Source organism: Bacillus rossius, chromosome 5 (assembly GCF_032445375.1).
Source record: "Bacillus rossius redtenbacheri isolate Brsri chromosome 5, Brsri_v3, whole genome shotgun sequence".
NCBI lineage: Eukaryota > Metazoa > Arthropoda > Insecta > Phasmatodea > Bacillidae > Bacillus > Bacillus rossius.
In genome coordinates this window covers 62,791,817-63,041,401 of record NC_086333.1, presented here as the reverse complement: position 1 = coordinate 63,041,401, position 249,585 = coordinate 62,791,817, and the positions used below count along the sequence as shown (strand labels likewise).

Here is a 249,585-nt window from a genome sequence, read left to right as displayed (position 1 = left end):
ACCGGCATTATAAAATGACTATAACAACAGCAAACACTTAACAAACGGTATGGCACCTGTTAATGTAAAAAATAACTCACTCCTGAAAACTGTATATATATTCTGATGCAAATAAACTAGATGTAAAAACCATAAAACTAAAGTTGGGGAATTAGGACATATTAAAAATTGTCAAATAAATTTCAAGAAGTGTATACGCCTAAATGGTCAACTGAAATATTTCGTATTACAAAAATATGTAATTATCGCCTAAGATATTATTTGGAAGATTTACGAAGTTCGGTGACATGTAGCGGATTCTATGAGGAAGAAATTCAGTCTCCCAAGTACCCGAACGATTATTTAATAGAAAAAATGATAAGATTACAGATGGCTAGCTGCGAGGCCAGGATGCTCGTCAAAGGTATTAAAAATGCTATTAGGAGGCTGGGAGCATTTAGAGACAGGACTATATCACACAGCTATATGGGCTGGGAAGGGTGTGGGTGATAGTGAGGGGGCGGTATGCTGACGTCAAAGGACGTGCGTCAGAGGTGCGTGCGCTGGGGGCGCATGGAGTGGATTGGACTGTAATGGGTGGAGGGTTGGGGATGGGTGAACCATTGCACCCTTAGGAAAATGATTAGATCTATGAGGAAGGGGGGTTGATGCTGACGTAGAACGTATCGTTTTTATTAATCAACAGCGGTAGTAAGATGTGTCGTGCCGACTATGGGGAGATTGTCGAGAGGGAGTCCTATGCGAGCTGGCAGGAGGGTAATGATGACGAAGAAGCTCTTGCGATGGACGAAGACGAAGAGTCCAGGGAAGACGTCGTGGATGTGCCTCCACTCTGATTCAAATAAACAGCAGGTTCCGTCCGGTATTAACAACAGGTTTAACTTTGGTAGTAAAGGTCGTACATTTTTAATTTTTTTCGGTTTTGCAGCAGACAGATGACGATTTATCACTTTTCTCAGCGCTCATCAAACATATTGGAACCTAATCGCAATAGCAGGTTTCCGGTATTCACATTTTATACTAGCTTGTAATGCCAAGAGTGACCGTTAAAAGGGAAAAAAAAAATAGTAGCTTTGATGTTCCATTGACGATTCTCAATGATCCTGAAGCGGAACAATATCAGCACCCACTCGCTGTAAGAATGATTTTCGAGCGAGCCGGATGATTTAATAGGAGCAGGCTATTAGAAGTAAAAATAACGTGTGCATACTTAACAATGATAATGAACCCCAATGCTCCCACCTCTCATATTATCATATCCTTACATCAAACTGAAGTAAAACTGCAATGGATCAAGTAATTTATAGCATTTTTACACATATTGTTTTTGTATTAACAGAATATTAAAAAATAAGTAGGAATCAAACAAATTGAACTTTTATCAGACAAATTAAACTATAAGTGTCTAAAACAAATACCACCATTCCTTAGCTATCTGTTTGTTTGACTATTTCTTTATCGCGCGAAAACTGAATGAAATGAAATAAAATTAAATGAAATTTTTGCCTGCAAGATTTTTGGTTAATCTAAACTCATGTATGTATAATTACTAAATTATACTCTTAACTTAGTAAAAATGTATATAAATATGGTTTCATGACAAAAATCATTATAAGTAAAGTTAACTAAGTAGAAGTAAAGATATGGATTATTGAGAGTAAACAAACATTTCCTGTTCCCTGTTACCATTTTACGAAATTCCACCCCAAAGAGGGATAAAAGAGGAAATTTCCGTTTTATTAAAAATATTTAATTTCATAAAGTATAGCAGAAAGGAATAAAGGAAAATGAGAAAAAATAATGAACGTAAAAAAAGTCGTGTGTTTCCCAATTTTTTAGAAATTTTATCGCTATGTGGTGGAAATGGCGTAAATCTAATTTATTAATTCAATTTCTGAAGCAAATAAATTTGTATGTAATAACCTATAAAATAAAACAAGTTGCATTAAGTTAGAAGTAGTGATTTATTTTCATTTATCATAATTGTGTCGCTAAGGGGTGAAAAAGGGGCAGAGGTTTATTCATTAATAACAAATTCAAATGTAAGAAAATAAAGAAGTTGATGTTAATGTGTTTGGTTTAAATAATAAATTTATAAAAACTGTAAACTTACACATGCATATTCTAAAATGCACCTCTAAAGGATTGAAAAAAGTGAATTTTTTTTCATACCAAAAAAAAATACTTCTCAAAGTTATCAAGCAATACTCAACAATCTACAGAAAAAAACATACCTGAATAGTAAAGTAATGTAATTTTGTCAAATTTACAAAATTAAATAGCTAAGGGATGAAAAGGGGGTAAGTTTTGTTTTAGAAATAAAATAATTCATACCTCTTAAGCTAACAACGTGGAAGCTAAAATATTACTTACAAATAACAAGTATTAAAAAAATTTGACCTCTTTTTACCATTTATCGAAATTATATTACTAATAAAGGTAAACATTAAGAATGACTAACAAATATAAAATACCTCTGGCTTTGGTATTCGTCATTGAAGGGTTGGATTTATGTTTACTCACGAAATGTTCTGAAGCAATCACTTATATATATAACTATGAAAATAAAATAATAATATCCGCAGAATAATCACCACATGTTGGCATGAGAAAATACATCACCTATATTATAAAATTTTAATTTAATTATTATGCAAAATGAAATAATTATTGGAACTTTAAACATAGCCAGTAGCATAATCCACATTGCTTTTGCCATGTCGGCCCATGTCGTCAAGCATTACCATTTTAAATTGTTTTTAATAACTATTTCATACGGAACTAATAGTTTTAATGGGCGGAAAAATGTACCACGTGTTTTTACCCAAAATGTACCAAAATTAATAAACATATAATAATAATAAGTAATTGTTTAACAAACATCCAGTATGGCTGCACGAACAATGCAACAACTGGGCATCAAACTGTGGCCCGCGGAGAATTCCAGGCCGTGCATTACTCACTGCCTCTATTCATGAAAGTGGAAAGTGGATTATGTGAATGAAGGATAATAAGCGACATTTAAGTGTGTTTCAGTTGGATAATTAGGCGGTTTTGCGGTCGGGGTTCAAATACTTGCTGTGTTTGAGGCAAGAAAAAAACATGAATCTAGTCTTTCAGTACTTGCCTGCGATGTGTAAACATCGAACATTGGTAACGAGCCAACTCGTGTGTTCTCACGTTGTTTATGCTGCAAATATATTTATAATATGAAACTCCTAACGAAATTTAAAAAAAATCGTTAAAATATGCCGAGCGTGATAAACACAATGAACAAATAAAATACTAGTTTTTCTAGTACGCAAAAAAATTTCTAGACGCAAATCACATACTTAATTTCTGAGCCCGCTGCTAGGATTCGCTGTCTGAATCGTAAACGTTGATTACCACCATCACCCGCAGATAGCAGCATGAAACAAACAGAAATTTTAACCTATTTGAAACGGCTCCAATAAAAGCGATAAAGACTTAAAAAATTTTAAACCTCGGATTTGGACCTAATTTTTGACAAGGATTATTAATAAAATACTGTCCATCTTGTTAAAATTTATTTAACAATTAAACTATAAATTTTCCGCTCACGTTAGAAGTTATAATTCCAAGAGCATTAATTAAATATTATACTGAAACACATTAAAACACATATTATAAAACTATGTTTATGTTTGTATGTTTGTTTTTGCACAATTATGAACTCCGTCTGTAAATAATCACTACAAACAATAGCCTTGTTGAGCTGATTAAACATTATAATTATATAAAATTATGAAAAAGTAAAAACAATTATAGTGTCAACATTTCAACCAAATCCCTTAAGATTGAAAATCTCGTGCTCTACCGCTGCGCTAATGAGCCCGTTGATATATTGTGAGGATAATATGTATTATAATCATTGTAATGCCAGTATTCTTCGGTATTTCAAAACTTGAGATTACTTTTTACTATCACTTTTAGTTTACCAAATATATTCCAGGGTAGTTTAACTATCATAAAATTTCATTTGGTCCACCAATACGTTTGGCATGTACCCCAATGTTTACTAAAATTAACTATATACGTGTTAATGATGCTACATTTGGGTCCATTATCTTTGCGTCATATTTTCATTCCATTTTCACGAAATTACTCCTACCAAATCCTGAATACCAAGAGCTACACTTAAAAAGAAATATTGTGAGAGAAAATAAATGATCCAATGTTACTTATGAGTGTCTGTACCTGCTCATCGCTTTTTCTGCACTTCACTCGCCTGCGGAGTATATGGTTAGGCTACCCGCCGTGCGAGTTTACGTTGCTGGTTGCAGCTTTTCCCCGGCGAACCGTGTCCGAACTCGCCTGAAGTACATATATACTGATTCGTATACATATACTTGTCCCCGGCAGTGACATCACAAGGGCTGTCCAAGCTGGCATTGAAGTGTGCAGTGAAAGAATATGTGCTTATCGCTTATATTGAGTTAAATATGCATCGCCATTTTGAAAAAAAAATCGTAGGTTATATTTGATACTTCATTTAATAATTATAAGACTTAAATATTTTTTATAAACTGGTATGTTATACATTAAATAAAACAATAAATATTTAAAAATGTTTATAAGGTAGTGTAAAAAAATTATTGCACGTACATAAATATCGTAACTTCGAAATTTAAGTAAACGTATTATTGTTGCTATCTTCAAATAATAACTTTAACTTTTAAAAATGGAGGTCATAAAAAAGTATTTCGTTGTTCGTAAACCCAGTTGTATTAGCGTTGAAAGGATTCCCTGTTATTTTATCACTGAATGGAGCCTCAAAACTAAAGGATCCTTTGTTTGAATTAGCATCGGTAAAGGACACATCCTTATTATTTATAAACAGTCATAATATATATAAATTGAAAGTTTTCGGATTGAAATAAAGAAGTCTTTGACAAGTAATATTTTTTGAAATTCGCGTTTTGAAAGCTACAAATTTCAGTTAAACATGGTTTGTTGAAACGTTGTAATTCAAAGCCCTTGAGAGCTTTCAAGAATCTGTACCGGTCGTTCCACGCCTGAAAATTACTTTGAAAAACCGCGATTTAGACATATAAGTTTAAAACGAAATCCGGAAACAGAATTATTAATCCGCCATCAGCTTATTCTTTAACGTTTTTAGTAAGCAGACACCACTCGGATATTTCGAGCATTTTTCGAATCGCGTGGTGTTTTCTGAAACTCTGCACAGCATATGTATGTACAGGTAAGCGGAGCCGTTGAGTGTGTTTTATGATGTACATGTTGCTGGCAATATAACAGAAAAAAACGTACAAAACTTCGTCTTGGCCTGGGAAGAATCCCTTGCGAAAGTTACCGTTTGTTTTCTATAAGCGTAACACAATTCAGTGCTTGGAAGATCCAAAACGTTAGTTTTATATAGGAAACTATGATATTATTTTTGAGATTTTAATTTTTGTAAAAGGTACTCTTCGCTAAATTCAAATCATGAGTAATACAAGGTGAGGAAAAATGGGAAACTCTGATGTCACGTAAAGTAATACTGATGTAAACAATCTTGGTTGCGCAATTTAAGGAAAAGGTCTGAACTCGGCCGTCAAAGTCCTAACGAATCAATAACGGTGATATCCGAACTTATTGGAAGCCTGAAAAAACTATGATTCGCTGAATACACGCCATATATATATATATGAACATTTTAAACAGTAGAAGGTCTGGTTATACGTCTTCTATAAATGAAATTCACGCGATTTTTTTTAAAGCGGGAAGTTTATTGCACGTCAAAATGATCATAACTGGAATGAATAAGTGGTTGGTTTATGTCAGTGACGCTTAAAATTAGTATAAAACGTATTAATTCTTGCACAATTTTTTTTTTAAAATCCGGTTTCGAAGTTGCACGAGCGAGCGGCGAACTTGGGTTACATTCGGGACTGAACCGGGTCTTGTGAATCTGAATGGCAACTCAAGCGGACTTGCCACTTCGTTCGAAGCGTTGCGCCACCGACCGCCGGCATAAAGCATCACCCGTCTTGCCCAACCGGGCCGACACGTGCGCCAGATGGCGGCTGCGAGATAAGCAGGTCGCTTTGCATCGCATCGGGAGCAACTTCAGCGCATGCGCGGTTGGTAAAACTTTCCACCGCGCATAAAACAATGAGTCACCGCGCTCCGAGAGCGATATCTATCCGCTGTCTCCCGGGTTCGTCTGTCGCGGGACAGAGGCGCAGCACGAACTTTTGGATTCGCGATAAATTTACAGAATGAGTCTGAATTCTACCTTCGTTCATCAAGGAAAATAAGTTGAAAACATCTAGACGAAGTGCTTCCAAAGGCTGGTATACATTTTTGAAGTTGAAGCTGAAAAACAGTTTTATGAAAATACTAATTAAAGCCCGGCATGCGTTGTAATGCCTCTTTATTATTTTTTTTGTAATTTGTTTAAATTAGGTACATATACACAACGAATCTATCTATCTCTCTCTGCATCTCTCTACCTCTATATATGTCTCTACAACACTTTATATATAATCATATTTCTCTATCCCTCTATTACTTATTCTCTCTATCTATCTCTCTATACCCTTCAAAATAAATTATCTCTACTTCTCTCTATATCTATAAGGATCTCTGTGGACACAATTCACAAGACATTGCAGGAGATTGAATGCCGCCTGGACATCAATAGAGATAAAAGTGTCGATATGTTTTGAGCTGATTCTAAAAATTTGAACTATTCTGAAAATTTAAAGATGCCACACGTGGATATCAGTAAAATACTTCTTTTAACAATCACAGTTTATAATGCCAACAATCATTCTCGATGAGGATTTATTATTTTCAAATATTTTCTAATGCACCAGCAATGAATGACCTTTATAGGCCCAATGCGATCAAAATGCCCCTGCTAGTGATAATGGATACATGTTTACATGTCACCCGATGATGAGTTTTATTATGCTTAAATAATCGAAAGTCCTTTTAGTCCATGCACACGCAATAAATAAAAGGAATATAGTGCTTCATATTATGTGTCCCTATTGTCAGATAAATTTATTCAATTCACATAACTAATAAGATATTAAAAGTAAATTTATCTATGTGATAAGAGAATAGAAAAGGTTTTTTTGTTAAGGAATAAGAAAAATTGCATTTTATAAAAGGAAATCAATTAGTTACAGTGATAGTATCATGAAAAAATAGACAGAGAATTTAAACCAACTATCATATAGTAATCAATGCTTATTTTAAATCACTTTCTTTAATAAGGTTTGAACATATTATTCATATTAAAATTTAAATTTACTGTGGATCTAAATTTAGATCAGAGGCTTTTGTGGCTAGATTTATTCAACATATCTAGACTTCTGTATTCAGACCAGATCCCTTGGAAAATACTACACATATATAATGAATAAGGCCTCAACCAACACTGATTCCTAATACAAGTTAAATATTGCTTCACGATTAAAGATTTTCAGCCTAACATTTAAAGGAGAATTGCCTTGCGTCAGTATACGTGTGTATGCATGTGAACATTTGATATTCATAGTCTTACATAAGGAAAAAAAATATTGAATTTGTCTGACGGTTGGTGTTGGTTTGAAGCTCCGTCACTATCGACAAAGTCCCAACCTTTGACGGAGGCCTCTTTTTAAGGTAAAAAATTTTAAAAAAAGTTTGTTGAGGGAAAGAGGAGCATGTTAGAATAGTCAGACAGATCGTCTAACATGCCGGAGAAACCTCACCAAACGAGAAATGCAAACAAAACCAAACTTAAAAAAAATCGGTAGCAAACTACTTTTTCCCGTATAAAAATTTACAAGGCAAATTATTTTATAAATGTTATAATAAAATATATTTAAATTTTAGCAGTTTTAGATTGGAGGAGGTGGTGTTATCTTTTAGGGAAGCCATGTCCAAGCTACTGCTACTAACAAGGTTAAATAACCGGACTTTTTCATATTTTACTGAAAAGGAAGGAGTCAGAGAGGTTTACCATTTTAAAATATTTAACAAATTCTTATTTATATAAATATTACTCACCTCAGTTTTGAACTTATCATAATATTTATACACTAGCTTATAGCCTATGGCTTCCCTCTTGCAATATTAAAATATTTATGATTTTATATCATTGTACAAATGTGTGCATATTTCTCAAATTTTAAATAAAGAAATAGACTAAATAAAATTTTTGGTTTACTAAAGATTTATTTTATAATACAAAAACTTTTATGGTTGGAATTTAAAAGTAAGTAATTCGTGAGCCATTAAAATTTATATGAAAACAAAGTGTGCTGATTTATAAGCAATCGTTTTAGGCTTGGATATATTTACCTTGTTGAAATAAAACGCTTCTTCTCTTTATTTTAAGAGGAACCCTTTTTTTAATTTTTGAAACATGACATTTCTTGTTTATTAATATTATGAGATAATTAAATTCTTCACTTTTTTAGAGATTTCAATTTAATTGTAAGATTTTTAGAACAAAATCTTTATTTGAAATGCCTGATACTTGTATCAACATTCTTAACCAATATTTTAGTAGATTAGAAGATGTGCTTTATATTAATGAAAAAAAAAAGCAAAATTATCAACCCTCTCCTTTTCTCCCCTACAAGGATGCCTGTGTGAAAATTCAGAACTACATATTAAGTAAATAGGGCAAAAGCCTTTGAGCATTACAACAAAATACATCTTATATTTATTACTTCAAATGTCATATCCAAAATATTTTTAATAAGATATATTTTTAAATTTTTTTATTTCTTTTTGTCAAATGAGGATTCCCTAATGTTTCTCTTTCTTAAACAATATTCGCCCCTGTTTCAACTTTAGCAATGAAATTTCAGAAAACGATCATTTAATTTTTTCAATCAGAAAAATAGAATTTTTCAAATTGTGAAACCATTTTCACATACTTTATAGCCCATTAAAATTAAAATTCGGAATGTACTAAAATATAAAAGATGGAATTTTTATGTTTATAAATTAAATTTAATATTTTACCTTCACTTGTTTAGATTCGGTGTTTATAACAAAACAGGACATATTAATATTTGAACCCTTTAACGGAAACTTAAAGAAATACAATAAGTTATTTTATATTCGTGTTATTCTTTATTAGTTTCTTACTTATAATTTTTATATTTACGAAAGTAAGAATTTTTCGTTTTAGAAAACAAACCTAACCCCCTTCACACTTCATAGAGGTTAAACCTGGGAACATTGTAAATATTTATTTTATTATTATTATTTCGGTTTTACATAATTTATTTTAGTTCTAATTGCTTAACCAGTTTATTACATTCAGAGAAACGATTTAAAAAAACTCAAATTACTCTATTATCAACTCTTAACCAACGAATTTATAAAAAAGGAAAATATATAATTAGTAACTCTGAAAGTTTTAATTCTTAATTTATTATTACTGTAGCTTTAGAAAAATCGTAAGCCTAAATTTTCTTACTAAAATCCAAAGTACTACTTTTAAAGGCATTAGGGACAGAATCTTGCAGAATAAAAAATCTTGGCAGTTTTGGTGTGTTAGAATTGTTATAAAATATCTTTTCTTTGGCTTGATTAGCTTCGGAGATACGATTAATAGCTTAAAAACTATATGTAATCCTTGTTCACCCCCTAAGAGGTAGAATTCTATGATTAATAGTAACCTAGTGCTTAAGTTAGCTTTTCGACTACTATTAAAAGTTTAAACGAATCCCCGCTAATAATTTTTAATTGATACCGTAAAAAAGAAAAATTAATATATAAGAGAAAAAAGACAAAATTAAAAAAAAAAACATAATTTTTGTGTTCTAAATAATGTTAAAAGACTTCCGATATATTTTCAAAAAAAATATATCCAATGTTCAGAATTTTTACCTCAAACATGTTAATTATTGGTACAAACTTATTAACGTTAAACTCGTATAACGAAATAAAAAATTGGGTGAAAGTTATTGAAACACTTCTATTTATTTTTAATAAGTATAGTCTTCAGTATATATCCTCCTGATGCGATTCCTAATTATATTAATGACCACGTTTGAAAATGCAGCTTCCTGACACAGGCTTGGTTACACTACGTAAGCATCACGCCTGCCTTCTAGGCCCGCGCACTTAGAGCTGACAGTCTCCTGTGTCTGGGACAGGCATGCCAACTGCACAGAAGTGCTCTATCCTCACAGAGGCTTAGTAATACTGTCACAGTTTAGCCTGCCGTCCCCGACTGTGCACTGGCCACTGAAGGCTTTACAGGCGTGCCAATAGGACATTACTTCTCCTTCCTCAAAGAGGCTTGGTAACATTGTCCCAGCATCAAGCCTGCCTTCTAGGCCCGCGCACTTAGAGATGACAGTCTCCTGTGTCAGGGACAGGCATGCCAACTGCACAGAAGTGCTCTATCCTCACAGAGGCTTAGTAATACTGTCACAGTTTAGCCTGCCGTCCCCGACTGTGCACTGGCCACTGAAGGCTTTACAGGCGTGCCAACAGGACATTACTTCTCCTTCCTCATAGAGGCTTGGTAACATTGTCCCAGCATCAAGCCTGCCTTCTAGGCCCGCGCACTTAGAGATGACAGTCTCCTGTGTCAGGGACAGGCATGCTAACTGCACAGAAGTGCTCTATCCTCACAGAGGCTTAGTAATACTGTCACAGTTTAGCCTGCCGTCCCAGACTGTGTACCGGCACTGAGGGCTTTACAGGCGTGCCAACAGGACATTATTTCTCCTTCCTCAAAGAGGCTTGGTAACACTGTCCCAGCATCAAGCCTGCCTTCTAGGCCCGCGCACTTAGAGCTGACAGTCTCCTGTGTCAGGGACAGGCATGCCAACTGCACAGAAGTGCTCTATCCTCACAGAGGCTTAGTAATACTGTCACAGTTTAGCCTGCCGTCCCCGACTGTGTACTGGCCACTGAAGGCTTTACAGGCGTGCCAACAGGACATTACTTCTCCTTCCTCATAGAGGCTTGGTAACACTGTCCCAGCATCAAGCCTGCCTTCTAGACCCGCGCACTTAGAGCTGACAGTCTCCTGTGTCTGGGTCAGACTTTCTTAATGCTTACTCGCCAAACCTTGTCTTTGGCCCTGTACTTCCCGCAAGCTATCCACTGCACCCTGATAATTATGTGGCTGTTTGGCGCGCTTGCTAGCTGTTGTAAGCTGGTGCGAAGATAAATTGGGACTGAACTGAATTTATATTTTTGAATACATTTTGTACTAAACAGCTCTCCCACATTATTGAACTTGGTGGCTGTGATTCATTTTTCAATTTAGTTAGATTTACTTTTACCTAAATGACTTTTAAAACGCCCAGATTTTTATGACCTACAAAGAGAAGTTTCTTAAATAATATTAAAATATCTTTTTTACGATCCTTAAAAATATCAACGCAATGTGAGCGCTTAATACGGCAATTAAACAATATTATCGTAATTTAAGTATAAGTAGAAAAAAGAAATATGAAATGTCTTCATTTTAAATAACATAAACCAATAGAACATGTAAGACATATATACAATATATGTATATATTTGTACCTCCGGGAAAAATGACACTATGTCCATTTTTAGTACATTTGAGATTATTTAACATTTTTATATACACCATATTATTTAAAATTTAAGCATTACTACTTCTAACCAACTAATATGTAAGTTAAGAAATATGATTTATATTTAAAATAAAGTTGAGATTGTTTCAAAAATCGTTAAAAAATAATAATTTTGTGTAAAGTATGTGTAATAATGTAAAATTATTTACATGATTATTCTAAGCAAAGCTATAACCAAAATAAAATATAATGTAAGTGTAAACGATGTAGAATCTTAATAAATTGGAATTTGGTACATGTTTGTACAAATTTTTAATTTGGTTACTTCGTGAAATGAAAATGAGTTAAATGCGATTCCATCAAGTAAAAATTATGTCCTTGAATACACTTAAACAGGGGGCGTATAATAGACGTACTAAATTTATACTAAAAATTAAACTGGCCTATAACTTAACATTTTAAAAATTTAATCATAACTGATTTTTTATTAATTCAATTGTTTTACATCTGAAGCAAAAGTTGGTCTTTAACATTAGCAAAAATGTTTGGAATTAAAGCATAATTTTCTTTTAATTTTAAAATACCAGCAATTTATTGAAATTCCGCTAGACCCTCTATAAAACATGATACATTTTAAAGAGTATTAAGAAGGAATCAATTTTATTTAACATTTTGAATTAAAATTTCCCTAACGTCCTTAAAGTGGAGATTTTTTTAAAATTTGATCGTAATATTACCTTATATTTTACTTTTCTAAAGGCTTTCACTCACACGCCAAGTTAATAATATATTTCGTTTACTTTTAATTTCTAATAATCAAGGGATTTTCCTGTAATTTTTTTAAGTTTTCTCTATTGCATCTATTGTTTGGGAACAAATTTCCTCACGAGATTTTTGTTAAATGTTATTTTCGAGCTTTAAATTTCACGCAAATAATCATTACGAAGAAACATTACGTCATATTTTACCACTTTTACATAATTTAAGTGAAAATATTTTGAGAAAATTTTATCCGAAAAACAAACGCCAAAGAGCTAGCGTGATAAATTGACAAGATAAGCACTGAAATAATATAAATAAAGATAAAATTAAATAGCCAACGTGGCACACGAAGTCTGGGCTTAAAAAGTTAAAACATATAAAGAAACAGTGGGTTGCAAACAAATAAAAATATGTCATAAATAAATGAAAAATTTCTACCTGTAGACTTGTTTCCTTTGATTACCTGAATGTTGGTTTAAAAGATGGCTGGTCAGCAATAAAATGTTTGCAGTCCAATCTCGGAAAATTTTTCCCGATTCCTGGGTGAAATGAACTCGTAGTAAACAACATTCATTTGTTTATGTTTTGTTAGACCCCAGCACCAAAGAGATTTTTGTTTTGATACTATCTACAAAACGATTCCTACCAGAGAGAATCTAGCAGAACAATGTATCTATATTCATATTAGGTGTACAGAGAGAGAGAGAGAGAGAGAGAGAGAGAGAGAGAGAGAGAGAGAGAGTGTGTGTGTGTGTGTTTGTTTGAAAGAAGTAAACTCGAACAATATTAACAATATTTTAAAACTTATTCCACTTTAATATAGCTACATTATTCCAGATGGACCAAGACTTCGTTATATATAAGATTTAAATAAGTATAACATGGGACGACCCGTCTACTCGCAACCACCTCCTTTTTGGTGGCTTCCACAACACAAATCTGTAATTCCATGCGCAAATCTGGAAGATTCGCATTGGAAAAAAGGGAGCGGGTACATGATGCCCTCGGCCCTATGGCGAACTTCTATGAAGAGAGGTTGAAGAAACTGGTGCAGCGTTATGAAAAGTGTTAGGAACTGAATGGCGATTATGTGAAAACATGAAGTAGTCATGTAGTAAACTAAAATTGTCATAAATTTTTTTTTCAGAATATCAATGTTTTTTTTAAATGACTAAACGAAGCTTATCTGACGAATTACTCTCATACTTATTGTAAATAAAATTATATTAATTAACTGCGAGCTGGCACATCGGCCCTCACTCCAGAAGGGAAAGAGATGTAGGTCGCCTGTTGCCAGTAAAAGGTTGTCGGCAGATACCGAAATGATCAAATCAGCTTCGAGACAGTTTCAACAACAGTTATTGCCGGTAGACAACAATAGCTGGAGAACGCAAAATTTTTTAAAAACACAACGATGAAGATGAACAGATATTATGGCCAACACAACGAAAACACCAACGAACACAGTAGGTTTCGTATGACAAAACAGTGGCGACGTTTCGGGAACTGGCATCTGTTCCCGTCATTAGGAACAAACAGACTGATGAGTCTGACGTTTTGAAAACGTTGTTAGCTTACTTTGTTCGTCTGTGCTGTTATTATTTTTTTATGACTAAATTCCTGCCATAATTATTCTTGTGCTGTCTGATTTTTAAAGTTTGAATGTGTTCGTATGTACTGTCATCGCTGTGTTGTCCATATTACCTGTTTAGGTTCATAATTGGGTTTATCTGTTTGACAAAAGCTTATTTATGCTTGTTATTTGTGGGTTTAAGTGTTCATTTACAATTTTTAATTTCTGTTCTTAAATTTTTCAAAGGGCAGACAGTGTAAAACTGCATAGGGGCAGGAAATTTTCGCGAAAAAATCTGAACGCCTACTAGACTGCAACACCAGCGGCTTCTTCCTTGTGATTGGCGGCCGTCTGCGAGAGAAGTCGTTGCCTTGTTTGCACGAGCCACTAAGGACGAGTTTGCTTCCACACTGAATTAGTGTGATTGGTTGTAGTAACAATCGACATGCACCTCAAAGTAACTCACCCAATCATGAAACACAGACGATGCTACAGTGTTTTAACTTCCAGCTAGTTTCGGGATCTTTTCGCGAAATTTTCATTGCCCTAGCAATGGCATATGTTCAAAAATTTGTCTTAAATCAAAATTCCCCATTGCATTTATAATTAAAAGAACGGTGTGAAAGAATTCACATCAAAGAAAAACTGATGTAATACTACCCCGCAAAATGTTACCACTGAGCCAACTAAAAACCAAGAAAATTTTCATGTTGTATCGGTGTTTTCTGAGACTTTGTCCATCCGAGGTTGCTGCGTTTGATTTTATCAAGACCACGTAATAAGGGGTGCAATATTAAGGAATTAAGGGGGCCGATGGCAGCAGGATCTGTCGTCCAAGGGTCTTGCGCGTTTGAGTAACAAGTAATTTCTCTAGCTGGTCTAAACCTATGTGCATGCAATAAGGGGAGAACTTTATAAAATTTAAAAAGTTTTCCTTAAAACATATAGCTTTGGCCTTTTTTTATTGTTATATTTATCACTAGCGCTCCTAGTATTGAGTACTGAAAAAAAAAAAGACGGCAGCATCGCCCTCAAGCAGATATTGAAAATAAATACAGTGGCTCGGTCTCCAAAAGATGATGCTATTATTCCTTGTAATAATATGTATATACTTGTTATTTTTATATACCTTATTTAATTCTCGGTTTCTTAAATGTCAAGATGGCTGTGCGGTCAAAGTTATATGTTTTACAACTCAGGGGTCCGAGCCGTCATGGTTCGAATCACCTCGCTTCCAATGGATTTTGTATAAAATATTAAATTTAATACGTAGATAAGGGTCATAAAAGCACCGGTAGTTGATGGAACATCGACCTTACGTGCATGAGACAGGGATGTTGGCGCACTCTAGGAACAAACAGCAGAACCAAAGTTGGCGGACATTACGTTAATTTAGATGGCTGCCTTCAGCAAACGAAAACAACATGGTGGCTTTGACGTCATTCAAGACGGTGAACTCCAGTAGACGAAAACCAAATGGCGACCACCAGCAGACGAAAATAAGATGGCAGTATTGACATAATACAAATAATACAAAATGCAAACTTGTACCTTGGCAAAGGTCTAAGATTAAGTTCAAGGTCAAAGGTCAAGGTCAAATATCAAAGGTAAACGTCTAAGGTCAAAATAATGGTCAGAAGTTAAGGTCAAGGTCATTCAAGATGTGGGCCGTGACGTCACAATTCAAGATGGTGTCGACAGTCATCATCAATCCGCATCAAGTACCCAGCCGCCGGAGGAACCCCAAAACTACAATATGCTCAATCGTTTGACTGCTTGAGGATAGATTAGCAAAAGTACATATTCTTGAAGGAAATTTAATGCTCAACAACTTTATTTCTTGCGGGTTTCCTGTAAAATGGCAGGCAAAAGATATGGAAGGGGAAGTTTGACCAAGAACGTGAGGTGCTAAAAATGTTTCAGCAAATTTTATATTTTCACCGTCTCATTTCTCATTTCTCATTTCTCGGAGACGGTAATACGTAAAGATGAAAGTAAATAACAAAATTTAGTAGGGAATTTAATAATCTTAAATTTTTGAATGCATAACAATTTCTGTGCGACGCACCGTTTTCGAGATATGCGCCAAAAACGAAACAAAAAAGGACCTTTGAACTCCTCCGTTCCCAGCACGGCAATGATATCAATGGGACTTTATTAGACTCTGTTCTCAAAACGTCTCCCTACACATTCCTGAAACTTTAGGAACTACATGATTGAATGCATCAACACCAATGTTTTTTGGTCTAATTTTCCTGGGCTATTAAAAGGGGATACCGAGCTAGAAGTAACAGCGAGCTTTGCACTATCATCCCACCTTACACAGAAACACCTCTGAATAGACATGATACTTAAGTATATATTTTCCAAAAAATAAAATAAATAATAATACTGTACGCTTCACTAACCATTAAACATAACTTGCTGAAATTACAGAATATTTAGTATAAATATTCGTGTTTTGGGTTGAACTACTGTTGCTTTCACTGTCCAAATATTGTTGGCTATTATAAGAGTTTTCGTAACTTTCTGTAATGGAAATAGAAACGGCTCGTGCTTGCTATCTGGTCTACATCAAAATTTGACACAACGAAAGATGATGCAATGCTAATGGAGCATTGAATAAACGAACGAATAAACTTATTTTAAGATACCAAAATACAAACTAAATATATCATATTCCAGCAGTATAATGTGAGAATACAGTTATATTCCATAGTACGATCTAAAATCTCTAGTAGAGACCAACGCAGTAATTTTGAAGATACTTATTTCTCTTACTATGAATAAAAAACGCTATTTTCACTATTCAATTGAATTTTTTGCTTGATTTGTTTTTCTACTGACAGTTACAGTTATTGAGTTCATGCTTTTAGATTAAATGTTTATTTATTTTTTACACCAAGTATCGGTTATTTTTTTTTACAGCTGTTAGCATTTTTCCAAAAAAACGCCCCAAGTGGCTGAGTGCACGAGAAGGCTATAAAACATAAAGGCCATATAATCTATCACAGTTATGACAGTTGTTATAGTACATATATAAAATTTATAAAACAGTAAAATAACCCAATATATATTTTTTAACAAGAGAGCATATCAATTTTTAACGGTAATTTGTTTATGTGAGTTATTATTTGTTGACGATTTATTGCTAGTGCAGTATGAATCAAACTGTATTTTTGATATGTAAACATCTTAGCTCTCGGTATACGGCATTTGGTAGGAGTAATTTCGTTAAGGAAACGGAAGACAATGAGCGGAAATGTGACACGAAAATAGCGGACCCACGTGTAGCGACGTAAAAACGTAAATTGTAACTTTCGTAAACATTAGGATACATACTAAACGTAATGGTGTGCCAAATGAAACTTCATGCTAGTGAAACTACCCAGGAATATATTTGGTAAACTAAATTAGTCATAGTAAAAAGTAATCAAATGTTTAAAAATACCTAAGAAAACTGGCAGTACAGTGATTATAATACAAATTATCCTTTGAGATTCCTGATTGACTTAATATCACCGCGGTAGAGCGCTCGCTACTTAACATCAAGGGCCATGGTTCCAATTAAGTCAATCGATTTTTTTAGCTTTTATTAATAAAATATTATATAATAATTTCGAATCAGCTTAATAAGTTTAAAATTTGTTTGTAGGATGTATTTACAGACTCATTTCTGTCTTTCAAGGAAAAAAAAAAAAACAATTATATAGGCGAACTTAGTGTTATAATATGTGATTTAAAATGTTTCAGGTTAATATTTTAGTAATGCCATAGAAGTACCTATAACTTCTAACGTGTGCGGAAACTTTATAATATTTAGTCTTTGGTGAATTTTAACAAGATGGGTAGTATTTTAATTATTGGCTTTAGTGTCTGCACGTCAAAATTAGAAGGAATATGAGCTTCAAATCAAATAAAATGTGTCATTTTCGTCGTAATTATGTTAATATATATGGTGATTAGATCAAATTATATACTTATATTGACATCTGCTACCACGACAAATTTTTTTCTTTTTAATGAAAAAAGAAAGAAAAGAAAATTACAATGCCAGTGTTACAATTACGCCATAATTTAGATGGGTGTAACATTTTTTAGGCGCTCTTTGTAATTGGAAAAGTGAATGCATTTGAAAAAAAAAGACTTTCATGCCCAATAACGTTTACCATCTAAATAACCAGTTATTCAGTTGGAACCATAACTTCCATAACTGGTATTGGATAATTACCATTTCGCACATTCCTAGTTTTGCTATCTGCGTTTAATGGTGGCAAGTAAAGTTAACTATTCAGGCAGCGAATTTTAGCGGCGGGCGCAGAAAGTATGTGTATGTTTCGCATACATAAATTTTGTTGTTTGAAAAGCGACTACTTTATTTTACAGTTAATTTATCATGCTCAGCTTTGTTTCAAAGAATTATACGTTAAATTTCGTGTCGGAGATTCGTATTATAAGTTTATTTGCAACATGAACAACATTAGATCACATGAATTTGCTCGTTACCGAGTTTTGATGTTTACAGATCATTGGCGAGTACTGAAGAACTCACCATTTTTTTTACTGTTTTTAAAATTCTCTTTTTTACCGTTTAGAATATCATTAAAAAGCACTTAGGCACTTTATTGATATAAATGGATTCAATGTTGCGTTTTAAAAGGACACGTAGAGGGATTATTAGTGAATAATTAATAGAAAAGAAAAAATCAGAAAATTTATTTGCACAATTTCTTATAATTAAACCATATCAAAACACAACAAAAGTACTTTGTCTTTAACAGATGAGATGATATATTTTATTTATAAGAACGTATAATAAAATGACTAGAAATTATATGAAGAGCGCAATCACATATACACAGTACATTTAATATCTCTCTTCATGACTAGATAAAGTTAACATTTTATCGCACTGAAAATTCCTTTACAGCAAATATACATTTCATCAAATGTGTCTAAACAGTAATTATCAGAAACAACACGTGTACACAATCAGGAAAATTGGTAAAAATGTTTTTTGTATAATACATCCTCGTTTAACTATACATAGAACAATAAATATATAATGAGAAATATAGCAATGTCAAAATATATTGTTACACATATACAATGCAAATATGTCAATGTGATCATGTTTTCAAATATTCAAGCAGAAACACGATTAAAATACTTAAATAATCTGAGGGAAGTCATTCGAGTATAGTGTTTGATAAAGTATACTGAAAGTCAAAGTTCTGGCTAACGTGTGAGACGTAGGTCTATTAGGATTCTGAATCTAATTGTTTTTAAAGAACTGAATAATGATATAATAAAATACAAAGAAATTATTTAAAGATTTGGTTCCGAATTAGCAGTTACAAAACTTCCAAACACTTTCTTTGTTTGACACATATTCTTACCGGAATAATATACAATAATCTTAAAATAAGCATAAAACCAAACCGTATATACTTATGAAAAGACAAATAGATATATTGAGTACCCAGAATTTATGTACAGCATCAGGCAATTTTAAATCATATAATATAGTGCTTGTAAGTATCATAAAAAAAATTTCGCGTTCAAAATGATGTTTTGTATTTGCATACAAATGTTTTTGCTTGTGAAAACTAATTTATCAAACTGTTCCAAATATATGATAACATTATTAACAATCATTATAAAGGAAACAATTGAACATAACATTGTAAAAATACATATAAAGTTATATTAATGAGATAAAAATTAATTCAACTGTTTACACTATTATATGATAAACTTTCAACAACTTAACACTTTTTGGTTAAAAGTAGTACGAACTTAGAACTTAACTCTGGTAAATATCACATAATTCTTGCTGGTCGTTACACTTGACTAAGTGTTTCAACACCACTGACTTAAAGTGGCTTCATAATATTTACTTAACTTATGATAAAGATAATATCTGTTCTTTGCAAACACACGAACTATATGAACATCTTTAAGAATAAGTATAATGTGAAGTTTTGTCATTATAACTTTGGTAAACTTTTATGGTAACCATTATTGAGAAAATAATTTGACTTAGAATATGAATACCTTTTCCCACACAGCATAACATATTACAGTAAACTAACAACTTTGGAATCTTAACAAGCCACACGTCTTAACAAGCGTATACATGATATTAACTTACACATATCTATGTTTATTTCAAACATTGTAGAGTTTTTTGAACTAGGTACATTTCGTCCTTTATTGGCCGTTTTAATACTTGAATTTCCAATAATTTTTTTTGTCAGCATAAAGGGCAATATCGCATGTTCTGCGAATACATCATATACAGACTTCTGCTTGCAGTGCATATAAGTTTATTAAGTACATTTATGAGTGTATAAATTAATCATAAAAGGACAAACATATATTTTTAACATTTTATACTATCGGCGTATAAAAGTAAATACATTAGTACATATGTACAAATATTTTCAAACTATAGTTATCATATAAATTTTCAAATTTTAGTTAGCAATGCTTCATCTTCTTCAGCAAATCTACATATTTACAAACTCGCGGTTGGTTTATCGCTTAGTGTCTGGAATCATTTCCGAAACCGAAACAATCGCCAAGAAAATAAAATATTTATTACTTGTAATGACTTGCACAGAGCAAATAATGATTGTAAGTGGATCTCAGAAATACAAATTTTATAGTTTTTTATTGCGCCTAATAACCGATTGCCACAAATTTTCTACCGCGCTGTTCACAGTCTATGGTCCAGAACATCAATTTAATGATTTTATGTCAGAGCTGGCCGGGTGGACAAGTGATTGTCTGGATGTCACGTGACTGACGGAAAGAGGTGACTGACGATCATTATTCATATTCCCCGTGACGTCAGGGACATTAGCTTCGTTTCTCTCACCAAAATAAAATAAGCACGGTTGAAGAAAGTAAACTCTGCAAGCAGAAGCTGGTGTCTACCTGCTGGCATCATTGGTCCACGATGTGTATGGGTTGCTGCTGAGGTAGTGTCCTTTCTACGTGGTTACGTAGGCGTACCACGCACCTGGAAGCGTAAAGTTCAACTCGTGTTACCGCACGCAAAATGTGCAGCTTGTACGAGTGTGTTGCACAGAATCGCAACGGCGCTGATGAACTACCAGTTATAATGTGTACGTGGATACTAGTCGCCATTGTTGTAGTTTTGATATGTGAAATTTACAGCGGCAAATAAGTTTCTCATGACAATCATTGTAACGTTATTGTATTTTTTATTTGTATAATGTGATTTCTCCTTTTAGAATGCAACACACAATTAACTAATTTTGGTTGCAATTTATGTTAATTCAGCGACGTAGTCTAATTTTAGTTTTTACGTTAACGTGGCAGAAATAATTACGATCGAAGGAGTTAAAATTTATAGAAATCACAACTTATTTATGAAATTTACTAACAAAGAATGCCCTTAAAATAAACAAAGAGTTCTTTGTAAATTTCAGATGGTTGGAGATTCATTGCAGCTACGTCGTAGTACGACTTACGAGTAATATTTTTCTTTAATAACAGTGCACATATGCAAGTAGAAGTGAGAAATAGTGTTATGGCTGTGGATTTTACTAGCTTATGAAGATTTTGTGGATTTTTTGTGGATTCAATCTAAAACAAGTGAACTCTGAACCCAAAAAGTTACGAAGAAAACCGCAGACTTACGAAGAATTAATAATACCCAGCATTCTCCGTAAATTTAATTTGAAAACCTTTAACAGTCATATAACTGATAACAGGACATCATCTGGTGTGTACCGTATTTATGAATATAGTTGGTGGGCTTTTTGGCAAGGGGGAGTGAATCCGTTGGTACTAACCGTACCTCGAAGAATGACACTCAAAATAAATCCATGCAACGCAGAAGTAACGAAGTACGTGGTGTCGTGGGGGAAACTGAAAGTCAAAGGCCGGCAACGTCCACTGAAACTTCATTCAGTTCTGAAATCAGGATTTAAACCCATCCGGGAAACAAACCCTGACTGAATTGGGGGCAGGTGGTTGCTCTGACCACAACACAGCCACGGCTCCGGTATCACGCTGTGGAGTCATTGATTGGTCTGCCTTGTCGTTGTTCGTGGTGTCTTCTCCTCGTACTGAGGAGCAAATAAACGCAGTCTTATCACACAGGCCCTAGGCTACAGAACGTGCTACCCGTAAACTGTACAAATCGCGAGCTTCGAAAAAATAACAGGGAAGCAAAAGATTTTGCAGTGTCATTAGCCATGGACATAAACTTACAAGACTGCAGCGGTGTCCTTCATAGCTTATATTAGACAACCGGATTCACTCACATGTATAAGGGTTAGGAGTCGAAGAAAAAACTTACACATCCATGTATGTGTCCGCTTAAGTTGCACGGCATATGCCAATGACAATATTTCGTGTTGTGTCCGTGTTGCACATGTGTGTCTGTGTCATTAAGCTGAGTGTAAAAAATTCCGCGCCGCACTCTGACATCGGGGCCACTATAAAGAGGATTATCATAAATACGCCGAAGGACGAAAAAACGTCACCATTTCACTGCTTTCGTGTTACAAATGAGGGTCAAATAATTTTTTTTGCCTAGCCAGGGAAGAATTATCCATCTATACAGTGGGAGGAAGATTACTTGATAAAACTGTGACGAACAAATTTGATAGAGGAAATATGTCTGCTAACCAGGGAATAATCAATCATCTATACACACGGGTAGACAAACACTTAAGACTACACAGGAATAAAATAGGAAGTTGTGTCTCGAAGACTGGGAAGAAAATGTCTATAAGCCCAAATGACGAGGAATACGGTGGGTAAAGTAATTAGTTGAAAGGAGCATTGGGCACATACTTTCTGGACATAAACAAAAGTGGCCAATAATCTGCGAAACAAGTATAAGTAAATCTAACATGTGAGAGGAGTACAACAAAAAGACGGGTATTATAGTCGGTGTCAAGTAACATACATCCAATTCAGGGTTGCTGAGTTAAATGAGGAGGAATAGAGTAATTTGATTTAAGGGGGACGATATAAAGCACCTTGCTCGGGGGAAGAATTAAACGTACACCCGGTAGACATTAACTAGTGATGGAAAAATAGAATAATGAATTGGAAGAAGAATCTAATGTACACCCAGGATACGAGGGTGAAAGTGGTGAAGTAATACGACAAATTGTGAAGGAGGAACCATTCAATCTTAATTTGAATTAGTTGAAAATACTACAAATATTTGAAAATGACTGATAACTTGTTGGAACTGCAACACTTGAATGAGTTGATTTATACAATTGGTATCTTTAAGTGAATGTCTCAGTTTTACCTATGGATTTCATTAATTACAGTGGGTTCCAACTCAAGTTCATTGTGAAGTATTCTGATTTACCAAACTAGTAAGAAGTAACAGTAAACCTACGGACTTTTTCAACAAATAATTCACCTTAAATTAACTAAGCGTTCTTAGTAGATAACTAGATATTGACATAGAATAGATAACAAACTACCTCGGATACAAACTTTCAGTTTCAGACAGCCCAGCTAACCAGGAAAGAGGCCACTGATTGGCCGGCAGTCCGAACAAATCACAGAGGTCCAGCTTCGATTCGCTAAACCCACCAACCAACCAGAAGAAAAGAAGCTACAGTTGCATCCAATAAGGAAACACTCCTCTCTCAGACGAAAGTATTTAAAGGCAGGGACAATTTCCAAGAACCTCAGTTGGCAATTGCTGCCCTGAATATGGCGACTGCAATATGGACCAGAACGGCAGTGAACTCTCAGCCTTCGACGCGGCTATAACCCACAAGCCAAGCAACGTTAGTTTCTACGTTCCATTGGAAATAGGGTTATCTGTTTCGTAAAAGGAAGAAAATAATCTTTTTTGTAGATTATTGTAAGGTAAGAGGGGCAAATAAGGCCCACTTACAAAATAATTGCTTGTAATTATTTTAATATTGGATATATAAAAAAATATTTTTTATAAAAAACGTTTGCAGATTATATTGCTACATGAGGGTTGTACAAAATTGACTATAACATAGATAATGGAAATTATGTAAAAAGAAATGTAGATAAGTGTAACTGGGCCAAATTACCTGTAACAGCATATAATAAGGCCTGCATGTATAACATCAAAATGAAAACTTATAAAGTGCAGAAATATTTGTAAATAGTTATATTGGTTTGACAAACAAAATGTTAACACGAGGATAAAAATAATAAATCTGGAATACTCAAATAAAACTCATAGCAGACAAAATGTGTATATATGTGCGCATTATTGAATTTAATCTGATCTTAACATCTAACTTGGGAGTAAAGGATACTGAACTTAAGAAAAAACCTTAAAAAATTAACCATCGACACCATAAGCTTAAACCATAATACAAACTGAGAAATAAAGACAACATGTAACACAGTTATGGTAAGTTAACAACACAAGCTAACATCAATAAATTCCATAAGTTACTCATTACAATCAAAACAAATAAAATCATCATCATCAATTGTGAGCCCAACACAGTCCTCGTGGACCCAAGTATTGCAGGAACGGCATGCTCGCATGTCTGCAATAAAATCTTCTTGGCAGACACCACACAGCCATTGCTCTTGGGCAGCCCCTTCATCAGCATCAGCATTTGAAGTGGACGGTTGAGCCATGGTTGTAGAATCATTTTGCTGCAACGATTGGGTGGAATGTTTTTCAAAAAGGTTTCTTTTCAATGTTAGAACTTTATAGTTGACAGCCTTTTTTCGTGAGACTTTGCTACGATTAGGTTTTATGTTAGGTGTACCCACAAGTTCTTGAAATGGTGACTTGCTAAGCTTTTCCAATCTTTGAGAAAGAGGCATGTCATCGTCTGATGCATCTTGGTGTGATACAAGACTGGGCGCAAAATCTTCATCAGGTATCGCAGCACTGTTAAATGGCCAAATGCCTGTTGCTTTAAAACCACTGGCAATGTTTGTTAGTGTCATACATTTACTCCAAACAGGAGTGAATACATGAGAAAAAGTCTCCTTAGTAAGCTTCCTATTTGGCTCCTCGGGATCTTCTTCCCAAAACAAAAGGAGCTGCTGGTCCCAGTAGTGTTCAAAAGACCGGAACACTGCCTTATCCAAAGGCTGAAGCTCGTGAGTCGTGTTGGACGGCAAGCAAAACAGAGTAATATCATGTTCTTCAGCTTTATCGACAATTGAAATGTCAAGGTGAAATTTTGCTCCATCAAGAATGAGCAGTGTAGGGCCGGGAGGTTTGAATTTACTAAAATGTTCTAACCATTTAACAAACACTTGGGTTGTCATAGTGCCTTTTCCTGTCATTTCCACAGCTGAGCCAGGCGACAATCCATACCTAAAACTTTGTTTGTACCTTACACCCTTCAACAAAATCATTGGCGGTATCACTTGGCCTAAAGCACTCACACATGCTACAACAGTAACGTTTTCCGCATGTTCTTGAGCTACAAGATGCACTCGCTTTGCTCCTTTTTGTGCCAATACTGACTGTTGATGATGTAACGTAAGTCTAACCCCTTTCTTGTCCATGTTAAAAATGTTTTGCGGCTGACTTTTTAAATCCAGAGTATCAATAGTGTCGGCAAGCTGAGTGAAATAATCGCCAACAATCACACGATTCAGTTTCTGTGCTCTAGCTGGATTTAATGATTGTGCTTTTCTGTTAGCAAGACGTGGATGACGGCGCATGAATGAACGGTACCATTCCCTACCTGCTAGCTGCTCCTCTTTGTTGAATGGGTGTGGAATACCGTGCTTTTCAACAAATTTGTAAACACACCTGCGTAGAATTACCGGTGTGAGTGGGAATCCAATTTCACAGAAGCGTATTATTCTTTTCTCTAGGTCACATTCTTGATCAATTGTTAGAATGCATCGTTTCCCCAGCTTATGCTCAGATGACCCTCATTTTATGTGATTCCTCAGGGTTCTGCGTGGTATACCCAACTTATTTTCCACATACCTTTGCGATTTCCCCTGTGATAGTAACCTCAGAGCTTCTTGCATCGTAGATTGGTCCCACTTTGCTCTCAGTCCTATGCATTTCTTGCCCATTGTTCAATAATCTGGAACAACAATTTTATTTTTGATACATCAAACAATAAGTGTTGGTTATAAGTTATTTTCTATGCATGTTGTAGATAGAAAAATGTGTGGCCACTAACAAGAAACGAATTTACTTGCGGATAGTGATTAAGTATTTATTTGAAATTCATGTTTAAAATAAAAATCGAAGCATGGCAGCAGTAACTGTCATATTTTCTTTAAATTCTAGATTTTTAAATATTAAAATTAATATATCTGGACAGAGATTAACATGTTTTGTTGAAATTATATTTTATTAAAAAGATTTCTTTAAAATTTACACTAATCACATTCATTAAAACTTTACTTAACAATAGTCAAAAGTTATTTTAGAATTGAAATTCATGTACGTGAAGTGTAACATTTTTTTAAAACCAATGGCAGGTAATAAGGCCCACCTCGAATAACACTGGGCTTTATTTCCTGTTAGCACGCCATTTTTGTTTTATTCAACACAAAAAAGAGGAATAGTCTTAACCTAAATTTCAATGCATGATTGCATTGTTAATAAAGTACACTAATACACTCTATCTTACCTTAACTTATTATTAATATATTGATTAAAATGTAGAGCTTCTTTTCTGTAGAAATTTTATAAAATAAAGCAAACACTCACCTCCCGTTTCTTTGACGTGATGTATACTGAACACAACGAAGACTACGAAGTTGATGAGTTTGTCGTTAGATAGCACTACTAGTAGCTTCATGACGGCACTCTCAGCGTGCAAGATTTTTGGCGGGATATATTTTAAAAAACAACTGGGCCTTATTTCCTGGTGGGCCTTATAACCGCAACCTACCTTATATATTTTTTAATGAATTGGTTTATTCTCCAAGAGGATTATTGTAAGTTCTTGTTCAATTTAAATTTACGAATATCTCTGGATATTTTGTAAGTAGCGTTCTTCAGGAGCGTAGGTACACAAAAAGTCCTTTCGGATGGAAGAGGGATATAACCTCTTAGCCTGCACTTTTCTTTCAAGTAGTTTCCTTTTTTTTTGGTTGAAATATTACTTTATTTCAGGAATTCTTAAATTAAATAAGTGTGAGGGGGAATATAGACCCTCTCCTAATACTCTGGTGTTTTTCGTAAATTAAAGGTGAATACTGCAGCAACATTTTTGGTTGGTCACGTGTCACCGATATGGACCCAGAGTGAGCTCTTCGAAGACGGCGGGAGTGTCATCGCCCCAAAAAAGTGGAAACTGGTGCGACGAGAGGCAACACAAAGAGCGGGACACCAGGGGGAGGGGGAGGCGGGGCGTTGCTCGCGGGGGAGCCCCCCATTTAGCCGGGGGAGGAGTCGTCGGCGTCGTCGCCGTCGTGGGGCGCCATGTCGACGAGGCGGAAGGTCTCGAGGAACTCGTTCAGGTCCACCATGCCGTCCTTGTTGATGTCCATGCTGCGGCAGATGTCCAGCTGCTGCTCCTTGGAGAAGGGGTTCTGCAGGTGCTGCTCCAGCAGGGCGCACGCGTCCGCGAACTCCTCCTTCGAGATGTAGCCTGCGGGGGATTGTGGATCACGTGATAGAAGTGAGACCTCTCTGGAGATTCCAACCTCAACTCGTTAGTATGCAGTAAGGGGTAAAACGGCAGAGAGAGAAAGACAATGTTATAACTAAACATGAACTAACAAAGTTATTTCTAACTTAAAACTACACCCTGTTGTGTTGCCCTCTGCCCAAATAGGTACTCCCTTACTAGATGTCTTTTCTTTTGTCGTGTTTTTGTCTCGTTTCAACTGTTGTGCTGAATTATTTTGGGTTCAATATTTTTGTATTGTCATCATTTGTGGGTTTTTTTTCGTTCTCTTAGTACATTTTTCTTTGTTTTTTTTTTGTTGTTTGTTGACCATATTACTGTTTCGGAATACTTTGTGGTGTTCATATCCTTGTTGAAAACATCAATTGTTTGCTTAATTTTGTGTGTTTTTGTCTTTTTTGCGTATTTTTATTTATTTATTTTATTTATTAGTTTTTCTTCAACAGAAAAAGTTCTTAGCAATGGCGTATGTCCAAAAACTTATATCAAGTCAGAAATAGTGTATACTCACCCGAGTTGTCTTTGTCGATTATTCTGAAGATGGCTTCCAAACTAGACTTGTTTCTGTACAGAGTCTCAACCACCGTCGCTTCCGACTGTAATAAAACAAGAGTGATCAAACATTAGCTTCATTTACGTGTCATCACACGACAGAACAGGAATCTTCCTTACGTTTATTTCATTTTAAAGGATACTGCTTATTAATAACTTGTATTACTGTGACAAAATCCACAGCATATTCGGCGCTGAAGTATCTTTAACCATATTTATCGCAAAAAGTTTTGAAATTATTATTCCGAGTGAGACATGAATGTCCAACGTTATTCTAAAAATTATAAAAAAAACATTACATTTTCTCCTATCCACTTATAAATGGCCACGTCAGCGTAACTCAAAGAAGTTGGTATCAAACACCACTATCAATCTACTCTTTTCCCGAATAGAAAGAATGTGTCATTTACAAATGTAACCCTAACAAAAGGCTAATTTAATATCAAGGCACCATTCAGTGAGAAAATACCCGTTAAAGGATATACGAATTCTTTCGATAATTATACAACTGGCGTGTCAAAAAAAAAAACTTTTTTTCAGCTATTTGTATTTTTCGACAAATTTGTAGCAGTATATATTAAAGGAGTTTTTAACTTTTACAAGTTTAAGTGAATAATTTGATCGTAATAACTAAACATAATAGAATGAAGAATGCAGTAAGTTGGCTAAACGACAGACTTTCGTTTCATTTTTACTAAAAGATGGCACTACAAACTCCTTCAAAGCAACAGCAGCAACGACACGAGCGACTTGTTCTTTCGCGCAAGACTATCCTGTAAGGATACTTGCTACTATTCGAATGGTCAACAAAAACTGCTGAAATCCTTTAAGGGTATATGTTCTGTTTCAGGTCATTATCTTATATTTACGTTCTACACGGTTAGACTTTCCATTTTGAGTGGCTGAATTTTCACAAAATGAAAACACATGCACGTCGAATGGTTTTTTTTTATTACAATAAGCTGCATTTTTCACGTTTACGTGTAGTATGGATAAGGAGAATGAAATTGAATATAAAACTGGAACTTTTTAGGCTTAAAGTAAATTTTACTGGCTGCTATGTGATATAGTTCCATTTATTTCAGAAAAACAAAAATTTACATGGCCTTTTAAAATAAAAAAAATTCATATGATATTATAACGGATGGATAAAATTTTATATATATTTTTTTCCTGAAAGCATTTAAAACCATAACACGCAGTATTCACAGCATTGCCTTTTAACCCAATTTTTTTTAATTTTTTTTTTTAATTTCATTCTGTTCTCCTTATTCATACCGAACAGAAATGTTAAAAAAATTAACTTTGCCAGCTTATTGAGTAAAAAAGTATGCACTTAATATCTTTTTCATTTTTGTTGACGTTAGGCCACTCAAAATTAAACCGTGTGAAACGTGTGGCATGGCTCCGCCACTCTCATTAATTAATTAATTATTGTACGTATTTTTTGTTATTACAGCAACAATATTTTTATTTACCTATGTTTAGTTTTTAATTGGTTTATATTTATTTTTATAGACAAGATAAAAATAGTTCAGAATGTTCAATGTTGGCAAATTATTTTTGAAAATACGCTTGGAATGGACTAGAAGCTCTGAGGTGAACGACGCCGACGGTTTATTTAAGCTTAGACATTAGTTAAATGGTTGTGTTTTTTTTTTATTTTTATTGTTAGTGTGAGCGGAGACACTTTAAAGTATTTATGTTTTCACGTGCGCGAGCATTAACTCGTGGAATGATGCGAGTTGGTGCGACTAGCGTGCGCCGGCGAAGGGCCGCGAGGGTTGGCAGGTCTGACGTCAACCAGTCTGCCCGAAACAGTGCGTCGAGATGCCCCCCGTGAGTGGACGTGGTGAGTTTCACGTCTGAATGAGACACACTCGCAACAACGCCTACTGATCTTGGGCCTCCGGGATAGTGGAACTACTGCTATGCTTTTGTGGCCGTGAGAAAGTATATCAGCAGGGGGCTACGGGAATGGTTATGAGCGTGCCTAACGTTCTTTTATTTTAAATCGTAAAAACGGTTGACACCAATATTAAGTCTCTAGGTAACATCAGGGTCTCTAGTGATGACGACGCGTCAGGAAAAAAAATATATCGTTCGCGTGAATGAGAGAAAGTGTGATATGTGAATGTGAGAATGTATGAATATGAAAATGCGTGAGTGTGAAAACGAGTGAATGTGCAGCAGTGAGAAAGTGTGAATGTGAGAATGTGTAAATGTGTGAGTTATGAATATGACAATGTGTAAATGTGTGAATTTATAATGAGTGAATGTGTGAACAGTAGAGACCGGAAAATTTCGCGGATTCAATTACCTCTAGGATAGCCTCCATTATCCTATGCATTTCTCAAGTAAACACGCGTGTTCATTGGGTACTAAATTGTGAGGCGTCTTCACTGGGTAGCTTGTGATTCGACGCTTCTTTGATCGATAATCTCTCATTGACCCAGAGAGCTCCAGTTAAACTGCGAGCCAATAGCGCAGAACCAGCAGAATTGTACACATGTTTGAATTTCAGCCTATCACGAAATGAATACGCGAATTTTTCCGGTCTCTAGTGAACAGGTACTCACGGCCTTCTTGCCCGGCAGGTGCTCCTGGAAGGTGGTCATGTACTCCACGTTCTTGGAGACGGGATCCTGGCTCACCAGCTTCTCTCGCAGCATCCTCCACGGGATGGTCAGCCCTGTGCGAGACTCCATGGCGCTGCACCACTCCGTCACCGTGATGAAGCCTGGTCCGAACAAAGTCATGAGCAACGACTACCTACGAGGGTAGTACACTGCAGAGTGTTTTAAAATAAATCATACGATTTCACACAGGGGCCAAGCCAGGGGGGGGGGGGGGTGTTTAAGGGTTCTAACCCCCCACCCCCTTAGCCACCATTTTTTTTTCTTATCTGAAAGCAGGTTAGCTAAAAGCCTGGGTGTCTTACTGCTATCACCGGCCACTGCACTGGAGGGGAAGAGTAAGCGAGCCCTACCGATTCTCCTTCCCTTCCCCTACCCCTGTCACGAGCAGAAGCTATAAGGTTGTGACGCCGTGACGGGTCCCAAGTTTTCAAATATCGTACACCTATTGTATTTAACCAGCGCGGTAATTATAAGCAGGTGGTGACTGGGTAATTCTTCAAGCTAAAGCTAATTGTTTTCAGGAATAGGCCAGTTCTGCCGAAACCCAACCATTTTTATTCCTTTTTTTTGTATTGTCGAGCTTCAAGCATGATTTATGATTTTGAGTGGATGTGGACAAGGCACTTGGATTGATTAAAATATCTTTAATTAATTTCTTACTTCTTCACTGACACAATTTTTTTTATTAAAAAATTAAAATTTTTTGTACCATTACAATATTTAAAGTTAAGTACCGAAAACTGCTCAAATATTTCCGGGGGAGGACCCCCTCCCATACACAAATCCTGGCTACGCTACTGATTTCACAAGTATACAATATTCACGCGAATAAATATTTAAGCTTCGGGAACATTAGAATATACACATAACAATATGCCGATGGTAATCATGTTGAACATTTTGTATCACACTAACACTTTTGTCGAAACGGAGAACGCATTGATCTGTCTTTGTTGCGGCTACAGGCTTGTGAACTCGGATGAATCTTTCGAAATCAACCTGTACTGTATTTTTTCATGGCCAAAAACCTTCGCAACACGTTAACCTCAAAAACTTTTTTTAACCTGTCATTTTTAATTTATTTTTTTCAAATTATACATCACAGGAGGTTGTAATTAAACTGGTTGGAAATCATCTGCGTCGAATAATATCACCCATTTATCTGCGGAGGGAGGACTTCAGTGATAATCAAATTCTCGTCCTTTCTCTCTTTCACCCTTACGGTTATACGTCTGCCAACCGCCCGCTGGTAAATGAAATTTACTGGTACTTCAACCGGCTTCCCAAAAAAAAAAAAAAAAACGCCGTTCCTTGCTACCTCCCTTCCCTCCTCCTTTTTCACTTCCTTCTCAATCCGAAAATTTCGTTCCAAGAATTTTCATCCATCGTGGCGAAAGAACAAGAGACGCGCAAAGATACGGAGGGGCGAAAAGGCAATTTTTCCCCTTCGGATAGAAAACCTTTTTCCCCCCTCCACCCGACCAGGGCGGCGCCAGGGCGGCGGCAGACGACGGAGTAGAAGGATGAACTGTCTTCTGGTCCTCTGGCGCGTCCGCCGCAAGACACGCCGGAAGATATTACGTAGTTTTGTCTCTCCGCTCCGGCGTCCGTGACTGGACCACGCCGTTCCGCTTCGCGGGCGGTGCTGTGACGCGAGTCCGCCATCTTTGAATTTCTGCTCCAATCCTCTGTCGAGTCTGGCTCTTGGGCGTAGCCAGGATTCGCAAGAGGGTTCAAAGTTGGGGGAGAAATGAAGCTTTAACAAGAACACATATTTTTATAGGCTTGCTTTGTGGCTTCTTGGGGGAATGGTATGACACGCTCTCCTCTCCCAATATTGGTTCTCAGAAAAGTAGGTGGTCTGGTGTTCCTACCAGAACAGTTTTCAAAAGATGATGCTTTAATACACATCTTTGGCTATCTGGGACTTTCAAAGTACTTTTTTCCCTTTAAAAACGTGAAATTTTTAAATAAAACGTGACTCTTACGCACGGTAGATCCTTACACGATGTACTTCTGCTTGTGATTGTGTCCTAATACGTGTTCAAAGAGAAGGCTACTTACTCCACAATTTTTCTTATTCAGGGGTCATAAACTGAGCCATTTATTCGTTATTTCAAACTGATGAACGAGCTTCTTTAGAGTGGGCTACAGACCCTACCTGACTACGCCCTTGGCTGGCTCCTAGATCCCTCTCAAATCACGTGACATTGTACTACACGATGCTGTTCGAGAGCATTTAGCATACGATGTCTCTTTTCATGTACCTAAATTTAGCCTCGAGTTCAACATTTGTGGTATTGTGTACCATAATTATCGTGCGCACAATAGTAAGGACGTGATGTAACATACTTATGGTATGTCATACCATACTTATGGTATTTAGTACCGTACATATAGTATTTCGTGCCAAACCAGTGGTATGTATTACCATACTTATGGTATATCGTATCATACTTATGGTATGCCGTACCAATCTTATGGTATGTTGTACCATACTTATGGTATGTCGTACCATAATTAACGCGCGAACATGGGAAAAAAGACGGCGTCGCTCACCCGTGCCGTCTGGGTCGGCCTTGCGGAACTCGTCGAGCAGGGATTCGCGCGCGGCCAGCACCTTGCCGCTGAGCTCGCGCAGGGCGGAGCTCTCCACCAGCCCCACGCGCTGCCGGAAGGTGAGCTTCTTGGTGCGCGCCGCGGCCGTCGTGAACTGCACGAAGTGCGGGTCGAGCTGCGGGCCCACCAGCTTCACGTAGGCGCCCTTGTTCGAGCCCAGCTCGTAGTAGTTGGACGCCGAGAAGATGGTGATCAGCTGCGCCCGGAAACCGACGGAAAACACGTTGTTCTGTCCTGAAAGTCTGCTCGTGGACTTGACGTGCCGGACGTGACGGCAGACACTCCAGTCCAGAACCTCCCTGGAGCCAACAGGGAGATAGATACGCCATCTCAGTTTTGGGAGGAGCTACAACGAGAGGTTGAGGTAACCCGTCCCAGCATCGTTGCCACCCTCCGCCCCTTGACACATTCAGCTAACCTGTGGCTGGCTCATAGTGATTCCCATTCTGAGAGCATCACAAGGTGCTTATCCAAGTTCATGGAAAACAACACAAAGGTGCGTGGTCAGCACGCTCGTTAAAATTGAAACTTACACGTAAACGAATATGTAAAAAAAAAATATTTTTGAACATACGTCATTGTATACACTGTATGTCATAATAAATCTTAATACCGGACAATTATGTAACCATGCCGATAACAAGCCGAAATCAGGCCATGTCAAAAAATATAAAGAAAGACACAGATACCACAGAAAATTCCGTGAAAGGAATGAGTCAAAAAACATTTTACAGCACAGACGGACACTATGAGATGACAACAAGACAGTCGCAAAGATAACAGTAAATATAGACGAAAACACAGCGAGAAACATAATAGCACTAAACAGATAATGTGGACGACACAAATACGCACTGGTGAACCCAACGATGAAATTTAACAGATATTCTGGACACTACAACGACGACGGCACAAATTAACACAGTGGGCTTAATAAGATGAAACAGTTGTGACGTTGCGGGAACTGAGATCTGTTCATATCCTCAGGCACAAACAGACTGATCAGTCTGTTCCCTAAAACTTTGTACACTTTACCTTGCCCTGTTAGCATTTGTTTAAGCTCCGATGACTACATCACCATTGCTCACCCCGCCGTCTTTGAAGCAGTTTCACTTCAACAACCCAGACTTCGAGGGGTAGTAACGAACTGTATTTTTTTTAAAGTGAAACTTCTTTACAACCGCTATGGGGCAAGTCGAGGCAATGACGTGTTCAGAATGTCAAAAAAAGAAGAGTGTTATGGAAAGTGTAACGATCAGGAATAGAGTAGTGTAACGGCATTGCTATTTGGCATCATGTTTGTTCCACGTGATCTTAAATTGTGACACTAACCATTGTGGCTGGTTTACATCAATTGCGCACTACACACATGATCTCTTAACATCTTAACACTACTTAAAACTGAATTTTTAGGTTTATTCTTATTTTGAAACACATTAATTACTAAGAAACTTTAATAAACAGTCTTCAATACATAGTTTTTAAAGAAAAAATTTAAACCTTTAAGCGCGTGAACACCACACGCATTAAATGTAAAACTTCACGGATAAGGGGATAGGAATGTTTAAGAATGCGCACAAGAAGTTGAGTGAGAAAGTGCACGAGTGTGGTGTGATTTAAAACATGACGTCGAGCACACCAAAATCCTGATACCTCCCCCCCCCCTTTTCCACCATCGAACTCACCACTCGAGATAATTGTTGCTCTTTTCAGTGTCCTCTGAGCGTTTCAACGTGGTTTAATTAGCGAACATTCGTGTCTCCGAGTTTTATAGAGCGGGAGGTAAGAATCTTATAATAAATAACGTACATACAGAGCTACCTACTGTGTCACTTCTCCATTGTTTTTCTAAAATTCGACCGTTAAGGGGGTGAAAAAGGAATAAGATTATTTTAAGACTCGAGGATATAAAATATTAAGTATAAACTCACGAAGTAATTTATAAACAGACAATACTTACTTCAAGTGTTTATGTTGAGTGAGTTTTGCACTCGTATTACAGACAAGAGAACTGATAAAGCACGTGTGACGCGTTCACGGCAAATCTGAGTGAATTCCTGGTAACGGGTCACCCACCGATTATAACCGGTTCACGTGTTGCCGATCCAGAAAATAATCAGTGGTTTGCAAAGCCCGTTTCCTCTCTCTTTCGGCGTGCGCGAAAATTGGTACGCGTGTTAGAGGAGAGGAAGCCTATTGAAAGGGAGGCTGGATAAAATAAAATATTAGTTGAGGTTACAAATCTGGTTGACATCGGCGTCATTAAGTGACGGACGTAGAGTGAAACGATAGGCGACGGAATGGTCTCATGCTGGGAACAGAGATAAACTAAGGAAACCAACCGGTTTACTGCAAAGTCCGCCAAGTTTCGCACTCGAGAAAAATGCAAGGTTTTATTATTTTTACCGCCGGGAGTCAAACCAGGGACCCCCTTGGTGGGAGGCTAGTGATCTGAACACACTGTCATAACTGAAACAGTTTATGTCAATATACACAATAAGTTTTTTTTGCACTAAATCTAATTAAATTTACATTGGCTGCTCAAATTTTTTAATCAAAGTGTACATTTTTGTATCAACTGTAAATTAGGAATTATTTTTTATTCACTGACAAAACATTTAAAGCAGGCCTTTATCAATAAAATAGCCAGAAGCACTAAATTATTGAAACGTGCATTTAATTTTTGTATTCCAGCTAGCTTTCCTTGTAATTATGCGATACAAATAAAAAAACATTGGTAGCCAATTATGCAAAAAAATAAGCAAGGGTCGTATTCCCTTAACTTCCTGAAAAGCGACAAGTTGGACAGAGCTCCATGTGATTGGTTGGATACACTAGGTAAGTATATATATATCTGTACTTCGAAGACATAAGACACTATGTCACAAATACGATGATAATTCTATGAGAGAAGTTTAATCATTTATATACTCAACTATTTAATACCAAAAATATGTTAGTTTTTGAGATAACCCAGATCTTAGTGTAGTTTTACAATATAAATCACGTCAAACGGTGGTCAAGTTTATGGTTAAAACTATACATAGTGCCTTATGATCCCGAGGTACAGATTTATAAACTATCAGCTACTGTCTATCAGTTGATTCTAAACCCGAAGATGCCTGCTGCAATGCAGACCGAAACGTCGGTCCATACTATCACTGCGATGTTGCCACAACCTAAGGGCTAAGGTGTTTCAACCTGTCGCATACTAGGAATATGAATAAAGGTAAATACAGAATGTCCATAAAGGAATGTCCCAATTTTAACGGTATGTTATAACAGTTAAACTCTGGCAAATCATTAGGTAGCAGCGGAACGTAGACACGATCTTTTACTAAGCCCTACGGGGGAAAAAAAAATTGCATGGCGTTTTCGTCAAGTGGAAAGAGCGTTGTCGTCTCGACCATTACAACCAATCCAACGGTCAGTGACTTAAGACAATCAAACTGCAAACGAAACGCACGTCGAACTGAAATTAGCAAATCGCAGAACACAAAAAGCTTTACGTTCAGGAGTCGCCATTTTGCGTGGGTGGCGCTGCAAGCGATAAAACAACAAAGCATTACCCGCGCATGCGCTTATATAATAATGGAATAATTTTATCAAATTAGTGTATTGTCATCGGTCCTCGATAAATTTACAATGTTTGAATGAAATCTGGCCGTTTAAAGTGGGTCAAAATCGCACCCAAAGGAGTCGGTTACAAACATACAAACACACAAACAAACAAACATACATACAGGTGAAGTTAATATAAAGCGCGAAAAAGAAAACTGTTTGAGTATACTCTTTAATTGTGACCTCGAACGAAAACTCTGACACGCTTACAGTTGTTGATACTATTGAAATTTATAACTGGGGCATTCATTTGTGGAGATTCTGTAGAATAAGATGAATATAGATGTGTAGCCTAGAGCAGTGGCGTAGCCAGGATTTGTGTATGGGGGGGTGTTAAGAAGCATGACCCCCCCCCCCGTATTAAAGCGGGTGGTCCGGGGGTCCTCCCCCGGGAAAATTTGGTTTTTAAGGTGTAAAATAGAGCTATTTTAGCAGTTTTCGGTACTTAAATTTAAATATTGTAATGGTAACAACTTTATTAATTTTAATATGAAATTTGTTTGAGTGATGAATAAGAAATTAATTAAAGATTTGGTGCTAGGGGGGGGGGGGGTTGAACCCATTAAACCCCCCCCCCCCTGGCTACGCCCCTGGCCTAGAGAGATGGACGGAGCGAAGGAGAAGGAGAACGAACGAGCACCTTGCCGCCGTGGGCGATCTCGTAGCCGCCCGTCTTGCACTCGTGCGAGCGCACCACGAACATCAGCTTGTGCTTCTCCAGGAAGCGGTCGGTGACGTCTGGCCCGAAGTAGGTCCCGGCGCCGCGCAGCGTGTTCGGCACGCAGCCCTCCAGGTTCTGCGGGTCGCTCCACAGCACGTCGAACACCTGCGGTTCGACACACGGCCCTCCCTCTCCGACTCGCACGACGTCGTTCACCCCGACTCACACGTTCGTGAATCTTCCGAATTTTTTTGAATTTATATTTTGAAGTTATACTTCTAATGCGACTTCCAACAAGGTTGCGTTAAACGTTTAAGGCTCCTGGGGAGGGGGAATAGAAAGAAAGAGAGAGAGAGAGAGAGCGTGAGTGAATCCTATTGTAAGGAACTAAGTAGAGAGTAAGAAAAAAATAAAGATCCTGACAGTTTGTAGTGTCGCCATATTTGTTTCAATTTTCAATACCCTGTTTGTATATTACAATTTAAATTGCAGAAAAAAAATCGTTTCATAGACACATAAATAGTGAGTGTGAGTCATTTCTCTATGTCCACGAGGTCTCGCCGCGTCAATTTTCTCCTTGGGGCGAACCCGTCCGCTTGATTAAATAAACAGCTTTTATCGTTGAATGATTTCATGATTTATTTCATGAAAATCTGCTCTCATAAAAAAGTTAGTTTTATAGACATTCAATAGGTCTCTCTCTCTTTCTCTCTCTGAAAATCAATCTATGAGTCGTTACAAATTTATTTCCTTAATTTTTTTAGTTTGATTTGATACAATATGATTTCACTAAAAATCAATTTCTACCGCTTCCGATTTTCATTTACACATTATGAAGATTCACTTCTTCCGCGCGGAGGGACTCCACGCACTATTTTTGCATGCAATTAAAAACTATTTTTTGATGATGCCAAAGAAGCATAACTTCTCACGCGCGTACCTAAGTACACACACCCATTTTTTTTACGGTGCGCGCGCACCCATGCAACGAAATCTTCACAGGATGAGAAAAAAAGGGCTACATACAAAAAAAATGGCTACACTCAAATAATTTTTTTTTAAAGATTACACTTTAGGGATTGTTATTGAATATTAGTCCATATAATTCAAAACATTTATTTATTGTGAATATCAGTGATATAATTTTCATGTGAGGTTATGTTCTCGTATGCATATGATGTTGCTTGTAAGCTTCCATTGTTTCTGGAAGGTAGTGTCTGTGGAGGGTTTAGTAGTCATTTGTCCGTTTTCATGGGAGTGTTAGTGAGGTTATGTCCCCTGTGTATAATTTATCTGCACCATAATTTACTAAATTATTATTTAATAAATTATTAAATTAGTTATAATAAACATTTACCATATTTATTTATTTTGATAGTTAATTAAAATTAATCCCGATTATGTTATTACATTAAATTATTAATTTTATAAACGTGCTAATATTAATATTTAATGCTGAGTTTTTTTCTTTTTAAATTTTAATATGATTGAATTTATACTCTACCGTACTAATAATATTACTCCAGTAATTTTGTTATTTTTTTGTTTATTATTTGCATGAAAAATTAAAGTTAATTTTTTTTTTATCACGCCGCAAATGCCATTTAATGAACAAGGAGCCATTACCCCAGTGTTTGTGATTTACCTATTAGACCCTAGGAGAAATATTAGAAATAGCGCCTTAGCAAAAACACCCACCGAGAATTTGGTTTTATGCTGGGGATGCGTAAGGAACAGATATGGCTCTAACTACGCACTCCCATTTAGAAACGTCCCTGCTCCCTTTCACCACGATACAGCACCAGGGGGGGAGGGGCACTTGCCACAGGTCGTATACGCGCTCAGATCGACCCACCTTAAGCCCTCCGGGGCGCTAATATAAAGTTATGGGACGATGTCTAGCAGGTTTACTGCTGCGACAGGACTTTAATGGCAAGGAGTGGTGAAAGTCGGAAGGAAATAAACATCTTTTACAGTTCGCCTTCTGTTCGGCAAGAACTCAACACGCCCAACTCTTAGCTAAGATATGGTTCACATGTCTTGTTATAACAAATAAAAATAAAAATATTTGTCAAATGTTATACCTGCGTTTCACGTCATTAGCCAATTATTTAATATTTTATGCTTAAATATTCAAAAGTTTAAGAAATCACATGACTTAAAAATTAATATATATGTAAATTTGGTGTATATGTTTGCACAGTTAAAAACGTCTTGCGTTAGTGGTTAAATTAGTACTAGCTTTATAATAAAATCCTTAATAATATATCTTAAATAAATAGGCGTAAAATTCATTAGACCAAGATTATATTTTTTCCAAAATGAAAACATGTTATAGCCTAAGAATATTTTTTCACCAGCTACACAGTATCCATTTAATACACAGAAAACATTTTTCTCTACGTTACGAAAGATTTATTTGGAAACCAGGTACAAATAAATATTTTTTGTAATACCACAACAAAAATATTGTGAATTTGTACAAATATTGCTATAGTTATTTTTGCATATACGAATTATGTTTATTCGAGATGATATTGAATATTTATTACGAAAATTGGTGCATAATTTTATATTTCAATTGAAGATTCATTCAAGCAAAATAATTCTAAACCATGGACAAGATATTCGAATATTAAATAATTGGAAATTATTTTGTTTTATAATACTTATTAATGTGCGCAGTTAATACCGGAAAGCTATTCAGGGAACGGTTTTAAAATAACTTTAACTATTGAAGGTACTGATACAAAACAAAGCATAAATTCCCGTGTAAGATCGAACTCAATATTTCTGCGAACACTATTTCGCATTGACACAGTTGTTTTCCTGTAAATGCACAAGTTTATATACACCTGAAATATTTCACGTGAATATTTCTGTTCCATTAAAAAAAAAGTGTTTATCTTGTGTATTGAATTGAATATTATGGTCAGTATTACATGGCTGAGTCATTCTAGAATACATGTGGGGAAAGAAAAACTAGAAAATATCGAACATTTTTTTATTTAAGCCAAATAATATTTTCACCTGTGTATACGGTTTAAGTTGTAAACTGGCTGATTGCAGGATTTTGTTCCTGTCTGAAAAAAGGGTAAATCAGTAAATTAATAAATCGTACACGGACAAAAAAATCATTTAAAGTTTTTAGTTCGCTTATGAAAATAAGATAACTGTTTCATTAAAATCAAGCTTCTACAATAAATGGTACAAGGGCTAGAAACTATAATTTAAAGTTTTTAATTTGCGTATGAAATTTTTTGAATTAAAACTGTATTTCAGTTCTAAAAATTAGCTGTTGAGCCTTTTATACTAATTGGTTTTATTTGTTGTTATTAATGTAAAACTATGTTTCAGTTATAAATATTAGCTGTTGAGCTTTTCATATTAATTTGTTTTATTTGTTGTTATAAATGTTAAAACTATGTTTCGGTTATAAATATTAGCTGTTGAGCTTTTCATATTAATTTGTTTTATTTGCTGTTGTTATAAATTATAAAACCATGTTTTAGTTCTAAATTTTAGCTGTTGAGGTTTTTATACTAATTTGTTTTATTTGTTGTTATAAATGTCAAAACCATGTTTCAGTTCTAAATATTAGCTGTTGAGCTTTTCATACTAATTGGTGTTATTTGTTGTTATAAATGTTGAAACTATGTTTCAGTTCTAAATATTAGCTGTTGAGCTTTTCATACTAATTTGTTTTATTTGTTGTTTTAATAATGTTAAAACTACGTTTCAGTTCTAATTATAAGTAGAGTCCCGGAAATTTCGCGGATTCCTCTGGCCTCAGGGTAGAATTCAATGTTATAGGTGTGCTCGACTCATGTTTACTTTACCATTGGTTGATTTCATAGCGAGAACATTTTTATCCTTGTTATTTGTGACTACCTGATTCGCTTACTTCTCCCCTAGCTGGACATCGTTGGCTCACGGTCGTAGAGGGGCGTGTCCAGATAACTGCGGTCCAATCATGAACGCAGTGCGACAGTGTGGAGGTTTGCATTCTAGCTTGCGACTAAATGAAAACGCGAAAATTCCGTGGCTCTAATTATAAGCTGTTGAGCTTTTCATACTAATTGGTGTTATTTGTTGTTGTTATAAATGTTGAAACTATGTTTCAGTTCTAAATGTTAGCGACAACCACCCGCCCGCATCCATCCAGCGAATATCGCGGTACGCGCGCGTCTCTAATTACGAATTATAACCCGCCGCTAATCGATGCGCACCGCTGGGCCGGCGAGGGCCATCGGGACCAATTAGTTTTCCGACCCCCACGTCATCTCTGGAGCCGTGCGCCGGCCTCAGATTACCCGCCCTTTACCCCCCTGCGCGGCGGAGTCACGCCACGTTTCAACTCACAACAATCACACTTCAATTAAGATAGTTTAAATCATAGTAATGATTACACACTTTCCAGTAGAGAGAATAAGTACCTACATAAAAACTGGCATTGCCACAGCCTTATAAATAGAGACCTTCAAAAATTCGCGGATTCATTCGGTGATAGGCTAGAATTCAAACACGTATATACCTCTTAGATAATATTTCTATCGGCTTACTGTTCATCTGGACGAATCTCAACCAGTTATAAACCCTTAACCAAAGAAGGATCGAATCACAGACAAACCAGCTGAGACGACTTACAAGTCGGCAGCCAATGAACTTGCGTTATTTTCCCGAGTGTACAGGGGTATGTGCAGTCTATCCTGAAGGCCATCGAAACCGCGAATTTTGCAGGTCTCTACTTATAAATACACTGTTAGAAATTTCATTGTACTTTTACGAAATTATTACGATTCCTTTGGAAACCAGTTTCCAAGAAACACGTCTGCAATGCCACAAGAAATAATTATTGTGAATTCGTAAGACAAATCGCTGTGGTTATTTCTACGCGCATATATATTAAGTTTTTTTTGAAACAACACTGAATATTTCTTGTCGCACTTACGGAAATTGGCGCATAATATTTATTTATTTATTTCGACTTCAGTTTGGCGCAGTTAGAGCGTGTACGCATTCTCTTACGCAGAACAATGTATAATTTCGATACGTTAAAAAAAATTTTAAAGGTACAACATCCAAGTTAGTTGTGGTAGAAGTTAAAGAGAAATATTTGTCTATAAGTGTGAAGGCGTTCATTCTGGTACCAGAAACTAACTCGAATTTGGCAGGTTTCCACTCATTCCTACTACACAAAAGTAGAGCCATGCATTTATCGCAAAAATATTTCCGTACCAGCTGTGTGTTAAAACGTTGTATATTTTCCTGTGTTTCATGGTGGTCTGGTTTTATTTCAGGTGCTTGTCTACTGCCAGCACACCAATCTTAGCCAACCAGCGTGGATGGAAACTCTTCCTGAATGGCCCGGCCAATCAGGGCAAAGGCTTATCTTGCAAAAGGCTGCCAATCACAAGGGAACAATTGCTAGCACGGGCATACATTGTTACATAATAAGGGTATAATAAGGGAACAAATTTATTTAAAAAAAAAAAAAAACATTTTTCTACTAGAGACCCTTACTGATTCATTTATTCGCAAGTTAGAATCCAAACCTTCACAATCGCGCACTGTGTTCATGATTGTACCACAATTACCGTATTTGGACACGCCCCTCTACGACCGTGAGTCAACGACACCCAGCTATGATAGAAGGAAACGAATCAGGAAGTGCCAATTAACAAGGATGAAATGTTCCCGCTAAGAAATCAACCAATGTGAATTAAAACATGTTTTTAGCTCACCCATGTATTCTATCCTGAGAGCTAAATAATTTCATAAAATTTCCGGGTCTCTAACCCCCTACCCATTAGATAAATGTCCATGTGTTAAAGGTCCATAAATTTGGTTCAGACAACCTTTTGTATACGTGAACGACTTTTGTGTAAAACAAAAACACTAAGCGAGGATTTAAATGTGTTAAACGTAGAGACCTGTAAAATTCGCGGATTCATTTCGCGATAGGATAGAGTCCAAAAATAGTTTTGACATTATTTTGCTTCAGTGATTGGGCCACGCTTTATCTGAAGGACTCTGGGCCAATGAAATAATCTTTAACAGAAGAATTAGCGAATCACGACGATTCCAGTCAACAGGTGTTACGAGTTTGTAACCAATCAGCAGATGTAATTTGCACGAGTGCGTAGAGGATCATGGAGTCAGTCCATCCTTTAGGGATTTGAAATCGCGAAATTTACAGGTCTCTAGTTATACGTCACATTTGCATTCTGGATGGTCTCACCTGTTTCCACTCCATCTTGTCCACGACCTCAGCTCCGGATGCTGTGCTATCAGACACGGGTGGCCTCAGCAGGGACACGTACTGTGCACACATCACATGCAAGTTGGTACAACTTCAAGTCACTGTACTTACACCTACTGTGCACACATCACATGCAAGTTGGTACAACTTCAAGTCACTGTACTTACACCTACTGTGCACACATCACATGCAAGTTGGTACAACTTCAAGTCACTGTACTTACACCTACTGTGCACACATCACATGCAAGTTGGTACAACTTCAAGTCACTGTACTTACACGTACTGTGCACACATCACATGCAAGTTGGTACAACTTCAAGTCACTGCACTTACACGTACTGTGCACACATCAGATGCAAGTTGGTACAACTTCAAGTCACTGCACTTACACGTACTGTGCACACAACAGATGCAAGTCAGTAAAACTTCAAGTCACTTTACTTGTTACGTTCATTAAATGACTCATCCAATGGGGAAATTCCATTTAATACAATTTCTTGGACAAACAGCATTGCATTTTTGCACTGTTTTTTTTTCATGGAAAAAATTCATAAAAATAAAATAAGAAATAAAAATAAAAACACGAACCCACAGAGAAGAAGCCTAAATCAGCTGATGTCAAATAGATGAACCTAAACAGGTATTATGGACAATACGACACCACAGACAAACACATTCAAACTTAAATATCAGACACAGAATCCTTGTGCTGTAGTGCAGTCTTAATATAGCTTTAATTTAAATAATTTTATAAACATTAATTTTATAACAGTATATGCTAATCTGCGTTCTCACTGTGCTTAACAAAGGAAATCTTCAAGTATCAAAAATTGTTAGGTTAAAATCATTCCTGGGAATTTATAAATTGAAACTGTAAACTCCATTTCCCCTTTTACATACTTGTACTGCCAATTAACTTTTTTCCGTAAATTCATTTCTGTGGATTTAATAGAAATGAATTATACTTGTAACCAGAAATGTAAATAACATAAGAGTTTAGATGCTTATGGAGACAATTATCCCCTGCCAGGGGTTCATGTATTCGGAAAGTGATCATCCAAATTATTGGCAGGCTTTTGATTTGTGGCTGTGGTAATTCCCAGACGTAACTACAAACAGAAGAATTTGAGAAAAAAAGTGTACGAGGGAAAGATAATAATGAACCCCCTGTAAACCCACTGAAAACATCGCGTCCAGTTCTGCCAGGATTCGAACCCGTATCAACCATGATTTGTGAAAACGGGACCTCTTGGCGACTCGAACGTCTACATTGTTAGCAACTGTCAGAAACTTGTTGAAGTACACGCGCTTCGCTACGGCAGTATATAGGCAGAACACCCTCACACCGCTCATTATACATGCCCCACCTAATGTGTACGCCACTACCACGCTTCGAATGTAATATATATACATATATATGTACTATATATAGTATATATATACTATATATATAACGATTCTATGCCCGTCGCAATGGAGACGCAGAATCCATCAACCATGCAATAGCGTTGCCATGAATACAAGAAAGCATCAACACTGCAAACTCGACACACACACACAATCTCTCTCTCAAGACTTGATATACTTTGGCGAGGCATTAAAACACTTAACTAACATAGTAACAAAAAAAGTCAGAATTGAGTATAAAAATGAACTAATCGACAAATCCAACCAGAAGTGCAATCAACCGATCAAATGGTCGTTTCCGTGGAGACGCAGAAGTTATAAACAATGCGCAAAAACCTGTTACCATGGATACAACGCTCCAGATGTATCCCACAGGAACCGTGCATTTTTTCCGAAATAAAAAATAGCCATTGTCATTCTCCTGCCCATAAACTATCTCAATGCAAAAAAAAATCATGTCGATCTGTTGCTCCGTTTCTGCGCGCAAGAAGGACAAATATTTTTTTTAAAAATTGATTATAATATTATTATTAGTTTGGATTACTAGCCACGTTGAAAGTTTATACAAAGAAAAATATTGATACTGAGATAGTGCCCTTATTCACCTTTGTTTATTTTATTAATAAATGTAGATAAATATATATATTTATTTATTTGTATAAAATTACCCCTTTAGAAATTTTCGCCATGTGCGCATGTTAGTTTAATGTGCTTGGCTACAGAAGACTCACAAAATAAGTACTAACAGACAAACCGCAATACATAATGTAAAAAACTTTGTAAAATTAACACATGAAACATAAATTTGCCAACAAACAATCCCACATTTACAAAATCTATCGGTTGAAACAATTATTGACCCCTTGGAGTAGGTTTGTAAAATGTTGTAATCCGGAAATATATATATATATATTTTGCTATTTCCAGCTGGCGAATCAAAAAGTGGAAACGCGTTACCCCTACGATTGTGGACAGGCAACCAACTTCTCTTGCTTGAGTTGCGGGTCGCTCGTCTTCAAGGCGTTCAAGTCTGACGGACGCTCGGGTTGGTATAAGAGGTTCTTTGAAGAGTTTCGAGATATCTGGCTGACGAATGTATAATATAAATACCCCGGTCACCAAGAGAACAGGAGAAAGGTAAAGATGTACTCAAAGACAGAGAGAGAGAGAGAGAGAGCGAGAGAGATAAATAAATAAAGAGAGAAATAGGATCAAGATACACAGGATATTGCAGTGCCTGTCGTACTTGGAGTCTCCTTGAAGTAGCGCGGCAGGACTACACCTCAGGGGCCAACATCTGCCCTGGATTCCTTTCCTCGTGAATTCAATCATGTAAAAAACATCCCCTTACCCGACATGATACCTGGGGACTCAGCTGCGAGTTGCAAGTACAGTAGCTTGTACTGAGCTGTGCAAAACTTGAAAAACACATCGAACAGTTACCGTGCTACACTTAATTTATTTATTTTTTGCTTCGTAAGTTAACTTTCGTCGTACTAGATATTATAATTTGTGTAATATAAATGTGCTATTCGTCACTTTATTCAAGGGAAAACTTTATAAAATTTAGATAAGTAATAATTGTTTTAAAAAAATTTCGGTTGCTTTTCAAATCCTGTGTACATTTTTTAATTAATAAAGTTAATTAAAAGAAGAAATTTATAGCTTTGTTTTTAAGCGTTACAGTGTATATTTTCACGAAATGTTCGTTTGCATGTTTAGTGTCGCTGGTTTTAACCTGAATTAGATTGGGTTAAAAGTATAAGTATGTTTTACCAATGGTTAAAAGTATAAAACTTGCCTGTAAAAAATAAGAAACCCTCGTGTAATACTTTTTTTTTTAAATGTTTATAAAGATCGAATGATTTGGGATTTTTTGGCTGAAGTACATGTTAAGAAGTATCGTTTATGAGTCAACCAAATTTTAAGTAATCATTACGAATATAACTGAGGATTTTAAATATTTTGATTAATTTTTGACATAATTATATAAATATTTACTGGGAAGTTAAAGTAAGTATCTTGAAACCAAAAATAAAAATGTAATTATTTGAAGAATTACTGTAATAGCTGTTAGTCAGTTTAAAGGTATCAAGTATTCGTTTGAAAAACATATTTAACCTAATCAAATTTTAGTGGCATTTATTGAACTACATTACAAAACTATTTTTTTTTAATGTTTTGATCTTCATTTCCATGGTTACTGTTAATAAGCTACTTTTTTTTAGAACCTTTCTGATAATTTGAAAATATAAATCAGAAAATATTTAACGGGTTCAATAATTATTTCGTAAAAATCAAAACGATGTATCGCTCTTCAAAACAGAGACGTCAGGTGGCTGTTTATCTGCGAGGACACCGGAAATCAACAACGCAAACTTTCGTTCTCACTAGAGACCGGAAAAATTCGCGGGTTCAATGACCTCCAGGATAGACTCCAATATCCTCTACACACTCTGGCAAATGCCAACTGTTCATTTGTTGTTGACTTGTGAGTCGTCTCGACTGAGTGACCTGTGATTCGACACTTCTACGAGTGAGGGTCTCTAATTGGCCCTCAGTCCTCCAGATTAACAGTGGACCAATGGCAGAAGCAGCACTAAGGTATAATTATTTGAATTTCAGCATAACACGAAATGAACCCACGAATTTTTCAGGTCTCTAGTTCTCACACACTTGACTTGCAATCATTCGGACGGCACTTGCGACGTCGAACCCCGGCGACAGGCACGTTCTTCGGTCGGGAGGAGAAATTTGGGAGAGAGAGGAGAGAGGGAGGGAGCGGCGACAGAACCCACAAAGCCCTTCCAGCGAAGCTGGGACCGAGTTGCGCGCAGGTTTTAACTAGTTTGGACTCTGCCCTGGCTCCGCTCTGTCTCTGTCGCCTGACGCCCCGTCCTTGTTTGTTCGACTCGTTGAAGAGAGTTCCTTCTCTGTGACCCCCCTTCCCCCCCCTTTAACACACAGCCATGGCGGCGGGCAGGCAGCAGAAAAGCCCCACGCGACTAGAACAGAAGGGCAGAACAATGTCCTCTCCTTGCGCGGGACATGAATAATGTCCCCACCACTCCTCACGACACCCGTGTACAGTTCGTTCACAAAACCATGGACCCAGTTATACATTTTAACGGTATAAACTGTAAGCTTTGTAGAGTTTTTTGGTTCAAAGGTCACAATATAAGAGTAACCCAAGGCACATGCGCGAGAACTGCTTTGTTGTTTTCTCGCTTTGCAGCGCCACCTGCACAAAATGGCGACCCATGAGCGTAAAGAGTTTTGTGTTCCGCTGTTTTATTTAGAGTGAATATGTAATATCAGTTTAAAGTTTAAAGTTCAATCGTGATCCCCCGTGTGAAAAAAATATCCGTCGATGATCGGGATGAATAAAGCACTTTTTTCGCTGACCAGACATAACCCCATGCGAATTTTTCCTTTGGGGCTCTATAAAATACCGTGTCTATGTTCAGCCGCTACCTAATGATTTGCCAGAGTTGAGACACAGAACTGAAGAGGCTATTGTTTCCATTACTCCGGATTTGTTAAGCAAAGTGTGGGAAGAATTGGACTTAAGGTTTGGATGTATGCCGTATAACTAAAGGTGCACATATTGAACATTTGTAAGAAAAACTAGTTTAGTTTACCTGAAAATAGATGTATTATATGTTGTAAACAATCTAAATTAAACTGTTTTAATATACCATTGTAACTGGGACATTCGTTAATGGACGTCCTGTATGTACGAGGTACGTTCCATAAGTAAAGAGCGTGATTTTTTAAAAGCTCTTATTTATTGAAAAACAATCACATTAGAATATTATCTCTTTTAAAATGACCTTTCAGAAGGTATACAGCGATCAACGATTTTTTCACTCTTCATCGCAATGGGCAAAGTCATTATCTGTACTTTGCGGAGAGCGCTGGTCACAACTTGTTGAATGTTTTCGATTGTTGAACGTGGGGCCTTGAGGTACTGGCTCTTTGTGAACCACTCTTTTCGCATCTAAAAACTAACAAAACATCGTTTTCACGTGTGATCTGCTCTGGCGCGCTTCATCACGACAATGCACTATGCCACACTGCCCTGTCCACACGCTCAGAAACACGTACCAACACTTCCCCAGCCACCCTACGATTCCTCGGATTTTTTATTCCTTTTTTCCCAAACTGAAATTGCATTTCAAGGGGACTTATTTCGGGACAATCGAAAACATTCAACAAGCTGTAACGAGCGCTCTCCGCGTAACTCTGGCCATTGATATGAAGAGCGGAAAAATCACTGGAACAGCTGTATAGCTTCTCAAGGACCAAACTTTGAAGGAGATAACATTGAATTGTAATTTTTTCTCCCCAATGAATATGCATTTTTGAATATCGCTCCCTTATAAGTACGTACTTATTAAATCTATGTGACGCCCTATTAGTAGATAGCATCCGTGCGAAGCGGCGGCTGGTTAGAAGTATTATATATATAGCCATAAATTGCAGTAAACATGTTGTATTGCACTTAGAGGCTAAACCCGGTCACGGGTATTTTATTTTAACCCACGCATTTAATAAACAGGTCATTTAGTGAATATTAAAAATTGTTTGAGAAATATTTAAACTAAATGTAAATTATGTGATTTAATACAGCATCGTTAATAGTTTATCTGACCGGAAAATATAAGAAAAGAAGTAGACAAAAACCTCGCGAAGAAACAAAAAAGGGAAAAAAATAAAACCTTTAAATTTAATTAATATTTATATTAGTCAATTAGTTCAACTCGAAGAGACCCTGGGAAGACAGCAAGAAAACCGGTTGTAGGGGTTAAAGGAGGCTATTAAAACTAATGAAGGAAAATTAGTAGATAGCTCCGTGACGATAATCAGTTTGAAAGCAAGATGGTCTGTCGGGGATTTTCAAAGGAACAGATTTAATCCGCTTAAGAGTTGCCCCCGCCTACAAAAGACGAGCAATTAACGATCCCATAAAGCAATAACTTCCTTACTGTGTGACACACTCAAAACAGGTTCAAGTAAAAACTTAACTTCAGCTAAAATAAATTAGTATTTCTGATACATGTATGAGAATTAATGAATAAGAACTTTACTTCTAGTCTCTATTGGGATCATTGGAGCCTAGGAGCCCTAATGAGATGAATGAATGGGCTCACTTCAAGTGAATATATACAAGCGGACTTTACTTCCAATGAAAGTGATGTATAACAATAATTAAGATCAAGTGCTATCCCTCATTGCTTATTTACGTAGGTAAACTGCATGTGTAAATCTTATCAGCATGTGTAGATCTTTGTAATGTAATAATCACTTGAATGTTTTAGGTGTAACTAGAATGGGAGAACAAATTTACAGCTACTTGTATAACTGGAAAATATTTATAACATTTATTTGCCTGGTATTTATTTTATTTTAATGTGACAAAGTGGAACTTTCCAATTTCACAAGATTATTGAAAACAAAAAAAAAGTAGTCTCTGAAGGCAAATTCACTAGTTGCCTAGTAGTACCACTACTAGTGAATAAGGAAATAAGGACGCCACTTCAGAATTGGTGCCATGATAAACTCTAATCTAATTCTACTGATAATCAAATCAAGTTGAGAGCTAGCTTGTGATCAAAGGACTTCAAACTAAACGCTAATTCAATGCAGAAACACTCTTGATAGAAACACTCTTTTCAATACGCGTTCAGAAAATTAAATAAACATGATAATTGGAAAATCGTAGTGGGCTGTAGGAATATACACGCAGAGAAAGCAGTGGAAAGGTATGTGTTTGTGACCATGAGAATTCCAGCCAGGGGTGTAGATCTACCGCCAGGAGAAGGGGAATACCAACATTCATTATGCTTATTTCAGCCACTCTAACATCCTCTTCTCAAAAAAAGTAATATACCTATGTATAAACTAAATGACAAAATACAGGAAAATATATCTGACATAAAACTGAAAGTTAATGAATGTTACCAATAACTCTTACTTGTAGCACTTACTAAAGTAAATTGTATCTTACATTTGGACCGGGAGGCACCACTTATTAATATATGTGATTTTAAATAAGGTGGTGATGACAATGACTCTCTCTCTCTCTCTCTTTTAGTGCACTGTCTCTCTCATGCAAGTCCTTCCGCCATACAACTGTGAACTTAGAAATTTAAAGCATTTAAAATTTCACTTTTTGTTTCACCTTTTTGGGACAATATCAAAACTTTAACGACTTTTTTATTCTTGGCGAAATGAAAATTTTATTATCCGAGGCGGTGTTGCGATATTCAGTCAGAAAGTGGAGAAAAAAGTATTTTCAGAATTTTGATTAAATTCTCTTTGTAGTCCAATAAGAATAACAAAAGGGGAAAATATTCCGTTCAAATTAAAATTACCATTGTAATAAATGTTATAACGATCATAACTCCACTTATTTAAGTATAAATATGTATCTGTAACCACCCGCAAGGAATTATCTAAAATACCTTCAAGTTTTTAGAAGATTAATTAATGTATTCGGACCTGCGGAAATTACCACACTCTGGGAGCGCGGTGGCACTAAGGGTGACATTGGCTCACGGATCACACGCCTGATCGCCTCTACGTGCCAGGCACAGATCTGGCGTGCAGTTCTGCGTCGGTAACGCATCTCTGTGGGACTTAAAGCTATGAGCCAACTATTATTTGGCGTTGCATTAAATATAAAGGCTCTCTGCTCGTTTTATCCTTCTAAAAATACTTGCATGACAAAACTTTTAATTCTTAAAAACGTGAAAAAAAAAAAAACCTCGAATAACTTTACTCACTGTCAAAAAAAAGTGTTTAAAGATAATCAACGAAACAAAATCATCATAGAACAGTCTTAAGGCTCAGGTGTCTGAGGTGCCAACCGCCATTATGGATTGTAACGTCACGGCGGCCATCTTGGATGACCTCAACCTTTGAACTGACATTTACTCGGCGGCTATATTTGAGTCCGCCATTTTGAATTCTAGAACATTCCGCATCTTAGATTCTATAAAGGTTGCAATTTTAGTTACGACCGATATATTAGATTTGAGAACATTGCACTTTTCGTTACGTCCGCCATATTGAAAATCCGTAATACTTAAAACCAGAAAATTTGAATAAAATTCAAAATTTATAAAAAATTTAAATATTAAAATTTAAATAAAAAATGCTTTTACATCATAGAGTACTCGGTTCAAACCCGGTGAGGTCATTCGATTAAAAATGGCGACAGATCCTACTTCCACGGAAGCCACCATCATCAAATATTGTCAAAAAATATTACTTGGTTCGGAGACGCTTGACCTATGGGCATGACATTGTACGTGACCAGTTCAAAATGTTCGTCGAGTATCATCGAAAACTATTTCTTTGTTCCAATTCGCTTGGCCTGTATAAAGATTTTTTCTTGTTTTTTATTATTCGTGGCGATGTCTTTTTTTTGTGGCAATTGGTCTGGGTTCTTCTGTGGCATATGCACTACAAACGTTTTCGGGGGAGAAAATGTTACTTTGGTGAGCTAACAAGTACTTTTCATGTACTGGGTTACGATTTCGAAAAACGTTTTTACTGTTGGATGGCCGGAAAGCAGTGCGTCGTGTGCCTAGAGCGAGCAGCTATACTGCCACCCGACACTTCTGCTAACTTTCAACTATTTCGCGTTGGGTCAACGTTTACTTCTTGCAGGTGTCGGTAGAAGTGCTCCATCCGCGCCTGCCTCTTGCCTTGAGAATTTTTCAAAAACTTTGTTGGTTAACATGCTTGAATGTAGGTACTTTGATTAGTCGTACGTGAATATATTTATCTTCACCTTGTATTGGAATGTTATTTTCTACCCAAGGCAAAAAAAAAAAAAAAAAAAAAACAAAGTTTGCGGGTGGGTATCAATTACAGGGTCCTTACCACATAAGTGACTGGCACTTGATGTGTGCTAACTCTTCTGTTTCATGTGATATTGACGTTTTTCAATTACTGTATTCCGGACTTAAGACTGTTTTAATGTATAATTTATAAATTTAATTAAGTCTGTACTGCCTGGTATCAAACCGTATCAAACCGTTAATTAATTGCTGATTTTTTTATGAATTTTGGAATTTTTCCCGAATTTCTAACTAAAAAAATACATTTGTTCAAGATATGGCGGATATCGTTTCACTTGACTGTCTGTTAATAAATAATACTGCACTCTAGCGAGTGAAATTTAAACTAACATCGTGGCAGCGTCCTCTAGCAGACGAAAATAAGATGACAGATCCAAGATGGCTGCCATGATGTCATACTGGCTGATGCAACACATTCCTTAGCATTTGTGGTGGAAGGTCAGTCTGCCAGTGGCTTCCGTGGAGGAAGGATCTGTCAACTGTTTCAATCGAATGATCTCGTTGGGTTTGAACTGAGTACTTTAAGATATAACTTTTTATTAAAATTTTATTATTTGTATTTTTTATAAATTTAAAAAATTTCCTGATAAAATAGCTTAAAAATTACGGATTTTCAAGATGGCAGCCGTAACGAAAAGGGCAAAAATTTAAAATCCAAGATGATGACCGTAACAAAAATTTCAAAATTTTAAGAATGAATACAATATGGCGACCGTAACGAAAATTGCAACATTTTTAGAATCCCAGATGGCGTAATGTTCTAGAATTCAAAACTGTATAATCCAAGATGGCCACCGATGTAAATGTCAAAGGTCAAGTTCAAAAGATGTTGTTCATCCAAGATGGCCGCCGTGACGTCACAATCCATGATGGCGGTCGGCTCCTCAGAAACCTGAGCCTTAAGCCTGTGCTCGGACATACTATTTTATACTACTCATTATAAGATAGGTATATATTAATTTCGAACGGTTTTTTAAAAAGGACGTTAACTCCAAAAACTATACATTTTTCTCGCGACCCAGCCAGGCGGCTATTTGCAATGCGGTGTGTGCGAGGTTTGTTACGGACGAGAAGCTTTTAATTCACTAATCCCCGATTAGTCCCCGTAATCTCACGCTCACTCGCGCAACTCCATTTTTAGAATTTAAATAAAAAAAAACACAAATTTGGCGTGTACTTATAAATTTTCACGATTCGAGAGTATTTTAAAAGTCGCTGACCTAAGCCACTCAACGCTTCAAATTTAGTTACGATCATCTATCCTACCGAAAAAAAAAAGAACGAGTTTTTGAGAGATTTTTTTTTCTTTCGTAACACACTCAACCTAACCCACCTTCCATTATTAATATAGCAAAACAAAAAGAAACTATGAGAATTAATAATTAACACTTTCAAAAATCCACACGAACGATAATAATAAATGATAAAGTACAATATGTTCACATTTAGGATCAAAATTTTTACAAACATGGTGACTAAAAATCTTTAGACTCCTGTATTTGACTCTCTACTTTATTCGTTACTAGCTGATGCATCGAGTCGTCGCTACAGCAGTCTGCAGGCAAAACACTCTCGCATTGCTCATTACTAGAAACTTGCAAAATTCGCGGATTCAATGACCTCCAGGATAGACTATACTACACTCTACACACTCGGGCAAATGCCACCTGTTCATTGGCTGCTGAATTGTGAGTCGTCTCGACTGAGTGTCTGTGATTTGACTCTTCTTTGAGCGAGGGTCTATAATTGGCCCTCATTACTCCAGATTAACAGTGAACCAATTGCAGAAGCAACGCTAAGATATAATTATTTGAATTGTAGAATATCACGAAATGAATCTGCGAATTTTGCAGGTCTCTACTCATTACACATGCCCCTCCTCGTGGGTACGCCACTGTCGCGCCTCGGATGAAAAAAAAAGCTGAATCTAATTTCGAAAATTATCTCATGAAACAGGGAAAAAAATTAGAATAAAGAAATCAGGCAAGAAAAATAAACTAAGAATTATCAGTTCGCAAGGACCTTAAAATTCTATTTACGTAACCAAAAATAGTGTGCCGGGATGATGGTAAAGATGATGACAGACCGACTGTATTGAGATACGAAAAAAAAAGAAGAATAAAAAGTCAAAATTGTTATAGCCATAGCCAGGAAACGAAGAAAGCAATAACGATGCAATAGCCGTTTCCATGATGATTATCGGGGAAATTTGTTATAAAGTTGCTAAATACATAAAAATCAAACCAAAAATCTTAGACACTTTTTTTTTTGAAAATCTCTTAGAGGTGCAAAAAGAAAATCAACTTTCCCCCCTCCTTGGAGCATCTGTGCCACATTTTATGGCTCTGGGACTCACAATATCCGCTCTACGCTATTATAGATTAACAATATCTCTATTTTATTAATATAGGTGGATATAAGATAAGATACGACCGCTTCCTGTCCACTCCTGAGTGTTGTACTTCACGTTACGCTCTCATGAGTAGAGACCCGGAAAATTCGCGGGTTCAATGACCTCCAGGATAGACTCCAATATCCTCTACACACTCGGGCAAATGCCAACTGTTCATTGGCTGCTGACTTGTGAGTCGTCTCGACTGGGTGGCCTGTGATTCGACACTTCTATGAATGAGGGTCTCTAATTGGCCCTCAGTCCTCCAGATTAACAGAGAACCAATGGCAGAATCAGCACTAAATTATAATTATTTGAATTGTAGCATAACACGAAATGAACCCGCGAATTTTCCGGGTCTCTACTCATGAGTCATCGGCTGTGAAGAATTTTCACTTGAAAAAAAAAGAAGGAAAATGCATGAATTAGTCGAGAAAGATGAGTGTTATGAAAGGCGGGGAGGGGGGTTGTATGACTCGGGTTCAATGAATCTTAGGCCCGGTTTATAAGTTGCGCAAGAAACGCAGCAAAGTAGCAAGAACGAAACACGCAATTAACGCAAGAAAATCACGGTCGTTTATAAAGAACGCAAGTCACAAGACGTTCCTAACTCTCAACTAAAAATAGTAAAACGCAGTGGCAAACAAATTTAAACACAAGGATTCTTTTGGTTTTTAGTATTTATCATGAAAACAAAATATATTGTCAATACTTTTATTTACCTTTTATTTAATTTAACTGCGTAAAAGTTTAACAAGTTAAAACGCCGTGTGCATAGTAAACAGAACACGAAACACTTCTCTTTGTATCATGTGCCGGCGGAAACGCGAGCCAAAAAAACTCAAGGAAGCTAGAAGTTGGAGCAACACTTGCGTTGCGCCCTTACGCTGTTGCGAAGCTTATGAACCACGCCTCATGCTCGTTCTTTCAATAACACGAGAACGGAGACGGAGGAGATCTCACGGAACAAAACAAGAGTTCCCGCAACAGCGCGCAGATGGAGACGGACCCATTAAACGGATTAGCTAAGCGATGCTGAGCATTTGGCTGCGGTTTGAAAAACGTTAAAAAATTGGTTCTGGTGATCATTTACTACTTACGTGAATTCTGCCCGAATCTCGAAGAATTATTATATTATTATTATTTTTGACGTGACAACGTCTAATAAATCGATGAACGCCGGCTGCACGCACGAAAAAGTGCCCCGTTACGCGCATTGTCCCGTTATTCTGTGTCCCGTTACGCTCATTGTACGCTTGCGCCGCATCTATCTCTCTTCCACTCGATTGGAACAACCATCGATTTGACTTTTTCGAGGCACATTAAACTTGGAACACTCCCATTCGTTTCCTACTTTTCCTATCATTGTCCTATCCTTAACAGAATAAAACAGATGGGAAGAAGTTAAATAGCAGACATGTATAAAAGTTATAGTTAAAATAATCTGTTCGTTAAAGTCATAAACATATATTTTTTGAATTAATGAGTGCAAATAAAAGTAAATTTATCAACTAAATTGTATATTTCATTTCACTCCTTCTTTGTATCCATACAAAATAACGATAATTCAATAAAAAATTGATTCATTTTTATTCATAAAAGTATGCAATCATTTCATCAATGTTTTGTTATGACGTTGTCACGTTATACTTCGTCCGTAAACCGACTATACAGACAACCAATTTTTTTTATAATTAAAATCAAATTAACACTTGGTGGCCTTGGGATGTGACATCTGCGGCACTCGTGGAAGCTGCAGACGCGACAATGGAAGTCGAAGGGCGGACGGGCGGACGGGCGGACGGACGGACGGACGGTCGGGCGGGCGGGCGAGCGGACGGACGGTCGGGCGGACGGGTGGACGGGCGGACGGACGGACGGACGGACGGTCGGGCGGGCGGGCGGGCGGACAGACGGTCGGGCGGACGGACGGTCGGGCGGGCGGGCGGGCGGACGGTCGGGCGGGCGGGCGAGCGGACGGACGGTCGGGCGGACGGGTGGACGGGCGGACGGACGGACGGACGGTCGGGCGGGCGGGCGGGCGGACAGACGGTCGGGCGGACGGACGGACGGTCGGGCGGGCGGGCGGGCGGACGGACGGTCGGGCGGACGGACGGACGGTCGGGCGGGCGGACGGTCGGGCGGGCGGGCGGGCGGGCGGGCGGACGGATGGACGGACGGGCGGACGGACGGACGCCGAGACTGACCTTGTACCTGTCGAGCGAGCGCACCCAGTCCAGGTCCGTGGCGTCGGACACCCCTCCGTGCACCACCAGCACCTTGTTGTTGACGACGGCGCCGAGTGGCAGCCAGCGGTACACGCCCTCGATCAGCTTCAGCAGCCGGTCCGAGTTTTGCTGCGGCACGAGGCACACACCGCTATCACCGGCCGGCACCCCTGCACGCTACGTCATCACTAGAGACATGCAAAATTCGCGGATTCATTTCGCGATAGGCTAGCATCAAAATAACTATACCTTCGTACCGCTTCTGCGATTGGCCCACATTTTATCCGGTAACTGTGAGCCAATGGGAAACACTAAACCAAGAAAGTGCCGAATTACGGACAACCTAGTTGAGACGTCTCACGCGTCAGTAGCCAATGAACAGGTGTTCATTTCCGCGAATATTTAAAGGACTGTGGAGTCTATCCTAGAGGTCAATGAATCCGTGAATTATGCAGGTCTCTAGTCATCACAGGCTCCACAGATGTGATCGCGACGGAAGCAAACGAACCTGAACCAAAGTTCATAAATAAGAGACCTGTAAAATTCGCGATTTCAAATTCATAAAGGATAGACTCCCATGATCCTCTACGCACTCGTGCAAATTACATCTGCTCATTGGTTACCGACTCGTAACACCTGTTGACTGGAATTATCGTGATTCGCTAATTCTTCTGTTAACCCTTTAAGTCTATTCGTCCACTAAAGTGGACAATTTATGTCTCAGTGATACATGGAGTTATTGAAACCTTGAATATATGTGTTAAGGTGTTCCTACAATCTAGTAGACAACATATTTATGGCTATGAAGTAAATACTTTTTTAACATTTATTAATTATAATTAAATAATTTTATATTAATATTAAAATTATAGCGTGAGATTATTACAAACAAAAAAATCCAAAAAATTAATTTAGTTACGATAAAAATTTTAATTAGGTATATCTTAGGAATTGACAAAGTGTGACTGAAATGGTTAAAAAAGATTTTTCATTGGCCCACAGTCCTTCAGATAAACTGTGGCCCAATCGCTGAAGCAAAATAATGTCAAAAGAATTTGGATTCTATTCTATCACGAAATGAATCCGCGAATTTTTACAGGTCTCTATTCATAAAGAGAAACTTTGTAGTATAAACCGTTTAGTGATCGAAAATCAGGTCTTTCTCACTTCCATAGGGCCCGTTTCGTTACAAACGTAGTTTAAAATTTTCGTTCTGTAGATCGAATGATTCAGTATTCGACGTAGCTGCTCCAGCAGCGAATTCTATTAGCGGGTTCGGAAACTACGTGTGGTTGGCCTCCAGAAAAGGTGGTGGGAACAATTGTTTTTGCATATATTTGTTACGTTATTTTAAATATTGATACGTTCAATTTTGTATCAGAGTTTTTTTTATAATAAGTTTATATGCAACATGAGAACTCATGAATTATCTCATACCGAGGTTAGATGTTATACATCTCTGGCGAGTACTAAAAGGCTGGCTCACTTTTTTTTAAAGTTATAAATATGTATGCGCGTTATGAAAAATGATGAAAGTGAATTTTTACGATGCACGTGCACCATGAAAGGAAGGTTTCACAAGATGAAAAATGGCTGCATAACAATGAAAATTTTATATGTGCTTATACTTTACAAACAGTATTATATCACTCAAGTCCTTTAATAAATTTATTTCTACTAATAACTTGCATGCAAAATTCAATTTAGTTTTAATTGCGCCAAATAAGTGAAACTTCTCACGCGTGTACATAAGTAATACACGCACCCATTTTTTCTTCAAAATCTCAAGCAGTATTCAGTGTGTTTCTCCTAATATTATGGTCCAAGGTAAATTGTGCAAAGTCCTACCACGCTCGAATAACACCTTAGATTTTATTTAAATAGAGGACAATGAATCAAAGAAGTATTCTTTTATTTTACATTTGTAGAACTATTTTTTCCAGTGTTTTGAGGTGACACAATGTTTATTAATTTTTTTATCCACCTGGAGCGACCGAAGATGTAGCTAAACAGTATGTTTGTTTTAACACCGTGTGTGGAAACTTTTAATCACGACGTTTCAAAATTATGCTTTTAAGAGGTGAGAAAGTGGGATATGTTTTTTAAATTAAAAAAAAAAAATACAGGTGTAATTTTTGTTGGTCAAGTAAGCACGATTTCATAAAGCTCTAAATAAAAAATAAAATTTTTTAAAAAGACAAAACAACAGAGTACCTGAAGGTTGGTTAAGAATTTCCTGAGAAAAAATTTAATTGGTGATATTAAATGCTAAAACAAGCCATTTTTGTGGAGAACATATGTCCAAGAAAGAAAAAAATTAAATTTGGCGCGCATCTAGGCACAACTCCAATGGCTGAGTGTTCACGCAAAAGTTTCAAATTAAAATGGAATTTAAGGTTTTCAATCCTTTGAATGTACAAATTTGAAGTCTTATAACCAGCTTTAAACATTCGAATGTAGATAAACACAAATTATAGGCAAAATAAGAAATAATAGAAGTAAAATAAATAAGAAAAATACCTCCATAAACGTGTAAGAGTGTAAAGATGCATATTAGATGCATATTCTAGGGTTTTTTGGACGAATGTTTTCCAGATGCGTAAGGTTTTGACTTTCCTTCTCCGAATGTATACTGATGATTCTAAATTTTTTCCTTGCAAGAAAAGTATGAGGATTTCTGTTAGGTTTTTAAAATTTAGTTATCATCATATCTTTGCTAAGTAATTATACCCCATATACAGAGGACTATATAAAAACCACATAAAATAAATATAAAACACAGATAAAAAAACTTTTATTTTAATACTGGAATTTGATTTTACAAAATAAATGACGCTAATTATGTATACTTAACCTCAAGAGAAGCAGTACACCATATTTTAAACGCACAAATGATTCATTTACAAGCTAATGGCTTAATATTGTTTCTGAGTTACAGAATCGTTTGAACTAACTGAAATATTTTATCGCAAATTTTAAGCCAATGTGTAATGGCTGTAAGAGAGTAAGCCCACATAGGATTAAGCATCAACAACGTTTTAGGAATATTTAACAACGAGCCATTATTTATTACGAGCTTACGTGTTGCGACCTTAACAACATGTTACCGTGGAGCGGCAGAACTAGGCTCTAACATGGAAGGGGAAATGACTTACAAAAATAGTTAATCATAGCCTGCAATTAACGTTGAAGTACACGCTACAATAAAAAAAACCACACTAAGTCCTACGTAGCTCAGGTTTGCGTAAATGTCACCCTCATCCAAAAAAAAAAAAAAAAATCTTAATGCCAAATGATGTTTGGATGTATCAGGAGCTTACCTTGTACTTTGTTTTCATCTCTCTCACGAAGCCATACCTGAAATAAGAAAAAAATAACGTTCAATAAATGGAGCTAATTATTGTTTTATCGTTACTATCCTAAATTAATGAGTCAGTAATTTCGTGTTTATAGTAATGAAATAATATGAATTCATAATACAAAAATTATCGATATGAAAAAAATTATATTATTTAAGTAGGTGTTTTTAAATAGTTTTAAGAAACTTAGGGATAATTTATATTTCAACTTTAGTGTGAAATAAAAGCTTATATTCACGTAATATGGTCTGGAAGTAAAAGATTATATGCAGCCTTTCATCGCAAAACTCTTTATTTTAAGATATCAATCAAATATTTAAAAAAATTCTATCCTTAAAAGTTAATAAGAATAAATTAAAATTATTAAGCAAACATAAGTTTTATTATTATATGGAATATCCTAAAAATTAAAGAGTTTTCGACAAATGCTGCATAAAAGAAAATCTATAATGTATAACAAATTAATTCTTGCTATTAATTTATGCTTCAAATTAAAATTAATTTTTAAGGTTCTCATAAACTATAAAATAAAACCTATTGAAGTAATAAAAATCATATTCTATCAACAATAATAATTGTAATATTCATGCGAAGTATGTATATCACCGACAAAAATACAAAATCATAGAAACCAAATAATTTAGAAAAAAAAAGGTTAAACCATTTTCAGTCAACCTGCTTTTATGCATCCACCCTCATTAAATAAGCAAAATACCTAGTAGTTGGTTTTATTTTCACGGTTCACTCCTACTCATAGACGAGATATTTCAAAACGTGCCCATAGATAAATAATATATGGTTAAGACAACCAGCTCTTTAATTGCATAGAATACAGATTAAAAGTTTAAACTTCTGAGTGTTGTCCGATTATGTTCATCGCTGAAGAAAACCTTTTTATCTTCATTTACTTGTAAAATTACTATCTCAATTATAAACTGTGCAAACTACTGTGTAAACTGATGAAATTTTTCTGACATAATAAATCTGTTAAAATGGTACATTATAGATTAGTATTGTATTTTTTTTTTCAAGTAAAATTTAACTTCATGTTTTTGTGTAAGTTGGGGTGGGGGGGGGGGGAATAGAGAAATTGACGTCTCGCAAAACATAGGGATACCTAGAGACGGTGATAAAAAACAACACTAAGGAGGGATAACTGGAAGGAAAACGCCATGCTAAGGCCCAGATTAGGAAGTCTCTGAGTTATTTCAGAAAAAAAAAAACGTCAAAACCGAAATAACGATGGGCGCAGCTGAATTCGAACCCTGGTCCTCTGCAATACGAGTCCAGCAACAAGCCAACGATCCCCCCTTTTATGGCTTTTTCTTACTGACATACAGTATCATTTCCTATTAACCGTCAGCATTTCGATAGTAGAAATATCTTAATACATATGCACAGTAAAGTAATTTTGCTGAGTGCTTTGTTTATTTTATTAATTTAATTTATCGTATTTATTGGCAGCAAAATTAAGGCGATACGCCTATTCTATCGAACACTTAAACACATTAAACAGTGCACATTAAAAAATAAAATAATAAAGCATAGCATAAAATACTTGATAAAATTACAATAGAAAACTAACTTGAATGTCAGATAAATTTACATAGTTAAACAGAAAATAAAAATAATATTCCTTTAAAAGTAAATAATACAAACATACACGTCCAGCTTTATACAGTAGGTTGTAAAAGTAATCCTTGAACAACTTTAAAGATGTATATTTATTTGTTGATACTCACTTTTTAAGTAGATAAAATAACAAAAACTGACGTTCAAACGAGTGGTGCTTAGTCAAAGTATTACTGTGCGTTTCTTTATTAGGAGAGGGAAGGTTGTATCGTGCATGAATTACAGTATAATTAACAATAAAAGAATCCGAACAACTTGACAGGATTAAATGGAGTTTGTTTTGTCGGCTAAATATGTTAGTTAAGGTAATTTAAATGTACAGAAATAGTCAATACAAAGTACATTTTATATAAAAAAAGACAAATAATTTTTCATTAAATAAGGGAAAATCTGAAAATTATTAAAATCACACAAGAAAAACCTTAATAGTAACCAAATATTATAACGGAAAACATATTACAATTTTAAGATGTTCTAAAATTATTTAAACATTATATGATGCAGTTGTAAAATAAAATCATTGAAAAGATTTAGTTTTAAGATTTGGTTGTATAGGTTTTTCTTAAGATTTTAATAATTTTTCGGTAATTTTTCATATTTGTTTCATTTTTGCTTTCAAGACATTATTTTAGGGGAAAAAAAGTTTACATTCATTTAAAAACTATAATCTTTATTGACTTTTTCAGTACGTTCAGGTTTCCGTAAAGAACATATTGTTACGAGTATACTACTGGGTTCGTAAGGGATAGCCCAATTAATTAGTGCAGTTTTATTTATTACTAATGTCTACACTATAAATCTATGTCCACAACAATTATCCTAACACTAATCATTGCAACATTAAATATTTCCACTGGAGCTTCGCTCGACAGTGGTTCGCTCTTCTGTGCGCCTCTATCCGCTTCCTTCGCACACTCACCCACACCGCGCCGCAGCACAGTCCTCAACTATCGCTCGCCAGGCCTTCTCGCAGGTATCGCCTCCCAATAGGTCCAGTTTTCTCACCAAAGGCCACTTGCCCTCTTCACCTCTCGCTGGTCGTATGGGTATTGCCAGTATCACTTCCCCCCACACCCTGGGGGAGGGGGAGGGAGACCCTCTTCCCTACTCACAAAACTCTCCGATCCCTTGGAACACCCGTGGAGGCCGGCGTCGTCGCTTATATACCCGTGGCGTCCTTCTCGAAGGGACGAGAGAGGCTGTGACGTTCCGCCTCATCCCGGGCCAAGCCAACGCCCGAAACACCCAGAACAGCGACGCTTATTCACGCCACTCCTCGCGGCGGCCTCTGTAAGCCCGGAATCCCCACACCACTAAAGATGACAATAGCCTGATTTTGGACTGTGCGTGGGGAGCGGAGGGTTAGTGAGGATCATTGTAATGCGGCCAGGAACGCGTGGCATGCCTTACGTCAATGGACGGCACGTGACGTCAGTGGCTGTCCACCAGCTGCTCCAAACATGGCGCGCATCGCGGCCTTGTCTCTCGCGTTCGCAACAATATCTAGCAGACAAAACAAACCCCATCGAATTCTATCAGGTCGTTCCGATCATGTTATTATTTGACATTCTCGTCATTCATGCACGGTGCAACCTTTCCTATCCTCATACCCTGAAGTATGAAAACTGACTTTGACACACGTTAGACTATACAAATTCACACGAATGCCTTACTCGGGACTCAGGAATCGAATATAATTCAGGAGAGTACGACATTTTCATGATAGAGAAAATCGGATTACTTCCAAAGTTCTTTGATTTCCCCCGAAATCCAGCGTTTTGAAATTCCTACTGGATTATGGAATACCTAATATTGGGGACGGAAATAAAGTCCAGGGAAATTTTGGCGTAATAATATTTAAAAAAAACTAAAAAAAATATATGGCAAAATAAAATAATTATTGAAATTGTTGTAACGTTATACTAGGAAATAACACTTTCAGACTGAACTCTATTTTCCAATGAAAATTCCTAAATTACCACTTCTCGGCCGTGATGCAAGTTTCAACGGGTACCATTTTCGCGATTTGCTTATCGTACTGTATACTTGTAGAATGTAAGAAAATTAAAATGTGCAAACCTTGGAAAATTATTTGCTACACTTGTTTCGTCTGTTCGGACGCGCCACTGTCTTGCTCCTCACGTAGTGGTGGGTTCTAACGGTCCCATGTTTCGCTGCGAACATGTTCGGCAATGTTCCACAGAAGAAAAGGACAGATTATTCCGACCTTACGGCCGGCATTCTCACGTTCCCCTCCCACATACGCGTCCTAATGGGGTGGGTTGGGAATAACATTCCAGTTCGCTTTTTTACAAACATTCCAGAGATTTTAAGGAAAAATTACAGAACTGTAAAGGATCACTCCCTGTTGTTGATCGGGAAGTTATTAGAGCTTCGGCAATGACCAGCTCCTGGGGCCACCCATCCCAGCATGGTCACCGCCCCAGCCCCTCTTTCCGCACTCAGCTGACCAGACAGTCGGCTGTGTCCTGAGAAGAGAAGGGCAGCAGCACTTCTCGTCTCCAGACGCCGCATGCAGGGGGCTCGGGTTAGGAGTGTTTGACAAACGACCCCCCTCCCAGCCAAACCCGCGCACGTGTTTGAACTTCCCGCGCGGATTTCTGTGCAGCGCAAACAAAACCAAGAGCCTCCCCGATTCCACCGGAGAGACAGTCGCAGGAAGGCACAGGGGGTGTGGACGAGGAAGGATCGTGTGAGCGAGGGAGGGAGTAAAAAAAAGAAGGTAGTGATGGAGGGGAAGTTCGGTGTTTCGCACGAAGCGCCTCGCCGTGGACAAAGAGAAAACTAATTACGTGCCCCCGCAACCACCGGACCGACGCGCCCCTACTAAACTCCCTCCCACCCTCCCACCCCCTCCTCAGACAACCACGAATATTGGATCATGTACGGGCCGAGTCATCACACGGGCGACTCAATTACGAAGCAATATCTGCTAAACTGGCAACACCGCCTCACCACCGCCTCCTGCAGAGATTACGTCGCTGTAGTTTCTGGTTCGCGGATGACCCTAAGGTCGTTAACATCATGTTTGGAGCCGCGCTTGATAGATAATATGACGCATTTCGGGGCTACACCAACCTCGTGTCTGAAATATAGTTATCTGATTTATTTTTTGTTGGGGGGGATTAGTGTCTGAGCAGAGTAATGATGGGATTCAAGAGACATCGACACAGGGATATTGCTATGGCGTGACTAGGGACACTATATGAAACTAAAGTAATATATATATTTTTTGTAAATGGAACAGAAATATACACGTAAAATTACACATATATGCACATCTATACGTTTAGATGAAAAAAAAAACTGTATCACTACAAAATAGTGTTCGCAGTCATACCTGTACTTGGTTCAGATTCTCACCCGGGAATTTATGCATTATGTTGTCCCAGTACTTCCAATAGTTAAAATAGTTTGTAAACTGTCCCCCTAATTGCTTTACAGTATTAAGTGCGCACATAATAAACACGGTAAAACAAAATAAATTGCAGTTTGGAATATTCGATTGTCTTTTCAAATGTGTGAAAAAAATTATGCTTCAATAAAACATCAATTAAAATATAAAATTATGCACCAATTTTCGTAGGAAAATTTAGTATTATATTTCGAAAAACGTATTTCATACATACAAAAATAACTGTAGCCATGTGTTGTAAAAAGTTACAATAGATTTCTTAGTGTAAAGAACTATTTCTTGGCAACTGCTTCACAAAGGAATATTTTGTAAAAGTACAGAAAAACTTTTTTTTTCTCTGAAGGAACGCACACAATGTTTTTATCTTCAAGCCAATTCTCTTCAAACCGGCCTTGAATCGAATCCGTGACTTTTTTTTTGTTTTTAATATTTCTTACGTTGATTATTTTCATTAGCATAGAACAATAATTCTGTCTTTATGACTGTTTGTTTAGATTAATTTATTTAATTTTAAAGTTTTATTGATTTTGAAATTTTTGGTAATGAATTTGAAAGATGAAACTCTACACTCATGTTATGACCGGGACTCCAAGCCAGAACCCCTCGCAACAAGAACAGGTGTATATCAGACTGCTCTACTGAGCTAACATCTCCGGCACTAGGATAAAAAAAAAATCAGTATTTTCTGTCATTATTTCATAATATTATAAATGTTCTGATCACAGAAAAACATTTTTTGCACTTCTACAAAAAATTTCTTTGGAAACAAGATGCCAAGAAATAGTTTGAAATATTACAAAATAAACATTGTAAATTTGATGAAAAACACTGCCATGGTTATTTTTACATATATTAAATAAGTTTTTCGATAAAACGCTGAGCAATTCTTACGCAATTGGCGCATATTTAAATATTTCAATTGATGTTTCATTCAAGCATAATTTGATTTTAATTTTGGCAATGATAATGAATATTCATAAATTTTACTGTATTTTGTTTTACGGTTCTCATTAATTTGGGAATTTAATACAGGAAAAATAATGAGGGAACAGTTTATAAATAACTTTAACTATTGAAGGTACTGAGAAAACACAAATTACGTATAACTGCCCTGGTAAAATCCGTACCCAGTATTACTGCGAATACTATTTTGTTTTCGTGTAAATGTTCAATTTAATAATATCTGTAAGTAATTTCTTTTCCATTAAAAAAAACCGTGATCATTTTTCTCTTCCCAATTGGCTGAAGATTGAAACCTTGAAGTGGGAGAGGGGCGGACACCCAAAGTTAAAAACCAGAAAATTGTTACTTAATTTGGGAGCATAATTTTTTTAACTGACATTGCGAGCGTTTAACGTGATTTCTGCATGTAGGAATATAAGTCCTCTAACTATTACCGGCGATGAAATCCTTTTACAATGTTGTTGAAGACATGCTTACAAAATAGTAATAGCTAAATAGAACCAACTTTGCTGGAGCTTTTAAAATTCATTCAGTCTTCCACTTCGAATGATGTTCAGAAAGATTGATGATATTTAGCAAGAATCAAATAGCACGCCAAAAATTCTGGCACATGTGCAGGAATTGTAGAGGAGGCGGACACATCGATGAACATTTGTCCAGTAACACTTCTGTTTATCGCGTGTGCCGTTACCGCGCACAGTTAGATAAAATGGATCCCGTTATAGATGGAACGGTATCGGAGAACGTATGCGTGGAATATCACACAACATGTGAAATCATCGGTCACCAGAGAGAACCAACTGGTTATGTGAGCCCGAGAAAGCAGATGAACGTGATACCCATACTGCATTTAGAGAAATTTACTTTTGAAAAAAAAAGTAACGGGCGTTTCTGCGAGTAGACTGAACGTCAGAAATATTTAAAAAATTATATTCACGCTGTGTTTTTTTAAAATAAAGATTAGAAAAATAATCAAGAATATAAAGCACCAATTTAAGTGATGCGTTTCGCAATGTGTTTTTACTTTCCTCGAGAATCATTTCTTATGTACCTATCCCAAAATCCTTGTATCACTAGCACTACAGGTTCATTTGAAAATTAAAATTACTGAAACCTCAAAATTACAATTGTTTCAATGTTTTCTCGTGTCATGTACACGTTACAGGGAACCAAACAACAGAATGACAGCTTAAACTGTGATGGATTGTATTTGAGCAGTCAAGCTTAAATTGGAGAGGAAATTGTGTTGTCACTTGTGCCTTGCGTCAACATTAATTTTGATAAGTGGCGGAAATAAGGGCTCTTAAGCGTAGCTTTTATAGATTGAAACGTGAGAATATTTTGTCTTTGAGCTCGCGAACCTTCCGGAAAGGGGAAAAAATTATATTATTTTTCGGGCGAAGAAAACCATTTTACATATATTATGTTTTAGTTTAAAATTTCAACGTCAACAAAGAAAGACCAAAATCGTAGCATTTCGTGACCAGAATTACTAACTATATCTTGGCTTGTGGGTTTAGGCCACGTCTGGGTGATTATGGTGTGTTGCGACGTTTCGGCATGCCCTGGTGCTGCCATCTTCAAGGGTGATTAGCAACTGAAGACCTGACATCACCAGTCAAAATACTTAGTGTAGGTGAGACCAGAAATGAAAGTTCCTTTCAACTTACTCTGTGCACTGTATTTCAAGATACACCACACTTTTTTTTTTCTGTAAAATCACCTGATTCATCGAGCAGGGCATGTGTCTCGTTGGATAAATGTGTGTACGCTGGTTGTGGCGTAATGCTTAGTGAATGTACGTGTACATGAGAGGCGGAGGGAGGAAAAGATATGGCCAACTACCGTGATATAGGCCGGTATTGCAAGACACAAAATAAAAGGGTTTAGATGTTGAATATGCAACACTTGAACCCTAACCGTATTACTTGTGCAAAAAAAAAACGCTCCCAAACATTATATAGGACACAGCCAAGCCCTTATTTTTAGGGAACAAATGTTGGTGTCTTATCCGTGACCTATCTGTTGACCGAACTACCGCACATGCGCAGAGCTCACTTTTTTGTTGATTTCGTCCAGATGGCGGACTCGCGTCTGGCGCCATTAACTCGTATATAGTCACTTCCTTGATCATCGACGGACGTTTAGCGTATTGTTGTGATTAATGAAACTTTATGATGGAAAAACTATCCTGGAAGACATTTTGTACACTTTAAAGGGTCATAACTAGAGATGGTGATTTATAGCATTTAAAATAATAACATTTAGCATTTTGAATTTGAAATTTAGCATTTTGTAGCATTTTTAAAAACAAGATTTAGCCAATTCTCTCATTTTACATTACTGAAGAAAAGTATATTTTTAAAAAGCATTAAATAATACACATATTAATTTATTAAAAACCACAGAAATACAGATTTAGCACTTATGACGGCAATAATTTGAATACTTAAAATTACAATAAATTTTTTTTAGCAGTGTTCATGGCCATAGTTGATGTAGAGTGCACAAATAATGTTATTGAAACTCGTTTTTTCCCCCAATTTGTTTTTCGTTTTTTCAATTTTCGCCTTCTTTTGGTTTTTGATCATGCAAGAAACAGTTGCTTCTGTTTTACCGACTTTCTCTTCATCCGATTTCATGGTGAATCTTTTATTTTTTGCAGCCTGATGTCCCTCAGATTTAATGTTCTTTTCAAGTACATCTTTTTTTTCCACTCCAGACAGCGATTACATAAATTGCACATTAAAATATTCGTATCACTTTCGTAGAACTGTTCACTTTTGTATTCATTTATGCGATCGCGAATGGAAATTACGTTTCGTCCCATTTTTACCACGAGAAATAACAGTATACAACACATTCACGAGTATGCACATATTTGTAAACACACCACCTTCCACAGACTACACAATAACGCGGCTTTCACGTGAAACACAGCCAGAAAATGGAACTTAGCGCGGCAAAGCAGAGATCTCGCAATATGGTGGCCTAAAAACTAGTACTCTGCAAGATGACGGACAATCTTCCAGCTAGTTGTTCTTTGCTTTGTTTACAATCGCGAGGCACGGATGGCCATTCTTCATTCAATATTTACGAACAATAGTAGTGAATGACGTGACAATAAGTTACTTGTGCTGAATACGCCATAAAATGGTTTCTTTTGATACTGAACTGAAACAAAATACAATCAGTAAATAAATTGTGTAGAGTGAAGACGAATCTACGTTTTTTACCTTGATTTTGCATTTATCTCGGAATAGTCTAGATTTCGCATTTTATAGCGGAAAAAGTATAATTTAGCATATTTTCGCATCTATTTCGCGAAAACGAAAAATCACCATCCCTAGTCATAACAAAATATAATCTTAATTTAAAAAGTTCTTGAGAAAATTAGAAAGGCGGTTCCATTATTTGGGTGCGATGGTGCTGCTGTCGCAAGTAATTTTGCCTAAACAATTGTATTTATGGTTGAGAAACGTCCGCTCAAAAGCAATTGAACCAGTTTCTAGCATTTGTTAAAAACCAGTTTCTAGCGTTTTTTTTAAAAAAAAGGTTGACAATATGATTTCTTACTGGAATTCGGTTTGGGCACGTTCTGGAATACGCCCGCGAGTTTAGTGACGAGTGCATCCCAACGAGGCAGTGCTAATTGGCTACCTTACCCGAAAGTCTTGGAATAACGCCCATAGTGTCGCATTATCTGAGCAATCAGAGGCTTGTAATTTTGTGCTGAAAGGCGTGTCCTAACGAAACTCGGACGCAAAGCTGTGCCAGCCGCTTCAACGAAAAACACGAGACACAAAAATGGGTAAGAAACCCATACGTGCAAGTTCATGTGAATCAGGCCGACACCCTGGTGTTTTGGCACAGTATCTATACAGAGCCATACTGTGATTGGTCATGTGCGTAGCCGTGATAGGAGGATTTTTGGCTGATCAGGATGAGTATGCTATTAAAGTGCTGCAGCATGGACTGTGGATAATTCTGATACGGTGGCCAATCAAGATTATGGTGATACGTTATGATATATATCAAATTATATAAACACTAACTTAAGTTATATTTATATTGTAATATTTATTATATTTATATCATAAATTATAATATAAAACTATAAAAAAATATTTGTTATACTTATTCCAACTAAAAAAAAATAACAATTTTCTCTTCAATGGTTGAGTTTGAAGTTTGGTTACCACTTCCTGAAAAACTACAAATTTTGACAGACAAACATTAAACTGGTTTGAAACATTATTTTGGACATACTCCGTTGGTAGTTTACACGGCATACCATATAGAAGAACTAACGATCGGACAAAGAGAGATGAATACACAAACACACACACGAAAAAAAGCATAACTCAGCCGATGTCAAATTTTAAATGTACAGACAGTTCATATAAATACATAGAATGAACTAGTAAGAACAATAAGCGCCAACGAATACAGTGGGCAGAAATCGGAGAGACAGTAATTATAGTTGAACAACAACCTTGGATAACGCAGCGATAAACAGAGGACCACAAACAACGATAATATCACGAACTCATGAGAACCCAGCGAATTAATTAATCAGATATTCTGGCAACACAAAGGCGACAGACAATCGAGCAAAGTAGGTTTTCTAGGACGAAACAGTTGCGACGTTTAGAAAACTTCAATAAACGAAACTAACTATCTATAACTGTCTGAGTTTGAATTTGGATAGAAAAAAATCGAAGGTAGTGGAATCGGTAGCTAACCTGTAGCACGTTTTATTCCTTTCGCAACAGGGAACTTTATCTTCAAAGTCGTCTAAATATGAAACTTTTATTACGTGCAATAAAAATCGACAAACTCGCTTGAGTGTTCCTTGCTCCTGCAAAAAAGCTCGCTCAACCAACCGATAAATATTTCAACATTCAAACTCCTTGCACTGAAGTTGGATGTTCGATTTCCGATTTCCGTTACACATCACCGCAAACGCTAGCGATGGCTCTAAGCCACTTCTGCGGGTCGAACTTATAATTTATTCGACACAGTTTTTAACTATGCATGCAGCGAAGGTGGAATTCTTTCACGAGTTCGTACTTTTTAGCAGTTGGAAAGGGCGTAAGTATTTAGGTTGATGTGGGTGGCCGTAAGGAAGGCCATAAAACATAGTTTTGACCTTTACGTTTATCAACCCCGTTTCACAGTCACGATTTTGCAAGCGCAAGCAGGGCCCTTAGTGAGGGACTTCTTAATTCCATGGGGGAGGGGCCAATGGCGCCCCCCCCCCTGAGATCTAGGAATTTAGTTATTATGTAAGGCACACGAAAGTTTATAACCAAGCAACTAAGGTACCGTGGAAAAAAAATTATTTATAAACAATTAAATTAACCGGTAATTAATGATTGAATGTTAGACGTAACCACTTAGGTTCAATTACAAGCCACATCACTACGATGCCGAAGTTAAAATAAATAAAATTGGTTGGCTGTAAAGTCGGTTTACGGACGATAGTTTAACGTGAAGTCATAAAAAAACATTGATAAAATGATTGCATACTTTTATGAATAAAATTGAATCATTTTTATTGAACTATCACTATTTTGTATGGATACAGAGAAGGAGTGAAATGAAATATATAATTTTATTGATAAATTTACTTTTATTTGCACTCATTAATTCAAATATGTTTATTACTTTAACAAACATTAATTTAATTATAACTTTTATACATATTTGCTATTTAACTCCTTCCAATCTGTGTTATTCTGTTAAGGATAGGACGATGATAGGAAAAGTCGGAAACGAATGGGAGTGTTTCAAGTATAATGTGCCTCGAAAAAGTCAAATCGAGGGTTGTTCCATTCGAGTGGAATAGAGATAGATGCGGCGCAATCGTACAATGAGCGTAACGGGACACAGCGTAACGAGACCAAGTGCGTAACGGGACCAAGTGCGTAACGGGATACTTTTTCGTGCGTGCAGCCGTCGTTCATCGATTTTTTAGACGTTGTCATGTCAAAATTTTTTTTTAAATTGTAGCATAGTCTGGCGCTGGCTTCTAGGCTGAGGAGCAAGGAGCGGGTCAGTGACCGACCGCCGTCTTAGATTGTGACGTCACGGCGGCCATCTTGGATCACTTTAACCTTAAAATGTAACTGATATATTATAATTTCTGTCTAGTTTTGCCCCCTAGTTTTATACCTAAATCTAAAATTTAATATTTATATAAATTCTTAACAATTTATAAGAAAAAAATAAAAAAATGTATTTCGTACGTCATGGACTTTGAAAGTACTGGGTTCGATCCTGACGAGGCCAGACAACTGACCCTCGCGCACTTTGACCGAGAAATATATTATACCAACCAAAATGGTATCATGACGGCCAATTGGGATCCGCCATCTTATCTTTTTTTCCGTCTGCTAGAGAGTGCAACTGCCATTTTGTTATATGTTTTTTACCTACTAGATTACAATACTATCAATAACCAGACAGTCAATTGTCGTAGCACCCTCCATCTTGTTGGCCATCTTCGCCTCAATCTTGTATATTCGTAATTTTTAAACGAGAAATTAGAAAAAAAATTCTAAATAACCACCGAAACCATAAAAAAAAAGTTTATGCTATGGTTTTGGGAAAATAACTAATTTTCATTGATTTATAATGATGTGCTGAAAAATATTTATCTGTAGACGAAATCTAAAAATAAACTGAAAATTCGAAACTTTTTATCACACGATTCCATGCTTTCAAAACATGTTAGAACTGACAAAAAAAAATTTCCATTTAGGTAACTAGCAATTAGAACACTTTTTTTTATATAGAACACATGTATTTATTTATTTTAGAATTAACAATGTTTCCAAACTTCTACATTTACTTGAAAAAAACCTGTATTACTACGAAATAGTGTTCGCCGTAATACTGGGCTCGGACTCTTACCGGAGCATTTATTCCTTGAGTTGTCCCAGTACCTCCAATAGTTAAAGTTATTTGTAACCCGTTCCCTGAATAGCTTTCCAGTATTAACTACGCACATAATAAGCACGGTAAAAAAAAAATTGAAAATTTGTTGAATATTCGATTATATTTTTAATGGTTTAAAAACAAAAGTTATGTTTGAATGAAACATCAATTAAAATATAAGATTATACAACAATTTTAAGTAAGACATATTCAGTGTTATATAGAAAAAATAAGGTATTTCATACATGCAAAAAAAACCATAACTATGTGTTGTAAAAAAGTAAAAATATCTTTCTTGTAAGTTGGAAACATTTTTTTTGGCAACTGGTTTCCGAAGGCATTTTGACGTGACAACGTCTAATAAATCGATGAACACCGGCTGCACGCACGAAAAAGTGTCCCCTTACGCACATTGTCCCGTTACGCTGTGTCCCGTTACACTCTTTGAACGCTTGCGCCGCATCTATCTCTCTTCCACTCGATTGGAACAACCATCGATTTAACTTTTTCGAGGCACATTAAACTTGAAACACTCCTATTCGTTTCCTACTTTTCCTATCATCGTCCTATCCTTAACAGAATAACACCGATGGGAATAAGATAAATAGCAAACATGTATAAAAGTTATAGTTAAAATAATCTCTTCGTTAAAGTAATAAACATATTTGAATTTATGAGTGCAAATAAAAGTACAATTTATCAATTAAATTGTATATTTCATTTCACTCCTTCTTTGTATCCATACGAATTAGTGATAATTCAATAAAAATGATTCAATTTTATTCATAAAAGTATGCAATCATTTAATCAATGTTTTGTTATGACGTTGTCACGTAAAATTATCGTCCGTAAACCGAATTTACAGACAGCCAATTTTTTCTTAAGATACAGACAATTTTTTTTTCTGTATGGTAGTTAAAACTAAAATGGATTTAAACCGTGTGCGAAACCACGAAACCACGAAACATCAGAAGCAAAATATTTGATGCTGCTGGCCCCCACTCCCCATCAAAAGCCGCTCACCTGGCGTTCATGATGAGGTCCTCGTGGTTGCCTCGGTTCAGGTAGACGCCGTCGGGAAAAACCAGCAGGCACGCTAGCAGCAGCAAGAGCACCTCCAGCCCCTTCTTGCCGCGGTCCACGAAGTCACCGTTGAACACGTACGGGTTCTCCGCGGACGGCAGCCCGTTCTGCAACCACCAGCGGATGAAATTAATATTATTCACCTCTCCCCAACCCCCGCGGGGCAAGAACTCACCTTGACACTTCCCTTGAGAAAAAAAAAATAACGCAACCAAAACTGTCATGTCCGCCATCTTGACCTCAGCCAATGCTTTCACACACTAGGGAAGAACCTACGAACTAAAGTGCGCTCTACTGTAGTATCGCAACCTCTATGGACAAGTTACTGCCTACAGCCGCCCATAGATGGCAGAAACGAACATTGATAAATAACATAATACACTGATACGTTATATAATCAAGGATTCACGTAGGATGAAGAAACTGTATTAACCACTGAGCGTGCGTTGCGTAACATGTATCATGTACGATGAGATTCACTGCCTGAATTGTGTTTGTAGACGTGTAATGTAAGGACAGGTCGGGCGCTAAAATATGACCTAGTTGTACATGCAGCCCGGGCAAACTTGTCATGGCGGAGATCCTTATTCTGGAGCAATCTGGGGGATTAAAACTACACCAGTATTCTGAGAATAATTGTTTCTCTTTCCTCTCTCTCTCTCTCTGTCTTCCTTCTTTCCCTCCCGAGCTAGCGTCTCTTTGGAGACCACGGAAAACCCTCCCCTCCCTCACAACTGACCCTGCCTACAGGAAAAATGTGGCCAGGTCGTCGGCGCACATGAGGAGCTTCCCAGCCAGAGGAGAAGCCATCAGCACCACAGTCCCTGGACGACACCTGGGACACGTCAGAACCTTTCCCCGACAACACACCACACTGCCATCACAGATTAATCCCACATTTTCCACGTACTTTATCTAAACATACAGATGGTTTATAAAATATATTTATTTGCAGTTATTTTTCATTTTCAATACATTGCAAGTTGAATAGTTAAACTTCTGACGATACAAATAATTCAGTTCATCTGGCTGCCAACGTATTTTTTTTTTTTTTTTTTTTGTGTTCTCACGCTGCGATATTCAAGTAAATGTGTTAAGTAAAAAATACGCTACCAGATTAGCAAACCCCCCTCCCCCCCCCCTCACTTCGGCACATACCCCGTCTGACCCCTTGTAGTTACGTCCCTGGCAACGACAGCCCGCTGTCCAGCCACGACGACGTAGCAACACAATTTTGATTTAAGTGGTGGAAAAATCATATCAGCTGGCTTTTCTTAATCTCATGTAAAAAGTAACCGAAATTAAACATCAAAAAATGGATTGTAAGACTGTTCAGATCGTTGAAGCTACAAAACTTAATCAGGTATTACCAAAATTGTGATTCAAGAGCTGAAAAGGGGTACCTATTAGCGTTTTTTGTTTCGTTATCAGATAAGAAAGAACTTTTTTTTTTTATGTAAAACGCGCAATTGTCATCAAATAGTGCAAGTATTTTACCTGAATGGGTTTTTTTTTTCGAACTCAGATGTAGACAGTAATTTTGCACTTATTTTAAATGTCAATTGTGTACATCTTCGTCAAGTATTACCAAACTTCTGCTGATAAGAATTGCGAAAGGGCAATGGGGTGTTTTTTCCAAATTCATGTGGACAGAGCGATGCACGTAGTTTTTCTCATAATCAGATTTATACAGGAATTTTTCTTTTATTTTAAAAGTCAAGTTTGGAAAATTTTATTACGTAGAACCAAAGTACTGACTTAAAGGTTTTACAAAGAAGAAATGGGAAGTTTTATCGAAATCAGATGCAGATAGTTATTTCACTTTAATTTTTGATGTCAAATGTAGGAAATTTGGCAGAGTAGTACCAAAATTCTACTTGGAGTTGGGGAAGGTGGTAGAGGTGTTTATTTTTTATAATTTAATGTAGTAGATTTTTCAAATCCAACCAATAAAATTAATGTTCTTCTTCGTTTGTACATTAAGTGTATGGATTGAAGGTTTTTTTTTAGTTAGATGCAAAAGGTAAATTTCTTCCTATTTTGAACGCCCAGTGTGCCAATTTTCATCAAGATGTATCATAATTCTACTTGAAGGGGCGAGAAAGGGTGTTGAGGTTGTTTTTCGAAATATTGTGTAGACAGGAGTTTGAGGTAGTTTTTTTTAATCACATGTAGGAAGTTATTTTCCTCTTAATGTCAGGTGTGCAAAACTTCATCAAGATTTAGCAAAAACTAATTTAAGTGTTAAGAAAGGGTATGGAGGTTGTATGAAATTTTATTAAGAGACGAACGTATAGATTTTTTGTGAATCAGGTGTTCATTGTATTTTCCGCTTAATTTTAACGTCAAATGTGCAAATTTATATAACGAAATGCCAATATTCTTTTTTAAGGGATGGTAAAGGTTATGTGGTGGTGGTTGAAACCTTATGTGGAAAGGGAGATGGAGGAGGCTATTTTGAAATCAGATGAAACAGTAAATATCCTCTTGTTCTTAAACAAACATTAGGTGTCCGGTACCTCCTGATAATCCCTTAATATCTTTAATATAATTACTATCTTAAAATTTTTGTTAAGTGTTAAAAAAGAACCAAAGTTATTCCTTAATGGGTGGAAGGGGGTGGGTTAGGTTTTTCGTAATTTGATATTAGACAGTAACATTCCCCTTTTACTACATTAGTTCAAGACAGTAATATTCCTCATAGTTTAGACGAAAAATGTGCAAACTTTTATCAAACAATACAAAACTTCCAGAACGTCTGCTTTATGGCGTGGGTGAGAGGAGTGGGGATATATTTTTATTTCCATGAAAAATTCACAGCCTCTTTTTTTTTTTTATAGAAATAAATTATAGACAGTAAATTTTTCCTTACTTTGAAGGCAAAGCGAACAAAATTTCAACAATAAGTGTCAAAATTCTGTTTTAAGGGGTGTAAAGTAATGTTGTGGTGGTTTTACGAAATTTCATGTAGACAATGACCATCCTCTTGTTTTGAAGGCCTCGTGTGCAAAATTTCATCAGTATATATATATATGTATATATATATATATATATATATATATATATATATATATATAGTAATCAAATCAATAGTAAGGTTATTTATGATTACACAACATAGATTTTTAGTCAGAGTATCTAATGATTTGGTGCAGATTGAGGATGTAAAAACCTTTGAAAAATTGTCTTTAACTATAAAACTATGACACGTTTTGAATTTTTTATATTTATAACCGTGATTAATTCGTCGATCAACTGTTCTGTACTTGATGTTAAGTTATAGAACATTCTGCGTACTGATTCTTTCCACATTAACGCTGTAAGGTTTAAGTTGCATAGAATATCATAATGACCTATGATTTAATTACGTCTCCATTGTATAAAAGTTAGCTCTTTTATTTTTATTAATTTAGGTTAGTATTCATGATTTTTAAAATAAATTAATAACTACGAGTTCTTGGCGACCCTCATATGCTTATATTAAACTTATAATTTTTTATTATTTATGCTTGTAAACGCTTCTTGATTTTCTTTTTGCTGGCAGCGAGTGGTTTGAGGTTGGAGCTTAGAAAAGATTCTCTCTTATAAAGAAACACGCTTTCTTGCCTCGCTCTGCGTTCGAATTCAGAGCGTCTAGCGCTGACGTTGCCCTACACTTCAACACACTTTTGAGCTCCGTGGAGTTTCAGCTCTCTCTTCTTATTTCTTTATTTGTTTATTTGGCGAAGAAGCCGAAATGGTGGCGAAATGGGCCACTGAACCGGCAAGACTGTGATTTAGTTATAAGTGGGTTTTGAGCCTTGCGGAATAGCGCGACTTCTGCAAACAAAACACGCAGTCTGTGCGAACGACGCATTGACGGACGTTTTAAATAAATTAATGGCGCAGTACCTTACCACAGCATTCTGGAAATAAACCTTTAATACACTGATCCCTGCTAAGACACCCGAGTAATCCGCTTTTAGGTAATATTATTTTTGTAGTGTTTTGTTCTAAAGTACAAGTTTGGTAAAGTTAGGTCTGTTACTTAAATATTAGCCTCGCCAATTTTATTTCTCAATTAATGAAATTTAACTCCTTTAAGCACGTCGAGGGTGAAATTTTAGTATGTAACCAAATGTCTGCGCACCGTGCTACTGAATTTTAAAAGAATCAAGTTCGATACACATGTGCGTTTTCGTCCAGTTGTGTTCGAACGCATGATATGTAAAGTAGCACGTGGCATGTGTTCATATGAATGGAATATATTTCAGGTAAGAAATTTAAAAATAGCAAAAAAAACATGATATTAATATAGTTATTTAATATGAAAATTATAGATAACAATACAATAAGATATTATTTAAAGGGTGAAATAATCGAGGACAGTTTTTGAAAGCTGTTTTCCTTCAGGTTTACTTATAATTTAACAGCCGAGAAAATTGTGTTAGAGTATACATGGCGTGGATCATATCCACCACATTGTTTTTTTTTAATATCACGACCGCTGCACTCTCTCTGCCTTCTGATGTCAACTACACACATTAGTTTATTTGTTAAACTAAATGTTGCAGTCAAAATGTCACACGTATTGTAATACCTTTGGCTCGTAATTCGCAGTAATAATAATTTTGCATCTGTGGTAAGTCTCAAAATTAACCTCCTTTTGTTTTCAACGCACGTACGTAAGTAAACGAACCTTTTTTTCTTTTCTCCATGAGGGTTATTTGGGTGGTCGTAATTAAAATTGAAATTTGGCTTGGTTAGGTAATCTAAATTTTAAAAATTCTGAAAATTTATTAATTCTTGCTAAACTGTTTTTTTATTCCAGCCGCGAAGTTGCACGAGCGAGCAAACGTCGGTTACCTATGTTCGAAACTGATCGAGGGTCAATGGATCTTAGGTTTGCCCTTCCCTGGAGACAGAGTCCCCATATATCGACCGGCATCTCGGGTTCTCCTACTGACACTGAGAGAAAGAAGAGAAAGAAAGTTCCGCCAGCGGGATTTTGGCGTTCGGCGTCTGGTAGAATTAAAGTTTCAGGTCCCCTGGCTTTCACTCCTTTCTCTCTCTTTCTCTCTCTCTCTTTCTCTCTCGTGAATATCTGACATGAGGTGTCGCCAGAAGTGGCTTTGAGGGCCGTTAAAAAAAACTGCACGGAAACGGAGACGAATCTCCCGGCACATTTCACTATCCGCGTCTGCTGCTTCCTCAATACACGGGAACGTGACAAATGGCAACAAATGAGAAATTGAATTTCAAGGTTACGAAATATAAATTGAAATTAAAAAAAAAAATCATATATAATTTTTCGACATCATAGCACGCGCAGAATTTATGTATATAATAAAAATAAACGAACAAGTTATAATTGAACACTAGATAGTCTTGAATTTGAAACAATTTTTTAAGGTATTTAGAACATAAACTATCATGGCTACCACCGCAGCCAAATACTCATCTTCTATTGGTCGCACGGAGCAACGTAAACGGAAGAGCTCAGCATCGCCGAGCTAATGCGTGCGGGTCCGTCTCCTTCTGCGTGCTGTTGCGGAAACTCTGTTCCGTGAGATCCGTCTCCGTTTATGTGATCCGCCTCCGTTTCCGTGTCATTGTAGAACGGGTCTTTGGCTGGAGCAGAGCTGGCTGACCCGTTGTCCATATGTTAAACTATATTTAATGCTATATGAAAAAAATGAGTGGCTACCAAAATAAAGTGAATTAATTTTCACCGGTTTGTTTGCATGGTTATAGCTTAGGAAACATTTATCACGATCAATTTAGCTATGTTAGTAATGGTTTATTAAGGCTGATATCTAGCGGGTGACCTCAAAACTATTTCAAAAAACCAAGTATCGGTCTCGGCAATCAGAGATCCTCCCCCATGGATTTTAATCGCCGAGGCGAACAACGATGGATGTGTGTGTATGTGGTTGTGTGTGTGTGTGTGTTGGTGTGTGTGTGGGACCAGCCGCCGTAATGTGTTCCGCTGACTGCAATCCGGGAAAGCAGCAGTGTTGGCCGAGGCGGAACATAGCAACGGTCTACCCACAAGATGCTGGCGAGCATGAGAACATGAGTGTTGGCCCTCAAGCCTTGGTACGACATCTGAATGCAAGTTGACACAGGTCTGATCGACTATCATGGTGCTGGTGTTAGCAGTCTATCTTTTTGCGGTTTGGTGTTGTTGGTGCTAGGAACTTTGAGGAAAAACCACCGGTACAATTTGATGTAATTTTATTGTACACGTCGCGGTGATTACTTTTGCAACTTGAATCAGCTGGTAACGGTAATTTTGGAGTCATTAAAGGTTTTCCATCGTTAAGCGCTGTTTAATGGAACTTCTGCTGAGAACAGAGTTACGGAAATACATCGTTTTAAACACTTGGTAGCTGATAGTCACTGTTGAAATTTACGCACTTATAATAAAGGTACTGAGTTTAGATAAAATATGAACCATAAGTGCAAGAATAATACTTTTACATCTTTTTCATCGTTAGTGTGGAATAACGAGGGTTAACTTAAACTGACACTAATATTTTGAGTAAACCTGGGTTGGAATTTCGGTTAGGAATATTTAATTTAATTTTCCATTTGCATAAAAAATATCTTTTAGTATTAATATATTGAATTTTTTCTGTTTGTATACCCATGACTTGAATGCTAATATATTTAAATGTAATGTTTGGCTTTTAATTTATTTTTAATCAGCTTGTATTTTAACGATATAGTATTATATATAATTATATATAAATTATTTTTTCATGTAATTGTTTAATTGCATTTACAAATGCACTTGAATGAACAAATCACATCCGTGTTAGGATAAATAATGGTAAATAAATTATTTGTTTAAGCCTATGGTATTAATAAAAGTGCAATACATTTTCAAGATTTTAAATTTAGCGTTTCTTATTGACGTGACAACGTCTAATAAATCGATGAACGCCAGCTGCACGCATGAAAAAGTGTCCCGTTACGCACATTGTCCCGTTATGCTATGTCCCGTTACGTTCATTGTACGCTTGTGCCGCATCTATCTCTCTTCCACTCGATTGGAACAACCAATGATTTGACTTTTTCGAGGCACATTAAACTTAAAACACTCCCATTCGTTTCCTACTTTTCCTATCATTGTCCTATCCTTAACAGAATAACATAGATTGGAAGAAGTTAAATAGCAAACATGTATAAAAGTTATAGTTAAAATAATCTCTTCGTTAAAATAATAAACGTATTTTAATTAATGAGTGCAAATAAAAGTAAATTTATCAATTAAATTGTAGATTTCATTTCACTCCTTCTTTGTATCCATACAAAATAGTGATAATTCAATAAAAAATGATTCAATTTTATTTATAAAAGTATGCAATCATTTCATCAATGTTTTGTTATGTCGTCACGTTAAACTATCGTCTGTAAACCGACTTTACAGACAACCAATTTTTTAAATTTATTTTTGCTTAACTTCCAAATCCCATAATCCCTTAAAAATTAACTTTGAATCTGCTTTTGATTTGTTCAGGTTACCGTCGTTCTCAGGGGTTAGGGCGCTTGGCTTTATCGATTCGCGTGGTTTGTGGAACACCAAACCACGCAGCGACGAGGTACAGTAGTTGGTCTATCTTGGTAATGATGTGGCGCCCGTAGGTGTGCAACAAAGGTTCACACTGGCTAGCTGCGTTCTCTTTATACTTCTCTAACCGGGCTTCGCTATTATTACGTTAGGCCTCCCCTTGCGTGGGCGAATCGAATTGACCAGGACAACCCCCCCCCCCCCTCCCTAACTGTCGACCACGCGCAATGGACCTTGCGATTCAAGCACATGGACTGCCAGTACAATAGGGGCTTGTTTATAATTCGGGTTATTGAAATTAGTGTCCGTCAACGACTGGTACTGCAGCTAGTGTGCGACGGTGGAACGACGAATTACCACATCGGTACGTAAAGATGTAAAAAAAAAAAATAATTATATTCGCTAAAGAATTTGTTTGCTCACTTTAATCAATTACTTTTTTTATACGAGTACACAATAACCTGCACATTATTCATAATCAAACACAAAATACCAAAAACCAGGCTGGCTTGTTTTAGCAATTTCACATAGACTTAAGATTTAAACTTCATAAATACCATATACATAATATAAATTTTCCTGTTCCATCAAACGTACAACCTAACACTTACTTTTGATCTAGTTTATTTAAAGCTATGTTTACAAATACGTTTAGGTAGTAAGTTTGTTCGATTTAAACATAGAATCTACGGATTCAAGGACACCTTTTTCAACGTAATGACAGGAAAAAAGTATACGTACACCTTGCATTTATTAAAATAACTGAGCTGTATATTTATTTTCATATTATTCCAGATGAAGTACTTTAATGATTTTAAACGTGTATGAATTAGAAAAGGAGCTGATTCTTATGAAACTTGGATTTTCATTTTACTGTATTGTTACCAGTTTTATCAATCTATTTTATGTCTCATAAAATATTACTTCTGGAAATCGCGGGAAAAAAAGACTTTACGTAGAACAGACTTGTACCAAAGATTACGGTATTTCGTCAAACCACTTAAAACACAAACCCGGACGAAATTTTCTTTAAGTTCTTTCTTATTTATCGTTGTCTTTTCAAGTATTTAGATTATTTTTTAAAAATAATTTGGATTATACTCTTGCAAATGGGATCTAAATTAAGTTTATGGTTAGTTAATTGCCATGTTCTATACATTCAAACCTTTTGAGAACTATTGTTTCGAGCGCAAATAACTAACCGACTTAGTAATTTCATGCCTCTCGGAGCAATTCTCCTAGCAAGAGTGTAAATTGATTAGCGCGGTGGCCGACTCTGCTTCCGCTGTTATTGGGTTCTGGTTCCGATGAATGGGGAATTCATAACTCTGAATGGCACGCTGATTGGCTCTCGCTGACATACCCCATGCCTCGGAGCCAGTGCTGCAAGTGACTTCAAACCCCGTACATTCTGACGAACAAACACGAATGTTGCCCACATCTTTGAAAAAAAATCAAATATTAGTCGTATTTTATATTTAAGGACACAACTTCCAATAAAAGAAATCCTAGGAAAAAGATTTTATAAAAAAATGAATAAAAATGTTTACCAACTGTTTATTTTTATCTTGTTCACAGGCAAAAAATAATAACTTTTTAATTGTTTTATCAAAAATTACGCCAAATCTAAATGTTATGACCTTCGAGGGGGCTTTGTATAAAAAACCAAAATATATATATAAAATTAATAGATTTTCAAATGGGAATTTACGAAACTGTGTGTATGTTTGACTGTTTTAACTGTACGTAGATTTTATCAAATGGAACTTTGTCAACAATATTATAGATTTAAATGAAAAAACGTTAAATAGTCTACTAGGGGAATCTAAAGAACTTTAGAAATATTTTTCTTAACGTAACTTCCCCGTATAATTCGCGAAACATAGGTTAAATAAATAAAGCATAGTTTGATAATCCTGATAAAAGTTAATTCAATTATTAAAATAAATAAGACAAAAAATAATAAGCAATCAATTCACAAGTCTATGTGCTTGGAAATGCTGAATGTTGGTTCTGAATATTTTTGTATTGTTATGTGTATTTGTAACTACAAATTGAAACATAGAGTGAAGTGAAATTAAAATAAATTGCCCAAATATCTCCTGTTAATTACAAGGAGTTAAAAAACATTTTTGTATCAAAAACTTGATAAGGTTATAAAGAAAACTTTTGAATAAAGTATAATTTAATTTTGTTTTATAGAAAAAAAACACTGGAACTATTATCTAAAGCCCGCAAGTCAAGCAAAGTTTTAATTTAGCTTATCCAAAAAGCCCTTAAAAATTAATGGTATTTGGTTTTTCTTTGGCTGTGAAAATTTTTTTCCATTTTCCTGAACGGGAACAGCAATTAGCAGCGCCCTCATCGATTGAGATCTTAAGCAAAATGGATTACCTTCCCGCTCCCACGAGATAGCTACAGAGCGGAAGCTCAACTGCTTCCGTTGTATCAGCTCTTCGTTGCAAGATTATGCGCATAAATTATTAAGGTAAACAGGTTAATCTTCACAGCTTTGTGTTTTAGAGTTAGGTTTCCCAAAGAGCTTGTGGCACGTAATTTGCATATTTTTTTGTTACTCTCCAGAGCACAAAGCGAGCCAAAGTAACATTTGTGAAACTTGATAGGAGAATAAAAAAAACTGCTTGTTTAATGATGCTACTGTGTTTTCCATCTACCTACCTCCATATTCTCGTGGCCAGAAAGAAGTAACATATTTATTATTAATAAATTTATTCCAAAAGGGAATTTTTTTTACGACAGCCACAGGTACTTAAAATTGTAACTGAACCTATGTTCGTTCTTCAGGCTCAAAAAAGTTTTGAACTTAAGCTTTAATAACCCTTCGCTTAATGCTTCATAATTTTTTTTGAGTGAGTTACTATGTTATGATTCGATAAAAAACAATCTCTTTAGACATAATTGGCAACCAAAAAAAAGCCAAATATATTCTAAGGATTTTTTGGTTCTGAGGTCAGATGTTAGATTATATTAATTATAAAAACTATTAAATAAATTAATTTATATTACCTCTTAAGTTATGGATTCAAATAAATTAACACTTAAAAGTATAACATAAAAAAATTGAAGCTTTGAAAATTAAATAGGCACCAAAATAAAAGATAAAGGGAAAAAGAGTGAGTGAGTTTTTCAGTACTCACCAGAGGTGAGTAATATCTAACCTTGGTAACGAGAAAATTCGTGTGTTCTCATGTAGCAATAAAACTTATACAACCAAACTCGGACACAAAATTGACGTAGCTGTCTTTAAAATAACGCTGAGCGTGATAAATATACGAAAATTGTGTTTCTAACTACATTACTTGAAAAGAATCAAATATAGTTTCCGCACCCATCGCTATAATTCACTGCCGGAGCAGCTACGTCAACTACCGAACTATTCAATTTGTAGAGTGAAACTTTAACATATATAACCAAACGGCTCCGATAAAAGCGAAAAATAGGCCTATTTAAAAAATTACACACCAGCTTTAACGACAAGGAACTTTATTAAAATATTGCCCATTTAACATTAAATACTATAAAGTTTCCCCTTTTGCTTTGTAAAATTTTGTTTACGCCATCCGCCACAGATGGAAGCACCGTGGTTATACGTTTCCGTGCCATGTTACATTCACGAAATTACTCCTACCTAATTCCGTATACGAGAGGTAAAATTTTAAACATAAAAAAACCCGGGGGTTTTGGGGAATTTATCGGCCATTGGTCTATATTAAGGAACCAACCATGCATTTACATGGGGCGATTTCAGAAAAAAAAAAATGATGTCTGATTTGTAATTCGAATACGGGGTTTCTGGAATCCGAGCCCAGTATATTACCACTTTGTCTCCCCACTCTATTGTTATCTAACAGACGCAACAGGTAAAAAAAAAAAATAGTGCGTGGAGTCCCTCCGCGCGGAAGAAGTGAAACTTCGTAATGTGGAAATGAAAATAGGAAGGGGTAGAAATTGATTTTTAGTGAAATCATATTGTATCGAATCAATCTAAAATAAATCATGAAATCATTCAACGATAAAAGCTGTTTATTTAACTAAGCGGCCGGGTTCGCCCCAAGGAGAAAATTGACGCGGCGAGACCTCGTGGACATAGAGAAATGACACACACTCACTATTTATGTGTCTATGAAACATGATTTTTTTTCTGCAATTTAAATTGTAATATACAAAAAGGGTATTGAAAATTGAAACAAATATGGCGACACTACAAACTGTCAGGATATTTATTTTTTTCTTACTCTCTTCTTAGTTCCTTACAATAGCGCGTTCGAGTGCCACGCATTCACTCTCGCTCTGTCTCTTTCTATTCCCCCTCCCCAGGAGCGTTAAACGTTTAACGCAACCTTGTTGGAAGTCGCATTAGAAGTTTCACTTCAATAATTAGAGTAAATAAATGTAGTTATTATGCCATTGATCGCTGAACGCAATCCACTGCTTCCAGATTGCTTGCAGAAGTGTGCAAGTGGTAAGCGTGAAAGGTGCGGTAAGTGGACAGAGCTGTACCGCGAGACACGGCTAGCCGAAAAACAGGAGTAAAGAACTAGTCGCATGCAAATTCCTCGTCGCTGAATCTACAACATTTACGCCCTAGACCGGAATTATCAATGCCCGCGTGCTTGAGGTTACACTTCTTTAGCGTCGTTGAGGTTTGAAACTTCAGTTGCACCAGAAATGAAATGAAATGAGCGCGCGTTACACAACCGAAATCATCTAATAGGTTTTAAAAGAGTCCTATGCACACGCATGCACAAACTGGAATAGTCACGAGTCGAAGTCGACAAGATGGAGGACCCACCGCTTGGCAACATCATGCAACCGTATATAGTCACTTTCGCGAATATCGGGGATGTACCTACTAAGCGCACTGGTGTGCCAAAGGAGAATTTAAGGTAGTGTAACATTTTTGAACAAATTTTGTAAATTTGAATATTTATAATAGTATATAATCACAACTTAAAAAATACCTATAATTTATTAGCCAGGAAATTGTGTTGGAACAAACATGGCGCCAAAGATATTTAAAAAAATTCGTTGGATCTCTGGAGCATTACGTACGCGGTGCTATCTTTTAAGTTTTTTTAAAACTTAAAGTTGCAGTCCATCTGATACATTAAAACAAAATTAACCTGAAATATTTTAAAATACATATTATGAAACTAAGTAGCTATATGTATGAATATTTGTTTTTTCTAAAACGACAGAGATCAGTTTGTAAATATTTCTTTCAAAAACAAATCGTAACCATATTAAGCTGATTAAATATTTCAGATTTAACAGTAAAAATTTCATTACAAAATTCTTTTCTTAAACATGCTGTTGAATATATTTGGACTAAAAATTTACGGTCTCTCTACAGTATGACGAAACCTGCACTATCTTTTCATTTTAAAGTTTTCTAAGGATTGTCAGTATTGTAATGCGTATTTTTTAAGTTGTCATTATTTTTTATGACTATAAATTTTCAACGTGAAGTATTATAGGATAGTTGTACTATTATAAAGTTTTATTTTTTTATAACTATGCGCGGTGTAAATTCTGAGATGTTCACGAAAGTATTATATACGGATGAATCACGCGGGTCTACCATATTTTCAAGATTTATAAGACTTCAACAGATGGCAGCACTGTGTTTACACATTTTCGTTTAAATCGACTTCCATTCCATTAACGAATTAAATTTTACCAAATGCCGTACACCGAGAGTTAATATGTTTACACATACAACAGAAATTTTCTTTTCATTCTTTCTTACAGTTTTGAAATAATAAAAAAAAAATCACATTTAGTATTCGTATAGCAATTTTTCGTAGATTTTTAACCAGTCTTTTAATAATTGAAATTGCACTGTGAAAATAAATTTACAAACTAACATTCAGAAAATGCCGATCAATAATGAAGAAGCAAAATTCCATTTTTACGTTTTATCAAACTCTACGAATCCAGTATATACTGTGTTATATATTTTTCTTCTCTGGGAGTTAATTATTAAAGGCTATATACAAGACAAATATTATTTTAGGTCGTATGTTTTTGATCTGATTATTTAAAAGAAAGACGAGGAAAAAATTCGCTGTTTTCCTTTCGTTTACGGACGCGGGTATGGTAATAGGAGTAATATACAATGTTTTTGAAAATTTTTAGCAAGTAAGCTGTGTATGAAATAATTTTTATTTTAATGCGAATTGGGAAGAAATCGATAAAAGATGAGGAAGAATAATTTATAATAGTTTTAAATTAAAACTGAGCCACATTAACATATATATTTTTTTAGAATAGACATACAAGAAAAATATAATTTAAATCAATATCATATACATGTTTGTTTTCAGGAGTGCCGAGTTCGGTAGGTGAATTCAGAAAGCACGTAAAACGAGGGGAACAAAAATGAAAAATGTCTCGTCGCTCTCCGCGCACTAATGCACCGACAGTACGTTTCGGAACGATCGTCGCGCCAGGAGCAGAATGGGCGACACAGCGGCGGGGCGCGGTCGTAAATTTCGTCGAAACTGCAGCGACGCTCGCTTGCAAGCGACGCGTTTCCCTTCTCGCTACTTCTCCGATAAAAGCGAAATATACGAACAAAAAAAAAAAACCTTTCGGCTCTACCTACAAGCAAAGGTAGACTTCGAGGTTCATACATATTGCTGTACATTGGAGCAAAAAATGCCAAACTAAAAACAACAAAATGTTAAACCTTGAATAAGTAAATTTTGGTGACATAAAAATATTTTAGTAAATATATTATAACATATTGAAAATTTTTACGTCGGCAGTAAACTAAATTGATACAATGCCTTCTAAAGAAGTATTTTTTTTGTTCTTCAACCACTTTTTTGCTCACCCTTGAGCTGTTTGGGTTATCAAAAAACTATCCAAACAAAAGTGTTTAGTACCGCTATAAGGATGCGTAATATATCTAAAAGGTTGCAATATTTTTCATACAAGAAAATGTTAAGTGTATTTCCAATTTTTTAAATAAAATAGCACCGTTTGTACTCCCTTGGTCCAAATTTGCCCATAAACGACCACGGCAGAGAGTTTCCAATACTATGTTTGGAAGTGTTTTGTACAAAAACGTGGCAGTTTTCGTGTCCGTAGGAAAGTGATGAAGAAAGGTTTTTGTATACTTTTGAGTTGACGATTGTTTTTGGGTATAAAGGTCCACGAAACGAAAAGCTGTGGACATTTCCCGGAAGTCGCACAATGATAACGACTGACAAAAAATTTAGTCTTTCATCAACATCTACCTAAATATAAATTTTTACAATGATTAAAATTACATTGTTATTACGTTATTTCTATTGACACACCACATTAAAAAGTGCCGTAAAGAAAAAAAGTAAAACCAATAACTTTGCAATATGAAAAAAATGAGAACTTATTTCCAACATCCATACCATACCAGTGGTATGAAATAAATTAATTAAATCCAGGCATAGAACAAAATACCCACTTTTTTCTTAAAAATAAAAATTCATCACTTAAGTTTCATAAAATAATTTAAAAAATTCAAATAATACTTCGAAATAATATTACAGATCTACAAATAATATGAATTTTGAATAAGAAATTTTCATATTGTCAAAAACCAATAGCTCAGGGACTAAGAAAGAAGTAAAAGAATATATTAAATTTTCTCCCGAACAATTAAGTTTTTAACAAACAGTAACTTATGTTTCCGACGAACAGGTATGTATTATAAAAAAAATTAGTTGGTGTGTGAACGATGACTAAACCGTTGTGCAAGCTCTGTTGAATAGTATAGTGGTTTGGAACTAAAAAAAGGGGTATTATTACTTGCATTGTTTTGTCAACAGATGAGCATTAAATTAATTAATGCCATAAATTTTAATTGAAATTTCGATTTTTTTTTTCACACTGAAACACCGTCAAATCCGCGCTTCCCTGTCCAAGAAACCATGAGATTAAACGCGGTTTTAATGCATGTAAAACAATTTATTTTCATCTAAACGTCATATCGACTGCAAGTTAATTAGAGACAGTAACACGCAACGTAATTGTCGAGGGATATTCTGGAAGCAGTCAGCCGTGGCAAACCGTATACAAAATCACTGGAGTGATTCCGGTAAAGCAGCGAGGAAGAAAAAGTAAATCGGGGTTGCCGGACCAGGAAGCGAACCTGGAATTTCTGGAATGCAAGTCCAGCGTTTCAAAAATGCGCCACCGCTTTCAACGTGTAAAAGAAAAAGGAAATCATTAAATCACTGTCCTCTACTAGGGCGTATACCAGGATGATAAGCATGGTAAAGGGGGAGTTTCCTCCCTTACAAAGTGCGAAAAAGAATTAAACGGAATAAAATATAGACATTAATTTATAATATATAATAAATATAATAAAACATAACTTAGAAGCACCAGTGGTGAAAACACGGTTAAAGGGTTACTCATGCTAAGCATTCTGTCAGGATTTTTAGAGAAAAAGGAGCATGAAGCTATAATTAATCCTCATTAACTATTGTTCAAAAATATAATACCCTAAAAAAATTTCCTTTCGTCATTGTTTATTATTGTATGGCACTACGGATACTCCTTCCCAATGTAAGAGCTTGAATTCCGAAAAATCTCTTTCCCCCTTTTCGCACCTTCTTTTCCGATTTGAGGTAAAGAATGAATTAAATTTGCGTGATTATATATAAACAGGCTAGAATGTACATCATTATAAATTATGCAGAATGTTGGCAACTGTGTCACGCCCAATTTTAATTTCTATGATAGACCAGAAACCAATAACAAATTTACAAAATTTATACGAGACACGTAGTCGGAGGGAAGGTAAAACGAAGAAGCAGCCAATGAACAAAATCCATTAACTTCAGTTGGTATAATTGTGAATAGTGTATCTTGGAACCTAAAATAATGTAGGTCTCAAGCGTGTAATATACGGTGCCCTTATCAACTTCTGTGTTGCAAATGTTAATAAAAAAAAGTGTACTAGTGTAAGCGTTAATACAGTATACTTTATCGATTGGTTATCATCCCTTTTCCCAGCCCGTTATTCCCATATTTTATATCTCCCGACCACACCCCACACATTTCCTAAAGGATCTGCGGCAACGACCATGGGAAAGCCACGGCGAAGAGATAGGTAGCGAAAGACCAATAACCAAGCTAAAAAAAAAGAAAAGAGCTCAACTTTTTCTATATTTTATTTTCTGCTCGTAAATGTAACTTATGGCGCGGTGGTTTTCGCAAAAGGCAAGCCACGCACTGCCGTGCGAGATGTCTGGTCTGTGCCTGGTCAATCTAATAATTTTCGAGGGATGAAAAGTTCAGACTTTCGAAGGCAATATTTTTTTTTAAGTTGGCAAGAATTGGACTTCGCAGTCCACACGTGCTAGCCACAATGTTATCTGTTCATCGGTTGCATTTTACAAACATCATACTCATCATCAACATCATCATCATCAACTGCTTCCAGCCTCCGGTTGGGTCAGAAAAGTAAAAATTTCTTTATCTTCCTCTGTTCCTCCACAATTCCTCCTCCTTTACTCTGTTTCAACCGTATCCACTCTCCTGAAATCGTTTAACTATCTGCTCTTCCCATCTCCCCCTTGGTCTTCCTTCTTAAAAGATTTCATTTAGAATATCAGGTTTTATTAAATAACAAACTAAAGTTGAGATCTTTACATTTACTGGTCCAACATTTAAAGATTCGAGACCTATTTATAGAGAAGTTATAATTGCCACAGAAAATATTTAGAATAAACGAAGTTTATCAATGGGTACCCTTACATGTAAAATTAATTTTAATTTGTGTTTTACATCTTTATAGTTGCTTTTATATATTTAAGTCTTATCTAATACATCCAATGCTCGAAGTTATTATAAAGAAAGAAGAATTGTTTTTTTTTCTTTCGTCTGTAGATCATCATGGGAACTGTATACTGTTTCTAGGCAGCCTCTATTTTTCCATTCTCTGGCCATGGCCATACCATCTCATTCTTGATTTTTTCCATTACCTCTTCAAGTCCTGTACTCTTGCTCTTGCTTGGACCATCTCATTCCTGATCCTGTCTCGTCACTCAACTGCCCACATACTATTCATAAACGTCATACTTATTCCCTGATCTTCCCAGCATCCCTATTATCTACAGTCCAAGTCCCTGCTCCATAAGCGACTGTGGGCGCGTAGTGGTAAGACGCCCGAAACGCGCACATTAGGGCGCTAATTTCTCTCATCGACATGGACAACATTTTAAGGGTATTATTATTGGGTCGATTTCGTTTTTAGAATTTTATATTTAATGGTTATTGGCTAAAAGGAAATAAATTCTGTTTTTCAAATTAAGAGGATACAATATTAAACGTCTAACACAATGAAATACATCCTATTGTTATATTCCTGGAACAGTGTCATTTTGAGCGTATTTTTTTTTTTTAATGAAATGTTGGTTACTTGATTGACTTAAGTAAAATTACTCATAAAGAAATCGGTTGCCGATTGCGTATTTTAACTGCTGTGTGTTATTGAACGGAACATATAATTACTATCCAAAATTTACTTTATCCGAAGTATTATAATAATAAAATATTATCATTTATTTAATTTTGAATTTCGATACATAAAATTCAAGTGATTAGTGAAAGTTTGGTTTAAATTCTGTTCTATTTGAAGAATTAGCGTGCAATTCGAAGTTATTTTGTTTTTATCGTAATTAACCACCAACCCTGACCTATTCTTTCACCGGTCACAATATTGTGAAGTGATTATAATTTCCCTGAGGACTGTGGAAGTAATTTAAAATGTTGTATATGAATGACGAAATTAATGCATGTACCTACAGATAACGAGATTATGGTAATCTTGATACGATGGCCCAATAATTGGATTTTAAATATTGATTTATCTGGGGTTATTTTTAAATAACCCAAGGGAAATTCTGGTATTGTTCTTCACTATATGCCAAAGCCGATTATATTTAAAAAAAACTGGTTTGTTTTTATGCGTGTTTTCCGTCTTTTAAGACCCTCTGTTAAAGATAAGTCAAGTTCTTCAAATAATTTCCAGTGATCGTGAAATTAATCCTAACCCAACTTATTCTAAGTTCATTGACTTGGGAGGGGTCTGGGTTAAGGAAGACTAAGTGCATCTCGGGCCGAACCCTATACCTATACATTATCAAGCGGTGTACCAATTATGCAGGAAAGGTAGCATACATCAAGTTCTTTAGTTGGCAGCGTTTGAAGTCATGACTATCTCCCCGACCTTAATTCTGGACTATAACTGGTCAAGTTGAACTTACTGCAGTGTGCAATAGGGCATGTTAAGAAGGGGACAAAAGAGGATGACCCAAAAGAAGAGTTTGGTTGGACAGAGAAGTTTCTAGACTGACAGAAATTTCACCACCCACCAGGCTGGCAGGAAGTTCCTAAAGCCTACAAATAAAATAAGAATTATAGTGTACTATAATAAAATTAACTCATTTTTCATTTCCGAAGATTTTTTTGGCGTTAAATCAATAGATCGTGAGTTGGTATATTGGGCCATAATTCCCGAAAGAATGGAGCTGCAGGTCGCCTGTCGCCAGCAAAATGCTGTCAACAGTTAGCGCAGTTATCAAGATTGCCACCGCAAAAGCCCTAACCCCGAACACCTACGCAGGGTTAAGCTATTTAATTCGAGTTAAAAACAAGCCAATAAGCAGCTTTTACAGTGCAGATTTCTTTTTGTGTATGTAACGGAAACATTCGTTTTATTAGTACATTTAAAGAAAAAAACAACTGTCACTACAAAATAGTTTTCGCAGTAAAACAAGGTTTTGATTCTTACCCAGGAATTTACGCTTTGTGTTGTCTCAGTATAACTGCAAAAGTTAAAGTTATTTGTAAACCGTTGCCTGGATAGTTTTCCAGTATTGACTGCGGACGTTAATAAGCATAGTGAAACAAGAAATGATCGAATTATTGAATACTGATTACTATATTTTACATGTTGTAAAAAAAATTTTAAAAAAACATTAATTCAAAAATTATATTATGCTGAAATTTTTCGTAAGAACTACTATGTACTATTTCGAAAAAAATTATTTCATATAAGCAAAAAATAACTATAGCCATGTATTGTACGAAATTGTAATATTTGTCTGGTAGTGTTGCAACATATTTCTTGGCAGCTGGTTTCCAAAAGGAATCTTTTGTAAAAGTACAATGCAAGTTTTTTTTTTCTCCGCGTGATCATCTGGCAGGTACCAAAGCAGAGGGATCCGTGGGATCTGGTCCTCTGAAAGCTGCTGATCCCAGGACCGGACGCGATGACGTCATCTCGGCGACACGCGATGCTGCTGTGACCCCGTGTTCAAGCACAGTCTGCGGCTCGGCTCGGCAGCAGGTCCACGACTGAAGCATCCCCCGGCCGCGCTCATTAACACGGCAGCGACACGACACAGACGAGGTGTCTTTGACGTCGTCGTCCACCGAGCCTCAAAGGACGGGGGTGTTGGGTTGTTGCGGGGGAGAGCGAAGGGTAGGCGTTGAGGTAGGTAGGAGGACGTTTGGGGGGGCGGTTAGAGCTGGGGGAAGGGGCACGGAATGAGTATTGGATGGAAGAAGGACGTGAGCTGGAAGACGGCGGAGGAAGAGGACGGAGGAGAAAGGATGGACGAAAGAAGAGGAGAGGTGGAAGTAGGATTAATGGTGAAATGTTGAAGAGGGAGATGTGCAGAAAAATAAAATGAGGAAGGATGAGGTGGAGAAAAATAGGGAAGAAGTAGGAGGACATGGAGCAAGGAAAATAGACAAGAAATGGAGGAAGGGAAGACAAGAAGAAAAAGAATGAGAAGGGATATATTGGTCCAACCCCGCACTAGGTTAAAGTCTTGGCACATCAAAATTTTAAGGTTTTGAAGTTTACCGCCATATTGTTATTCACATATAGATACACAAATCTGATTTCGTAAATTTAAAGACAAATCTTCCAATTGCGCAGAAACTTTCAGAGCCTTTTCAGGCACGTTAGTTTTTGCGACATTGGGTGAAAGATTTTTCGTGATTTGATATTTAAGTAAACAAAATTACTGGCAGGACTTATTGATTACATAGGAAGTCTTAAACAGCGACGAGACATTTCCAGCAAGCTGTGTCGGTTTCTGTGATTCAGACAGTCCGCAGTGGCAGAATCGCGATAATTACTAGTGGCATTTACGTTCGCATGCGTGCGCATGTTTTAAGTAAAAGACGGCTCACAGCACAATCGAGATCCTTCTGCAACCCCTCCCACAGGCCAAATGAACGCATCAGTCAACCACCCGAGGCAGTCTCTCGGATTAGCGGTACCTACGGTCAACTGTGGATTATGACCAGAGACACGGAAACAAACATGAATACTTCTGAGTTACATTCACGATCGGATCACAGTTCCCTAGACACTGTTAGCCATTCAGCCACCAACCAGCAGTGGAGTGGCTGCATCGCATCCACCCAGTCACAATAAGGGGAGGGAAGTTTCTGTATTGAGAAAGTAGCCATTAGTTGAGACCGGCAAAATTCGCGGTTTCCATGGCCTTCAGGATAGACTGCACATACCCCTGTACACTCGGGAAAATAACGCAAGTTCATTGGCTGCCGACTTGTAAGTCGTCTCAGCTGGTTTGTCTGTGATTCGATCCTTCTTTGGTTGAGGGTTTATAACTGGTTGAGATTCGTCCACATGAACAGTAAGCTAATAGCAAAATTATCTAAGAGGTATATGTGTTTGAATTCTAGCCTATCACCGAATGAATCCGCGAATTTTGCAAGTCTCTAGCCATTAGGAAAGCAAATGTGTCCAGAGTATACATAGACTGTGGGTTTTTAACTTGACGCTAAAATAGTCCGAGATATTTCCGGGTGTCTAGTGAAGACGAGCGGGGACGAGTGACTGTTCAGCTGCAAGAGAGGCTTCGTTTCCTATGAGAGGAAGACCGCACACAGGGAAACAAGTGAGTGGAGGTTGTACGAGTGTTCGGGTACAGATGTACACGGACAAGGACCAACAAGTTACATCCGAATCAGACTCCAGTGACACATGCAGTTAGTAAAGTTTTAAGTTAGTATTCTTTTTGTGGACAGACACTGGACTAAGATTTAGTGTGAAGTGTGCACAAGAGACCGATTTGCTGTCATTAAAACCATAAATACCCCAGGCATAGCAATATGTAAGCGCAAAAATAAACACGGATATTATAAAACGTTTTAGTCAAGCAAGCTATAGATAAATTTTACAATTTTAAAAATTTAATTAATATTTCTGTAAATGTATCTTGGAATAATGGTAAAATAGGGCTTCTTAAAAAATACAACATAATATTTTCAAGAGTCGTTACAATTATACATAAATTACCTGAATCGTCAACAGACAACATGCGATGATGGTAATCTTCCAGGTTAAATAAAAACAAACCTCGCCTTCGGAGGTTTATGTAAAATAAAATAAAAACCTTTGAATATTATTAAACAATAAAAAAATTGATTGTGTTTATGCATATTCTTAATCTTTTATTTACCTATATTTTTAGAGCTAATGAAGGTAGTTATATGTTTTCAATATTGTAATACAAAATTATTAAATAAACCAAATAATTTAATAATCAGCATAGTAATTACATGATGATTACTGGAGAATATTAATGATAAAAAAGGGTCAATTATAATAAAGAGGGAAATTACATTAGACTGAAAAGTAGGTAATACTTTTTACTCATTTCATCACTAATGTTCTCCAATAATTATCATATAATTACTATGCTGTTTATTAAATTATTTCGTTTATTAATGATTTTGTATTACAATAATGAAAACATGTAAATGCCTTCATTTGCTCCCAACATACCAATAAAACTGCGATGGTGAGTTCCGACAGGACAGAAAGTGCGAATGAAGCGCATTGAAAATAAGAGGAGCAAGGTTATTCACGACTAGCAATAATGCCCTTGTGAAGAAAACGTCTTTCAGGCTGAACTGCTTGACATAAGAAAAGTAAAATACCAAAATATTAAAATTTTAATTAAAAATATTACAAACCAATAAAATTAAACTCATTGAAAAATTAAAAATATTTAAAATTTCCATGATGTTTAACCCAAAGTGGCTCACTAAGCAAGTGACTGGGATGGTTGTTACGTATACTGATTGAAAAAAAATATTGGATTTATATTACACTCATCTCGGTCATGACCTCTGAAAAAAAAAAAAATCCCTGGAATAGGTATGGTGCAGAATACTGAAAAAAATTCCTTCTCTGTTCTACTTTATTTGTACAGAATACCGTGTTAATGCTGACATGAAAGCTTTCAAATTAAACACGTTTCACCCCAGATTCAGTTGCAGCTTCGCTTTTTATTGTAGTTTTTTTAATTGCAAATAACTGTTCTTTCTTTATATTCTGACGGATTTGGCTTGGACATATGTTAATTATGTTTGCCACATCAAATTTTGTATTGGTAAAATCAGTGACAGTCAATGAAAGCAAACGAGAGTGATTTGATTTCCAAACAAAACAAAACACATAAAACAACATGTATGTAATAATATTAGCACTAGTAACTTTTAATTAATTAATTATTGTAAGGTAAATATTTTTTCAGATATTGGTGATTTTTATTAAATTTCAACAAAGTTTTTTGCATAAATGAGAAGACAGTGTATGTTAGACATAAACAAATCAAAACGTTTGTTAACTAATATTTTTAAAAATCGTGAATTGAAATTAAGTCCCCGTTGGAGTAGACTTTGTCAAGTATAATTCGGTAAACAAAGAAGTTATTAGACTGGGTTTTAGGCCATTACGCACTTTAATATGAGTATTGAAAAAATAATAAACTCCTGAACATTCTGGCACAGATTTATATAAGGGCCTAATCTTAGAATGGTTCCAATGGCTGCAAAATGACACGCCAAAACGTCGGGCACATCATCATTTAAAATATGGTCTCAATCCAGGAGCCAAGATTTAGTTAAGGACTAAGGCAACGAAAGCTTAGATCTACATTTAACATATATAGCAGTAGCTGACTAACTTCGATATCAAGATAGCTGTTGCACTTTTTACTGGCATTGCAAGATTGATTCTACTAAAAAAATAACATTGTCATATATAATAATAGAAGAAGAACTCAAACATATTCAACACATTTTTAAAACCAAAACCAAGCATCTAATCCATATAAATTTTATGTATATATATATAAAAAAAAATTTTATTCAGTTAAAAATAGTTTGAATTAAAATAGTTTACTACTGAATTTTTTTATTTAATTTCTGTATTATTGTTACAATTTAATAATGTGTGGAGAACTGGGTTCATAAGGGATAGCCCAATGGAGTTTAAATACAGTTTTATTACTCACTAATATTTACATTTATAATAAATAATTGTACTTAAAAATGTCCGCTCTCAAATCAAGTAACCAACATTTCATTTAAAAATACACTCAAACTGACACTGTTCCACGAATATAACAATAGGATGTATTTCATTGTGTTAAACGTTTAATATTGCATCCTCTTGATTTGAAAAACAGAATTTATTTACTTAATAAATGTTTATCCTCAAGTCACTCAATGTCTGTCAAGTTCCGCAGTCCGCACTCCTCACTGGAGCTTGGCTCATCAGGGGGTTCGGCCCCTTACCTCGTGTCTGGCCACACACACACAGTCTAGCGCTACTCGGTCGCCGCACTCTCACGATCCAATCAAACTCCGTGTCGCGCCACTCTCCCGGGGGGGGGGGGGGGGGGAGAGTATCTCTCACCCTCTCCGCTGGTGTTGCACTTCACCTTCGCTCGGAATCCTCTCGGAACTCCCGTGGAACTCGCTCGGAACTCGGCACACCCCGCGGAACTCTGTCGCCAAAAAACTCCCGCAGAGGCTGGCGTCTCTGCTTAAAAGGGGCCCGCCTACCTGGGCACACATACGGTGTGCAGAGCTTCAGGAAAAACAACGCGATTTTCAAAACTACTCAAGATATCCGAGTGGAGCCTATTTACGAATAGCATTTAAGAGTTCGTTGAGGGCCGAAAAGTACTTTTAAATTCGGATTAAGTTTTTTAACTGTATTTTTAGAAGCGTTAAAATGCCTAAAACGCGTGTTTCCAGGGTAATTTTTAGGCATAAAACAATCAGTACAGATTCTTGAAAGCACTTAAGGGGCTTGCATAACACCTTTATCTTCATTTCTCCGCCATTTAATGTTACGGTCACCGCTCAAATTTCACAGTTATCCTGTGCCGACGAGAAGACTGCGCGCCAGTTCAGAGACTTGCGCTTAGAGGCTATACCGCGCTGGAAGCACCAGCGAGAGTCGCGCTTATCATCCCGCCTCACTAACACACATACACCCCTGACGAGGCGGGCCTCTTAAGTAGTCTGTGGCGCCCTTCCCGAACCGACGAGAGCTGCTAGGACGAGCCGCGTCATCCCGGGCCGACCCGACGCCCGAAGAGTCGAGAATAGCGTCGTTCGCTCACGCCACTTCACGTGGCGGCTCGCGGAATTCCCAAGGCCGCTCAGCGATAGATAACGGCGCCGAGGCATTACGCCGCGCGGGGAGCGAAGGGGGAGGGGATATAGTGACGACCTTTGGCCAACCACCGCGAGCTACACAAAGCGAACGGGTTTCGCCAATGAGAAAGATAGGAATTCTCAATGCAAAAATGTCGTTATCATGTAATATCTCCAGCTTCCTTCATCGTGGCGAAATAAAATATACACCAGTTTTTAAGTTAAAATAAAGCTTATGGAAACAAAATGGTTCATCAAAATCGTTCCAGTTTTTTTTACGTTATGCTCGAAGAAAAAAAAATCAAAGAAACAAACAGATACAGTTTTCAAATAGTATAGACTAACTGAAGTTTCCGGGGTTTCCCGGGCTAAACAAACCCATCTTAATTTAAGGAACTACCGAGTTTCAAGTCTGTAGTACATACACTAAAAAATCAGGAAAATATTTGTTTTAAAGTCCCATTGGTTGCTCAATAACGGTGCATCAGGGCTACGCATCAGCAAAACCAAGAAGCCGAACTTCAGCTCCATTTTGTGGGAAGGCAGGTAACCCCTAGGCAAGACGTGACGGACGCAACAAACGATAGCCCGCTAAAAATCAAATCAACGCCATCTATTGACGAAGTTCTAAACTAAACTGTTATTAGCGCCTTTAGTACGCCAACAGCCGCGAGCTTCGCTAACCGGATGGGTTTCGCTAAGGAGAAGGAAAGGAATTTGCTAGACCTTACTATACGACCGTGTGGTGGTCTTAGAGAAATGACGCAAACTCACTGTTCGTGTGTCGATGACCTACCTCCAATGATATTCTATTTATATCCCTTAGGGATGGAATTTCATAATTATTTGTCGTCTGTGTAACTCTACAGCCCATAAACAAACTATATGCAAAAAAAAAAAACATTCTATCGATACGTAGCCATTTCAAACCGTATACCTGTATTTTGATTTGGCTTTTTGACGCGTATAGTCCGACATTATATATTTCTGATTATATTATTTTAGTTTAAAAACCAACAATAATCACACAATCGATAGATTTTGACGAGAGCTGACGATCGAAACTCAAACGAACGCCGTAGCTTCTCAGAGTCTAAAGTTATACTAAATGGAATCTCGAAACGAAGAAAAATGACTTCCCCCTCCACCACGCGTGATGCGTCAAAGTCCTTACTTAAAGTAACGAATTCTTTGATCTTTTAGCTATTCAGTGGTGTAAATAAGTTTGGTTGGAGATGGTCGATATATAGCTGTAACACAAAATTATATACTCCGAATTTGTAATAACTAGTTTTTTTTTAATTGCCTCCCACTATGGAAGCAATATTAAAGACGTATCCACGTTAAAAAACAATCGCACTTACGCATTTATAACGAAGTCATCCGATCTCCCAAAAACTACGAGCTGGGATTGGAGTTGCGCCGCGGGCTGGCGACTGACCTTGTGGAACACCACCAGCAGGTCCTCCAGCTTGCCGTGCAGGTCGCCGCAGATGGTGACTGACCTTGTGGAACACCACCAGCAGGTCCTCCAGCTTGCCGTGCAGGTCGCCGCAGATGGTGACTGACCTTGTGGAACACCACCAGCAGGTCCTCCAGCTTGCCGTGCAGGTCGCCGCAGATGGTGACTGACCTTGTGGAACACCACCAGCAGGTCCTCCAGCTTGCCGTGCAGGTCGCCGCAGATGGTGACTGACCTTGTGGAACACCACCAGCAGGTCCTCCAGCTTGCCGTGCAGGTCGCCGCAGATGGTGATCTGCTTCGAGATGGCCGTCGACGCCTGGTTGAGGTTCGGCAGCCGCTTCAGGTGCGCGATGGCGTCCTTCAGGATGGACGCCACGTACTTGGCGTGGAGCCGGTGCTGCTGTGGCGCGCGAGGCGGGACACGTAACACAAACACACACACACAACTTAGTCTAACATCCCAAGAAAGATCGACCTTCACCATTTTGATAACCAGGTGAAAACTATATTTTAACAATTAAAATATGTTTGTGAACGTGTACCAATAGGGTTGTCGTAAAAAATGTTCATGGGTATGATTAATTAAAATTATAAAAAAATAATTATTTTTTCAAATTTTGACTCTCTTGGTTGCCTAACGTTTCATAGTCTAATCGAAAGTATACAACATTCGCTCTATGCAGTTGATCGGTAGCTTAACCTTTTACTGTTCCCTATTACCTGGTAACCGCGTAAAAAAAAAGTAATATGATATTAGTAATTATTGCGCTCATCTGCTTACCGCGATGAATATATGTTAAAATGTAGGTAATTTTATTGCGAGTAGAGTAGTTATAGGGTTGCTCGTGAAAATCTGTTAATAGATAACGGTAGCCAGGCTTTGAAGATTGAAATAGAACTCTTGCTTCCCGGGCAACCAGGAGGGTTTTCAAACACAACATAGAACCACACAGCTTAGAACAGTCATATTTAACAACTCTAGAAAACTTAAAACTTTTATACTAAGAAACACGCTATGACAGATCAAAAAAATTAAAATCTTCATAACTTAGATAATCTTAGCTTAGATCTATCGTAACTTGGAAACACGTAACTTAAAACAGTCATATTTTAAAACAATTATTGTCGAAAAAAATTAACTCAACTTTTCTAATAAATATTTATATTAGATAATAATGAAATATCCAATTAAAACCGAAAAGTATTGACCAGCACAAAAAATTAAAAATAATTAATAACTTATTGTTCCTTTTCTCAACGGTATACTTTATTTTTCGCAAAAAAAAAAAAAACTAGACAAGCTAGGTAAATTGAAATAAAACGGTTATTTGGCGCGGTGCACTGCCGGCGCAGGGCCCTGCTAAGCGCGGGGCATGCTAGGCGCGAGACACGTCTAGGCGCGGGGTACTACTAGGCGCGAGGCACTTCTATGCACGGGGTGATACTAGGCGCGGGTAACTTATTCGCAGGGTCCTGCTAGGCGCGGGTCACTTATTGGCGCAGGATCCTGCTAGGCGCGAAGCCTTGGCAAGTTACCCCGATCACCCGGCCCTGAGGCCGCCCCTGTTTGACATACGGAGCTAGGCACTGAGCCAACAGTTCGGTACATATTTATTTATAATACATAATAAAATTGATGCGGAGTCTCCTCTGAACATGAAATAATTCAATTATGAAATTAGTTTTTTATTTGCTATTAATAAGTGATGCAGAGGCAGTCAGTTAACATTACAAATGGATCAGAGGAAAAAAAAAAATTCAACGTATTCATTAGTTCCAAGCGAGCCCGCACGCAGGCACGGCTAATTATTTGAAACGACAAGACTATGTATTTATGTATATATGTATATATGTATATATACATATAAATTTAAGTACTCGCCAGATATGTATAACATCTAACCACGGTAACGAACAAATTCACGTGTTGTCATGTTGAAAATAGACTTATGATACGAAACTCGTACACGAAATAAAACGCAGAATTGTTAAAAAAAAAAATAATAATGACGAATGTGATAAATAGACCAAAATCGTGTTTTCAATTAAATTTCCGGACACAAAACACACATAATTTTTTCGCACCCGCCGATAAATTCTCTGCCTGAGCAGCTACGCCGACCATCGAATCATTCCATTTGCAGGCCCAAATTTTTTAACTATATAATGAAACGGCTTCCACAAAAGGCAAAAAAGACTTGAAGAAATACTAACCCGCTGCTTTAGACCGAATTTAGACAAGGAATTTTATTACAAAATTCACTAAACATTTATACAATAATGTTTCCCTTTGGCTTTGTGAACTTTGGTTCGCGCCATCCGACACAGACGGCCGCACCGTGTTTAAACATTTCCATTCCATGCACGATATTACTCCTATCAAATGCCATATGCCAAGAGCTAACATTTTACAAAATAAAAATTTATAAAATTATGCAAATAATTGGTAGAATAAATATGAAGCTAAAGATAAAATGAAAAAAAAAAACTATTACAAGGATTAATTGCAAATATACGAGCTGTTTAATAATGGGTTTAAAACGTGTAAAATCTGGTGCCGATTTCAGCAATAAATTCAAGTTAAGTTTGACGGAACAAAAATAAAATGTTTCGTAAACACTAGTGACTCGTACACACCGGATAGCTAGGGACAGTGAATTTTTTCGTAAATATTTCAGAACTAAATGTATGTTAAGTAACCGTGGTATTTCTGGATTTTTTTCCCCGCCATCTATCTACTTAGATTGCAAGGAATTCTCACACTATTACCTAATCTGCCCAATATTAAGCTAGTGGCTTGTGGATTGGAAACATTATTCCTCCTAATTTATTATCTACTATTTACGGTCCATAGCCCGGCACATCACACAGAATAAGAGTGTAATAAAAATACTTTAGAATTTTCCAGGAATAATTTACAATAATTTATACAAATTTAACTTGCTACAAATAATTTAGTGGGAAAATATTGCATTTCAGTCTGAAATGTAACATACCATATAAGTCAGAACCTGCAGTTACTAAAACTGATCTTTATTTTAATAATACTGCCTTTTTTGTTTGTGTGCAAGGAAGACTCTTGTTTAGGACGGGAAAGGCACACAGAAAATATCTTTTATGTTCAGAAATGCTTATCAATGTATTGAAACTGAGCACATTTTTATGTGAACTAGTCTTGCACAAGGAATGGTCTTTCAGGAAGTAGAGATATTCTCGCGCGAGACGGTGTTCATATTTGACATGAACTGCGACTGTGTGGTTTCATTTGGGGTATAATGAAGCGAGGAGGTCAATTATGGGGTAAATGATGGGAAAACCTGTAAATGTTTCCCTCAAATAAAAATAATGTCCAGGAATTCATTTGAACACTTATCTGTTTATTACGTCGTGATCGGAAAATAAATTAAATTTAAAAAAAAAATCAAGGAGAAAAAAAAATTTATAACTGGATAACTAAACTGTTTCCTTACATGCACAGTTAACAAGATTTTTCTTTTTCTTTATATAGCGAAGAACCGTGCAAATTCAGAGTTTGCATTTTTCGACCGTGCAATTATTCACAATTATTAATGATAAAGGAAAATAAGATATAAAGTTACCTGCCTAGATATATGAACAGTTTTATTGCTAGAACCAAGAGTAAGTTTAAATGTTTCCTGGGATGTAAGCTGAACTAATTTTCCCGTCTTTGTTTTCCAGGTGAAATAAACGTGCTCATTAGGTGGAAACTAAAATTGCAGCTACAGCAGCGAGCGTTATTTGTCCATTAAATTAAGTGGTGCTTATGGTGAGCAAAATAAATAGACATACCTGCAATTCAAACAAACTTTATTTATTTTTTTCGTTTTCATGGCAGAAATTTTTTCAACGGGTTGTTAAAATATAATTATAGCAAGGAAAAAAAATAGAAAATTTTAGCTATGCACACATCGGTGGGGGAGCAAAACGTGAAAAATAAAAAAATAAAAATACAACTCCACAGGTCTGAGCTCAGCAAATATTACTCTTCAGCGCGAAACTCTCTAATGAACAACCGTTGGCTGGCTACCCAATAAAGGTATTTTTCCTTGCATGGTTATTGTGTGTATGGAAGATAACAGCAAAAACAAAACAATTAGAAAAAAACATGTAAAAAATTATAAACTTTGGCAACGATGTCAACTTAACGATGGGAATCTATATGTAATTAAATTACCATGGCTGTTTATCATGCAACTTACAGGAGCAAAATCATATTTTTCTTTGCAATACATAATAAGGTTTAGTAGCATTATGTGACTAGTGAGGTTGTGAAATCGAGACACCTATAACTACTGCAGTCAGTGTAAGCATAATTATCGTAAATCGATATTATTTTCGCTATTTTAAAACCTGTGCTAACAGTCTTATCTACCAAATTAAATAACTTTGTAACAAAGAAATTGAAAACATGAGAAAATCATAAATTTCTACTAAACGACGGTAAAATAAATCTAACAATGCGGTTAGCCCACCAAACTGTCTGAATCTGAGCTATTAGGGTGAATAACATGTTTAGTTCCATTTAGTATAAATCTAAGAATGCAGCTACTCACCAAAATGTCTGAATATGAGTTAGTAGGGTAAATAACATGTTTAGTTCCATTTAGCAAAAACTTCAGAGCTATCATATACGTAGATATCCACAAAATGATTAAAATAATACTCACTTCTTTTCTAGAAGTATATTAATTTTTTTAAGAATGAATGAAAATTGATACTAAAATTAACTAATTGTGTAATTTCTGAGAAGTACAAAAAATCCCACTGATTTGATGATCATTAGAACTAAAACAATACTAAACAATGGTTAACATCTATTTAGAAGACATATGATCAGTTATTTAAAAATTAATTAATATTATATCTTATTGGACTCTAGAGTTTGTACGATCCAGGTATGAGATATAAACGATACTAAAATTGGATCGAGTAACTAAAACGAAGTAATTATACTACCAGACTGCTTGAGTAGATTAAAATATCCAAAATGTCATAGTAAAGTGAAGAAAGTTTTTCGGGTAAGGATACGAGTTAAATGTGGACGTATAAATTTTAATGTTTCTCGGACTCTTCCATAGAGCGGGAATGTTTATCACACATAACGAATGAGTGTCTATTCAAAAATATTTCTGACAGAAAAACGCAAACCTTGGCAGTGAGAAAACTACCATCACTTTCTATTTTCAAAGCCAATATTGGCCACTTATCGACAATTATTTTGCTAGCACAAAAGTTGAGATAAAATTTTAAAATTTTGATACCTTAAGAAAATACAAACCATTATTTGCTTAAAGAAAACGTAGATTATATAAATTTGAGGTTAACTCAAATCACCCACCGCAGTTTACACTTTATGTAAACATCTTTAATATAAAGAAACTAATATTACATCTGTAACGGAGAGAAAGAAGTGGCGGAATAAATAAATGGGGAAAACGAGAATAACACCGGAGAGCCTAACTAAAACGCCAAGTTTAATACAATATACGGGAATAAAACCCGTACATCAACGTTGTAAGGTAAGTTACCCGACCACAATGTCACTTTTTACTAAAAGAAACAGTTTGCAATCGAATTGTTAAATTACAATTATAGTGTTTTTCACTTTAAAGTATTCTTGCGGAACGAAAGCGATTTGATTGCCATCAGCATGTATTTTCTTGTTGATATATATTTGCATATTCAAAGCCAGAGGTTGTGTAGGAAGCGAAATGTTTGAGGTGGGAAACTAAACACTAAATTTGCATTTTGCTTTGTCGACTTTTGAATATGCAATGAGTTCGTCGTGTGAAGACCCTAAAACGGTTATTACGTTTTAAACGGCCGCGCCGCTGTGACGTCAGGTGGGCTCAAGTTACACGGTGGTTGGTAGTCGCGCATGCGCAAGGTGATGGCAGGGCCACTGGTGATGGCCGCGCCACTAGCGGTGGTGAGCGGCGAGGACTGTTAAGGTGGCAGAAGAGAGACCGTGTGGTCAGGCGGTAGACGTTACGCGACGTGCTGGAAGTCTCGGCGAGCACACAGTGAAGGGCTAAGAGACTTGGAGGGGACAGCAATCGAGGGTCCCTCGGGCAGCAGAAACGTAACCGTTCGACAAGGAAGCTTGCAAAGGGGTGACCGGCTCTTCAGTGACCCGGCTATGAATAGTGTAGTAGAACGAGATGCTGCCGATTGGGCTGCGCTGGCGCCGTCCATCCATGGTGGTGGTCAGATTGGGGCGACCAAGAGGATGACGTCTCCATCAGCTGCAACGGCCGCAACGTTCCGCAACGCAGGAAAAGTAAACGGACGCGTCGGACAATAAGGTGGGAGAAAACTATTTAATAAAACTTTTAGGACGGATCATTTCCCAGAGGCTTTTCAAAAGAGTAAACTATTGTTAACTTGTTGTACCAGTGTAATCGCGTACTATCAGTTCCATCAACGTAACTATAATAAAATTCTGGAGGATAAAAAAAAAATTTTTTTTTTATTAAGTCGTTAAGTCCACCTAGGGGGCATAACGTAGGTGCGCCACTCTGCTTCTTCAGAGCGGAGGTGGAGCTGAATGGGGCGGTTAAACCGGTTAGGTGCCACGTGTCTCAACAGGGTAAGAAGTAATCGACCTTTTTATGGGACCTTGGTTACGAGTGTGGCACTAGCGTGTGTAGTAATAATCGTAATCATAATGTTCTCCGCCACTTCTTGGGCTCAGAAGCTCAGTAAAGCGTCGCTGATCGCGATGCTGAGCGAGGCGGGCGTGGAGCATAACCCCGATGAAGGCATTGAGGCATTAAGGGTCAAGGTGCGAGAGCTTATTCGCCGGGATGGCGATAAAGATCCGGGGACGGCAGGCAGCGTGGGAGAGTTTATTCCGATTGGTTTAAAGGTACAAAGTAGAGTCACGACTTTAATTGATAAAATACCTGATTTAAAAAGTTTGGAAATAGATCATGTTATTCGTTTCTTAATTGAGCTGAATAAAATGTTAAAATTAGGTATAGGCACTCGCGACATGTGGTATGGTGGAATGATCGCGAAGGTTCCGGAAAAATTCAGGGAAATTTTTGCGGAAGCCACGTTAGAAGTCTGGACCGCTGATAAATTATTTAAGGTATGTTTGAGTAAAGTTTGTTCCAGTTAGTCATTAACGAAAATACGGCTACGGTATTTGGAGCGAACACAGAAAGAGGGGGAAAATTTGCCAGATTATGTCACTGACATAATACGTCATGTCGAAATTCTCGGTATGCCTGATGAGGAAGAGAAATTGACAGCGATTATAATGAATAACTTTCGTGAGGAATACGTGAGGTATTTTATAGGCGCGACACGTCCGGCTACGTTAGCGAGTTTGCTACAGCTAGCGGAAGTAAAGGAGATGGAGAAATTGGATAGCGCTAAGTTATTTATGCCGTCTACGGTAGCAGCAGGCATGGAAAAAACCAGACAACCGTGTAGTATTTGTCGGCGAGTTAATCACACCGACTCGCAATGTTATTAACGTAGTAAAGATGATAGGCCCCGAAAACGGGACGTAGCTGTTGCTGGGAGACGCGACCACACTAAAATTGAGTGTTGGAATTGCGGGAAATTAGGTCACCTGAAGGTGGAGTGTAAGACAAAAGGGAAATATTCAGAGGAAAAGAAACAGACTTTACAGGCCGTAGAAAGGGAGGGGAGTCACGATAGTAGTCATGAGGAACAAAGAACGCAAACTACCGGAAACGAAAACAAATGTATAAAAAAAAAATGTTGGGAATGCGGGTCCAATAATCATTTACGTGCTGACTGCACGACGACGACGTCAGAGAATATAGGCGAAAATGGGACCGAGTGTTGGGAGTGCGGTAACAAAGGGCACCGACGAGGAAACTGTTTTTTGAAAAAGTTTGAGGTACAAAAGGGACCGGAACCATTACGTAAGCAGAAACCGCTTAGTTCTATTACTGTGCCTATTATGATTGGAAAAATCCCCGTGCATTGTCTGGTGGATACGGGATCTTCCAGTACATTGATAGGAAAAAAATGTTGTAATCAGTTACTCCGGGAAAATGAAATTGGGGTTATAAAGGTGAAGAAAATACCACAAGTGAAATTCACCACAGCTAACGGGGGGTTTTTGTTGTCAGAATGCGTCGTACGGGTACCTATTAGAATGGGCGAGTTTACCTGGAAATACGAGTGCTATGTACTCGATGATATAAATTATCCTGTAATTTTAGGGATAGATTTTTTGTCTCATACACAGGCGATAGTTGATTTTCGTCGAGGTAAACTGCGTTTCGGATTTAGTAACAAAAAAGGGCAGGAGGTCGACCTAGAAATAAGTAAAGGAGAGAAACAATTGTACCGGGTTGCGGAGAATAAAGAAAGAAAGGACATGATTGAATATTTTCAAGAAAAATATGCCGATGTTTTGACTGACAAACTGGGACATTGTACGGTTTTACCGTATCGTTTTCATCTTAAGGACGCCGAGCCAGTTGTTTGTTTACCGTATAAGGTGGCTGCTGCCAAGGTCAAGCCGTTTCGTGCGATAATCGCAAAAATGTTGGATGAAGGAGTAATTGTAAAGTCAAACAGTAAATATGCTAGTCCGGCATTTTTGGTGCCGAAAGGCAAAGGGAAACCATCGGCGTATCGCTTAGTTACGGATTTGAGGAAGGTAAACTTGAAGTTATGCGCAGACCCCTTTCCGGCCCCGAGTGTGGATATGGCGTTATTACAGCTCGGAAAAGCGAAGTATTTTACTATATTAGATTTAAACCAAGCGTTCCTCCAAATCGAGTTACATCCGGACTCGAGAGAACCCTTATCCTTTGTTACGCCGTGGGGGCACTACAGCTGGTGCCGCGTGCCGTTCGGATGTAATAATGGTGTACAGGCGCTATCACGAGTACTAGAGCAGGTGTTAGGTAAATATCAGTATGAGTTTGTTTTTAATTATATTGATGATGTCTGTATATTCAGCAAAGATTGGGAAGAACATAAGGAGCACATTGAAAAGGTATTGAAAGCATTGAGCGCGGCGGGTTTAACGGTAAACCCAAATAAAGTAACGTGGGCTCAGGAACACACGAAATTTCTAGGATTTATCATATCAGAAGGTCAGTTAAGATTAGATCCCGATAAGGTAGCCGCGGTCGTAAATTTTCCCCGGCCAACAAATTTAAAAGCCGTTCGCAGATTTTTGGGGATGTGTGGGTACTATGCTAAGTTCATTCCGGACTACGCGAATAAGACTGACGCTTTAAATTTGCTGAAAAGAAAAGGAATTGATTTCGTCTGGGCAGACGAACAAGAAAAATCGTTTAAATTTTTGAAACGCGCTTTGACCACGCCGCCGGTACTGACGCTACCGGATTTTGAAAAAGAATTGGTTTTACAGACTGATGCCAGTGGTATTGCGGTAGGTGCAGTATTAAATCAGCGGGTCGAAGGGGCTTTAAAACCGGTAGCTTATGCTAGCCGCTTACTAAATGCCAACGAAAGGAAATATTCGACGTATGAAAAAGAGTGCTTGGCATGCGTGTTTGGCATGGAAAAATTCAGTGAATACTTAGAACCGGTACAATTTCAAGTAGAAACGGATAATCAGGCACTTACTTGGTTATTAAAATCACAGAAGGCATTAGGACGACTTAGCCGGTGGGTGATGAGGTTAATGCGTTTTAATTTTACAATCAGCCATATCAAAGGTACCGATAATAAGGTCGCGGATTGTTTGTCGCGTATGTTTTCTGAGGAGCGCCCCGACGCGGAGGACGACGTCACGAGTAGTAGTGACGAGAATAACTACGATAGAGGTACATTATGTATCTTAAATCAAGTACCGGCTATCTTTGTAGATCTAAAGACGAAGCAAACGAACGACCCAGAGTGTGAGAAAATAAAAAAGAAAATCGAGGAAGGGAGTAAAGAGTATGTAGTTAGAAGCGGATTGATAGGGAAAATTGATAAAAGGGGCCAGTTTGGAGTGTTTTTACCACTGGAATTGCGGAGGCTCGCATTTCAGTATTATCACGACACGTTTTTCGGGGCTCACCAAGGGCGAGAACGAACCTTGCAGCGGATTAAGCATGAATTTTTTTGGCCCGAGGTGAATAAAGAGGTACAAGCATGGGTGAAGGAATGCGATATTTGTCAGAAAACGAAACCAAGGAATAAAAAACCGCAAGGAAAACATCAGGCGTCAGTGGCGAGAAAACCCTGGGAAAGAGTATATATGGATGTTTTCGGTCCTTTACCGCGGAGTAAAACCGGATTTAAGTATATTCTATTGCTTATTGACAGCTGTACCAAGTTTGTATTACTATTTCCGATGCGTCAAACGCGATCACAGGATATAATAGGTATTTTGACGGAAAGAGTTTTTCCAATATTCGGGTCACCGTTAAACATGGTAACCGACAACGCCACGTATTTTGTGTCACAACAAATGAAATGTTTAGCGATAAACTGGGGGGTAAAGTTTATTCAGATAAGTGCGTACCGGCCCGAGTCCAATGTGGCGGAGAGGGCCAATCGTGATCTGAAATACGCCTTGAAGGCATACCAAACACACGCTCGTGAACATACTCGTTGGGATCGTGGTCTGTATGAAATAGGATTATGTTTTAATAATGTTAAAAGTGGGGCGACAGGAGTAACACCGGCTGAAATGTTTTTTGGCAGGTGCTTGTACCATCCGTTGATAAACGCGTGGTGTTACAGTTATGTTACAAGTGAGGATGATAATCGAGTATTCAGTCAACAAGACTGGGAAATAGCCCTAGATAAGTTGAGGAAGCATAGGGAAAGACTTAGGGAAAGATATAACCAAGGTCGTATAGAAGTAACGGTAAAAACAGGAGATTTGGTTTTGGTGGAGACACATTATCTGAGTAACAAAGCGCAGAATTTTACGGCGAAATTAGCGCCGAAATATGTCGGACCTTATCGAGTCCTGAAGTTTTTAACTCCAGTGACTGTCCAATTAGGTGAGGTACAAGACAATACCATTGTTAATAAAGTTCATGTTTCTCATCTAAAACATTATGTAGCCCAGAATGATGGACAGTAGCAATATGTAAATAATTGTATACTTTTTGTAATTACGATTGTATCATGTAAGTCAGGAATATGTGTGAGTTAGTTGTATTAGTTTCATAGCTAATAGTTACAAAAATATTGTAATTAAAACCATTGATAACAAAAGTTTAAAAGCCTCTGGTAGGTAGGGAGTGCAACTTGTAAAAAAAAAAAAAAAAAAAAAAACCTCTGGTAGGTAGGGAGTGCGATTTGTGGGGCTTCGAAAAAAAAAAGGCAGTATAAGTGGAGGGAGGATAAAACGGTTATTACGTTTTAAACGGCCGCGCCGCTGTGACGTCAGGTGGGCTCAAGTTACACGGTGGTTGGTAGTCGCGCATGCGCAAGGTGATGGCAGGGCCACTGGTGATGGCCGCGCCACTAGCGGTGGTGAGCGGCGAGGACTGTTAAGGTGGCAGAAGAGAGACCGTGTGGTCAGGCGGTAGACGTTACGCGACGTGCTGGAAGTCTCGGCGAGCACACAGTGAAGGGCTAAGAGACTTGGAGGGGACAGCAATCGAGGGTCCCTCGGGCAGCAGAAACGTAACCGTTCGACAAGGAAGCTTGCAAAGGGGTGACCGGCTCTTCAGTGACCCGGCTATGAATAGTGTAGTAGAACGAGATGCTGCCGATTGGGCTGCGCTGGCGCCGTCCATCCATGGTGGTGGTCAGATTGGGGCGACCAAGAGGATGACGTCTCCATCAGCTGCAACGGCCGCAACGTTCCGCAACGCAGGAAAAGTAAACGGACGCGTCGGACAATAAGGTGGGAGAAAAGTATTTAATAAAACTTTTAGGACGGATCATTTCCCAGAGGCTTTTCAAAAGAGTAAACTATTGTTAACTTGTTGTACCAGTGTAATCGCGTACTATCAGTTCCATCAACGTAACTATAATAAAATTCTGGAGGATAAAAAAAAAATTTTTTTTTTATTAAGTCGTTAAGTCCACCTAGGGGGCATAACCCATTAATAACCTTAGTCTATAATAATTTGTTGGGTTTAAGCACAGAGTTTATTTTAGCCATGGTTAAGAAAATAATCAACTAAAGAAATATTACATATGATCTTACGACTAAAATTTTTTTCTCCATTTCTGCTACCGCCGCACAGACTAAATTATTAAAAAAAATATTTAAAATATAATTCTTTTTTAAATTTTAATAATTTTTCTAAGAATTGAAACAGTCTTGGAACGACTAATTGACTCTTGATAAAAATACCATGTTAAAAATAATTGAATTTAATATTTTATTTGTTAAATATCCTAAAAAAATATTGGTTGAAAAAAAAACTTTTGAAACATGTACCTACTGTTTTAAAGCACACGGGTTCCAAAGTAAGTTACTTACCTTCTTTTTCCTGAAGGATTCGATGAGCGCATCCAGATCCTGTCTAGTTAGAGGGCTGTTGATATGTATCCCCTTATAGACATTATCCAGCGTGCTTATACTGACACAGTCTTCAACTTCATCTTCAAAATTCGGGCTAGTAGTCGCTAAAAAATTAACAACCAAACAATTATATATTCTACGTAACATGCACAAATATACATGTTTTTTTTTTTAGTTCAATGTTACCAAAAAATGTAAATTTTCAATAGAAAATCACACTGGTCGAAGAAAAAAACTTTGAGGTATCAGCAGCTCATCATCTTATTTCGAAGCATTTTATTTCTTAATAATCAACCCTATATTAATCTCACTTGAGAATATTCTGGGTATTAATTCCAGACAGACATTTGCTTAAAATATAACACTTGCACAGAAAATTGCAGACCTATTCGGCCCAATGATAAGTAGGCATTGTGACGCTCCTCAAATGGTCCAGAACCTCCACACACACAAACTCCCCCCTCCCCCCTTCGCAATACTTCAAGGTAATTTTTCGGTCGGTCATTCACCCGCTCTTCAGCTCCAAACCACAAGCCTTATTACACAATCCTCAAAAAAAATGTTTCATCACCATTGAGTTATTAGACGGCTTTACAAATATATTTGTCAAGATATAGCTCTTATATTTCTTGTTTTGTCTCAAAATTCCTCCAAAGATATTTAATATTAATTATATAACAGCGGTAAAACGTCACGCAAGTGTTCATAACATTATTATCACTGGTGTGATTTTTACAGCTCGGATACAAATTTCATTAAACTGTCTGGTGGGAAAAAATTGTGAGCCAACCACGATTGGAAGAGAGAGCTATCATTACAAGCTTTTATTATCCTTCACATTTTTTTTTGTCTGTTTAGCTCAAATCTTGCAAGTTAAATTCAAACCACTTCCGCTTGAACTAGAAAGTTGAAGTTTACGTATTTTTTGAGTTCTGATGAAAGTAAAATTTATTTGATACACAGAGATTATGCCATTTTGAATTTTGGTTGCCATATGAAAATTCGTTGTTATTATTATATGAAAAGAAAAAAAGGGAAATGCATAAATAACGTACTTCATTTAATTTTGATTAAACATTTATAAAAACTGATTCCGCCATTTTGAATTACGTCCGCCATATTTAAATTCAGTAATCATTATCAAAAATTAAAAAAAAATGGTAAAATTTATTTAATAAAATTTTAATAATACATCATAATAAAAGCTGTTTCTTAAATAATATTTTTACATTAAATTAAATTAACCGTTTAGATTTGATGACGAGGAAACGAAACCACCAACTCGGCACGTGAGGCCTGGACTGGAGGCATCACCTTCGGGGAGGGCGGGGGAGGGGGAGGGGGGTTGCTTCCTGAGCCAGCGCCCCGCGTGACGGAGTGTCGTCGCAGACCGGCGGTCTTCCGCCGAGACGTGAGACGCACGTCATCAATCACGGCGGAGGGGGACACATAGCGTCCGTCAGGCGATCTTGATGAGGCGTCATCCAGCACCATTTGTCCCGGCGAACGGCCTTCTTCTCTCGGAGGAGTCTCGGTCAGGAGGGGAAGGTGAGGAAGGGGGAAGAAGGGCTTTCCCTGCAGGAAATTAACCCCGAAGCGGAAGGGCCGAGAAGGTCGCTTGCCCCTTCGGGTGGGGGGGGGGGGGGGGGGAGTAATTTTCCCTTTGATCGTCTCGTCTTAACCAAGAGGAAACTCACCTGTCACAGGTCGTTCGCGAACATGGGGCCATGGATTTCATAGACGGCAAAAAAAAAATTGCCAAAACAAGCTATTTTGTAGTGAAACTTATTTTTTGCTGAGCGGACTACAATTTTCGAGCGTCGCGAAAATTCCGATCGCGCGAGGGGAATAGTTAGATAAGTGGTGGGGGGGAATCGGTAGAGGTAGAAATGACGCAGCATGCTTGCACACTCGCACACTTTTTAACCGCAACAACTTTAATATACGCTATTGGAGCAGGAATTACCGTGGCTGCTGGCACCAGACTTTCCCTGCCTCCAATGTATACTCGTTAAAGGGTTTAAAGTGTTCTCATTCCGATTACGGGTCCTCGGACGAGTACCGTATCGTTATTTTTAGTCACTACCTCCCCGTGCACACACTTGCAAACTTTCGTACCACTTGCGCACTCGCATACTTCATACATTCACATTGCATGCTTGCGCAATAGCATAATTTAGCGCTCTCATACTTGCATTATTTTTTATTATCTGAGACCTCAGCCTATGTGAATTATGCTTTATGAACCTAAAAAAAATGGAATAAGCAAGAAGTTTCACTTCAGTCGCGCGTGTACTCCATGCACACATTTGGTTTGTTAATGAACGTGTGTCCAGAAAAGCAACCTTACAACGTGAGAGGCGCGAAGAGTGGCTCGCAAATTTGAATTTCCCGCCAAATAATCACTGTACTGTACAACCAGTTGCTGGTTGTTATTGTTATAACTGTGAACCTCTGCGCCACGCTTGTCACCTGCTCACCGTGGAGCATATGAACATTAAAATTCACGGCACTATGATTGCACGTTATTTAAGCGACTAAGGTGGTGTATAGTTCTCTAAGACACCAGAGTGGTGTCCAGTTTTCTAAGCCATTAGGGGGTGTTCAGTTCTCTAAGCCACTATGGTGGTGTCCAGTTAGCTAAGCCACTAGGATGGTGCCTATATCTCTAAGCTTCTAGGGTGGTGTCCAGTTTTCTAAGCCATTAGGAGATGTTCAGTTCTCTAAGCCACTATGGTGGTGTCTAGTTCTCTAAGCCACTAGGGTGGTGTCTAGTTCTCTAAGCCACTAGGATAGTGTCCAGTTCGCTAAGCCACTAGGGTGGTGCCTATATCTCTTAGCTTCTAGGGTGGTGTCCAGTTTTATAAGCCATTAAAGGGTGTTCAGTTCTCTAAGTCACTATGGTGGTGTCTATTTCTCTAAGCCACAAGGGTAGTGTCCAGTTCGCTAAGCCACTAGGGTGGTGCCTATATCTCTAAGCTTCTAGAGTGGTGTCCAGTTTTCTAAGCCATTAGGGGGTGTTCAGTTCTCTAAGCCACTATGGTGGTGTCTAGTTCTCTAAGCCACTAGGGTAGTGCCCAGTTCGCTAAGCCACTAAAGTGGTGCCTATATCTCTAAGCTTCTAGTGTGGTGTCCAGTTTTCTAAGCAATTAGGGGGGTGTTCAGTTCTCTAAGTCACTAAGGTGGTGTCTAGTTCTAAGACACTAGGGTGATGCCTATATCTGTAAGCTTCTAGGGTGGTGTCCAGTTTTCTAAACCATTAGGGAGGTTTTAAGTTCTCTAAGTCACTAAGGTGGTGTCTATTTCTAAGACACTAGGATGATGCCTATATCTGTAAGCTTCTAGGGTGGTGTCCAGTTTTCTAATCCATTAGGGAGGTTTTCAGTTCTCTAAGTCACTAAGGTGGTGTCTAGTTCTCTAAGACACTAGGGTGGTGCCTATATCTCTAAGCTTCTAGGGTGGTGTCCAGTTTTCTAAGCAATTAGGGGGTTTTCAGTTCTCTAAGCCACTATGGTGATGTCTAGTTCTCTAAGATTCTAGGGTAGTGTCCAGTTCGCTAAGCCCCCAGGTGGTGTCCAGTTCTCTAAGCCACTAGGGTGGTGCCTATATCTCTAAGATTCTAGGGTGGTGTCCAGTTATCTAAGCCACTAGGGTGGTGTCTAGGTCTCTAAGCCACTAGGGTGGTGTATTGTTGGATGTGAAATTCAAATTTTCCCGCTAATTTTCACCTCTCTAACATTGCAGGGTTACTTTTTTCTTGACAAATGTTTATAAACAAACAAAAACTTATTTTGGTATTCCCTGTTTCGCTACACATCCTTTATATACACAGGATGAGTCTGAATTCAAACTAAAAACTTAAGCTGTAGGTTAAACATTAAAATATATGTTGAAAACAATCAATGACTTGTATATAAGTAATTGAAGTTGGAGCTGAACAAATTATTATTTTTGAGTGCTTAACTTAATTGAAAAAAGGTCATAATTATTGCATTGCATTGTAACACTTAATCCTCACTGTTTAAGAGAAAAAGATAGTATAAAATTAAAACGAAAATTACAGGAACGCTTGGCGTTATGCAACATGCACAACACCCAGTAAGCTAGAGATGCTGCAAATCAGGGGCCCTGATTGTTAATTGAGGTTCACGAGTAAAAAAGTATGTACTTTGAAGAAAACTTTTAATTAATAAAACAAGTTGGTTTTGGCGCTGATAATTAATATAAAGCCTTTTGAAACCACATTATACTGCTGCGTCATAAAAGTTTATGTTTAAGTGGAATGTTACCTTCATTATTTCATCGAAATCATTCATGACTCTTTTCCAACACTCTTTACACACAAGGCAACTTTGCAGCTACTTTTTCATCTACGTTGGGGTTCCAACGTCATACTGGATACTTCACATTTCAATGAATATCTAAGAAGCATTTGACCAGGGTTTATAATAACCAAAAGGGAGTATCGCAGCGTATGTCGTCAGAGATTTCGGGAACAAATGAGAAATAAAACCATGATAACTGGAATGCGTGTATGACTTTTAACCATAGTGTTACTTTGCCTTGTTACAAAAAGTATACACTATTTTACATCAGGTTAGTCGCATTACTCCTTGGTTCATCAGTTGCATAAAATTTAAAAAAATATATATAAATATTAATTGTACATTTTCTTGTAAGAATATTGTGGTGACTCGCCCGTACAAAAACACTAATCAGTGCGCTGTTAGAAATCACAGTAAACTTACACCAACGAAGGTTGCACCACGAAAGCACTTAGAGTTCTGCGTTGTTCCAAGATGATTGGATCGCCGTAGAAACCACAGCGTATAACGACTGCCGAGTTCTGTGTTTCGTTGTGAACAGGGTAAGAACGGACTTAGAAGGAATATAATTGTTTCGCTGTGTATAAAACGCGAAATTTAGGATTTCGTAAAAGATTTAAAATGGTACTTGCAAGTTTACAAAGTTTTCCTTACGTTGATTCTTGGATAATTCGGTGTAACATCTTCAAAAGTTTACCCGTGATTTGTTTTTTTTTTATTATTCCACAGATGAACACTTTGTCCCGTGTGCTGAAGTCTATGCATATCCGAACATAGACGCAAAGTAAGATTTTTTTTAGACAGCCTGGAGGGGTAAGTTCCTTCAGGAATTTCGTCCCTAAGAGCACGTTGCCTGTAGGGCTTCAAGCCTTCGGGCGGCGGGTCGATGACTTGGACACGACAGCCAACTGTTCTCGTCAACAAGTGCAAGGCCCTGTGAGAAAGGGCAATTAAGGTCGATGACCACAACACCAACATCCCTGTCTTTGGAGTCGGGATCCTCGGTAGCCGAGATCGCTAAGGCGTTAATGCGTGCGTGGCGAGAGGATCACGGGCTGAATTTCAAATACTCCCAAGTAGAATAGGAAAGTATGTCCTGGGACACGGGTTCTGGGTGTGGAACTGTATTTACAATTTTTTATTTGTGTGGAGCCGGTCCGCCATCTTGGATTGTGACGTCACAGCGGCCATATTGGATGACCTTGAACTTGAACTTTGACCATTACCTTGACCTTCATCTTGACCTTTGACCTTCAAAATTTGCCAAAAATTCCTCAAAATTTCTCAAATTTGCCAAAAATCGCCAAAATGTCCATTTTTTTGGAAAAAAAAATCGCTAAAAAAACCCTCAAAATCCTCAATTCAAAAATTGGGTTTTTAAAAATATTTTAAATCAAATTTTGATTATTAATTTTTTTATAAATTTAAAAAAAATCATTAAAATCGGATAATAAATAAATATTTCCAAGATAACGTACATGACGTCATACTCGCTGACGATATATATACCTCGACATGTGTGGTTGGAGGTCAGTCTGCCAGCGGCTTCGGTGGAGGAAGGATCGGTTGTCGTCATTTTTATTTTTTTGCCCTCACCGGGTTCAAACCCTGGACTCCAGGCTCCATGACATAAGTGTACATTTAATTTTTTTTAATTTTTTTAATTTAATTTTTATTATTCAATTCGATTGATTAATTTTTTTATAAATTTTAAAATTTTGCCCGATTTTCCAACATAAAAATTACTGATTTTCAAGATGGCGGCCGTAACTAAAATTGCAACGATGATGTCATAATCCAAAATGTTGGGAATAATCCTAGATTACGTCAGAGACTTATTTAGACATGGATGCTTAAGCCTCTTTTAGGAATTTGTGTTCTTTCTGATGTAAAAAGTTTTTTGAGGTTTTCGAAAGGCTAATTTTTGAATTGAGGAATTTTTTGAGATATTTAGCGGGATTTTTTTCCCCAAAAAATTTATATTTTGGCGATTTTTGGCAAATTTTGAGGAATTTTGGGCAAATTTGAAGGTCGAAGGTCAAGGTCAAGATCAAGATCAAGGTCAAGGTCATGGTAAAATTCATGTTCAAAGTCATCCAATATGGCCGCTGTGACGTTACAATCCAAGATGGCGGACCGGCTCCACACAAAAAAAAAACCTGTACACACAGCTCCACACCCAGAACCCGTGTCCCAGGACATACATTCCTATACTACTCTCCCACTCCACACTTCCCCCCGGTCGGTGATTTAATTTATGAGCACCAGGTGGTTCGTATTCCTACACAATATTGGAGCTCCGATCGCATTTACACGCCTAAATCATGTTGGTATATTGCAGTTTAATATCGTTATTTTTGCTTTAGTGCAATTCATAAACTAATGTTTCATTACATGTATCCCCAATATTGTAAGTCCATAATTAGATCCTCAGATGATGAGACTTTGGTTACAAAAGTATAGCATAAATTTATATTATTTTTAACAGCTTTAAAAATTATCAAAAAATGATTTCGTCGAATAAAGAAATAATTAATATTTCTAAATATTATTATTTATTATTAGAACACTGAGTTTAAGAACATATTTACTATCATAGAAGTTATTTTAAAAAGGTTTCTGAAATATTGGAGTTGGTGTTAATTGTTGTATATTGTAAAACAATTTTGTACCATGCAAGTATATGTGATTTGTTTTCAAAATCATGATTAGTAAATAAATATACTTAAATAATAAAACAGTTAAGTGAAACATTTATAATCACCTTTATTTTGTTTTTTATAAAATTTATCAACTCGGAGTCACCAACCATTAAATAGTAAATTGAAAATATTTAATATATACAATTTTCTAATGATATTATCTTTCTTAGACATATACCTACATAAACATTGCATATTATTTTCGTAGTAATTTTTTGTTATAATATATGCGTTTCATATTTTCTTCTAATTGATAAAAAAACACACAGGTACTTAAATGAAAAACGATGACTCACTATTAACTTAATATTCCATGTCTCCACAATCAACATTTAAAAATATATTTTCACACGTACATGGAATGATCAAATCTACGAAAACGTCCGAACATGGAAGGTGGAAAACTCTGCGATGTTTTAGTCCAATCTTTACGGTGGTATTTTAAAGTTGTATCTCAAAGTCCAATAGTTTCTGTATCTGTCGGTTAATGATATTAAAATAGCATTCAATCCACGAAACGTCACACCTGTTTTGTCGCATTGGACGATTCGTCCCTGCTGTCTTCGTTGTGTCATTCATTGCCTAGTAATTTTGACCTTGATTTTTTCCGTCCTTTTCGTCGATCGTCACGGAGTGATGTGACGCAGTGGCGAGTCTCTGGAAATGAACTAAATCTTTGGTTTCAAAAAATTATTTTTGTCATAATTAGTATAATTATTATGCTAAAAATGGAAAATAATCAATAACACGACGTTAAAAGTAATAAACCACACATTTAAAAAGACATTTCAATATCAATTATAAAAAAAATTGGTTGTCTGTAAAGTCGGTTTACGGACGATTGTTTAACGTGACGTCATAACAAAACATTGATGAAATGATTGCATACTTTTATGAATAAAATTTAATCATTTTTATTGAATTATCGCTATTTTGTACGGATATAAAGGAGGAGTGAAATGAAATCTACAATTTAATTGATAAATATACTTTTATTTGCATTTATTAATTCAAATATGTTAATTTTTTTAACGAAGAGATTATTTTAACTATAACTTTTATACATGTTTGCTATTTAACTTCTTCAATCTGTGTTATTTTATTAAGGATAGGACGATGATAGGAAAAGTAAGGAAACGAATGGGAGTGTTTCAAGTTTAATGTGTCTCGAAAAAGTCAAATCGATGGTTGTTCCAATCGAGTGGAAGAGAGATAGATGCGGCGCAAGCGTACAATGAACGTAACGGGACACAGCGTAACGGGACACAGCGTAACGGGACAATGTGCGTTACGGGACAATTTTTCGTGCGTGCAGCTGGCGTTCATCGATTTATTAGACGTTGTCACGTCAAAAATATTTATTTGTACTAACTTCATACATATAATTTACACGAAAGAATTCGTATCAAAAACTACGTAATAACACAACACTTTTAAAATTATTGAAATTACATTACATGTCACCAATTGTTATCTCACAATGTTTTTATAACGTATTAGAAAAGTCACATGGAAATTTTTCGCGGTGTTCAAAACTACTGTTAGCGGAACAAACGGTAAACAGCTATTTCTTCTCTCTCTCTCTCTCTCTCTCTCTCTCTCTCTCTCTCTCTCTCTCTCTCTCTCTTCGAACGCCATGGAAAAGTTAGCGCTCGCTGGCACGCTGCAGAACGAGCACCAACTAACTGCAAGCCGCGCCGAGAAATTGAATTGCGCGCTTCTCCCTATTTTATGTTACACATTTCCGTCCCATTGACGAAATTACTCCAACCAAATGCCGTACACCGAGAGCTAAGATGTCACACGTCAGAAGTCGCCATTTTCTAAAGGGAAAAAAAAATTTGATACTTTATGTGAATATCACTGCGTGTCGGGTTTCCCATTACATTTCGGAGCAATGCTGTGTATTGATTTCCATTCAGGTCATATCACTGTTCGCCATTATATTCCTCATCACGCTGACTGGAAAAAGACGTCAGTGGTGCAGATTTTACAGCGAAACTGAAGGATCTAACAGAGTTTTTTTTCATTACACACTTAATTAAAGGGTTGTGTCCCGTTTCAGGTCATTATTTTATTATTACGTTCTACAAGGGTTAAACTTGGCAACTTTTTCAGAATCTAAACTTACACGAATATATATATATATATATATATATACATACATCGAAATCTTTTTGCGTAATTAGCTGGCAAAGTTACATATTTTTTTTTTTAGTTTTTGTGTAATAGGTATGGATTAGGAAAATAAGGAAAATAAAACTGGAATTTTTAGTTTAAAAAAAATACTGGCTTCGTTAATATATGGTTTTATTTACTTCAGGAAAAAAAATTATCAAACTTTAACTAGCCTTTTAAAATCCTCAAAATATTTTTGATTTTAAAAAGCTAAAAAACAAAAATTGAATAAGTTTTTCTGAAATAAATTCAAACATACCACGCAACAGAGACCAGAATTGCCATAAAACACAAAATTTTCCGTTATTTTAAAAATTCAACTTGGCTAACACTATGTATGTGTATATATATTTTTTAATTTGGCTACACAAAAAGTCTACAGGTTTAACCATAATAAACGTAAATTAAAAATAATGGCCTTGAACGGAACATAAATCCTTAAAACCCATCACGGTGACATTTTTCGGCGTACCAAACCTAGAGTGGAGTCGAAGCAAACTAAAACTGGGAGGAAACTTGGACAGAAAATGAGAATTAGGTTGTGTTTTGTTTTCTGGCTGTAACACCTGTACTGGACTTATATTTTTTACAGTCTTGATCTTGTGAAATTGAGTGTGTTTAGGGAAAAATTCCGAACTGGGATCATTTAGTTCAATGTGAGCGCAATTCCGATTGAAATGTTACCACAAATGTTTGATGTAGTCTCCTTGTAGGTTATATGTCAAAGTCCCCGATAGTAATCTCAGCCATATGTATGTATCCGTATGTATCTAATATTTACTTTCCATTCATGGTGGGGGAAACAACAGAGGTACAACTGCGGCTGCAACTGTTGCCTCAGTAAATTTTGAGCTAAGTCTAATTTGGATCTGAAAAAACGTATTCACAAAGTCCAAATAAATAAAACCGTCACAAACTAAAATACTTGTGTTCAAAATCAGAAAATGTTTGGATACTGAACAAATGACACTTTAAAATTAATATAAGGCAAAAAAAAATGTTCAAGAAAACTTTTTTTTTAGATTTTTAAATCACGTTTGCGCAATATTATGTAGCTCATTTACAAATCATATCAAAAGTAAAAAAAAATATTTCAGTAATTACTAAATTAAAGTTAGGAATTGGAACTGAAAAGTTTTCTGTACAATCACCTAGATGAAATCTAGCTATAAACCTTTATTTTGTAGACTATTTTTATACTATAAGTAATGCAGCGCCAATTAGTTAGGGTATTATTAGAGACCTGCATAATTCGCGGATTCATTGACCTCTAGGATAGACTCCACAGTCCTTTAAATACTCGCGGAAATGACACCTGTTCATTGGCTACTGACGCGTGAGACGTCTCAACTAGGCTGTCCGTAATTCGGCACTTTCTTGGTTTAGTGTTTCCCATTGGCTCACAGTTCCCCGGATAAAATGTGGGCCAATTGCAGAAGCGGTACGAAGGTGTAGTTGTTTTGATGCTAGCCTATCGCGAAATGAATCCGCGAATTTTGCATGTCTCTAGGTATTATGTACAGTAGACTTAAAGTGATATGAGCTCCAAGATCACGGAGTTGTAGACTCTGTGCTCATACGTCATGAGTAGAGACCTGTAAAATTTGCGAATTCATTTCGCGATAGGATAGAGTCCAAATACTTTTAAGAATAATTTGCTTCAGTGATTGGGCCACACTTTATCTGAAGGACTCTGGGCCAATGAAAAATCTTTAACAGAAGAATTAGCGAATCACGATCATTCCAGTAAACTGATGTTACGAGTCAGTAACCAATCAGCAGATGTAATTTGCACGAGTGCATAGAGGATCATGGAGTCTATCCTTAGGGATTTGAAATCGCGAATTTTACAGGTCTCTAGTCATGAGTAGAGACCCGTGAATTTCGCGGATTCATTTCGTGTTATGCTAAAATTCAAATAATTATACCTTAGTGCTGCTTCTGCCATTGGTTCTCTGTTAATCTGAAAGACTGAGGGCCAATTAGAGACCCTCACTCATAGAAATGTCGAATCACAGGCCACCCAGTCGAGACGACAGTTGGCATTTGCCCGAGTGTGTAGAGGATATTGGAGTCTATCCTGGAGGTCATTGAATCCGCGAAATTAATGGGTCTCTAGTCATGAGTCATGTTGGAGGGTTAGGATCGAACCGTCAAACCCCATTACACTAACGTGTGTATATATGTATATATGTTTGTATCCATGCATGTATGTATGTATTCATGTATGTTTGTATGTTTGCTTGTATGCATGCAGGTACATAAAATTTTTTTAAATTCCAACTATATAATTTGATTAAATTTTGTCAGTTTAATAAGTAAACAAACTGAAGCGAAGACAAGGCTTCCAGAATGGCAAGGAAATTTGTTTGGAATATAATCCATCAGAATGAGGAACAGCAGGAGCTGAAATTCATTCAAACAATAGAAAGACATTCCTTGGGCGGCGAGACGCTATTTACATACGCAGAACGTATTGTTCCGAGAATAGCCAACCCAAGCAAACGTTCTCTGCTATTAATTTTGTTCCATATTTATACCTCGAAGCGTTCGGAAGGCCCGCCTTTGTATTTTAGGCGTGTGTATGTGTGTGGCTTGAGAAGAGGAATATTGTGGGGGGGGGGGGGGGGGGGGGAAGGACGTAAGCGGAGACCTATTCACGAACTTCTCCTGGAAATGTCTAGGCGTTTAATCGACATGGCGTGCCAGCCACGGCGTTCTACGATAACGCAAAACTGATTAAATGTCATGGCAATTTCGCTGTCGTGAGTTACCGGCCCTCTAGTTACTAACGTGATAGTTTATAATTTTTTTTCACAAGTTCAGAGTATAAAAAAAATATTATTTCACATTTTTTCTATTATGAAAAAAATTTGGTTGTCTGTAAAGTCGGTTTACGGACGATAGTTTAACGTGACAACGTCATAACAAAACATTGATGAAATGATTGCATACTTTTATGAATAAAATTGAATAATTCTTATGGAATTATCACTATTTTGTATGGATACAAAGAAGGAGTGAAATGAAATCTACAATTTAATTGATAAATTTTATTTTATTTGCACTCCTTAATTCAAATATGTTTATTACTTTAACGAAGAGATTACTTTAACTATAACTTTTATACAAGTTTTCTATTTTACTTATTACAATCTGTGTTATTCTGTTAAGGATAGGACGATGATAGAAAAAGTAGGAAACGAATAGGAGTGTTTCAAGTATAATGTGCCTCGAAAAAGTCAAATTGATGGTTGTTCCAATCGAGTGGAAAAGAGATAGATGCGGCGCAAGCGTACAATGAGCGTAACGGGACACAGAATAACAGGACAATGTGCGTAACGGGACAATGTGTGTAACGGGACACTTTTTCGTGCGTGCAGCCGGAGTTCATCGATTTATTAGACGTTCTCACGTCAAAAAAATTGTTGATTCCTGAAAATTATAAAAACACATTTATGAACGATGCTGTATTAAAATATGGTTCCTCAGTAGTAAATATCAGTTTATTTAATTTACATGCATGCAACATTAATAAAAAATATTTTGTCATACAGTAGCTACTCAAAGAAAAAATATCTCTTTAAAAAAGTTAAATACATCAACGCATTTACTCAGAACCTCCTAAAATCTACCGAAAATTATCTTGAATTAAAAATTTATAATTTATTTTGCTTGTGGACATACAACAAACGTCTGTTTTAGTGTTACATATATGATTATAAAAAAATTTTAATATTATAACTATCACAATGATTTCGAGAGGTAAAGAGCACTTGTGTTTTGCCTATCTTAGATTCTGTTAAGTTAGAGTTACACTATAATAATTTTTGATTGATTAAGGTTAAAACTTTTTTTAAGTCTTAAGCTTATTCACTGGAATAACGCAAATACTAAAAGAATGAGATGCGATAAAAATTTAAATAAGAGGATTTTTTTTTTTTTCGAATATTCTGTCAAGATGTCTCACAAATGTTTTAAAGAAATAACACAACGGTACAGCTGGAGAAAGGCTGTAGTGACACTCATAAAGGACTTGAATGGACTCCAAGAGTAGTCAAATACTTGGGGAAGAATTTATTGAAAAGCTGACAATAAAATACTGGCGCGAAGTTTCCAGTCGGTATCCCAGCAAATACCATCTGCGCACAGTCAGAATTGTTCTTTGTGAAATTTTTTGATCTTATCCAGTGTGTTGATTTTTCTCTCTTTTTTTTTTCGCAGAGACAGGCTGAAAGCAATTTAAAGAAGGCGTCAGGAGGTTTGCTCGTTCGAAACTGTGACGGATGCCGTGGAAAAAATAAGGACCATATCATATGGTTCAGAAATATATTCGTTTAATGAAACTATTTAAAGCCTGAACGTTACCTTGCCCTATTGTTTATTTTATTGCGAGAGCTGAATACGGAAATAAACGCATATTATTGGCTGAACAAATTGGTGCAAAGGGAAGAAAAGTTAATATAATAATAAAAACTACAATGGTGCTTTCAGGAATCTGTAACGGAAACTTCATGTCTAAAAAGATTCTGAAAATGAAAGTTTATGCTTACTCCAGTCTAAAAAAAATTACAGTTTTAAAATAGTTTTCGAAAACAGTAGTCCGTGCTGACATCAAAATTATCATGAGTTATATTTGAAAACAGAAACTCTAGGACATTATCAGTTTGTAAATAGCTTTGTTATTCTTAAGCTTACGGGGCCATGTTGGTTATTTCGTTTTATTGTCATTACTTATTACACATAAACGGCTTTGCTTGCATATTCATGAAAATATATCTCTTGGGTTTCATGTTCCGTCACGACTTTTGAGACTAAATATTTTCAGTATTTGCAGAAAATGGAGGTGGAAAAAAAAAACTCGGTGTATAAACACACTCGATGATAATGAAATCATGAACACTTGTAGGCTGACCAGATATGGACTATTGTCGCTTTGTTAAACAAATGCTGTTTCCGAATAGCAAGGTCGTGTCCTTGACACTGACTTAAAGGATAATACGATATTCAGGCTGCATTCAGTGAGAAAAAAAAGCCGTAACAAATATCCGAATTCTTTTTAAAGAGCGTAGGGAGTAGCTTTCGTTGAGAAAACTCACACAACAGTTCATGTCATTTGTGCAGTGCAATAAAATTGTTGGTGACTTAGATGAACTTTTCATGCATCGATTATCTATTGCATGCACAACACGTTTTTGTTTTGTTTTAAATCTGACAAGTAAAAAATTGACAACCACACATTTTCAGGATAATCTTCGTGGGGTTAGGAATCTGAATTGGAGTTATAAATCTGTATAGGAGTTTTTTATTTTTTTTTTACTTTTTAGTCTGTTTTAAAAACTTGGTAGCCTAATAATTTTTGACGTGACAACGTCTAATAAATCGATGAATGCCGGCTGAACGCACGAAAAAGGATGACTCATTGTCCCATTACGCTCATTGTACGCTTGCGCCGCATCTATCTCTCTTCCACTCGATTGGAACAACCATCGATTTGACTTTTTCGAGGCACATTAAACTTGAAACACTCCCATTCGTTTCCTACTTTTCCTATCATCATCCTATCCTTAACAGAATAACACATATTGGAATAATTTAAATAGCAAACATGTATAAAAGTTATAGTTAAAATAATGTTTGTTAAAGTAATAAACATATTTGAATTAATGAGTGCAAATGAAAGTAAATTTACCAATTAAATTGTAGATTTCATTTCACTCCTTCTTTGTAGCCATACAAAAACAGTGATAATTCAAATAAAAATTATTCAATTTTATTCATAAAAGTATGCAATCGTTTCATCGATGTTTTGTTATGACGTTGTCACGTTGAACTATCGTCCGTAAACCGACTTTACAGACAACCAATTTTTTCTAAAAACCGTGGTAGCCTAATAAATATTTTTCCTCTGTTTTCCCCCCACTTGGGGAAAGAGGCGGGAGGGGGAAGTCTGCCCCCTGGATGCGCCCTTGCACGGAGTGGAGGGGTGGACGGGTGGATGGAGTACCTGTTGAAGACTTGGAGGAGACGTCGGATCCGACGCCTCGCGCCGCTGGGTCCGGCATGTGGGTCAGCAGGGCGTTGAAGAAGTTGTACAACTGGAACAAACAGGAACCATCACAATGCGACAAGCTCCCGTGAGGGTAGTGCGCGCCCAAAATAAATAACAGTTAAAAAAACAAAAAAACACGCTTTATATAGAAAACCAAACTAAATAAATAGAAAATAAATTTTAATAAATTTGAATTAAGAATAGTGTAAACAATTTTAATAAAAATAAATTAATAATAGTGTATATAAGAAAAAAATGTATTTTATTAAAAAAAAAGCGTGGGGTGCATGGTGTCAATAGTTATAAATATTTTATTGACATATATGAGTAGAAGGATTAAAATTTCGATAATATCTTAAAAAGCACCCCACGCGAAATGGTTTTCTTTACAATTTGCGAACTATTTTCTTTCAGTTTGTCTTTGGCGCGATATAAACAAAGCCTACTAAATATTGTGAAATTACATACATTGACAAAAATCTTATTTTGCAAATTGAATAATGGAATAATATTATCAAATTAATGTATTGTCATCGGTCCTCGATAAATCTACAAAGTTTGAATCTGGCAGTTTAAAGTGGGTCAAAATCGCGCCGAAAGGTGTCGGTTACAAACATACAAACAAATAAACAAACATACATGTGAAGCTTATATAAATCGTGTAAAAAAATAGACTTCGCTTGCATCGGAATCATCTGGATTTGCAGCAACTATTTACATTAAACGTTGCCGAACAAGAATTACCAGATTTTTTTATAATGTATCAAGAGCATCCGGGTGAGGCAAACTTTTAAAACTATGTAAAGTAATCATTTCGGGACGGATATACAATGGAGCATAACATGTCATTAGAATCATAAGATAGAACACTACAAGATCACCGATGTGATTCAGAATTAATGGAAGGAGAATTAGTTAAACTTTCTTGAGAGATTCTCTGCAAACGCTTCCAGTTAATTCAAAATCAACTCCAGCAGATAAAATCAATGTTTTTTTTTAATAATTATTATTTTCTGCCCTTGGGTAAAGAAAGTAAAATTATGAACAAAATTGAGGGTTCAACTTCAAATGAGATGAAGAAGCAAGACATTTTGCCAAAAAATTCTTACAAAAAGTGAAAGCGTTCATTTATTTGGCTGTGTAACTGGCCAAATTGAACTTTCAAATGAGTTATATAATATCAACATTACACATGAATTATTAGATAAAATTTATAGGAACTTTGTTAAAAATACACTAATTAAAATTGGTTATTTGAAAGATACATTTTAGGAGTAATAAAGGATGTACAAAACGTGTCAGGAAATAAAGTACCGTTTGGTCATTAAAAAAACTCATGAAAAAAAGGTTTAATTAATATATTTAGTTTACTACATTTCTACATCACATTTTCACATAGTCACCACTCAGTTCCAAACACTTTTCGTAACGCTGCACCAGTTTCTTTAACCCCTCTGCATAGAATTTCGCCCCCTGAAAATTAAACCAGCTGGCAATCGTAATTTAGTAAATTTTGCTGTAATGTTTTTTACTCACGTTTCATTAAATCAACCAAAATTGAAGCCCTTTGCGTCCCAAAAAAAGGTAACCATCATTTTTCGACTCTAGTACGGAGATTGCTAAAACTTTTTTTCCGGTGCGCCTGGTAGTAGGCTACACGCATTGCAGTACTCTAAGTCCATGATGCCTATAGCAGAGGCATCCCGTTCCATTCCCAGGTGGCGAGATTCTATATCAAGTTTAAAACTTACGTTCTGCAAATCGAATGATTTGATAGTCGACGTAGCTGCTCCGGCAGCGAATTCTAGCGGCGGGTGCGGAAACTACGTGTGATTCGCGTCCAGAAATGTAGTTGAAAACACAATTGGAATATATTTATCATGCCCGGCATTATTTAAAAGAATTATACGTTAGTTTGCGTGTCTTGAGTTTTGTATCATAACATGAGAACACACGAATATTCTCGTTATGGAATTTGGATGTTACGCATCACTGGTGAGTACTAAAGACTAGTTTTCATTTTTTTTTTAATTATGGTTTTAATGAAATAACACATTATTTGATATAATTATTCAATGAAGATTTCGACTGATATAGACAAGTAAAAAATTACATTTATCCCTTACCTGGGACTTTGAACACGAACTCCAAAGGCGGATACAGGGATATTTTCGGGGGAAAGGGGGAAAAATAGGAAGAAAAATTTAAAAAATATAAAAAATTTTAATTTGTAAATGTAGGTATTTAAAAAATATATGAAACTTTTGAAACCAACACACCGTCATACGGGTTTTCAGTAGCAGCCGTCGGCGACGCAGATTATCACGCAGCTCACCTTGTATCTCCCAAAACAACGCAATGCCCGTCAGATACTGATATTTAACAAAACAAAAAAAAAAAATTCCCAAATTCCGATGGCGGGAATGAGGGGGGAATTATATATTCCCTTTATCCCCCCAACACTGCGTCCTCCAACGTTGGACCGCTCGCACCAAACACCAGCGTGCAACTTTGCTACGACACGGAAGTCGGTTAAATTTCCTTCCCAAATCTACTGTTTGATCGGTTGGTAGTATCGAAGAGGTGTTCACATCGCTGGGATCCCCAGGAGTTCCACCCAAAATTCAGCACCGTAGAATGCGCCCTACCTTCGTCTGAGCGTCAAATCCTGGGCGCGATGTACACGCATGGGTTGACGTTGGAGAAGGTCAAAGTTCGCCGCAACCTCCGCTGCAGCCAGCGAGGGTGCGCGGGAAGTCTTCTGGTCTTGGTGGTGGAGAAGGTATTCGCTACACGTTACCAGTGGCGGTTACAGATTTTGTCGTGAAAACCGTCTGTTCGCTCGTTACAAGTGATAGTCGGTTCGAACTTTCTTGTGTGACCAAAATACCGCCAGATTTGAGTCGCTAATAACTACGAAACTAATGATGCGTCAACATTGGTTGTGCCCACAACGGATAGATCAAGTCTCTACGTGTTTGTCACGCAGTATTTGTTTTGCCTGTGACATCTGTAGTCACATGCACGTGATTGTTACCAAATAATTAAATATGTCATCTCATGTGACTCGTAAATAAGTGTTAGGTATGTGTTATGATTTTATCCCGACGTTTACCCGAAAATTCTACGGCACGGACTCGAACTGCGCCGTAATCTGGTTTTTAGTTTTTTCTTTTGTTCGGCGAAGGAGGAAAAAGAAAGACGATTATTAAAAATTTTATAAAAAAACTTAATTTAATAATATGTGTTTAAAAAACCTCCAGTATCAGCGCCACTAACACAGAGACATATTGACCTACAGAATTAGCCGCAGGCATGTGTGAGAGCTCATCTCGCATTACTCAAAATATCATTCCACCTTCACTGACCTATTCTGAATTTTTTCCCCCCTTCACCTTAAATACCAGAGTTATTTCAATTTACTGCTGTGTAAGATTTTATTCGTTGACAGTATTATTTTTTTGTAGTTTAATGGAAATAAATTGTACTTTAAACATAATTTGCGAAAATATTTCGAGTAAGTTAATATTCCAAATAAAGTAGTATATCAAATTATTAAACTCATTGTAAAATAAGTTATTTCTACACTGTTAATTTTTTTCATTGACTACCAAAGCAAACTCATTTGTTCTTAGGTAACTTATTTTTTGAAAATCTACTAATTCCCTAAAAAAAAATTTAACTGTGTATTTTCACAATTAAAATATTTCCTTTCAATATTGTAACACATTAATTATTATTTTGTATTACGGATGACAATATTTGGGTGAATGGAATTTGAAAATTAATACCACTATTGAATACGATTTTTTCATACATATACGATTATTAATAATTTAATCTCTAACACGTTTATAATTTTTAAAATATTTCCTTCAGTCCATAGTCTCGTTAAGTTTAAAATGAAAATGTTGAAAATGTTTTGCTATTTTTTTTAGACTTCTAACAGTTGAGTTTTGTTATAAAATTGAACGAAGATTACATCGATGTTATCGGAAATTCATAACAAATGGTTTCAATGTTTACACACATTACAAGTAGAAGATTGCAATTCAAATATACGAATAGTGCGAAACAAAGAAGTGCGATAACAAAAAGCACGTCTGTTCAATTTCCTGGTGTCAGGGTACTGCAACCAATTTCAGAAAGCTCAGGAAAATATGCCAGTGAACACTTTTCAATTGTTTTACATTTATAATACTCATCGGCGCATTCGAGCAAAAATGTTTTTGAATGTTCTGACAGCAACTGTTTGAAACAGACCCCACTAGAATCGAAGTTATGAATTTTTTAAGATAATGGATATTCATTCTCTTGACGGGACTACAGGGAGAAAACATGTAGAAACTTCCATTGCTGCTGACAGCATCTTCATTCTTCAAAAACTTTTCCAAATGTTTCCTTACCGCTGCACAAAGAGTTCAGACTTAAATTGGAAACCTTGTGTTTGTGAATGATGTACAGGTTTCATATCTAGCAAATAGTAGGCTGTAAACATTGGGTATGTGTACGTAAAAATAACGAAGATAAATATAACATTAAACCCCTTCTAAAAAAATATTAATATTGCTTTCAATAGTTTGCATTTTTATAAAATTAAATGTGAACTAAAATTAAAAAAATATATTTTAGTAAATTCAAAGTTTTAATGGAATAGAACCTATTTCAATTTAAAATTTTCACGAAAAAGTTTTATCTTAAAAAACTTAAAATAAATTTCGGTGTTGCCAGAAAATTTTACAATCAAATGTCTTAAAACTTTCGCGGACTATAGAAATGAAATATGTATTTTGTTGGAAGAAGAATAATTCAAAAAATGAAACTTTTATATTAATTTTATTGACTTAAAAACTGAGTTATGTCAACGCAGTTTTTTATGTAGATTTTTTGTTCTGCTTGTCACTTGAAAAATATTTTTTTAATCCATTTCCACGTTATAACCTATTTACAATGGAAGTAAGCAGTTAAGAAGTAAAGGAGCTAATTTATGCAATATTGTTAATACTTGAAGTTTATCGGGACAGCAAAACAATTTTTGTTCATAATGCTATTTAAAGTTAATTCCTTTCAGATGTTTTGTTATCATGTATGTATAACAATACTTAATACATGATGGCAAAGTTGTGATTCTTCCTAGCGAGTTTTTTCCAAGCTATTAAGCAATTTTAAAGGTTGATAGCATTTATGCAGATATGATTTGTTTTGCTATCAAATTGCTAACCGGTTGACTTCAACTTCAGAACAGACACCAACTCCATACATTTATACCGCCATGTTATTTACTATCTTATTCAAAACTGCAGCAATTTAGCTCGAAACATAGACCATCGACATTTTTGGATGGGTGATTGATTATACGTAGGTAGAATCAAGACCGTTTCGCGGATTCATCCGGTAGCAAAGTAGACTTGAAGCACCTATACTTGAACTTTCTCTGCGTTGTTTATTGCATTACAGGGATATTGACACTCCCTTGATGACCCATGCATCAGTTATAAACCAGGAGAAGTTGTTACCTAATCAAGACCAACCTGGCAAGCGATCCAAACTTGTTATCGACCAATGTTCACAGTAAAAAAGGGCTCGATTTTATATAGGCAAGTCGAGTCTAGCCTAAAGTAAAATAAATTCACAGAATAATTGTGGCTGTATAGTAAATTGCATGGTGGTCTAAGGCGGTGAACAGTGGTAGAGTTTAAAACAGATCATAAGATAATTGTGACCTCAAACGTAAGCAGTACTAATAGTTCTAAATGTATCCACACCGGTTGATACAGCTACATGCGATCTTAAGAGGCCATTGAACTGCAACGTTTTTTTCCCCTCGTGCTCGGCCCAAACATTCTGTTTACTTGCGGCCCGCCGTGTGAAGTCGGTGAGCCACCATTAAACAACCAGCCATGAATATTCATCTAAGATTTGCGCATAATTCATTACAAGCACCGGAGAGTGAAAATAGTGAGGGTTCTTTAAGTACGCGAATATTTAGGCGCGGGAGATGTTAACCCTACCGACTATATTTCATAAAATGCGATATACTGTACATGTGAAAGTTTTTTAAATTAAATGTACATAACGTTTTTGTTTATAGATATATATTTCTATCTAAGTATTATTCTTTACTCTTCAATGGTATCATAAATGTAATATTGTCAGTTTAAATTATTATTTTTTTACACTAAACACGACCTATTTCTGGATTAACTTCAACTAAATTTTAAAGCAAAAACAGGATTTTCATATTTATTTACAAACACACAAATTTATGCCAATATACTTAATATTCTAACTTTGCTTCGTAAGTTAGATACGTATATGTGCATATATTTGTTCAAAATTCCTTTTTAACGCATTCCAATATTTATTTTGTTTTAAATTTGAGTTGTCCACTTGCGAAACCTGGGTTTTAATGCTTGTTAGATATGTCTCTGAATTATCTAAAAAAAATTAAAATATCTTATATTCAGAATTACTGAAATCACTTGAAAAGTCAATGAGAATGTTACGTACATTAGTAAATAAAGTCAAAATTATAATGGCAACACTTTCAAAACCTATTATAAACTGTCCACATCAAAATTCAGTTAAATCACTATCGCAAAATGACCACATGAAGCAATAAACATGCAAAAACCTGTTAAAATCTCAGAACTTTACATTGAGGTGGTTCAAAGACAAAGGTTTTTTTTCCATATATATATTTTTTTAATGTACCTCTACAACTTCACAGTATGTCAAAGAAGTTCGCACTCTTCCCAAAATCAGAAAAACGTGTCTGCATACGCATGGCTAGAAGCTGATTTTGCCAGATTATTGAACCAAACAGCTTCCACCACCTATCAAAACCTACCCCAGCAAGCAGATTTTGAAGAGATGGCAGAGATCTCTGCTTGTTTGAAGTTTGGTTGCAGGGGGTTGGGGGAATTAAAAAAAAAAGACGGCAATTTTTCATGTTGTTGCATTGGTTTCTGAGCGAGGCTCCCATTGTAGATCAAGAAATTCAAATGGATTTTCCTATTGTGGGACACACTTTTTATTCCTCTCCTCTAGCGACTGCAACAACAGCAACTGAGCGATAGGCGAGCCTTTCTTCAAAATCTAACAGAAATCTAAGATGGAAGGGACTACCAATGGCAAGCCATCTTCTTCTTGGGCATTGCTTGTCTCATACAGTGCCTCCCGGTGTCCAGAAAAAAAAGACCCTCGGTTCCTGAAAATTTTTTCAGAGGGAACATCGCCCCCCACTCGATGAGATAGGACCCAAAGGAGCAGTGAAACAAATGGCCGGTCGTCTATAAGGCGTCCATGCGAGCGTCTTTTCCCCGCTGGTGGCCAGAGTCCCTTCCCAGGCGTCTCGACGCCCTTCCCTTCTCGATCCCCTGGACGCCGTGCGTCGCCCTGGTCCGTCCTGAATATTCATGAAGGCGCGTATCAGGGGTGACCTCCCGCAGGACTGCCTGGGTGTTGCTCCCTTCCGCCTCCCTTACGCTCCCCTTTTGAAATCCCACATGCCAACGACTTCATCCCCCATCGGGGACGGTTCAATATCTGTTCCCTGTCTCTGTTCCTCCAGATCTTCATCTGCGCCGCTACGCCGACACAACACCCTCGGGGTGCCGCGGAGTTTAAATTGAATCCGCGCGCAAAGCGGAGTGGCGCTTGTCTTATGTTCGTGCACTTCGTCTCAGACCACATCAGAACTTTAGTGTAGACATTTATTGCCTTCTGCGCGTTTACGATTCACCAAACAAAGCTGTCGAAAACAGCTATTTGAAATGCACACCATGAAGTGGGTTTCTGTTCTAAAGTTGAAGGCACTCTGATTATCAGTTGGTTAAAAAAAAAAAAAAAAAAAAAAAAAAAACGTAGTCGTATAAAGGCTGATGCTGGAAGTTTGTTCAATAGCTTGAAAGGAACGCGCTAGGAAGAATTATAAATGCAATCATGAACCAAGTATTTTGAAATAAAGATGATAATAATAAATTATCATTAATTTTAAGTTATTAACATGGCAAACATTGGAAACACTAACTTCCTAAATTCTTATATCCGTGATGCAAACAACGACAATGGCATTTGTTTGAAAATGGTACTATATTTCCCCATGTTTTTTTTAAATTTAAAATTAAGGTTGTATCTTGACGCAGCAAGAATTTTAGTCAACTGATCACGCACTGAAAAAGAAAATAGTTTTGTGGCCATAAAACGTTTTGCAAATATGTACCTCAAAATTATTTTGTGTTACGAAAAAAAACGTCCACCAAGTGGGTTACTAGTGACAGCAGGAATTTTACTGTCCCATATCATTATGATTAGTTGAGGCTACAAAATTGTCATGTCACCAGGAAATATTCAGTGCGGTGTATGCTCACAAAAACCTTTTGTGCCGTAGCGAAACCTATCTGTAACTAAATTCAAAAGTTAAAAGGCTGTGAGATTTTATGACCTTAATAATTTGCCACCACTGGTAAAAATGCCGGTCAATAATTGAAAACGTCATTTGAACGTACATATATGTTGGTCTACACTGTACGTCATTGCGAAACCTCAAGAACAGTTAAAAACGATGAATACACAAACACACAAGAAAAAAAAGCCAAAAGTCCAAAGTTAATTTCATAGAGAGCACACAGGTTAACGTAGAAGGAATTTGTCAGATAAATACCTCAGCGCATATGAACATAGTGGGCTGACAAAGATGATACAGTTGCAACAAGAACAATAAGTACAGATAAAAAAATTACCTTGGGCAACACAGACAAATCTGACGATGATACTAAACTGATAAACTAGACAACACATAAAGCGTAAAGATAGAAATGGCGTATAGCCAAAAAATAGTGTTTAAAATTACTATTCCCCCATTGTAAGTATCATTGAAAGGACGTGAGTCAGTCAGTGTTGGAGCAATAATAAGTATGTTACTGCGTGGCTTGCCCGTATAGTCTATCGTATCACTACGCAGAAAAAAATTTTCAGTACCTTTGCAAAAGATTCCTTTAGAAAACAGTTGTCAAGAAATATTTTATAATACTTCGAGCAATATATTGTAACTTTGCACAACAAATGGCTATTGTTATTTTTGCATACATGAAATACGTTTTTTTCGAGAGAATACTGAGTAATTATTACGAAAATTGGCGCAAAACTTTATGTTTTAATTTATGTTTACATTACAGTGTAATTATTCTTGACCCTTAGAAAAATTAATTGAATATTTAATAATTGGACTTAATTTTTTCCATTATGCTTGTTAACATGCGCGTTTTAACTATTAAAGGTACTGGAACAACACAAATCATAAATGCCCGGGTACGAATAGGAACCCAGTATTACTGAGAGCACTATTTTGTAGTGATACAGTTTTTTTAATGTTCATGTACAAAAGTACAAATATTTGTAATTTTACATGAATATCACTGTTCCATCTGCAAAAACACATACGGTTAAGACAATTATAATCAGTGGGTGATAATAAATGTGTTACATACTACACGGATGTTTTGTGAAGCCTCTTTTCATCAGGGTATGGTCTTCACTGTGTTTGCGTTACGCCCAAAAACATTGGCTGCAGTTTAGTGTTTAGTACCGTGGAAACAGTTTCAATGGACTTGTTCTATGGAAGTGACTGCGTTCACATGACAGAAGTTATAATTAACCGTTATCAGTAATGGTCAAGCATAATTTTCGAAATGTTTTGAGCATTGCGACATGGCGATTGTGGGGCAAAAAATTGTATCTTCAACCACGCCACAGCATGCACAGAGAAAAAAGTTTGTTTGAGACAGCAAATATTGGTTTGTGTACGGTGAAAAAATATTTCCTTCAAGAAATGAAATATTTGGTTGACAGTACCACACTTTATGTGCAGCCAAAAATGATTTTGTACGCATTACAAAATATATAGTAGAGTACGACAAAACCATTTGCTCAGGTCAACCAAATATTTCCTAGTACAGTAAATTCGCATTGTTGATCTGGATAAGATTTGTAGAATTTAATTTGATGTTTACATAAAAATGACAACTGTCTACATCTACGTAATAAAGACAGTTAGCAGACAATAATGTACCCGCCCGTGCTTCATTGAAACGCAATACTTGTTTGAAACAGAGAGGGAAGTTGACAAATTCTTTGTTTTTTTTTCAATTTTTAATTATTTGTAAGCCATGTAATCTAGATAATTTTGTTAAAAAAATATACTTTTATATCTTAGTAAATGATAAGTGAGCTTATATAAATGTTGTGTTTTGCTTATCACCCATATGACCTCCATTATCCGGATTTTTGTTCGTTCGGACTGCCTTTGGTCTTAGTCCGGATGTACAAGGTTTAACTCTACAAAATATTTGTTTGAATAAACCACGTGTATTTATCTGGCCATCTACAAACAAACATACTGTCGAGACAAACAAAACTTTCCCTTTAGTCTGCCGTGAAAGGATACTACTCCACGGTCTTCGAGCAGTTTTTCCCGGAGCAAGCACAGAAATCGGTTACGTCAGTCGCGCTTCGAAACGAACAGCGCTCTCGCGAAGCAGGCGCACGCGAAACTTCGGACTTTGTCTCATCTGTCTCCGTCTGAACAGCTCCTAGAGTCCGGGAGACGTTCGCGGGGTTTGTGACGTAGTTCCGCCGCCACGGGATCCAATCAAACGACAAGAGTTAGGGCTTGTCCTTCAAGGTAGCGCGGAGATCTCAACGGCTATAGAAACAAGCGTTTTCAGGTTTCATCGCTGTAGAAAACTCCTTGTGCAGATTCGGATATGCTCGCTCGTCTTGGTCTTCCAGAGTATACTTGAATATTCTTTTTTTTTTTTGACGTGACAACGTCTAATAAATCGATGAACGCCGGCTGCACGCACGTAAAAGGATGACTCATTGTCCCGTTACGATCATTGTACGCTTGCGCCGCATCTATTTTAGCCCAGTCATATTAGGGGTTTCACCTCGGAATGAAAGATAATAAACTGTAAATTGGTACAAACCTTTGTTTTGTCGTTCTAAATGTTGTGCAAAAGTCACAAATGTTATCGTGTCCGCGTCTTAAGATATTGAAGGTCAAAGGTCATAAAAATCTGTTTTTTTGCGAATATCTCGCTTTCTATTGCTTAAATGAGATTTGCACATATTGTAAATGTTGTAGAGTATAAAATTCTCTACAACCTTTGTTTAAACTTTTTTTTTCATACGATCAATCGTTTTTGCGGTAGACCGCGAACAGTGCGCCACGTACAGTCATGTATGGCCACGTACGACATTCACAGAAACACCTTATGAAAGTGACTTATCACATATAAAACATAAATCAGCCATAGCTCTTAAAACCGTACGTCCGTCGTTGCGAAGATACAATTTCAAACTAACGAATAATCTTGACTGATACAAAGTGGTCCCTTAAAAGAGAAAGTGGTCTTGAATACAATAGAACATCTGTCCCGGCTATAAATAGAAAAGGTCATAGGGTAGGGACAAGTATTTCCAGGTATATAAGTATTAAAAAATTTACACGTTTTAAAGAAAACGTATATAATGTCGTTTTAACTTAAAATATAACTAAAATATACATTCCAGAATTATTATTAATATACTATAGTTTAATAGTTAATTAAATAGTTAAATATAAATAAATAAAAATAATTAAGTCACTTATTTTAATTAAATATAAATAATTAATAATTAGTACATAAATAATGAGCATTGTTTAATAATTATAATTTTTTAGTAAATAATTCAATTTATACAACGTACTGATAACCGTAACTCACGCTTGACCTTGCATTAGGCCATATATGACTGCACGCGGCGCACTCTTCGCGGTCTACCGCAAAATCGGTTGATAGTATGAAAAAAAGTTCAAACAAAAGTTGTAGAGAATTTTATACCCTACAACTTTTATAATAAGTGCAAATCTCATTTAAGCAATAGAAAGCGAGATATTCAAGAAAAAACGATTTTTATGACCTTTGACCTTCAATATCTTAAGACGCGGACACGATAACATTTGTGACTTTTGAGACAACATTTAGAACGACAAAACAAAGGTTTATACCAATTTACAGCTTATTATCTTTCATTCCGAGGTTGACCCATTTTTTTTACCTAATATGTATGACTGGGCTATGACTTTTTCGAGGCGCATGAAACACTCCCATTCGTTTCCTACTTTTCCTATCACCGTCCTAGCCTTAACAGAATAACACATATTGGAAGAAGTTAAATAGCAAACATGTATAAAAGTTATAGTTAAAATAATCTCTTCGTTAATGTAATAAACATATTTGAATTAATGAGTGCAAATAAAAGTAAATTTATCAATTAAATTGTAGATTTCATTTCACTCCTTCTTTGTATCCATACAAAATAGTGATAATTCAATAAAAATGATCCAATTTTATTCATAAAAGTATGCAATCATTTCATCAATGTTTTGTTATGACGTTGTCACGTTAAACTATCGTCCGTAAACCGACTTTACAGACAACCAATTTTTTTTTTTTGAGATATGGATTTTATGTCAGTTTTCTTCCTTTTTTTCCCCACACACTGAAAGACTCGCTCACTTTTTTTTTTACAATGTGAACTAAGCCGAGCACGCACCCTCGCGGCGATGGGAGAGAGAGAGAGACAGCCAACAGTAGAGCGCGCCTGCGTCCTTCCACCGAAGCCCTTTTGTCCCGGCTGCGAGTCGTGACATGTCCGCCGCCAGCGCTGCGCTGTCTCGCCGGAACACGGCGCCTCTGAAGGGGGTAGCACACCCTTAATTACTTCGCTTCCACAATCTCGTGTTTTTGCTCGTCATTCTGATTTAAACACATACCATGACTATAGTGAACCGTTTGTAAAAAAAAGTTTTATAATTAAAAAAAAGTTTATGTCTAATGGTCTTTAACAAACTTTAAAGCCAATTTTTAACGTCAAACCCAGCGTACAATCGTACTGTAAACAGTTGTAAATTAATCGCCTCCGTAGTGTAGCTTCAGACATGTATAACATAATTTTTTTGTATATCACTCATAAATTAGCTAAAAAAATAATTGATTACCCACAATCCCATAAAATTGAGTTTTTTTTTCAGGTTTTTGGGAAATCCGATTTTCTTTGATTTTTGAAAACGGTCCGGAAAAATTCGCGGTATAGAATACACAGTCCTCTGTGTACTCGGACCAATAACGCCATTTCATTGGCTGTTGACTTGTGAGACGTCTCAACTGGTTTGCCTGTGATTCAATAGGTATTTCGCTGGTTGATGGTTTCTCATTGGTTCAGGGCTCGTCCAGATGAACGGTGAGCCAATAGCAAGAACAGCTGAAAGGGATATGCCTTTGAATTTTAGACTATCGCGAAATGAATGCACGATTTTTCCTGGTCTCTATTTATATAATTGATTTGTATATTCGCAAAAATATTCCGAGATTAGTTGAAAGTCAAAACACTGTAGCATCGTCTGTTTTACATGATTGGGCGAGTTCCTTTCAGATACTACATAGATTGTTCCAACACCAATCACAGTTATTCAGTGCGGAAGCAAACGCGTCCTGAGTGGCTCGGTCAAATAAGGTAACGTCTTCTCTCGCAGACCGCCGCCAATCACAAGGAAGAAACCGCTGGTGCGGGTATACCGTGTTTCAGTCTAATAGGCGTTTAGATTTTTTTCGTGAAAAAAGCCTGCTCCTAATGATTTGCAAAAAAAAAATAGTGATACTGTATACAACACTATTACATGCTCTGAGTTCATGCTAGGGTTTACTTAAAAACTGACATTTAAGTTTCTCAAAACTATTAATTAATTAAATATTTGATTAATAAACGATGAACGATAGTTATATAATGAATATATTTAAAACTAGGAGCAAATATGGCAGCATAATATTTCAAAACTTTCCACAGAATAAATCTCTCTACTTCTATAAATGATTTCTTTGGAAACCAGTTGCCAAGAAAAAGTTTGTAATACTGCAAGAATGATATTGTAAATTTGTACGACATATTGATATGGTTATTTTTTTAAATATGAAAAGTGTTTTTCGAGGTAATAATGGGTTTTTCTTACAAAATTGGTGCACTAGTTAATGTTTTAATCTAGTTTTCATTCAAGCATAATTATTTGAACCATAGAAAATGTAATCAAATATTAAATAACTGGACTTTATTTTGTTTTATTATGTTTAACAATATGCCCAGCTAATACTAGAAAGCTATTCAGGGAACGGTTCGCAAATAACTTGAACCGTTGGGAATCCGAAGCCAGTATTACTGCGAAAACTATTTTTTAGTGATACAATTTTTTATTTAAATGCAAAAATTAACAAATATCGATAATTTTACGTGAATACTTTTTTTTCATTTACAAAAAAAATCCATTGTACCCCATTAAACCAGTTCCCCCAATTTAACCAGTGTACCCCATTAAACCAGTGTACCCCATTAAACCAGTGTATCACAATAAACCAGTTTACTCCATTAAACCAGTTTACCCCATTAAACCAGTATACCCCATTAAACCAATGTATCACAATAAACCAGTTTACCCCATTAAACCAGTGTACCTCATTAAACCTGTGTACCCCATTAAACCAGTGTACCCCCATTAAAGACGACGGCACCGCCGACTGCTCCACTCTGCCTCGCTGCTCGATAGCAGCGCCGGAAGGGGGCGTGCCTTAAAGAGGACGGTGCAGTCAGTCGGCGTGGCGGCGCTCTGTACAGAGTGAGTCAGAATTCAAACAACAAACTTTGGCTGCAGACTCACCTCGACAAAAACCAGTTGAAAATATATACAGGATATCCCATAGCTCAACGTAAGGCCGAGAACATTTAACAGGCCACTGAATCAAGGTGCTGACTTAAAAAAAATTCTAATAATTGTCATATTTTTCCAGAAATGGCCTTTTTTAGTTTTAAATCTCCAGCCTTCACCAAATTTTTAGATACTATGTAAGTAAATATGTTTATGAAACAATTATAAATAATTCTACTGTTGATTACAATTCAAAATAAAAACATACATGTTATACTTTTGAGGAAAAAAGAAAACATTCTTTGCACGACTTTTGTGGCCAAAATTTTTAATCGAGTGAATTTGACTAACTAAATTGTACAAAAAACTTAATAACTTTGAAAGTTATTAGCTATAAAAATCCATATTTTCATTACCAATCTAATATTTTTAAAGAATTACTAGTAAAAAGATCCTCATTAAAAAAATTTTTCTGCATAAATATTTCAAATGAACATTTTCGTTTAAAAGCTTAGAATGTTAAATTTTATCCTTTAATTGTTATAAATATTTGAGTTATTTATAATTTCTTAGCAAACAAACATGGTGTAAGATGGGGATTTAAAACACTTTTGAAAAATAATCCTATAACTCGAAAACTTACGATACTTTTTGAATCAGAAACATTTACTGGCCTATCAACTGTTATCGGCATGACGTTGGGTTATCAGACATTTTGTATACGACATATGGACTTCAGTTATTTCCAAAGCAGACACAGGTCTTTGAAGTTACAGCGGAACAACAATTTTATTTTAATAATAGATATATTATTAATATAGATCAATTAGAGTTTAGATAACGCTGAATTTAACAAAGCTCTAGAACCACTGCGAATTCTTTCGCCACCGTAAAATGATTTCATTGAATTAATTTGAGTTAGTAACACACCAAAAAAACATATTTATGTGGAGAAAAAATGAATGAGTTACCATAAATATTTAAATAAAATTATTTTTCTTTTCCGTGAGTCTATAATTTTGTTCAAATAAAGATTATCCACACGCTTAGTGGTTTATCATTACACTTTATTTTTTTACATACAGCAAAATTATTGTCCATGTCCAAATTCAAAGCGATACTTAGCATCACAAAAATCGCATCTATTGAAAAATCTTGTTCAAAACTTGGAAAGGCGATCAAATAAAAACTTTCAAAAAACAAAATAATATCTTTATTTTGTTTGTCATGTTTTGAAAAAAGGATGAGGTCTGGAATTCTCGCCGGCCACTGCGTAACCACTTCTTCCAGATAATTCCTTGCGGTTAATGCGGCGTGGGAAAGAGCGCTGTCGCACACTGATGTGAACCCATCGCCAAGGAAGCCCGCACTATGGGACTACACTCTCTTGTGGGCTCACAATGACGTAGCGACGAGCAGTAAGCGATCCTTGTCCGCGAACACCACCAGTTCCGGGGAACGCACACCAGCTCGATGTCCCATGTTACATGCCCCATGCTCCATGCTCCACGCTCCATGCTACATGCTACATGCCCCATACTACATGACCCATGCTTCATGATCCATGCTACATGCTCCATGCTCAATGCTTCATGCTACATGCCCCATGCTACATTCTCCATTCTACATTCTCCATGGTATATTGTCCATGCTTCATCCGTGCTCAGTGCTTCATGCTACATGTTCCATGCTCCCTGCCCCTGGTCCATGATGGACGTGCATAGTCCACCGTCTCCTCGACACAGGCGCACTCCCGTCCGAGCACAGCACAGTCCCCCGTGCGTCAGAGTCCGGCCGAGGTTTGTGCTCGCTGGCGGACTGCGATGCGGCGCCGTCAACTGACGTCTCTTGCCGCGGAGAGGCTTGCGTTGTCCCGCGAGCTGCGAGAGCCGACTGCTCGTAGACACCGAGACGACAGAGGCGATCGTCCCTCTCAGATGTGAAGCGTCGTCGTCCTTATCCGCGCCTCCGGAAGAAGCCACCCGTCTCTTGGAACCGTCTGGGAAAACCCTCCTCGTTTGGGTTCGATGTATTGGCTCGACGTTTGAAACTTATTTTTCGGATACGTGCGATGTTTTGTGACGCCGAGTGTATAACAGAGCCTTCGGAAGCGTTTTAAACCTTAAGTTGTTTCAAATGTTTTCCACTTGCTCTGTCGTGACCAACTTGCAGCCAAAGCTCGTCGGTAGAATTCAGACCCAACCTACGCAGACGTGCGCAAGCTGTTTGCGACACCCCAAACATTGAAATACTTATTTATGTACGTATTTATTATTTACAACGGGTAGGGTAAGTCAAGACAATGGCTGAGTAGAAAAAATAAATGAATCTCAGAGCCTTACGGAAAGTAAATCGACCAGGAAGAGAGTAGAATATCAGCATCTCTATTTCCACTTGCACTTCTATGGCCACGCCGTGCGAATGGGTGTGGCGATGCCTTTTGCGGCTGCAGAAACGTCAATTGCATACTACACACATTATTCCGTAGACTCTCAAACACTACAAAAAAAACTGAATTAAAATTTTAATTTTTAACTTTGAAAACATATAAATTACTACGTACACCTGTAATTGCACTGTGCAGTTAAAATTTCGTGACACAAATGCACTTAAAGTCGCGGGTTTCAGAATTATCAATGCAGAAAAGGTTTTGACATAAATACTACAAAATATTTGCTTCTTGTACCTTTTACGGAATAATTAGTTTCTCTTCCCCAGAAAAGAGCATTTGAACATTTAAAAAAGAGACGTATTACATTAAGAAAAACTAATAAACTCATAACAGTAATTTACAAATATAATTACAGCAAATTTGGTTATCGTGTAAACTATTTACTTTTTTAGTTGTTTCACTGTATATAACTTAACTTTAAATGTTCTCGCGGTTAATAAAAATAAGTCAATGAAATATAAATTTTGTATAAAATATCGCAGAATATCTTACAAATTTTTATTAAAGAATTTTCTTTTCGTGTTCATAAGAACAAAAAGTTATTTGATAAACGTGCACTCAAAACTTACCAGAAGTGGTAAAGTTACATAATCTGTAAAAGTATATATGTCCACGAGAGAATGCCCCAGATATAAATTTTAATAGTATCAACAAGTAAGCGTTGTAGAGTGTTGATTCAAAGTCACAATTAAAAAGTAACTCAAACAGTTTTAGATAAGCTCATGCGCGAATACTGCTTGGTTGTTTTCTCGCTTGCAGCGCCACCTACGCAAAATGTCTACTCTTTAGAGTAATTAGTGACGAGTGAACCTGTGAACTTTATTTGGGAACAAGATGGAGCACATTCACATTGGAATCTCTTTGTACGAGAGTGGTTGAACGTCGAAGTCACTGACCGTTGGATTGGTCGTAATGGTCGAGACGACAGAGCTCTTTTTCGCTGGCCTCCACGTTCACCTGACATAACGCCATGCGATTATTTTTTCTTTGAAGCTTTCCGAAAGATAGTGTCTACGTTTCGCCGCTACCTAGCTGAGACACTGAATTGAAGAGGCTATTGCTTCCATTACTCCAGACGTGTTAACCAAACTGTCTAAAGAATTGGACTTCAGGTTGGATGTGTGCCGTATAGCTAAAGTTGCACACATTTAACATTTTTAAGAAAAAAACTAGGTAAGTTTACCTTAAATGTGATGTATGATTTGTTGTGAAAAATCTAAATTAAACTCCTACTGAAACTGGGACGTTATTTTATGGACAGACTATATATTTTCCTAACGTTGGTATGAAAATCTTGTTCGCCAATTCCATGTAGTGCGTTTGAAACATTCTTTTTTGGAAGTAGAAATATTTATATGTATCGTGAGAGTTTATAGGATTTATTGCCAAGTGTTCCACACTGGCAGTCGGTCGTTCCCGTCAAAGCGCCATAAATATTCTCGTCCACAACGGAAGATGCCGAGTCTCGGATAGAGATGTACCAGCCCTCTCTCTCTCTCTCTCTCTCTCTCTCTCTCTCTCTCTCTCTCTCTCTCTCGCACTCGCTTTGCCAAAGATTTTCAAAGTATTCACAAAGGTTCCCACCTACCCCCCCCCCTTTTTTTCCGGCAATGGGCGTCAACAGACAGACGGTGCCGATTACTTCCGGCGAAAGATTTCAAGACTCCCGCTTGTTCAATACGCGCCTTCGGAAGGCCAGGCAAAAGGCGAGAGAGGCAGTCGGTGGTAGTTATTTCAGCCTCGTGTATACAAACGTTAAAATTGAAACTTCACAGAGATAGAGAGGTAAAAATATGTATAAAGAATGTACGAATGTGTGCAAGTGCGAGTGAGCAAGTGTGCGATGGTGCAAGTGCACAAGCATGCATATTCGTTATCATGCAAGTGCGCAAATACGCAAGTGTGCTATACAATGCAAACATGCTATCGAGCACCCACACCTTTCCCCCTTTTCTGATCGTTGAATTTTTTCGTCACGCTCCTAGAATTTCTCTTTCGTTACACCCTGCTGACTTCGTCTTGAATCATGCTTTATATAAATATTTATATATACTTATCCAAGAAATGCCAAACACTGCCACGTCACAGGTGGTTCGTTCTCGACTGTGGAAAATAAAATTATTTGAAACAATTATATCTTGACATTTATTTTTAAAAATAATTAATTTTTTTACTTAACAATGATATACAATAACAAAAAGTAAGAATACGACGTAATTTAGGAGCGATATGTGTGTGATATCTATAACTTGTTTATAGGATTAAATATACATATTCAGAAAAATTAATTAGGACGTCCGAAATGAAGAAGAACTCAGAAAAATCAACGATTACGTAAAAATAAAAAATAAACGAAATGCACGCAAAACGTATTAACAGATAAAATGTAGATAGGCAGGAACGTTTCGTTTACTGGTAAATTATGTTTTACAAACATTTTTTGACATTAATTTTTCTAAAAGAATATGAATGTCTTTAATCTCCGGTTGGGTGTCACTTCGGCTGAGTATTCGATACCGCTTATAACTCGTAAACTATGATAGCTACAGGGTTGAAGTAAATATATCCTAGTAGAGCAGACTTTGATTTTGGTTGTTACGTATGACTCACCCTTTTATTATTTGTAGTGATGACGTAATTAGCGTTGGTAGGGAGCGTCAAACTGAAATCGGTGAGATCTGTGACTCCGAGGGTAAGAGACCGATTTGCGTGATTTAAACTTCAAGTTGCTCGTGAGTGATCACTGAGTGATGCTAGTTGAGTGGAATAACTATAAAGTCACTTACTTTGGTTTTGGAGCCTGTAATCGCAAAATGCCTAAGCGCAAAAGGGATTATGTTGGAGTAAAAGAAAGAAAACAAGCAATATCGCCCAAGCAGAAGCAATAAAAAATGCAAAGAAGTGTCGTAGGTATCGATTGAAGCAAAAATTAGTCGAGATAAACGAGCCAATGGGGCAAAACGAATCCCCGAACGAGGCGCGAAATACGCGCTCGAGCGAGCTTCAGCCGTCCACCTCGCGAGAAGCGACGGGGAATGAAAAATACAACTGTTTGGTAATGGACGAATATGCTCTCTGATAATACTGATATTGATACGTAGTCAATTGAGCCAGAGGTGTTGAACGATGAACCAAGTTTGTCGCGGTTTGGTGTCACAATATTCGGTGACGCAATTTTTCTAGCGAGTCCGACCGCCGCCAAGTAAGACGTTAATTTTTTCTATATTATTTGTATATATGCATGCACATACATACGAAATTTCAGAAATTGCAGGTCACGAATTTAATGAATGGCAAGGAATGCCAGAACAAGCAATTTTTTGCTAAAGGAATAAATGTGCGTTAAGGCAAGCCGGCAAAATTACAAGAGAGAACAGTAGCAGACAAAATGTATAGTTCCCGCGCATTAGCTGCTTCTCTACTGTCTGAGAGGGCGCACAATCTCAGCTCCATGACGTTCAAATGATCAGCGGGAAGCAGGCGAAGAAACGGGCGCAGACGTTTATATATTGAGACCGGGAAAAAAAAATTCAACAGATTAATTTCGCGATAGGCTAAAATGCAAACACGTGTTAATTTAAGCTGCTTTCGCGTTTGGCTCTCTGTCAATCTGGACGACTACGGGCCAGTGAGAAACCTTCAATGGAATAAGTATTGACTCGAAGGCAAATATCGTTGAGATGACTCACAAGTCAGCAACCAATGAACTGGCGGTATTTGCCCGAGTATGCAGAGGGCTGAGTAATCTATCCTGAAAGTCATCGAAAGCGCGAATTTTTCAAGTCCTTATTTATAGTTCGTCATACGCACTTACTTTTTGTAATAAATAATCTATCAGGGACTTGGGTATCTTGCGCTGATTATTCATGCCCATTATCTAACCTCTCGCTTCATTACCTTAAGATATATATATACATATATATATATATATATATACAATATATACAATATATACAGTTATAAAATAAAACTTACCATTTTTACCGACTTAACTAGGTTTAAAATTTAAAAAAAGAGACACACCACGAAATTTAGTTCAATATCGGTTTTCATACCTCACTATTTATTAAAGTAGATCGTATCAATTATTTTTATGAATTCAAACCTACCCCATTTACAACTTTGTGGGTGCAATTTGGAGAAAAGGCTAAACTTTATTGCTAGCTTTGTATATTTATCATCTACAACTTCTGTGCGGACTTTCACCTAAATTCCTTCGTATATATTGTTTTTATCATAAAAACCATTCATTGTAATTTTAGGGAAATGATTATAATGAGTTTGCAGTATTTGTATGTATTTCTAGCTTTAAATGCTTTGAAGATTATGTACATTTCAATGAAACTTTAAGATTAGAATTTTTTAATCATTCTGTCTTTGATTTAATTCAGTTTAGGGGCTACAACAGTTTCCAAATGTTGTCCAAAACCTTAAGTAAAGACACGTTTGGGTGGCAAACATCCAAACACACACACACTCAAGGTCCACGTTTAGATAAGACGCAAGTAAAAAATCCAGGGCATTGATAAAAATTTATGTACATTGACACTAAGAATTAGCCGTTAAAGAAAGTAGTTTAAATAATTAAGGATACCAAAAATTTGTTTGCAAATTCTCAAAATTAATAATAATTGAAGTTGTTTATTTATATAAAAAATCCGTACAGAAATATTATTAAATTTCTGATTTAAAAAAATTAAATAATCAAAACTATTTAAAATACAAGTTTGCGGGGAGGGGGTTAGTGGGGGGTGGGGAGGAGACGGCCTGAACGCAAAGGCTCATGGGTCAGTTCAGTTTTATGCTCCACGCGACACGTTTCTGCTCTCCCACGCTGCACGCTATACAGGTACAGCACTCAGGGAAAAAAAATACCGCGTCCAAGGAGATTTTTTTTTACAACTTACTTGACCTCCCGCCACTTTCACGTATCCCCTTCCCGGAATTGCTGTTGGGCAACCCGCTTGCAACTCATGCTCATCAACACAACTCTGACGGTTCACAAGACGTTTCGCCTGCACTATAAGTCTTCCCTTGCCATAACTACCGTACACTGTAATTGTTTTTTTTTTGTAAATGGAACAGAACAATTCAAGTAAAATTACAGGATTTGTGAACTTGTACATTTACATGAAAACCACTGTACAACTACAAAATAATTCCCAAGTAATACTGAGTTCCGATTCTTACCCGGACAGTTAAGCTATGCAAAATCGCCATAGGACTTGTTAAAGTTATGTATGAATGTTTCCGTAAATAACTATCTAGTATTAACTACACGCATTATTAAGCAAAGTAAAACAAAATTGTCCAATTATTTATACTTTGTTATCTTTCTCATGGTTTCAAAAACCATGCTTGTATCAAACATCAATTAAATCATAAAATTATGCGCCAATTTTTGTAAGAAATACTAAGTATTATTTCGAAAAAAACTTATGTCATATAATCAAACATAACCATAGTCATGTTGAACAACATCTTACTTGCAACATTACAAACTATTTCTTGGCAATTGGTTTCCAAAGGAATTTTTTTGTAGACGTACAAAACGTTTTTCTGGGAACCGACTCGCTAACCACTCATTCTCATCACCACAGCACTAAGAGTTCAGAAGGCCTTTTTGCCAGCAGAAATGTTAATATACCGTTATGCTTACCACACGTTCACATCACCACAGCACTGTGAGTTCGCAAGACGTTACGCCAGCATCCATATTAATATACCGCTATGCTTACGACTTATTCTCATCACCACAGCACTGAGAGTTCGCAAGACGTTTCGCCTGCATATATGTTATGTTACCGTCATGCTTACCACTCGTACTGGTAACCCCCGTGCTGATGGCCAGCAAGACGTACGAACTGAACATACGTATTCCGTTCCCACGATTCCTTACTATTCTCCTCACCTCTCACGCTCCTTAACAACGCCCCTGTGGCTCGCAAAACATTCGCTCGCACGACATTCGGCTCTCACTGCACTACGTCCTCATAACGTCCAGGTCATTAGCGAAGGACTAGGAGTCAAAAAGTCACGATGCTGCAGCGTCGGAATGCACGGGTGCAGTCGGAGCAAGCCCACAGAAGAAACCCAAACCCTTACAGAAAAATTTGCCACTTTTCCCTCTTAAAAAGTCATATTCTAACGACACTGGGAGTATAACTGTAATTGTTTTGGTGGGAAGTGAGTGATTTGACTAGCAAATCAACGTGAATTTTATTCCACATGCAAAAAAAAAAAAAAGAACGATACTCAAATTAAACTTATTCAACTTTCTTAAATAAATAAAAATTAAGGGAGATAGTCACAAAAACTAAAAAAAAATTATGAAACTTATTTTTTACTCGAATTATCGAAATCTTAATATTTATAAACTTTAATCTTTAACTGTGATTCGGACCTGGACGAATTTAATTTATATTTATAATAAAAAGTTAAGTTTTCATAATAATTTCTGTGGTCATAAAAACTAAAAAAATATTTAAAATTGTATGCAGAAATATGTATCAGATTATAAACAGATTTAAATGATTGAGCCCAGAAATAAAATTGAAAGCAGAACATAGCCATCAAATTTGACGTGAGTTAAAAATTTTAATTTGCATGATTAATTAAATGATCAGACAGTAGGAAATGTATGTATATAGTTTCAAACCGTGCGAAGAAGCGTTCGAAAGAATAGATCAATTAGTTAACTGTATATTTTATTCACAACACTAAAATTTTCAATAAATTATCTCTTTATTTTTTATACAGTCAACTGTTCATCTGCCAAACAATAGCAGCACAATTAATCAAATAAACACACACACGCCTATTGTTCTCCGTGACCGCTTCAACACTGTCCACACACTTGTTTGCCGCTTCTCACATGTGCCGTGACATACAGGTGACACTTTCGTTACGTTATTTCTTCCCACATTTTTGAAATCAAATATCTGTCATGATTCTCCTTTGAAGTTAGATTATATTACATACGTCTTTCCTTTACTAAACATACTAATCGATCTGAATCCAACTACGTACTGAGAAAAAAAAACTATACAAATTAACATATATTTAGAATTAAGATTGCGCATGCGCAGAACACTGCAGCCATCAAACAGTCCGCTCGCGACGGAGTTGGAGCGGTCACTCGGTGTTGTCGCCTCGCGTCCGATCGCGAAAGTTTCGTGGCGTCGTGCCGCGTCTGATCCTATGTGCGACAAAATGTCGCGTCGTGTCATGTCGTGTCTCACTCCGTGTGTCCCCTCGCCACCAACAACTCTCCACAACCCTGCACTCCGACTCCAACTGTCTCTTCCGACAACTCTCCACAACTCTGTACTCCCACTCCAACTGTCTTTTCCAACAACTCTCCACAACTCTGCACTCCCACTCCAACTGTCTTTTCCAACAACTCTCCACAACTCTGTACTCCCACTCCAACTGTATTTTCCAACATCTCTCCACAAATCTGCACTCCCACTCCAACTGTATTTTCCAACATCTCTCCACAACTCTGCACTCCGACTCCAACTGTATTTTCCAACAACTCTCCACAACTCTGCACTCCGACTCCAACTATCTTTTCCAACAACTCTCCACAACTCAGTACTCCCACTCCAACTGTCTTTTCCAACAACTCTCCACAACTCAGTACTCCCACTCCAACTGTCTTTTCCAACAACTCTCCACAACTCTGCACTCCGACTCCAACTGTCTCTTCGCCTGGACTCTTTGGCGCACTCACTGCGCGCCTCTCACCTCGCGACGCCAATTCGACGCGCACGGGCTCCAGAAGCGCGGGGTCACTAAGGGCGACACTGGCTCGCGCATCGCACGCCCCTTCGCCTCTACGCGCCGGGCACCGAACTGGCGTGCTCTCTCCTCGTGGGTGACGCTACTCCATGAGACTTGTAGCGGTGACCCTGTCGTTTCATTCTGCACGTCCCCATACCACTCTGTGTTGAATTTTTCATGCCCAAGAATGTCCGTCAATGAACCCGTTTTTAACGTTTTTGACTGTCCAAAAAAATACACCTTATAGACAAAACAATGGAAAGACTAGTGCAGTAACACGAAGTATCTTAAATGCTATCCGTATTCCGACACTTTTAATAAATCTCGAGCGGTTTGTGAACGGGGCGCTAACACCTGGAGGTCAGCACGCCTTCTGGGGACCTGGCCAGGCGAACAGGGCATTAAGTCCGGTCCACACGCTGCATTTCGAGCAACGACTTAACCTGCGTAGTTCAAGTTGTTGCGTGCAAGACAGCGCGTGGACAGGAAAACTGCGCTAGTACTGAAAAAAATGCTCACATGTAATGTTTATTACCCAATGACCATTATCTTTCGCTAGATAATGAAGCAAATCTTTCAGAGCGCTACTCACACTTACATATCAAAAACTGCAATGCGTAACAATATGAATGCAGTGGATTATTTTAAATGGTGATTGGTGATCAGATAAAAATTATCAGCGATGCCATTTGCAGACGCAACCGTTCTAACGGGTACGTCAGCGGTAATTGGGAGATCGCGATTCGTTAACCGCGACCACACACAGTTTGGCCCCGGGGGATGACGTCTCGCCGTGACGTCACAAGCCACACGCATGCTGCGATGCGAGGATACGCCGATACGAGGAGTGGTGTGAGGGGTGGGGGTGGCGACCGCAAAGTCCGCTGGTCCATCGCAACCCGACCCTAACGCTTCCCCCCTCCAGCCTTTCCACCCTAAAACAACGCGGAGCAGATGGTAGGGTATATCGAATTTCCCGAATCGCTGTGCAGGCCTCGTCCCAAAAAAACAAACCGAACCGTCGGGAATCTGTTCCGGCGGCGTCCGAAGGGACACGTTAATTAGCTTGCGGTGAAACAACCACCAGCGCGGAACGCATTGCTTTTAGCTCCTCGTTTGTTGGAGTTGAGTGTCAATACATCCCACGCTTTAGTTGGAATTCTGTCTCACAAACCAGTTAGATATTTCCCCTTATTAATTATTTTTATAAAGGGTTTATTTTGTAAAATCTATAGCCATAGCTCATTTAAAATTACCATTATATTTGTGAATTAGTACATTTACACGAAAACATCTGCATCACTACAGAAAAGTGTTCGCAGTAATACCTTCTGGTTTCGTATTCTTTCCCGGGAATTTATTTGTTGTGATGCCCCGGTGCCTCTATTAGTTATTTGTGAACCGTTCCCTGAATAACTTTCCAGGATTGACTGCGTACAAAAATAAGCATAGCAAAACAATGTAAAGTCAAATTATAAAGTATTCGATTATACTTTCCATGGTTAAAATAATTATGCTTGAATTTAACACCAATTAAAATATAAATTTATGTGCCAATTGTTGTACGAAATACTTTGCATTATCTCGAAGAACGTATTTCATATTTGGAAAAATATCCGTGGCAATGGGTTGTTCAAAGTTACAACATCTTTCTTGCAGTGTTCCAAACTATTTCTTGTCAACTGGTTTGCAAAGGAATCTTTTGTGAAACCACAGAAAATATATTTCTGTGTACTGGCACACCTACTCACCATACAAGTTGGCGCCTAACCTAACAGCAAACATAATCACTTTTAAGCAACCCAAGGTAGGCAGTAGGTGACAAATACTTACTTTTTTAATAATTTTTTCCAGAGGAAGCAATTATTTTGTGTTGTGTAGCTTAGCTTTGTAGAAAAGGAGTAAAAGGAAGTGAAGTCTCAACATCTTAAACTATAAACATTTTGATCAAAAAAATATTATTATCGGTACCAAATACTTTTAATTTTTGTTAAAATTAATTTTCAAACATTTTGGGTTTGGTGATAGTAATCTTCTTAAAATAAATAAAAATATTTCCTTTCGTATATGGATAACGTTTGTTTTATGATTGATTTTTGTAAAAAACATTTTTCTGCAGCATATATTCATTACATTTGTTATTATTAATGCTTGATACGGTATCTTAATGTGTGCATTTTTTCAAACGACTCGTAATTTTTATATTACATCAATAGCACAAGCATTTTACTCAATTATAGTACATTACAACTGATAACAATAAGTGCTTAAAAATGTGTTTAGATCACAGATAATTTTTGGTATCGAGTAGTTTTCTCCCGATACAAATAATTATTGACTTCATACTTTTTTGTTGATACATTTGCTCATACGAGTCCTTTTTGACAGGCATAGTATTAAATAATCCTACATATAATAAATATTTGAATCGGGAATTTGAGAAACAACATAAGTCCACATTTTGGCGAAAATGAGTTACCAACAATAACAGGTTGTTGGAGGGTAGTTGTACATGCTAGCAAATAACCACGTAAGTCCACGCAATCATTGCATAGATATAGCCTTCTCTAGTTGCTATGTTTTTGAGAAACAACATAAGTCCAGGACTTATGTTGTTTCTCAAATACCTCGCTCAAACACCACAAAGCACCAATTTGCTTGATTCCCGTACAGCCATAGATTTATTATTTCCACAAAAAGGTTATGCGACGTAGACGTCGCATTTCAAAGGAAGCTTCTTCTAAACCATCAAGAGGATGTACATATGTATACGAAATATCAACAATTTCAGGAAAACATCAAGTATGTAAAACAGCTGTTTGTAACATAGGTACATGCTATCTCGGAGGAACGTGTTCGTAGACTCTGTAAGTTGCTCTCTGAAGGTAAAAGTCCACATGATATGCGTGGGAAATTAATCCCAGGTAATACCAAATCAGGGTTGGTAATAAATGCTATTAAGCAGCATATATCCTCTTTTCCAGTTTATATACCACACTACAGTAGCAAAGAATACCACTACTTAAGCGAGAAGCTAGACGTCAAGATCATGTACTCGCTCTTCCAAGAGAAGTACCCTGAGATGCCAGTTGCAAAATATCACTTCTATATGAAAGTTTTCAGAGTATTTTTCTCTGTCGTTTGGACAACCCCAGGTAGATACATGTGCGACTTGTGAGGAGTTGGATGTAAAACTTAAAAGCCCCTTTTTAAACCAAAAAGCAAAGAAAGTAGCTGAAGCAGAAAAATGTGTGCAATTGCGTCGAGCTAAGAAATTTTCAACGAAAATAAAGGAAATCAGCGAGATAATCAAAGCTGATAAAACGGGTGATTTGGGAGCCATTTGCATAGATTTCATGCAGAATTTACAGTTGCCTTGCATTCCAGTCCAGGAGGTGATTTACCTGAGACAGTTAGCCATCAGTGTTTTCTGCATACATAATCTAAAAGATGGCAATGCAACTTTCTTTGTGTACCATGAGGGAATTGGAACAAAGGAGCCTTATGAGGTATGTTCATTTGTTTTTGAGTTCTTGAATACGTCATTGAAGGGAGTCAAAGAGTTGTACATATTTTCTGATGGGTGAAGCGCACAAAATAAGAACCATACATTCATCAGAATGTCTGCTTTGACTTCTCTAAAACGTTTTAGACATATCGAACATTACTTCCCAATAAGAGGGCACTCTTTCCTGTCCTGCAATAGGGATTTCTCAGTACTCAAGAGAAAAATCAAGACGTACGACAGAGTGTACACCATCAAGGAGTATGTTGAGATAATTGTAACTTCATTCTGCAAGAGATCCTTCACTGTTGTAATAGCAGATTCCATCAGCATTCTCGACACCAAGCAATGGTGGCCCAAGTATTTTAAGAGGAATGTGCCTTCACAAAGGGTCCTAGAGACCAGAAAACAAGCTTCAAACCAAGTCAGTTCATGCACTTCAGTTATGCAAGTGACAATGCTGGACTTGTTGTGGAACGACCATTCATTGATTCCCTTGTCAAGCACCATTTTAGGGTTCTAAATTGCACACTTGCGGACCTTGTTCTTCCAAAACACATGGTGTATCCTGCAGGTTGCATCCCTATCAACCAGAACAAAATAGATGACCTCCGCAAGTTGCAAAACTACTTGCCACACACAGAAGATTGCCAGTCATTCTATAATGAATTAACTACTCTTGTGGCCAACATGTGTAACAGAAGTAACGCAAAACCAGCATTATGATAAACCACATCAATGTAGACTTTACCGCAAATCATCAGCAAATAGTGCATTTTGAAGAGGGACATGTGCATACTTATTTATATTAAAATGCGATCTCTCAATGTTAAAGTTGGTGTAGGCCGCATATACAAAGGTAGATCTAAAAACTACATCGTATAGACTTTCTCATATCACCTATATTAGTGCATTAGGGACTGGATGTATTTATATTCATATAATTATTGGTACTTTGTGTACGCAAATAAATATTATGTTTTGTGGAGTATTATGACTACCATAAAGCAAAATAGCACATTTCAGAATAATATATTTTGAGTTTATTTAGGAAATTGAGAAACAACATAAGTCCAGCATTTTTAAATATAGTTTTTTGGGGGGTTGTAAATACAACGTCTTTCTTTTTTACATTAAAAAGAAGTAAAGTAATGTTGTAATGTATCCATAGTATCACATATACATATTTTGCCACATGCCATTGACTATTACATTTTATTCACTTTCTGTAAAATCTGTTGTTTGTGACTTATGTTGTTTCTCAAATACTTGATTCATTTGTAATTAAAAAGAGTTTAAACTTTTTTCAAAATCTGGTTGAGTACTTAAAATATTAGGAAATTTACTAATTGCAATGTTATTACTTCCGGTTGGAGAAAGTGTCATTTATAAGTAAACTTGATAAATATTTGGAAAAAAGTTGAATAGTGAGTCAAGTGAGAAATTTATTTTAAAGACCAAACATGAGTTAAAACTATTTGTACGCATACAACCAAAATTTTCCCAATAAATAAATAAAAATAAGAGTTTTGCTACTTTGTGGATAAGAAGCAGCGGGATCTAACATTGTATAGGCGAGTAGATACCTCACAATCTATTTAATCACTGGTCTCACATAAAAACTAAATATAAGCAATTGATATATGAAATTACACTCATTTTAACAATTTTAGTTTCAATAACGTATAATCCTATTACACATATGAAATAATACAACCAATATAGGTTTTGATGTTTAGAATTTTCATCATCACTACGAAAATTGATGTAAACATGGCATTCTCAAAGCCTGAATAACATAGCTATGAAGAGCATATTAATATAAACATAATAAAAACAGCTAATAACGCCATGCAGCCTACCTTTATACTACTGAGAGGGAAGAGATAAGTAGCTAATCCACCACAGTAGTAAAGCTTGGGGCCGAGAGCCGATGTCCACCATCTTAAATTCTGACATCACGGGTACCATATTGGATGACATTGACCTTTACCTATACCTTTAAAATTGACCAAAAATCTCCAAAAAGATTCAACATTTGCTAAAAATTTGCCAAAATTTGCCAAAAATTTAACAAAATCTGCTAAAATTTCAATTTTTTTTAATTACACCAAAAATGTCTAACAAAATTAGAAAATGAAAGAACTCCATTTTCGAGGGAAAAACCACGTAAAAATTCTAAAACTGTAGTTTTTTGAAAAATCTCAAAAGGCTTTTGCCTTAGAAACAAACAAAATGTCCTAAAAGCGGCTTAGGAGGGCTAAAAGCGGGCCGCCCTAAGCCACCGAAGTCATGACCTTGACAATAAGGATGTCATGGCCACCATTTTGAATTATGACGTAAGCATTGAAAATTTCGTTACGGCCGCCATCTTGAAAATCCGTAAATATTAAGCTAGAAATTCGGGAAAAGATTAAAAAAATTATTTATTTAAATTTTAATAAAATAATTTCGCAATTTTGAAAACTGTCCGCTATCTTGAAAATCATTAATTACGAAGAAAACAATTGGAAAAAATTAAAAAAAATTACACAATATTTAATTAATCAAATTTAAATAAATTATTAATTAAAAACGCACTTATGTCACGGAGCTCGGAGTCCTCCGTTCGAACATGTTGATAAGGAGAGAAAAGGACCAAAGCTACCATTTTGAACCTGCTTATGAGAAGCACTGCTTGAGATAGACTTTATATGCAATGAAACATAGAGTATATGTATCCTTAATTGTTCATTTGATCACGTTGACATAAATCTGGAGACCCCGGTATTTTAACACGACCAACTGTACGTGGCTTTTTCACGATCAAGACTTGCAATTCAAGAGGTAAAATATATATTTTTTATTTTTTCATATGTATTTATATCAGGAATAATTTTCATTTCCATAACATTAAAGTAATTTGAATTTTTAATGAATATTTCGTGTGTATGAAATTAAAGTGTTTGTTGTATTCATTTTTCAACGGGCGCTTTAGACACCTTACAAATAACTAATATATATATATATATATATATATATATATATATATATATATATAATGCTTTAATGCGTAACATCTTAGTTCTCGGTATACGGCATTACGGCATTTGATTGGAATAATTTCGTGAATGCGACGGAAGCCAAGGAACGGAAAGGTGTAACAGACGGTGCTGCTGTATATAGCGGATGGCGCTAAGGGAAACTTTATAGTTGTTTAATGAATTTCAACAAGACGGGCAGCATTTTAACAAAATTCCTTACTGAAAATCAGGTGAAAAGCCAGGGTAAAATAATTTTTTCAACTATTTTTCGGTTTTCTCGCAGTCGTTTCATTAAAAAAATTTAAATTTCGGTATGAAAATGCCATGACTCGATAAACGACATAGCTGCTACGACAGTGGATTCTAGTGGCTGGTACGGAAACTACGTGTCTTCCGCGTTCAGAAATGCAGTTAAAAACACTATTTGAGTATATTTATCACGCTTGGAATTATTTTAATAAATTCTGTGATAAATTTACTGTCTAAGTTTCGTATTATAATTGTATTTTTACAAGAGAACACATCAATCAGCTCGTTACCGAGGTAAGACGTTTATACAACACTGGCGATTACTGAAAGACTCACTCACGTATTTTTTTATTTAAAAATCTTACGTCAACAAAGAGGGGTTTGGCCAGTTTATCATTATGAACATGCCTAACTGATCTGTAGTTTTTGAGTCCAGGTGTTTGTAAACAGCATTCCTTGCATCGCCCAAAATAGCATATCTCGTATTTTTTCATTAATTCAGGAAGTAATGCATCCCCCTAATAAACCTTCCACCTTTAACCGGCCACTGAAGTCACGAACACATAGAAAATTTGCAGGTGAAAAAAATACATAATTAATTAAAAAATATACAAAAACAAAAGCATGAAAACTACTTACACAAACCCAAAAAACTTACACGTTCATTTATATATTAGTAGGATACACCATGCTTGTAAAGAGGAGCAGGTGAATAACGAAATATACGCTATCCACATACATAGCTTATATGTAGCAGTGATTAAAAAAAAATTTCCAATAAAAATCTAGGACAATCAAACATTACTTAAGTCATAAAAAAACCTTAATATTAACTAAAGATTTTTTTTTTCATTTTAAACGAAAATAAAATAAATATAGATAAGTAACATGCTTATTACAAAAATTTAGGAATTTATTTTTCAGGCTATCTTTTAATAATTTTATGATCACATTTCAAGCGCACAAAAAATAATCTCATGAGAAAGAGGGAAACAATTAAATTTTTTCGTGGACGTGAAGCTCGACCAGGCGAATGGAGTGTCCACCTGCCGCCACAGAGCAGGCGGTAAGCCGCGCGGGTGCCCTGCGGGTGGCCGCAGAACCAGGCGTGGGCTGCGAGCTGTGCGGGTGGAGGGTCAGCCAGGGGCGGCTTAAGGGCGAGGCCACTTGGGGCAGGTACGGCGCGTGGGGCGAACGGAATAAATTATTAGCTCACGTGCGGCCGGGACCTCGATACTGATCCCGGGCGCTGTTCGCCGCACAGGCTGTTCCGGAAACACATCGGCAAACACAGGACGGCCGTTCTGTACCACGACGGACATGGCGAATCAGGGTGGTTGTGTTTTTTTTTGCATCCAGCAGAGATATTTATTTTTATTTTTTTTACGTGTAATATCTTAGCTCTCACTTTACGGCGTTTGTTGAAGCAGTTTCGAGAATGGAACGGAAGTCGCACGGAACGGAAATATGTAACGACGGTGCTGCCATCTGTGGCGGGTTGTGCGAGACGAATGTTCAAAAAGCCAAAGGGAAACTTTATGTTATGAACTGTTTATTGAATTTTTAAAAATGATGGGCAGTGATTTAAATAAAATTCCTGGTCGAAAATCAGGTCTAAATCCTGGGTTAAGTATTTTTTTATTTTCAAGTCTTTTCTTCTTCTATCACAGCCGTTTCATTATATAGTTTACAAAAGTCTGACTGCTAACGAAATGATTCAATAGTTGACGTAGCTGCTCCATATGCGAGTTATATTGGCGGGTGCAAGAGCTACGTGTGATTTGCGTCAAGAAAAGTGGTTGAAAACATTATTTCAGAATATTTATCACGCTCGGCATTACTTTAAATAATTATACGTTAAATTTCATGTCAGAGTTTTGTATTTTAAGTGTATTTGCAACATTTAACATGATATTTTACCAAGGTTAGATGTTACACACCTCTGGCGAGTACTGAAAGATTTGCACCATTTTTTAACGTGCAATATTGTACGAAGACATTGAATACGGCACGCAAATTTATCATGCACATTTTAACTAGTGATCAAAGGTATAATAAAATAAACAGTTTTGGCTTATTTTATTTGTTTTTGAAATTAAAATTTACACAAACAAATTATAACAAAACACAGAAAAATATTAACTTTTATGTTAATGTTAAGTCTTACATGCAACTCATGTTTTTTTTCCTCATTCCAAGGCGTAAAAATGTATTTTTTTTAATAAAAAAATCAAAAATGGAAAAAATAATTAGAAATTTTTTTGCTGACTTTAGGCTAATTATTACTTCTGAGAAACCAAACGCACGGCGCATCAGGGAAGTTACAATCTCTCTATTCCTCCCCCCCCCCCCGCAATTTAAAACCAGTGGTAATATTTTCAGCCGTTCTTTTATACCTTATCACATGATATATGTTGCTCACTACAGACATTATTAGTTAAATATACATTTGTCAAAAACAGATGTCTTCTCTGCTCTTTATTTTAAAGAGCTCAATAATGTAATTCCAAATATCATACACCCTGCCACTGCTTCATTAAATAATTAATTATATCGTAAAGGCCGAATTCAGCTCTTGGCAGTTTTAAAATTGGCACATGACAAAAAAAAACAATACACTTATAATTCAAAATAAATTAATACATTATAATGAAAACAAAAAAAAAATCATTAAAAAAATATGGTTCAGTATACACATTTAAAATTTATTTTGTTTAAAAGTGTTTTCCTTTAAAAACACATATTTATCTCTTTGAAGGATACAAATCATTTATGTTTTAGATATTTTTTTTTATGTTTTACATGCCGTGTAGGTGAAAGAGTGATTGTTAACTGATTTTGATGGCTTATGGGTTGTAGCCGCGTCGAAAGCACAAATGTCACCAACGTTTCGTTCGACTTTGCAGTCACCATCATCAGGGTAACAAATAACTACTGAGGTAAATGCAAGTTTTCCGGCCATTTAATACTCTCTCCTGAGAGGGGAGTGTTTTCCGATTGGCTGCAGCTGTCAACCAATCAGAGCCTTCCTGAGTGGATTGGCCAATCGTAGCTGGGCTTCTGTGATTGGCGGGGGTTGCTGGCCAATCAGTGGCATCTTCTCATCTGGTTGGCTGGGCTATTTGGTGAATTAGAGGCTATCTGAGTTTTGTTGGATGCAGAGCTGGGTTTTGAAAATTTATGAACAGTGGTTCCTATATTCTGGTTAATTTGTATCCATCTTCTCTATTACTGTTTGATGGGTGCTTTAATATTTCTACTGAATCTCGAAAATATCCCTTCTTGTATTTTGAGATGTGAGCTTCGGTCTGAAATTGGTCTTATTTAATGGTGTGTCTGGTTTCCAAGGAGTGTTCTGCTTTTGCTGATCGTAAGTTTTAATGTTTATAGTCGCTGATATGTTCTTAAACTCTTGTGATTATTTGCATTACAAGTTTGTCCTTTGTACACTTTGCCGTATAAACATGGAATTTTGTACACACCAGCTGGATATAACTCAAGCCAAAAATGTTTTTCGAAAGATCGAGTGTTCGTCCCTAGCTGGTTAATTTTCTGTTTGAATAATGGAAGAAAATTTTGACGATATACCAAAAAACAGTTAGCGTGGTCCCAAACGTAGTAATGTCAAGTCACCGTCACAATATATGTGTCGATACTGTGACATTTCGTTCATGAGAAAGGCAATTGTGCAAAGAGCCCTTTGCAGAAAATTCTAAGTTGTTGTAAGTGCGGCTTTCAGTTTGAACGAATCACGTCAAAACCTGTGACGGTACACTTGTTTCGTCTACTGAGTAAAAGTCAGTGTTAGGACAGAATGTACGCGGAATTGGTACAAATAATCACAGTTGGAAATCTGCGTCGCCTACAATGAAAGTTAAAGAGATATCGTACGTACTACAGGAATGTTGACCCGAAACCCACGGCATGCGTTTCTCCGACGTCGCGAACATAGACTATCCTGTCCGGCCATCTGGCTTAGCGAACAGGGCATGTGTCGTTTTGTCTAAAGGCGTTTTGCCTAATTTTAGGCAAAACGCCGTTTAGCAAAACGCCGTTAGGCAAAACACCGTTAGGCAAAACACCGTTAGGCATAACGCCGTTAGGGAAAACGCCGTTAGACTAATCGCCATTAAGCAATTCGCCGTTAGGCAAAACGCTTTTTCCTCTTTTAGGCAAAACGCTATTAGGCATTTCGGCGTTAGGAAAAACGCCGTTAGGCATATCGTGGTTAGGCAAATTGCCATTAGGTAAACCACTGATAGGCAAAACGCCGTTAGGCAAAACGCCGATAGGCAAAACGCCGTTAGGTTAGGTTAGGCAAAACGCCGTTAGGCAAATCGCTATTAGGCAAAACGCCATTGGCAAAATCGTAGTTAGGCAAAACGCCGTTAGGCAAGTCACCGTTATGCAATTCGCCTTTAGGCAAAACGCCGTCAGGCAAAACGAGGTTTTGTTATCATAGTAACATTTTAGGCAAAACGCCGTTAGGCAAAACGCCGTTTGGCAAATAGGAGTTAGGCAAAACGCCGTTAGGCAAATTGCCGTCAGGTAGAACTCCGTTAGGAAAAACGCCGTTAGGCAAATCGCCTTTAGGCAAATCGCCTTTAGGCAAATAGTCGTTAGGCAATTCGACGTTAGGCAAAACACCTTTAGGCGAAATGACTTTAGGCAAATCACCGTAACGAATTCATGTTTAGGCAAACCGCCTTTAGGCAAATCGCCTGTTACTCAGCGAACATAGCGAACACGGCGAGCATGGCGTAGCTTTCTGTGTGGCCTCGGCTTAAAAAGACTCCAACGAACGCCAGCGATATCGCTCCCGTGTTCAGTGCAGCAGAACCCAGATGTCTCAGAGGCGAACGTGCACCTCGCTCTCGCGGGATTGTCGACCTTACCGCGCAGCTCCGAGCAGACAGCTTTGATCGCACAGAGCGTCGGCGCTGCACGAGGGAATATTGATTGTCCGTTCCCCGGGGAGCAGTTCCTCATGTTAGCACAGAGCCGTAGTGTAATGGGCCCATCGCCTGTCCACTGTGTACTCAAGATGAAAGGGCATCTTCGAATACGAATACGTCAAAGCACCTAGCCCAAAACTAGCAAAAGTTTATTATTGAGAAATTAAAAAAAAAGAAAAAGCTTTCGGATTCAGTACGAGACAAAAATTTTATTATTTAGTTATCTTATTTTATTTATAAATGGAATAAAGTATGCAAGTGTTTATTAATTCATTAAAAAAAAATATTTTGCCGTCTTCGCCACATACATTTTTACTAAGTACTAAGTAGTAAGCTTAATGAAAACTATAGCCAAGAAAAACCATACTAAGAAACACAATAAAATAAAAATAACTTGCTAATAGGAGCACTAGTGTCGCGTAGTTCACACATCGTCTGATAGAGGACGCTGCCACCATCTTTGTTAGATTTTTATCTATTAGAGTGCAGTCGTGCCAATCACCAAATCGGCAGCTGTCTTAGCGTTCGCACCCTTATCGACCATTTTGGAATCCATAGTAAAAAAAACTGTAATTATTAACCAATAAATTCTGTAAAAATTCTAAAAAATCATCACAAAATCACCTATCAACAGAGTGATTGATTCGATCTATTCCTTCCTTGCTGCGATAATTTGTCAATGAAAAATAAGTTAATTTTAGGTAAATATATTTATTTCATTAAATATGGTGAACAGTTCTAAAATAAACTTAAATTCCACTACTTTAAGTCTCCAGTAAGCCGCTGGTGTCATTTTGCCACGTAACTGAATCCCTGTAAGTATCTAACAAGAAATTTTAAAAACAATTACAAAAAAAAAATTTTAAAATTTAAATTTAACATGTTTGTTAATTCCATCGATTTCCGTCTTTTGTTTCGTTCCTTTGTCGTTGCTAAAAGTAATTAAAACTTGTAAACATTATTTAAATTCTTTTCCCCATTAACTTACGACGAGTTTATTAATAAACCTAACTACGAAAAATTACTCTTTACAAGACAAATGTCCAACGAAAAAAATATTTTACGCAATACCATAGAGGCCGTATTCGGTGCACATTACTATTATGTGCCAACTACAAACATGTAGGTCATGTGTCTCGAAAACATGAGGCCTTTTTGTCGATACTTGGTACACCTTTCAACCAAGTCATATCCAATTTTAAGCATATAAGCCAAGCGTCTCTGAAGCACGAGACCGTCTTTTTCGATACGACATAACTTTCAGTCATGTCATGTACAATGTTAAGTGTATAGGCGAAGTGTATTCAAACCACGAGGCCAACTTTTTCGATACTTTTCACACCTTACAAACAAGCCGTCACCTTTTTAAGCACTCAATGCAAGAGTCTCTGAACTGCCAGACCTAATGTATGGATATTAACTCTTACAAGCATATCAACCAATTAACTAAGCATGTTTTACACTTAATGTAGAACCAAGCATCTTTGAAATATATTTACAACCAAGAGGTTTTAAATAATTTAATCTTCAGTCCTGACTACAAACTTTATTACGCACATTGAAATAAAATTATACACATTTGGCCTCACATTCTACGAAAAGGATACGTTCAACAAAATATTTACATATATTTTGATACATATTCAACAAAAAGTAAAAACACATTTTTCACACATTCTACAAATGGCCACACATTCAACTAAAAGTACAAACATTCAGAAAAGAACACACATTTGGACACACACATTTAACCATCTTGGCCTCTATCGTTTTACAAGTCCTACCATGTCTCTATAAGCTATCGCTTTACTTAAAACACCCGCCACACCGATCACAACTTAACATTTTAAGTAGTAGACTTATAACACAATCATTCTTCTCATGACGTCTGTCATTCTTACTAAGGACAAATATTGCTGCAGTAACTGCACCTGTAGCCTCTCTATAACGCTGAAGGCATTGGTCCGGAATCCATATTAGCTTCTGTGACTGCGGTCAGATGCACAGTGAAATTTTATACTGAAATCAAAAACTTTAATAGGGTTTTAAATAATCTATAAGTGAGAGTTAAATAATTTTTCATTTGTAAAAAATTCATACCCAATTAATTCTGATTTTCCCCAACAGATGCCGCATAATTTTATTACTGAGAGTGTGTTAATGCTTTTATTATTTTTATATATCCACCTAGCATATATATATATATATATATATATATTCACCTAGCACAAGTTACAGTTTATTATAATATAAGTATCAAATATTAATAGCTTGTTGTGTTGTAAAAGAATTCACTATTTTATGTGGGTTGCTGGATGCTCTCTCAAGATCACAAGAGAAGAAGGACTTCGCTAGACCTCAAGAAGAAGGGGAATCGTCTTGCATGATAGTGTTTCTCCGATGTACTGAGCATTGTCATCGACTCAGCAACGGATCATTTTGTTCGATCGCCTCCTGATTAAAATGTTAAAAAGTTCTGATTTCGTAACAGGAATTTGCAGTTCAACACTGTATATGTTTGTACTTTTACAAGGAAAGTACTTGGAAACTCAGATGCCAACGACAGCACTAGTAAAACTGCAAAAACCGATCTTCATACCATTTGTAATTTTACAAAGCTCTGCCTTGTAGTTTTACAAGCGATATCGTTGGCAACTTAGTTTCCAAGGATTTTTCTTGTAAAAGTAGAAACTTTTTTTTACTGATACATCTCAATACAGCACAAGTATGATATAAAAATACTCCACGAAGGATTGATTTGTCAAGTATAACAAGAGGTACACTGATAAAAACAAAAATAAGTTTTTCCAGAAAGAACCAGGGCTACACGGAGAAAACCAAAAACAATTTTTTGCGGGGTGTTATGAATTGATGAGCCAATTAAGAACGGACGGGTAACGGACTGATGCGAAGGCTTATTGTAAATCCATTTTAAGGCTCAATAAAACACAGTGCCCTCAAGTCTAACCTGCAGGTCAATGAACCCGCGAAATACGCCTATCTATAATAATATGAAACTTCCTAAATCTGTATCATTATATGGAAAGAGGCTGAAATGTCTTTAGAGTTTAGGATATACGAACGACGTTCTCATTGAACCATATGTGTTTATTGAATCGCTTCAAATGACAAGAACCAATAAAAAACACCAGAAATTTCAAACTATCCAATCACATGCAACACGGCCAGTAGGCAATGAACCATTTATGGAGTTAATCGCAGTACCAGACGATAACACGAAATTTGTAGGTCTATACTTAAAATTACTCATAAATATTGATATGAATGTAGTACCTTTATTTGATCTTGCTCCCCAGCGTACTCTATGCTCTGGAAGATGGTCCAAGTGTACCTCCTGCGCACCTCCATCCTGGCGAGGTACCTCCTGTACCACTGCTGGATCAAGATGGCCGCTTTCATAGCTGGAACAGGACACCGGGAGCGGGTGAGACAAGAGTTCTGCGGGTCTGCGAACAATACGCGGTCTCGCAAGAGTACTACAAGCTGAAACACAGATCAAGGGCGGGTTTTAATAAACCACGCAAGGATCGCAAACGTCGCAAACAACCCAAACACGCAAAACAACGCGAGAAAATCAATCACGGTCGTTTTGTAAAGCACGCAATTTGCAAAACGTTACCAACAATTGACATTAAATTTTCAAACAGTATAAAATAAATTTTGGCCTGGGCTTTTCATGATAGTTTTTAGCCAGTTGTCTTCGTTAAATTATGGTAAAATGTTCTAACAGTGAGATGAGGGGGGGGGGGGGGGGGCAACACTAATTGAGACTCGGAGAAAGGTAGTAATGAGTCCGACGAGCCATGACCGTCTCCGTCTGCCTACAAAATTACACCACATCATTACTGAATGCAGATGTATCATGTTTTTTGATGTGCAACATCTCAGTTCTCAGTATACGGCATTTTATGGGAGTAATTTCGTGAATGCGAATGGGAAGTCAAAAAACGGAAATGTGTTTACAACCACAGTGCTGTCATCTGTGGCGGATGGCACGAACCACAATTAACAAATACAAAAAATTAAACTTTATAGTATTTACTGTTTTGTGAATTTTAACACGATCGGCAGTATTTTAATCAAAAATTACTCTTTGAAAATCAGGACAAGGTTTAGTATTTTTTTCCTCAAGTATTTTTCGTTTTTATCGGAGCATTTTCATTACATAGTTTTAAAATTTTGGGTCTTCTAATCAAGTGATTAAACAGTCGAAGTAGCTGCTCCGGCAGCGAATTCTAGCGGCGGGTGCGGAAACTACAAGAGATTTGTGTCCAGAACATATTTTGCATACATCTATCTCGCTCGGTACTATTTTAAAGAATTTCACGTTAAATTTCGTACCCGAGTTTCGTATTACGTAAGTTTTATTTTCAACATGAGAACACACGGATTTTCTCGTTACCGAGGTTAGATGTTACGCTGGGGCCGAGATTAAAATTCGTCGAGAATATTTTACGTTTTTGTCTTCCAGTGCTCAAAATTATATGATATTGTGGCCCGGAGCACCAATTGTATTTATAATTCATTAATAATAACGCCCCTTGCGATAAACAAAGGAAAATATGTATTAACGAGTGCCTGGTTTCCGCGGAAGACAATGAGCGTAACAGGACACATCGTAGTAGGACAATGTGCGTAACGGGACACTTTTTCTTGCGTGCAGCCGGCGTTCATCGATTTATTAGACGTTGTCACGTCAAAAAGAAAAATTTAAGATGGCGGAACCTAATCTCCCTTAGTCAAAATTACTTTCTTTGGTATTCTCTGCCCCCCATGCACCGCAATTTGTGAACATCATAACTTTAAAATTACACAACATAAAATGAATAAAATTTTCTGACTTGTGTGAACGCACATACCAATATTATGGCTTAGATTGCCAAACAATTTTGGTTTTGTGTGGGAGTGAGGTTCGGCCCTTGAAATAAGCGTATATTCAATGAAGTCCAAAAAAATCTTCAATAGAGTAAAAGTCTGGAATCAAATGCAAGAGGAAGAAGGAAAGTATGGAGAATAAAGTTCACAGTAAAGCAAACAAACATGCAAGGGGCTCTCGAGATATAAAGTTGAGAGACAAAAATTAAAGGGAGTAAAATAAGATAAAAGAGAGAATATTTTATTAGGTGGACCAAATCACTGAAGAGGACACAAGGGGGAGAAAAATAATTTGCGAGGAAAACAAAAGGTTGAAAATGTAGATGTATAGAAGTAGTTTAAGATAAACAAAAGTCCCAGAATAAATTCTAAATAATTAGATACTAAGATGCATTATAACAATGTGCCATACCACTTAATTTGTTCCAGCTCTGAGGCAAAAATCACAGAGAACGTTTGTATGTTTTTTCTCACTTTCCATTGAAAAACAAACTGACCATTTTTAGTGCCTCAACGTTAAAATATACAAAATTTTTAAGAAAGGCTACCTATTTTAGTCGTTACCACGGCGTGAGTTCCGGAAAATATCAACCCAGTGTTTCGTTTCATGGTCCTAAACAAAACTACTGTAATCACAAATTTTATTTACGTATATTCATTTATCTATGAACACGATAACAACACGATAACAACCATACATTTGAAAAAATTTCTTCCGCAACTGATACATTAAATATAGAGATGACAAATGTAATTCGATTTCATTAATGGGCAAAATCGAAAAAAAACTGGCATCGAAGGGAAAGTCTTTTTGAAAAACTGAAAAAGCAATTAAAATCCCTTAATATGTAAAATAGCATAAGCTTGAAGTTATTATACGAGTAGTAACAAAAACTTATTTCGATAGGTGTTTTGTTAACATCCACATGTTGAAAAATGAGAAGGACAGAGATTTATAACTACTGTAGCAGGTACATAATGAATTACATATTTAATAATTTGGTAAATTTTCCAACAAATATCTTAAATGTTTGTAAAAAAATTTATATGACCACTCTTAATGCAAAGGGCGAGAAAAAAATTCAGGCTTTGAAGTACGCATATTAATAAATTAGATCATATTTATTGTAATCCTTGAAACTTTTATCCAAACCTTTAGTTCAAGACAATTTTCTATAAGATACTTATTACTGTAAGCAGTGGGGAAAAACAATGTATTGAAACCATTCATAACTCTCTTAGAAGCACCGTTTGAAATGCCTTGAATGTTATTATTAACCATTTAGACATTACAAAAAGCTATTGTTATTAAATATTTTTTTTTTGATACACCAAACCTTAGTGCAATGGGAGACCAAATTCGAAGTTCGAAGAACTGAAAATTTATCACTCCTTCAGTAGACACAATATCGAGCCCGCTTGAAATTTAAGTCTTAATATAAGCAAAAAAATATTTATATGAACATTTTTGTTAGAAAACAACAGTAAGAAGCGTAAGGGGGAAATAAATCTGTTTCACGCTTATTTTATTGGCTAGTGTCGTATGAACTGCCATTACCCTATGGAAGGCGTAATGTCAGCTCATAAATTTATCTGCACAGTAGTTGATATCGGGTACTGTCTGTATGCTCGTACCTCAGCTTTGAGGCACAGCTAGTACAATAACTCCCATTGTCAAAGGTACTCAAACACTTGGCAACCCTATTGCAAAAGCAAATTTTTTTGCAACTTGCTACAAAAGAACCTTTTAAGTGCTGCCTACTACATGAGGAATCCATCCTATTACAGTTCTTCCTACACACTTTGAAGTTGCAGAACCACCGCCCATAGAAGGAAGAATGCCTACTTCACTAAATGAAACAGCTAAAACTTCAAAACAGCTTCGATTAATGGGGGCTCCAGGCAACGATGGAATCCCTTCAAGATGGCTCACATCCTGGAAAACCACCATTCATCTTATCATATTCATCGATTTAACATTCCGGCACATGCACTTTCCTACCACATTGTAACACTCTAAACTTATTCTGGTGCCATAACGAGGCAAACCTGACAACACAACCATGTCATATCAACCCATATCTCTCCTATCGACAATTTCAAAAATAGCAAAGAAAATTTTACTATCCAGACTGAGATTAGAATTCGACCAGACCAACATAATGAAAAATCATAAACTAGGATTACATAAGCACCAACCGGCCATGCCATGTATGCTGTTGCAATGATAGTGGACAAAATATCAGCTAACTTTAACATGCACATTCACTTCTCATTATTCTGCACAGCCTCCTAGCAAATATTTGTCGACAAACAATTCTATCATAGCTGGAGTGCCCCAATGTTCAATTTTGAGCACTCTTATATTTGCCCTTAACATGTCTGTTGTGCCATCAATTCCAAACATCCAGATAATTCAATATGTCAACGACACAATGCTGCAGGCCTCAAATGAAAACGCACCTGCACCAAGCTCATATTACATCAACTGCTGGGGAGTTCAGCTTAACCTAGAGAGATCAACAGCCCTTTTCTTCACTAAACAGTGTAAGAAGCCCCTGTCACTATTATCGTTACAAGGATTACCCATACCTTCGTCAAAAGACACGAGTTCATATTGGTAACAAGCCTATATGGCACAATCATTTACACGCAATGGCTGACAAAGCACATACAGCCTTAGAAGTCGTCAGGGAGATCCTTCATCCTGTAAGTATTCTTGCTCAAGAATTGAGGGTACACCTTTGGCGGATGCTCATCGTGCCAATCGTGCTTTACGGTGTGGTAATATGGGCATATGCACCCGAGATCACTAAACTCACAATTACATCGACATAAAATTATGGGCTTCGTGTCACCCTAGGAGAGCTCATATTGTACACCAGCCCAGACACTATACCAGCTTGCCAATGTACAAAGCCCTTTGGACCTTGTTACGTCATGAACCCAGAAGCTAAAGAGACACGGCACCAATACCTGGCAATCACGACCATCGCTGATTACGACCCGTTTTAGAAAATTCCAACCTGTCACCCCCCCCCCCCCCTCAGGGTCACTCGCGGTAACTCGTGGGAGCGCAGACTCCTTTTGAATCGACCCTTCAGCATCATACACTTGGAATTGTCAGCTGGAGTAATCTGCTGGGTTATAAGCTCACACCATCGCTCAAGATCGGCACGTGTGTTACCGAGAACAAAGATTAACACATCATCGAGGGGCAGGAAGATAGGCGCCTCTCCTAATCGATTACCGCAGGACAGGCACCACCTGTCTGGGTCTGGGAGGTGAGGCCTTCTCTTGACCCCACACTCACTGCGCTGGCCTGCGCGCCAGGCTGACAGGTCTGTCTCGCCTATACTAACTTCGTCACTATGCATATATTTATATATGTATATGCATTCTAGTATTTACAAGTGCTTTGAATTGTTAGAAATTACAGAAAATTCTTCGTAATTTCAGATAATTGGAATTTCGTAATAACTACGTTGGATTACGACTACCGAGCTCTCCGTTCTGCTGTGAAGAGGAAAATCAATCACTTAGATGGAAGAATAGTGGTTTTGCTGTAGAAGTAAAATATTAAAGATTATTTTTAGAACACTATCAACATGATCCTAGAAAATTCTTAATTCTTAATCGCAGGTGTTGTCTGGAGGTGCTTGGATTCTGGGTTTCTAACCGCGTCGAAAAGCTAAGATTATACTGACGTTTCGGATGACCTTGAAGTCGCCATCTTCAAGGTGGCAGTTACGTACTGAGGTACTTAGAAATTCTCCTGCCTTTAAATTCTCTCCAGATAGGGGAGCGTTTCCTGATTGGCTGCAAATCTGGTTGGCCCACAGCTGCAGCCAATCAGGGAACACACCCCTCTGAGGCGAGAGTGTATAGAGTAAGGACAATTTCCAAGGAGATAAATAGGTAGCTGCTACCCTGAAGATGGCGACTACATGTTAGGCCGAAACGTCGGTGAAAACATCGCCTTAGACGTGGCAGGAACCCAGAAGTCAAGCATTTTGAGAAATATTGTTAAAAACTGCTAAACTCTGTAGCCTACCTGTATTTTTTTTAAATTCATTAGACTCCTGGGTTTTTTGTAACCCTTGTTCTACGTAAATTAAAGGCGAAAATATTTGACACCATGCTTGGCCCGTCCGTAATTTCCCAACGGAATAACTTACAACAATCGAAAAATTTTTTTAAAGGCTGAATACACTATTTACTGATTCCACAAATCTCTGATGGCCTTTTCTCAGCAACGAGATGTAGATCTCAGAAGTTGCGCAGACATCGAGTGGACTGACGAGACAGCTGAGAGGAAAGCCTGAGTAAAGAGGCTGTGACCTATGAGAGTCTTCGATATCCTGGGCTGGAGCAATCAAGAAATGCGAGTTTCCCCCTCTCCTACTTCTGCGCCCACCTCCCTTTCCCAATTCCGACGAAGGGTCACCAGTCCTCTATCGAGTTACTTCCTCAGCCTCTCTTTAATCATGCCTTCGTGCTCTTCCGTTGTGCTGCGCAAATTTAATCAAGCGACGTTCCTTGGTGAGGAAAGGTTGTTGGCGTGGCTGAGGGGTGGATTTCAGAAGGGCAAGAATTTCTTTTATTATTTAAAGAACTGATAGGAGTTGTCAATTAATTAATTGCACTTATTCGGGAAACCTGACTCGAGAGAGAAACTATCGTCATGCGTCGTGCTTTGGTTTGTCTATTAACTAAGTTGTATAAAAATACTAATATAATTTTTTTCCCGATGATTACGTACCCTGTGTAAATAAACAGAGAACACTGCATTGAAAAAAAAAGTGAGCGAGTCTTACAGCACTGGCCAGTAATGTATATCTAACATATAACCTCGGTAAGAAGTTAATCCATGAGTTCTCATGTTGCAAATACACTTATAATACGAAATTCGGAGACGAACATTTAACGTCAAATTATTTGAAATAATCCCGAGCGTGTTAAATTTATGCTAAGTGTGTTTTTTAATACTTTTCTGGACGCAAAACACACGCATTTTCCGCAACCGCCGGTAGAATTCGCTAACGGAGCAACTATACGTTTACTATTTAATCATTTGATTAGCAGACCCATATTTTAAACCAAATAATAAAACGGCTCAGATAAAAACAAAAATGACTTTCAAAAAATACTAAACCCCATTTAGGACATGATTTTTGACCAGGAATTTTATGAAAATACTGCCCATTTTGTTAAAATTCATTTAAAAGTTAATCTATAAGGTTTTCCATTGTATTTATGTACATTGCTTAACACCACACGCAACTGATGGCAGCTCCATGATTGTTACACTTTTCCGTTTCTTGACTTCCGTCGCATTCATGAAATTACCCCACAATGGATTTTTCCAATCTCTTCCTGATTTTTTACACTTTTCGTAAACCACTTAATGTTACACTTTTTTTTTGTTTGGCTACATTTCGTTACGCTTTAATGACGCCATCAATAAGTGTTCCTTTAGTTTTTCCATTAAAAAAATAGTTTTGTCAATTTACTCTCTACCAAATATTTTCTGCAGACACCTTAATAATTATGTTGTGTCCGTGAATGGTAAATTTTCTTTATATTATTGAACGGGGTCGTCAAGACAACAAAACTATGGAGTTGTAACCAGAAAACCTTTTTTTTAAGCGATGTTTAAAAAAAATCCAGTTTTTTTTTTTTAATATTTGCGGAGATTTGTATTTACAATGAATACCAAGTTTACTTTCTTTGACAATAAAGTCTTAAGGCTCATACTGTAGTGCCAACAAAACTTAAAAACAAAACTTGTATATCCGCGGAAAACAAACTTTTATTTTTCTTCCGCAGGTCATTTCGACCTGTTCACAAACAGAACCAACACGTAAGTTTGTGCTCCAGTGTGGTTCTACATAGAAAAACGGAGACCCTCTTCGTTTGTTCGAGGCATTGTCTCCGGTCGAGGAGTTGTTAAAACTACTGTAGTTCCTACAGGTGCACCTGCTGAACAACATAGCCCCTATCCTCCCCCCCCCCCCCCAGCGGTAAGGTGAGAACAGACACAGAGCTGACTGATTGCTCACCCTGGTGGTAGGGCCAGACACTGAAACAATATTTTTTTTTGTGAGGGGGTTTTAGGAGTGGAAGTCTACAATAAACAGAGAGAAAGTTTCGTTTGAATATATAAAAAAAGTATTTTTGTATATATGGCAGAACAAATATTTACTTGCTCTATATATTTATTTCGCCATACAGAAAAAAAAATTATTTGTTAAGGCAAAAAAGTCTTTCAGTGTACGTAGTGGTGTGAGGGTGTGAGACCAAACATTATGCAGATTTGAGTTAACTACGTGGAAAGTTCAAATAATTATTTTCTATGAGAAAAATGGAATCTTTACAATATTTTACGTACACCACTAAGTTCCGGAGCCCCACAAACTATTGTGACCGCCAAAAAGAGAAAGAAAATAGTGGCGTTCAGGAAGTTGCTTCTTAGAAATATCAAAATTTTCCTTTCACCACTGATTTTTTTTTTCTTTCGAATTTACACAATGTTTTCGTTGTCACCAGGAAATATCTGGTGGGAGTGCTCATCAAAAATTTCTTGACATGCACAATGTTTTTTAATTTCTAATGCCCTAATGGAATGTGACTGGAACTATTTCGTAGAGTCCTTGCTTATAAATATCAAGCAGTTTATTTAATCGCATATACTTGTTGAAGTTCTGAGAACTCGTTTACAAAGCATGGTTCTTCAAAAAAAAATATTTATTATAAGCTGTTCCAAAACCACAATACACCAAAAACCGAAAGATCGCACACCATATACACTTAACAAACTAAATTGTAGGCAAATGAGGACAACTTTCCAAAAAGAAGGTCCTATCTCCTGGAAGAAAAAAATGGGGAAGAGATATTGATAAACTATTTTTAATTGTTAATTGAATCCACGTTTGTATGATTTAGCTTTATTCCAATATTATACAAATATGTTATCAAAAATACTTTTAATTTTGTTGTTTGAAAGATATTTATTTTAAAAATGCACATAAGTTTCCTAAAAAGGGTGGCGTCCTGATTTTTTTTATTGCTTTTTGGATTTTTTTGTTTTGCTTATAAATTTAAATAAATTCATATTATAGTTCCGTTTACCATATGTAAATGGTTTTATCAGTTTAAAAAAACTTTATTTAATGGTTTTGAGAAAATTAAAGACCATTTTATTTCTAATTTCCATCGTGAATTGAGAGAAATGAATCATGTTTTTAACTGTATTTAATAAGCTATCGTTGTATTTTTGTTTTCCTTTTGAGGATATAATTTATAAAAATACCAATTTGGCTTTAAAAAATAAAAAAATAACAATTTTTCTATTAATTTAAATAAATTTTATTAATTTTTGAAAAATGTCCTATAATAAAGAGTTGTACGATAAAGGCTAATTCTAGAGTTCATGCTTATTGTTTATGCTAGTAATGCGGTATTAAATAATCATTAATTTTTGGTACGCCATTAATTAAAATTTTCATTTACATCATTATTTTAATAACAGTAAGATATAGTTGATTTATAAACTTTTCAAATAAATTAAGCAAAATACAAGATTGTAAAATATTTTTAAGAAAAATATAGCCTTTTAAGTTTTTTAATAACCTTCACTTGTCTACCAGTTACTGCGAAAGGGAGAAGAAACGAAAAAAAAGGAAAGGTGGGGGAGAAATACATTCACCAAAAAGACGGACTCGCTTCCATTAGCGAGTATATATTATTCAGACAGACCATTGCCGAGTACACGTCATTTTAATGTCGCAGGACACGCCGAATTACTTTCTTCCATTTAGGTGATTGAGGTAGGGAAGAAAGAGGTTTTCGTATCGTAGGAAGAGGGGGCAAGTAGGGCAACGATTCATTCGGATATCTCACGGCTTTCTCTCATCAACAAAGGCATTGCAGAGACATAAAACAGCGGGCTGTTAAGGGTGTTGGGCACATTTTAAATCGTTGTTTGATATCACCATGAAATTATGTTTATTTTAAGTGCGTTTGTTCAAATTTATAATTTTTTTCAAAGCTGCACCCATTTTCCTTGGTTATATTATTTTTTGATACCAAAACAAAAAAAAAAACGATTTTTATAAAACTGAAACATTGAAATCTATAATTCACCGTTGTTAGACATCACAAGACATGCGGTTTTTTTTATAGATTATTAAAAAAAAAATAATATGAGCCTTTTCATGGGATTGTTTGGAATCAGTTTGTTACTGACATCTTTAAACTAATGAAAATCACACATTTCAATGTTAATTTTTTTAGTGTATCGGAATGCGACGAAAATATAAAATCAGGGTTTTTAACAGCTAATTATGCAAAATATGTGCAATCTGGTTTGGTGTTATCCAATTGAGATAATATGAAATAGGTTTAGGCTAGCTGTAAAATAATATGAATTTTAAACTGACGTAAAACCAACGTGGAAGGTTGAAAGTAATGAGAAACAGAGAGAGAAAGAGAGAAAGAGAGACGGAAGACGGAAGACGGAAGGATGACACAAAAAGACGGGTAGGCAGGGATGCCTGCACGACAAATACAAGGGACCACGCCCAGGCTGGGGAAAAGACAGAGTTCAATGCGACCTTACACCCCTTCCCCCGAAACTCACCCCTCTTCTACGACCGCAGGCCATAGCCCTCCTTGTTTTTTCTAGCTCGCGGGGGAGGGGGGGGGGGGAGAATCCAAAGATTCATTGAACTCCGAACTACCTCGAACATTTTGTAAGTTTGCAGCTCGCTCGTGCAACTTCGGTGTAAAAATAAAATAAAGTAAATTAACATCATGAGAGGATTAATACTGTTACGATATATAATATTAAGAGAACCGGGTTCGTAAGGGATAACACAATTAAGTTTTCTTACAGTTTTATTAATTAATAATATTTACATTAATAATTAATAAGTAATTGTACTTAAAAATGTCCGATCACCTATCAATTGCACTTAAAAATGTTTATTCTCAAGTCACTCGATGTCTGTCAAGTTCCACAGATCGCACTCCTCACTGGAGCTAGGCTCAACAGTGGTTCGCCCCCTTACCGCGCGCCCGTCCACACACACACAGTCTCGCGCCACTCAGTCACCGCACTCTCACGATACAGTCGAAATCAGCGTCACGCCACTCCTCAGGGGGTAAAGGGTCTCTGAAAACTCTTCGTTGATGTCGCACTTCCCTTCGCTCGGAATCCGCTCGGAACTAGCGCGGCACTCACCGCGGGGCTCTGTCGCGAAGACCGGCGTCGCTGCTCAAGTACCCGGGCGCCCTTCTCGAACCGACGAGAGCGGCTGTGGCGAGTCGCGTCATACCGGGCCGACCCGACGCCCGAACAGTCCAGAAGGGTGGCGTCAATTCACGCATCGATATTTTTACATATCTTTTACGTATTATTTACGTAAAAGTTATCACAACCTAATTTAATTTCAGCTACGATTACCTAGACGTGTGAAAAATTACCCTCCTTGAGATAAATGTAACCAGCGAATTTTTACGAGGATTTTATTTGTGCAACATATACAATCCTAAAAAAAAATAATTCAACCACAGAAAAAAAAGTCAAGTAATGCAGAGTGTCAACACAAATTTTTAATAAAATTTCAAATTTATCTGCTTTTTAAAAATATGTTACAACTGTTTGCAATTTTCTGAATGAGATAATTGAAATCGAGTTTCCATCATCCACTGGACCTAGTCTAGTTTTCTTTACAAACAAAAATAAAACACCTATATACGTCATTTTACAGTGTGTATGACAATGAATTAAAACACCATCAGTCTTGGTGATGGCAGACCAAAGATGGACATTAAATACTCACATTACTCTCACTGGAAATTTTCCATGACTTTTCCTGGATTTAAAGTTTATTCCCTGATTAAATTCCTTGAATTCTTCCTGACTTTCCAGATCGTGGACACCCTGTTATGATACAGTATGTCCCAGTTATAAAATGTAATAGTCTCAATTGTAAGCGTTGTAGAGTGTTGGTTCAGGGTCACAATTAAAGAGCAACTAAAGAAAAAGTTTTAGATAAGCGCATGCGTGAATATTATTTTTGTAGTTTTCTCGCTTGCAGCGGAAAAGAATTGCTCGTTTCCAAATTAGTAGAAGGTTAACCTGTAGACTTTATTTGGCAACAGGGTGGAGTACCTCCCCATGGCAATCTCTTTGCACGAGAGTGGCTGAACGTCGAAGTCCCTGAGCATTAAATCGGTTGTAATGGTCGAGACGACAAAGCTCTTTTTCGCCGGCCTCCACGTTCACCTGACATAAAGCCCAGGCGATTGTTTTCCTTCGGTGCTTTATAAAAGATCGTGTCTACGTTCCGCCACTACCTAGTGATTTGTCAGAGTTGAGACACAGAATTGAAGAGGATATTGCTTCCATTAATCCGGACGTGTTAACTAAGGTGTGGGAAGACTGGGTATTTTAGGTTGGATGTGTGCCGTGTAACTTAAGGTACACATATTGGAAATTTGTAAAAAAAAAAGCTATGTGAGTTACCTTCGATTTGATGTATGATTGGTTGTAAAGAGTATAAATTAAACTGTTATAACTAGAGATTGGAAAAATTCGCGCTTTGGATGACCTCTAGGATAGAATCCACAATCCCCTACACACTTGGGCAAATGCCACCCGCTCATTGACTACTGACTCGTGACACCTGTCACCTGGGACGCTTGCGAATCGATACTTTTTTGGTTGAAGGTTTTTCATTGGCTCAAAGTCCTTCAGATAAACTGTGAGCCAATCAGAGGAGCAAAATAAAGGTACAGTTGTTTGGATTCTATCATATCGTGAAATGAATACGCGAATTTTTCCGGTATCTAGTTATAACATACAATTAAAACTGGGACATACTGTGTAGGTATTTACAACGACGCAAACCACAACCGGTGCTCGAACACGGCTTGCACGGTGAAGGGAAGGGGGGGGGGGGGCAGTCTCAGTGTCGATGAACCTTGTGTGTCTCGTGCTCTGTCACCACCCGGTGATATATATAAGCCTCGGACGGCGCGCACGCAAGGCGGCAGACGCCTCGCTTCCATTAGCTCCTCGGGTCAAGCTTGGATATACCTCGCCTCCAGCGGACATTGTCCCCGACAGTGTAGGGGGTTGACCAGTCGAAAGTACAGCGCGGACTGTTAACATGGTCTTAATGGGAATCAGGCCCCGACATCTTGGAGTATCTATCTTTTGGCCATAACTCTAGTTTTTTGACGTGACAACGTCTAAGAAATCGATGAACGCCGGCTGCACGCACGAAAAAGTGTCCTGTTACGCACATTGTTCCGTTACGCTGTGTCCCGTTACGCTAATAAATTTACTAATAAATTATGGTGATTCATATAATTGATGATAGATATTTGATTACAGTTTATTTATATGAAAACTTGTTCATAATTATATTTAAACTTTATAGCCAACCGCCAGTTTTTTAAATTAATTACAAGTCATCTACACGTGAACGGTTTCGTCGACTGTTTATAAAGTGAAGTGAAAGTTAATGTGGTTTTAATTGCTTATTACAACAACAATTTCGGCAATAAAGGTTAGTTATTCTTTCATTTTAAAAATCTGATTACTAGTATAATTTCAAGTATTTATTCTTTTATTATTAAAATAAAAATGATTCAATTTTATTCATAAAAGCATGCAATCATTTTATCAATGTTTTGTTATGACGTTGTCACGTTAAACTATCGTCCGTAAACCGACTTTACAGACAACCAATTTTTTTTTAAACTATTTATTACAATTTTTTGGCTTGTCGAGGCATGGATCATATCTCCCAGAACTTCTATACCTCGATGCAACACCATATTTACTTAACATGCTCCAGTCTGTAAGCGCCGCAGCGAAGAAATAACTTATAATTTCACGTGGGCGACTACAGATGTCATGATAACCACACCAGTCCACTGCAAAAAATAGCTGTTGACTGCAAAAAGTAGCCAATACTACGTACTTTGCCATGTCAAACAATTTTTTTTTTTTTTTTAGCAAGGAAGCTTCATTGCAAGCGGTATCAAAATATTTGAAATTTCGAAATGGTGAGGCATAAAAACCCCTTAAGACGGTTAGCAAGGAACTGAACGGGGTTGTATTCTAAATTATTCGCGGCTTAATTTCTGTTCTTCGGAGGCATAAGACACTGTATCACATAAACCATATTTTTCTTGAGAGTAGTTTAAATAATTTAAAATTGTACCTCACGCATTTACTCAACTATTTTCCACCCAAAATGTATGAACTTTTGACATATCGTGAGCTTAGTGTTGTATGCCGCTAGAATGAAATTCAAAAGGTGGTCAAGTTTATTGTTAAAATTGTTTTTTCCCCAGAAATGGACAAAGTCTCTTATTCCTCCTGGGTACATTATGTGTTTTGTTAATTTTTTCAATACATTCCTACCAAACTCTTGTTAATTGTTTATAAAAAGGTTTTAATCTATTTTATAGGTATTAAGTTATTTATTGTTTATTTTAAAATCTAATGCTCCAATTTAATTTAAACATAATAGGAACTAAGAGCATTTAATCATGCTGTAATAAGTTTATGGTTAATAGTTAGTATGTATCCTTCGTTGCTTTTTAAAAATATTTATCATATTATTAACGAAACATAAGCTATGCACTTAAGTATTATTTTCGCCAAAAAATACATTAAGTGTTCCAAAATGATGCTAATTAAAACTCAACGAGTTGTTAAAATTCATGAAAAATATAGGGTGTGAACTTTAATTTTTTTAATGGAGTATCATTATGGCAATCATGTTTACAGGGGTATAAAATATTAGTTATTAAAAATTTTTTTGGCTGTTTGGGGTTTGGATGGCAAGTAGTTTCTTATTTTTTTTAAAATTGAGTTTTAAATTTGATTTTAATGGCGAAAAACTCCCTTTTTTATTCTAATTGTTATTTTTTAAATTTTATTGTTAATTATCACCTGCCATGCGTTGTGGGTTTTTCCTTAATGTATGTATTTTAATGGACTACTTAAGTGTATTCTATAGTCAATAATAAAATAACGTACGAAAAAACAACAAAATAAAGAATATGGTTCAGACCAAGGTATTTAGCGAAGATACTTGTCAAATGTTCATATAACAAATGACAGAAGTGAACACAAATCCAAGAACAACACATAAAGAACGCACATTCCACGAAACTTCAGAAAGTTAAGCATAGCTGATGGCACGCATGTTATGACACTATTGTCTTTCACTTCATTATAAGCAATACTACAGAATGATTCAACAAACTTGTACAGATTTTTTTTGGGCATTTTTCAATACGTTAAGCTTATGATTCTAATAAATTTGATTGATTGATAATCGTAAAAGCACCTTGTGTGTAAATTATCACTGAAAAACCTCTGCGATAATATGAAAATTGGTTTAAAAACAGGAATATATAAACAAACATTCATACCACGACACTTCATAAATAAATTATTTTTATTCATGTTATTTTTCCTGCCAAATCATTGGTACACAAAACATTTGTTTTTTCCTTTCTAGGAAAGAGTGCAACAAATAATAATGGTAACAATATTACTCTCCAAAACAGCATATGGAAATTCTTTTATGTGTGCAAGGCTTGTGTGCTTGACACAGTTTCCAAACATGCGCGTGACAGATTTTGTTTGCTTCGTTTTGAACATCCTGGAGGTCTCCCACGGGAGATTCTTGAAAATAAAATCTCGTTTCTCTTGGAGCTCGAGTATTAAAACTTTTTTTTCCTCTCTCTCTCTCTCTCTCTCTTTTGAAGGGCGCGGTTTTTAACAACCGCCGACAAATTCGCGGGGGGAAGAAAAAAAATATCCCAAGAGTTATGTTCCGTGAAACGTGAACGTGAGTACACGTGATGGGGATGAAGGCACCCCACTCGGCGTCGTGGTGGGGTGACCCTCTACAAACCTAATTTAATCCGCGGGGGTTGCATCGCGTCTCTCGCTGTCCGCAGGCACCGCGAACCGCGGAGGACGGGGGGAAGAGACCCCAGGGAGGGGGGAGTGTGGGCTTGGGCCCCCTCGACACGCGGGAAACACGCAAACACTCATCGGATCAACCGTTTTTATCACCGCCGCGCGGCAGGAGCGCGGACGCAGCCGTGGCTTCGCAAGGGGAACAGGGGGCTCTTAAGTAATTGGGCGCCGCGACCAGAGATAGCGCGCAGGTAGATGTGAAACCCCCGAGAACAAACAAAAAAAAAAAAAAATACGGTGGTGGAAAGGGTATCGCGGAAGTGAAATCGTTGCAGGTTTGGGCGTATCCCGACAACGGGGTGCAAAAAAAAAATATAAGTTAAATGTCACCGAACAGCACTCCGCTCCACCTACCCCATTTTAGTATTAAAGTTTGTTTTAAAGTAACATTCAACTTTTATTTATCTGCTGGATAAATGCCGTATATCCCTAAATTAATTTGCGTCTATAACTAAGTATTTTAGCGTTTTTTTTAAATGATTGAAAGAAGTTTATAGAAGCAGCTAATATAAATTGTTTATGATTTTTTTTGTTTAAATTTAATCAGGACTAGCCGACGTAATCCAGCCAGATTAATGGTTTGTATGTAATCTGTAATCTAGAATCTATAAAGTGTTCGAAATGGTATTTCAATTTAAACTAACTCACCAATTACTAATGACAGTCACAATCACTATATGTTTTTATTTAAGATTAAGGTCAGTAAAAATCACAATTTACCAATTTTCACGGCGATAGGTTGAACGAAATAATAATAAAAAAAAATGCACTGCAACACTATCTAGTGGCGAGACATAGCAAAATGGATGTTACGAAAATAATATCCTTGTTCAAGTAACTGTTTATACCTATTTTCGTGGAGATCGGTTAAAAGGAATAGAAGTTGATGCACTGCAGTGCCATGTAGCTTCGAGTTACAAAAAAAAAAAAAAGGATAGCATAAAAACCTTCTCCATGAAAAAACACTTCGATGTGCAAACATTCATGGAGATCGATCAAACGGTGTCAACACACTTTCGTTATTATTCTGATATTACTCTATCGGCTGTAAAAGACGTTCACTTCAAAAAATAATCGATTGGAATCACATACATATAACAGCAGTCCACGTAATACTTGGCTGGGATTTCCGTAAGAGAAGAGGGGGCGGGGGTGGAAACCAGGTGTCATGATTGGCTACAGCCTCAAACTTCGGTACGTACATCCCGGCACGGATCAAGTTGACTGAGCACCGAGTTGGTAGCCAACCAGCTGGGAGCCTAACCTAGCCTATTTCTTTGGAGGACTTCACAGAAAAGAAATGTCTGTACTTTTACAAAAGATTCCTTTTTACCCAAACGTCAAGAAATAGTTTTTAATACTACAAGAAAGGTATTGTAACTTTGTATAACAAATAACTATGATTTTTTTTGCATAATATGAAACACATTTTTTTCGATATGATACTGAGTATTTCTTGCAAAAATTAAGGCATAATTGGATATTTTAAATGGTGTTTCATGCAAGCATAATTTTTTTTAAAAAAAGAAAAGATTACCAAATATTAGATTATTGGACTTATTTTGTTTTATTATACTTATTATGTGAGCAGTTAATATTAGAAAGCTATTCAGTTAACAGTTTTAAAATAACTTTAACTACTGCAGATACTGGGACAACACAAAGCATAAATACCCAGGTAATATTCCGAACCCATTATTACTGCGAGCACTATCTTGTAGGGATACAATTTTTATTCATGTAAAAGTATAAATCTAAAAATATTTGTAAATTTACATGAACATTTCTGTTTCATTTACAAAACATATTTTGAGTATAGTCGCCTTTTGCCTCTGTGTGAACCCGTGGGAAATATAATACCTACCTTACTTTATTTTTTTTTCCAGAAGTGAATATTCGATAACATTATTGTTACAATAATTGCCTTGAGTTCTAGAAGCAATCATCATCATCCTCAATTTTAACACTTGAATGAGCCACATGAAAAATAAGAAGATGCGGAGGAAATGCGGAGGAATATTTTTTATCCGCTTTTGTTTTCTCGACAACGATATCGTAAGAGATGACATCGGAAACCACTCAGATTATGGGTATCGGAGAACATAAGTGGGATATATTTGGCCTCTTCAAAGGATTAACGGACCCATGGGTTGGTAATGAGGGGGGGGGGGGGGGGGGGAGGAGAGAGAGAAATGGCAAAATTCCCGGGAACCATTAATGAAAAAAAAGTTGGGGGAGGTGGAATTGAGTTTCCAAATTTTTTCATTGCTTGGATTTACCCTGATAGGGCGAAAATTATAGTTATTAAAATCCATTGCAAACTTTACACACTAAGCGATAAGCTCAGATGATGTGTACAGTTATGGCCACTGTAAAGTTTAGTGTAATGTGTTTTTCTTTTTTCGTGGGTTTTGGAAAGTTATACATTAATATTGGGGATGGCACGACAAAATTGTTTAGTTTCTGTCGGTCTCTGAAATTAATTCACAGTATTTTATTTGAGTGGTTTCTTGCAGGGGGGTACACAAGAGGGAAAATTTGGGGATACATCCTCCCTTTCGAAGTACTACTAAATAATCCAGCACTTCTACCAACAAATGGAAAGAATTTGCAAGCAAACCGCGGGGAAAGTGGTTATATCCCCTACCTCAACACCCTCCTCATATTGATTTCTGGAAACTTTGGAAAAACAGAAACCCTGTTCTCTAGAATGCGAGCGCAGTGTGTTACCACTGCGTCAATTCCCTCAGTCATTGGCGTTATTTCCATGCTAGCGTCTTCGTGAAAAAACTTAAGTCTACTTCGAACACCAACAGCTCATGGTAGTGTATTAGTATCAAGTGTAGGCTGAAACTTTTTCATCTGTTGTCAATACTTAAACATGTTTATGATAATATTGGAAAATTAATTTATGATGTGCAACCATCTAAGCACTCGTTATACGGCAACTGGAGAAGTTATTTCGTGAAAATAGAAAGGAAGTCGATGAACGGAAATGTGTCACAAAGACTGCGGACCCCCGTGTAGCACACGTAAACACGTATACTGTACTGGATTCAGCAGTAACTATTTAAATTTACTACATTGGTTTGAAGAATATTAAAAAAATTTCTGCGCCGGTTTAGCTACTTACGTAACGAGCATTAGACCACTTACTTTCAGACCACTGAGTGAGTAATAAAGGTCCTTATTGATATAGTCTGGAACACCAAATTTATAACAATTTGTATCTTTTATAAAATAATCATCACAATTTCAAATGAACAAACACTTTTTATTTTCTTCTGTTTATCCTCCTCTCCATTTCATGTAATAACTGCTCTTCAAAGCCCATTCTAAGCCGTCTTAAACTGACGGATGCCTAGCTAAACTATTTCAGTAGCCGAATATTACTGAAGCGACTTAATAACTATCACAAAATGGACGCCGACCTGGAAGGAACATTTTAATTGTATAGTAACTTTCGTTAACATAAGGGGAAATACCAAACGTGTTGGTGTGCCAAATTAAACTTTATGATAGTAAAACTACACTGGAGTTTGTTTGGTGTATTAAAAACGTCAAATTAAAAAGTAATCTCAAGATTTTTTATACCTAAGAAATATGGCATTACAATGATTATAATAGATCTTCTCCTTCTAAATTTCTAAGTTATTTCAAACGGCGTGTTTCCGATGTCTTAACTATATATATTTTTTTCCTTTTATATACCATTGTAATATAATATAATGTTGAATCAGCTCAATAATGTTAAGGTTTTTTTAAAGGAAGTATATACAGAATTGTTTTCTATAGTTTAAACAAATATATATTTGTTTTAGTGGAATTCGTTGTCGAAAATCAAGTTTAAAGCCAGGCTTTATCAGAGCCGATTCTAATAGTTTAAAGTTTATAGTTGTTTAGTGCTGCTAATTGCTACTATATCTATGTTAGATGGTGAAAAAAATGTTTACGATTCAGGCAGCAAATTATAGCGGTGGGCGCAGAACGTATGTGTGTGATACCCATCCAGAAATTCGGGTTTTTAAAGTAGACTATTTTGTTTATCAGTTTATTCATCAAAATCGGCATTATTTTCAATAATTCTACGTTAATTTTTTTGAGCGTGTTTTGTACTAAAAGTTTATTTGCTACATGTACAAAATGAGAACACATGAAATTGCTTCATTATTTGAATGGTTCATGCTATGAGAAATTACGATTTCTTGGACAGGCGTCATTGCAGTCTGTTTGCACCTGAGGACCGGAACGGATGCCCGTTCCCGAAACGTCGCAACTGTTTTGTCATAAGGAACCTACTGTGTTCGTTGTTGTTGTCGTCGTTGTGTTGTCCATAATATCTGTTATCTTCATCGTTGGGTGTGTCTGTTTGACATAGCTGAAATTAAGCTTGCTCTCTGTGGGTTTATGGTTTCATTGTTATTTCTTGATTTGCATTCTTTATTTTTTTCCATTACTAATAGTGCAAAACTGCAATGGCGTGTGTCCAAGAAATTGTATTAAATTAATTTACACATTACCTAGTTTAGATGTTTACACATCACTGGCAAGTACTCTTAAGACTTGCTCACATTTTAATTTCCAAAATCGTCACTAATTGCTGCGTGCTCCAGTGGCAGTTTGGTGTAAAGTATTCTAGCAAGAAATAATCACCCGGGGCAGCACTGTGCAGATCAACCACATCAAATCTAAACTCGCCACGATACAACCTCGCTAGTACTAACGCATCACTTCAAGGAGACAGTTGGCGTCTAGGGGCTGATGTTCATGACACATACCACCCTGAAGACACAGACTTGGGACGCACCTAGAGCATGAGTGCTTTTTTGAAGTCAAAATTCTTTGCTGAGGAGATAACAATTTTCGAGCAAAACGAAAATTTCCATCGCATAAGCGGAAATATATAGGTATTAGGCGGGGAACAGATAGAGGAGATGGCAGGGAAAGGTAGAAATATACTTGCACTCTTGCGCTCTTTACGCGCTCTTGCTCTTGCTCTCTCACGCTCTCGCCCACTTGTACATTTGCGCTCTTGCGCGCTGTCATGTGCGCGGTTGTTTCTTGTGGGTGGACGTCGCGCTATCCCCACTCCGGGGCCGTTGGCGCGGGCGGTGATCGCTGGAGCAGCCTTGAGCGGGCTCCACGTGGCGGCGTGCGGCTCAGGTTGAACCCCGCCATGCTGCAGGGATAGGCGGGTCGCGGCGGTAGGGACCCGCCTGCGCCTGACGCCACCACGACTTGCTGGCATCTAATAAGGGAGTATTGGGGCAGAGGGCAACACAACGGGGTTTCAGCTTATTTTTCACCGCGCCACGGGCCATATTCGAAAGAAAACAGTGTTCTCTCTTGTATGTATTATTAATTAAATTGCTTGTGTAAATCATAATTTTTGAACAGTGTTATGTGCGTATTGTTTTAGCTGTGTAACTAAATTTTTCTTCTAGTATAATGCTATCCACACTTTAGTTTGACACGGATAACTATTTGTCACAAATTATTATTTGGTTAACTAAATCACACACAATTTTATAGTTATGAGCCCACGTGTCGCGCTTTGACACCACGCACACTTTTTTTTAAAAAATAATTTGTTGGTTTTTAAGCCATCTGCGACTAAGACATGTTATATATATTCCAATTATAACCCACTTTTAGTGTGTTTATTGGTCGACAACCAGGTCACATTCTTTGGCAGGTTAAACGCGATTGAATACACTATGTTAAAGATGCTCACCTTAAATTTGCAAAGGACATAGATGTCAAAGTATCCAGGAATATTTGTAAATTCATGTTTCAAGAGCAGTCTTGGTATGATAACAAAAGCATTAAAATACTTGTTGAGTTAACAACAAAAAAAATCGTTCTTTCTTGGACTTGCTTGTTTACCCGGTTTACAGCGGAGGAAAGACCTCAGAAATCGGAATACAACGTAGTTTTTGCGAAGATTCAGTTACCTGAAATTACTGAAAACACTTCGTCTTTTTTTGCAGGTCAATTCTTCATTGAAAAGTCAGTAAATTTGCAGTAGTTTTCTTTCTAACAATGAAACAACTTGTTCTCTTTATTTTTTTTTTGCACTGGATCAAGATCGTCAAAATCACAGTCGTTTAATCATGAACGTTAAGACATGTGTATTTGTGTTTCAAGTGCATGCACTCTGATAACTAATGAATCCTCTAGACATGCTAGCAGATAAAGAATACAGATAATCAAACACAAGACCGTGCAGGCTCTCAGAAGAGCTGTCAAGCTGTCCAGCCGACCACGAGCTAACTTCCAGGGTGAAACTCAGATTAGGGCGGCGCAGAGGTGGGCGGGAGGTGGCGTATCGCAAAAGGAGATGAACAGTCGCTCTGCGGGAAGAGGAAGTGATAAGAGAGGGAGAGATAGAGACGAGTGAGGACGGAAGGACGTGGGAGATGACGTCATGAGATGGAACTTGAGCTCCCGGAAACCCTACTGGAGGGAGACATCTGCAGGCAGGGCCTCCCACCCTTCTGGCCTTGTCGGGGATGGGAACGAGTGCTACTAGGACGGGAGGGAGGGAGGGAGTCGGATCACCGCAGACACGGACAAGAAGCGGACGCGAGAGGATCCGACACGGACAGCTGACTCTTTCATCCCCCCTCCCTCACCCAACTATTCAAACCGGGCCAAAGTTACCCCGAATATACGGTTAACGTACCAGACGAAGAAGGGTCCATGCAGATGTCATGTTTTACAATACCTATGTTCCTCCACCTACACTTGGCCATTTATGTGGCTAGCGACATAATATCTTAAAGCCTCGATCTCACTCGCCATGTTGTTGTTTTTTTTTCGTATACATCCTCCCCCACCCGCCACAGGTATTCTTGTATTTAAGGGCTAGATCTAAAATGTTAACTCGATAACTACCTTGCAATTTGTTCTTATGCCACAAATATTTTCAAACAGATACTCATTGGTATATATAGGGGTGGAAAATTTTATTTTTATAAATTAATAAAATTAATAAAATTAAATAAAATTAATAAAATTTTTGTTTTTAAAAATGCCTAGAATACCAGAATTTTCAGGATTGTTATTATTTATATATATCATAAAGCCAAAGAGTTTAAAGACTCATGTGACAAACACATTTAAAAAAAAAATATACCACATGATATTTTATATGCTTATTATGATTATGATTATGATTATGCTTATTATGATTAACAAAGATTTTATACAAATTGACAAGGTTTTCAAAACCTTATAGTGGAGAAAAATATTTAAAACTGGGATTGTTTTGCATACAATTAAAGGCCGAAGTTACTGTACAAATAAAATTGACATTCAGAACCATTGACATTCAGAACCACATAGCAAGTTTCACTAATAATGACGCAGGTTAAATGAAAATCAACAAATCTAATTTTTTATTTATGGAAATAGTTGTAACGACGGTAACTACGGGTAAATATTTCTAGTTATTTAAAACTAATAATTTCATGTTTTGTACTATTGGGAAGACTATCTCTAAACAAGCAGGTTCATCTTAAGGAAAAATAAGTTAACTTTTTAACTAGAAACATTTTTTAAAATCACATTTCTTTAAAGGACATTATTTTAATTGGTGTTCGCTAAGGCTCGGTACGCTTACAAACACATTGTTGGAGTGTGTTCGGGAGTGACTATTGTCGGAGTGTGTTAGGGAGAGACCATTGTTGGAGTGTGTTAGGGAGTGACCATTGTCGGAGTATGTTAGGGAGTGACCATTGTTGGAGTGTGTTAGGGAGTGACCATTGTCGGAGTGTGTTAGGGAGTAACAATTGTCGGAGTGTGTTAGGGAGTGACCATTGTCGGAGTGTGTTAGGGAATGACTATTGTTGGAGTGTGTTAGGGAGTGACCATTGTCGGAGTGTGTTAGGGAGTGACCATTGTTGGAGTGTGTTAGGGAGAGACCATTGTCGGAGTGTGTTAGGGAGTGACCATTGTTGGAGTGTGTTAGGGAGTGACCATTGTTGGAGTGTGTTAGGGAGTGACCATTGTAGGAGTGTGTTACGGAGTGACCATTGTTGGAGTGTGTTAGGGAGAGACCATTGTTGGATTGTGATAGGGAGTGACCATTGTCGGAGTGTGTTAGGGAGTGACCATTGTCGGAGTGTGTTAGGGAGTGACCATTGTCGGAGTATGTTAGGGAGTGACCATTGTTGGAGTGTGTTAGGGAGAGACCATTGTTGGAGTGTGTTAGGCAGTGACCATTGTTGGAGTGTGTTAAGGAGTGACCATTGTGGAGTGTGTTACGGAGAGACCATTGTTGGAGTGTTTTAGGGAGTGAAAATTGAGTAGTCAATTTACGGTATTAATGCAACATTAAACCCAGTGTTTTCGCTAGGAAGAAAATAAGTATTTAATCACTAACAAATTCATACTTATCGTGAACTGTGCACTTTGCAAATTTTGAATTGCAAAAAAAATTATTACAGCCATTAATATACTGAATGTAGTGGTTATCATCAGCGCTGGGTTACCTGAAACCGAAAATTTTTGATGTGTAACTCCTTAGCTCTCGGTACATGACATTTGGTAGGAGTAATTTCGTTAATGGAACGGAAGTCGCGAGGAACGGAAATGTGTAACCACGGTGCTGCCGTCTGAAGGGGATAGCGCAAACCAAATTTCACAAGGTCAAAGGGAAACTCTGTAGTATTAACTGTCTAATGAATATTAACAAGATGGACAGTATTTTAATTGAATTCCTTGTGGAAAATCATTTTCATAGCCGAGGTTTAGTATTTTTTTAGAAATATTTTTAGAATTTAAACTATATAATGAAACAGCTCCCAAAAAAGCTATTATATATATAATATCTGGTGATACAGAACCTACCCTCCACGTAGAAGGTCGAAATGAGCACTGCGTTTGATCGATGTCATCGCTTCGCAGCGCGCCTTTCGCTCACACGACATAATACGGTTTCCTACCCGCATGCCACACGACCTTTCTCTTCCCCCCTTTTCCATCTCTAACTCTCTCTGTCTATTATCCGTCCTTGTCTCTGATCGGCAGCCTGCACGCCATTCCACAGGTTTCCCAGCATTGGATTATCGCCGACGCGAAACCTGAGATTCACTTACTCCGGGTCAGACCACCCGAATAATCCGCGTTCTTGCTACTTCCGATTCTTTCACGCGAGTGTAACTTATTATCTCTCGGTATACGGAATTTGGTGGGACTGATTTCCCGAATGCGACGTAAGTCAAGGAACGGAAATGTGTAACAGGAAGTAAGGATGAACGCGCGCCATTCAATTCTTCAGTTCAACCTGCAGTTGGCGCTCGTGCTGCAGTGTGTCAGCGAGCGCAAACATTCCCATGTCCTTTTGAAAAGCGAGTAAGAGAGGAAGGGAGCAAGAGAAAGAAGACACAGCTGTTTACCGTTCGTTCAGCTAACAGTAGTCTTGAACAGCGCGACGCATTGCCATGTTTATTTTATAATACTTTACAATTATGTTGTGAAATAATAATATATAAATTATAATAAACATTCAATAATTTAATAAGTGTATTAAAATACGTGTAGTTTTAATACATGGTTTGTAATACGATAGGTTAGATGTTTATCACTGACGAGTACTGTAAGACTAGCTCCCTTTTTTTTTTTTGGCTGTCATAAAAGTAAAAGTTTTGTTAGGTTAGGTCTGCAACATAAATAAAAAATTTCGCGAAAATTCTTCCTTTCTTTTATTCTGCGTGTTAAGACCAAATACATAAAAATTACGTAAAAACGTTTTATGAATATTAAACATATCACATTAATACATATATTTTTTTTGGGAGGGTAGATTTTCTTTCGTTGAAGTGATCGTTATTGAAATTTATGTTTGGTAAGGTTATGACACTTAAAGTATCTACTTCAAAATCATGAAAATGCATAAGGTACTTATCACAAAATTGTGCTTATATTTATATTCGGAACACAAAGTTAAAAGAGCTGGTGGTGATCTTCGGATATTTTCGGGACTGATCGGGTGTCTGTGAAAAGTAGGCTTCCCATCGCCAAATCGCAGCGAAAACTCTTCGAGGTGACTGAGGGTCTGACGAACAGTTCACATTCTCATGCAGTACTGTTACGCAGTACCGAATAGTGGATCAAATGTTTTCTTATACTTGTAGGTACTCCGCGCACGAGGTTATCACTAATTCGCTACTTACCCTAGGAGAAATACATATACAGTTTCATGTAGCTACATCTGTCAAGATATGGCGCCACAACATATAAGCGCTCTTGTCAGCATTATTTAATGCAAGGTAGAAATTTAATGCCAAGAAAATTATTTTAATGCACAAGACGTGAATTTAAAATGTTTTAAAAATTTATCTCGTACATAAGCAACAGAGCTACTATGAGAGGTGTGATTGGCGGATTACCCCTCCCTCTCTTACTACATTTGAGTTATATTACTTAAAAAAAAGTTAAACGACAGCAAAAAATATTCGTTGTCTGTTAAGTCGGTATACGGACCATAGTTTAACGTGACGACGTCATTACAAAACATTGATGAAATGATTGCATACTTTTATGAATAAAATTGAATCATTTTTATTGAATTATCACTATTTTGTATGGATACAAAGAAGGAGTTAAATGAAACCTACATTTTAATTGATAAATTTACTTTTATTTGCACTCATTTATTCAAATATGTTTATTACTTTAACGAAGAGATTATTTAAACTATAAATTTTATACATGTTTGCTATTTAACTTCTGTCAATCTGTGTTATTCTGTTAAGGATAAAACGATGATAGGAAAAGTAGGAAACGAATGGGAGTGCTTCAAGTTTAATGTGCCTCGAAAAAGTCAAATCGGTGGTTGTTCCAATCGAGTGGAAGAGAGATAGATGCGGCGCAAGCGTACAATGAGCGTAACGGGATACAGCGTAACGGGAAAATGCGCATAACGGGACACATTTTCGTGCGTGCAGCCGGCGTTCATCGATTTATTAGATGTTGTCACGTCAAAAATCTACTCAAGGCTGCGCACTTGACTTAGTAAATCATTTTAAAAAATTTTTAATGAATTATTTTACATTTTTAGTGCCACTGTGATGTGTGTATTATTTTAGGGTTTATTACGCTAAAAATCAAAGAAAAACATTGTTTACAAATACCTTTGTTTTCATTTCTCAAAATTTCTATTTAATACTACTCAAAATCCTCCAATCATCAACCAGTCACCATCCCATTTTCCCCCCTCTTCAAATTTAAATAAAATCCAACAAATATAGTAGAAGACAATACAGATTAACTCAGACCTATGAACATGGGCGAAGCACAGGACACGCCACTACAGCGCTCCTAGCGGCGTGAGCTCTAAACATACGCGTCACATTCATGTCTGTGTACGTTTAAATGGGTGACTTAGACCAAGGAGGTAAGCAGTGATACCTCCAGGACGTATGTAGGCACGGGTTTTCTCTAAATTCTGAAAGAAAAAAAATTGGTTCGTCTGTAAAGTCTGTTTACGGACGATAGTTTAACGTGACAACGTCATAACGTAACATTGATGAAATGATTGCATACTTTTATGAATAAAATTGAATCATTTTTATTTTAACAATAAAAGAATACATACTTGAAACTATACTAGTAATCATAATTTTTAAAATGCAAGAATAATTAACCTTTATTGCCGAAATTGTTGTTGTAATAAGCAATGAAAACCACATTAACTTTTCACTTCACTTTATAAACATTCGACGAAACAGTTCACGTGTAGATGACTTGTAATTAATTTTAAAAACTGGCGTTTAGCAAAAAAGTTTAAATATAATTATGAACAAGTTTTCATATAAATAAACTGTAATCAAATATCTATCATGAATTATATGAATCACCATAATTTTTTGGTCAATTGAAACATAACCTATTATTACTGCACTCGCCGAAAGCGTAACGGAACACAGCGTAAAGGAACAATGAGCGTAACGGGACACAGCGTAACAGAACAATGAGCGGAACGGGACACAGCGTAACGGAAAAATGCGCGTAACGGGACACTTTTTCGTGCGTGCAGCCGGCGTTCATCGATTTATTAGACGTTATCACGTCAAAAATCTTGTATTGAAAATAATGCTAGTTTTGTATTTTTGACGTGACAACGTCTAATAAATCGATGAACGCCGACTGCACGCACGAAAAAGTGTCGCGTTGCGCACATTGTCCCGTTACGTTGTGTCCCGTTACGCTCATTGTACGCTTGCGCCGCATCTATCTCTCTTACACTCGATTGGAACAACCATCGATTTGACTTTTTCGGGGCACATTGAACTTGAAACACTCCCATTCGTTTCCTTCTTTTCCTATCATAGTCCTATCCTTAACATAATAAACAGGTTGGCAGAAGTTAAATAGCAAACATTTATAATACTTAGTTAAAGTTAAAATATTCTCTTTTTTAAAGTAATAAACATATTTGAATTGATGAGTGCAAATAAAAGTAAATTTATCAATTAAATTGTAGTTTTCATTTCACTCCTTCTTTGTATCCGTACAAAATAGTGATAAATCAATAAAATTGATTCAATTTTATTCATAAAAGTATGCAATCATTTCATCAATGTTTTGTTATGACGTTGTCATGTTAAATTATCGTCCGTAAACCAACTTTACAGAAAACCAATATTTCTTGTGTAACACCAAAGAACAATTTTTTTTTTGCCTCAAAATTATAAATATAAAATAAACAGCAATTTAAGTGAAAAATCACTTAAAAATCTTTTAAAACGCTAGGTACAGCTCATGCTGCCAGGATCACTACCGTTACTTGTCTCGCGGATTTTCAACGACTTTCCGAAACTAACCTAATGCAACATTTGATTGAAAGCTAGGTCTGCCTCTGGTAGAAACAAAGTCCAAAGAGATTATATGAAGAACGCACCAAACTCCTCGTTCTGTACGCACCAACTTCGGCGCTTCTACGTCATGACACGTGTTTCACAGTTTTCTATTTGAAGCTGAACCGTTTATTGTTCCACTGCGAATGTTGCACACGCGTTAAGGGTAATATATCTTAATGTTATGCTGTGTTGTTTATAATTTCCAAGACTAATAAAGCCAGCTGTTTTACAGGGCAGTTGAAAGAAACTAACGGACTGGAGGCAATCATTTTGTTGGGTCCCCTCAACTATATATACTGCACATTTAAAAAAAAAAATCCAAATACTGTTAACTTTACAATGGTCTCAACTGAAAATTTGCCCTGTCCGTAATGCATAACTTGATATTCTCAGCTTAAACTAATTCATCTCGAAACTCAACCGACCTTCTTTTCCCCCCTGAAGAGGGGCCTTGGGTATTTTTCCCTCCCCCTGCTTAATCTCTTTCACCCCTTCTGAACGCCCCTGCTTTTGTATACCACGCAACCATCGAGAAGCTTGAATTCATTTAGGATTTGTAGAAGATTTTTTTTCTTTATGTGAAAACACTTAGCTCTTGGTATACGGCATTTGGTGGGAGTGATTTCGTGAATGTGACGGAAGTCGCGTGGGACGGAAATGTGTAAGGTGCCGAAGACATCGAGAGAGCGGACCCACGTGTACCAACCTGTAGCAACATAAACCCATACAAGATCACTTTCGTAAACATCAGGCAACATACCAAACATATTGGTGTACCAGATAAAACTTTACGATGGTGAAACTACCTCTGAATATATTTGGTAAAATAAAATTAAAAAAAAGTCATAGTTAAAAGAAACCTCAAGTTTAGAAATACGTAATAAAACTGTCATTAGAATTATAACAATATTGTTACGAAAGGGGAAAACAGTTTCGTAAGGGTATCCCAATTAATTTTATACAGTTTTATTATATTTGCACCCATTAATACTTTCACACTTGCACACTCGCATACTTACGTACTTTAAACTTGCATACTTTACACTCGCATACTTGCGGAGGAGAATAATTTACTTGCATATATAATTTTTTTTTTGATCTTTGACCTTAGCCAAAGCAAATAAGGTTTTCTATACCTAGTATATAATAAGCAAGAGGTTTCACTGCTGTTGCGAGTGAACTCCAAGCAAACACATATATATATTTTTTTTTGTTTGCGAGCCAACGTAAGGTTTAGAGTAGTCACTAAAAACCCAGAATGTCGACGCCGTAGTTGTCGGGAATAAATCCCCACGAGCTCCCGGCCTTTGTTTTTTCCACCGACTTTTCGGGACGGGGAAAAGGGAAAGGGTTAGGACAAGAAGAAACGGGAGCGAGAGACAGGAGTGAGAGATAACCTCCGCGAGAGAGGGAATTCTGCGGGTGAAGAAGGGTGTTGGTAATCGTGCGAAGACACGCCACGGGGCACGTTTTTTTTTATACCAGCGACGCACGCACACGGAGTCCAGACGGCCTAGAGCCGTGCGGCGAGGGGTGATCACTACTGCACGCAGGGGCGTAGACACCGTTTTTGGGAGGGGGAAGGGCGCGCCCTTTGGAATAAAAACGCCCCTCGCTCTAAAATTATGTTTCAAGGAAATATTTTGACGTGTGACATCATAGCTCTCGGTATACAACATTTGAGTGATTGAGTGATTCCGTGAATGCGACGGACGTAGCACGGAACTAAAATGCGCAACCACGGTGCTGCCATCTGTGGTGAATGGTGTGAACCAAAGTTCACAAAGTCAAACATATTTTCACAGATATTGGCTTAGTGTAATATTTTGGGTGTAAAAAAACTTAGTTATTATCATAACTTGCGCAACGTTTTACGCCCATGACACTACACTAAGTGAATATCTGTTGAAAATATTTGTGGCAGAACAAAAAATGCAAAGGAGGTATCGAGTTAAGATTTCAGACATAACCCTTAAATAAAAGTAATGACGGAAAAAAAGAAAACAAAAATCAACATAGAGCGTGAGCCTCGGGAAGCCTTATTTCACAGACGAGAGAGCCAAACGCCCAATCGTGCAACTTCGGAGTTTTTTTTTGGTTCATTGTAAATAAGTATGGCGGTATTGATAAAAAGATACTAATGGTCAATTAGGTTATGTTAGATACATTATAAATACTTTAAAACATTGTGGACGGTTGATTTCGTTAGGATAGCTACATTAAAGATACGAAAAAGAAAAGCACGAACTTCGGGGAAATTCGGGTTTAGGCTCTCTTGTCTGTGAAAAAAAGGCTTCCCGTGAGCCTCAGTCCTAAATCTGCTTCTTCCACTGTTGTTCTGTCAACAGTGTTTATAAACAACTTATTTGTGGTTGTCAGTGTCCGCAAAGAAACGTCATTGCGATGCTTTGCAAGTGACAGTTGGGAAATGAGAACCAATGAGTCAATCATTTTACAACTGTTACATTTGATACCAAACCAATGATACACACTATAACTATACGCACTATAACGTATTGGCCAATCGAGTGAATCGTAAATGCATCAGTGGAATTCCTTTATGTTTGGAAAATAATTATTAAAGGTTTTCTTCGCAAAGACGGACCAACAGTGAAGTTAGGCTTCCGACTAGCAGAGGCTTTTTAACAACGAGACGTGGAACTCTTAAGTCGGATACTGCAGCTGATTTATTCTCATCTTTAGGAAATTTCGAATTCACCGACCACGACCGAGCTTAATGTCATTTAGATGCCCTTAATGACGTCATCAGAACACAACGAGATTGTGACGTTCAGTGGGCCAAGAAAATTGAAACGTAGGAGAAGAGGGAAAAAGGGTAAAGGGGGGGTCATGGCTTGGGATTGCGGCGCGCCTGCAAAACTTGCACTCTTGTGAAGTATTACACTCGCACACCTGAACTCACGTATACTAGCGCAATCACGTAGTTGCATAATTGTGCACTCGCATATTGCACACTCGTGTGCTTGCTGACTCAGTCTCCTACTTGCACACATACTTATACATTCTCATACCTCTATCTACACGGCACGTCTACTTTGGAGAAACAATGGGTAAAGTATTTTCAGCGATATTTCATCTTGCAAACTTATGCCTGTCTCTGGACTTGAACGTGGGAGGAATTTAAATCGCACGAGGTTAAAATAATGCGAAAATACATTTCTGTACCTCGGAGGCATATGAAACTAAGTCACAAAAACCACATTTTTCATGAGAGAAGTTTACAGAATTTTAAATAGTGCCTAACTTATATTTTTCAATATTTTCTACCCAAAATACGTGAATTGTTTACGTATCGTAGATATTATAGTTGTATGCCACTAGCAAGAACGTCAAAACGTGGTCAAGTTTATGGTTAAAAGTGCATTTTGCCCAAAAGTGGACATAATGTCTTATGTTTCCGAGGCACACAAGCATAAAACCAGTATATGACGCTGACTTTTCAAAATACATTGAAATATGAAAATAAATTACTGTTAACGACGGTAAATGAGTCCATTGCACCAGAGGAAGCTAAATTGGGCAAAGGCAGACACTGACTATAAATGAGAAAAGATCAATCAGTTTATAAGATTTTGAGAGCGATCATTGAGACGCAAGCTTTTATTGTGTTAATTGCACTGGAATTTATTTATTAACATTCTTATGTCAGTGCCATTTGAGGCTTTATTTAATACGGTAGATAAGATACAAGTATATTGAACCGGCCTTTAAGTGAATTTCTAAATTATATAGGTATTAATAATGCGCCATTAGTAAAACCATTAGAAAGGAAAATATGCTAGTGCTAAAGGAGTAACCTATGTACTTTTTCGTTTACTAGAGCAATAAAACCAAAATAAGTAGTTGGAAAGCAATTAAAGTATTTCCAAAAATCCATTTAACTGGTATTTTTTGCCTTGTGGAGGACTATACATATTTCGAGTGCACACTACTTATTTAAAAAAAAAAAAAACTATGTTGACATTGATTTGCAGTGTATGTTAGTAAATACAAAAAGTGAACGTATAAAACAACATAAAACATTCATTTTATCAGTTATGTTAAAGAAATGCAATGTATGTATTGTTATTTGAAATCGCAACCTTTGACATAAAATTACTTTCAGAGCACATTAAAAAACTATACCCATTAGTTTGTTCAGCGGCCTTGGGTTCCTAGTTTGAAGTCCACCATACTTGAGTTTATGCTGGGTTTTACAACATTTCTTGGCATTAACGAGAAGTATTAAGAAGCACTACCATTTCCTTTATACATGCCTGTATATTGCGGCTCTCTTAATTAAATTCTCCGTTTCATTTCCCGTTGAGTTTTGGCTATTAACATAAGCTGTTCGAGAATTTGAAGTTTAGAGCTTTGAGACGAAACTTATAAACCCGTGTTTTGAGGGCGTGATTAAAAACTTTTAAAATAAATATTGAATAACATCATTTGTGACTGGATAAACCACCTTATATAATTACTGTTTTTAGATGCATTGAAGTTTGTCCGAAACTAATTCATACAGTATTAAAAAGAGTTTTCGATTTAAAGGGGGACTAAATAGGAACTGAAACACATAACTTAGTTTTCAACTATTTTAATGCCAAAACAATTTTGTACAGATTTTTTTTTGATTGTCTTCGTAAAATTTTAGTCTAAAATTATCTATAACATATAAAGTCTTACTGGCTGTATAAATAGTTTCTCTTGTAATATGTTTGGGTTTTGGATTTAAATTCCTTTTTGGGAATGATTTATAACTATGGTTGGGCCAACCAAATACTAAAATTCTCAAATACCATAAAATCCTTATTATTTGAAGGATTCAATATTCGAGGAAAACCATTGTAAAAAATATAAGAGGAAACATAGATTTAAAAAAATTCAACACTATTACCTATGAAGTTTACTAGGTTAATTTATTTTTAATCCATATTCTCCAAGAAATTGTAATTTTAACAAGCAACTGTAAAAATAAAATTTCAATACTTTTTGGTTCTGGAAACTTAGTTCGTAAAACAACCATTTAAAGGGTAGGATTTTTAAACACAAAATTTCATGTTTTTCATTTAGTTACATGATTTTATTTTTGATCCTTGGCACTTATACTTGGATTCGAGATCCTCTCTGCAATTCGAATTCAAGATTCAAGAAAATTATAACTAAAACTTATAACTATAAAAATACTGACAAAAGACATTATGTTAAGATTTCTAAAATATCTTGATAATAAACAAGCTCTGCCTTAAAAAGAAAATTTAATCCATAAAAAAATATATGAAATTTTAATGGCATACAGATGGTTGAATCCAATACGGCGTATTTTCCGTCCTATTTCTCTCCCTTAAAGTCGTAATTGAAAACACCTTTGAAATAATTTTTCAGCCAAATTATGACAAGCATTTTGCCGTTTTCGCGTAAGCCCGATACGGTGCAGTTTCCAAAACAGGGAAGCAGTTCAATTTCTCTCGTCCATTTTCAGTCCAAACCAGTGTTCATTAGCTGGCAGTTTAATGTGGCTGGTTTTGATTTCCATGCAAAACGCTGTTCCATTTCCGCGAGTATGAATTCCACGAAAATCGCCGCGAAGGTGATATGCAATTTTCCGAGGGGTCACCCCTCCCCCACCCCCCTTCGCGGTAGGCCGTCACACACTCGTTGCGTTTGGCAGTTTCGAGTTCGCCACGCTAACAGCAATCGTAGTTCTATCCGGCCGAGTATTTGATGTCGGGCTGGGGCGGTTAATTATTTCGTCTCTCACCCAGCGTGGGTGCAGATAAGACAGCGAGTTAAAAAACAAAGTGAAAATATTGAAATGTCACTGAGAAAAACGTTTCAAAACATATATTTTTTGAAATGTATTTTACGTAAGATATCTCTTCAAAAACGTTGCTCTATAAGTAAATACATATTAAATACTGCAATTGAATTTTCGATAATTTTTAATTATTACTTTTATATTTATATATATATTTATGTGTGTGTGTGTTTTCTGGAAACTTAGTATGTGAAACAACCATTTAAAGGGTAGAATTTTTTAACACTTAATTTAATGTTTATCATTTAGTTTACATTATTTTATTTTTGATCCTTGGCAACTATACTTGGATTCAACGTCCTCTCCGGGATATATATATTTACATACATGACTTTTTAAGTTAAAATGACACACATTAAGCAAAAATAACTGTAATGGGATTGTTATATTTGTTTTAGACAAAAGTTTGATAAAAGTCAAACACGCCGGTGTGAAAAATTCGTTAATACCTTACGGAACATTGCTATAAATTTAAAACGTATTTATTTTAAGGCTAATTGTTTTTCTCTCTCTCTCTTTCTCTCTCTATCTCTCTCTCTTAAGGTGGCTTAGACTTTGTTAAATGTATGGTGTAACATTGTAAAAAAAAACAAAGAATATTTAGAAAACTTGTTTCATTTTAAAAAAAATACGGGTACGTGGCCACCACGCGCATTGGAATTGAAACATCACAGATAAGAATATAAGAAATCATGCGCTGCCTCTGCTATTAGTAAATGGCTGTAGAAATTTTTCAATTCAACACTTTTTTTACATACTTTACACACGTTAACCCTTTGTTTTGTAGTGGTATTTCTATGATACCACTTTGAAAAAATGTTACTATTTGCAATGTTTCAGTGATATTGCCGAAATACCTCGCGTGAGTAAGCCTTGTGCTGCTATCTGGCGATCCTAACAAGAACAAGCAACATTGGCTGCTTTAATTTTTCCTTCCGCCACGTCTGCTAAAAGTTACAAAATAGATTCTAATTAATTTTTATTATATTTCTGTGTGCCTCAAAGTGTTAACTCCATCAACTAAACACTTCAGTTGCCTTGTGATTTCTGATATTAATCTACTCTTTTAATTGTTTCAATGAAAAAAATATTAAATATCATATTCCTATATGTTGCTATTTATGATGGGATTGGGGGCTATGGCATAGTCGGTACGTATTTAAGATTCTTTTTTAATTTGTGCGCTGTTTTTACTTTACAACACTTAACGTCAGCGAACAGTTTCCAATGTGCGAAAGTTTTCTAATTACTCTCCGCGATTGTTTCAGAGTTCATTCGTTTCTCTGCGAGAAAGAACACGGACGGAATAACAACAAACTTTGGACTCGGACAGTGACGCTTAAAGTTTCTTTAAAAGCGAACCAAGTTAAGTTCAGCAATCATGATGAGCTTCGAAGGATGGATTAACACTTAATTAGATGTGGGAAAAAAGATGTGTTTCGAACTTGGTAAAAAAATTAAAACTACGCAATAGCTTGCGGTACCATGTTTAATGGTTGGTTATAAAAAGGATTGAAATATTAAACTAAGTCAAATTATAATAAGCGCCAAATCCAACCAAAGTCAATTTTCTGTTGCGTTAATACAATAACTCCTTTCAATGCGTGACGATTTAAAAGGTAAATTTAAACCCAACCTTGGTACCGCACACATATAAATATTCACTTATAGAAGGCATGTAAAACATTTAAGCGATGGCATACTCGCTCGCACTGCTTCCAGCAGTGGAGACATGCTTTTGGACACTACATCTGTTTATCTTATCACTGAAATAATAACTTTGTTATCAAAATGTTCTTGCTATCCTTACATAAATTCATGAGCTGGTTTCTAGGACGGTGTTTCTTTGCCAGAGGTTTTTGTTTTGTGGGCGAAATAACTTCTTAATATATTTTAATGAAATTTTTAACCAATAGAGGTATTATTTCCTCGAATTAATTTTGCAAGCGATAATTTTAATAAGCGTATTTCATGTAGCACCTAATTTATCTTTTCGTTTTACACAATATGACTAGCTATTTTTTTCCCCCACGAGATGGTTAATCATGTTTGGTTGATAACTGACCTAACATTTACTTCACAAAAGTATAATCAGGCTATATTAAAAAAACATGGTTAGCAATAATTGATTCAAAGTATTGCCTAGAAACATTTAAATATGAAAATTTTTGAGATTATTTAATCTTTTGTTGTACCGTTTTTTTAAAGCTTCGTATTATTTACATTTTTAAACTTTAACCTCGCTGGTTTATTTTTCGCATTGCTAGTTTTTTTTTGGCATGAAGAACACACTGTTAACTGTGGGCCAGTTGTTGAATCATTAAAAATGTACAAGTGTTTTAAGGTGGGGGGTCTTAGGTTCCACGTTGATTGTTTTCATTTGCTCGTCTTCACTAACATTTAAGGGCTATCCGCGTAAATATAACACTTTACCCATACAGTTAGGAATTATTCCCAGGAGACGCAGACGGCGTGGTGTGATGGGAACACCACATAACGTAGAAAGTCATAACTTAGAACTATTACAACTTAGAAAAACACAACTTAGAACTGTCATAACTTAGAAACACGGTACTTAGAAACACGCAACGCATAACCACACAACTTAGAAACGTCATAACGTAGAAAGTCACAACTTAGAACTATCACAACTTAGAAACACACAACGTAGAGCTGTCGTTACTTAGAAACACGCAGCGCAGAACCACACAACTTAGAAACGTCATAACGTAGAAAGTCATAACTTATAACTGTCATAACTCAAAAAATTCTAAGTTATGTGTTTCTAAGTTGTGTGTTTCTAAGTTATGACAGCACCCCTGCTGTGACGTAGGTGGTCACTTTCTAACCTCGCCATCACCATATTGTCCCGCCTAAAAACATTGTGGAAATGGTGCTTGGCCACGTCTGGTGATGTTAGTAAGTACGAATCAAAATCTCCGACATTAAAAACAACCACTATTTCCAGACTGAAACCACTACACAAAAATTGCTTCACGTAGTTGGCATGTAATCGTGCAGAAATGACACCCCCTGACTTTACCCCTCTTGCATTTTGTTGTTCTATCACAAGTTTGTTTCCACAGATATTTCCTATGTTGTGTAACGGGTGTAAAATGGCGCGCAAGTGATAGCAATTACATACAATTGAGCGCCTTTTGAAACCCATTATATGTGTAGCACATAGGAAATATCAGTGGGAAATATTTGAAACGGAAACAAAATGCAAACATTGTGTCATGTTAAATTTACATAAATAGCGCCTAACTAGTACGAAGTATGTCCGTAAAGTAAGTAACGTGTTATCATTAAAAAAATACACTCGTAAAAAAAGAAGTTTGTATTGGCAGATTTAGTTTCCTACAGATCTATTTCACATAGTCATCACTTATTTCCAAGAACTTTTCGTAATGCTACACCAGTTTCTTTAACCCCTCTGCATTGAAATCCGCCGCCTGCGAATGAAACAGGCGCCTTGGCTATAGGCATCATGGACTTCGAATACGCAATGCGTGTAGCCTAAACACAAGCGCTCGGTAAACATCTCCGGAAAACGTTTAAGCGATCACCGTACTAGAGACGAAAAATGATGGCTACCATATTTTTAAACAAAAAAGGAGTCATTTTGCATGGTTTAATGAAACAAAGGTGAATAATTATCGCAAAAATTAAATAATTACGATTGTCTGCTGGTTTAATTTCAAGCGGCGACATTAAATGCAAAGGGGTTACAGAAACCGGTGCAGCGTTACGAAAAGTGCTTGGAACTTAGTGGTGACAATGTGAAAATGTGAAGTAGAAATGTAGTAAACTAAAACTGCCAATAAAATCTTTTAATCGCGAGTTAATTATTTTAATGGCCAAACGGTTCTTTCTTTACGGACTATTGTCGAAGTAAATGACGAAAATATTAAATACAATTTTTGGACATACGCCATCGCAGTTTTGCAGTGTTTTTCATAGAAAAAATTCAAAAATGCAAAATATGAAAAAATAAAAAAAATGAAAATAAACCCACAGTTGACAAGCCTTAGTCAAACGATGTTCTCAATGGTTTTAAGTTTTATTTTTTTTTCTTACTAGTTGCAGTACCCGGCGTTGCCCGGGCTGAACACAGAGTGATATATCGTCCGCGAGTTAAAGAAAAATGAATATCAGTATATGACAGTGTGGTGGACATAGAGAAATGACACACAATTGCTGTTTGTATGACTATGACCTATGATCTTTCTGTTTGCCAATAGCGGTCGGTTGAACGGTTTAGAAGTAGATGCTGCTGCATCGCCATCTAGCGGCGAGTTACAAAAAAATGGCTAGCATAAAAATCTTCTCCATTAAAAAATCTTCGATGTACCAAGTTTCATGGCGATCGGTCAAACGGTGCCCAAGTTTATCGGCATCACAGATACAAACATCCATATATATATATATATATATATATATATATATATATATATATATATATATATATATATATACTAGCAGACCCGGCCATGCTTTGCTGTGGCTGAGTGATTTAGAAAGGATTTAAAAGACAAAATTTAACACAGATTAACATAACGCTTTCAATTCTATTTTATTATTATATACTCTGATTACCTTTACTTATAATAAATCACAGTTCATTTTATTTATTAATAAATACTCTGATTAGTTCTAACTATAATGAATCACAGTTAAAGTTTAATGAAGCGCCAATCGGTGTACAATATTTTTGGTCAACCTATCTTTTGTTAACACAAACTTGATGGTCTTCCTACACGTGAACATGCTACGTATAATTGCCCATGCGAGAAACGTGGATTTTCTAAATCTAATCCGCAAATAAAAAATGGCAGTAAAGGTAGAATTAATTAATACTTACAAAATTTATGAACTCTGATTCTCCAGCTAATATTATTTGTTTTATTATTATATCTGTAGATTGACAGCTGAAGATAGAGAATTAAATCAAAACTAATACAAAAAAGCGAGGTTACGTAGTACATTGATCAACGAAAATGTGCACAACATGGAGAAAAATAAAATTTGAATTGAAACGTAGCGCCATCTATGAGATATTTATGTCGGACAGTACAACAGATGTCTGTAAAAAACTGATTTAAGGCGCCATCTGTTTGAGACTTATGAAAGTTACGATTAATAACACCAATCAACTTTGATAATTAGTTTATTATTAATTATAAATTATTAAGACCATTAATCGAAATAAAAACTATCCTATCTCTCATGTTGGAAAAAATTACACATAAATGCCAATTTTCATCGAAATCGGTTGACTTGGTGAAGAGTTCACTGGAAGCAAACATCAGTACACTGGATATATATATATATTAAGATTTGTATTCTTAAAATTTTTTCTACGAGAAACAGTGAAAAACTGCAATGGCGTACGTTAAGAAAATATAATGTATCAAATCGAAATTCCCCATTGAATGAATCATTTAAAGAACGATAAAATGAAACATGACGTAAGAGACCCCCTACTTTAATTACATCCTGTAGCGGAATGAACCCGAGGATTATTCCGGAAAGTCCCAACCACGGAATAACGATTGCATGACGCAGGGTGGGTAAGTGGAAGCAAGTCGATTTAAAACACACGTGGACCAAAGGAGCAGTCCACCCTCAAACCCCTTGCTGTAATACGTAGGTACTACGTTTTGCTTCACCAGCAATCGAACCCGGATCCGACGAACTGGCAGGCGAGTGGCTTGACCACGGCATTTTTTGTGGCCTCCGTACTATTTTCCCCTCCCCTCTCCCTCAATTAACGAGTCAAAACGAAAGCTGGATTCGACCGTTTCCAGGGAATCAAAAAAAAAATTCTAATCAGCTAATGAACACTCCATCGTCAAAAGAACAACCATACTATTTTTTTTTGCACGAGTGCAAGCGTATCCCGGCTAATCTGAACACTGGGAAAGTAATGTCCGCAACCGCACAACTCTATGTAGTCTGGGTCGTCCACACCACTGCAGTACAGAGCTTTGCTCTTCAACCAGAGGCCCGCGACCCACCAGCGAGCTTTTCTTGGCTTACAACTTCCACCAACTAAAGGCGGACCATCTCTCAGAAAGATGTCTGGTAGCTCTTTTGTGACCACTCAGTGTTTTTTGGAAGAATTTATAAAAAAAAAACACTCATGCAATAAACTTTACACAAGTTCGTTCCGTTCATAAAAAGTAAAAAATAATTATTGTTTTTACTTGTTAAAGTTTTGTTATTATATATTTCAGATGTTGCATCAAAGATAAATTTAATACTTGCACAACATTATTGAGTTTGATAATTGTGTAAAAGAACTCTTTAGTTTCTAAAATGTTATTTTTGAAATTTGAAAATTAAAAAAAATTGTTGGCCCAGCTAAAATATATTTCAATGTTAAACTTTTTGAAGGTAATTAATTTTAAGTCACCCATTTGTTGAGAAAAAAATTGGACCTTGATCAAAAAGGGACGCAGACCAATGGAAGAGGTGCAGGAAAATTTTGCATGATAAATTTAGCATTTGGTTGGACGCCAAGAACCTTTTAATGTAATATTCAACTACACGAGTTGTTGCATGGCACGCCTGTGTTGTAATTTGGCACAGTAAATATAAAAATATTACACAAGAAAGGCCAGATCACTTACAGAAAAGTTACGTCATTATTGTCTGTCCCATGTAACTTGTTTGAAATTGAACATTTCTCAAAAGAAGTATCACTGTTCCATGTATTATTTTGCCACGGTTTTTTTTTTATGTCGCCAATGATCGCAAACAAACTTCATGTGTTGTCAATGTTCGTATACAAACTTTATATGTTAGTTGTATAGAAATGGGGCTCTGGCTACAGGAGCCAGGATGTAGAGGTGATCGTGAGGTCAGCCATTATTTTTGTGACGTCACGGCGGCCAACTTGGATTGCATTTACCGTAACACTTTGCCTTGATCTTTGACAATGAACTTCACATTTGACTTTGACACTGGCCGCAATCTTGTATTCCGCCATTTTGTCTTCTGGAAATTTTCCAACGTCTTTAATCATGACTTCACGCACGCCGGTACGTTGCCCTTTTCATTACGGTAAAAACTCTACCTTGACCCCGGACGCCATCTTGGGTTCCACCATTTTTTTACTAATAAAGTCACGCTCACCATCTTTAATGTTGACTTCAAGTCAATATTCCATTACTTACCAGTCTTTTTATGACCCTTATAGACTTATTAAACTAAAAATTTTTATACGCAATATATGGGCAAGAGGTCATTTGAATCATGACAGCTTGGACCTCTGGTATAGAAAGCATACGCATTTGACAAAACGGCCATCGAGATATTTCTCAGACTCAGAATTAAATAAGATATATATAATAACAATACATATCGTACTTATATATTTATTGGTATAAAAGAACAATAGCAGCCCCTGTTGGAGACTGAGCCAACATCTTTGTATTCAACGCTCGCCACTAGGAACGCTAGTATTGCGTAGTGCACACGTCGCCTGGTGGACGTGATGACAAAATTTAAAATGGTGGACGTGACTTCATAATTAAAAATGGTGGAATTCAAGATGTCAGCTGGGGTCAAGGTCGAGTTGTCACTGTAAGGAAAAGTGCAAAGTACGAGTGTGAGGCACTTGATTCCAAGATGGCGCTCGCGATGTCATGATTCAATATGGTGGTAAGTTATAGAAAATAAAATGGCGGAATGAAAGATACGGTTGGTATCGAGGTCAAAAGTCAAAGGTCAAGATCAAATGTCCCAGTCAATGACATCCAAGATGGCCGCCGTGACGTCACATAATAAGATGGCTGACACCGCCACCACCATTACGTCCTGGCTTCTGTAGCTGGAGATACATTCCTATGCTACTTGTGTTGCTTTGCAAGCGACAGTTGGGAACTCGGTATCACTGGTACTAATATTGAGAAGTGTCAGATTGGAGACTAGTTAGATGAGACGTCCTGTAACCTGCAACTTGTATCCTGTACCCGGCTCTGTGTTGTGTCTTGCTGCGTTGCGTGCGCGACATCGTAGGCGAAGAGCCGAAAGCAAGATAAGGGGAGTATGCTCTTGCCTTAAAAATAATAATAAAAAAGCATGGATCAGATAAGCATTAATTTATTCATGTAATCTTCTCCGAATAAGTCTGCTACTGTAAAAAAAAAACTGAACCGTCTTCATGATGAGATCAGCCGTTCGATAAGAAAACAAAAGCGAGTTGTAGAAAACGCAAAATAACGAAGAGCGAAAGTATTCGTTGTTGGTGATTAAAAATCCGATGTCCTATATAATGGAATTATGTCATCATACATATGTAAATGTTTTTTCTCAAAACAATTTTTTTTTGAAAACTCAAGAACATTTATGCAAATCTGTACAATGTTCCGCAGCAAAAAGGGAAGAAATGTGTTAACTTATATTGTTGTGTTATTCGGTTGCATATATTTGGATTTCTATGTTAGTTATTTGGCTGGCCAGGTTAGTTTAAAAATTGTGGCTGTTGCGTGGTAACACGGCAGTGTTAGGTAATCTTTAGAGATATGTAGTAATACATACATAATACATGTTCTATAATATGACAATGAGTGAGTGCTTGATACTTGTGTTCACGCACGGTAACGCCAGGTAACGCCGTGTTGTCTGAAGGCGCTGCCCAAGGAATTTCATTCCTGGGGGATCCTACAGTGGTTTACAAATGCCTTCCACAGACTAGAAGTGAAAGGACTAGACAAAAAAAAACCCAGTCCTTGGTCCGACTTGGAATATAACCACAGAGCTAACATTTCGGACTATTCCATAACGTTATTTATTGTAAATTCAAAACAAATTTGATTCAGACTACAAAAGTACTTTCATTTGCTCACCAAAGTTTAGTCGTACTGCTATGGTGTGTCAAATGCTTATTTCGTAGTACAGAGCAAATGGCACCTACGTTTTCCAGATTCATAATAACTGGTTTTGTTATACTTAAATAATAATATTTTATATATCATCGTTGATAATAATAAGTTAAAAATTTTTTATATTTCGATATTTATTGATTTTTTCGAGACCATAAAAAAGTGTATACTGACGGTATTGTTATTATAGTTGTCATTTGGGTGAAAAAAATTATTCAATGGTAAACAAATCATTATTTCACAGGAGAATTTATTAGCAACAGTCCGTCTCTATTAATAACAAGGCATCCCTTTAAATTATGTGCTTTACTTAGTCAGAAATTTTAACACTAAATAATATTTAAAAATATTGTCGGCACAATCGGTTGAAAACAGGATAGTTAGAAGTAAAAATAAAATATCATCAGATGATGCTCTTAATGAAGTACAATCAAAAAAAAAAATTCGTTGTAAATTGTCTCTTCATATTTTCTTGTACAAAATAAATAAAGTTCCAGATATATAAAAAAAAGTCATTAAATTTTTAAGTTGCGCTCTTTGGCATAAATCTGGTAAATAGGACACGCCGAGACAAGGACAGCGTTAATAACAGGAATAGTGCGTTGGAAAGAGAGAGTAAATACCCGTTAAATTGCACACTTCAAACTAAGATCGAGACATGCTATAGATTATCGACGTATTTAGATGGAAGGCAGTGCCATTTATTTTGAAGTCACGACCACCTTATAAATATATATATACTAGCTGTACCCTGCCACGCTTCGCTGTGGCTTCTTAGCTGAATGTAAAAGAACATAATCCGTTTAGTAAACTCCGTTGAAATCCATGAAAACAAAAGAATCAAGAGAAAACGCTTGTCTTTTGTTTTTATTAGCGGGATAAATGTTCATAAAAGTAAAACAGCAATAAAAAAATAAAGGAACGTTAGAATTCAAAAAATAAATAGCCATAAACCATCTAGGAAAAATTTCGCATCGAATGGTGGTAGTTTCATGTCGATACGATCAGTGGTTTAGGCGTTATTGAGCCTCAAACGAAGACCATTTTCATTATATATATATAGAAGATAGATGGAAGATATATATATAAATACAAACTTCACTGAAGTTTTTTAATCATAAAAAAGGTTTATTGGGCTCGTGTAGTCGGGTGTTCATCGATATGTGCCATGAACAGTATCAAGGAAATAAAACGGATAAATTTACGGCAGTACCACACCGTCTGTTTACATTTGTCCTCGTAGGGGAAGGGAAAAGGTGGGTGGGGTGAGGTTGAACATCCTATCCGCTTCGACACGTGGGTGGAATAACGGTTTTTTATTTTTTTTTAAATTCCGCGTACGTACCGCCAGCTTCCGTGTTTGCGCGGTCCATTGTTTGTGTGTGTGTGTGTGTGCGCGCGCTCAGGTTTGTCATCAACTCTGTGTCTGTCAATGAAACCCTCTGAACATACTTCCTCTTTAAAAAAAATTGGATTGGCACTGTCACATTTTAAATGTCGATCAATATTGAACGTGTGAAATAATAAATAAATCTATTTTTTGCCATATTATATATCGTTGATTACGTTTAGATGAAATTCACTGCAAATAAAATATCACTAATTTCAAATCAAACAACACAATTTTATATTTTTATGTACTGATGGGGGAAATCTTTTACACGTTTAGCTTCATCCCTCTAGCTCCAGCACCCCAGACACTACATAATGATTTTTCGAGGCCTTCCTGGAACTCACAGGGGTTTATTCCTCTCATCATATGGATAATAATACGTCGTATAAACTTGGATAATTTTTCCAATATTTACGGAGTAGCTTAAAAGCTCTGATCTGGAACGTTTGCGATTTTGCCGAAAAAATAATAATAAATACTACGTACAATCATACTTAAAACAAGTTTTAACAAGCTGCTCTATGCTGTACACTGAATGTATACAGTTTTAATTTAAAAAAATCCCATGAACGTACACCATTCATGGCTCACTAAATATGGCATATATCTGTTTATGACTGATGATGAGAGCAGATGTCATTTCCCGAAGCGTAGCAAATAATTGGTGTTAAGAAGCATACTCTTTTCCTCTATGCTGTCGTCGTTATGTTGTCCAGAATATCTGTTTAGTATCATGTTTGAGTTCATCTGTATGTAACTGTGTTGCCTAAGTTTGATTGCATTTAGAAATGTCTAGTCGTTATCAACCCACTGTGTTCCTTTGTGTTGTATATTTTTCTTCTACAGAATTCTCTGTACTTTCTAAAAACTCTTTTTTTCTTGTCCATGCTTGATGTTTTTTTATGACATAAGTATAAACCAGCATCCTTAAAAATGTTTTACATCAATTATGCATATTTCAAAAAATCATTCAAAGAACGGACAGTTATAATGTTGTGCAAACAACCTGCAGAGAAAACAGGAGTTCGAAAGGTTTGATCGGTGCCGGATTACAGAACGTGCAGAACATGAGTGACAACAGTAATTCGACAAACTGGAAATGCCTCACAATGAACGGCTTGTTTCGCATGGGGATGGACGAAGAGGCACATTTACCAAAGCACTTGTAGAACTAAGTAAGGAACTACTCGCTCGCACCTTGCACACGGCTTCAGCAATGAAGTATAGCCGCGTGCAGCTAAGAAGTGCAACAAGCGCGGTAGACTTGAGCTTGTGACAAAACGATTTTGATGCTCAACTGTAAGCATAAAGGGTCTTCACAAAGATTCACTTATTTGTAGGGACCGAAAAAATTCACGGATTCATTGACCTCTAGGATAGCCTCCATTATCCTCTGCACTTCTCAAGTAAACACGCGTGTTCATTGGGTACTAAATTGTGAGGCGTCTCCACTGGGTAGCTTGTGATTGGACGCTTCTTTGGTCGATAGTCTCTCATTGGCCCAGAGAGCTCCAGTTAAACCGCGAGCCAATAGCAGAACCAGCAGAATTATACACATGTTTGAATTTCAGCCTATCACGAAATGAATCCGCGAATTTTTACGGTCCTAGTTATTTGAAATTCACTAATAACTCTTCGTTTATCAGCGTTACGTTCTTCGTCGTGAAGTATACGTGAATTTCTCTGCAATTTCCTAAAACCTTGCAGCGAAGTTTCCGTTTCGCTGACCGTGGTGACTTCAACTTTAAAAACACACACACACGCACACACACAGAACTGCACGGACTAGATAATGCCTCCATTACGCAGCCTGGAGCAAAATCGCCCGGACACCGAATCTGGTTCCCCGTGTTGCAAGCTTGCAGGCGGTCGTCTCCATTGTGCTGGCTGTCGGCTTTGTTGTTGTGGCGTCGCGGCCGATTGCACGCCGCATCGATCGCCTCGTCAGCCACGCGGCTTTGGCGCACAGACAACAAGAGATTCATCCGCCTCCTCTTCAACAACAGCAATAACTCCTCTCCCGCGGTGTTCGCCCGGCCAGGGACAGTCACGTCCGTCGTCCATCGTCATTACGTATCGATTATTATTGACGTGACGTCTGATAAATCGATGAACGCCGGCTGCACTCACGAAAAAGTGTCCCGTTACGCACTTTGTCCCGTTACTCTGTGTCCCGTTACGCTCATTGTATGCTTGCGCCGCATCTATCTCTCTTCCACTCGATTGGAACAACCATCGATTTGACTTTTTCGAGGCACATTAAACTTGAAACATTCCCATTCGTTTCCTACTTTTCCTATCATCGTCCTATCCTTAACAGAATAACACAGATTGGAAGAAGTTAAATAGCAAACATGTATAAAAGTTAAAGTTAAAATAATCTCTTCGTTAAAGTAATAAACATATTTGAATTAATGAGTGCAAATAAAAGTAAATTTATCAATTTAATTGTCGATTTCATTTCACTCCTTCTTTGTATCCATTCAAAATAGTGATAATTCAATAAAAATTATACAAATTTATTCATAAAAGTATGCAATCTTTTCAACAATGTTTTTTTATGACGTTGTCACGTTAAACTATCGTCCGTAAACCGACTTTACAGACAACCAATTTTTTTATTCCTTTCTTCTTCTTGACGCATCGTGAATGCGAAATCGTGCCACAGATAATGTATTTTCCCCTCATTACACTGCAATGAGTGCAAAAACGTTATAGTGTAAGCACAACAGTGTAACGGAAATAAACGATTACTATGTAGAATATTTATTGTTATCACTTGTGCACCACACGTACGACAGCCATAAATGTTTACTGAAGTTGAACGTTTGATTGTAAAATTCGCTGTACGCGAACACTTTTCAAACGATTCTACAAATTATTTTAAAAAAACGTAAGAGAGTCTTTGAGTACTCGCCAGTGATGTGCAACATCCAACCTCGGCAACGAAAATATTCATGTGTTCTCATCTTGAAAATACGCTTATAATACGAAACTCGGACACGAAATTTACTGTAGAATTCTCTAAAATATTTCCAAGTGCGATAAATATACGCAAATAGTATTTTCAACTACATTTATGGACGCGAATCACACGTATTTTCCGCAACTGCCGCTAAAATTCACTGCTGGAGAAACTACGTCGACTACAGAATCATTCGATTTGCAGAGCGGAAGGTCCAAATATATATAAACGGCTTCTATAACAGTCTTGAACAAATACTAAACCCCGGCTTAGGATCTGATTTTCGACAAGGAATTTTATTAAAATACTTCCCCGTCTTGTTAAAATTCAGTAAACAGTTGATACTATAACGTTTCTGATTGTCTTACGAACTTCGGTTTGCGCCATCCGCCACAGATGGCAGCACCGTAGTTACACATTTCCGTTCCATGCGACTTCCGTTCCATATTCACGAAATTACTCCTGCCAAATGCCGTATACCGATAGCAAAAATGTTTACACATTAAAAATATTAATAACTCCGGAAAAATAATATTTACAATACACCAGTGTAACTATATTTAGGAAACCAAATTCTGACTATCGTTTCAGAAACGTTGCGCCCGCTTCACGATGAATAGAGAAAAAACTTCCTAATCAGAAAGTCTAGTTCACCCGTTACTTTTAGCGCGCTGACGTTATGGATGGGTTGAACCTGATTAGTTAAGAAATTATTTTGTTCATGTCACGTCCATCTAATCGTACCCGTCACATTATACTATCAGTAGGCGACAGTACATCGGAGATTATAGATTTCAGAAATCAACAGACTCGTAGTAATAAACGCCACTTACCACAAATACTAAAGAATTTTTTTTTTAATTTGCACTGTAAACTATTTTATGATCTCCATTGGTCCATAAAATCTTCGCTGTGATGTATGTTCCTTTATTACATTACAGGTCTGTTCTAATTTTTTTAATTTATTTCCCGAAATTTTCTACTGCGGTAATTTTTAACATAACAAAGATACCAGATGTGGAAAGCCTTTGTTTTACTTCCATACATAAACCTTAGGTATGAGATAAAAGTCAATTTTGCCTACGCATTGGGTCTATAATAACATTATTAGTGTTGCATTTTATGTCTGAAGTATTTTGTTGGCAAATAAGGAACGTGTTTGCCATTTCCTCTAACACTTGTAAAGTGATCATTTCTTTTTACAAATTTCACTATTAAATAATTCCCTTTTGTAGATTGGAGACACTTTTAGGTTTATTAATACCGATAAAGTTACGATTTTAAATAAAATATTGTCTTATAAATAAAATTTCAGGAATTGGGTGTTATAGGGTTTGCTGTCTACAGTAAGTTAGCGATTGCTGTTCATGTCAAATGTTCCACTTAAATAATTTTTCTGTGAGCATGGGAAACCTTTTGTACACTGTTGAAATACTTATTTTAAATAGCAATTTAAAAATTTTTTGAGGCGTCGGTAACAAAATTAAAATAAATCATTATTAAATGAACAATAATATATAATTAACTTTTGATTATTGAATGCCATTTATTTAACAGTAATATTTATTTGTGCAAAGAAATACTTTGAATTTTTGACAAAAACATTTTTAAAGCAATAATGAATAACTTTGCTATTAAGATAATTTGGCTTTTTTTTTTTTTTTTTTAGCTCGAATGGAAGATTGCTTAGTAATAATACTTTTTTTTCAATAAAACTTTGTTTGCAGCAAAATAACTTTGCAGTATTTAATATTTAAATTTAAAAAAATTGTTTCTACATATATAATTTGCTATGACAAAGAATCCATGTTAAATTTGGTAGGAATAAACCATTGAATCTGGTTAACCAGTAATTAAATTTTAATCATGCTAGGGAATAAATATAAATCGAAATTTAAATAAATAATTTTATATTTAAATCACGAATTATGTACATTCAGAAACTAACAATCATATTTTTAAAAGGTTACCACATTTTTAGACACGTTTTCTGTTTAGGAAATTGCTCAAAAACAGTTTAACTTACTGGAGAGTCCAGCACATTGATATTGTCGACATTAAACAGTCTAACAATAATTTGATTTTTAGATAGCGCTATGGATAAAATATTAAATTTTTTTTCGGATTGTAAAAAAACGCTGCCCTCCTATCATACGCGATAGTTTTCATATGGGGGGGGGGGGGGGGTCGATAAATTTTGCGTCCTATTAAAGTCTGCCACGGTATCATGCGGTGTTCCTTTATATGGCGTCGTAATATGTGATAAAACGAGCGGTTGCATTTTACTGGCCATGCCCCATTCCGGTAGAACGAATACTTGCTGAGGCGCCAGAAACTAGTTTTAAGGTCAGGGTGACGTCTCGTCTGCACCAACAGCAACAGTAGGCAACTCAGACGCAATAAGCGTGAACTAAAGCAAGCTCTTTAAGCAATTCATGCAATAGTAAATTTTTTATTTAATATAAATTTTTGGACATACGCCATTGCCAGTTTCGCACTGTTTGTCATGAAAAAAAAATTCAAAAATGCAAAATAAGATATGAAAATGAAAACTTAAACCTACACTGTGCCTATGGGATACAAGTGCGGGGTCTTAAGGAACAATGTCCTGTCCTAGGTCTTTATTTTGTTTTTATGATATTCATGATTAAACTTGCCGACTCTTTCTGATTGAACTTTCACAGAATGTATATATATATATATATATATATATATATATATATATATATATATATATATACATACACACACACAGTTTATGGGAATTTACTCTCTCTCTCTGTCCAATGCACGGCTTCTGCCATTACCACTGTCCTTGTTTCGGTGTGCTTTGTTGTGAGAGCAATAATGTTATAGACAAGACTTTACAACGTAATGAGCAATATCAAAATTATAATTATTTTGTAAAAAAAAAAAATTTTGATCTAGAATTTTGGAAATAAATTTATTTGTTGCATTTCATAAAATTATGATAACATTAAATTGTCCTTCTAAGAAAACGAAACTTAAATACGTCAAATTGGTTTCAAAAAATTTTTTCTCATCAAATATTGTTATATTATTAAATATATTAACACACGTGCTAGGAGGCAAGGCCGCGACGCCTGAGCGGGCCTTCCAGTGAGTCTGGCCAGCAGCCCCGCACGGGCGCTGACGTCACGCATGCCACGGGCTCCCGGCCGGGTTACAAGGGTCTGGCTAACCATTTCCCCCCCCCCCCCCCCGGCAACTATCTCACCCACTACACACCGGGCTATTGTCACTGACACTTTAAGCTGCCTGGGAATTCTGCGGGTTTCCCGAGGCCGCCGCGCGGAGTGGCGCGAACAAACGCCGCCTTCCTGGGTGTTTCGGGCGTAAGGTCGGCCCGGGATGACGCGACACGTCACAGCCACTCTCGTCCCTTCGAGAAGGACGCCACGGGTATATAGGTGACGACGCCGGCCTCCGCGGGAGTTCCGAGAGTTCGGAGAGTTCCGCGAGTGAAGGGATGTGCCACATCGGCGAAGAGGGTGAGAGACCCCCACGAGAGCGGCCCGATGAGAAGCAACGGGAATGTGAGAGTGCGACTGAGTGGTGCGAGGCTGTATGTGTGGATAGGCGCGAGGTAAGGGGCGAACCACTGTTAAGCCCAGCTCCAGTTAGGAGAGCAAACTGCGGAACTTGATAGACATTGAGTGACTTACAAATAAATATTATTAAGTGCAAGTGATTTGTGATCAGACATTTTTAAGTACAATTATTTATTATTAATGTAAACATTAGTAATAAATAAAACTAATAAAACTTAATTGGGCTATCCCTCATGAAACCTGTTCCCCCACATTACACTCGTAATAATATATATAACAATACTTTATGCATGATTAGCTGGCAACGCACACTGTGGCTTGGTGTTTTTATTTTTTAATTATTTTTCTTGAAAAACAGTAAAAAATTGCAATGGCGTATGGCCAAAAAAAATTGTATTAGATTAGAATTACAATTGTCCGTCGCCTCCGTCCGTCCATCCGTCCGTTTTCCGCCCGTTCATCACGTGACCAGCAGCCACTGATAGGGAACGAAAAATTCCATCCGTCCGTCAAAAGCTTGGTAACTTCAAACTTTTTACGGACGAATGGATCAGATTATTTACTCCAAATGTCTGCAAGAGTTTTGCGTGTCAAATTTTCTTATACATTATAACAGGTTTTAAAATTTGTTAAATTTTTTTAATTTCTTACATAATTCTATTATAATATAATTTTTATAATACAATTTTTAAGAAATTGATTTTTTTAAATAATTGTCCGAGTCATAGAAATATAATAATTAATGGAAGTTTACTACGAAAATGTTTAAATAATATTAGTAGAGTGAAACAAAGGTTTAATTAGTTATAAATGCATTGCTTACGTGATTTTCAAACTAATATAATTATACTTTAAAATAAGTTTTCAGTAAAGTTAAAGTTTTCTCAACAGTTGGTTAAAGTTGGAAAAAAAAATATATTGGACAGACCAACGAAATGTTGTAAATTGCTCGGCTGCTGGGACGAACGGATGACGGACGTATGGACGGGTGACGTACGGATGCGACTGGCTGTTGTAATTCTGATCTTTCATTTTCGTTCGAGGAAGGTGTTTATCGTCTTGAACAGGAAAAAAAAATCGTGCCTTTATAAAAGATTCCTTTGGAAAACCAGTGGCCAAGAAATAATTTGTAATACCACAAGAAAAATGTTATAAATTTGTACAACACATTTCTATCTTTATTTTTGCACCACCAAAATAGGTTTTGGAAAACAATACAGAATTAATTTCTGTCTGCCTAGGAAAACTAGCGGGCAATTTTAAATTAACGTAATATTATGTAATACATGTAATTTTTAAAACCATGGGGAAAAAATCGAATACTAAATAGTTAAAAACTTTATTTTGCTTTACTATGCATATATGTTCCCAGATAATAAAGGTATCCTATTAGGGAACGGTTAAAAAAATCGTATTCTAAAGTAGGTGCTGGGACAAACACACACAAAAAAAAATCACGAATGCCCGGGAAAGAATCCGAAACCAGTTATTACCTACTACGAAAAAATATTTTTGTAGAGAGTAAGTATCTTTCGTGTTGATGTACAAATTTAGAAATATATGTGATGTTACGTGATTATTTCAGTTCCATTCCAGGTCTCCGGAGCCGGCGCCTGCTGACGTGCGTCTTTGGCAGCCGTCCAAAGATCGTCGACGAACCCGGCGGACGTCTTCATGAACTGCCCGTCTCGTCCTACACTCTCCCCCCTTTTTTTTTCAACGTGCTAAATTCAGCCACGACGATCTCCCCCAGCCCGACCCCTTCCTGAGTGAGGGGGGGAGGCGTGCGAATTTCCCCTCGCCACGCGGTCCTATGACTCACACCGACATCGTTTCCTCTGCATCCGTAGATAGAGCAGCCGGATGAATTACCGGAAAATGCTGTGTAAAAATTTCAGTACATTCCACATAAAAAAAAAAAATAAATAATGTCAAACATGAGTTACGGGTAATGCTAGAAACTGTGACTACTGCTCGTGCCTGGAATGAACCACCCGAGTCAATCAGACTTAAAAATTCCCGTTTCTGTGCTTAAGAAATCATTATTGAGGAACTCAGTTAACTCCGATGATCATATTTAGCTGTGGTATCTATACTAATATTATAAAGCTGAAGAGTTTGTTTGTTTGTTTGTTTGAACGCGCTAATCTCAGGAACCACTGGTCCGATTTCAAAAAAATTCTTTCAGTGTTGGATAGTACATTTATCGAGGAAGGCTATAGGCTATATTATATTATCAATAACATTAGGGATCCTTACTTAAAGTCCAATTTAGAATCAAATGCGTTGTAGGGGGTTAGATACAACATGCAGTACACGTACGAAGTGTGTGTTGACAATGCCGCAGGCGCTAGAAGTTGCCACGCACTAGATGCCTTATCATTCTTAATTTTCCCATACAAGTAAAAAACACCCGTGTGATATTAACAACGAAGCAATCAGAACCCTCATATAGAATACATAGAGATAGTGTGAGGTATATATGTTGATATAAAGAGATAAATACAGATAGAGAGATACATAGATATATAGGACTATAGATGTAGATAGAGTTAAATATATATTTAGAGACATGGATGGATTATTTGTATATGTGTAACTACTTCAAACATATTACAAAATAAAACTGAATGAGGCATTTTAATGCATGCCGAGCATTAGCTAGATAATGGAATCTTTTCAATATTAGTAATCCCTTATTTTTCAGTTTTTTTTTCTATATTGGTTTATAGAGTCTAGATTACATACAGACCAGGTAAATAACTATAAACTGGCAGAACAACGTCTGTCGGGATCTGAAAGTGATATAAATTATTTTGCACACTTGTCATTCAAATTAAGAAGACAATTACTAATTACATCTTATCTCTAAACAGTTCCCCTTCACCCTGTGTTCAACCCGGGCAACGCTGGGTACTGCAGCTAGTCAGATATGTGTGATTGAATATGCGTGAATGTATGTGTATATGTGCGATTTATTGTATAAAAATGTATTGGTGTATGTGATTAAATTGTTTGTGTCTTCGTTAATTTTTACATAAATGTTTAGGTTATTAAATATCTTTAAATCTTTATAACTTTAGCATTAGATAGATTTAAGAAAAAAGCCTTTTTACAATATGCCTATGATATATTATACTTTAGGTAACTCATGTGTATCTTATATGCTAATTTTTTGTTATTTTCATATTTGTGGTGATATGTTAATTCAGTTTTTATTTAAATGTAGTTGTAACAAATTTTGGTATGTCTAGGCTATAATATTTGTCAGGTTTATTTTACTTGTACCTAATTAGTACATCTGTATGTGGTTAAGCGTAAGACAAGGCGGTACGCCTTAACTTCGCCACTTAAAATAAGGCAATAAATAAAATAAATAAAAAAAGAAGTAAACTTAGGTTCACCCGGGATAACTTAGCGTTATGAAAGTTTGTTGGGTCCAAATAATCACAGACATAAATTTGAATTCGGAGGTTACCCGTGTACACCATCATTGGGTTCTTCTAAATGTCTTGGTGTTGTCCAAAAACATTTTGCCTTTATTTGTTGTTTTCGTTGCTACAGTCTCATCATTGTTAGCCTACTGTGTCCTTCCAGGGAATCTTCTGTGCTGGTTATGTTTTGAAATATTTGACATCGCTTGATTTTGGCTTATTTTCTGTAAGATTGCACATTTAACTATTTTGTCTGTTTTTTTGAAGTTTCTTATCACATTAAGTGCAATTAGCAATGGCGTATTTCCGAATCAACATCTTAAATTAGCCTGCGGTGTTAATTCCTCAAATTGAACTAAATTCTTTTTTTGTAATTTGTTTTTAATCGGCAATAATCTTATAATTTGGCTACGATTCACTACCAAATCGAGAGCATGCATAACTAGTTCTAAGATAGCGCATAGTTTTGTGATATTTGGGTAATTTAAAAACCTTGGTTACTCAGGAGTTTTGAGTGTTGGGGTTGATTAGATTTTTAGGTATTTTAATTGAATTTTTAAGTCATCAGAGCTCAAAAAACCTTCTGGCGTGTTTTCAGTGTGAAACTAATAGAGTATGCTTTCTGATCGCCAAGAGGAAAAAAGTATAGCCTAACGAGTGTGGTGAATACACTATAATAGTTCAGCAAACTAATTTTGACGTATGTTCCAAAGCTAAGTCCTATATACTGAATGGCCTCAACACAAAAAAAATTAATGAAATTCGCAGTTAATATAAAACTCTCTAAGATGTAGTGAGTCAATTCCCTTAAAACGTTAGGTTTCAACCGCTTTGCTGCATAATTGGTTTCTGCTAACTTCCGATTTTCAGGATGTATTCGTCTGATAATTGTTCAGCTTTCATTACCAAGTTTTGGAAAAAAAAAATCAGAAGTGAAATTTTATTGTATCTCCACGGCGTTACACAAAAAAAACAGAATTATAACTTATAAGACGTTTAAAAACACACCGACAACATCTTTGTTTAGTGACAAATCCTCACAAAAGGCCCTAATAACCAAAATGATAGCATGAAAATCATACAACTCTTATTGGTGGGTGAAACGAAAGTTCAAGAGATATGCGCTGAATTTTACCCGGATCTGAGATAGAAAAATCAATTTGTTGTCCTGGACAGTATCCGGGCTGGACCGAACCCGTGACCTTTGCCGGGAAAATTTGTTATTCCTTTGCATGACCTACCCCAAGCTTCAACCTCTCGAAGGGGCGGGGATAAAGTACAACAAGCAATTAGTCCCCCCGTAGATTGGCAAAGTTTGCCGCTGGGGAGCGCATAAGCCCTCAATTTCTCACGGCGCAGACCCCTCATATAAACCGGGACGTTAAAGTTCCTCCATTGTGTCCGCAAACGCGAACGAAACGTCAATACGGAAAGGCATGAACGACAAACGAAATAAGGAAAGGACTATACAGAGACCGGTTAGGCACTAAATTTCCATGGCGAACCGTTAAAAATATTCAACTTTATCAACGAAGAATGCTGGGTACAAAATTATCAGGAGAGCTTCGTAAGTACAGTCATCTTCGTAGATGACATAATTTGCAACCTAAACCAAAAAAATTATTTATTCTTCCTTCCACTTGCCCGTTCATCATGTTTACAATGAAAAAAAATATATATATTTATATATTTCGGATTTCAGAAATTGACGTAGTTCCTACGATGATTCCAGCTATCTAGAATTACGAACACCCCTTCGTTTATTTGAAGGACTTTCTTCTTTGAAAAGTACCGTTAAATAACTGTCATTTATTATAGTGTAACATTAGCCAAACTTCAGCAATGAGAACTTACTAATATGGCGTTAATTGAAATTCTATATGTTGCACGGATAACTTACAATCCGGTTCATTGTTTTCCTCGTATTAACCATGGAGGTTAGAAGCCCTGCAGTGCGCTTGCGAATTATGTATCGTTTAAATGATTAAAGTCAACGTTTGAACAATAACGATGGCCCCCCTCCTCCTTCACCGTCTAACTGCCTTTTAGGTCATAATGAAGTTCAACAATGATTAATCGCTGATGTGTTGTTGCCAACATTTTTCTTTGACGCTACTCGCTTTATGATGGCAGTTTTACGATTCTTCCTAGCGAGCTGCTTTCAGCTATTAAACACACTTCCAGCATTAGCCTTTATAATATACTAGCTGTAGTACCCTGCGTCGCCCGGGCTGAATACAGGCTGATATACATATTGCCCGCGCGTTTAAGCAAAATGGATAGTGCTTAATGACATGGTGGTGGACATAGAGAAATGACATACAATTGCTATTCGTATGTCTATGACCTATGATTTTCTGTTTACCTATGGAATGGCAATTTCTTGAACGGTTTAAAAGCTGATGCACTGCAGCGCCATCTAATGACGAGTTATAGCAAAATGGATGTCATGAAAATATTCTCCGTATTCAAATATCTAAAAATAACAATTTTCATGGCGATCGGTTGAATGGTTTAGAAGTTGATACGCTCCAGCGCCATCTAGCGGCGAGTTACAAAAAAATTGGATGGCATAAAAACTTTCTCCATGAAAAAAACACTTCGATGTGCCACTTTAATGGCGATCGATCAAACGGTGTTGGAGTTTATCAACGTCATACATACATACCAACATATTATATATACAGTTTGCTTTGCTAGTGGGTGACTTAAACTTAGAACATACACCCGCTCCTTGGACTTATACCTCCATGATATTTAGTGGTTTTGGAAGTTTGTATGTTCTTGGTTTTTAGTTTATGCTTCGAAGTTAAAAAAATAATTTATAATTAACAAACTATCTTGCTTTTCGCAGCTGAGCCAATTAAATGTGGTAGATTCTACAAAGTTTCGCTCCGCTTTCCAGCAGGCGTAATCACGGTTGAGAAATAAACTGAAATGTCCTGATGATGCCTGCCGCAACGCAGACCGAAACGTCGTCCCCTAAACGAAACAGGTGACCTTTGGAAACAAAAAATTTTAACTCGTAATTGGCCTCTGATAACGATGCTACTGTCGAGAAGACAAACACTGAAGCTTGCGGAAGAAATATTTTTTTTTTGTTTTTTGGAAAACCTTCAATCAAGAACAAAAAATAAAGAATAGTAGGTTCTGCTTTTTAGTAAAATAGCAATAAACAGCATAATGATCGGAAGAAAGATAAACTTAAAATAGATGAAAATTTCTTTCATAAAGTCACGTTGGCCGCTAACGAGATAGTAATGAAAGAACTAACGAATAAGGCGGGGGAAATGATGTATTGAGTGAATAGAACGATGCAGAGCAATTTTCGGAAGAAAAAATCACGTCATTAAGCTAGTGAGGACGTACTGTTATAAATATTTAGTTAACTAAGAGAAGCATTTAATAAATTATTCAGTAGTTCTGGAATAAAAAAAGCACGGTAATCTATGGCGATGAAGAATCCTGATTGCTTTGTTCATGTTGTGGCGAAATTAGAAAAAGTCGAAAAAGCTGTGACGCATATGAGGTTTTATCTGTAGGGCGATTCAGCAATGGTATTCTGTTGACTTCTGCATTTCGTAGGTCAAAGAATACGTGACACTGAGTCCTGAACCCGTGCATTAATTTTTTTTTGGAAAGGAAGAATCCTCCCGACCCGCTCGAGAAGTGAAACTGAGACTTTTGAAACAACAACCTAGGAGTCGTAGTTACTACAACAAGCAACAATCCAGGAGTCGTAGTTAATAAAACCAGCAAAATCCCAGAAGTCGTAGTTACTAAAACAAGCAACAACACAGGAGTCGTAGTTACTAAAACAAGCAACAACCCAGGAGTCGTAGTTACTAAAACAAGCAACAACACAGGTGTCGTAGTTACTAAAACAAGCAACAACCCAGGAGTCGTAGGTACTAAAATAAGCAACATCACAGGAGTCGTAGTTACTAAAACATGCAATAACACAGAGTCGTAGTTACTAAAACAAGCAACAACCCAGGAGTCGTAGTTACTAAAACTAGCAACAACCCAGGAGTCGTAGTCACTAAAACAAGCAACAACCCAGGAGTCGTAGTTACTAAAACAAGCAACAACCCAGGAGTCGTAGTTACTAAATCAAGCAACAACCCAGGAGTCGTAGTTACTAAAACAAGCAACAACACAGGAGTCGTAGTTACTAAAACCAAACGGACGGACAAATGTATGTAGCAATTAATGAAAAGTTATAAATTTAAGATAGTCTATTTCACAAGTGTGCATCAAATGTAAAATTTATCAAATGACCTCGACAATAATTTTGGATGGGTGTTGAGACACAACGTTTGAATATATTTGATGTGCGCCAATTATTGGGATTTAGCATTTGTGTTCAAGCACATTAAAATTTCACAAATTTAATTACTTCCAGTATCAAAACACTGGAACAGGCGTATCGTAAGATATGTAGGAATTGTTTTGAAACGCAAGTTCTTTTCTTGGAAGGCTGAATTATAATTTGTTGTGTACAAGTAAGCTGATTTATTCAGTTCATTGGCTGCTAAGTTTGAAATACATACATCCTGTGCGAACTACCTGTCATTTGATATTTTTTTTTGTGTACAACCATTTATTATTTTACATAGAGTATTATGGGATATTTTGACTAGAATCGTCAGGCTTACCAATAGCAAATTCAACACAAACCTATTCAATTGTCTGAAGCTTAGCCAAGCAATGATTAACGTAACACGGTTGTTCCGAGAGCACAAGGCTACGGAACTACAGTGATAAAAAAAATACTTAAATTTTACAAGTTAATTCTGCATCGATCATCAATTTCTGATATTTCGATTACTTCTTCAAAAAAAATAGTCGTCAAATAAAATAAGTTCAATATATATTACAAGTAGAAACTTTCAATACTCCTTTATTTAATTTTATTTAAATCAGGCTACTTAAAATATTATTTTACTTATGAATAGTATTTGCATTGGTTCTTGGGTTGTTTGATAGACCACGAAAACAAAAAATAAAATAAAAAATACTGAAATTCGTATGATCCAACCATATGCAATATGAACAAAAGGAAAAACCTCGTAGCAGCCAATAAAAAAAATTAATTGACATGTGTGTGTTTAAGTGTATAAAGTATAGCCTAGCACTATAAGAAAACCAGTCAATTTTACAATACAATTATTAGGGACCGGAAAAATTCGCGGGTTCAATGACCTCTAGGATGAACTCCATAGTTCTACGTACAATCGGTCAAATGTCACCCACTCATTGGCTGCTGTCTTGTGAGACGTTCCAGCGTAGCAGCTTGCGATTCGATAAAGCTTTGGTTGGGTGTTTCTCATTGGCCCAGAGACACCCAGGTGAGTTGTGAACCAATAGCAGAGGCAGCACTGAGGTATAACGATTTGTATTTTAGCCTATCGCGAAATGAATTCGCGAATTTTTCCGGTCTCTAACAATTATCTGCTTCTGAAGGAATCGGTTATGTGACCCAAGGACTCATTTATTATATTTTCTTTCAAAGAGGTATTATGGAACAATCCTGTTCGGTGACGAGTGGTTATCACGCGAAGAACTTGCAAAGTGACAGTATTACATCGACGTGCCAGTGCTGTAGTGCTGTAGTGTTGTAGTTACCCAGGTACGGCACACCTTACCGACGTCTGCGGTCGCCTGCTACTCGCGTCTAGTCCGTATGCAGCGGTACAGCCGCGGGCGGGGAAATTGAGCCGCGTGGGGGAGAAAAATAAAAGGTCAGCTCCGGTTCTCGCCCCGGCTCGTCCTTAATTAGACGCGGGTGTGGCTGGCTGCGGCTTGGTGGTGATCGGATTCCAGGAGCGCGAGTGTGCGAAGGATCGCTTTTTAGCTTTTCAAATGCCTCCGCTGCCTCGACGCCAAAGCTGCGGGGAATGAAAAAAAAAAAAAAGTCCTCGCGTTTTACTGATCATTGATAAAGGTGAAGGCCGTGCACATTCGCCGCTACACCCAATGTATTTTTTCTTTACCGTTTTGTCCATACTGAAAGAAAAAAAACTGTCTTTATGATGGTTCCTGAAATGCCCTCCTTTACTATTAGAATGAAATCTTCATATCGATATCAGCTGAAAATCTACGCATCGTTAAATGGCCTGGATTGACGGCGTTGGCTGTTACTCAAGTTAGATTCTACGTCCAAACGAGAAATAGGTTGCTAGAGAGAATAATAACGAACAACGAAACCACTCAGGGATACTAAGTGAGGAAAAAATTTTTTCGCCGTAACCGACGGTAAGCCATTGTCTTAGGATTTGTTTCGAGTTATTTAGAGAAAGCTGATGAAACTCCAAATCTAAATGGCTTGAACCAGAATTGAAAACCCGGATACCCTGCAACGCGAGTCCAGAGTCATATCACTAAACCACTTCACGCTGTGCAGCAGCTGTTGTCGAATGAATTTTAGAAATAATGTAAGCTTTTCAGTCATAATATTTTTCGTCCCGAAGTGATTCAAAAATGGCACTTTTTTGTAACTGGTTAGCATTTAAGTATGACTGAATACATACATACGTAACTATTACCATATGTGTAAATTATAAATTTAATATTTTCAGAGAAGGTCCTAGTTAGGTATTTACAGTAACGCTGCCGTCCAAGTTACGACGTTTGGACGTTACCAGACGCAAGCGAATACGTACCCAACGTACCCTGATGGGTGAAACGGTTTGCTGTCATTAACTACTGTCATTAAACACAATTTATAAAAAAAACTATAAGTTACGACAGTTCTTACGTATGTGGTTCTAACGTTTGGTTGATGTAAGTTGTGTGTTAGCTATTTAATTGTGATAGTTTTGAGTTTTGGGTTTTTAAGCTTTTAACGGTTCTATTTTGTGTGTTTCCTATATGCGTGATTTGGCTTAGCGTGTTTCTAATTTAGTTGTTTCTTGCTTATGAGCATCCTAAGTGTTGTTTTTCTGAGTTATTATGCATTTAAATTAAGTTTTTTTAATTATTATATTTCTAAGTTGTGAATTTCTAAGTTATGGTTGTTTTAACTTGTGTGTTTCCCAGTCGATCGAGTTCTTCTGTTCCTTTTTCCTACTTGATGGCGCTCCATGCCAGGTATTCCAAGTACCAAGCTCACGAAACACAGCACCAATGTGACTCAGAGAAAAAAAAATCCGGTTTCACGGGCGGTATAGATTGAACTGTCTACATATAATCTTTGTATTCCAACCTGACACAAAGCTTCAGGACGCAAGACAATCACCATAGTGTCTCCTAAGATTTGTCGGTAGCAAATAATTCCTCAATGGAACGGCAATATAAATAATAATCAATAAATAATATATAAAAATTTTTTAAAGCGTAATAAAAAGTATAAAATAATTTCTCCTATCCCCGTAAAGATTTATGGCCCCAAACAGATTCCTATCCCCATACATATTGTCCTAAAAAAATTTAATTGTTGAATGTTAGCACCTATGAATATTAACGTGTAAGACTTCAATTGAAAAACGTGGGTCTCACGGAATCGATAATAGTAGAGTGCAAGGAGCAGCTGTCGTCGAGAAAACTCACACAACGGTTCATATATTTTGCAGTGAAATAATGCATGCATCAATTGTCTATTGCATGTATCCCTCGGTCATAGGTGTTAAACATCGAAAATCACAAATTTTTAGAATATCTGAACGGGTTTAGAAATCTCTAAAGGGATAGGATAGTTTGATATATATCTACAATTTATTCAATTTATCAAACTTCATGTTTTGATTTTATTTAATTTTATTATTACTTTAAGCTTTTTAGTATTGTGTGCAAAATTTTGCAATTTATTTGATTCAATTTTCAGTGCAGATTAAGTATCTGATTTTATTCCTAACCCCACACATATTGTAATGAAAATTTGTAATTGTGAATTTTTAATACCTCTAAAAACACTTTTTATTTCTAAACTAAAAATGAAGGACGCTTGCAATATATAATAGTAACGATACAAGCTATTAAGGAAGCACCAAACGACAGTGCGTGTCAAATTCAATGCAAAGCCATCTATTGACGTAGTTCTAAACTAAATTGTTATCAGCGAAGTTAGTTCTCTAATCGCTATGAGCTTTGCTAAGCGGGCAGGTCAAGTCAAGGAAAATTTATTATAGGAAGTTGCTAGACCTAGCTATATGGCAGTGTGGCGGACATTTCTCCGAGCCCTGTATTCGTAATGTAGGCACCGCCTGCGAGTACTGCAATATGCATCCCGCAACACTGTACTGTTCTGCCCGTAGCCTAATGCCATGAATCCGGGAGCTTCCCTGAAGAAAACCAAATAAATTTGTAACGAACAAACCAACTGAAAAGAAGGCAAGTTAATATTGCATTGTCATCCAGCTATGAGCTATGTTTAAAGTTTCTAGTTTCTAGCATATAGGGAAGTTAGTTTAAAATCGATTGCAAAATTGGTACCGAACAGACAAACATACAGACAAGAAAACGAGTTAATAAAAACGTTTTTTTTTTGTAACATGAAGCGAATATTCCAGTAATCGCCAGAGATGTGTAACATCTAACGTCAGTAAAGAGAAAATTCATGTGATCTTAATGATGTTCATGTTGAAAATAATCTTATAAAACAAATTTTGGACACGAAACTTAACGCAGAAATCTTTAAAATAATGTCGAGCGTGATAAATGTACGCAAATAATGTTTTTAACTAAATTTTTATACGCAAATCACACATAATTTCCGCACCCGCCGCTATAATTCGCTGCCGAATAAGCTACGTTGAATATCGAATCCTTCCATTTGCACACTGAAATGTTATACCATATAATGCAATGGCTCCGATAAATGCGAAAAAGACTTGAAAATATTCTAAACCCCGGGTTTTGACCTTAATTTTTGAACAAGAATTTTACTAGTTACTGTCCATATTGTTAAAATTTATTAAACAGTTAATGCTATAAAGTTTCCGTTTAGCTTTGTGAACTTTGCTTCGCACCATCCACCACAAAGAGCAGACGTGGTTACACATTTCCGTTCCATGCGACTTCTGTTACATTCACAAAATTGCTCACACAAAATGCCGTATACAGAAAGCTATGATGTTACACATCAAAAAATTCCATCCTTGGATTATTACCTATATCTAGATCAACGATTATTTGGAAGGTTTACTGGGTAGATAAGTATTCTTGAAGCACACATAGACTTACCTCACATTGATAATTGAAATACGGTGCTCTTGTGAAGGTTTACGTGAACCTTTGGCAGTTGTGAACAAGGAGAAGATGTAGCTACACAATAATGTGTAACCCGTCAAAGAATGAAATCTAGTTATCGATCAATGACCACTCTAAAACATATTTAGATTATAAATAGGCAAGTCTAACGCTAATTGAAATGAAGCTACGAAATGATTGTTACGAAAAATGTTTCCCGAAGTTGAGTCATGCTGCTTTTTAAAAGACGCGGGTTAACACTGACAAAAATTCAACATAAAATGGGAAAAACACCGGTTACTAATGACCTTGTGTTGAATGTAAACTCACGAGAAACTCCTTGGAGTTTCAAAAAAAATTAAAAAACTAGACACAATAAGCGTATTCGGTTATCAGTGATGTAATCCCAGGGTTTAAACATATCTGACAAACTTGACATTATTATTTTTGTGACCATTAAAGTTTATGAAAAGTATTCCAGAATAGTTTTCATATAACAGAGATTAATTTGGCACACAGATACGCTTTGCACGTCCCCCGTAAGCGACTATATACATGCTAATGCGGACACCCGAGTTCTGCAGTCTGGACGACTTTTGCTCGTGGGTATAGCTGAAATGTACACGCGCTTTAAGGCCGCCACACTCTGTAAGACAAGCTCCAAGTTCAGACCGCTCAGCCGAACTGACAGTTAGCACTGAATCGAGGCCCTTTACACGCAAGATCAGTCCAGATGCTCAGTTAGGACCGTTCGGTACGAACTGACAGTTTGGACTGAACTAAAGCCTTCCCCACAAACGATCAGTCTTGCGGCTACTGTTCCTTTGGATGTACCATTTCATCGCCAAACTTGGAAAGAAACTTTGGATGTAACAATTGCAGTTGCACTTTTAGTTAGAAAAAAATAAAACAATAGAGAAAAGTAACCAAAGAGTATAAACAAACGATATCTGCCATTACACTGAGATGATGAACCGGCAGTTTGGACTATCAAGACGCTGTTCCCACACACGGCAGTTCTGAATGAGGTTCTCTCGATCTCACAGTGAGATTTGATGGGAAACCGTCACTCCATCAGTTCTAGCTCACACACGACAGCTCTAACTGTCAAGTTCCGTCTGATAAGTTGGAGCTGACAGTTCGGACTAATCGTGTGTGGGAGCCTTTAGTTTTCCTTGTGTCAAACTTCCGTCCATGGTGCGCGCGAATTTCATTGCATTTATGTTGCTTTCATTTGATTTCACCCTAAAGGAAGTATAACTTAAAAAACTGTTTTCGTCCACAAAACAACTTGTACTTTTATCTTCCCATTGCCTGCTTAACCGAGTTCGAAACTGAACACTAAAATCGAATGTCGAAATACGGCGTAATTTCTATGAATATCCCGCTATCTGGAACTACGAATAACTCCGTTTGGCATGGGCCAATAAAATAATCCTCAAGTATCATCAAATCCTTTGTAATTAAAGGTTTCTAAATTAGATGAAAAAGATTTTAAGCAAAATATACGATGAAATAAAGTAAATTAAATACTTCAACGCTGATAACCACTGATGTTTACTATGTCACTTTTGTTCTTCATACCAACCATGTTACACATATTTCAAAACGTAATTTTATTAATAAAGTTACGATATGTACTTATTCTGGATGCTTGATTCATGAAATTATAATTTATAGGATAGCATGTTTCATCAACACCATTGATAATATTTTTAATTTATTGTACACTATTTTATTTTTGGCACTTGCCTACTAAATTCGGAATCGAGGGATATATTCGAAGTACTCTCTGAGATTCGAATTCTAGATTCGGATGCGAGAAAATTGGGTTTGACACATCATTATTTATGTAAGATCATTTTTCGCTGTAATGTCCGTAATTTACTGTAATTTCTAGTTTATTGGCAAGACAACTGCGCAGTGGTCTCTCGTTTATATGTTTTTACATAAATATTCTTTGGGGTGAGCACCTCTTTCAGGTGAGGTCATTCGACGGACACAACATTAAATTTCAGTAGAGGCATGTATATTTTGCGAAAAAAGAATCTGTTTGATTATTAGACTGTAATTAGGTATGCCTGCTCCCTTGTAATTGGCGGCTGTCAGCAAGAAAAGCCATTGCCCTATTTTACTGGACCATTCAGGACGCGTTTGCTTCCGCATCGTATGTCTGTGATTGGTTTGCTGGCAGTAGACATGTACCGGAGAGAAACCCAGCTAACCATGAAACACAGTCGATGGTAAAAAAAAAATTGGTTGTCTGTAAAGTCGGTTTACGGACGATAGTTTAACGTGACAACGTCATAACAAAATATTGATGAAATGATTGATCCAGAAGAAAAGGAAATATATTCGGCCTGAGACTGAGCCGTAATAGGTTTTTGCAACCAAACCATTTAGGCATTAAAAATATTATATTTTTTTGAGGAAGGAATTTTTTTAATTTTTCTATCTTTTGTATGATAAAATCTACCTCTGCATACTTTTATGAATAAAATTGAATCATTTTTATTGAATTATCACTATTTTGTATGGATACAAAGAAGGAGTGAAATGAAATCTAAAATTTAATTAATATATTTACTTTTATTTGCATTCATTAATTCAAATATATTTATTACTTTTGAAATGTGGCGTGCACCGTATTTATTTTTACAAGTACAAAAAAAATTCGCCGCACGGCCACGAGACCATTTTGAAAACAGTTGTTTCAGATGTTATAAATTAATAATATTCCACGCACGATATTTGTTTGAATTTCTTTTAACTAGCATATTCTCTGTTGGACTCGAAATATTTACACGCTCGTGGTCTCATAACTATAATACGGTGTGTGATTTAGTTGATCAAATAATAACTCATGACAAATAATTACCAATGTCAAACTAAAGCGTGAAAAGTATCATACCAGCAATAAATATTTAGTTACACAGCTAAAACAATACTCATACAACACTGTTTAAATATGCTGATTTACACTAGTAATTAAAACAATACGTACTTGTAAGAACGTCATTTCCTTGCAAATATACTCCCGTGACGCGGTGCACAACAATAACCTCGAACCCCGCTATGTCGTCGTCTGCCCCAAGCCGTGTGTGGCGACATGCGCAGGCGTGATCCAACCGGCGCGACCCGCCTATCCCAGCAGCATGGCGGGGTGAAACCTGAGCAGTACTCCGCCACGTGCCGGTCGAGTTCTCTGTACCGTCCACAACATACCAGGGAGATGCCACGCATGCGTAATCACATCCGTAGTGGGACATCCGTAGTGGGACAATTTTTCGTGCGTGCAGCCAGCGTTCATCGATTTATTAGACGTTGTCACGTCAAAAAAATTATCATACAGCTGGTTTGGAAGTCTTCTCGCGAAAAAAAAATACATGGTCCTACATATCAGGATTAATAGGAAAGGAATCATCAATGACCTACAGCAAGGAACGATTTCCTGCAGTTTACTGGAGTGTTTTCTGGAAACCTTAAAAAAAGGAATCATGAGAATCGGATGGGATTTTATATCCCGACCCTTTGGAAGGCGAGTCCATAGTTTGGGCAGAATGCCCACCCTTGCTTTCTTTTTACATATTTTAGGTCTAGTCGCGCGGGTCCACTAAGGGTGACACCTGCTGGACGATCAGGTCCCACAACGTCCTTACGAGCAAGGCACTGAACTGGGGCTTAGTCCTCCTGTTGTCGGCTCAACTGTTAAGGGCTCCGAGCGAAGATCTCATAATTTTACAATTTTTACTGTAGGCAAATTTCAAGCTCTACTATGGTGATTTTCACATCCAAAAACTATTGTACAATTTCCGTTTCATCCATTTCGAACCTCTTAAGAAAATGACTTTTTACGGACTAAATACTATGATAATAATGTAATATTAGTTTTACTGCTTTTCGTTAAATCGTATCACTTGGAAACATTCACCAGTTTTAAAAGGTTGTGTTGAAAGACAAATTTCAATAAGTGCTGAAAACTTAACAAAATAACTGTCACTAAAATGTTACATAATCACACAAAGGTGAAAGTTATTTGAGTGCGAGTTTAAACACCAGCCGTATCGGTACCCGACAAACGTAAGCGCATGTTGCAGCCTAGAAATTATTATTTTTTTAATGGTGGGCTGTCGAACGGAGAGAGGAATTAAATATTACATGTCCTTCGCAACTCTACGCGGTATCGATCGATAGTTCGGGTAATGACGATGCCTTCCCGTCACGCAAAGTTTCGCCTGTTATCCACCGGTATCAGCTCCGCGGCGCACGCAGGGAACAAAAACAATTGATTCATATTCGACACGTCACAACCTGCAGCGTTGAAAGGCAACACAGAGGTGGGTTCCAACGTACGTGAGATGTTCGGAAACCGTTAACATCAAAAACAAACCAGAATCCGTTGAATCTTAATTCAAATTTTAGCTTAAATAATAAAGAAACTCACGTTGCTGTGAAAGATGCGTACTATTACCACCACCAACACCAGATGTCTCATTCAAATAAATATTTATAATTTACATATTTGAAAAAATAATCTTCATATATTACTGTTTGAAATAAGCCTATTACTGCCTAGCTTTAAAAAAAAAAGTTTAATGGCAGCTACAGAATATTATTTTCAAGTCAAAGTAACTTCTACAAAATACATTGTGGCGGCATCAAACTAATTATGAAGTTTCAGAAAACCCCTTCAAAGATGGGTACCACACTTAATTCTGAAACCACCAATTTTCCATAAATGTTTTTTAAGGGCAGGCAGTCTTGGAAAGAAATAAAGCCAACTACTCCGACACACAAGGTTCGGTCAGTTGTCATAGGTCTACACAGTTATTCCAGGAACAGTACAACTGTGGTCTTGTCGTTTCGTGACTACGACTCACGCAAAGCAACTGATGTAGGAACGCTACGGGATCAGCCACGCGACGTACGGATAGTGCGACGTTCACCCTCAAGAAACAACCGTGCACATGAAAGTGCGCAATATGGCACTATGGCAAGAGCGCAAGATCGCAAGAGCGCAAGAGAGCAAGAGAGCATGAGCGCAAGAGCGCAAGAGAGGAAGAGCGCGATTGCTCAAGAAGAAAAAAACGCAAGTATACTGCGTCATTTCTTCCTTTCCCTGCCGTCTCTTCTATCGGTTCTCCCACCACGTACCTAACTATTCGCCTCCTCTTCCGGTTCCCTCACCGCATATCAAGCTATTTCCCCTCATGCGATCAGAATTTTCGTAACGCTATAAATTTTCACCCCTCCAACAAAGACGTTTCACTTCAAAAAAAGAAATTTCCCTTTCTAAACTTTATACAGCTAACAAAGTGCCAACCAGAGTAACTTCAGCTTTCAAACTGACATACCTTTTATATAGACAAATACCATAATGGATCAAAGTATAATTAATGGTTGGGGCTTTTATCAAATCAATCATCGCTTCCTCTCAGACTTTCATAGCTATTTGTTAGGTCAAAAATCATCACTCCTAATTTTTCTTCTCGGCTCTGTGCTGGCAGCTATTGAAAAGAGGCGCTCAGATTTTGATTGGTTGGTAATAATCTCCTATTATGTTACTAATGAGGCTCTAGTTAATGCACGAACTGCCTTTTAATACTACCTATTCTATGTAAATAATATTATAAAGAGGAATTGTGAAATTTTAATTGGTGAAAAATTAAACCTAAAACTTACTGAACTGATTTAAAACATTTTTTCACTATTAAAAAGCTACATTATTCCTGACGGATACAGAATATGTCAAATTTTTGTGAAATAATGTCTCCATAAAATATGGTAATACTTAAAAATCAAAACCTGAGAGAAACGACCAAATTTATTGCTTTCTTGGCTTACGCTAATAAAACAGTTACAGATACAGTATAACAACCGGCACTACCACGCCAGACTGCACATGAAACCCACGTGCGTTTGAAATTGATGTACTATTAAATTCTTGATAAATCTTATATATATATCTTACAAGTCAACATAATGGAATAAATCAATACAGTGTATCTGTTATCATCTACCACGCCGTGTCTACACAGTAATGGTTAAAAAAAATGTATTTCTGAACAAAAAACAAAAGTTATTTGGAACACAATGGAATTTTATATGTCTATTTTTATAGTGATACTTGACAAACCTCACTCACAGCCGATCAACACAGCTAGAAACGTTTTTCAGTATCATTGCAGTGGAACGATTGATGCAAATAATTATGTTGGACATACGCAACTAATAGTTTGCACTGAATGCCATAGAGAAAACATGACAGATAGACGAAATCAACGATTATACTATGCAAATAATCTTGACAAGATAGTGCTGAAACTAATCAGTTATTTCGACAACACGACGTCTTGTCGTTGTCAGCCAACTGTGTTCGTCTGTGCTGTGATACTGTGTTCGCCTGTGCTGTGATACTATGTTCGTCTGTGCTGTGATACTGTGTTCGTCTGTGCTGTGATACTGTGTTCGTCTGTGCTGTGATACTGTGTTCGTCTGTGCTTTGATACTGTGTTCGTCTGTGCTGTGATACTGTGTTCGTCTGTGCTGTGATACTGTGTTCGTCTGTGCTGTGATACTGTGTTCGTCTGTGCTGTGATACTGTGTTCGCCTGTGCTGTGATACTGTGTTCGTCTGTGCTGTGATACTGTGTTCGTCTGTGCTGTGATACTGTGTTCGTCTGTGCTGTGATACTGTGTTCGTCTGTGATGTGATACTGTGTTCGTCTGTGCTGTGATACTGTGTTCGTCTGTGCTGTGATACTGTGTTCGTCTGTGCTGTGATACTGTGTTCGTCTGTGCTGTGATACTGTGTTCGCCTGTGCTGTGATACTGTGTTCGCCTGTGCTGTGATACTGTGTTCGTCTGTGCTGTGATACTGTGTTCGTCTGTGCTGTGATACTGTGTTCGTCTGTGCTGTGATACTGTGTTCGTCTGTGCTGTGATACTGTGTTCGTCTGTGCTGTGATACTGTGTTCGTCTGTGCTGTGATACTGTGTTCGTCTGTGCTGTGATACTGTGTTCGTCTGTGCTGTGATACTGTGTTCGTCTGTGCTGTGATACTGTTTTCGCCTGTGCTGTGATACTGTGTTCGTCTGTGCTGTGACACTGTGTTCGTCTGTGCTGTGATACTGTGTTCGTCTGTGCTGTGATACTGTGTTCGTCTGTGCTGTGATACTGTGTTCGTCTGTGCTGTGATACTGTCATCGTCTGTGCTGTGATACTGTGTTCGTCTGTGCTGTGATACTGTGTTCGTCTGTGCTGTGATACTGTGTTCGTCTGTGCTGTGATACTGTGTTCGTCTGTGCTGTGATACTGTGTTCGCCTGTGCTGTGATACTGTGTTCGTCTGTGCTGTGATACTGTGTTCGTCTGTGCTGTGATACTGTGTTCGCCTGTGCTGTGATACTGTGTTCGTCTGTGCTGTGATACTGTGTTCGTCTGTGCTGTGATACTGTGTTCGTCTGTGCTGTGATACTGTGTTCGTCTGTGCTGTGATACTGTGTTCGTCTGTGCTGTGATACTGTGTTCGTCTGTGCTGTGATACTGTGTTCGTCTGTGCTGTGATACTGTGTTCGTCTGTGCTGTGATACTGTGTTCGTCTGTGCTGTGATACTGTGTTCGCCTGTGCTGTGATACTGTGTTCGTCTGTGCTGTGATACTGTGTTCGTCTGTGCTGTGATACTGTGTTCGCCTGTGCTGTGATACTGTGTTCGTCTGTGCTGTGATACTGTGTTCGTCTGTGCTGTGATACTGTGTTCGTCTGTGCTGTGATACTGTGTTCGTCTGTGCTGTGATACTGTGTTCGTCTGTGCTGTGATACTGTGTTCGTCTGTGCTGTGATACTGTGTTCGTCTGTGCTTTGATACTGTGTTAGTCTGTGCTGTGATACTGTGTTCGTCTGTGCTGTGATACTGTGTTCGCCTGTGCTGTGATACTGCTCTGACTTGTTTGTTTCACGGGATTCTTTGTGGTGTCTTTGCGTTTAACTTTTGACATCGGCTTATTTTGGCTTGCTTTCTGTGTGTTTGTGTGTTAATTTTTCTTTGTGCGTCCTTCGGGTTATTCCCTACGGCACACCGTGCAAACTATATCAATGGCGTAGGTACGTACAAAATAATGATTTGAATCACAGCTATAGTGGGTCCCATCCATAGATTGCAGTGCGCGTTTAAATGGGCATTTACTCTCCCTTTCCAATGCACTGTTTCTGCCATTAGCGCTGTCCTTGTTTCGGCGTGACACATCTGGTGTCAGATCTACACCACTGAGATAGGATGTTTGGACAAAACGTTTTTACGCAATGAAAACACTTGGAATGAGAATTTAAAGACTATACTTTCTTGTTGTGGTTCAATAAGAGTGTGATATAATAATATTCATTATTTATTTCTAAGCCATCTTGTTTTAATTTTTTCCAACTAATTTTTATTTTAAATTTAATATTTGGATTTTTTGGACATAGCATAACATTTTATGAAATGCCTTGTTATTAATAGTAGTGGACTGCGAGAAATAGTATCTTCTGTGAAAAACTGATTGGTATTAAGCATTAAAAATTCCTTTTCTGCCGCAATAAATACAAATGTAATAAGACTATCAAAATACACTCCATAAGTGTCTAAAAAAATCAACAAACAGTAAAAATAAAAAAATTAATGTATTAAATCAAATACTTAAATACAATCAAATCCTTAGTATTCAAAAAAGTTCTTTGTATGAGGGAAAAGTATAAGAGGAAATAAAGTCGATCAAAAGTCTACTAGGTCAATATCTTTTCTTAATACCTCTATTTTTTTACCATTCCCCCAAGATATTCTAACGTTACATGTAGTTATGTAAATAAATTTAAAATGCTTATTTATTCTGGAAAAATAGGTTGTGAATTTAAAAAATCTAAAGGGTTGGCTGTTTCAACGCCATAGTTAACGTTTTATTTTTTTAATTTTTTGTGCCATATTTTGTTTTTGATTCGCATTCGATGGTAAACGATGTATTGGGATTCCAATGAGAGAGGGTTTGCAGTACAAGAATGTGTGATGTCAACGAGCAACAGTGTACTCACTCCGCTCGACCTTGGTCATGCTGAACTCGGTGTTGCTGCGGCGGCACGCCTTGAAGATGTTCCTGGGCGACAGCGAGCAGAGGAAGCCCGCCACCTTGCCGGACCTGCGCGCCTCGACGCCGACGCCGCCGACGGACGCGGCGTCGCCCTGGCAGTCGGACGGCGCGCCGCTCGACACGTCCTCCGAGGACGACCCCGCGGCGCCCGCGGCGAGGCGCGCGCAGCCGCACACCTTGCGCGAGCCGCCGCAGCCCATCATGGCTGCGCTCAGCTGCGCGGCGCGGCCATCTGCAAGCCACCTTCATCATCACTACATCGCGTCATCACACACACGGTCATCCTCATCATCACTTTGTCGCGTCATCCCACACACGGTCACCCTCATCATCACTACGTCGCGTCATCCCACACACGGTCACCTTCATCATCACTTCGTCACGTCATCCCACACGCGGTCATTCTCATCATCACTACATCGCGTCATCCCACACACGGTCACCCTCATCGTCACTACGTCGCGGCATCCCACACACAGTCACGCTCATCATCACTACGTCGCGTCATCCCACACACAGTCACGCTCATCGTCACTTCGTCGCGTCATCCCACACACAGTCACGCTCATCGTCACTTCGTCGCGTCATCCCACACACAGTCACGCTCATCGTCACTTTGTCGCGTCATTCCACACACAGTCATCCTCATCATCACTTCTCACGTCATCCCACACACGGTCACCCTCATCATCACTTCGTCGCGTCATCCCACGCACGGTCACCCTCATCATCACTACGTCGCGTCATCCCACACACGGTCACGCTCGTCGTCACTACGTCACGTCATCCCACACACGGTCACCCTCATCATCACTACATCGCGTCATCCCACACACAGTCACCCTCACCATCACTACATCGCGTCATCCCACACACGGTCACCCTCATCATCACTTCGTCGCGTCATCCCACACACAGTCACGCTCATCGTCACTTCGTCGCGTCATCCCACACACAGTAACGCTCGTCGTCACTACGTCGCGTCATCCCACACACGGTCACCCTCATCATCACTACGTCGCGTCATCCCACACACAGTCACCCTCATCATCACTAAGTCGCGTCATTCCACACACAGTCACGCTCATCATCACTTCTTCGCGTCATCCCACACACGGTCACCCTCATCATCACTATGTCGCGTCATCCCACACACAGTCACCCTCATCATCACTTCGTCGCGTCATCCCACACACAGTCACGCTCGTCGTCACTACGTCGCGTCATCCCACACACGGTCACCCTCATCATCACTACGTCGCGTCATCCCACACACAGTCACCCTCATCATCACTTCGTCGCGTCATCCCACACACAGTCACGCTCGTCGTCACTACGTCGCGTCATCCCACACACGGTCACCCTCATCATAACTTCGTCGCGTCATCTCACACACGGTCACACTCATCATCAACTTGTTGCGTCATCCCACAAACGGTCACCCTCATCATCACTTCGTCGCGTCATCCCACACACAGTCACCCTCAACATCATACATCGCGTCATCTTACGCACGGTCACGCTATCTTCACTACTTCGCATCATCCCACACACGGTCACCCTCATCATCACTACGTCACGTCATCCCACACACAATCACACTCCGCACTGGCGTCAAAGAGACACGCATACCTTGGAGACAAGCGTACCGCGAAGCAAATAATATTGGCATGCTTCATACAGATGTGTATAAAATAGAAAATTGAAGTGTAATAATAGAGTAGCAATTGAAACAGAGCTGCTAAAGTGGAACAAATCTTATATTTAACAATTTTCAATGTGCGCCGTAGTCGCCTCACGACTACTATTTATTATATGTTTCTATGCCCTAAATTTTCTTTTGGCAGATTTTTTTGTAATCATGGCCTTAATAAATTTTTAATTATAATATTCTTTTTTCATTTAATTTCTTGCTGCTAAAATCATCGGTATAAATCATTGTCACTTAATTCTTATATGTAGGTACATTTGTCAAATATTTGTTTTATTATTTTATAATGTAGTAAAAATAATTTGCGGACATAATATGTATATAAAAGAAATACATTTTTTTTCACATTATTATAATAAGTTTAATGTGTTAGTAAAAAATTTCTTATGCATTAAATAATTTTTTTATATTTATTATTTTTCAACATGCGCCTTAGGTGTAATGTTATTTTTAATAAGAGTGCATGTACTATTCTACGCGTGTTAGACGTTACAATTATTTGCTGTAGTAAAGAATCAATTTTAATTTTGCATGCAAATAATTAATATCTATAAAATTTCTAAAGAATTGGAGTGATGCCACAAATACGGTTGGTAAAGTATACCTTAAAATAAATTATAATATTTAAATAAATACTCATTATTCAATATTAATAACAAATCCATAAAATAAATTATTTATTTTAGTAAAATAATCCAGTTAAACTTTAATATATAGATAAGCCGAAATTTTATTTTAATTTATTATTTTTTATTATTTATTAAATAGTAAAGTATTACTTTATAATTTGTTATGCAAATAAATGTTGCATACAGGAATATAACCGGACTTCTATAAATACAATTGAAAATACACTTGATACATTTTTAAAACAATTTCTAGCACTACTATTATAAATAAATATATTTTTTAGTTATATAGATAAGTATTCAATAGCAATCACTAAATTATATGGTTTTAAAAGCACATATATTCTTTTTATTTGTATGAAACATTTTTTTAAATTGTGAAAAATTCGTTGCATGATGCACGCGTAAAAATTAACACTCATCAATAATATTATAACGTTTAAAATAAAATAAAAAATAAAAATTCCAGTGACGAAATTTTTGACCACGTCCCTTGTGATAAACATCTACGTGCTCATCTGCTGTGATACTAAACCTATTGCCGATTTATAAGGACAATATGTACTATCATCATTGTAATGCCTGTTTTATTAAGTATTTTAAAACTTGTAATAACGTTCTACTATGACTATTTCATATTACCAAATATATCCTAGGGTAGTTTCACTATCATATAGTTACATTTGTCACATCAATACGTTTTATATGTCCCTTAATTAAATATTAACGAAAGTTACTATATACGGATTTATATTGCTACACGTGGAAACGCCATCTTGGTTACACATTTCCGTTCATTGTCCGCTGTTCCATTTTCACAAAGGTACTTCTATTAAATGCCGTATACCGAGAGCTAAGATGTTAACATTTCAATAAAAAGAGAAGCATTATCGTTCATATTTGTTTCCCTGTGAAAATCGCCCATTCACGTGTTTAACATGAACGAGATCATTACAACGACTGAACTATGGTTAATCGGAGTTCTAATTTTTTTTTGTTTGTGCATATTATTATTTTTTATTAATTCTTTTGAATAACTATATTAAATGTTTCTCAATGGGGTTTTCTACTAAATAAATACTAATCGAAAGGTGTTTCGTAACTAAAAGGTAAATTTTATTGTCAATCGTAGCATGTACTTAAAACATTCAATCGTGTCATATACCTTAATTAACCGTTAATTTCATTCACTAGATCATGTCTGTGATTATGTTCCCAGAGCTTGGGATTGCGTAGGACTTTAATCATCTGATTTCATTCTCTAAGGTTCATTTTCAAACTCTTTATAATAATAAATCATTAAAAAAATCAGGTTTTCCCAAATCCCTAGAAAACTCAGGTTTAAACACACACGATACCTTAGGCATTTTTCAATGTATGTAGTCATCATACAAGTTTAAAAATTTTGTAATGGCCTTCTGTATGACCAGTTACCGAAAAGTTGTGGAACCAGTCGTTAACGTCCTCTATCAGTTCGTTATCACTTCCACAGTCCATATATAGTGAAACGTCTAACAAGTTGAATTTTTTTCCCTCAATCCTATATTTGAGTTCGTCCGTTACAACTGACGTACATCACGGCCATTCGTTCGCCTGCCATTAAACATAACACACCAATTTCGAACTGAAGCTTCATTCATGACATGACCACAAACCTCGGCTATCTGTCTGTAAATTTCGACAGGGAGGACATTTTTTCGCATTAAAAACAATTGTGTTTCGGGTTCGCGCCGTATATTTTTCGTTTAAATGTCGGGATGAAATCATAACAAGTGCTACGTCTTGTATCATGGTTTTCTGTATTGCCTTCACACGACGCCTGAACATGATCCGTAGACGTTTGGACCGTCGCTGGTTGCTGTAAGCCCGATGGACCAGCTACGTAATCGCTTTGCGCCGTTCTTTTCATTTCCTTTTCGGCGCTTCCGCAGCTCTCACATTAGCTCGGCACTGGACTTCTTAAGATCTTTTTGGACTCCTTTTAGATGCGAGCTTTCTTCTGACTGGCGTTTTTCTTGGGTGGATGGGCGATGGGAGAACTGTGTGGATCGTCACATCAAAACGTTCTTTACTCTTTTAGAATGACGTACGTAAGTTTATGTTACTTTTTTTTAGTTTTTAAAATGTTTCAGACATAAAAATACAAACCAACATTATTGTTACCTTGTTTGGGTTCATAATCATTACGTTTATTTTTTTGTTCGATAGCGTTTGTCGTGCATGGCGCATTAAAATATTTATCGTGTAAAACCTTATCTCGGCGTGTGGTCGAAGCTACAGGTCCACAGAGTCACAAAGCAAAGACTCTGTTTTATCCACCAAACTGGGTTAATGCATTATCAATTTATTATAATTATTTTTATTGTGTGTGATTCCCTATGAATGTTTCATTACATAATTAGAGACCTGCAAAATTCGCGGTTTCGATGGCCTTCAGGATAGACTGCACATACCCCTGTACACTCGGGCAAATAGCGCAAGTTCATTGGCTGCCGACTTGTAAGTCGTCTCAGCTGGTTTGTCTGTGATTCGATCCTTCTTTGGTTGAGGGTTTATAACTGGTTGAGATTCGTCCAGATAAACAGTAAGCCAATAGCAAAATTATCTAAGAGGTATATGTGTTTGAATTTTAGCCTATCACCGAATGAATCCGCGAATTTTGCAGGTCTCTATACATAATTATTACGTTCTATATTATCTCTCTAAATTATGTTGTCAAATACACTTTGTGCTGTTTAAACAATATTTGCCTCACTAACAGTTAAATGTTCATTTCATTCAATAGACAATTTTCTGTGTTTTCATTTTCCAAACACTTCTTTATTCAATCTTAAACTATCAAGAGTTAAAAGATGTTCGGGTGAGGTTTTCTCTTCGGTTTCCTAGTTATTAATTTATTATGGAATATTGCTTAACTTGTAACCTTTTTAAATGACATTATTTCTATTAGTTTTTTTACCGTTTCATACATAATTTGCTAGATAATAAATACTTTTTAGCACGTTTATGTTTCTTCATTGTGGAATATAAAGTATCGCAAAAATTTTTCGCCGAATCAAACATTCTATACAGATAATAGTTATTTTGGTAAATACACATTTTGCTACATTCAATGTAAATGCTTCTAGTGCTGGGTTTAGTATCAATACAAATTTGTTTGAAGATTTTTGCTCCTCTAATAAAAGTTATCGACAGAACCGCCAACAATGCAAAATAAAGAATAAGTAGCGTTGAAATTAAATGCCTACTAGCACGATCGCAACCATTAAATGCATTTAAGCCTATAATTTTTAATACATAATCTGAGATACGAGAATATTTTACCTAAGCAACTATCACTTAGACAATTTTAACAGTTTATGTGTTATGGTGGATAAATTTTTAACCGTCTAGCTGTTTCAGCCCATTTATGGCGAGTTTAATTTTGAGTTAATTATAAATAGTTCATATTCCCTGCTTGTAAATGTATTAATTGTGAACTTCTATTTACACACACATGCAAAATATTTGTGTGCATAACATTTAAAATGTTTTTTTTTTTTTTAATTTTATGTGAACGTTTAAAAATATGTGTTTATAGAGAAAACTAAAATGAAATTTTAAACAATTTAAAATATAGAATGTGCTGAGTACCAAAATTACAACCAAGTTCGGAATAATATATCATAACATTTCTTTTCGGTCCTTCATGTTTCTGAATAAACCAAAAATGAGCATAACATTCCTTGTAAATATTTCAGGGAAAGTCCATTTTGTTGGCGAAAACAGACTGATTTCACAAATCCACGCATCAGTTTCGCTTTCAAATACGCGAGTGATTTCCGACCGACGCCGACGTTTGCTGTGGATTTCGGTGTTGAAGCGAGGGGCGGGGGGGAATTTAGCAGCGGAAGTGATCATGGTTCCCGATAGCTCGAGAAAAAAAAAATGGAGCGCGAAAAAGTTAATTCGTGTTTTTTTTTTTTTTCAACTTGGCTTTTCATCTCTCAAGCGAGGCGTAATCTCCACATCTCTGCCATGCCACGCGGGAGGTCGATCTTGGCACTGAAAAATGGACCTCGTGATCAAAACAGAAAGTCTAACGAGGTCAGCGAGATTTATCTTCCAAGGGGATAAACATTTCGGCAGGATAGCAACTGTAATCCATCTAAATATTCTTCAGTGTGTATCTGAGATCGAAAAATAATATAAAGTAAACACGTGGCTACGTTAAAATTATTAACTCGTGTTGTTTTTTTTTTCTGTTGTATTTTTAATTGCACACGTTTCAGTGCAGTGCAATACAACATTGCACCCAAAATGAGACAAATAGTATTTTTTTCATGTTGAATATTTGAAAAAATATATCACGAGGTCATTAAAAATTCAATGCACGTCAAGCAAGGGGGAAAATATAAACTTAAAAAAAATTAAGAGGTAATTTTTTAGTAACATAATTAGGTTTTCTAGGAAGAAAAAAAAATGCGTTGCTCCCAATATTCAACACACATTTGTGTTTCGAAATAAATTATGATAATTTTTTTTCTCAAATCAGTTCGTGTTGCACGTAGTTAAGTCGGAAGAGTTTGTGTTTCGAGAAAACTTTTCCCCAACTTCCGCGTGGTGCTTGGGAAGGTAAACCGAGGCACGCCAACTTCCAAGCCAAGTGTCTCATTACGCAGCGAAGTTTGGACCGCCGGGATAGACCATTTACCTGCACGCACATGCACCAACTGCCCAATTAACATTTTAATCATTATTTTGGACCAAAGCCAAGGATATTTTCTACTGTATGTCATGTTTTTTCTTCTCTCTTTAGTTTTTGTGTTTGTACAGTATGTTTGTATATATGTATATATTTGTACTAATTGACTTGTTATATATCCCGGAATCCTTACCTCCATATGGGATCTACAGATCAAAAACTGAATAAATAAAATAAATGAAAAGAAATAAAAAGAAATAGGAATGTTATGAA

General features: G+C 36.8%; 1 protein-coding gene across 1 annotated transcript; it reads right to left on the bottom strand.

The window, feature by feature from the left end:
• Positions 1-26,947: 26,947 nt before the first annotated feature.
• LOC134531890 (serine/threonine-protein phosphatase rdgC) lies at positions 26,948-242,314 on the bottom strand. The gene is made up of 14 exons (XM_063367905.1): positions 242,233-242,314; positions 169,424-169,551; positions 129,376-129,466; positions 114,122-114,267; positions 101,933-102,100; positions 75,107-75,273; positions 61,072-61,108; positions 57,731-57,880; positions 43,831-43,911; positions 37,569-37,754; positions 33,248-33,503; positions 30,629-30,789; positions 28,009-28,093; positions 26,948-27,458 (listed from the first exon to the last, which is right to left on the bottom strand). The coding sequence occupies exons 1-14, from the start codon at positions 242,249-242,251 to the stop codon at positions 27,244-27,246; spliced, it is 1,890 nt and encodes a 629-aa protein (XP_063223975.1). The 5' UTR covers positions 242,252-242,314; the 3' UTR covers positions 26,948-27,243.
• Between the last annotated feature and the right edge of the window lie 7,271 nt (positions 242,315-249,585).

Coding starts and splice junctions, on each gene's coding strand:
- LOC134531890 (XM_063367905.1), bottom strand. Junction 102,101..114,121: donor AATCCTTCAGGAAAAAGAAG/GTAAGTAACTTA, acceptor CGCGCGCCACAG/CAGCACCGGCTCCACGCCAA. Junction 75,274..101,932: donor TGCTGGTGGTGTTCCACAAG/GTCAGTCACCAT, acceptor TGGTGGTTGCAG/AACGGGCTGCCGTCCGCGGA.